The sequence below is a fragment of the Psittacula echo genome (genome assembly GCF_963264785.1).
Source record: "Psittacula echo genome assembly, chromosome: 21".
Lineage (NCBI taxonomy): Eukaryota > Metazoa > Chordata > Aves > Psittaciformes > Psittacidae > Psittacula > Psittacula echo.
The window spans coordinates 7,542,105-7,783,866 of NC_137757.1; the positions used below are offsets into that span (position 1 = coordinate 7,542,105).

General features: G+C 52.1%; 9 protein-coding genes across 37 annotated transcripts; 4 read left to right on the top strand and 5 right to left on the bottom strand.

Moving 5' to 3' along the window:
* Positions 1 to 25,810: 25,810 nt before the first annotated feature.
* On the bottom strand, positions 25,811 to 45,899 carry PTP4A2 (protein tyrosine phosphatase 4A2; the record flags this gene model as incomplete). Of its 11 annotated transcripts, none has more annotated exons than XM_080632195.1 (7): positions 45,837 to 45,899; positions 45,022 to 45,099; positions 34,594 to 34,697; positions 32,935 to 33,027; positions 28,247 to 28,377; positions 27,331 to 27,405; positions 25,811 to 26,236 (listed from the first exon to the last, which is right to left on the bottom strand). In XM_080632195.1, the coding sequence occupies exons 3-7, from the start codon at positions 34,687 to 34,689 to the stop codon at positions 26,128 to 26,130; spliced, it is 504 nt and encodes a 167-aa protein (XP_080488321.1). In that variant the 5' UTR covers positions 34,690 to 34,697; positions 45,022 to 45,099; positions 45,837 to 45,899. The 11 variants fall into 11 exon arrangements, with proteins under 11 accessions (XP_080488321.1, XP_080488316.1, XP_080488318.1 ...); XM_080632190.1 differs by having other exon boundaries at positions 34,594 to 35,276; positions 45,837 to 45,877; XM_080632192.1 differs by having other exon boundaries at positions 34,594 to 35,276; positions 45,841 to 45,857.
* Positions 45,900 to 45,917: 18 nt separating this feature from the next.
* Positions 45,918 to 62,621, top strand: KHDRBS1 (KH RNA binding domain containing, signal transduction associated 1). Of its 3 annotated transcripts, none has more exons than XM_080632184.1 (9): positions 45,918 to 46,357; positions 53,304 to 53,431; positions 53,985 to 54,101; positions 55,162 to 55,308; positions 57,504 to 57,640; positions 58,505 to 58,733; positions 59,652 to 59,719; positions 60,036 to 60,094; positions 62,490 to 62,621. In XM_080632184.1, the coding sequence occupies exons 1-9, from the start codon at positions 46,024 to 46,026 to the stop codon at positions 62,585 to 62,587; spliced, it is 1,317 nt and encodes a 438-aa protein (XP_080488310.1). In that variant the 5' UTR covers positions 45,918 to 46,023; the 3' UTR covers positions 62,588 to 62,621. The 3 variants fall into 3 exon arrangements, with proteins under 3 accessions (XP_080488310.1, XP_080488309.1, XP_080488311.1); XM_080632185.1 differs by having other exon boundaries at positions 46,281 to 46,538; XM_080632183.1 differs by lacking the exon at positions 62,490 to 62,621 and having other exon boundaries at positions 60,036 to 60,442.
* Position 62,622: 1 nt separating this feature from the next.
* Positions 62,623 to 78,577, top strand: TMEM39B (transmembrane protein 39B). 10 transcript variants are annotated; one of them, XM_080632174.1, is made up of 11 exons: positions 62,623 to 62,684; positions 65,296 to 65,357; positions 70,592 to 70,729; positions 71,443 to 71,651; positions 73,473 to 73,692; positions 74,080 to 74,163; positions 74,799 to 74,953; positions 75,554 to 75,890; positions 76,690 to 76,877; positions 77,302 to 77,422; positions 78,209 to 78,577. In XM_080632174.1, exons 4-11 carry the CDS (start codon positions 71,524 to 71,526, stop codon positions 78,443 to 78,445), a joined length of 1,470 nt encoding a protein of 489 aa, XP_080488300.1. In that variant the 5' UTR covers positions 62,623 to 62,684; positions 65,296 to 65,357; positions 70,592 to 70,729; positions 71,443 to 71,523; the 3' UTR covers positions 78,446 to 78,577. The 10 variants fall into 10 exon arrangements, with proteins under 10 accessions (XP_080488300.1, XP_080488303.1, XP_080488301.1 ...); XM_080632175.1 differs by lacking the exons at positions 62,623 to 62,684; positions 65,296 to 65,357 and adding an exon at positions 69,506 to 69,531; XM_080632172.1 differs by lacking the exons at positions 62,623 to 62,684; positions 65,296 to 65,357 and adding an exon at positions 69,612 to 69,752.
* A 14,492-nt stretch (positions 78,578 to 93,069) lies between these two features.
* On the top strand, positions 93,070 to 94,355 carry MARCKSL1 (MARCKS like 1). Its single transcript, XM_080632502.1, has 2 exons — positions 93,070 to 93,193; positions 93,640 to 94,355. Exons 1-2 carry the CDS (start codon positions 93,107 to 93,109, stop codon positions 94,177 to 94,179), a joined length of 627 nt encoding a protein of 208 aa, XP_080488628.1. The 5' UTR covers positions 93,070 to 93,106; the 3' UTR covers positions 94,180 to 94,355.
* Positions 94,356 to 98,226: 3,871 nt separating this feature from the next.
* HDAC1 (histone deacetylase 1) lies at positions 98,227 to 113,102 on the bottom strand (the record flags this gene model as incomplete). Its single annotated transcript, XM_080632556.1, has 14 exons — positions 98,227 to 98,386; positions 98,733 to 98,781; positions 98,884 to 99,030; positions 100,416 to 100,546; positions 100,652 to 100,760; positions 101,208 to 101,348; positions 101,474 to 101,582; positions 101,878 to 101,970; positions 103,113 to 103,254; positions 103,872 to 104,010; positions 105,186 to 105,260; positions 108,195 to 108,312; positions 108,753 to 108,865; positions 113,054 to 113,102. The coding sequence occupies 14 exons, from the start codon at positions 113,100 to 113,102 to the stop codon at positions 98,359 to 98,361; spliced, it is 1,443 nt and encodes a 480-aa protein (XP_080488682.1). The 3' UTR covers positions 98,227 to 98,358.
* Positions 113,103 to 114,128: 1,026 nt separating this feature from the next.
* Positions 114,129 to 121,676, bottom strand: LCK (LCK proto-oncogene, Src family tyrosine kinase). The gene is made up of 13 exons (XM_080632640.1): positions 120,618 to 121,676; positions 117,878 to 117,984; positions 117,686 to 117,767; positions 117,504 to 117,594; positions 117,275 to 117,373; positions 117,063 to 117,166; positions 116,828 to 116,977; positions 116,380 to 116,532; positions 115,709 to 115,888; positions 115,445 to 115,521; positions 115,205 to 115,358; positions 114,708 to 114,839; positions 114,129 to 114,409 (listed from the first exon to the last, which is right to left on the bottom strand). The coding sequence occupies exons 2-13, from the start codon at positions 117,977 to 117,979 to the stop codon at positions 114,207 to 114,209; spliced, it is 1,527 nt and encodes a 508-aa protein (XP_080488766.1). The 5' UTR covers positions 117,980 to 117,984; positions 120,618 to 121,676; the 3' UTR covers positions 114,129 to 114,206.
* A 276-nt stretch (positions 121,677 to 121,952) lies between these two features.
* On the bottom strand, positions 121,953 to 123,719 carry FAM167B (family with sequence similarity 167 member B). Of its 2 annotated transcripts, none has more exons than XM_080632240.1 (2): positions 123,314 to 123,719; positions 121,953 to 122,779 (listed from the first exon to the last, which is right to left on the bottom strand). In XM_080632240.1, exons 1-2 carry the CDS (start codon positions 123,602 to 123,604, stop codon positions 122,522 to 122,524), a joined length of 549 nt encoding a protein of 182 aa, XP_080488366.1. In that variant the 5' UTR covers positions 123,605 to 123,719; the 3' UTR covers positions 121,953 to 122,521. The 2 variants fall into 2 exon arrangements, with proteins under 2 accessions (XP_080488366.1, XP_080488365.1); XM_080632239.1 differs by having other exon boundaries at positions 121,953 to 122,782.
* Positions 123,720 to 124,282: 563 nt separating this feature from the next.
* Positions 124,283 to 129,238, top strand: LOC308228769 (myotubularin-related protein 9-like). 3 transcript variants are annotated; one of them, XR_013958268.1, is made up of 12 exons: positions 124,283 to 124,645; positions 124,729 to 124,859; positions 125,387 to 125,615; positions 125,831 to 125,890; positions 126,158 to 126,266; positions 126,528 to 126,653; positions 126,749 to 126,922; positions 127,015 to 127,232; positions 127,366 to 127,527; positions 127,610 to 127,751; positions 127,838 to 128,355; positions 128,803 to 128,922. XR_013958268.1 is itself a non-coding variant. In XM_080632332.1 (12 exons), the coding sequence occupies exons 2-12, from the start codon at positions 125,419 to 125,421 to the stop codon at positions 128,913 to 128,915; spliced, it is 1,674 nt and encodes a 557-aa protein (XP_080488458.1). In that variant the 5' UTR covers positions 124,283 to 124,859; positions 125,387 to 125,418; the 3' UTR covers positions 128,916 to 129,238. The 3 variants fall into 3 exon arrangements, 1 of the variants encoding a protein (XP_080488458.1); XM_080632332.1 differs by having other exon boundaries at positions 124,283 to 124,859; positions 127,838 to 128,058; positions 128,204 to 128,355; positions 128,803 to 129,238; XR_013958267.1 differs by lacking the exon at positions 125,831 to 125,890 and having other exon boundaries at positions 124,283 to 124,859.
* Positions 129,239 to 129,486: 248 nt separating this feature from the next.
* Positions 129,487 to 135,968, bottom strand: EIF3I (eukaryotic translation initiation factor 3 subunit I). 5 transcript variants are annotated; one of them, XM_080632376.1, is made up of 14 exons: positions 135,898 to 135,968; positions 135,279 to 135,785; positions 134,438 to 134,507; positions 133,323 to 134,324; positions 133,015 to 133,107; positions 132,794 to 132,881; positions 132,039 to 132,104; positions 131,721 to 131,870; positions 131,492 to 131,619; positions 131,056 to 131,166; positions 130,863 to 130,952; positions 130,487 to 130,560; positions 130,185 to 130,277; positions 129,487 to 129,843 (listed from the first exon to the last, which is right to left on the bottom strand). In XM_080632376.1, exons 4-14 carry the CDS (start codon positions 133,323 to 133,325, stop codon positions 129,762 to 129,764), a joined length of 978 nt encoding a protein of 325 aa, XP_080488502.1. In that variant the 5' UTR covers positions 133,326 to 134,324; positions 134,438 to 134,507; positions 135,279 to 135,785; positions 135,898 to 135,968; the 3' UTR covers positions 129,487 to 129,761. The 5 variants fall into 5 exon arrangements, with proteins under 5 accessions (XP_080488502.1, XP_080488503.1, XP_080488501.1 ...); XM_080632377.1 differs by having other exon boundaries at positions 133,323 to 133,824; positions 134,438 to 134,510; XM_080632375.1 differs by having other exon boundaries at positions 134,438 to 134,510.
* Between the last annotated feature and the right edge of the window lie 105,794 nt (positions 135,969 to 241,762).

Genomic DNA, 241,762 nt, shown 5'->3' on the forward strand with positions numbered 1-241,762 from the left:
CGTTCCTCAGCCCAGCGGCAGCTCAGAGCCTGCAGACACACATCGTGTACACAGAGCCCCATCGGGGGAGGCAGAGGGGGAAAAAGGATTAATAATTCATATTTTATCCGGTTCAGACACATCTGCCAAGCTCCTGCTTTGCCCAGGAGGCAGCTACCCCCACCCCTCGGCTGCCTTCTCTTCTGCTTCCTAACCCTTTCTCCTTTTTTTCCCCAGGACTATTTTTATCTTCACCTTTTCCTTTCCTCTGTTTTCCGCAGCTTTCCAGCCACACTCCTCCCTGGTGTGTCTCTCTAAGCCTGTGTCCTTGCTGGGTTTGTATCCCAATATTCCTCTGTGTGGGAGGTACTGAACTGCTGGGATGCGCCATGGCCCTGCTCCATCCATGCCGAGCTCACCAAGGGCCAGGATCCCCCAGCCTTTCCCTGGAAGGCAGTTCCAGGTCTCCAGCCTGCTGAGCTCTGGGATGAAAGGCAGACGGCTTCACTTGAAGCCTCGCAGTGGGGAAAGGTCTTGGGAGCACCAAGGTGATCAAAGGGAGCTCTTCATCTATTTTAATGAGTCTGGGCTGAGGCCTGCAGTCAGTTTGACATGAGGAAGGGGCTTTCCAGAGGAGATCAAAGCCCCACGTGAGCATTGGAGGAGCTGAGGGACATGGAGGGGGGAGAGGAAAAGGAGGATGAGGAGGAAGGGGGCAAGGGCTGGGAACAAAAGGAGGTGGAGAGGACAGAGATGTGGCTCCAAGCACTGGTTGGAAACTGCACTTGGAGCTTCCCCACTGCCTGGGCAGGAGCAGAACGTCAGGGACAGCAGCTGCAGGGCAGCAAGGGGCAGCCCGAGACCCCTGCCCTCAGCCACCATAAAATGTCCAGGCTGGTGCTGGCCACCCACTTCGGCTCCACCACCCAGCGCCATGTCCCCGAATCAGGCACTGCAGAGCAGCCCTAGGGCCAGGAGGAGGTGAGGGGACAGAAGGGCACATGTCACCACTGGCAGGAGGCAGAGACCCACCAGGATGCTCCCAGGAAGGAACAACCAAAGGGTCCCCCCAGGTGCAGGTAGAGGTAAGGTCCTTCCTGCTCATCAGCATATCCCTGAGCACCAGGGCCACTGAGACCCCACCAGCCCCAAATACAAAACCCGGCTCACGAGGGACACCAAAACCAGCAGCAAGGCCATGGGGCACAGCATCTGGTCCCCAGGCTGGGAAACCTCCACTGAGCTGTGATAGCAGGAAACACAGTGGGAACAAGAGCAGCCCGGGCTCCTGGGGAGAAAATGTGCAGCAAATGAAGATGTGCGGTGCTGGAGCATTTATCACTCATCAGCTCCACAACGGCCCCTTTGGAGATGAAACCCCTTTTTCTTTCACAAAGGATTTATCAAGTTTTGTTTAAAAATCACTGAAGAAGATTCCCCATTTCGATAAGCCTCTGGCTTGTGCTGGATTAGTGTCCCAAGCCGGGAACTCGCAGATGTCTGGGAACAAGATAATAAGCAGCAGCAAATGGAGCGATAAGGCTCAGCATGGCACAGAGCCGTGCTCCCCCCCAGCCCAGGCAGCCCCCTTGTGCTGGAGGAGCTGGGAGGGTGCCTGGCAGGGAAGCAGGTACCCTTGGCACAGGACAGGTACGATGCTGGATGCTGCAGCAAGTGCTTTGGTGCAAGCAAAGCCCAAGGGCTGCTGCTGCAACTGAGGTGTCTCCAGCAATTGGGACTTTTGGGCAGTGGGTGGGGTTTCTTTCTTTTTCAAAGGAGAGAAAACATGATGATTCCCCTCCAGCGCCTCAAGGCAGGCACCTGGTTCTGCAGCAGCAGAGCAGCAGCTTCCCTGCCAAGGGCTCGTCATGGCATAAGGCAACACACTGCTGGTATTCCCCCATCCGTCCCAATGATGGTTCAGCCTGAGCAGAGATGGAGCTGCTCAAGCCTGGCAAGGCAAGAAACAGCCACAGACCAGCTTCTGCAGTGGAAAACCCCAGCAAGGGGTGAGTGCTGATGCAGCAAAGCGGATGTGCTGCACAGGGATGCTGCTCCTGGTCCCCATGCATCAATACATGAGTGTATCCCAGGGCATCTCTGGGAATTACACTGTCCCCTGTGTCCCCTGGCCTGGTGGCAGTAGGACCTTCTGTCCCCACACTCTCCTCCTCGCTGACAGCATTCAGCTCTTGTTTGCCCACAGATCCTGTGATCAATGTCTGTGTGTGTATTCTGGCAAAATTAATCACAATTGCTGAAAGCGAGACACAGCACACTGTAACTCATATCCCATAATTAGGATCCTGTAATTGGATACAGCACTCCCTGTAAATCCAATTACCTGGGATTAGAGCAGGCAGCAGCACCATGGGGCCATGCCAGGCTCCTTCCCACCCCTAAAACCTCATCCTGACCCCTTCTCCCTCTGTGATGAGGGGGACTGGGAAGGTCTAGAAGTGCAAATGTCCCTAAATAAAGAGTCAGTGGAAGGATGCTTCCCAGAGCCCTGAATCCTAGGGATGTGTATCCCAGAGCCATCCTTGCCTGATTCAGCAAGAAGCAGTTTCACTCCCAGCCCCAGCCCAGCCAGTCGCCTCTACAGTGGAACAGCTCACATGCAGCAATGCAGCTTAGCAGCAACCAGCCCAAACCCTGCTCCAAGCACTCAAGCATCTTCTCCAGCAGCACACAAATTCCAGTGGCCAGGAACAGCTCTGGAAGAAGGTGATAGAGAGCTGGAGCCCACCATCTGAGATGCTGCAGATCACAGTCCCAGCATGGCACAGACACAGTGATGCTCTCCCAGCTCTGAGGACCTGCATTGATCAAAGCCCTTTGTTACTGCAGCTGTGCACCCAAACCCCTTCTCCCATCCCCTAGCCCCAGGGCAGCCCCACATCCCTCTCCCCAGCTCCATAAAGATTAAGTTATAAAAGAAAGGCTTCTTTAGCTACACTGAACAATCATCTCTTAATACCTACAGATAAAAAGTGTAATTGTTTCAAGCGAGGAAATTGAGGCTCCATTTTATGGTGGTTTAGACCATAAAGTCCCTCGGCTGAAACCTCCTGGTGGGCTGGCCAAGGGCTCAGGTTTGTTGGGGGATGTTTTCATTATTTTATTTAAACTTAGCTGGCAAATATGGAACAATTACCTCTAATTCAAGGTGTCCTCAGGGCGCCCAGCTCTCAGAATACCTGAGCATTGTCTGAAGCTCAGAGAAAGCAGATACATTTGCCTGTTCACTGTGCTCCAAATGAGCTTCAGCCCTGGAGGGAGCCACACATGGGGAGTGGGTGGGCAAGGGGATGGTGTAGCCAGGGCTGTCCCAGGAAGAGGATATGCCTGTATGTGTGTGTACGCACTGTGCATACCTGTGCAGGTATGTACACGTGCTGTACATGCTCATGCAGGCGTGTACACGCACTGTGCATGCCCATACAGGTTTGCACACACTGAACATGCCCATACACACCTTCCCATGTCCCACTGCCCATGCAGCAGAGAGCCTGGCCCAGTGCAGGGCTGCCTGTGCTTCCCTCCCCTGCTGAGCCACCCTTCGCTTCCCAGCAGTGGTGGATTCCTATCACTGCAGAAGACAAACACACTCGCTCCCACGCCCCGAGCCCTGCAAGGTTTCCTAACATCTTCCCCTGTCAGGCTCTAAGTGTCAGCTCTAATCTTGACTTACAGCAGCTGTTTAACACACGGATTTGTGGCACTGGTGGAGGGCGCCTCCATCCATCTGCCTGTTCATAAGCTCCATCTTCCCCTCAGACCTAGAGCACTGGGAGCAAGGCAGGGAATGGCTGGGGGAGGGGGAGACCCCAAGCCCCATCCTGGCCATCCCTATCCCTGTCCCTGCCGCCTGAACAGATGAAAAATGGGGGGAAAAGGAAGAAAGAAAGAGGAAAGCAGGAAGGGAGCATGTTGGAGGTGCTGGTGGCATCCTCAGTGTCACGTGCCAGCCAAGGCTACTTGGCCCTTTGCTGGGGGATCCCTGGGGATGTAACACTCTTCCTCATGGTGCTGGATGCAAACTGCATCTCAGCACCCAGATGGACCCTGCACATATACACAGATGTGGCACACATGTGGTGTCACAGGCCAACATCCCACTGTGCCTACGTCTCTTCTTGAGCAGAAAGGGAGGGATCAGACCCCCAAGGGCAGAGCAGAGGGAAGCTCTAACCCTTGTTTTACTTCAGACATGCTCCAGAAGCACTGCACTCTCGAAACTGAATTCTTCCCCAGCTGGAAGGGGCATGAGGTGAGCCTGGGCTAGGGGCACCACAAGCAAGTTGATAAAACACCTTGGGAATAGGAAACCTCCCACAGCTGAGATTCATTAAGATAGGGATGAGGCCTGGCTGCATCCACACCACAGGGGAGCAGAGCCCAGCCAAGGCAGAGCTGGACCATATATCCCTGCATGCCAGCATCCCCCCACTGTGACCTGCTGTGCTGCACCACTGATCCCCCGCAAGCCCTCACAGTACAGGCAGCCCTATTACCGTAATTAATTATCCCAGGGGCTTATGGATTATCTCATTATAAATGTGCCTCAGTTTGATTTTCCTTTTAATTAATTTGTATTATTTACACACAGCAACAGCTGCCTGGGAAGGACCAGGGTAAGTGTCTCCCCACTGCTTGGCAAAGAGAAGGTCCCAGAGGGAAAGGGGTGGCCAGGGCTGACACGCTGGTGGCAGCACCCTGCAGCCCAGGGCATGGCAGGGAGATAGAGGGGTCCCGTAAGCCCATAGGAAGGGGAACATGAGCCCAGATGCTTTGGGGGTCAATCGGTTTTAAGCTGGTGACTTGTCCTGCAGCGGGACATGGAGCAGCTATCCCTGGGACAGCAGTTCCCACCACAAAGTGCCACCATCCTGCAGAGACATGGCCTGTCCTGGAGACCCCAAAAGGGTGGTGTTAGTGTGGTGGGGACCCCAAAGGGAGCCCGGCTGACAGACCTCACTAGAGGGCAGCAAAATGCTGCTGTTCCCAGGGCTGGTGACATGGGGCCACCAGTCTCAGGTGCTGGCAGCCACATCCTCCTTGGGGGCCCAGTACTTACCCCTCAGGACTTGGAGGCAGCTCTTCCCATCATTCCTGGTCATTGCTGAACAGCGACCTGCAAGCTCCTGGCTCTGCTTCTATGTCAGCCTGGGAGATGCTCAGTGCAGCTCACCCTTGCATGGCAGGCACAGACCCACCACACATTTCTGGGTGATGCTAAAGGTACCTGTGTTCCAGTAGCATGTGGACAGCCAGCAGGTACTGCTGAGAAACACAACAAAGAGGAGCTCAGCACCCTGGGCACCAGACCCCACCCCTGCCAACCTCCCTGTGGCTCCAAGTTTCTCTCCGAATTCCTAATTTCATGCTCAAAAAGCAGGACCCATGGCTGAACGAGACAGCACTGGTTTCCCTGGGAAACCTCACCCATGCCATAAAGCCCTCTGCCAGCAGCACTCATTGACCCGTGAGTGCCAGGGCTGTGGGTCTCAGGTTCACCACTGCAGCCCCCAGAGAGGTGAAGGAGACCAACACCAAGACACCAAAGCCAAGGAGCACTGGAGGCTCGAGCAGAGCACTCCCAGTGCTGGCAGGCTGCCTCCTGTGTTCACTACCAGAGGACAGGGAGCCTGGTGCCATCTGGATCCTGGACAAGGAAAGGAGGTAAATTCAGGGGCACAGAATTTCCCCGAGGTGATCAAAGGCAGCTGGATGCCAATGGGAAGGAGACGGAGCCCTGGCACTGCTGGGATGGGCTCCTGCCCTGTGCGTTATTCCTGCTGTCTCACAGAATCCCAGCCAGGTTTGGGTTGGGAGGGACCTTAAAGCTCCTCCAGCTCCAACCCCTGCCACGGGCAGGGACACCTTCCACTAGAGCAGCTTGCTCCAAGCCCCTGTCTCCAACCTGGCCTTGAACACTGCCAGGGATGGGGCAGCTTCTCTGGGCAACACGCAAACACCCAACCTCAGGGCTGAGCCCTTTTCCCCCATGAGCCTTCCAAAGTGCCGAGCTCCATGGCCCAAGCAGCCAGCCTGGATCACCAGGAGGAGGTAAAACACATCAGTCCTCTGTGCTCCTGCTGTTTGCTCCCTGTAAAGAGCATCTGCAGCAATGAGTGGGAATGACCCACCCACATCCTATTAAACAAATGCCTTGTGATCATGTTCTCCAACCAGGATAACATTTTTTAGCTGCCATCCAGCCCATCTGCGATAGTCCATGCCTTTGACCTGAGAGCAGTGGGGTTCCCCAGGGCCCCCAGCATGGGATATGGGGCAAAGCCTCCAAACAAGCCGAGGAACTCAGTCATGTGGCCACCATTGCCACAGTACCACAGGAATGGTCCTGCACAAGCACAAGCACAGTTTCCATGGGAGGGGATGCTCTGCCCCCACAGCTCCCTACCTATGCCAGGTTCCCTGCCTGCACTCAGGCAGGCAGAAGAACCTCAAATCCCCTGTGCCGAAAGCTGCAGCCACAGCTCTAAGCACTGCTGCTAATTGAAGGGTTTTTCCTGCTGTATCAGAAGATCTGGAGATGGGAATACTGTTTTCCTTCAAGTGACACACCAACACTAATTGTATAAATCACTCTAGATGAAGAGATGTAGCTAATTCTGCATTCCAGCATGTCACTGCAGCACAGCTGTGACTTGAGGCTGACCACAGCTAAAAATAAGGCACCAGTTCTACAGTGAGCAGCAACGTGCAGTCACTGCAGGCTGTGGCAGGAATCACTAGTTAGAAAGACCAAAACCCAAAGTACAAGCCCTTTCCAATAACTCAGGTGACATCACCCTTCCTTTTCCCAGCTGATGCTAAAGCGCTTCACTGCCCCAAACAGAATCACAACAGCCAATTGAGGTTTTAGGCAGGGCTCGGGAGCAGGGGCAGGATGAGTCTCTCATGGGCACCGCTGATATGCAAAGTTGGCTTTGCCAAAAGATGCTAGGGCAACAGCACAAGAGGGACGTGGAGATGATGGAGCAAGTCCAGAGGAGGCCACGGAGATGCTGCGAGGGCTGGAGCAGCTCTGCTCTGGAGCCAGGCTGAGAGACCTGGGCTGGGTCAGCCTGGAGAAGAGAAGGCTCCTGAAGGGGAGACCTTAGAGCAGCTCCAGTGCCTAAAGGGGCTGCAGGAAAGCTGGAGAGGGGCTTGGGACAAGGGCCTGTAGGGACAGGCCAAGGGGAATGGCTTTAACCTGCCAGAGGGGAGACTGAGATAAGCTCTTAGGCAGAAGTTTTCCCCTGTGAGGGTGCTGAGGCACTGGCTTGGTGAGCCTGCTTTGGAAAACCTTCTTAAAACCAGCTTTTAAAGCTAAAGGAGTGAAAATACACAGGATTATCATTATTATTTATTTGATAACCTTCACATCTACTCAAGGCCTATGTTTGCAACATGATACCACACTGTTACTGCTATTAATGTCAATTATTTACTTCTAGCCTCTAGAAAGTGGCCTTCCTGCAGGGTGGGGCACATGCTTCACATTTCTCAGACCAGAAACATACACTGGGAGACTTTCTCCAGCCCCTCTAAGCAAACCACACAAGGAAAAAAACCCTCACATGTGGGAAAACCTCTCTTCTAGCCACTTGAGTTGAACCCCACATCTCCTGTGCCTCAGCAGCACAGGTCAGCTTCCGTATCCCACACTACAGCAGAGCTGAAACCTCATTGATGCCAAATACCTGAGCAGCTCGATCCCAGAGGGAGGTGTCAGAAGGAGGACCTTGACCTTGTTTTCATTCCTAGGGAGGGAACATGGCACAGATAGTGCAGGAGTTTAGTCTCATCCTCCAAGAAGAGGCAGCTGGAGGTTTCGGGTGAGTTTAAGGTATAACAACTTCTTCCTGGGGTGAGTCAGTTCCCTGGAGAAGCACAAGGAGGAGGTTTGCTGTGTTTCAGAATAGAAGCAGCTCTCACTCCATAACAATCGCATCCCAAACAAGGGTTTAACTCCCTGTACTTTTAAGGGAAGAGGAACCAGATGCAAGGCTTCGCCTGGTAACTGCACCCAGCTCATGGAAAACACCAGCACATTCATGATTCTCACCCACGAGCCACATTAGCTTCTGTGCACCAACCCTGGCAGAGCCTGTTCCCTTAAATCATTAAATTGCAGTGATTTGTGTTGGAAAGGACCTTAAAGCTCATCCAGCTCCAACCCCTGCCAGGTGCAGGGACACCTTCCACTAGAGCAGCTTGCTCCAAGACCCTGTGTCCAACCTGGCCTTGAACACTGCCAGGGATGGGGCAGCCACAGCTTCTTTGGGTATCCACAGAATCCAACTTTCTTCTTCAGAGAGCCACCGCCAATGGGCAGACACTGAAGCTTCCTCAGAATATGCCTCCCCACTCCTCTGCTCCTCCTCACCACGTTACAGAGACCAGCCCTGATGACCTGAACCCCTTCTTCCTCTAATGAGAGGGATTTGGGAGCCCCGAGCATCCTCTGAGGAGGAGCATAGGGCCAAGGTGCTCTTCAGATCTACTGAAGGCACATTTGAGTCTCAGCATCCAATTAAAATTTATTCTTTGCCTTCCCCAAACCTGTCTCCTGTTTGTATCAATGCAGACAAAAGAACAAAATCATTTTCTACCAGAAATCATTCTCAAAACACGATGCAGACACGCATCTCCCCACACAGCAACACAGCCTCCTCATTAATGGCACAGAGGCACCTCGCTCTTGCATGAGGTGACTATTTAATATGTGTTCTTGCTGAACCAGGAGGGCTGAGACTATCACCTGCCTGAGCAAGGTGTATTTGCCAGTATTTTCATTCCTGCCCATGCCAGCTTGCTTAACTAGTTCATTCCTCACCCTTGCCCCAGCAGAAAGCCGTGCTGTGCCTAGTAAAAGGGCTGACCCATTATTAACTCCAGTCCATCTCTAATGACAGCACAGCACCCCCAGGATGGCAACAACTTGGGAACAAGGTAGGGGAAAAATCATCACTCTGCTAAATTATAAGGTTGTTAAAGTCAAATTCCACACGACTGGAGAGCTCACGTTGTGTAACGGCATTTGCAAGCAGCTGCAGCCTGTGGCAAACACAAGGCAGACTTTTATCTGCTGTGGATACACGTCCTTCAGATCTTTCCAGGTCAGCATTGCTGCACGTGGCTGTGGAAATGTGTCCCCCACACTGGGCATATCCCAGTGATGGGAATGCGAGCCCGGACAGGTGCATCCTGGCAGCACAAAGCACCATGTAGCCCAATTACCCCTAAAAGAACAGAATGCTCTGGGTCAGGAAAAAGGCTTCATATGACAGCCCAGCAGAGGGGCTGCCATGCAGGAAGATGCTCTCCACCTCCATCTGCCTACTTCATGGGCTGGAAAATTCCTCCTGCTATCACTTAATCTGCCTGAGGAGCAGCGCTGCTTTATCTTTTCAGGATTAAGTTCTAATCTATTTCTAGTGAACCAAGGCACTGTGCTCCAGGACAGGAGCGCTGCTCATCTGCTACCTGGGGAACTGCGGAGCTGCCATTCAAAATAAAGGGGCAAAAAAAATAAAGGGAAAAAAAAGAGACTGGCTCAGGAGCACTGCCAGTGAATGGGCTGACCCCAGGCACTGTCACCGACCCCCCGTGGGGAGTGCTTCCCACTGCAGACAGCTCAAATAACAGGAACAACCCCCCTCTGCACCAAGGCCATGCAGACATCCCTGTTGATGAAGGTCTGGGTGGTGGTAGCTCCTTCTCCTCTTGCCTGGTGCTCACAGGAGGCCCCACCAAGCCAAGGGACATGAGGTAGGGCTGCAGAGTCAGACTCCAAATCAACATTAATACCCAATTTCCCTGCAGAAGCCAGAGGACAAGGGCAGGGTGGGCTACACCAAAACCACTTGGCTCACAGCACCTTTATTGTCGGCAATGAGAGGCAGAACTCGCTCACAAGTGAACAAGAGGCAGTTACAGGGCCACCAGTTGCACACCCCCCCCACCTACACGAGGCTGATCTACGGCCTTGCAGGAGAAAAAGAGAGCGGCTGAAGAGCAGACAGCTAAACTGCTGCACTCTCCCAAGGTCCATCCCTACACCAAAATCCATCATGGCACAACCCTCCCACAGAAACCTTCATAATCCAGCTGCCCCCTTCTTCCCTCTGAATGGTCATGAAAAGAAACTGACGATCCTGATAGTTTGCCAGAAAAAGAGGAGGGCACTTCTCTCAGAGTATTGCCTTGCACGGCCACATGCCCAAATACTACTGCCTCATTCATAAACATTTCATGCTCTGAAAGTTAATATTCCATCCAGAAGGCTCACAGACTGGATCACACCACCAGCCAGCTTCCCAGACAGTGCACAGTCCTACGGAGACAACAAAGCCTGCTCTCCCTTGGCCCTCTGAGCCAGTGTTGATGGTCTTAACCATCACATCTCCCCTGCAAGCAACACCCTGCTCAAAACCCAGCCTCGGTCACATGAGGCATTCCCTAGTGCTGTATGCCCTGAAGCAGAATCAGGACCACTCCATCCCCCCGTGTCCCGCCCCTTACGCCATGCTGCTGTCCTGCAGAAGCAGCTGGGGAACCTCACCCTGGTAGGCTCAGAGCAGCATGACCTGACATGGTGAGCACCAAAGGACAGCCGGGGTACCCTGTCCTGCACCCGGAGGACACTGCTGACCTGTGTGCTGGGCCATCTGCCCTACCACGTGGGCTGCGAAGGGCTATGAATCTCTTTTACAGAGGGATGGACCAGCAGAGCCAGAACCAGACAGGGTTTTGCACCCAAATCCCATTAAAACAAGATGCATTTTTCCAAGGTCAGTGTCCTAGAAAATTCCCCTTTTAAGGTGACTTCTCAAGCTGTTGAAATCCAAGATCTGTAGGATTTTCCCTTGTAATAATCCTGCTGAGATTTACCTAATCTCCAAGTGACTCATTTGCCTCCCTGTATCCCCTCTTAATCACCACAGCACCCCTCAGCCTCGTGCTCTTGGTATCTCCCTCCACATCCACATTTGGACCATTCCAGACCATTTTGCTGCTTCCCCAGGCCTGGAAACACTCTCTCCCTCCCATTAATACCTCCCAAATACCTGGCTGGTACACAGCACCCTAGTTAAACACAGGGACATCCATCCCCTAGTTCCAGCAGAGCTGGGATTTCCCAGGAAGCTGTGGGGAGCAGCTGATGTAGGGCATTGCCCTGTGTAGGATCAAGACCATAGAATCACAGAATGGTTTGGGCTGGAAGGGATCTTAAAGCTTATCCAGGTCCAACCCCCTGCCACGAGCAGGGACACCTTCCACTAGAGCAGGTTGCTCCAAGCCCCAACCTGGCCTTGATGGCCACCTTTCATCTCATGCAGGAGCTAGCAGCTGGAAACCTGATCTACATAGGACCTAGGACAGATTGCATGAACTATCATGAGGCAAAGGGCTCATTTATCTACCCTTTGAATCCTTTCTCCGTTATTCCATATTCCCCACTGGGAAGTGACAGCCACATCTTCCACTGCAGATCACATCTCAAGCCAATCCCTCCCAGGGTAACACATCCAGCACCTCCCAGCCCTGCAGCTCAAGTGACTTCTGAGTTCTCCTGCTCAGGGCAACCCGCTCTGCCCCAGGCACCTTCTGCTACAGCAGAAGTTACCAACGATGAAGCTGTGATGAAGGCAGGAGATGAATGTGAGCAGGGACCAAGCTTCAACCCACAACTCCCCCACAGCCAAATCCTCACAAAGCAATAGGCACTAACAACACTTGTTCACTCAACACGAGCCAGACACTGCCGAACTCCCAGAAGCAGCTGCGGAAGCCAAGAAATTAGCAACAACCAAGCAGAAGCATATGTTTATATGCATAACAGTGAATCATTTTCAAATAGTTAACTGCACATGGGAAAACAAGGGGAAAAACACACTCATCCTTCCTGCTTCGGACAAATATTGGGGATCAGGCAGAAACATAAACAGCGGGGTCTATCTCATGAAGGGTCACTTCTGCAGTGACAATCAGAGACCAGCTACACGACGGACAAACTCCTCCCATAGTACCACATGCACTTTTAACACCACGGGTTAAGAATCAAGCACCACAGAGATCTACATTTTCCACCATCATCTCCCCACCACATCTTCCTCCTGGAGCACGAGAAAAGGCAGGTCTCAGGCCCTCTCAGGCCGGGGCTGGCTCAAATGAACTCTTGTTTATATAAGGCACTGCCAGGCAGCCTCTTCCCTGTGTCCTCACTTCAACGGTGCCTTTCCAGCCTCATTCTTTCACTGGCAAAACCAGGTCACAATCTGCTCTCCCTCCTGACTCTGGCGCCTGCTTCTGCAAGAGATAAAAGAGCTACTCTGCAAAAAGCTTTCCCTATGGCAGGCTGGGGAGTTCAGAGATTCAGCCTCCAAACCAGATGACCAACAAGGACACCAGGCACAGGGATGATGCCTGTCACAAGGAAGCCCACAGGCTATGAAATAATGACCACGAATGTCTGCCACATTCATCAACATGCCCCCAGGAGACAGGAGATCTATGATTCCCGCCTGGAAGGAATTCAGCCTGCTCCACTTCCAGCTTTTATTTTCCATCCTAAAGTCCACAGTGACCTGCTCCTGGCGTACGGACACAAAGCACTCGAGCAGGCAGGTGATAGGCACAGACAAGGCCTCCAGCCCCAACAGGCTCTGTGATCACCAGCCTCTGAAGGAGAAACCAGGAGGTTTTAACATGCAGAAAGGTTTACAAAACCAAGGGTCAGAGAAAAGCTGCCTTCCCTCTCTGGAGCCTCAAGGGCCTCACTCAGTCCTGCTGGTCTCCTTGCCATACCCTGGGAAGGGTGGGCAGGTCCAGGCTGGCACCTTTCCACCTCCTGTTGCTTCCCTGACAGCCCTTCCCTGGGAAGGAAGCTGCTCCTAAACCCTTTCCCTGCTTCACAAGGCAAGCCTGTCTTTCACCCAGTGCCTATTTCATTGTGTCAGGGTCCCCAGCAATGATATGTTGGGGTAGGATATGTAGGAGGGACTTGAATCTGCATCCCAGACAAGTGCCTGATGCTCTTGGCTACCTGGAGTCAGACAACTGCTCTTGCTCATGAAGATAAGACTTCGAAGTGCTGGGTTTGACCTCAAAGCACCACTGCCTGCCTTTCCGGGTGGCAGGAAAAACACCAAACAAGAAAAGCCAAAGGTCAGCAATGCACATGGGTTGCACGATGTGTGACTGATAAACCAAAGGAGCCTTTTCCTCCCTGGACAAAAGGAAACAGAGATCACAACCTCAAGGGTCTGCTCACAGGTGTCTCATCCCCTGCTCAGCCCTGCAGGGTCCTTCAAGTGTATCCCATGGAAGCCAGCAGCCCATGAACCTGCTGACAGGCAGTGGAGCTTTATGGGGCACAATGCTCTATCCCTCTTCCCTTTAGTACAGGACATAGACAGTGACAGCCTCTACGATGGAAAGAGCTTCTCCACCATCACCCAGTGCTGCAAACCCAGTGCCTTGAACCTCAGTCAACGCTCCCCAGACCAACACCACGCCCCCGGGCCAACCTGAACCTCTGCCGCCGGGAGCCAGCCGGGGCAGGAGCCCATCCATGCACCACGGTGAAGCCATTTGCTGCCACCTGGCCCGGAGGCAGGAGCCCGCCCTCCTCATGGCGCCACTCGCCTCCATCCCAGCGTGTCACGCCGGTTGCCATGACGATGGACCGTTCGGAGGAAGGTTTATTATCAGTTCCTCTATTGAATAAAACCTGGGATGAAATTTTGTTTTCTCCCAGCTAATGCAAAATGTCACGGATCTGTTTCCTGACCCTGCTACATTTATAGACTATCCAGGCCAACATTCACAGCATCTTTTCCACTGCTGCCAAGGGGATCTGATGTACGCTCCACCCTGTGTCTGAAACCCCATTAACAACTTGTCCAAGCCCTGGGTAAAGCACAGAGCAGCATCCAGGAACAGAGCTCATCTGAACACTTCCCGAAGGCTCAAGAAACGTGAAAACTGTCTTTAATTCCATAGCAATCAGCTCTTTCCTTTCCCACAGACAAGGGGTCCCCTAGTTGAATCCTGTGGGGTGCAGAGCATGTTGTGCTGAGCTCTTCCACATGCTCCACAACAGTACTGCAGAGCTAGGAGACATCCAGTACCGCATGAATTAGGCCCTCAGGCTGAGTACCAGAAATGCAGAGCAGCAGGTTTATGAGTCAGTCCCAGGAATGTGAGAAAACTGGGGAGGAAACAGCTAAACAAATCGCAGATTTCTTTCTTTTTAAGCTCTCTGTGTTGCAGTGCCAGGGACCCTTCCTACGCAGGCCAGTTCCCCTCCCCTTCCCTTTGCATCAAAAGCTCTGAAAAACGTGTTCCCATCACGCTCTCAGGCTGCCACACTCTTCAGTGTGTCCTCCAAAGCACAAGGATGTGATTTGAGAAAGACTCCAGTGTTTTTAACAGGTTTTTAAAAGTCAGTTGGGAAGTGGGAACAGGGAAAGAGGAAATCTGCAGCACTGTGCAGCGACACAGGCAAGTTGGTCTCGTCTCTCCCGGGATAGGAGATTCCCAGAAACAGGTTAGCCTGAACATCCCATTTCACTGCAGCTCAGTGAGCGCTGCCTTGGCTGAGAGCCCTGCCCGGAAACACAAGGAGAGCGTCATAAAATCCTCAGGTTTCATCCCTGCGGCGCTTTGCGAAGCATTTCACTGGAGCACACAGAAGCAGCCGGGCCTGCCTCAGATGGGGCTTGGGAAACACAGCGCACATATTGGGAAGGGTGGTGCATGTGCTGGGGACAGAGGGGGCTCGCAGCCTGGCCATGGCAATGCCAGGGCCACCGCTGGCACAGCACACACGAGCCTTCCCCTTTGCCAGCAGTGAGGGGATGGGAAGCAGCAGAGGAGCAGCACTTTGCTGAGTCACAGCACATCACACCCTCTGTATCTCTGCCCCGGGAGCCCGGGCACATGTGGCTCCATCTGGCATGGAGCAGGAGAACCACTCCACTAGGACACAGCGAGACATCGCTCCTGATCCCCTTCCACCCCCTGGGATGACTCAGTCCCTGTCTCTCCCAGCGCCGTCAGGATAAATCCCAGGGTACTGCACCACAGGAATCTGCTCTTCACTCCTTGGCAAGGCAAAGGCAGGTGCTCTACCAGATGGCTGAACTTTAAGGATGTATCCAGCATCAAAACCAAAGGCGTCTGAGCCCACAAGCCTCTCAAAGTGATATACACCATTCTGGACCATAACCAAGAAGGGAAGTTATTCATGGAACTTGCTGTTTTTCAGCCAGGAACCCGCCCATGCTGGGTTCTGCCACCCCTACATCTGCCTCACTCTTAGTTAGCAAAGACATTTCACTAAGGGACGTAGAAGACCTCAAGGGTCCAGACCGTCATGCTCAGCCAGGTGACAAATACATCCTGCCTCCCTCTGGGATTGTGTTCAGATTGTGTGAGGCAGACAGCAGATGGGGAAGTCAGGGAACCGGGAATAGCAGCTCCAGTTCTGGTAATCACAAAATATAGCTGTGGAATTCAGACAGGCTGGGATGGCACCGGTGTACAGGGGATGGATTGTATTTCTAATTACACTCTAAGAATAAGGGCAACAGAGGCAGCCAAGCTGAAGCACCTTTTGATCTTCCACATGGCTCCCGTGGCTCCTAAGGGGAGGTTTACAAAGCTGGAGGCATGGAGAAGTCACCACCCTGGAGTCATAAGGAGGCAGCCCCCAAAACCTCTCCTCTAACAGCAACGACATTTGGCTCTGGGGCCACCCCGGGATGATCTCACCAATACAGGAATGAGCTGATGCCATTTGAAGAGGCAAATCCTGCACTGTGCAGGCTTCTGACAGAGCAACTGAGGGTCCCACTGCCTCAACTGCTGGGAGTTACTCTCACTCCCAGATGAGATTCCCAAAGAGCCCTGCCATGCATAGCCTGGCACTGGCAGAGCATCCAACCCCAGGCCACAATCAGGACCCCACAAGCAACAGGGCCATGGCCTTGGTACATCACTGTGAACAACGGGATGGGGAGGTGCCCAATTGCACAGCCCCAGCGCTGCAGAGCAAGGAGCCAGAGCTCCTCATGAGAGCAACTGATGTGGATCCCCAGTGCTGCTCATACTTGAGATTATAGTGCAGATTTAGAAGGTCACTGTCCTCAGCATCACTGTCTGCCTTTGAAACATCCCTGTCAAGGGAACAAGGATCATCTCCTGCCTGCATTCTGCCAAGGAATCTATCTAAAATCCCTTCTTTCTCTCACACCAAAAGCAAAACATGCATTAAATCAACATCCCTGGTGTTTTATGATCCTTTTCTCACTAGAGCTGGAGACATTCCCCCAGCCTTCAGCTCTCAGTGCTGTTCTCATCTGTTTTCTGCCTCAGCTACACAGCAAACGTGAGGGAGACGAGCTTAGAATCAGGTTTTATGAAGCGCAGAGATCTGACATAACAATGGAAATGTGGGGACGGGACTGGACTGGGAAGGCAGCGTTGCAGAGCCCCACAGAGACCCATGGCCCCCTCAGTCTCCTGCTGGGAAATCACTTTCTGAGGCTGGAAATATTTCTTCCACTTCTCATGGGAGGTCCCGGGAAGGAACAGATTTAATGCTGCTCCATTTCTACCCCATATTGATCACATATTGGTGTTCTGGAGCAACACAGAGCTCTCATCAATTAGGACAATGCTCCCTGCTGCATCAAGCCCTGCAGATGTAAGTCAGAAGCCCTCAAGGGCTGACTCAAAGAGCAATTGCTTTCTATATTATTGCATTTTCAATATGAGACTGATCTCTAAGAGATTACATCTATTCCCATAAAAAATGGCTCACTGGACGAATGACAGCCCCAGCAGTCAGACAGTAACAGCACCGCAGGGATATCTGCAAGTAATCCCAGGAAAATGGGACAGGGCAGCAGGGAGACATTGGCTTGCTGTAAGGAGGGAAGGGAGGGAAGAGGCTCCTCTCCAGGGAGCTGCCAGACTCCAAGTTACAAAGCATAGGATGAAAACAGCCAGATAATTCCTGAAGAGGTGTCAAGAGAAGATGATGGACCGAAGGAGGCTATTGCATCCTGTGCTGCATGACTGGCTCCCATCAAAGAGCATCTCTCAAAGAACCCACTCCCATCTCATGACAAAATTCAGACTGGGGGAAGCTGGTTCACACGGTACTCAGGCGGCCTCCATCTGCCTGGACTAACCATTTCCCATTGCTGGGATCTTGCAGGCTTATTGCAAGGAGTAAAAGGCCCAGGAAAGGGAAGGATGTAACTTGTGTAAGCAGAGACAGTGCTTTTGCAGGAGAGGGTGCAGACAGCCAGAACCCCTGGGGAAAGGCTGAGACATTCTTGCCTCTTCTCACAGCTTGCTGTTACTAGCACAGACCACAGTTCTGCTGACAGCAAAGATCCCCCAGCACCAGGCTAGGGGCTCTCACACTTCCTGCCCACTCCTCCTGTGGAGCAGGGGTGCACACAGGGCTCAGCTGCTGGAAAAGATGGGCAGCCATCCCCTCTGTCAGGGACATCATAATCCCCTGTGGAACTGTACCGTAACTGTTCAAATCCTCTCTCCCATATGAATCATTCTCATTTGGCTTCAGTTTGGAAGCAGGACCCAAGCTGAGGCCATTAAGGAGATCAAGGCAAGAGCTGCAAAGGGCAGCAGAGCTCACAGCCCGCAGCAGCATCCAGCCAGGATTTTGTGCCTGGCACCCACATGCTGGTGCTTCAAGAGGAAAGGAAAAAGCTCCCTGCTCACATGGGCTGCTCCACACGTTGCTTCCAAATGAACACATTTCCAGAGCTCCAAGAGCTGAGCTGGAAGAGGCAGGAGGCAGCAGAGTTGAAATCTGCTGGGGTGCTTGCTGACACCTTCATCTACTGAGGCAAGCACACAGATCGCAGGCACAAACAAACCCGCTCCTTGCTGTCTAGCTGAGAGGCATTTCTTTCATGCTACAGCAACTGCTTCCTGTAATCAATTCACTGCTGAGGCCATGAGACAACAGATCATGTATTTTCCCCAAAACAAGGAGCTGATTTCAATTGATCTGAAGGTGGAAACGGCCTCCCATTATCTGAGAGAGGCCAGGAGCCTAGGAATTGCCACGGACACCTCAGAGCCTCTCCTGCTCAGGGCCAGTTTTCTCTAGCCCACATGTTTCTCAACCAAAAAGGAGCTGGCAGCAAGCACTGCTGCCAGAGGGAAAGCTGGCCCAGGAACCTGCTGAGTGAGCAGAGCCCTGGCTGGGTGTGAGGGAAAGCATAAGTGTGCTGCAGGATGCCCGTGTCGAAGCCCAGATCCATTTGTATTCCACAGGATCCTCTCCTCTGCCTGTTTGTACAACAGCCAACAGGGTCCCCCCGCAGAAGCTGAGGCTGGGATGAATGCTCAGAGCTTGCTCTGCTCTGCTCCTGTTCGAGCTCCTGCTGAGGATGGGTTTGCCACAGAGCTGGATTGTTAGTCTGTGATGAGCAGAGTCTTCCTGAGGCTCATCACGAGGCAGGGGCTTCACAAGCATCCCTGACAGAGGGCGCAGTACTGCTCTGCAGATTGGCAAGACCAAGGGCTCGGAGGCAGCCGGGCAGCAGCCAACAGCTGGTCATGTCATGATATGATATTGCAGCAGAGCCAGGTACCAGTTTCTTGTCAGAAAAGCATGACAAAATTGATTTTTAAGTCACTCCAGTTTTGAGCTGATCTGGTTATTTGAACCCTGCCACAATTCTCTGCCACACAGGACTGGTAATTTCTTCTTCAATTTCTCAGCAATCCCTCTAGAACAGAGCACAGCAGATTTCCCTAATTCACATAATCAGCACCATTTGCCTCATGAGCGGCAGAAGGACCACCTGAGATTAAAAGCAAAGCTGCTGCCCTTTGGGTTCTCCCCCCTCATAAGGCTACACGACATCTCTGCTTTTAGCCTTCTGCCCCAAAGGCATGCAGAGTTTCAATCCTCTGCCCAGCAAATGAATGGTAGATGCAGAACCTCTCAAAGAGCAGAAATTCTATTCTCTTCCTAGGCTGCTAGACACCAGGGATAATTGATACATGACTCCATGAGAGACAGAAATAAACCATTCTTCCTTCTGGAGGCCCCTTCTGCCTCCGAGGCTCAGAGCCGGATAGCCTTTGACCTTGAGTCCTTGCATTAATGCCTGCACAGCCAGAACGGGGCTATCGCACATGCACTCAGCTCATCCCCTGGGGTTTCACTTTCTTCTGCCCCTGAATAATGGCAGCTTTGTCCTCTGGCAAAAGAAGGAGCAGCCAGTTTATTGCAGGCCCAGCTTGTCCTCAAAGATAAACCCAGTGAAAAATGTCACTTGCTGATGCAATCCGCCCCATGTGACACTTTAGCAGCTGCTCCATCCCAAATACCCATTATCAACAAACAGGTGGAATAATGGAAATGTATACAGCTTATATGCATAAACATGAGAGCTGGAGAGCATTTAGTCTCTCAGCCCTGCAGGCCTGGCTTAGAGAGCTGCTTTGTTTGGCAGCAACAACAGCCTGGATTCACAATGAAGCTCTATCACTGCCCTGCTGGCACTGCAGCATCCAGGGGCAGAATTCCCTCCTCTGCAGACCACCCAGCTCAGGGCATAAAGCAGGACCCCCAGCAGCAATGGGGTCAGCAGGGAAGTGCCCTGGCAGCACAGTGGAGCTGCCCTGAATGTCACTCCAGAGTGCTGTCTGCAGCAAGAGAAGCTCTGGTGCTGTATCAATTATTACTGATGTATCATGATTTTATTATCACTATCAGTCATTACACAGCTGCAGGGCTGGGAAAGGCAGAAAAGTGCAAACCAGCTGCCTAGAACTGTCTCCCATCCCAACTATCACTAGCAGACTCAGCTCTGTGAGCACCAGAATTAGTATCTAAAGCCACTTCCAAGCAAAGGCGAACAGTTTAATTCTGCTGCCCTTTGGCAACACTGCTTTGATTTCTTACCAAGGTCCCGAAATAAATTGGAAGGTTTGGATTCAGCTTTGCAGAACACAAACAGGAAAGCCATATGATAAATCTCCTTTGCAGGCACAAGGGGTTCACCTGGGACAGTGTTATTACCTAGTAACTAGGAAGCAACTGCAGGTTACCAGAATCCAATCAGCTTTTGGCAGCGCAGCTTTGCCCTGTGATGTGAGTGTGTGGGAGCCTCTCTCATTACTCCGCGGTGAAGCAGCTCCAGAAGCCTCACTCATGGGGTGATGTTAAGAGAGTCGTAGCAGCAGCAGCAGCTCCCGCAGCCCTCCCGGGGGTTTAAATTTACTGTCATCATTAAGGACAAAGACGCAGATGTCAAACGGAGCCATCCTGTAATGGATTTAAGGCAGGCTGGAGAGGAGCTCACTGAAATTCAGTGCATTCATCTTGCTTTAAGTAATTACCCTTGTAGGCAGAACAGCACTACCAAAAGCAAGGCTGCTGTAATCCTGTCACCTTCCTCCTGACCCCTTCTCCTATTTAAAATTTCTGGCTAGCTTTACAGAACGGGCACGCTCATTAACCAGGGTACAAAGAGTAACTACAGTAGGTTGGGATGGAGTCCACGCGGTAATCAAAACAACGCTTTGTAGTTAGCACTGAATTCCTGCTGTCTCAATTACGTTTGTGGAGCCGCTCCATGCCGAACACTGCCGTGGGGAGGCTCCTCTGTGCGGTGCTGCCGCCGAGCAGTTTCCTTGACAACATTTGCTTTTAAATAGCAGCTCTTATTCCCCTTGCCCCACTCCATGGCTGTGAGATAAGGCCTGACTTTGAATCCCGACTGCAAAGACACCATGAGTAGCAGTCTTCTAATACCAGAAGGGGCCTGCAAGAAACCTGGAGAGGAGCTTTGGACAAGGGCCTGTAGGGACAGGACAAGGGGAATGGCTTTAACCTGCCAGAGGGGAGACTGAGATGAGCTCTTAGGCAGAAGCTCTTCCCTGTGAGGGTGCTGAGGCGCTGGCACAGGGTGCCCAGAGAAGCTGTGGCTGCCCCATCCCTGGCAGAGTTCAAGGCCAGGCTGGACACAGGGGCTTGGAGCAAGCTGCTGTAGTGAAAGGTGTCCCTGCCTGTGGCAGGGGCTGGAGCTGGATGAGCTTTAAGGTCCCTTCAACCCAAACCAGGCTGGGATCTGGGATTCTATGAGTACAAATTAGCATTCCACAAAAAGGAACACCATAGACGCCAGTCTGCAATGTCACGTCCCAGTTCCACACAGCTTGCAGTGGCACAGGAGCTAAAGAAAACTGAGAAGCTAGTGATTATCATGAAGTTGTCCATCCCACAGTTCTTTCTCCAGGTTTCTTCTGCTACCCTGACAACACTGTGTTACCCTTCATCTTGTTTTCATTGTCTAGGGAGAAAGAGAGAAATCTATGGCTTATACCCACCCCAGCACGAGCTGCTCCTGCCCAAGTCGCACAGCCAGTGCTCTGCAGTACAACACATCCCAGCTGACTCCTCCAAAGCACCAGCCAACCCCTCTGTCCCCAGGGAGCCCATCAAACCTTTAGTTTATCTCTCCAGTGTCTGGTCTGACTAAAGTGGACAAGAAACCCACTGACTCACTGCCCCCCAGCAACAGAAACACAAAAGTGAGGCTCATTATTAGTGGTCAAAGATCTTCCAGCAAAACAGAAGCTCCCCTCCCTGCCAAATGTGGAAACAATGGGATTGAAGATCCATCATAGCTCTCAAAGAAGCAGGAGGCTTTTTTGCCTGCACTCCAAGCACAGGCAGCAAAGCTGTGCAGCAGTGAGGGTTAGACGCCAACAAGCTGCTGCGACTAACATTTCCCCCTCAACCCTGCTCAGCTCTAGCCTGATGGGTCCCACTGTCCTTTCTCTAGGAAAATTTCTTACTTCAGTTCTAAAGCCATTTCTATTCCACAGAAGAATTCCTCTTCCCTTTTATTGTTGGAAATTGAAATTCAAAATGGCAATATATCACCAAGTAGCACAAGCCACGCCTGCACAGAGTCACTTGCAGCGAAAGACAGCCCAAACACTAAGTCCAGTCAATTGAAATAACCACCTCAGCCAGCCCACACCACCCAGCACGCCCATGATCCAGCAGCCCCCTGGATAACAAGGACAACAAACAGAAACAAAACAGTAGTCCAGGAAAGTCAGGAGCTTCACAAGCACACGGCCTTGCCAAAGACAACCCAAGGGCTTGATGAGTATTATTACAGCCAAGTGCCCATGCTGTGCTCTCCATTCTCTGCACAAGCTTGCAGATGTTCCCAGCGCCAGCCTCCAGCTCCGATGAGAGCAGGGGGCCTTTCACAACCTCCCACCCTCCAACTCTCGGCATGTGCCTCCCCTCAGGGTGCTTGTCAGTGAGGGAATTGACTCAGTGAAGGACTCCAGTCATTAACATTCAGCCCAGCTTCCCAGCAAAGTGGCTTCAGAAACCACAGAGGACATCCCACATCTAGGACCAGATTCCCTCCCACTGTTGACTTTGTGCAGCCCTAAAGGAGTCACATTATTACTCAGTGCTTTTGTTTTCCCTTGCTGGACAGAGCCAAAGTGATTCCTTACTTGGTGCTTTTCCCTTCTTGAGCTCGCCTCATCCATCCACAGAATTACATCAGGGATTTTCCTCTGGCATTGGCTCAGGGTGTCCCTCATTTGTCTCCATCTACAGAGTTAAGCCCTGTGAGAAAGGACAGAGATATAGCCCTCAAACTCCAGGTCTCCTGCAGCTGCTCCAACAGCCTCTAAACCTCACCCAGATGTTTCACCAAGAGGCAAGCTCCTTGTCAGTCACACCACGACCCTTTCAAAGTGCTGTTACCTGGTACCAACCACAGCGCCCAAATGAAGGTCTGTCCAGTGCTCCAGAAAGCCCAGGAAGAAGAGCTCGTGTCCTGGGTGGTCCAACAGCTTTGTCAGCCCATAACTTCGTGACAGCACCCAGTTTTTATTTTGGTGGTGTTGCACCAGTCAGTGGTAGCAGGATCTAGACTAAATATATGGCGTGAAAAATAAGACTCCACTTATGTCACTTCCATTCACTGATGATGGTGATTTAGGTTCTGATGAAATGAGTGGTCAAAACAAGGGAAGGTCACAAGACACCAAAGGTATCTTCATACCAAAGGTTTTGGGTTTTGATAGTCTGATGTTAAATATTTTTGCAAGGTAATGATGTCTGCATAGCCCTTGGACAGCCTAAAGCATAAGCTGTTCCAGACACACTTGTGAAAAGCATTATCTGTTGTGTCCCTTTGGGTAGATTTACATCAGACATGAGGAAGAAATTCTTCACTTCAAATTCATCCTAGTTGGAAAAATCTGATACATATTAGGAACACGACACTGATTCCCAAGTCATATTTCTTTGATGGCAGCAAAGCAGAGCTGATTGGGCTGTTATCTGTGAAGCCCAGTAAATAGCACCTTGCTGTTATTTAAATGAATTACACAGATGGAGGCATTGACATTCCAATGCCAAGCAAGGGTAGATCCCTGGGATGCAAGGCTCCAGGAACTTGCTTGTCACCCCAGGCCTGTGGCTCAATAGTAGGTTCTGCAACAGACCCTTGAAAGTTCTTGGGAAAGTTCAGAGCTGGTGTTTGGGTTGAAGGTTGTTCTGGTTCTTTGAAAGTAAGTTTACTCGTTTGAAAGGAAGGAAATTGTTCCTGCCTCCAGGGCTGTACCCTCTCTCCAAGGCAGAGCTGCCTTTCCCACCAGCAAACCCAGGCGTAGAACCCAGTGGCCACCAGTAACACCAGGGGCATGAACAAACTTACCAAGGGCCTTCACAAAGCAGATTAAAGAGCATTAATTAGCTGCAATAAATTCATCAGGAGCCAGAGGGAAGACATTTTACTGCAAGAACTTTATTGCACTATGCTCAAGTGCTGAACCAAGTCTTGTGCTACTGGACATCGGTCACAGTTACACCCCCCTTTGTGTCTACACTCCATGACAGTCTGCACTTTCTGCTATTTTTCCTCAATTAAGGCTGCAGAATCACAGAATAGGATACTTAGTACGGTAAAAATCAAGAGTAAAACTAGGGGGAAGAATGCAGTTATACAGACAGCATGTAAAAATTGATTTTATTGTTCTTCAGAAGGGCTTGGGGTTTGGTTTTTAATCCATCTCAACACCTTCCCCTCCAACCTGACTTCCACCATCTGCCAACCCAGCTTTAACTACCAGTATTTCATTTTACTAGAAACATCCATTTTACTCTGCAGAAACAGTTAGAACATTAGGTTTCTAGTTTGCAACGGGAGGGTAAAGCCCCTTTCAGCATCATCTACCTTCCATATGGACTCAAACACAACCAAATACATTATTTCCCTAATGAAGGCATCGACATCACAAACACATCTGTGTCTTCTTTATCTATTAATCAGAAACGTTACACATCTTAAACAGAGAAAGGAACTCAGTACACCACCACAGCTTGAGTCAGGCTCAGAGCAAGCTCTGTGAAGCTTGGTGTTTTCTAGCCATGGACCTTAAACAGGTCTGTCAGCAGCTCTGGGAGGGGCTTCACAAGTGCCATTATTTTTAGCTTAAACTTATAAATCCAGGAATAGAATTCTAAAAGGCCATTACCTGTGTTCTGAAAACATGTGCCCAGTTAACCTGCAGACTAAAAGTAGAAATCTGGAATAGGAAAAAATCCTGTGAAGCAGCTCACATCACCCGAGGCTGAAGCATAGGTAGAGACAGATATCAATCTACTACCACAGATCCAGACCAACAAGAGCCTTTGGTGCTTCACAGCAGATCACAGGAGAGTAGGACACTAAACCTGGATTCAGAGCCCTCAATGGCTCAATATTACAGATATAATGTCAAGTTCAAAGCATATGAGGTCACTTCAGGGGCACGGCCCAAAGTTAACATGTGTTTGGTAGAAGTAGCCTGGTTGAAACTAATTAGAGGCTGTAACACGACTTGTCTTAATTCACTGACAACACCAATGGCCTACAAAGAGAACGTGGTGCCATCACACTCCAAAAATGAGTGCGTTTCTAGCCTGCCAATGGTGAATGAGAGGCATGTTGTTGTATAACTAGAGATTTTCCCTCCAAAAGAGCCTAATAAAAAAAACTACAAGGCAATCAGTGGCTAAATGGAGCTGTACATGAGGGCTAGTCTGGGAAAAGACCCATACAAAGCATTTATTCACAGACCACCTTTCTATGTGCATCCCACCTTTACCTCAGATGTGATATAAATGAGACCCTCCCCAAAATCCTCATTTACTGTGTTCAGCAAGGCAGAGAATCTGGACAGCAGTGAAATGCCTCTTCTTCTTTCTTATGACAGCTTAATTTTAAGTCCTTGTCTGAATCATCCCTTGCACATCAGTCTCCTGTCAGGATAGATTTTCTATCTAACAACAGAAAGACAATTAACATCTCAGCCAAATGCTTTGGAAAGGTAAGACAGAGACACACACATGCTACACACACTCAGTTAAAGCACAACCTTGTACCCATCAGAAAAGGCCTTTAGCAGAGTCACCAGAAGTATCAGGCAGAAAATCTTCTGTTCAAGCCCACCAGGAAGGTTTCTCACACCTGCAGAGCCTGAACACCATGTACGCATACAACAGACATCACCCAGTCTCTAGAATTTGCCCAGGCTGGGCTTAAGGCTGCAAGACTGCTCCTATCCAGCACCAAATGCTCCTCCTGTGCCTCAACCAGGGCCCAGCAAGGTGAAAAACAAGGCAACTCCATTTCAAAGAGTCCTTTTAAATAGGAATTAATTTATCATGCCCTAATCTTGGGGAACTTTCCTTCAATCAAGAAAATAGTTTCTGCACAAGCCAATGCTCTGCTGGTTTTCCTTAGACATAAAATTTACTTTATTTCTTTTCTTAAAAAGTTAAAAATACAGAAGATTCAGAAACTGATTTTCTCCCTGCAGATGTTCCAACTGCAGCTCAAGGAGAAAACAATCCTTCACTGAAATGTTGCTCTTAGGTTTGTGTTTTAATTTTTATTGTTTTTCAATCATCACCACCATTAGGACAGAGGCTGAGGTCACTGACTCCCCCCAATCTGATGACGTAGTTTGATTCCAGATTCACATTTCCAGGTGCCAAGAGTCCAGAAAAGAGCCATGCTAACTTCTGCCTTCATTTGAGATTATGCTTTATTGAACACAGCAGTGACCGTTGGCATCTTTGAAGCGTAATCGCATCTTAGGCCGGTATTTTTCAAGGTAAAGCAGCTGTTTGGAATTGAAAGCTCCCCTCCTTTTCCTAAAACAAAGAGAATGAAGGCTAATATCAATGGAAAAAGTACTGCTTCAATCGCCACACCCCCCAAGACAGATCAGTCCTCTGTTCAAAGCCTTCCTGTAGCTACAAACCAGCATTTCTGTCTCAGTTCTGTACCCACTGACTCTCTGAGGAGGGATAAACCAGGCCATTTCATTGCCTACATATCAAAAATATTAAAATCCAGGTAACAAATTTCAGTCTGTTTTCTTGGAGTTTATTTCCATCACCAGCAGCAGCAGCTGAACAACACTGAGGTTACTCTTTCCTTGCAGGTGCATGAGCTACTTGTATCAGCTAAGCAAGGCCATGACATTCGGATACAAACACGTAAAAAGTTCTCAGGAAAGAGCTTCTCGAGATAAAGGTATCATCCCCAAGATGAGAAAAATGGAATTTAAGTAAGTTAAAATTCAAGAAAATCTCTCAACAGCAATACAGTTCACAGAGGCAACTGAGGACCCTGGAGTCTGCAAAAGGATGAACTGTTTTTTTGGCAAAGCTCATTCAACATAAATCACACCTGCTGGGCTTCATTTCAAGATGTGATGTTATCACTAAACCAGCAGAGCTCTGCAGTCTCATCCTTCATCGCATTTGTCAATTTTCCAGACATTTCCTGGGCGGGTAACACTCCCCACAGGACACAGAGGAGGGCTGGTGCTCATGTGCTGGCCCACCCACACTAGCATTTATGCCAATTTCATTAGGAGAAACTAGCCCATGGTCAGGTCATCCACGATTTTTACAGCCCCAGCCTGGACATTTTTTCCTCCCAAGTTCAAAATCTTTGAGTCTAAAGTCAATGGCTTAATACATAAGCCCAGGTTTAATACATATATATATATATATATACACACAATGACAATAAAAGACAGGGAGAGAAAGACCACATTTTAATCCTCATCTCTAAACAGAGGAAAGGGCACAAGCCTCAATATTTACATCAAAGTCATGCCAATCATGTTAGGATATAAGTACTAGAAATCAAATCAGAAATCTAATGAATTCTGCTGCAGATACTGTTCAAATAACGTAAATTAGAGATTTCTTGAGCAAATGAAAGTTTAACTTACTGCCTTATAAACTGAACTGCATCTTCGTACTTCATTCCACATTCAATGAGAGCAAGTGCAACCAGTACAGGAGCCCTAAAGGAGAGGAATCAATATTTTAGGAAGATCTAGAGAAACAATACATTGAACCCCTCAAAATACATCAAGTTAATCTGTAAACAGCTTCAGTACTTTCTCTGTAAGCATTATCTATAGAACAACATTTGCCTGCTGAGTACCTAAGTAGACAGCTCCATTTCCTCCTAGCTCACAGAATAAACAGAACATTCAGAGGTTACATTTGGGAATATGAATTTAGCATTGAGCTCTCCTGAATCAGTCTTTTTAAATTATTACTTCATCTTGAAAGGAAGTTCTTTGCAAAGAAGGAAGTTGAGTGGCGAGGAGAGAAACATCAGTCCTCATGTGAGCAAGAAATACAAGCCTATCTCCTCCTGAAACCGAAGTGAAGCCACTTTATGGAGTAAGAAAGTCATTGAATTGGTTTTCCTAAATGCCTTTTTTTTTTTTTATTATTATTCTCACGTCCTTAATAGTGCATCATTTGAAAAGGAGGAAATTAAAAACTGTACAGCCTTAGAAATTGTACCACATGTGTCCAGAAGCCCAAGAGATTTTCAGCAAAAAGACGCCTTCAAATGAGTAACACCTCCAACTGCTTGTGTCATTCCTGACAGGAGTGTTCTCAACAATCTCACCATGTTTTTCCTTCCATCCTTGATAAGAGTTATGAAACCACTCAAGATTAAGTTGCAGTAAATCTCTCTTGCTTTAATGGCACAAACTTGCTGCTGCTTTAAAGTGTCACTTGTGAGAAAATGGAGGAATTGGCACTTACTTAACACCCTCCCTGACCTTCCAGACAAAGGAACTAATTTTTAAGTCCAGTATAAAAAGAAGCCAGCAGAACACCAACCTTCCCAACCCTGCAACACAGTGAACAGCAATACAGCAGCCAGGCTCCTCACGGAATTTGGATTTCAACAGGTTGAGCCAGTCATCAACTATTTGATTGGGGGGTGGTGCTCCATCATCAAATGGCCAGTCCTTTGAAGGAAAAAGACATTAGTGACACGGATTTCAAACCACAGTCAACAGCAAGGTAACCAGAACTGGGAGAAAGAAAATACTGCATCAGCAAGAAGTGCGTACTACAAACAGATCTATTTTTCTGGCTGCACGGAAGCCGGAAAGTCAATATAATGCAACACTAAATGTTTAACAACCATTAAACAGCACTTTTCAATAACATTTCAATAAAATATACCAACTCCTGTGTGGTACAGAATTTTTAGAAAAATGGCTGCCTTGGAAATCCATTTTATTAAAAATACGTAAAAATCAAGACATATCAAATAAACATCTGAGAAACGAAAACTCTGCAGACTTTTGTCTGTGGTTCTGTCAACTTTTTAAAGTGCTACTTGTACTTCAGACTGTACAAAGAAGCTACTTCCTAACAATTCAAGGGGATCAGCAGAGAAGGTTCTTCATAACAACTCAAATGGATCACCTTGTCCAGCTGCCATGAATCCAGTCAGCAAGACAGTTCAAGTCCAAATCCCCCAGCCCATTCACAAGCAAGAAGAGTGCTCAGACATCAGCCAAGTCACCAAACAAGCAGCATTTACAGTTAATTTTCTGCCTACTAAAGGGGCAGCCACCATTTCACTACCCAGATCACATCTGATAGCATCACCGTGCCTGTCAATCAAAATTGCATGTCAGAAGCTTCCCATTTCCCTGAAGTAACAAGCACTCTCCTGGAACTTGTGCTAAGTGCAGTACATGTCCTACATTTCAGGACCATCATGTGCTTTATAACCTTCTCAAGACAACAGGGAGTGCTGCAGAAAGAGCACTCCCAGATGCAAGGGGAAAAATAATACTTAGCAGTTATTTAGCACTTTTCATTAGACTGCAATGCATTTTACAAGAGAGACTCATAGCCAGAGCTTTGTATTATTCAGCCTCCTCTCCAAGTAGAAGGGAAATGGCTTTGAAAGGAGCTGTCTTCTTCCCTCACTGGCTAGAAACAGGTCTTTCACGTAGTGTCTTGAGAACAGCTTAATATGAAGTAATATTCTGTGAAGCCTTAAAGAAGCACGCAGAAACTGAGCAAGTACAGCCAAAGGTAAAAAAAACCACCAGGCTTTCCCTTACGAAATACAATTACTGCTACCCTCATAATTCCTGAACAGCAAATAGAACTTGGCACAACCCTTGGCCTGAGAGCACCCAAGCAATGTGCTGGCACTTACAAAAGCTGCAAGGTGGAAATTGTCTTGGAACTACCAAATCAAAAAGCTTTAAGTTCCTGAAATGACACTGTATGCGATGAATTCAGAAAGACACAAAGTCTGAGGGGCACAGAGAACTCCTTTTCTAAGGCAAAAGGGAAATTAAAAGTATCTGGGACAACAAGGCTATAGAAACAAGATCATAAAGTGAAACTTGCTCTTTCTAATTACAGGCTTTCACCAGATTTTCCACTCCATCACACATGGCTAGCTCTATTATTTTAGACCTAGTATTATGCACTGTCCCAGGAAGAGCAGTATGGGCTGCCAAGAGAAGACGCACTGCCCACTGTAAGGTGCTTTCTTCTGAAACTGCCTTGCAAAGAACACGATTTGCACGTCAGTTCTGCTTCCTGGTTTTCCATTAAACTAAACCCTTTCCGTCAGACTAAACACAGGAGCTTATTACACTGTTTGAGCTTATATATTAAACATCACATCCACACAGCTCTTGTGCTGGCCTGAATTAATCACAACCTCACACCAGCATCACCTTCTCAGGAATGGTACAGCCCTGACACTGAACAGGCACTGATGAAACCCTGCCCAGGACAAGGAAGGAGAACACTTTTGAGACTGGAGGAGTGAATGCAGCAAAGTTTTGCAAGTCTTTTCCTGCTGAGTTCTGCCAGCATCACCTCTGAGCTTCTGTCAGACAGGATAAAACCCATCTGCTAAGCTCTCCAATCAAACCAGTCATGTAGTAATCAGGGTGATGCACTGAGATTGCACAAACAGAATACACAGCTCTTCTGTGCCACTATGCAGGATCTGGGAAGGATGATAGGAAAGAAGGGGTTATTCTTATCTATCCTTCAGCTGGAGCAGCACTGCTTAGCAGAACAGCTCTGGGTTTGTCAGTTGGCAATGACTGCAGGATTGGAAATGCAGAACTGAGACAACCAAGAAGCAGTAACAGGACTTTAAGGTGACAAGAACCCCATGTTCAAAACCCACATGAAGGACTGAGAGAAGAACAATGACATCTGTCTTCAATCCTGAAGACGAACAAACCCCCTACAGCCTCCTTGGTTGCTAGTCAGTGCAAAACTATTTCCAGAAAACCACCAGTTTTTGTGATGTAACATTTCTGTGTTACAAGGCCTGATGCATGAACCCAAGAACTGCAGAAACCCACAGAAACTAAATCCACTCCCGCCTCCTGGATTTAATCTCTGTTGATAAACACACGCATGTAATAGTACTACTTCAAACACAGAACATCCAATTCTCTACTTTCTCACTATGCCATCTGCCAAAGCAGCTCTGGAGCTGCCAGTTCTACCCACCCTGCCAGTGCACACTCCTCTCACAGCCTGAGAGCAGGCTCTGCTCAAGTGCTCTCATTTGGAGAGGTTTCACTATGCTTTTGACCTCAACAGTTTTAAAATAGACACTAATCTCTGTCAGGCTGTTTTTAATCTTAATGTTATTTTTGCAAGCAAATATTAGCTTTAAATAGTGACGTGTTATTTTCTAAGCCAGCTGGTAATTCAATACCAGTTCTGAACAGCAACAGGACTCTGCTTTGAAAAAGGAAGTGCTCCTAGGAAAGCTGGTCATGCTGGTAACTAGTTAAGCTTATCTGAAATAGAAAACACTACTGCAATACAGTAAATTACTAAGACAACCCCATGACTGGGATCATCAGGATCACGAATAACATTAGCAGCAAACCTTCCCTGCTACTTTCTGCTATCCTTAACAGATGCCTGGTAGATTTATGCTCTTGCTTGTTTGTCCTTCTGCAGCAATGGAACACTAAGATCTTGTACGTACCCAATGCAAAGAGGCTTGTTAGCTGAGAAAAACCTGTGGACACAAGACTCTCACATGTGTTACTTGAAGTGAAAGGATCTCTTAGCACAGCTGCAGAAAAAACATTTCCAGTTTTTACAAAAGCTTCCCCAAAAACCTGCTTTCAGTTCAAACCAATCCAACACCAAGTTCCTAAAGTTTTCTGAAAACCAAAATCCCCAAACTATTTCAGAAGCAGAGGCTGCAGAGGACAGTGCACTTTCAGCTCCTGCAGCTGCCCCAGGGGGCATGGACTGCAGGAGGTGGATTTGGCTCCCAGCTGCAGAAGCCAAGGTCTCACAGGGCCTCACAGGGTAGAGCTGGACACCTGCAAAACTGTCCCAAGTCTTCTAGGAAGAACCCAATTCTTGATCTAGCACAGGAACACAAACTCTTAAACCCCAGCTTAAATCAGGGCTCCGAGTCCTTTGACACCAGAAGTTTAATCCTTCCAGCCTTTCGCAACCATAGGAATATCACAGCTGGAAGCTTCACGGCAGCATGATGAGAACACTTGCATGTCCCAGTCCAAGACAGCTCCAGAGAGAACAGAAAAGCCCTGGGAGCAAAGCTAACTCTATAATGACTGATTTTTGCAACAACATTGAGGCACACATGGCTGCCTGGAGCTGGAGTAAATGCTTACCAGGGCCAGAAGCCAAGAAACCCAATCGACCTGTACGGGGAGTGTTCACAGATATGCCAGGATACAAGTTTTTCTCCTAATGGAAAACTGCAAAGTTTTTCTCCGCCTGAGCCATAAAAATCAAGGGGTAATGGAAGGCTGACTACCTGCATCAAGAAAGTAAGATGCAATTTCTGGCCTCAGAACAGAGTATTATTCACTCCAGTAAAATAAACTGATTATATGTGACACACTGTGATGATTCAGAAGTACTGCCTGGAAAAATACCGCCTGCAAGCTTAGTGTGAGCACACACCTACTGAAACAACCTTCCCATAACCACCGAGCAACACCAGACCATACAGTCAGACAATCACTGCATAATGGTAGCTGTGAGCAGCAGTTATGGAATTCCACCTGCTGAAGAGGGGAGCCACTAGCAGTCAGGCTCCATTTGGAGACGAGCAGTGATGAGGCTGTCGATCAATATCCTGCCACAGTCAGTATCAACATGTAAGAAAGTCCCAAAAGGTGGCACTTTCTGAAGGATGGACTTTTATCTGCACCCTCAGAAGGTCTAACAGTAAAGCCAAGAAGTGCTGAAAAGCAGTGAGCTGTACGAACCACAAGGCTGAACAGTGGGTTAGTATCAAACTAGTCACTAAAAAGCAATCAAAGTATCTCAACAAACCAAGAAATCCAGGAATAGGCATTTCTACTCCAATTAAAGAGCTCTGGCAATAGTAATAAACAAGCAAGTACCTCTTACATCACTTTTGGCTAGTATGAAACAGTCACAACTGCTTGCCCAAAGCCCAGGGCATCCCCACCACTTCTGCCCATGGTGGGTTTCATTTTTAGACAGTTTTAAAGGCAACTCACTAGAACCTGGATTCCTTCTTTTTCGATGGGAGCTTGATCGTAAGTAGCTTCACAAACTCGCACCAAGGTTCTCACTCCGTACTTCTTGAGCTCCTTTAGGGAAAAGGAACACAGATGAGCACATGACACAAGGACCAACGCAAGCACTTTCCCAGCAGCTGAAAAACTAAACACTCAGTGGTGCCACCACTACTGTACAGCTCCAACTACACAGGGAAGGAGCAAATGCCAGCACAGGAAGGGAGGCTATGGCCTATAAGAGGACAAGGGCTACAAATGACAGGAATAAGCATAAAACACTCTGAACCTTCGTTCTCCAGGGAAATGCCAAGATGGGAAAAAAAATGCATATGTAAGAGCCAAATTAAAATAACTGCTTAATTCTCCAAGCAGCTGCTTCTTCTCTGTAAATAGAAGCCTGGAACTGTTAGCTTCGGACACTGTTGACATTTTGAGGCAGGGAGGAACAGAATACACACACCATCATACTCTAGCCTCTTTGTAATGCACTATAAGTAGCATATTGTGCTAGATAAATAATCAGAAGATCAAACAAAAGCTGTTCCAGTTCACTTTGAAGGTTCATACAGCAAGCAGAATGTCCTCTCATGCTTGGAATGAATCACTGTAACTTCTAACAATTAGCAATAATACCTATTCCAGAGTCAGAACTCCTGAAAAAGGAAGACAATCCATGTTAATGGGGAATATATATATATATATATATATATATACACACCAAAAGAATGTGGCTTTCAAAATTAACCGACAATATCTGAGCAGATTCATGGTGAATGGTCACTGCTGAATGATGGAAGTCAATAGGCACAGTCAGACATCAGTATCAGATGACAGAATCTTTCTAGAAGAAACAGACCTGCACACGCAACATGAAAATCCTCTAGATATGAGGCCACAAAGATTCTGTAGGTTTGCAGTGACCCAGGACACAGAAATATACTGTCCTACCGCTCCTCTGATGACACAATCATCGGTTGCTTTTTCAGAAAGCTGAATGTTAGGTTTTGCTGTATTTAAGTTCTGATCGTGTCACAGTGACAGCGCAACCCACTGCCCATGTAACTGATTCTTCCCAGCACTCAGGCCCAGCAGATGTCATGTCTCACAGATACATTCTAGCACCCAAAATCTTGGGCCGTTCTGGATCAGGGCAGTTTGGTAACACAGTCTGTGAACTACAGCATGGGTTTAAGTATCCTGCTTACGCCTAGTCTAAGGGAGAAGACAGGTCAGAAACCAGTTACAATTCTGTCAACTACTTTAAAAGCCAAAAGGTGAGCAATAGATTGATATATTGGAAAAACTGCATTATTTAATGAAAGATAACATTTAAAACCACGGAACATGCAGACCTTCAGAAACCAGGCCAAGAACACGGCGAGAGGAGTGTATTCTAAAATGGAAGCTCATTCAGCCTCTTGCAATTAAAGAAATGCAGGACTTTGGAAAAAGCAATCAGTGTATTTTCTTCTCATCCTGTCAGGAGAATGTGACCAATATATTAAAGATAAAAACACCTTATGTTTCAGGTAACATGTAATATACAGCTAAAGTATTGAGCCACAGGTGTGAAAAGTGACTGTCCAGTGCTTCTACAGAAGCATGAGCATGACAGGAAGCTTTTTCTGGTTGCCTTACCTCTATGAACCTGTTGAGGGTTGTGTTGGTTGGGTTGTGAGTGATCAGGAAACGCATGTTCTCATAAGTGATTTCCACGGGAGCTGGACGGTTCATAATGGCAACTGAAGTGTGTAAAGGGCCAAAAGATTGAGGAAAATAATAAAAAAAAAATTAAAAAAATCAATAACCTTGGAAAGGTTTCACAGCAGAAAACATTAAAGAGACCACTAAAATGCCTTGGACAGATCAGAGCTTGCTTCGATGTGCTTGTTCCTTAAAGAACTCGCTGCTAGAAAAGCTGGTTTGCTTCAGAATCCACTCGAATTCAACTTCGGCCTCAACTGCTGCAGGTGGTACCCTTCAGACTCCAAAACTCTGACTACACACAAGACTAGGCAGCCTGTTCTACATTTAGGCACTGGTGAGGCAAAAAAGTAAGGGCAGATTTTCTCTCCACTTTGTTTTCTTGATGCTTAGTTTTGCTAGAGTCAGTAAAAGGAAAATGCTTCCAATGTGCAGAAGATATCCCATATATCTGAGTGTCTACTGTGTCCGGAGTCTTCAAGGCAAAGTAATTATGGCACGTGGAAGCCCCTGCACTCAGCTCACTTGTCAGCCAGGATGCTGTGCTGGGCCTGGCAGAATTCTGCCCTCACACTCAGAATCGCCATAAATGGGCAGCGTATGCTCCAACAGAACACCTGAGAGAAGAGAAAGATCAGGTAAGAAGATTTGTTGCTTCTACTTCCAGAGACACTGAACGCTGACCCTCCCAGAGAAACTTCAGTTAGACTAGAGAAGACTGTTTAAAAAACAAACAAAACCCAATCTTCATTGGATTCCTCATAGGTGCAACCCTGAATATTCTGTGGGCACTGAGACATGGCCTTCTGGGAAGTGCTGCTGCCGGCAGGCACCGGAACTGAGAACAAGGAAACCTTTCTATGCTCTCTGCAGCCCTTCCCTCCCCTCCAGGTGCCTCAAAAGAGGAGAAAATAGCCCAAAGCCAAGTACACTCTCCAAAGTGGCTGTTGGTACAGTCATACCTGCTTGGCTTAAGGCCAAATATGTTAAAAATACTGTTGGTATAGCTTTTTTTTTATGAGCAAAATAAACAGCACAAGCAGAAATAAGAGTGTAACTAAGTGCCACGTATTTGAGCTTTTGCTAGCAGACAAATTTCACCCACAGTGCAGTATCCACAAACTCCTACAGCAGCAGGGAGATACCCTCCAGAAATCAGCCATTTAAACAGCAACCAAATGGTCACTTAACAGTAATAACTGTAAGTTATTCTCAGTCTTACCTGTGTTCACGGACTAGGGCATTAAGCTTGTGGCAGCTTCCAGTCCTAACACATAGGCTTCAAAATACAGATGTTTCAGCAACAGCAATAAAAGATGGAACCATGCAACTCAACCATGAAGGTTAGGGGGATGAAAATGGAGCTAAAAGAGCTCAGATCATTTAAGGCTGAAACACTGAATAAGCAACATGGCTTTTTACTGCATTTAAAAAGCCAAAGAGTCACTACTGACACTTCAGGGTTTTAAGGAAAAAGTTTGAAATCTGTTGAATCAAATCCAAACTAACAGCCAGAAGTCACAAACCTGCAACTCAAGTGGAAAGGTCAATGCTCAGTGAATGCCATCAGGGAAACACATACATGGAAGTTTACCCCCCAGACTTCTGGTGCACCCAACATTTTAATGAGATCCTCACTTGAAAATAGTCAAATTAAGTCCTACAGAATCACCTTTTTCACTGACATGAAGCCAGAACTCACACACAGAACAGCAATTACTTCCTTAAAGAACAGCTCTCAGTGCCAAAAAAAATTCATGGATTAGGTTGCCAGAGGCAAGAGCAGAGATGTTGTCAATGACCTGCCCCAGCCTCAGCACAGCTCCATTGAGTGACTCAAAAACACATTTCAAAAATGAATCCAGGAATATTTCAGTAGTGTCATGACTACAGGATTGACTTTCACCCCAGCTGGAAGAATTCCATCTAAGCACATCACACTCAAGTCCTTACACATGTCAATTCTTGCCCATTTGTCACACACATACTACTCAATACAATACCTGATTTGTCTCCTATATAACACACAATGTCAAAGGACAGAGGTTGTTAAAATCAGTTCCAGCCTGCTGTAGCTGTAATGCACCAGGAACAGAATGACCAAAGTCACAGCATCCACATGTGCAACACCTGTAAAACTTGATGCAAGAAAGTATGTTTTCAGGCCAACTCTGACCTGGTTTCCTTGCTTTGAACACAGTCCAGTCATCTGGCATGTCTTGAGAGTGACCCACCCACACACCTATGTTACACAATGGTTCCAAAACTAACTTTTGAGGACCCAAAAAGGTCATTTAAATAAAATCAGTGGTGACCAGATCTTGGCATACAAGATCAGAACTTGGATCCTGCACACCAGAAGGCTTGCAGCATTACAAAGTACACTGTCATGAGGGGAAGAGCTGTTGCATCATATTTAAACAAATCCTTTAGACATTCTTCTTTTCAGCACCAATAATTTTGTTGGAAAAGCCTCATGCAGTGCTATTTGCACTGTGAGTTGTATCAGCCCAGATCATTATAGTTACACTTCTCCTCCCTCAAGCAAATCAAAGAATGAATTTCAACCCAATTATTTTAAGTCTTTTGTAAAACTGATTTACCAAGTCATTGAGAAAGGACACATGGAGATGCCATGTTCCAGTGAATCCAGAGTGGCAGGGGAGGCACCAGCTACAGTACTGCTCTGATCTGCAGCTGCTCATGATCTGACCCCGGCCAAGCCACTTTCAGTAGCTCAACTCATCCTGTAGAGCAAGAATGACACAATTTACCTTCCCCAAAGGAGTATGACTGAAGTGTTTAATCAGCTAATAGCTAAGGAATGATTAAAAACAGAGTGCTGTATTTAAGGCTGAAAAACAATTTCCAAAAGGATAAGCAGTTCATGTAGCACACAAACCTATTTGTAGAAGTTGGGTTACTGACACATACATCCCTTCCTCCCTTGATTTTCAGCTGCTGTTAAGCTGAAGTTTAAAAAGAAAAACTAGGCTCCTCATTAAGAAAATAAAATCCAGGAAAACCCCTGTTGTCTGCAACTTCTGATCTCCCCAAGCAAATACTTTACCATTTCTTCCTCCTTGTGTTAGCAAGCAAATCTGCACTTCAAAAATCCCAAGAGAACAGAGCGCTACCAAACCAACAAGAGTAACTAGTAACCAGGTCTATGCACAACATAAAAAAGGAGTAATTTCTCAGCCAATTAATCTTCAACTTTTTATATTTAGAAAGTGAGATAGTACATGGAGAGAAACCAAAAGATGACACCACGTCTTGTGTGGCTGGCCTCAGAAAGGGAGAGGAGGTATCCAACACGTCAACACCATGAATGAAGTGCAAGAGCTCCATCAGGATCCGGAGGAGGAGAAAAAGCAGAGGCAGCAGGACAAACAAGCCAAGCAATAGCCATACATGCATCTGAAAAGAACTAAATATGCTTGGGAGCCAGCTCATGATGTTGTTTAACTTAATTATAGGGAATCACTATCAATGAAGGTGTGCATCTATACAACCGAGTTTAGCAAGCTGTGCCAGTGCACCTACGGCCAGGACTAACAGTGTAGTGAGCCTCCCACCTCATGCTCACACACAGCCACAGATGCCAAGAGAGCTTGGTGAAGCCTAAGGAGAGCAATTTGAGAAGAATGTATTTCAAACTACTAAGAACATGGAAGAATATGCTTGAAACACGAGCAGGGGGCAATGTATTAACCAACATAAATAGATCAGGATGATTAACTAATTAAGAGAACAGGTAAATGAATTCCTGACTAGATAGAAGCTTCACCTGAGATTGCCTTAAGCAAAAACCCAGCACACCTACACCGCTCACATCCAGTGCCTGCAGCCCCAGTCCTTACACTGATGCCTCAATTAGATGCTTCAATAGGACAAGCTGCTGCTCTTCCCTATTGAGCCCATGCAAAGCAGGAAGACAGAGCTAATGAAAAAAAAGTAATAACATCATCAGGAATTCCCAGTTCCACAATCTCCTTCAGAACACACTGGCAGAAGTGCTGCCTTAGCTACACCGAGACAGCAAAGAGCCTGTAACAGCTGCAGCTTCCACAGACTTCAGAACACGGGTACCTGTGGAAAGGTCACTTGGATCCCCTTTCAAAACAACCCGGCAACAGGATGTGCAGCAGAGCCATCTAATTTGTCAGGCTGTACCGAAGAACACTACTGTGTTCTACAGTCCAGTACTTTCAAACCATCTCAGCTGGTTTTGCTCCTGTAAGTGGGAATCTGCATTCAATGTTAACACAGTCAGGTCATGTGGTGCTTCATCTTCCTTTTCTAGAAAACCTCATTCTTGGGGTTAGCATTTCCGCACGTGAAATCAACATCATGGCATGCTGAGGGTGCCAAGCTGATCCCATACAAATTCTCATCCATACGAGGCTGCAGCCAGCCAGGCTTTTCCTGACACACTGTACGTCAGATTTCACCTCCCCTTTTTGCGCTGCCCCGCTAAGTGACCCACATTCTGTCCATACACCCTTAAAACGTCCTGTTTCATCTGGGTACTTGTCAAGTGAAAGAATTCACCAAGTCCTCCAAACTGAGCCTTCAACCAGCAGAAATACACGTTAGCAAGAAACAAAGCAACTATTTTTTCTAAAATATACTCTCCTAGTACAAAGGGGAAAGCAACTCTGGAACGTTCTTGGAAGGAGTTCTTGAATGGTCTCTGAAGGAAGCTTGCTTGGAATGACACGGGCCTAGAGAGGGGTGAGGTCAAAACTTTTACTGTCCCACCCTCCCCTCCCAGCCTGCAGACAAGCTCTGCGGGTGACTCACACGTTTCCTTTCACACTAACCCCAGCCCAGGCTGTAAAACCCACCCTAGAAGCCACAGCAGCACAGAGCAACAGAGGGAAAGTAAGTACAGATTAAGTAACTCAGAAGTGACACATGAGGAAATGGCAAGAACTGTCAAGTGTGCTGTGCAAAACTACTCGGGGAGAGAAGAATCCTGCAGCACAACTCAGTTCTGAGTACTACACAGGAAAGGTTTAGCTGCCATCCCCAAATTTGAGTGAGGTCAAACCACGACATCCAACAAGGGCATCGATGCACAGAGCCCATGACCCTGCAAGCTGGGAGCGGGAAGCGATGAGACACCACCGGAGCTCTTTCCAAGGCCCAACAGGTACATGTGCTTTGTGACTCAGAACTTTTCTTTCTGGACAGGGGCTTCTGACAAGAGCCTGTAGGGACAGGACATGGCTTTAACCTGCCAGAAGGAGACTGAGATGAGCTCTCAGGCAGAAGTTCTTCCCTGTGAGTGTGCTGAGGCACTGGCACAGGCTGCCCAGAGAAGCTGTGGCTGCCCCATCCCTGGCAGTGTTCAAGGCCAGGCTGGACATAGGAGCTTGGAGCAACCTGCTCTAGTGGAAAGTGTCCCTGCCCGTGGCGGGAGTTGGAACTGGGTAAGCTTTAAGGTCCCTTCCAACACAAACCAGACTGGGTTTCTGTGATTCCCTCCTGCAAAATAGAAGCTGCTTTATCGTGAAAAATCCTGTTTTGACACAGGCTCTTCTGAACACTTTCCCCACCCACCATTTACTTACTAAAAACCCTTCAGAAGACACATTTGGATGCTATTTACATACCATGCCTCAAAAAGTTTAAAGTTGCTAAAAGTCTTTGAAAGTCAAAAGCAAAAGGCACTGCTAAGAAAAAGAAACTTCAGCTGTTATCCCATTTAACTAACAGAACTGTATTTCAGTAAAATTAAAAATCACTTTAGACAACAGTTCATGAGGATGCGACACTAAGAACTCATCCTGAAAAACCTGAATGCTGAGTGCTCTGAGCTGTATCAACTGCTGGTCTCTGAAAATACGGCCCTGCAAGGTCAGCAGCTCCCAACAACTCAAACTAAATATTCTCACACTTTCAGATGATGGAGCAAAAAACCAAACAACCCAGAAAAAAGCCCTTAACAAGTCAAGCAGGACTTTCACACCACAGCAACAGAGACTTTACCCTGCGGAGGTACTGAGTTACTTGCATCTTACTCATCTCACTCATCTGAATTTGTGTGTGCCTCGGCCAGAAAAATGACTGAGAGCTGGCTCCTTCCCCCTGCTCCTGTGGCAGTTAAATTCAGCCTGACAACGCAAACTGAACCTTACCGATAAATCTCACTGCACCTCCACTAAGTCTCAATTGTCAGAATCCACAGTCCATTATTTTGAGCAGAGTTAGATTTCAGTGTAAGAGACAGAAAAGAATTTATCCTTTTAGTATGGAACAGAGAAACAAGAGGCAACAAAAAGGTACACCTAATGGTGACCTGAATAGAAACAGCACCACAGTGTCTCAAGTCTTAGAGCTGAAAAAAAGGATCAGGAGATTTAAGACTCCTTTACCCCTTCTCAATTAGCAAAATGAGCCCCAAGATGATACCAAAGTCAATACCCACCCTAAAGGTACTTTATACTCTGATGATAGGCATCAGCCAGATACCGGCCTGAATAGGTGCCTGCCTAACCCAGCTTCAAAAAGAGGAGTAACTTCTAGCCCAGATCCTCAAGCCATTAGGTCTATTTTTCAGTGTCAGACACAGCTGGTTTACATCTCCAGCTCTTTACAACGCAAAGAAGCTGTCAAACTAATCCAAATGCAACAAACACCCCAGAGCTCCTCTCTGCTAGTTCAGTAATGGTGCATCATTGACAACGTGTTTTCCCCTCCAAGGTACTATCAAAATACATAACCTAAACTACTTAATGACGTGATCTGCTTGCACTGCAGGATCTCAAGAGCTATGTTTTCAGCTGTGGATCATCCTCCTTCAAGCGAGGACAGAAATGTGCCTTTCCATAAGCAACAGCTCTCCCTCCCAGGCCTCACCACAGTCAACCAACAGGACATGCCACCACAGGGCGAAGTCCAGCAGCAGGAGTGAGGTGAGCTACTGCGATCACAGCTCAGCTCTGCTCGAGGAAGGACATTTGAGTACAGCTGTGTGCAACAGAATGCTGACTACTTGCAGGTAATCAAACCTGAAGTCAATCATCTACATTTATGAGAGATTCCATTAAAAAGATGGCAGCTAGCCCCTATGCAAGGCCACCTACATTTCTGGCTCTGCAGCCACACGTATGCAGATACCTACTCCTACCTTAACTCTGACCAATCTTTTCTTTCCAGCAGTTGGGTTCATTAAATCGAAGTATTTCTACGTGTTGAGTCATATGGAGATAGAGGTTTTTGGCTGCCTCTACTGGTGGGTTTATCTTTTTTTTTTTCCTTCTTTAAATACTAACTGCAGTTCTGAGTCAGAACCTGACTAGTTCATCTGGGGAGTTTTGAAGCGAGTTTCCATTTATACAGTAGCCTTTAAAAGCCAACTTTCTGCCTTACTCCTCCTCACACAAACCAAGGAGCACACAGCTGCCCCGAGAGACAAAGCAGATTGTGACTAATCACACCAAGGAACCACGAGGAACCATCACTGCAGCTGAGTGGAGGCCACATCTACAATCACCCCCATCCCATAACACCTCCCAACCTCCAAATCCCAAACCTCCAGCTCTCAGTAACTAGGGCTCCTCACCCACTAAAGCAGCAAACCCCAGCCATGCCCAGTAAGCACAGCACTTCCTGTCTTAGGCCTTCCTGCAGGTCACTCAGCACCCTCAGCAACATCAGCGCTGGCTTTAGCTGTTGCCCTGGCCCTGCTTACAACCCAGGCAGCTCCAAGTCTCACAGGGCAGCCCTCTGAATTCACAACCCTGCCCCTACTCAAACCCCAGGAAAACCACCACATCCTGGACACCCTTCTTTTCCAGCTCCACATGCTCCCCTTGAGCCTTGAGAAAAATTCCACACACACACTGCTCCCAGCCTTTTCCCTCCAGTTTCCAGCCCAGATTCCAGGAAAAAATTCTTACCCTTTACAGACCCTCTCCAGGCCTAACCCCTTCTCCCAAAACAACTCACCCATCCTTTCTCTATCCATACATACACACAGAGGAAGTAACACCCCCTCCCCTCAAACCAACCCCTACAAATGCCCCACTTTTCAGATACAGGCAAGATCCCCCATTCACGCACACCAACCCCTTTGCAGCCTCCGTATCCTCTCTCTGCTGCAACCCTACAGCCCCTCAAGCCCAGGCAGAAAGCAGTTCTCTCCCCTAAGCCATTTCTTTGGGGTGCACTCCCCCTCAGCACCACTGTTGAAGGAGGACCCACACTAACCAGCCACACAGCCCTGGAGGATGGGTGCTGGAAGTTAACCCCATCCCACTAACGAGGAAGGACCCTCGAAACCAGCCTCGCAGGTGGGATACCTCACAAAGCACCCAATGCTGCAGGCAAGGGCTCCCATTCTAAATGAGTCTCATCGGCCATGGGGGTCCCTCACACCATCCCACCCCACAGGCAGCACGGTAACCCCCTTGAACCAGTCCCGAAGCAGAGAAGGGACCCTAGAGTCAGAAGCGCCTCCACGCCTCCCCAGCGCAGCTCCTAATGCCCGGAAGGGTTTTCCAAACAGGCCCCAGAGGTCAGGAAATACCCCCAAGACCAGGATAGGCCCTCCCAAGCCAGCCCGGCGGAGCATGCGAGGGGCCCTAGGCACAGAAGGCGCCTTCAAACCGTCCGCAGGGGCCGAAGGAGACTCCTCAGGCCAAAGAAGCCCCAGACCTGCCCCCCAGGCCGCGGAATCCCCTCAAAACTTTCTAAGCAGCAGAAGGGAGGACCCCACAGACCTCCCCAGATCCACTATCCCCGGCACTGGGGACCAGCCTCCCGCGAGCCCCCTCCTCACCCGAAGCCCCCCAGTTCCTCCTCGCCGCAGACCCTCACCCTGGGCATTGAGCGCGTCAGCGTTCTTCCGAGCGGGCCCGGCGCCTCCCAAGCACCGGGCCGGGCGCTGGTAAGGAGCGGAGGAAATAAGAGGGGGACCGGTAGCGGCGAAACTGGGGCTGTGGTGGACCGGTCCGGCCCGGAGACACCCGAGAGCCCGCGCGCCGCCACACGGCTCCTCGCACACAGGCCGCTCCCTCCCCGCCCGCGCCCCGTGGTACGGCCCAGCCCGCCGCTGATTGGCACGACCTGCTTCACACCCACACCCGGCATTGGTACGGTCCACCCGACCCGATTCAGCGCGTAAGGCGCACCCATCCAGAGCGTCGCGGGGGTGCTCCGGCTATATCGATGCTCGCATAAGAAGCGCTGGGGTGGCTTCGCTACGCGCTGCCGCGACTAGCCGTGCCGGGTACCCGTCCCCGTGCCGCGGGGAACGGCTCTCTCCGTCCCGCTGCTGTTAGAACAGACCTTCCCCCTACGCGTGGGAGGTAGCATCAGTACGGCTCCCTTCTCTTCCCTTTGAGCAGTGGTGCGGCCCTGCCGGCGCTGAGCACGGCACGAAGCGAAACGCGCAGCCCTGCTAACCCCCTCTCACACTTAGTACGACCCGGCCTCGCCCTCCCGCCGCCGCTCTGTCGCACTTGGACTGTTCCTCCGGCCGCATGGGCGCACGGATACAGCCACACGAACACATAGCGCACAGAGGCAGTGGTACAGCCCGCTCTTTCTCACCCCCGCTCAGTGGTTCGGTCCGCCCGGTGGTTCCCACGTCTCTAGCTTCCACCGGTGGCATCAGAACCGCGGCTCACGAGCACTCGGCGGGCACAGCGCTGCTGCTGCCATCTCCGGAACGGCCAGCACACGGGCAGGCCCCCGCCACAACCGAAATAAAGGAGCACGGTGGCTAAGAGCTCGGGATTCCAGCCGGAGCTCACCCCCCGGTGACAGTCCCACCTCGTTACGTAAGGTAAAGACAAAGGAAGGTCTCAGCCCATTTACAGCGTCAGTAAGCAAGACAATAAGAAAAAAGACAAGAAAAGTGACTTAAGTTACAAATAGTGGTCCAACTCGTTGAGCAAAGAGTCCAGGTTCACTCCAGAAACCTAAGGAGTCATGGAAACTGGTCCCGGGTTTTCGAGTTTCCAGTCCAGAGCCCCATTCCACAACCTTCCTCTAAAATACTGAAACACACTCCCAAGGAGCCACATGCATCTCGCTTTGTGCTGAAGTTCCTTGAGGAACCCCTCGAGACCTGCCCTGCAGAGTGCAGCAGAGGTTGCGGGAGGCCAGGAGCTGGGAGCCCTGTGTGAATAAGGAGGGAGCTGGTGGAGGAGGAGCAGAGCAGGCACCCGTATTGGGACACACACAACTCTGAAGCCATCACTAGCAGGAGCTCTTTATGCAGGCACGATGTTTTGTGCAGCGGAACTGTTAAGCGCAGCACAAAAGGTTTGTGCAGGTTCAGGAGAGGTTGTTGGGAAATGACACTGTGGAGGTGAGAGGGACAGGACAAGGTGCAGGTTGTGTTACCTGTTGATGTCTGGGGTTATGTTGGTCCATGAACATCAGCTTCAGCTCTGCAGAGAAGGGGTTGCTGCAGGCAGCAGTCTGTCACCAGATATTGAGAGATCAAATAAGAATCCTGAACAGGCTAAAGTGTATATGTAAATCACTCATTATAAAGGCTGTTGTCTTCCCATGTTCGCATTCTACAACTGTAAAATTATTAATGAAATGCCATGTTTGATACTAAACTGAGGAGCTGCAGTGCTCAAAATGTACCCTGCCTCTGGTTGTGCTGCCTCTGCATCCACACTAACAGAACGCTCTGCACACCAGGGCTGTCACACATCATCCTGAGAAGCTGTTCAGTGTCACTGGGCTGGATCTCACGGCTGCTCACAAGCTCCCCTCCAGCGCGTTTAACTGGAGTTCCTTAACCTCTGATAACCGCACCCCATAGGATTCTTCCTCTTCCCTGCTGTGTAAGGTCACCTGGCACACAGAAATTGCTGGCTCTCTCCAAACCCCCATTACATGGGACCAACGTAACGAGGGCTTCTCTCCCCGGGCACTGCCGAGGCCCTGCAGCACAGGACTACAAGGAGAATCCATTGCCGCTCACCAAGCCTGCACACACCAGGCTAAAGGGCGGCTCCCTGCCACGGCACTGCCGCCTGGAGGAGACGCGCATGCGCGACACCCGCTTTGGCTCCGGCGCGCCCAGCGCCTATGCATGCGCAATGCGACACGCAGGCGCTTTCTCCCGCCGCCCCGTGCCTAATGTCGCACCCCCCGCTCCCCGCATGCGCAGCCGGACCCGATCTGGCGCTACCGCCGCCTACCCACGTGTCGAGCCGTTGGGGGCTGTACGGCGCAAGTGCGGAGGCTCGCGGGGTGGCGGCGCGGGAGTCGGAGCTGGGGGGGAAGAGAGAGGAGGAGGACTCGGAGCTTCCGTTGCGTCACTTCCGGCGCTGTCGCCGTGGCGGTCGGTGTGGCTGCGCCGGTGCGCTCCGCCCACCTTTCCTTGCCATGCAGCGCCGCGATGACCCTGCCGCCCGCTTGGGCCGCGGGCCTGGCCCCGGCGGTGCCCGGCAAGGGGGTGCCCCGTCGCGGCGGCCACCCCGAGGTGGGGGGGGCCGTGGTGCTGGTAGTGGGGCGCAGCCGCCGCCGCCTCTCTTGCAGTCCAATGCCGCTGCGGCCGGCGGCTCTACCGCACAGGCCCCCGCCGCCGGCACCCCCGCCCCGCTGCTGTCCGGCGGCGCTGCCAAGATGGAGCCCGAGAACAAGTACCTCCCCGAGCTGATGGCCGAGAAGGACAGCCTGGACCCATCGTTCACGCATGCCATGCAGCTCCTCACCGCAGGTACCCGGGCTGGGCAGGGCGAGACCCCCGGGGTTCGGTGGGGCGGGCAGGAGAGAAGGCAGCTCCCAGTGAATGCCCTGTGTGGAGGGATGGGGGAGCGGAAGACGCCCGGGTGGCCGATGCTGCCGGGGCATCGGCGAAGAGCCGCCGCTGACCGACCCTGTCCAGTGTGACCGCGAAGGTTTGAAGTTCAGATATTTCTCTTATTTAGTCTCTGTTAGCCCTGTGCTTAATCCGTGGCGTGGGCCAGATTAAACACACAGCCAGAACTTTCTTTTTAAACATGGTGTGCGGTCGCGTTGTCTCTTTTCATCCCTGGGGAAAGAGGGGACCAGAGAACACGGTAAAACCCGGGGTTTCCTCATGCAGAGCCTGATTGAGCCTCTGCGAGCCATGGTTTGTGCTCTCTTTTGATTATCCATTCTGGTTACCTGTGTTAGAGTTTATTTCATGTTCCTGGTGAAGCTGAACAGGGAATGGAAATGGCAGCCTTTGTTCTGGGCCTGACTGGCTCCTCTCATTCCCCATCACTGGTGGCTCTGATTTCTTCATATCTCCACGGAGCAGCTGCTGGTGCCTCTGCCGAGCAGATTCTGCTGCTTTGAGACTCTATGGCTAGCTTAAAAGTGGGAATGAGTCAGAAGAGCTGCTACTGACAACGTTATGTGCATGTAGTGGAGAGCTGGGAGGCACCCAGCGCAAGGATATGATCAGGTTTAATCTTCACATGAGCAGAGCGCTTAGCTCTGTTGCTTATTCTGCTTTTGAATTGGTTTATTTTATTTTTTTAAGGTCTTTAAAGTGTGTAGTATTGTGGCTGGTGCAGTGCTTGGGATTTTATTATCTCCTCCTTTAACGTAGGAAATGATCCTTAGGAATCACTGCCTCCCATTGTGCGAGTAACTGAGGTCTGTCATCGTGGGGACCTTGGCATCACTCGTCGACATCTTGATCTAAATAAATACTTTTATAATCTGATTTGACATCGATTTGATATTTTTCATTAATAAAACCCTTTAGCCAGCTGATACTCAGCAGCTCAGGATAATGCCTCCCAGAGAAATGAAACCTAAGGAGTTTGCTCACTCTGACACAGAGCCGTGTTCTCAACCCACTTAGTAAAGTTCTGGTCACTCAAGTGGTGTAACTTATGAGGGGGGTTTTTTTCCATTAAATTAAAAATTGCTTGTAGTAGACTGCAGCTTTGTGGGGCTTAAAATTGATAATTGGAAGAGCTCCAGATGCTTCATGCTTGCTTTGGATGTTTGAAAAATTAGTGACCTTTAAGAGCATTCACAAGCAGCCCAAATTCAGGATGGTCTGAGCAGGGAGCTCATGAGAGAGAATCTGAACTAAAACAGTGAGTTTAGGTGACTGAATGACAGATGACCCCAAACTGATCTGGATTGCTCAGAATTTCTCTTCTGCTGTGGCATCCTTTGGTGATGTCATGTTGGAGAAGCTGCTGTAAAGCTTACTTAGCAATTTAGGTCTGAGCCAAAGCACAACTTAAGCAAAATGACTTCCAGACAAAGAAGTGGCTGATTATTGAATGTCAGCAGTATTCCTATCCCAGCCTGTTTTCAGGAATGGAAGTTGCTCGTCCTGCCTGCGTCTGGGAGGAAACCCTGAGGAGCTCTGCCTTGAACACTGGCAGTGTTCAAGGCCAGGTTGGACAGGGCTTGAAGCAAGCTGCTCTAGTGGAAGGTGTCCCGGCCCGTGGCAGGGAATTAGAACTGGATGAGTTTTGAGGTCCCTTTCAACACAAACCATTCCATGATTCTATGAAATTAAGACTTCTTCTTCAAACACAACATTTAACAGAAGCCTACAATACCTTTGTGGTTCTAAAGCTGCTGTTCTAGAGAAAAATAGCATTATTGAGGAGCAAAGTGAAGGGCAACGCAGTGATGTCATACTGATTCCTGAGAAGTGTCCTCTGTGATGGAAAGGCACAATTCTAAACAAACTGAAAACTGGGATTTCTTGCACCTTGGAATATGATCCATGTTTCCTCACTTCTGTCATTCAGGGTCTGTGTGATCTTCCATAGGAACAAAAAACCCTTTTTTTTTTTTTTTTTTTTCCCCCCTCACTTTGATTTATGCCCTCCATCTGCTGTAGGGAGAGCAGGAGGAGATGCTGATGCTTTGAAAGGCACAGTCCTCTCTTCCGGTGTGCCTTGGGAGGACAGGAGATGGCCAGCAATGTGTTAGATAGGCATAGGGGTGGGGGATTCTCCAAATTCTTGTGGTAATCTTGGCTATTTTTATTTCATGGAGAAACTCCAAGTGAAAAGAGCTGGTCATCTCTGAGCTTCCTAAGCCACAAACAGGTATTTGAGCTGTGTCATTCCACTATCAAGGCTTTATATAGCTAGAATCTAGTTGGTCCTCATGTTAAATGCAGCCCTTTCCTTCCCCAGAGGTGAGTAGTGAGGGGTGGATTCACAGCACTGAGTTGGGTGTTGGAGAGGGACCTGTAAAGGGAGGGAGGGCTGAGGATTGGAGTTAGAGCAGCACATTGTGATGCAGGGAGCAGTGTGAGGTGCTGGAGGACTCCTAAACAAATCCCCTGTTGACCAGACTGGTTCCTGTGCCAGGTTCATTCAGTCTGTGTGTATGCCTAGGAAGGAAAAAGGGCTCTATGGGAAAATTGGCTGCATGGATGGTGGCTTCGGTGGAGTGACCAGCTAAGGAACCCACCAGTGGGATTAGGGAAGGGCTGAGGTCATGGGGGTGATGAGAAGCTGTGTGTAACCCAAAGCAATCCAGTCTGCTGGAGCTTTCTTCGTGTGGTATTAAAGCTGTCCTGAAATGCAAACAATCGTACAGGTTCCTGTGCTGCCATGTGCATGCCCTGCTCCACAGGAGCTGTAACTGCAGCCTTACACTCATCCCAGATGCTGCAGGCTGTGATGTGCTCAGAGCATTTTCCAATGTATTATGTGTTGCTGAGCGTGCCGATGTGATGGGGCATTGCTCTCCTCTGCCTCTTCCTGCTGCGTCCCAGGAGCCTTCACTACCTGTGCGTTCCTGAGAGCTCACCTCCAGGCTTTCTCCCTGCCTCAGCTTGAGCCCGGTTCCTTTTCTTCCCCACATCCCTGTGCTAGTGGCAGTTCCCTCCCTTCTCATCAGAGCTGTTTGTGTGTGATCCCAGCGTACTCACGTGTGGGAGGGTGTTGTGGCAGAAAGCGGGAGGGAAATAATGGGAAATGCCAAACCCTGCAGCTTCCACTCTTAAAGGAGTCCATCCCAGAGCAGGTCCCTGCTTCCTCTCCTGTCAAATCAAACCAGCTGGGGAGCAGTAGTGTAGGAGAGAGGTGGCTCTGCTTCCTTCCAGAAGCTCTCATCCTTAAACTCTTGGGGTTTTCCTGGGGTTTTTTGGGTGTGGGGTCAGTATTGTTATACTGTTAATACTGATAAGACTCTTAGTATTGTGAATAAACAGAATGCCTCTCTGCTTATGGAGCACAAATGTGCTGTGGAACAGTGTTTAATGTGTTTTTTATTAAGGAAGAGCTTGGGTTTAGATCAGGAGTAGCACTGTGGCTGCTTAGCCTCCTCCTTGCAAAGCAGCGGTGTTACCAACCCCCTTTACCTACCCCTTAGGATTTCTTCTGAGACAATGCAATCACTGCCCCACATGAAGTCCTGGAAACCACTGCCACACATGCCGCCAGCCTGCTGCCATTCCCCATGGCAAGAAGGTAACCTTCTGCTGCACCTCTGACACGGCTTTAAAATATCAGCACTGAAATGAGGCATGCTTAATCCCTCCAGGTATACGAACGCTTCTCCTTCCTATCAGTAAGTGGTCTGACAAACTGCTACCACTCATCAGTTCATTCAGTCCTGCTTCGTGTTGTATAGCCAGAATGCAGACAGGTAACGCTGGAATCCGGAGCCGTAAGACATGTCACAAGTGGAATGTTTTCAGTCCTTCTTCACACCTATTTCCAGACTCAGAGTTTGCTCTGCAGGTGTAAAGGGAACTGCTGGGTCACCACGCTGACCTGAACCACAAAACCTAGAGAAGAACTTAGAGTCATTCTGCTGTGCAGGGCTTCCCCTTCTCCTTTGTTTTATACCTGAGCTGGAGATGTGGTGGTGGTGGATTGGATGGGGGTTTTTAGCCAACAGTTTGGTATCTGTTGCCCTCACAGACTGGTTCCCAGTTCTGTCAGGAGGCAGAGTGTATCTAGCTGTGCGGTTGGTGGGAGCTGTGATTCACTGGTTTGCAGAGCCTGACATCTGATTGTATTGTAGTTTGACAAGGTAGAAGATGCCTCTAGGTACTTTAATTTACATCAAGAAAGGATTAGGGTGCTTTTATTGCTGATGTGAGCATAGAAAACACTTCTTGTTAACATGCAGAATGCATTTTTAGGAATTCATCTAGTGTTTTTGGAGAAACAGAACGCTTGAGAAGTCACCGTGGTGCATTACAGGGTCTAAAGCTGTTCCCAACCAGGGATAAGACCACCAGAGCAATCTTCAGTTTCCAAATCCTGATTCTCCAATCTGTTTTTATAACTAAAATTAAAACCTATGTAGAACTCCCCAAGGCAGCAGCTCTTTTTCTTATTTTATACATTTGCCAGTGCTTCAACTCTTGGGTTTGTTTTTTTTTTACTTTTGTGTAGTATCTTCAGAAAATCATCTCTGAAAGCAAAAATCAAGGTTTTTCAAAGCAATTAGAGCTGGTAATTTATTTTTTTTAAACTAAGAAGTCATGGTAACACTTTCGTGAGAGAGCCAAGATGCTTTTGCCAGTAGAAATAACGAAATTCAAGCTTTTTTTTTTCACCATAATTTTGCAACACAATCTCCAAGTTCCATGTTGAGAACCTGAAACTAAACCCCAGTATATATTACTGTGTCCAGAACTGAAAGGTTAAAATATTGATCATTGGATGATGTTTTCCTAAAGGTTTGGGATTTTTTGTGATTGCACATGTCATTGGTAGACTTCCTTGTGCTTCTGAGCCCACTAGGCCGTGGTTACCTTTGCAGTCAGGAGGATGCTGTTATCCCATTGTACCTGTTTCTGTTTGGATGACATGAGAATATGACCAGGTGGATAATATGTCAAGTATCTGATACACCAAATTGTAAACATGAACATTTAATCTAAAGGTTATTGTTTCTGACATGGGCAGAAGTCACAGGAAACACCAGATACTGAAATTCTGCTGAAACTCTGGTGATGGCTAAGTAGGCCTCAGTTTTGTCTTGCAGCTTTAATCCGGTTACAGGTGTAATCTTGTGAAAGTGTCTCTCTTCTCCCAAGATGTGAGAATTTGTATTTAGAGCACTTTCAACTCAGAAAAGGTATTTATCATTCTTGGGTTTGCCGATGAAATGGGCGTTTTAGGTTTAAGGCAGGGTCATGCTCCTCTCCTGATCAGCATTTGTAAATAGAAATTTGGGATGGCTGTGCATGGTGTGAACAATTTTGGTTTTGGTTGGACCAAAGAGTGTGTAATGGTTCATCAGTGATTTGGGGTTGTTAATAATGTATTGGCTTCAAATTTGTGGGAACTTGTCTTCTAATTGTTGGCCATTAAATAAAATTTGTACCTAAATGGACATTCTTGGCAAAGAAAAGCCAGTCAGCTCTGGGCTGCAGGCTTTGGGAAGATGTTGGGTGTCCTGCGCAAGGCAAGGTGTGTTAATGACTGTAAGAACCTGTGCTAGAAATGCCTGCCTTGTAGATGGTCCATAATCTTCTCCATTTGGGTTGTCTTTTGAGGTGATCATTTCTTACCATCTCCAAGTGAGTTGGATTTGAGAAGGTGTTTGTGTACTAGTTCCCAGTTGGCCTGCCTTAACCGTCTGCTTCCAGAAAGTTATTTGGTCTTTGTTCCAGATTCCCCTCAGGCTGCAGCATGCCTTCAGTTCAGTCAGGCCACTTCAGTGTTTTTCCAAGACCCTGGAATTCACAATATACAATTAAAAATCAGGATCTTAATTTGAGAGACAAAAATTTGTCCTTGCATTGCCTGCCAGAAAGGAGATTGAGATGAGCTCTTAGGCAGAAGTTCTCCTCTGTGAGAGTTCAGAGGTGCTGGCACAGGGTGCCCAGAGAAGCTGTGGCTGCCCCATCCCTGGCAGTGTTCAAGGCCAGGTTGGACACAGGGTCTTGGAGCAAGCTGCTGTAGTGGAAGGTGTCCCTGCCTGTGGCAGGGATTGGGACTGGGTGAGCTTTAAGGTCCCTTCTAACCCAAACCAGTCTGGGATTCTATCAATCAAGTTAAGGACTTGACACTCACTTTTACAGCTGTATGCCTGAGGCTCACAACCAAGTTACGAATTGAGTGTTCAGAATTCATTTAATGAAATGAAGCTTATAAGAATTTCCTAAACCAGACCACACTCTAGTGTGTCATGCATTCAGGCCTCTGTTTATTAGGAATGCTTGCAACTCACTGGAACGCCGTGGTCTCAGCGTGTGGTGGCACCACTCATTAAATTACAGGTTTAGAATAGTGCATCAGCTTAGATGATAAGAACTTCCTTGGTCTGCTGCTGGCTGCTGTGTTACAGTGAGCATAACACACAGTGTAGCTGGTGTCCTTGGAGGTTTGGGTGTCTGCATGGATTGCTGCATTCATGGTGGAGGTGTGAGGCTGGGCTCTGACAGAGGAAGGCACAGCAGAAGTGATACACAGAACTGTACGTAGTTTCCTACTCTGTGTTGAAGTTACTTGTAGGGCATTCTCTGCTGTTCTTTCTTAGGTTTATTCATTATCCCATTATTGGCCTTCTGGAGTCCCTAGGTGTGAAGGGAGGAAGAGGTTAGCACTGTCTGTCCAGACTCCATCAATACAATTCTGAGTGTTCATGTATTCACAGAGAATGAGGGTGGTCTGTCCTGTCGTAATTCCAACTCTAAATGGTGCTTGTTTGAGGAATATAAGCAGCCCTATTTTTATCTTGTTTAGAAATTGAAAAAATTCAGAAGGGTGAAACAACAAAGAAGGATGATGAGGAGAACTACCTGGATTTATTTTCCCACAAGAATATGAAACTGAAAGAACGAGTTCTGATACCTGTCAAACAGTACCCCAAGGTGAGGGCCAGAAAACAGCTTATTGAATCTCTGTGATTTGCTTGTTTTCTATGAATTTTATGGCTGACTTTTGGAGATAGGAGCTGTCAAAGTGTCACCAGGAGTTATGCCATTGTTCCATTATTGCTATGGATTTTTTCCTATGCAAGCTTGCAGGGTCTTATTTCTAATATATTGCATTTCTAGAATGCCTTGGGATAAAGCTAAATGGTGATGCATAGTAGATATTTTATTATTAGAATAGACACTTTGATACATAGAGCTTTTTGTTTTACAGTTAAGAACTCATTTAAGTCTTCAGACTTGCTGCCTGTAAAACTGCTGGAGAGTAAATGTTAGAATTAAACACTTTACATGAGTTGATTTAGCTTGATTTTCTGGTGGAGCATTTTTTCATGAAAAGAATGTTCTGGAACTTAAATTTTCCTGTGCATTTTTTGGTGAGGTGCAGAGGAAAAGGAGCGGTAAATTTTCTTGTCAGCCAGCATAACACTCAGAAAAGCTTTTGTTACTGAGCTCTGGAGCTAAGGTTTTTTTAATTCTTCATTTACAGTTCAACTTTGTTGGAAAGATTTTGGGACCTCAAGGCAATACCATCAAGAGGCTTCAGGAAGAAACTGGTGCTAAAATATCTGTCCTAGGGAAGGGTTCAATGAGAGATAAAGCAAAGGTAAGGGCATCACCCTTGAAAACATACACATTAATACCTTTCATATGGCCGTGAGGTGTAGTGCTTTTCAAAGCATTTCATAAAACATTAAACCATTAAAATCCATAAGCAAAGGCAGTCAAAAGTCCCCATGTTTAGGAAGTCACGTTTCCTAAAGTGGTCTGTGCTTATTGGAAGCAGTCTTGGATGGCGCAAAAGCGTGAGATACGTTTTCTTTATGAACTTGACTTTGAGACCAGTCATCTTTTAATTCCCTATGCCCTTGGATGCAGAGATAGTTTATTTGAAAGGTGAAGTACCAAGTTTATAAAACAAGAATTAATCCCAGCTACTCTGACAAGTCATTCACAAAAGGAATATTTTTCACCTCCAGGAAATAAATAAAATAAAAATCCTTTTTCCAGTGATTCCCTCTGAAATCCCGAAATTCCATTGGCTCACTGAAGATGCTGGAGCAGAATGTTCCAGGGGCTCTTTACTGGATCTTAAAGTGCCAAGAGGGGTTTTTTTAACAGAAAAAAATGGGAAATATTTTTTTTCTTCCTGCTTATTCCTAAAACTGAGCCGGCAGTCGACGGAGCTGTAACTTAATTCAGCTTTTTACTTCAGCAGCGCAAAAAGCTTTTCTACTTCTAGCTTATTTGTAGCTTCTTCAAACCATCAGAATAGCACAGATGTCTGAGAGGCAAGTTAAAGAGCAAGCTTGTTTGTGGTGTTAGATAGTGAAGAGCACCTTGGTCAGAAAGGTGGTGTGGAAGAGGAAGAGCACAGCTTGTGTATGCCTAATCTTCTGGGGGAAAAAAGGGGCTGGCATCACTCTGTTAGTAAAAATATCAGTCACCTGCAAAGGCAGCTGTAAAGAGATGGAAGGTGTAAATTGTGTGTGGCTTTTTATAGAACTCTATGCTCATATGCATCCTATGTTACCATGATGTGTGTCCAGACATGACCAAAATGCTTTTACAGACATCTCCTGCTAAGGCTTAGAAGACAGGTAAAAGAAAAATAGTTTCTCTATATCTTATTTAGCTTTAGGAATCTTTAATGTGCTTTGTTTCAGGAGGAAGAACTGCGTAAAGGGGGAGATCCTAAATATGCTCATCTGAACATGGATTTGCATGTCTTCATCGAGGTTTTTGGGCCCCCCTGTGAAGCGTACGCTCTGATGGCTCACGCCATGGAAGAAGTCAAGAAGTTCCTTGTTCCAGTATGTATACTGGTGTTCTTTTCTTTTTGAAGGAGGTAGATGGGTTGTGACTCGTATAAGGACGCGGTAAGGTCTGCACAGTGCAAGGCTCATGCTACAGGAATTGGTGTCATTGAAGAACCCTGGAGTATTAAAGAGTGTATGTGGCATTTGAAGATGACCCCATTAATCTTGCATGAAGGCAGGTATCATTCCTCTAACCATAATTATAAAGACATACGCTTACAGAGCAATTGTTTAGAACACTTGGAGTAGGTATTTCTCTCCCAGGACTAGCTGTGGACCCTGGTGTGGGTGTCAATTTTAGCAGCAGGATTAAGTTTAGCCACGCCTGGCATGGAGTCTTGACTGGCTTCCTCTGAATTGGGGCTGTAGTGTAGAAATCTGGCTAGAAAACGTCATTGGTCAGATGAGAAACTAGGTACAGAGGTGTTTGCTCTGCCCTGAAGGGGTGGCGAGAGGATGAAGAGGATAACCGCCCAGGCAGCTGGGTATTAGTATTCAATGTTGTAGTTGTTTTGTGAGACAAAACTGTCAAATCAATACTTCTCCTGCTTTAAATGCAAGTGATATGAAGGAACCTCTAATTTTGCTACCCAGGCATTTATATGGATGACACTTGTCAGTTTGGGGATGTCTTACTGGTGAACCTTGTAAGACCTTCAAGGTCAGTTTTGTGCCAGTATGTAATGCAAAAGTGCTAGAGTATTGCCTCCAAGAACTGCATAGCTTGGAGGAGTCTTTCATGTATTACAATGATAATGTCGCTCCTTAAGTTAGGATAAAACACAATGGGGAAAGAAGCAGGTAGTACTCCCTTTGTTCATTATCCTTTGTGTCTGGCTTGCTCAGCCGGTAACTCAGACATGTAAGGGAATATAAGGGAATAGTTCTTCCTTGAATATAAGGGAAAAGTTCTTCCCTCAGGGTGCTGAGGGGTGGGCACAGGGTGCCCAGAGAAGCTGTGGCTGCCCCATCCCTGGCAGTGTTCAAGGCCAGGTTGGACACAGGAGCTTGGAGCAAGCTGCTCTAGTGGAAGGTGTCCCTGCCTGTGGCAGGGGTTGGAACTGGATGAGCATTAAGGTCCCTTCAAACCCAAACCAGTCTGGGATTCTGAGATTCTATGAATATCAGCCCCTGGTGCTGCTCTGTAGCTGTGCTTGAAGAGCTCAGATGTGCTTCCTGAAACACCAGGTGCAGGTGGAACCCAGGAACTGTGGGTAGTAGGGAAGAATGAACGAAAAGCTTGTGGGTACTGTGTGATTTTTGTGAGTGACACGGAGAGGAGAGAGATCGCTATGTGAAGTGTGTTTGAAGGAAGGAGGTCATCTTCAAGGAGCCCCTGGGATGTAGAAAACCTCAGCTCGCTAAAGCAAGTGTTCTCCTTGCTATTTAAAGTGTCTTAAGTACTGCTGCCTTCAGACAATGTGTGAAACTTGTGAGAATTGACAGATAAGTCATTATGGAAGCCAGCAGTGCTATGAAGACACATCTGGTAGGAGACTCCTTGCTCTGTGGTGTTGCCATGGCACTGTGAAGATCCCTGATGCAAGGCTAAGCCTGCCTGTGTGTTGAGAAGAGATGTGGTATACAATGACTTCTGCAGGGTTGCCAGACATCTGTGCTAATTCCAGGAGCTACATCCCCCAAGGTGATAATGCACAGAGCCAGAAACATGCTGCATTCCTAAGAATTTGAAAAGACATCCTGGATTTGTACATGGGTGTTTGTTCTTTGTCAAGCTGCGTCTTACCCAGTTCCTTTAGTGTGTCGGGATTGCAGCAAGGTGTTGTTACTTCACGTGGGCTCATTGCCAGTCACTCCTTAAATGTAAGGTGCTTGAGGTGAGATATGTCTTGCATGACTTTACCTCTGAACTCCCCAGTGCTGGCGAATAAATCTTTCTGGGATGCTGAACATCACATAGCTCCAGAATTGCTGTGAGAGGCCCTCTTCCGTGGGAGCAGTGGTTGGGCTGACCGCAGCTCCTCAGTTCATGCAGGTCATGTGCCCTTCCTTGCCAGTTTGGAGAAAGTTGTAGTTGTGCACTGCTGATCACATCCCAGTAAAACTAACCCATGGATTTTCATTTAGGACTATGAGGTTATTTTATTCCAGCATGGTAGCCTGTGATATCCTGGAGCACAGACTGGCTAGTTAGCTGTTCTCTGGAGTTCACTCTTTCCCCTTTTTAGGATATGATGGATGATATCTGTCAGGAGCAATTCTTGGAGCTCTCCTATCTGAATGGTGTACCAGACCCAGCTCGAGGCCGGGGAGTCCCTGTGCGGGGAAGGGGAGCAGCTCCACCACCGCCTCCACCTGTCCCAAGGTATCTTTCCCAAAAGCACAAGATGCGGAAATGTTGCATCCTGCTCAAGAGCTGTCTTGCCAGATGAGGTTAATGCATATCAGTTATTAGCTTGACCTTGGCTTTTCCAAGGCTTTCTGACCTTGTGTTGCAGTCTTGCTTTTGGCAAGTTGGCATTAAATGCTTTGTGTTTTGAGACGTGATCAAGCATAGTGGGTATCTTCTATATTATTTTTTATATCTGAAATCAGTAGCTTCATAAAGTAACCTTTCAAAACCAGGTGTACAGAATCATGTGTAGATAGATGTTGTGTTTGCTTCTGTAGCCTTCAGCAGAATAAGCATTTTCAGTTTAAACTGACCATCTTTTGAAAGTTATAGCATTATTCTGTCATTGCTGTCAAGGCATGGGGATAAATTGGTGATAAAACTGTTACTAGAGTTCCTGCTTCAGTACCTGTTTCATGGAGGGGAAGTCTTTGCTTCTGAGTGTTTAGCCCAGAAGTGCCCCTGCTCATCTCATTGTTGATCTGTAACTTCTGGAGGTCTGGCAGTCGTTGCAGGTTAATGGCAGAGGGTTGTTTAAAATGAACTCTGAGAAATTGCTTGCCCAAAGCTCTGTATCAGATTTATTTCACTGTCTGTACCACATCTAATACAGTAGAGTTCCCATCTCAGAAGAAGCTTTTGTAAATCTAGCAGTAGCATAATGATTTTTGTGCTAAAGAAGTCATAGTTTGGTTAATGGTATTTATTTATTTATAATGGTATTATTTATTTATCAAGCTATTGCATTTTAAAGTAGGTCTAAAAAGCACATGTGCTGCCCTCAGCATTCAGCACTTGAGCTGTAGCTCTTCACAATCCTTCTGATCTCCTTCCCAGGGGACGTGGGGTTGGTGTCCCCCCCCCACCTCCTCCTCCTCCTCCTCGGGGGGCCCTCGTGCGAGGCGCCCCAGTGCGAGGTGCCATTTCCCGGGGAGCTGCTGTAGCCCGCGGGGTGCCTCCCCCCCCAGCAGTACGGGGGGCTCCTGCACCCAGAGCACGAGCAGCCGGCATTCAGAGAATACCGCTTCCTCCTCCTCCTCCTGCACCAGAAGCCTATGAGGAATATGTGAGTAACTCTATATCTTTGGTTTAATTCCAGCTTAGCTGATCATGTATCAAATGCTCCACATTACTGAAATAAGGGCTAAGATTGGTCTGGAGACATGACCAGCAGCGCAAACGTTGGTATGGAGCTGGGTGACCTGCCTTGTGTCTTATTCCTCAAAGGAGGGAGCTGCTTGTGTCCAAAATACCGGGCAAGGGGTGGTTTTGGTAAAACAGAAATGTACCCCTAAGGCTGAAGTTAGCCAACTATCAATGCATGGTAAAAAACTACATCACGAAGATTGATGTAGTTCACATTCTGCAAGGGAATTCTTTAAGGAAGAAACACTGAAGATTTCCTGCTTCCCCTAAAATCCTGAGAGTAAACATGTGAATGAGCATGGTGGTGTTTCACGTAATGTAACTAAGCACCACCCTCCTGCCAAGCTTCTCTTGGCATCTGTGCTCTTGGGGGAAAAAAAAAAAAAAGGGGAAAAAAAGGTTTTGATGCACAATAGCATTTTTGGGAATCATCACAAATATTCATGCATCTAAAAAGTCTGTTTATCCTCTCAGTTGAACTTAATTTTTCCACTGAAACCAATCAGAAGTTATTAGGTTGGGTTTGTCTACCTGTAAATCTGTGGTTTTGACAGCGCAATTATAGGCTTCCTGGCATGTGGATTTGTAGCACAGACAAACTGCAACCTTGGACGTGTAAACGACTTTCAAATGCATTGTAAATATTAGTGTGGTTCATTCCTCTGAAGCCAGAGGACACAAGCAGATCTCAGCTGTTTTATGACTGAGCCCCTTCCCTGCATCAGGCAAGGATTCACAGGTTCTCCTGAAAGCTGAATTCAGTTTTGCCATTACTTTTGATCAGGCATTAACCTCCAGTCCTTCCATTAACACTGTTTTACATCATCATCCATTTCAGGGCTATGATGATGCATATGCAGACCAGAGCTATGAGGGGTATGAAGGCTACTACGGCCAGGGCCAAGGGTAAGTCTGCTTGTCTCCTGTCTTGTTACTGAGCAAGTTATACATGGTCCTCTCCTTCTGTTTTCTTTTAAGGGAATGGAAGCACTCAGTTCAGAGTTTGAGCTGTAGGGAAAGCGCCCTGTTCTGCTGAAACCCAGGAGAGCCTGGGTAATAATTTTTGGGAGTGTCCCAGTGTCCTTGACAATTCCATAAAAGCAGCGATCAGACTCGCCAGAGCCATGAGTGACATTGGGCATCTTTTGCTTTTCAAGTGTTTGTGCAAGTTGTGTCAGTTTGATTTCAGCACTGTATGTAACCAACACAATTATTCTTCCAGGGACACAGAATACTATGATTATGGACATGGGGAGGCACAGGAAACCTATGAAGCTTATGGTATGTCTGGGAATACTGTTCTCTTGACAGGGAAGGGGCTGCACATACTTGGAAATTGCCTGCAGCAGTTGCACATAGTTGAGAATTGCTTGTGGTCAGCCAGCTGTTTTCTAGTGCCATTCCATTCTCTAAGCAAAAACTTACTGAGGAGAACCTCAAGTAGTTTTCATTGTAAGATATTTATGCCCTACAGATTATCCAGGTCTGAACAACCAAAGGCATCCTGTGGATTTTAGATTCTTATCTAAGTGGGTTCTCTCAAAGATGATGCTTTCAAAATTCTGTTTTTTAACTATTGAAATATTTTTAAATTTCCTTATAGCTTTAGAATATTTTAAGAGCTCTGGATTTCCACCCACAGCACTACTTTTGCTGCAGTCTGGTTTTCACAGATTGTATTTTGTTGAGTTGGATGAGTGCGTGGTTCCATCTGCTTCCTTATCCTCAAAAACCCACTGGCTGATACTGACTCTGCATATACATTTGATTGAAAAATGGATTTAAATGTCATCTGAAGGCTTCCCTTTGACTAGGTGAAACGATTTTGGTCAATATGACTTTTAAGTAGTCTATGAAGTTTAGCTAATTACATAAAGCTATTAACTTAGGCTAGACTGAGGGGTGGGGGAGACCAGTTTAACCACAACTGTACATCACCAGCTGTCAAAACCAATAAGCCTTATATCTGAGGTGCTGGCAATAAAGGACTGGGTGACAACGGCATTTTTTTTAAGCTACTTCATATATCCAAGCTTATGAATGGCATCTGCATGTGGCAGTGAGTGAGATTCATTTTCCTCTCTCTGTAAACAAGCTATAAACAAGTTATGAAAGCCACACAGCAAGCTGCTTAATGGCATGGAAATACGCTGTATTGTAAACAGTCCCTTTAGCAGAGCATCAGGCTGAAGGCTTCAGTGAATGCAGGTAGTGAGGGTCATGACCAGCTGGAGGGGATTTCTGGGATCCTTGGGAACTGGGAATCCCCTGTCATGTATTAGGGAAGCAGAGTTGTCAATGAGGTGACTGTGTCCTGCGCCAGGGCATTCCTTGCTCTGGACTTAAGTTGTGTGAAGTTCAAATTCAGGTGCCTATCAGGGATGTGTTTCCAGTCTTTTCCAGTCTGAGATGCATTTCAATAGACAGCTGCTGTCAGGAGCTCCTATCTTTCCTGCCTTCAGTGGCTTGGTTTGTGGCCTGTGTTTAGTCACACAGTACAAAGAGACTTTTGTGCTTTCTACTTGGTAGGAGAGCTGTGGTGCTGCCTGGGATATGATGGCCAAAATGCTCACTGTACACTTGGTGTCAGGTTGCCACAGCTTATCTGTTTATACACAGTAATTTCCTTTGGTCTCTGCTTTCATAAAAATAGAATTAGAGAAATAAATTGTTGAGCCAGGCTGGAGAGTTCTGAGAAAATGGGAACGTGCTCTAAGGTGGTAGGAACCAGCTTGGCTGGCCTCAGGCTTCGTACACTTGATTTCATAAACCAGTGACCCTGGAGAGAGTGGCAGGCATGCAAGTGTGAATGTTGCAAGGACAAGCTATAATGGAAGCTGAGCTTTGATATCTGAGGTTTGAGCGAGCTCAGAGACAATGGGATGTGAACTTCACTTGCTTGAGCTGTGTGCAGTAGGAGGGTTGGGGCTGTCCTGGCGAGTGCTTTGTCCATCAGCAATTAACACTGGTACAGCGAGCAGATGCTTTCCTGTATTTGTGGAGAGGAAGGAACAGCATGTCACAATCAGAAAGCAGACTGGTGTCTGGAAGTTGTCCTATCCTACAGCAGCATAGGGACTTAATTATTTTGGCACAGTTATCCAAGAGCTGTCTTACCTGGTGCCTGGGAAGGATGGAAGTGCTACCTGTAGCTGTCCCCCCAGCCAGACTCCAGGTTAGAGGTGCTGCTGGCCACCAGCCTGAGGGGCTGTGGCTGTTGCCACCTTTGCCACAGCCCAGCTGCCAGCGCTGCCCTGTGAATTGGCTTTGGCTCTGCTGGAGTTAATGACCTCTGAAAGGCACTGGGTTTGTCCAAGTGGGTGCTCAGCAGGGCTGTCAGAGCTGCAGGCTTCCCAGGATCCCACACAAGTGCCTTTTTTCCCATAGTGTCAGAAGGAATGTGGTTTAGTGATGGACTTGGCAGTGCTGGGTTAGTGGTTGGACTCAATCTTAAGGGTACTTTCCAACCTGAATGATTTTGTGTGCTGTGAATGAGAGATTTTGGTGGACCACAGGGTACTCTGCAGACCAATTTTGGGGTGAAACCACTCTGAAGATGCCCCATGCTGCTGCATCGACTCTGGAGGGAAGCTCATCCATCCAGCACCACAGCTCCCTCCATGCCCTTGACTCACAGCACTCCACCATCCTTGACATATCCCTCTCTTTTCCACAGGGCAAGATGACTGGAATGGAACCAGGCCCTCCCTGAAGGCCCCGCCGGCCAGGCCAGTGAAGGGGGCCTACAGAGAGCACCCATACGGACGTTATTAAAAAACAAACATGAGGGAAAAATATCAGTTATGAGCAAACAGTTGTTACTGATTCTTGTATCTCCCGGAATTCCTGTTGCTTTACCCACACCAGACAAGTAATTGTCTAACTGTTTTTCTTCGTGGCCCTTTTTCTCCCACTCCATCCTCACCCTGCATTCTGGCTTCTGTACGTAGTATTTTAAAATGAGTTAAATAGATTTAGAGGAGTGACTTTAAGTTCTTTTTGTTTTGTCCTTTTTTTAAGTCTGTAGGTGGCTTTTCTTTCTTTGTTGTTTAGCTAAAACACAAACTGTACCTTTTTTTAAGAAAAAGAAAAAAGTTGAGTTAAAAATGTTAGTTTCAGAAGTGACATGCTTTGCTTAGCAGTTATGAAATTAAGGTTTTGTTAACCTCTTCAGTTTGGTTTTAAGGAACCCATAAAAGTTGTAGTTGCAGAATCCCAAAGTAGGCTACATTTCAAAATTCAGGGCTGTTTTTAAGAACTAATAGCATAATGTAACGGTAGTAGCTGCCACCGTTTAGAAGTAACCTCAGATGTCAGACTTTCCTTAAAAGCAGATTGCTGGTGAATCCTAAGTTTAAATTTTAATATGAAGGATCCTCAAACAAATTAAATAGTTGGGGGGGTTTTATTATTAATTTATTTTAAGGTAATTGACTTAAAAAAACCAAACAACCAAATTAGGTTTATAAAATTGACTTTTCTTATGTGGGTTTTGAAATCTAGCCCCGAACATGCGGTGTTGAGAGATGCTTGGGAAGCAGATTTTCCAGTGTAAAGGAGTTCTTAGTTTGGTTCTGTGTGAAGAACTTCGAAGGGAAAACCAAATCAAAGCATGGATCTAATTTCCCAGTGTTTGTTTAGAAAGCAGAGTAAAATTGCCGTTTTATTCCTCTAGTTCTTGGGGCAGATAAATCAGCTCTAGTTTAAAACCAACATAAGTGTTAATGTTAGCGATCCATTGCCTTGTTCAAGTGTATCTCAACACTAGCTTTGCATAAAAAGGGACACTGCAGCTGAAAAAAAAATGAGGAAAAACTTCACTTTGTACATAGGATAAAGTCCTAATTGGATTTGTACACTGTCCTCCCACTCTGTTCCTGAAGATTAAATGCTACATGTGTAAGTCTGCCTAACTAGGTAGCTAAAACTTGTCAAAATGTCTGCCTCAGTTTGTCAATAAAGTTTAGTCCTTTTTTAATCAAAGTAAATGTGATGAATTGTCATTTTTTTTGGTTGAGAGCTAAAATAGCTATTTATATTTTTTCATTCAAATAAATTTAAATTAACGCTAAAGCTAATTGTCTTTTTAAAATCTGGAGACATTCTAAACCGCGGTTGTTTGTGTAATCCTTACAAAAAAAACCTACCAAGCTCATTGAGCTTCAGTTAAAAAGGAAAGGAAAAAAAAAAAATGGGCAAAAGAAAAGCAAATTTGTTTTTCACCCCCTGGAAGTTGTTGCAGTCACTTTGATCCTGGGCTATGGCAGGAATCTGTCCTTAGGAAAGTGGTCATGGTTCTTTGCTGAATTACCAATTCAGATTTCAGCCTCACCAGGCTATTCCATGCTGCAGACTCCAGATTGAGTCTGAAATGGCTGGTTTAAACCTAGCATGACAAAATGAGCGCTGAAAATTCCAAGGCTCAGCTGCCACCAGGAGGAGAAGGAAGCTTGCTTTCTGCTTCATGTTAATGTGCCTACCCCCCTTGGCTAAGCCCTTCCGACTTACAGTAGCCTTTCTTTGGAAAGCCACATAAAAATGTAGTTTTTTATTTGAGAAGGTGCTCCAGTTGCTCCTCATATCCTTCTGCAAGGGTATGTCTGTCTACGGATAGAATAGAATAGCTTAAACTGCTGCCTAGACGCGAAAAAGGGTTTGTATTTCCCATCTGCAAAATGAATCTGGCATTCCAGGGGGAGAGAATTAAACTGCTCGGGGGTGAAAAATAGAGCGTTAGGAACCAAACTGCCTGTGGTAGTGCATGATTGAGGGGAATACTTTAAAACAAAAAGTTGTATTTGTAGATTGTTATTAAAGTGTAAATAACGGCATTTTCAACACTGGTTTGGAGTCAGCTTTCAGGGCATAATGTCTTGCTTGATGAAAAGATCACCCTATGCCCCCCTTTTAAAGGAAAATTATCGCAGGAGAATCAGGATGTGTAAAGCTAACATGCATCGCAAAGCCCAAAAGGTAACCTAAATGTCTGATTTTAATAGCACATTTCTCTTTTACATAAACTGCGACGGCAACTTGCATAAACTTTATTGAACCAATTCTTCAGATGTTAATTTTAGTGTAAAAAAAAATGGCAAAAATTGTTTAAAATAAACATTAAAAACACCCAAACCACGTGCTTCTGCATAAATCAGCAATAACGTTAATAACATGCCCTTTGAAACTGTAACGTAATGTGGGCAAAAAGGAATCGGCAAGCTTAAATCTCAAGAGATGTAAAATGACAACGGATATAGATAGTCCTGCTACTGCCAACAACAAAATTCTGCTCAGTTACTTAAACATGTAAAATGATGGCCCTTTTTAGACCCTGATATTGCTATTTACTGCAAAATTCCCAAAGCTCAGCTTAAGTTGCATGTTTTCCTTCCTGTGTAATTGCATGCAGGAATCTCTCTGGGTTTTTTTTCTTCTTTTGATTTGTACTTGCCTTTGGGACACTCACAAATGTCTTCAATTTACAGGAGTCAAGAGTGCATTGTGCCGAATCACTTGGGTGAGGATGAGCAGGGGCACCATGAAGTGGGTGAGTTTATTTATTTTTGCAACCTATTGCAAGCTGCTAATGTGTTCTGTGTGGGAACGGGGGGCTGGGGGCTGGGAGGAGGGGGATGGCGCCATCTGAGCTGTGAAATCGAAGACATTCTTGCTATATGCATAAATAAATGACTCTGGAAGGCTGGTTACATGACTGACACTCTTGCAGAGGTCACAGCGTGGAGGAGGCTTTGGTACATACCTGTGTAAAGCTCTCCCACTGAGATCCTGGAGAGAAGGAGGTTTAAGTGGGTTTGAAGAGATGGAAATGTGGGGAGATACATGTCTTGGAGCCAGTTCCCAGCTGAGATACCTCCAGGAGGGTGCTCTCAGCAGCAGGTGCCGTTGAAATTGTTGTCCAGTGCTCTAGAAACAGAGCAGCTTGATAGGAATTCCTATGTGAGTCCATAATGTGTTAAAATTGCAGACTGCAGGTTTTAGGTCAGATGCTGCCCAGCCAGATCTTGCTAGTTCTACCTGGTCCATGTCTCCATCAGTTCTGGAATGGGATCTGGCTACTGGCTTTTGTCCAATGTCATTGCCAGAGATGGCTCCATCAGTGGTCCTGTCAGACTGACTGGGACACGTTTAGCTTAGAGCCCTGCAGGGCTGCACACCTGTTGTCAGTGGGTAACATCCTGAGCCCTCAGGAGGGATGCTGAACCCCCAGCACCTTTGGGTGCTGGTGCTGGAGAGCACTCACAGCAGTGGGGCTCCCTCTGCCGGCTGCTCTGGCCTCACTGATGTGCTAAATCTCCAATGAATACCTTAATAAATGCAAACAAGTGCTCACAAACCAAGTGGTACCTTGCACCATGCATCATTGGAGTGACCTGCACACACAGCAAGGACGCATCGCCCCGAGGCCCAAAGGCAGGAGCTGGAAGCATTTCCTTTAGGGACAGCTCATTGCTTTCTGTCCAAGCTTGATACCCATAAATAAAAGAACAAAGAATCAAGTCCTTGCCATGCTGAAGAAGTCGAATGGCTTCAAAAGACAACTGTGAAAAGCCCTGGGCATAGGACAGAGAAGGACGTAAGTCTTATATGGAATTTTAAAGCTACCAAACGAGCTTCTCTTATCTTAGGAACATGAGGAAAGAGGATAGCAGAGGATAGTGGAAATGCAAGAGTGCAATTACCCTTAATTTTTCAACTTGAAAATTGGATCCGTAGTTTTCTGCTAGGGGAAATTATAACATGTCTGGATTTGTGGCCTGTTTGTTGAATGCATCTTCATTTACAATGTAATTGGAACATCAGTTTATATGGTGGTGTACCAATGTTTCCCATTTCTTTCTTAATAGGCACAGCATTTATATCAAGTGGAAAAGATTTGATAGAGATCATCTATTATGATGCAGTTTTTTACCAGTAGAAGTGGATCTTGTGACACTGCCTTTGGAGTAACACAGCTTGGTTGTGCATTGCATTTGTTGCATGTTTATGTGTAAGACTTTCATGTTATGAAGGAATGTAGATCTTAATCTACTGAAATAACTCTATATGGGAAAAGTATTTTGAAAACATGCCCTGCATCAGACATCTTCCTCCCTCTCATGGCATTCCTGCATTTAGATTTTAGTCTGGAGTCTGCAGATGCTAATCTGAGGTCCCAAAATAGCCATTGGCACTGGATGTGTCTCTTGGAGGTAATCCAATTAGCCAGGCATTCCGGGGGTGATCCAGGATTGAAATTAGTCAGAGGTAGAGAGTCCTTTGAGTGTTGAAGGCTGAGTCACTTAAATAACCTTCCCTTTTCTACTGGCACATACCTGCTGGAGGTGGTAATCTGGTTCTGAGCTCACAAGCAGCAGTGATCTCTCATTTCCTGCTTTCCCCAAAGGGCTAATCCATATCTTATTGTTTGTAGGGTTTTTGTAAAGACCATAAACAAGATAAAGGCCCCCATTGTACTTGGTGCTGTGGGGTATGATGTACAACAACATTCACCTCTCCTCTCTGGAGGGGTTTCCCAACAATTCAGTTGTTTCCAAGAGACACATGGCTCTAGAATTACTCTCTTGCAGTGAGTGCTCTGTGCCTCCACAGTTCCATCTCCTCTGGTTCATGCTTCCAGCTCTGTGGTGTAAATACTCAGGCTGGCCTTGCTTGGAGCTGCTACAGACTTGGGCTTGACTCTTCCTTAGTGATATCTCACCATGCACAGTGGTTCATAGTCAGTATGTTGGGCAGCAACAGGAGTGGGAACCAGAGCTTGCAGGGAAAAACACTCCAACTGGTATGACAGAGATATCCCCCAGTGGCTTTTCCTGCACAGAGGCTGTCATTCTCTGCCCGTTCCTTACACCTGGTTTCAAGTTGCTGTTTGGATTATTAAATAAAGCAAATCGCTATGAGCTTTATTTTATAACTTAGGGTATTTTAATATTTAACTTAAACCACTGTTCTTTCAGTAAGGCTAAGGCATTATCTTGACACGGCCCTCTCTCAAACTCTGTTTGGTAAATCGGGTTTTAGAGCACAGCTGGATTCCCCACTCAGCTGTTGAAGCAGATGATTCCTTTTGTACAGAAAGAAGGTTTAAATTTGTACGAGAGCACCTGTCACAACCAGAGCCAAGAGAAAGAGTTCAGATGTGTGCATCTTCCTTCCCTCACCCCATGCCACTGCTCTCCTCCAGAACACCAGGGCTGAGGGTGATTCCTGTAGCCAGTGATCAACCTTCAGAACAGCCCTGAAGGAGGAGGGTTACAAGGAATAAGTACATATGGTGTTCTTGGGGAGGAAGATGGGGCTTAGGGAAATACTTTAATTGATAAGCCTCTAACATCTTGGATGAGATGTTGGACACATGCCCCGTTCGTAAGCTTTGAGGGGGAGAAATTCCTGCAGGTTACTCTAGGCCTGTGGGAGCTCCCATCTCTGATGTAGATGTTACTCCTTTCTACTCAGGAAATTCAGTTCCTGTGAGCACAGAGCAGAAACCTTCGCTGTTACTGCTCAGTTGAGGCTTCTATTGCTACCGTATGTTTTACTGGAAGTGTTTGTCTCTGTGCTCATTTTGCTCCTTTTGCAAAGTGGGATGAATCTCCTGATGAGATGATTACAGATCTGATAAAGGAAGGTTAAGGTGCTGTTTGCTCTACTGTGGCTGGGAAATAGGAACCTGCCAGCTCTTGGTGAGTGTTGGAGAGCACCAGTGTTGGAGAGCTCCTTGGCAGCCGCAGATGCTGGAGAGCACCAGCATGCAGGAGTACTGACATGGAAAGTGTTTTCCAGCAAAGCTGCTACTTTACTGCTGGCTTCAGAACCAAATACTGCAACCAACAGCTCATATGCAGTGTTACAGATGCAAACCTGGCATCAGTACAGGTTTGCCTTTAGCATTGTCAGTACTGTTGCCTTTAGAGTTGTTCCTGGAAGACTTAAAGCCTTGGGTGTCTGGATACTCTGTTTTTTTGATGGCTTTGCATGATAAGACGTTTCAAAACGAATAAGAAATGAAAGATTGTCCTGATGAAAGGTCATTAACTGCAGAGATGGACAGGGCTTGGAGCAACCTGCTCTAGTGGAAGGGGGTTGGAGCTGGATGAGCTTTAAGGTCTCTTCCAACCCAAACCATTCTATGATTCTATGAAAGGGCAAAAATTGCAGAGATATTCCTGTGAAGGGTCATTAATCAGTAGAGGTGGCCCTGTGTAAGTTCATTAATTGCCTTCAGCCCAGACACGGGTGATTCTCAGGATTGTATAACGCTCCATCTGCATTCAAGCGTTAAAACACCCACAACTTAAGGAAATCAGTGGAAAACACCACACGTGGCTGGTGGAGATGGTGAAAGCTGATCAAGGTGAATCAAGCATTAAAATAACTCGCAGAGGAGATGGCTGGCAGAGTGGGGAGCTGAGGCAGATGTTGGAAGTGATTAGTCATCCCCTCAATAAAGGCCTAATGAGGTTTATTGCCCTGAGGTGTCTCGCTTGTGTCTCTTCCCACCGCGTAGCTGACGTTCCCGTTCTGTTCGGGGGGATGGAGTCGGGAGGGTCCCAAACCCCCGCCCGGGGTATGCCCGGGGGGCGGGGTTTAGGGGCGGGGGCGTGGCCATGCGGGCGCGCACGCAGGAGGCTTGTCCGCTGCCGGCCGCCATCGCCCCGCCCGCCATATTGTGGCCGGCACAGGCTGAGCGCGGCCGGAGATGGGTGAGGGGGGCGAGCGGCGGCGGGACCGGCACCGGGGAGGGAACGGGGGAGGATGGGGGGTGAACCGGGAGCTGGGGGAAGGGCCGAGCTGCCCGCGGGGCGCTGCAGAGCCCGCAGTTCGCCCCGCCCCGCTGCCGCCGCGAGGGGGGCGGCTCCCGGGCCGCGGCCTGTTTCGGAGTCAGCGGTGCTGCCTCGGAGCCCCGCTCGTCCCTGCAGCCCAGGTGCGTGCTCGTGTAGCTCCCCTGGAGTCCTCCTTCCGGGGCCGCTAATGTTGCTCTGCAGGTGTATCGTACCCCGGTGCTCTGCCGTGGCCCGTGCTGTGAGCCTGTAGCTCCCACTGCAGCCCTGCCTGCTCCCCGAGGCCTTTATAGCCCCCACTGCTCTCTCATAGCCCCTACTACTCCCCGTGTGCCCCCCGCTGCTCTCCTGTAGTCCTACTTATCCCCCCAGATTTCCCCTTTGTCCCCTGCAGCCTTTGCCTGCATCCCTCTAGATGATACAGCCCCTGTCCTCTGCCCTCACAGCCACCACTGCTCCTTCAGAGCTTCCACTGAGCTCCTAGAGCCCCTGACCTGCACTCCTGCAACTCCCAAGTGTCTCCCCCAGCTCTCTACCCAGGCCCAGCACTTGCATCCTACAGCCTTCCCCTCTCAGACTCTCTTGTCATGGTGATGTGGGTGTCAAACCCACTGGTTTGAAATCCTGTCCGTCTAGTGCCCCCCACACAGCCTGTGGGTTGTATCTCTGTGCACAGCCCCTCCTGTTCACCAGCATCTCCAACTCACAAAGGACTCTGTGTGCCATGACACATACTGGGGTTTCTGCGCTTTACTCTGTACTCCCAGCCCTGCAGCCACCTCTGTGCCCCTGTGATGACACCCACATTGTGGTGTCCTTGCTTTGCTCAGGTCTAGCTCCAGGCACAACCCATTTGTGCTCTGTCTCTCATTGTCCAGGACTAGTACATCAGTTGCTGAAGGACTGGAGCTCAGCCTAAGTTTTAACCCTTGTTTAAGAGCAATCTCTAATCCTTCAGCAATTATTTTTTTCCTTTCCCCAGATGCTCAGTGATGCCAACTGGAAATCAGCAATCAGAAAAAGAAGGGTTGAGCAATTGCTATGGCCTGATCTGAGTTTCTTCACATCTCAGATTTCACTTCTAGTAGCTGGTGTGTTATCACCCTGGCCTTTTGCTACGGTGTGTAGATCTCCTAAGGTTAAACAGGATCTAGAGGGAGGGCCTTGTTATGAGTGTTATGGTTTACACTGACAAGAAAGCACTAGAAAAGCTAACTTTGGACTAACATCTTGTTGAGCTCTGTGCCATCCAAACATACAACAACAACATAAAACTCTAAAAATGCTAGTTATTTTTTCCCCTGTTAAAGGAGCAAAGAAGGAAGAAGCCCCTTCGTGTGCTGTTCTGGTGTCCCTTTAAAAGACTTGTGAATCTTTTGATTCCAGAACAAAATTGGGCAAAAGGGGACCTAGGTAATACCCCCAAATTTACTCAGTCCTTTGGGCAAATTATTTAGCATCTCCATAAGTGTATTTGCTCTGCCTGTAAAACAGGGATAACACCACAACCATGCAGATTAAGTTCCTTGTAAACTGCTTTGGGTTGAGAGAGAGGCATGAAAAGCTGCTTCCTGCTCCTCTGGAAGCCTGCATACACTAGGCTTGAGACTTTCAGTGAATTCCCAGCACCTTGACAAGCTGCTGCATGTCCAGGAGTCAGGAGCTATCTGGGGCTGCATCTATAGCTTGTGACAAATACAGGAGGTGTAGAAAGGGGCTGAGCAAAGTGATCCTGCTTTTTCCTGCAAGGCAGCAGTGTGAGCGATGGGTTACGGCTGATCACCAGAGGGCAGGAAGCAGGTGAGCCTTAAATGATAAACCTTTTCCATTCAGTTCTAAGGCCTGCAGACGTCACCAGGCAGTGAAAAGCAGAGAAGACACCTGGCAGAAGAGCCCTGTGCTCCCTCTGTTATTATGGCAGGGGGAAGACGGGGCCCCAACCGCACATCCTACTGCCGGAATCCCCTCTGCGATCCCGGCGCCGCTGGCAGCTCTGGCCACGCCACGAGTTCTTCTGTCACGGGCGTGCGCTCACGCACCAGGTACGTCCAGCTCGCATGTCCTCACATCAGCTGCTCCTCAGCAAGGTGTGAGACCACTCCTGCGTCCCCATCTCACACACTGCTGCTTCTCTTGGGGCTCAGCGATCTGTTGCCTCCAGGTGTCTAGCTGGGATCCTCTTTCTCCAGTAGCAGTGTCCATGCTATGTGTTCTAATTGGGATAATGTGAGTTCTGATTTCCCTGAGTGCTTTATCAGAGTGTGACAGGCTTCCAGGAGGCAAATCTTTCTCCAAAGCCTTACTCTGGAGTTCAGACTGTTACATCTCTTGAGCCCTGAAGTTAACATCAGTCTAGGGTGGAATTTAGCCAGGTCAGGTGATGTGTAGGCTGTGTTTGGGTTTTTTTGCAGGTTATAACCTAGCTGGTTCATTGCATTTCTGCTACTGAAGTAGAGAGGAGGAAGGAGAAGCAGAGCACCAAGAGCAGTGCATAAGCAGCAGGTGCCTTTTTATGAACTCTCTGTGAAGAAGATGTGAGATCTGTCTTAACATGCTCCCTGCTTACAGCCCCAGGCCAAGAAATTTATAAGGATACAGTTATTCAAAAAAGCTATGGCAAGGCCACGGAAGATGGAGAAATCCACCTTGTACTTTGCTGTGAGAGCACACACAGCGGTCCTTGTCATGAGTAGGTAATGTGGTACAAATCCATGCCCCAGTGTACCTCCAAGGATTCACCTCTGATAGCCATACCCTCTGATATGGTATCAGAGGGTAGCTGTACCCTCTATGGTAGCCTACATCACCTATGTGGCCTTCCAGGCTGAGAAGTCCCAAAGTGCTTTATATGTGTGTGAGACCCTTGTTGCTGCTTTTGCAAGAGCACCCTTGGGTCTCGTGTGTCTGTTTCAAGCAGAAAAGGCTTTGTGTTTCTATTTAAAGCGCTTTTCTGGAGAACAGGAATTCACGTTCGTGTACAGGAACAGAGTTTATTGGTGGAGTTATCAGTCCTGAGGAGCTGAATGAGTCTGGTCAGCTTGGGAATGTGGGGATTTCAGAGAGGCAGCTCAGGTTCCTAGAGTTTTCTCTTCAAGCACGGCCTTATTTTAGGCCATCAGGAGTGATGCACCGTGTCCACCCCTGGGCTCAAAGGCTGTCTGCAGTCATACTCCAAGACTGTTGTGGTTTCATTTTGGAATTTTGAATAGGAGTTTGTGCTCTCTAGTTCCTTTGAAACCCACACCCAGATTCCTTTGACTGTTGTTATTTGGAGATTGCAAATCAGGAGAGATATATCTAGTGTATATTAATTCCCTTCCCTTTGAGTAAAATGGTTGCTGTCTGGGATTGTGTGCATGCTCACACAGGAATATGCACCTCTGACTAAACTTGTTTTTCCTCCATAGTTGAATGAAATTGAAGAATGGGAAAGGGCTTGGGTTTAATTGCTCTGGGTTTCATGTTCAAGTACTCTTAGAGATGTAAATAGCAACTTGAGGCCTTAAAGCTTCCAATTAATTAAGAGGGCCACTGGTTGCCTCTTGAATAGCAAAACACAGCTATGGCTTTTGAACGTGATTCAGTGCAAGGGATGTAATGTCAAATGACCTGGTGGTGTAGGCTGGCCTGGTTCCAAATGCTACTCTCATTGAACAAATTCCTGCTCACATCTGCCTATAACAGCCATCTGAGACATCTTTGGGTGCTGATGCCTCTGGTTTATGGCAGCCAGTGACCGTGAGAGTCAGCTTAGGTTTCATAGTCAATATTAGAACACTCTTTGTACAGTGTGAGCATGTGGGCTGGAGGACAGCACCATGCTGATCTTGAAGTGACTGCTGGCTTTTTCTTTACCTTGACAGGAGCGGTTCAGGCACGGGTCTTTCCAGCCCACCCTTGGCAACTCAGACAGTCGTCCCCCTCCGACACTGTAAAATCCCAGAGCTGCCCGTAGAGAGGAGTGTGCTGTTTGAGCTTCAGCTCTTCTTCTGTCATCTCGTTGCTCTGTTTGTCCACTACATCAACATCTACAAAACAGTGTGGTGGTACCCACCCTCCCATCCTCCTTCACACACATCACTGGTAAGCACCGACGGGCAGCTGCTGGTGGGGATACTCATGGGCTGTCTCCTTGATCCTTAGACATTGAGTTTTCTAGGTATGTTTGATGCATTCTACATGTGACACTACAGCCCTGGTGGGTTGCTCAAATTACTCTTACTTGGGAAATTTTGGGCAGTGGCTGTCTGCTTGGCATTTGACATGATTTAATGGTTGCCTTGGCAGTCCTGGGGTAACAGTTGGACTTACGATCTTAAAGGTCCTATCCAACCTCATTGATTCTGTGATTCTGTGCTTCTCATCCTGGAAGAGAGTCCAAGGAGAAGAGAATAATTGGGAGCTTCTCTGTCAAATGTGGGTTTCTGGTGCCTGATGGAAAGTAGAATCACTTTGGTTTTGTCACAACAGAACTTTCATCTTATCGACTTCAACGTGCTGACGGTGACAACGATTGTCCTGGCACGCCGGCTGATCAGTGCTATTGTGAAGGAGGTAAAGTCCCCAAGCAGATCTCAGACCTATTTTTTCCTCTCGGCTGAAATGTAAAGCTGTTGCAGTTCCAAACTCTTCTGTCCTTTTCTAAAGAACTTTGTGCTATGTCAAGTCAGAAACTGAGGCATGGGAAGAACAGAAAACAGAAATGAGTGCCCCAAACCATTGCTGTCCTTCTGTGATTGCTTCTGAATTACTGTCTCAACTAGACTGTAGTAATTCTGCTTTCTTCCTTGTGAAGAACAGTCTTTGGCTCTTTTCCTGTTTTCTTAATTACTCCATCTCTTTGCAAGGAAGAACCAGTGTAGGTCAGTTTCTGCTGACTGTGGAAGCTCTATGTGGTGAGCAGGTCCAGGAGAGTGGTCTGGTCACACCGATAACTACCACACGTTAACAAGAAACTCTGAAAGCTGTCCTCATCCCAGCTTGAGGAATGAGGCCCTGGTTTATGGAGAGTCCAAATTTCAGCCTCAAGAAAGCCTCTCCTTCCTGGTGAAACAGAGCCTTTCACTAGCTCTTCCTTCACTCATATGAAGTTGATTTTACAGATTGAGTGCTGCTCATTTACTGTTTGATTCCCGTAGCAAGAGTGGATGAGTCTCTCTTCTGCCCAGCTCCCTCTTCTCTCCCTGCAGGCCTCACAGAGTGGGAAAGTCTCCCTGCCACGCTCTATTTTCCTGGTGGTCACTCGGTTTGCTGTTCTCACTGGCACAGGCTGGAGTTTGTGTCGATCGATAATTCACCTCTTTAGGACCTACTCTTTCCTTAATCTCCTGTTCCTGTGTTACCCGTAAGTATCTCTTCTGTCACTTGTGTGTGATTTCTAATGTTGCTTCAGTGCAGTGGGTGTTGCTCAGTTGAAATGAAGCCTGATAATAAATAAGCACTTGATTGCCTGTTAACAGAACTTAAACTACCCTTTTACCTCCTTCTGTGTCACATTTCTTCTTGGTGATAGGGCATATCTTTAACATTTACCCATATTTCAGCTTTAATGTAAGCATTGATTCATAGATTGCTCTGGAAAGGATTGTCTGCTTTTCTCATGGTAGTTAAAGAACCTGTGTCTTTGGTTTACTTCAGTCATTGGGTGCCTCTGCCAGGTAGTGAATCAAACAGCTTCCCTGCTTCATGTTAACTAACAAAAGGAAGCCTGTTCTATTTCCAGTAGCTCCCTTTTCTCTAGTAGGTACAGGAGGAAGCATCTCAAAAATCTGAGACTCTGCTTGTGTTTGAGATCAGATTGGTGAAGCTCTTTCCTGGAGTTTATCTAGGTACCAGGTGCTGTTTGGGAGGGGGATGTGATCATGATGCTGATCTGCCACCAGCAAAGGCATCACACGGGGAGCTCGTAAGGAAGTAACGGCCTTTCTGCACTTTGCTGCCCCAGGTTTGGCATGTACATTCCCTTCCTTCAGCTCAACTGTGACTTTCGGAAGACGGGGCTCTTCTCCCACGTGGCCAGCATCAGTCCTAGGGAGACAAGCGAGGTGACCTCCAGGAGCCGAGACTACCTGAGTGTTCTGAAGGAAACGTGGAAGCAGCACACGCGGCAGATGTACGGCATGGAGGCCATGCCCACGCACGCCTGCTGCCTCTCCCCAGACCTCATCCGCAGCGAGGTGGAATACCTGAAAATGGACTTTAACTGGCGGATGAAGGAGGTGCTGGTGAGCTCCATGCTCAGTGCCTACTATGTGGCCTTTGTGCCAGTCTGGTTTGTGAAGGTGAGCAAAGGCGAGCACTGCTCTTATGGATGCTGCTCCTCCAGGACTGGCTGGGGAGGGTTGCTGAGAGGTGGACACAGAGATGAGGTCTGATTCTTGCTTTTCTCTTAGCTGCAACCTGGGAGAGGTCAGTCAGGGGGCTAGTCTGCATGCACAGCCAGCCATATCAAACCCTTTTACAGAGGCATTGTGAAAAGCAAGAAGCAGAGCCATCTAGGTTTAGCTTTGCTTCAGCTCCAGGTGACAGAGGACAATATTACCGTGATAAAGTGTATTCTGACTGTCAGGAACGTATGCATGCCTTTATGAGGGAGCACTGCCTTTTCCTGCTTCCCCATGAAGACAGAAGACTCCAGACCACCCAGTTCCCCACACACTGACCTTCTGTGAGGACAGAGCCCTGGAACAAGGGGATTGACTTTAGTAAGGGAGGCAGTACAAAGGAGGCTGAACCTTATTAGGATTATTAGCTGTTTTATTTAAGTTCCTGATATGTTGTACAGTGAGATAAATGTCTTATAGTAAATATGTCAGACTTCAGGGATGAGCCCAAGTCCCTTCCCTTGCGGGGCTGATGCTTCCACCCATCATCAGCTGAACTAGGAGAGTATCAGGAGCTGTCTCCCTGCTTTTGTGATAGGGGATGATAGCATATTTTCACTGAGATGTGTTCAGAACTTGTACAGCAGCCATCCTATGTGGGTGCTTCTTTCTGAAGTGGAATCAGTAGCTCTGCACAAAGCCCTCATTTTACCTACCTGAGTGCTTTGTGTCACACATTCTTCTTGTCCCCCCACAGAATACTCAGTACTATGACAAACGCTGGTCATGCGAGCTTTTCCTCCTGGTGTCCATCAGCACATCAGTGATCCTGATGCAGTACCTCCTACCTGCGCGCTACTGTGACCTGCTCCATAAAGCTGCAGCGCACTTGGGCTGCTGGCAGAAGGTCGATCCAGCCCTCTGCTCCAATGTGCTGCAGCATCAGTAAGAAAGCAGCTGACTCCTGGGGCTGGGGCTGGAGTTTTCTCTTAGCTGGCAGGCCTGTTGACGGGAACAGGGATGGGATGGGAAGCTCAGCTTTGCAGCCACCTCTCCTCCTCCTCTTGCTTACAAGAGAGAAAAACGAAAGCAGAGTTGTTGGCTGACACATCTGACAGCGTGCAGACACTCTCTGTGCTGTCCGCTTCCAAGTGCAGGAAGCAGATCTCATATTTGGAGATATGCCTTCTGCTTGTTGCCACAAGTAACTGCTGCTTGTCACTGCCACAATTCTGAGCCTCGGTGGCCAAACTCTGGTCTCGCAGCTGTGGAAGCGGCTCGTATGTTTTCCTATCTGATGGTGGGACAACAGCAGACCCCCCTTCAACCATGGAGATAGAAATCAGAGCACTCTGCTTGCTCCCTGCAGGTGGACAGAGGAGTGCATGTGGCCACAGGGAGTGTTGGTGAAACACAGCAAGAACGTATACAAAGCTGTGGGTCATTACAACGTGGCGGTGCCCTCGGACGTCTCGCACTTTCGCTTTCATGTAAGGTCACGTCTCCTACAGTCCCAGTATCCCAGCCTGGTTTGGGTTGAAGGGACCTTAAAGCTCATCCAGTTCCACCCCCCTGCTGCTGCAGGCCGGGACACCTTCCGCTAGAGCAGGTTGCTCCAAGCCCTATCCATCTCTGCAATTAATGACCTTCCATCAGGACAGTGTCTTGTCTTGCTGATTTTGAAACCTCTTATCATGCAGAGCCATCAAAAAATCAGATTCTTTCCTACTCCCCACAGCTCTTGAGTTCCACCTGCCCCTGGTGTTTCAGGCAGCACATCTGAGCTCTCCAGGCACAGCTGCAGAGCAGCACCAGGGGCTGACATTCGTAGAATCCCAGGCTGGTTTGTGTTGGAAGAGACCTTAAAGCTCCTCCAGCTCCAGCCCCTGCCACGAGGCAGAGACGCATTCCACTAGAGCAGCTTGCTCCAAGACCCTGTGTCCAACCTGGCCTTGAACACTGCCAGGGATGGGGCAGCCACAGCTTCTCTGGACAACCTCTTCGTCCTGTTCTCTTGAACACTGAACTGCCTGAGCTGGCTCTGGCGGGAGAGCTGTCCATGGTGTGCAAGGGTGGTGGAACAGGTAGTGTTTGGCACATATTATTCTCCCATTGGCACTGCCAGAGGGCAACTGGTCCCTGCAGCCCAGGGCTCTGTCCGGAGCCATTCAGTGGTGAATATTAAGGGAAATCCCAGGGGAATCCTCACAGGCCTCTGCTACACACATCCTGTAGAAAACACAGCCCAAAAGGTCTCATTGTGGTCTCTCCTACAGTTCTTTTTCAGCAAACCCCTGAGGATCCTCAACATCCTGATTCTGCTGGAAGGAGCCGTCATCTTCTACCAGCTTTACTCATTGATTTCTTCGGAGAAGTGGCACCAGACCATCTCGCTGGCTCTGATCCTCTTCAGCAATTACTACGCCTTCTTCAAGCTGCTGCGTGACCGTCTGGTGCTGGGCAAAGCCTACTCCTACTCTGCCAGCAGAGACTCAGAGCAGAAGTTAAATTAAACCAATTGCACTGGTGCTCAGCTGATGACGAAACAAACAAAACGAGATCCTCAGAGCTTTGTATTTTTGTTACCACTGCTTTTTTTTCTTTGATAACTGATATAATTAAAAGGAAAAAACATATTTTTTTACTCCCAACCATTGTTTGTGTGTTTGTTGTCTGGTGAAACTCCCCAGAGAAGCCTTCTACTGTTCGTATTTGGGAGGAGTGGTTGATGAACAACTGCACTGAGGTTTGGGAGGTGCGATTGCTGCTGCTTGTGCTGGAGCCAGCTCCAGCTGGTACTGGGTGGGAGAATGAGAGTTCTGGGGATATCAGAGCTCACACGTTGGGTGCCTTTACCAGGGCTGAGCCCTGACCCCCAACTCCTGCACCCCCGCAGTGGAATTCTCCATTGCCCCACTGAAATGGGTTAACTGCTCGGGGGAGCTGCTGCAGCCCCTCCCTCACCCCCCAAGCAGATGGTTTGGGGTCTGCAGCCCTGTGAGGGGATGGGGGGACTCACCGTGGGCTGCGAGGTAGGGGGCGAGGTGGAGGGGGCGAGGTGGAGCTTTGGGAAGCTCGGAGGGGCTCCGGTCGCCCCAGCTCTGCCGTGTCAATGTCGGTGTTTCCCCTCCTGCCCAAAGAGCCAGGGAGGATGCACGGGGAGATCACCCGGGGGAGGAGAGGGGGATCCGATCTTTGTTCCGCTGCGACCCCGCCGCCGCCAGGGGGCGCCGGGGGCCCGCACGGTCCAGCTCCGGGTATCCTGGTCGCGGCAGCGCCTCCGGCCTCCGGGCCGCAGGTGTCCGGCATCACTGCGACAGAAAGCGGAGATCAGACCCCGGCCCGGGGCGGGGTATCGGGGAGCGGGACCGGCCCCTCCAGCAATCGGGACAGGGCAGCAGCACCGGACTGGGGCTCCGGTGGGGCGGGGATGCTGTGCCTGGCCCTGCCAGCGGAAGGAGCCCAGTAGCAGCGAGGGGACCGAAGATGCCCCGGGGGTCTCAGTGCTCGGCAAAAACCCCACAGCCAGCCCCGGGACACGGCAGGGATACGGTGGGGATAAGGCCATGGTGAGGCCAAAGGCCACTGGTATCCTGTTATCAGCTGCCATGTGCCAGCAAGCGAAGGGCACGGTCAGGAGCAGGAGGAAAGACAAGAAAATGGAGTGCTGAGCCCCACAGCTCACACACTGCGGAGCCCCAGGCTGGAGTGCAGCTGAGCCCCACAGAGACGCCTGCACACAGCACCAGCACCAGAAGTGGGTCAGCACCATGCGGGGATGGGAATGGGACAGAACTGAGCCCACACACCGGGAGGCTGAGGGCAGGGATGTTTCCCTGGTTCCTGCTGTTGGAATGCTGCAGGAAGAACCCCCCAAATCCCCTTAGCATGTGAGTGGGACTGGGGTTGGAGGTTAGGGTCCAACCTGTCCCCAGGCTCTCACATTGCCCCAGTCTGTTCCAGCTCTAGTGCTGGTGGGAACGTCGGGTCACTGTGGGCAGCTGGGCCTGTGTGCCAACCCCATCCCCAGCGTGGCAAAAGGAAATAGCCATGTCCAGCCTTTCCCAAGGATGAGGATTTCCTTCCTCCCATTGAGTGGGGATCCTGAGGTTAGCACGCAGCTGTGGGGCGCTTGGTCTGCAGGATGGGGGGCATGGCAGGAAGCTGTGGGGCAGACACCCCCTGACACCCTACATGGGGTGAAGTTCCCAGCAGGACCCTCATTTCCTCCCCTGCCTGGCCAGGACCCCATGCAGCTGCCTGCAGGGATGAGGGAGCCAGTTTGGTGGGTCAGGATGGAGACGTGGATGTTTCCTTCTGTCCTTCCTCATGGCTCCTCTTTGCCCAGCCTGAGTATCCTGCAGATATTTCTGGGGCAAAACCAGAAGTTGGATGCGGAGATAATGGATTCCCAGAAAACGCTCTTCCTGCTTCTGGGAAGGGCCGTCACAGGGAGCAGGGACATGTCTCATGTCCCATGTCTCTCAAATCCTCTCTGACAGTTCACAGGGGCTTTCCCAGGTGACAACATCCCGGGGGAGCTCCCACGTGGGAATTCCCCTGGCAGCAGCCGTCCTCAAGGTGATTTCATTGAGGACCCAGCTGCCTTGGTGACACCAGGGGTCCCAAGCAGCCCAAATGTGTCTCGTGGCCTTGCTGTGCTCCATCTGCCACCCTACCTGTGCCTGCTAATCTCAGGATTAGCAGCCAGATGCCAGGCACAGGTTTGCTGCAGGTAACGGAGTATCCCTCAGGAAGGAGGTTACGGACATCACAGTGCAGGCAATTAGGTCTGATCCCACAGCTGTGACCCATGGGGCTTGGAGCAAGCTGCTCTAGCGGAAGGTGTCCCTGCCCGTGGCAGGGGGTTGGAGCTGGATGAGCTTTAAGGTCCTTTCCAACCCAAACCAGGCTGGGATCCTATGAGTCTGTGATGCATCCTGGGGTGACCCCAAGCATGGGACATCCAGATAAAGGCCATGCTGGGGATCATGGAGCAAAAAGCCAGGCAGGAATTCCCCCCACAGGGCACAGCCAACCCCTTCCTTGTGCAGACCCAAAAACGGGGCACATGCACAGGGGTTAAGCTTCAGCCTCCCACGCCCCTTCAGGAATTCTCTCACTGCTTCCCAGCAGACACAGATGATGGGAAGTAGCTGGTTTCCCTGCAGAACCCATCACAACATTCCTGAGAAGCCACATCTGCCGCCTGCATCCCCATTCCCGCAACCTACCTGCAGCCGAGAACCCGCTGCTCCCACCCCAGCTGTGTACTGACAGAGCACAGCAGCTGCAGAGCGCTCAGCCCAGGACCCCTGATCCACACACCTGCCCTACACCTGCACCCATTGAGCATGATTTGGGGCAGAAACACGGGCACACATCTCCCACCAGAGCCTGCAAACCTCCATTCTTCCCCCGATGCAGGGGCAAAACCACTGTCACTTTCCAGAGCAGATGCAGCGATGGTTCCCAGGATGAGCCTGCAGCAGTAGTACCCCACTGGGGACCTGGCACCCCCCCCGAACCCCTCCTTGTCCCCCACCAACACACCAGCCTGGGGTGGGACAGGAGCACCCCACAAAGCCAAAGGTGCCCAGCCCAGGCACACTCTGTGGCCTGTGTTCTCTGTGATCTGGAGGCTGGTAGCTTTAATTCTTCCTTAATAATGGTTTATTAATGAAGCCAAACCCCTGAAGGGGCTGATGAAGGGTTTGTTTGCCCACTGCCATCTTACACCGTAGCAGGTTTTGTGTGTGATCAAGGGGAAAAAATATCACTGGGGAGTGATGGGACCATCCTCCCAGTGCTGATCCCACCAGCATCCCCACTCCCATGGGGTGGGGACAGGGCCTCCCGGGCTCTCCTCTCCCCAGACCCAGACCCATGGGCTTCCCATGGGCCCTGGGCTCCCAAACCCAGGAGCTGCTGATCCAAGCAGAACCACACTGGCCGCCTCTGCCCCGCCACTGCCTGACCTTGCTCCAGGCTCCCCTGGCCAAAACCAGGGCAGGACACGGCCCACGAGGCCCCACACTGAGACCTGCCATAATTGGCAGCCCTGAATTAGTGTAACCATACCCTCATTAGCAACTACAAACACATGGCCTCATTTTCTCATCTCAACAAGCCCACGGAGCAGACAAACATGGGGAGGTGCTGCCCAACCTCTCCTAATCCACTGCTCATCACCTGGGCCCGCTGAACTCATTGCACTTGTGCAGCAGAGAATGGCGCTGACACCTCATCCCCACCGCATGGTTCCCATGGGGAGATGATGACTCTCAGCACTACATTGCATGGAGCAGTGCAGGATCCAGATGGACCAGAATGTCCCCTCCTCCCCTTCTGCTTTTGCTGCCATTTAACCCAACTGTCCCCAGAAGTGGCTGTAAATGTATAACAGCTCCATCCTCTGTTCCAACAGCCAGAGGGATGGGAGATGCCACCACTGCTGCTCACTTGGCACTGTGCTGGGCTGAGAAGCTGCATCAGTCTGGGTTTAAACAACCCCAGTGATACAGGCTGGAAACTCCGGATGACTGAAAGGCTGAGAATGGACTGATGGGAGCCTTTGAAGTATCCAAAGAGCAGGGGACAAGGAGGGAGCACGTCTCTAATAGGTGTCAGCCTCTTTGTTGGCCCCATCCCAGGCTCTGTGCAGGTTGAGCCCTCCTGGGTGTCCAAGGGACCACAAAGTACCTCCAAACCCACCCCTGAGACCCTGGAGGACCTAGCTCCTTGCTCAGACCCCAACCAGGAGACCTGTGGGCAGCAACAAGGGGACCCCAGGGGTGCTGGGTTGTGTGTCCCCAGATGGCTGCAGGATCTCCCACATGTATCTGCAGACCCATGGGCTCACCTGGGGAAGGCTCTTGCTGGCACCAGGAGGGTTTCAGTCCCCTGTGAGCCACACGTGCACTGGGGCCAGGCTTCCTCCCGTGGCAGCCCCGAGTCTTTCCTCTGCTCTTCCGCCAATCCCAAGGCCGTCGGCTGCCTTCCTGCCCTGCCACTTCATTTCCTGCCCATGCTCCCAGTGTTCCCTGCTTTCCCTGCTGTGCCAGAACCATCCATCCTCTCTACGGCTCTTCTTTTAACAGGGGAACCTGCCTCCAACACAGTGTCCCCAGACACCATTCTGGGAAACAGCTCAGACAGGGAATTTCAGGGGATCTGTGTTTCTCCACCCGTTTTCTTCTAGCTCAGTGATAAAGGCATCAAAAGGACCAAGTTTCCTGTGGGATCACCCCTGCAGAACTGCAGTTCCTTGACTCCCATCACTTTTGGGGGTCTATCACTGACGTAGTCATGAACCCGCAGCAGGGATCACACACTGGGCTGCCTTCAGGGTGAGAATGAGCAAGATCATCGATACCCCCAGGGCAAACCCCTGCTGCTGCTGGGAGCTGAGGGTCCCACACAGCTCGGCAAGGCCGGCCCCGCTCCGTGCCGCAGCCCCTCTAAGGTCAGGCCATTCCCACACTGATCCCAAGGGTTTCACCCAAACCGGTCAAGTGCGCGGGAGCCCCAGCCTGCAGCAGCAGGCCCGGGGGGGCCCAGGGAGCAGCGGCAGGATGGGACCTGCACAGGCACCCCCATGACCCAGGCAGCCACAATGGAGCATGAACAAAGAGGAAGGCAAAAAGGATTCCTTTTCTTTCCTCCTGGAGTGAGCTGTGTCCCCGCTCCATACCACAGCCCCTGCTGTCCCCCTCCACCCCACACCCCTCAGGGTGAGGATAGGGAAGGGCTCCTTATCTCCCTTCCTGGGTGATGCAAGGTTTGCTCGTCACCACTGCTCCTGAGGTCCATCCATCCACTCCTGAGGTCACTTCCAGTGACAGCTTCACCCGGCGCTGCAGGGGTGATGGCCCTTACGTATGCTTCATCCCTCCCTGCCCCACAGCTGCTTGGCCAAGACCCACTAGGGTTTTCCCCCTCCATTTCCAGTGCAGCTGGAGACATCCCAGGGGACAGAGGGGATGGGGGAGGTTCCCTGCACACCAGGCGTTGGAAGCAGCCCTGTGTCAGCCAGGAAGAAGTGAATTAGGAACCAATCTCATTATCACTGCTGGCTGCTTCGAGAGGGCTGCGGGATGGGGACAGGGACACAGGGCAGAGTGTGGTGTGGTGCTTTGGCTGCTGCCAGCACTGCAGCACCCAGCTCTAATGAGCTGGGAGGTTAATTAGTCAGTGTTAATTCATGTTAATTACTCAGAGGAGCTGGGAGACTGATTCTTCCTCTGCCACCTGGCTGGAATGTGCAGGGCCTGGCTGGTGGGTGGCACAATGGTGTGTGCAAGTGCACCTGTGTGTGCACACATGGGTGTCTGGATCTGCATGCGCACAGCCAGCCATGCACCCATATGCCCGTGTACACGTGCGCACGATGGGATGAGGGATGTGAAGTTCCCTGTGGGTGATTCACGCTATTCCTCAACTTTGTTGCCCTACAGCAAGGGCTGAGACGCCCGAGGAAGCTGCAAGGATTTCCAAACAGGCTTGGGAAAGCCCCCCCACCGGGATTTCTTCTGTTCTCCAGGATCCAAACACAGCTCTTTGGGGATGAAGAAGCCCCATGGGCAGCAGCAAGGCCAGGAAGCATTAGACTAGATTAGGAGCATTAGGCTCTGCTGCAAGGAGGGAAGAGGATGGGAAACATGGCGTGGCTGGATCCAGCCAGGATTGAGCCCCTCTCCGGGCTGGGGGCTGAGCAAGGGATGAAGCTGCTCCATCTCACACCAGTTTAGTCAATTTGGTCTCACATCTTGTGCTGCTGTTGGCTTCTGTGATTTCTTTCTTCCTAAAACAGAATTGCAAGGACAAAAATACTAAAAAAAGGCAAAACCTTAATCCTGTAAATCCTATGCTGAAGGCCTCAGAGTGCAGCACAGGCTTGGGGTGCCCATGGTCAGATGCAGCTCAGTGTCTTTCCAGGGGTGTTGCAGCCACCACATCAGCTAGGCAAATGGGACCAAGATTGAATCAGCTGCATGCCAGAACAATCCGTTATCACTGCCAGGGCAGCAGGGATGCATCCATCCCACTGGGGCACTGGCACCACGGTGAGTGCCACACCAGGGCAGGGACACATGGCACACACTGAGGCCTTGAGCTGCCACTAAATGAGGGAAGCAGGATCTGTGTCCCCACAATGGGGCTGAGCTGATGTCGCCCCCAGCTCTCAGCCATCTGGCCAGGCTGTATTAAAGCCCTGGAGAAGCTGAAGAGAAACGAGGTCAGGGCTGTGATGGCAGTGGGGATAAGGTCAGCCTGCACCCACTTTGCCTTCCCTGGTCACCCTCTTGTGTCTCCAGTGGGACCCAATTGTCCAGAGCAGGGACTGCTCTTTGTGATGTCCTTGGAGCTCAAATGGGAACCGAAAGCAAGCCCCAGCCCTGACTGGTGCAATGTGCTGGGTGGACTTTGCACCATTGCAGCTTTACTGCAGCCCAGCAGCACCAGCAGAGCTGAGCAGAAGGGCTGCACCGTGCCTTGAGGAAAAGCTGCCCATGCCCTCAGCACTGCTGGGGACACGCAAGACATCCAACACCAGCACAAAGGGAGCACAGAGCCCCCAAACCTCTGCAGATACCCCAGGATATGGTCAGGAGGCACAGCGTGTATCCAGATGTGCCACTGCTGCCCAACCCAGGCACATGGGGCAGTGCCAAAACTGTGCCCACACATGAGCACAATGTGCATGTGCGAGTCCCCACAGGCAGCTGCCTGCGTGTCATGCATTTTTCAGGAGAACAGGGTTAGTGGGTCACTCCAGCACCCGAGGCTCTGCTCCAGCTGAGCTGCTTTGCTGCCAAACCCAGCACCACAGCACTGACAGGGCTGAGGCAGGCAGCGGCTAAGGCCACGACAATGCAGCTGTGGCTGCATCTCCCTGGGGCTGCGATGATCTTAATGCCCTCACCAACTCCAGCCATCATACACTGGCATCCAAGAAGCCAGGCCAGTGCCCATCCTGCTGCCAACAGGCAGGAAGCAGTCAGGGAGGACACACGCACCATCTCGGAGGACAATGAAACCCCCCACAAGGGCTGTCAGATGCTGGGGCTCTCGCAGGCTCTTGGTGAGGCTGAAGAGGAAAAGCTGCCACAGTTAAAAGTTAACACAGAGACAAAGCAGAGCCGGGCCAGTAACGCCAGCGCAGCCCCACCAATGCAAACAGCACTGGCTTTATGGCAGCCCAGCCCTGATAAAGGAGTGAGTGGCTTCATTTCCAGCTGCCCTGCCTCTCCCTGCAGTGCTGCTCCCCTTGGCACTGTCATCCCCACCAGTGCCCATGCCCATGCTTGCACACACATGTGCAATGCAGCATGAACATGCTGGTGCACTGTGGACTGGGAATAGGGTGAATCCAGACCTAGGGTGAAGGCAGACCTGAGGTGAATCCAGACCTGGGGTGAAGACAGACCTGAGGTGAATCCAGACTTGGGGTGAAGACAGACCTGGGTGCAATCCAGTCATAGGGCACACCAGCAGCAACACAAGGCCCATCACCACGCATCCCTGTGCCCACAGTCACCCGCATCTCGCATCCCTCAGCCGTTGCCATGGCTACGGCCATGCAAGTCTGGGTGAAATGCATCCTCTGGAGCAGCCGCAAGCCATGGGGGTGGGGAAGGCACCACTGCTCTGCTGCACACCACTGAAGTATGATGAGTATATTATAGTGAGGACCCCCCATGCCAGAGGTTTGCCAGCACTGAGTGAGCCCAGGGATGAGGGTTCAGAGAGCAGCGGCTTCCTCCAGCCCATGTGCCCCCCATCATAGCATCCCACCAGCTCTTGGAAGGCAGAGAGTGGAACCAGCATTTCTGGAAGGCAAAGTGCTCCCCAAGAACCTTAGCACAAGGCTGGGGCACAGAGCAGCCCTTTGGAGCCCATCACCAGGGTGTCTGGGCTGCCCGACCATCTGGCTCCTGCCCAGCCCCGCTCTGGGGCCACTTTCAGTTTTGCTCCAAGGTAGAGGGGAATTCTGTTCCTGCCAATTAAGCAATTCAGGGACAGCAGGGGCTGAGGGAGGGGATTTCTGATGGAAAGTTGCAGACAATCCCAGTGCTGCATCATTCCCTGCTGAGCTCTGCTCTCAGCTCCCACCCCACATCCCACCCTGTGGGGACTGAGCCCCTTCCCCATCTCACCTGCGTGGGAACTTGGGAAGAGGCTTTTCCTGGCACCCCAGGATTTACTGGGGGTGACAGGTACCCCTCGTGGCATAGCCCCAGTAAAACAGCCAGGATCTCCTGGTAGAAGGAGCAGCAATGAAAGGGTTAATGGCATCAACACAACATAATGAAGCTGTAACGTTAATAATCATTAAGATGGGTGGGGCTGGAGTTTACATCTCTCTGTTTGGATATCAAAAGATGACACCAACTCTCTCATTTCCCCCATTCCCTCCTCCATTCCTCTGGTGCTCCCCATCCCTCCATCCAGGCTGGGTGTCTGTGTGTCCTTCCTGCTGCCTGTCCATCCATCCCAGTCCCTTCCCCCATGCTGTCCTCTGCACACACTGGCCTCTTCTCTCTGCCTGGGCCCGTCAGATGTTGCTGAAAGGGAACAATGCGACGTATTGTCTCTCCCCGCTCACAGGCATCAAAATCTAGCAACGCAACAAAAGGACACATTGACTTGCTGGGAGAAAGAGGCCCACACATCCCCGGCTGCCCCAGAGCATCCCAGCGCTGAGCCTGTGGCCTGGGTTTGCCAGCACGGCTGCCCCATGATGCAGTTGGGTGAATGCCACCAGCCCTGGAACTCGGGCAAGAGGGGTCACCACGATGGGTTGGGGGTCACCATGATGGGATGGGGGTTACCAGGATGGTATGAGGGTTACTGTGATGAGCTGGAGGCCACCATGATGGGATGGGGGTTACCATAATGAGCTGGGGGTCACCATGAAAAGATGGGGGTTACCATGATGAGCAGGAGGTTACCACAATGGGCTGGGGGTCACCACGATGGGCTGGCCATGCCCTGTTGCTAGGGTATGTCCTTGGGATCAGCATTGTGGCTGTGCACGTATGAGATGCTCGCTGGACTCACACTGACTTTGCTGTCCCCCACCAGCCATGCACCCACCTTTGCAGCCTCAAGTAGACCTGAGTCTCACCCACGGTTGTACCCTCTGAGATAAGGGAAGGAACCAGCCATGTTCACCACAGCATGGCTGGGCTCAGGGAGCACTGAGCAGTGTGGCAATTCCCAAAATGCACATGCCCTCCTGCTCACTTCCCACTGCGTGCTCCAGCTGTGTGGCATGCAGACAGCTCCCATTCACCTCCACAGGCAGCTCCAAAGGAAACAGGACGGGAAAAGCTCCACTTGGACTGAGCAGTGCTTTTGTTACCATTATAAACTTCCCTTTTAATGAGGAAGGAGGCTCTGAAACACAGTCCCTGCTAAGTACCCAACCGGGGAACGCCACCAGCAGCCCTGGCCAGGGTGGGAGGGAGCAGAGCACCCATCCACCCTGCCATCTCTGCTGCCAGCTGGATGCTGTGGCCTCTTTGTTCTCTGGGCACCCACTCGCAGCCACCCTGCTCTCCTAACGCAGCCGAACCAGCTTGCTCAGGGTCAGGGAGCCCTTTATCAGCACCGAAATGCAGCTTGCAGTGGGATGCAGGAGATATGGTGTGTGGGATGAGCATCCCGCCAGGGCGAGGGATTGTGTTGGATTCCTGTTCTCCCAGGAGCAGTCAAGAGACCAGTGGGCTGGCAAGGGTGATGTAGGGGCTCCTCGGAGGGTGTTGATCCCCAGAAACTCCTCCTGCCCAATGCCTCACATCCCACCACTGTCCTTGGGGTGAAGCGGGGCTGGGGGCCTGGGGCAGCACAGCACAGCCCCTGCTGATGAGCTTGGAGGGGTTCAGGTTTTCAGCTTGGCTTTTTTTGCAAATGCTCCAGCTGCTGGCCCAGCAGAAGGGCAGATGGTCTCTGACATAAGAGTCCAAGGCAATTGCTCTCTCTTTCCTCTGCCATGACTCCAGCTGCCAACCACTTCCTCCCCCATGCAAGGAAGGAAGGGGGTGACCGGGGAAGGGTCCTGGGGTGGAAGCAGGGGCTGGTCCCACGGGGTGGGATGTGGGAGGATGGTACTGGAGTGAAAGGCAAGCCCAGAAATAGCAAACACAGTTACAAAAGGCGCCGGTTGCCATGGGATCTTCACACCAAAACTGCCAGGGCTCTGGCAAGCACAAGAACGGCCCTTTCATGTGTTTCTAGGGGAAGTCAGCACTGGGCTGGAGCCTTTCCCAGTGCAGGAAGGATTTTGGGACCCTGCCTGTGGTACCAGCTATGTGCAGGCAGCAGCAAGAGCCCTGGTGATGTCCCAGGCAGACCCTTGCCTGAGTCCAGGATGCTTTTTCCTGAGGCCAGTGTCAGAGCTCCACTTGGCACCGACTCAGAAGCCAACCCGAGTGACAGCACAGCCATGAGTGGGTTCAGCAACAACTGACTTCTGCTTAGTTGAAAGACTGGGAAGATCCCTTGGGCATCCCACAGCCACACTCTTCCTCCTGTCTGCCTGGCCCCCCCATCCCTCTTCTCCTGCAGAAATCCCCCCTCACCTAGCACTTACAACCCCCCCAGCCCCTTCACCCATCCCCTGAAGGGCAGCACAGGCAGAGGCAGACCCTCAGCAGCACGTACTATGTTTATGCGAGGGCTGTTTCCCAGGGCTGTTCCCATGTCAGAGCTGCCATGTTGGCAGAAGCCATTACCATCCATCCCTGTATACAGCACAGCCTGGCCCTGCACTGTCCCTGTTGGAATTCTCTCCCCAGAGAGATCTAATTAGATAATTCCTTTGCTATTTATAAATCAATATGGAAATCCCTCTGCTTTATTCCCTGCACCACCAGTTGCCCTGGCTGGGGCCCTGCTAACTCAGTTAAAAACCTCGAGCAGATGATCAGAGGCTTGTGAATGGCTCTAGATACAGGAATAAATAATGGCATTAATTCTTTGTTAAGGGCTGGGCGATACAATAGGTGCCAGCGGCAGGGCAAGGGGCAGGAGGCTGCAGACCCAACCCCATGGCACAGGGGCTGTGGTTGCGGCAGTCTTTCAGCCCTTAATGCCTACTAAATTACTAATGAGCACACAGGCTAAGTAGGTCTGGGAAGTGGAAAATAATATCCACAAAGATCTTGGATCTTGGGGGTCTTTCAGGTAGGAGCAGGGCAAACAGATCTGTCTGCCCACCCATCTGCTAGAGGAGCAGACAGAGCCCTAATCTGCCTGTCCTCTGCTCCCTGCAAAGCACCATCACTTCCCCATCAGCCACAGCTTCGGTAGCCAGCGGAGATCCCACATGGAGCATCCTCTGCCCTGCTCCAGTTCCCTGCATGGCACCTGGGGATGGACCAGCCCAAACTGCATGTGATGGACCCCATGGCAAGAGGGGCTGGCGGCTCTTCTGCTGCATGTGTTTGGGTTGGTTTTCAGTTTATGGTGTTGCCACAGCATGTGTTCTGTGCCATCAACATCCCTGCGACACACAGAAGAGAAATACAGCCTCTTCCCAGGTTGAGAGCTGGAACAACCAGGTCTGTCTGAGGAGACCCATGCTCACCCCGCAGAGCTCCGGGACTTGGCCACAGCAAGTGCCACTGAGCCCTCCTGGTGCTGCTGCCACCAGCATGGCAGGATAGACATCTGTAGCACAGCAAGGCCTTGGAAGAGGAGAAACACTCAGGAATGCATAGAGGAAGGTCTCTGTTTATAAACACAGCCTTTACACAGGGCTGCAGAAGAGGGTTTTAATTAAAAGCTGGGATAAAGAGATGTGGCAACTGGGGAATCCTTGGAGATAAAAGCCACTAGAAAACCATGAGTGAGGTTTCCTGCATCACCTCAGATGGGGACAGGGGCCACCACCCCTCCAGCAAGTCTGCATCTTGACTGATCATGCTGAAGTTTGCCCTTTAGAGCGATCGCATCTGCCTGCCCTCACTCCAGCGCTGCCCAACGATTGCTGTGGCAGGGAGCAGTGGGTGTGAAGTGTTTTCTCCCCTCCAGCAAAACATGGAAGAGACTTGGGCTCTGCAAAGGGCTGGTTAATGGGAGGCCCCAACCCCATAGATCTCCTCTCAAATAAGGAAGCTCAGCCACTCATCCAGCCCACCACTGAAGAAAACATCTTTCCAGCAAGGAGCACTAGGGCTGCCGCTGGCACCCCAAAGGCCTCACCCCCAGAGCCCCCAGCTGCAGTACCTGCAGTGGGGACGGTGCGGGATGGTCTTGGGGTTGTCACATGGATGGACAGACTTGAGTGGGTGCTGTAAAAGCTGATGATTCTCCGGATGCCAGATGTCTTGGTGCAGTGGTGGGGCAGCATGGTGGGATGAGATGGACAGATTGGGACAGGATGCAATGGGATGCAATGGGGTGGGGTGGGATGGGACAGCAGCATGAGGACTCCTTGCATTGCTGCAAAGAGCCAGGACAGAATGAACCTTAGCAGAAAGACAGAAAATCACTCCCAGAGGGTGGGAAGAAAGCCCAGGCGCCCCCCAAGAGCTGCTGGGGTAGAGGGAAGAATGCACCAGCTGTGGCTCTGCAGGGTTTTGCTCCCCAGCAGGTAATGGTTGGGAACACTGGCCCAGAGCTCACCCTCTGGAACAAGTGGCAGAAGACAAAGCATGTTTGCTGATCGATCTAATACACTTTCTTGGACCATTTATCTTCCCAAAGCAAACAGCAAAGCACTTGCTTACGAACAGGGCACGTCCTCTGTGGCTCCTCTGCAGCCCCGCTGGCTGCTTGGGCAGCTCCATCTTGCTGATGGCCAAAGCCATTCAAGGGCTTTATCAACTGGCAACTGAAAGTCAATAAGGAAAATGCTGCCTGGTTTAATTAACAGAGAAATCTTGCTCTGACGAGGGTGAGATGATGTGTGCCAGGGGGAGGAGGGAGGACAGAGACAAAACATGACCTTGTTGGTGGCACACACACAGTACCACATTGTTGTTTTCCCTGTGGAGATGCTGGCCTTGATGCTGCACAGGCTCGGTGGGTGCTGGGGTCCTGCCTACCCCATGGCAGGTTTGACAGGAATGGGATGCATGGTGCCTTGATGGCACTGGGCCTGTGGGGCTCAGGACCTGGCACTCGGGAGCTGCAGCTCTGGGAGGATGTGGCTGGCCAGGGAGAACCATTGGCTTGGACAAGCACAAAAGGGTTTTGATTTCGGGACACGCCCCCAGTGAAATCAGCTCTGCCTGGGTTGGAAGGGACCCCCATGAGTGAGTCCCCCATGGCCACTGCTGGCTCCAGGCAGTAGCAAGGCTGTGGCCAGTGGCCATGGCAGCATGGGAAGCTGTAGGCCTTTTGCCAGTGTTAGTGTCCGCTTTGGTTTAGTTCCATTTTCTTTCCTCCTGAACTCTCCTTTTCCAGGAAAGCAGAGAAGAGAAAGACCTAGAGATGAAAAAACACCCTAATGGTCTGCATGCTGGGGTTTACTGCGAGGGGGGAGCTGAGGTGTGACCCATAGCACAACCTGTCCCCTGCAGCAAGACCCATTAGGATCTGATGGGCTGGGGTGAGCAGTACCTCGGGGTAAGTGGTACCCCAGGGTGACAAGGCTGAGGCAAGCTTCACCAGGACACTGTTCTGGGGGTGATGGTGCTCGGATGAGCGGCATCATGGGACCTTCCTATGGGGGACTGGGATTTGGGGAGCAGCACCCCAGGGGTGTCAGGGCTGGCGGCAGAGGAATCCCAGGGATGTCAGCGTCAGGATGAGCAGCACCCTAGGGCTGGCGGAACTGGGGATGACAGCGATAGAGGGAGGAGCACCCCAGAAGCGTCGGGGCTGGGGACAAAGGCACCGCAGGGGTGACGGGGATGGGGTGAGGAACACCCCAGGGGTGTCGAGGCCATGGGGAACACCGCCCGCTCCTTTTGCCCACTGCCTTGCACCAGCCCCGTCCCACCGGGGCTGTCCCGTCCCCTGGGGTCGTCCAGCGGCCAATCCCCCAGCTCGTCCCCGGCGGAGCGGTGGCTGCATCCCCGTCCTCGTCCCCCGCCCCCGGGGCGGGGTCGTCATCGTCCCGCCCCCGCCCCGCGCCTTATTAACGGAGCGGCTGGGGGCTCCTTCACTCTCTCTTGGCGCCGCCCCGCTGCAGCGGCGCGGTCCCCCCGACGTGCCGCACCATGGGCAGCCAGGGCTCCAAGGCGGGGGGCAGCGCCCCACCGGCCGGCCACGCTGCCTCCACCGAGCCGGCCAAGGCAAACGGGCAGGTAGGTACCGAGCAGGGGAGGACCCCGGAGACCCCGCCGGGGTGGGCGGACGCGCAGACAAAGGCGGCTACGGCTGCTGCTCGGCGGGAAAGGGGTGGCGGTGACGGCCCCGGGGGGCCCCTCCTGCCCGGCGGGTACCGAGCGATGCGGCTTCGCCCGCGCCGTCCCCCCGCTCCCTCCCGGTAGCGGGTGGGGACCTGCCGGCCGCCTCGCCCTGGGACAGGGCGTGGAGCGCGGGCGCCCCCCGGTGGCAGCTCATTGACGCCCGCCCCCCCCCCATGTCCGGTTAGTGCGTCCCATCCTACCCTGCTTGCTCCAGGTGCCCTGGTTTCTCTCCAGTATCCCGGCGGGTTGCGGGGCTTTGGCGGGGAGGCAGTGTGTGTGCGGAGTGGGGTGTTGCCGGTTCCCCGCCGTGCCTGATGCGGTTCTCTACTCCGCCCCTGCAGGAAAACGGCCATTTGAGGGTGAACGGGGACACGACGGCCCGGGCGGGCGGTGAAGCGGCGGTTCCGAACGGGAACGGCTCGTCCGAGCCTCTCGAGTGCAGTGGGAACGCCATCGAGCCTGTTCCCCCCGCACAGGCGGGGGATGCTCGGCCGGAGGGGGCCGCTGCCGCTCCCCGGGACACCCCCAAGAAGAAGAAGAAGTTCTCGTTCAAGAAATCCTTCAAGCTGAGCGGGATCTCCTTCAGGAGGAACAAGAAGGAAGCCGGGGACTCCGCGGGCTCCACTCCCTCGGAGGAACAAGCCCAGGCCGGGGAGAGCCCCGGCAGCGCGGCCGACGGGATGGAACCCCCGGCCGCCCTCGGCGAAGGGGCGGTGGCGGCGCGGGGCAGACCCGCGGCGAGCACCGAGCCCGGAGGAAGCGGGGAGGAGGAGCAGCAGCAGCCGGGGGAGCTCCCCGGGGCCACAGCCGAGCCAGGGGAGACCTCAAAACCTGCGGGGCCTGAGCCTACAGCAACCGCGGCAGAGCAGGAGGAGGAGTAGACCCCGCTTGGAATGTCCCAACCCCAGGAGTGTCATGGACTCACAGCCTTCCCCACACACGTCCCACCCAAACTGATGCGGCTTTCCAAAACCAACCCCCTTCCCGAGTGATTCTTTCCCATCTCCATTAGAGAGCTAGTTTGGATTCCCACCACTGCCGCTACAACTTGGAGTAGTTCTACCTGAATCCTTCACGATGGTCGAGGGAGATTATCCTGGACGTAACTGGAACTTACAGTTTGTGATCGCTGCCGGCTCCTGGCTGTCCTCAAAGCCCAGTAACTGTTCAATGGATCCTTTTTCTTCTTTCTTTCAGTTTACGTTCCTGGTTCTGACTTTAAATGAAGGCATTTTGTGCTTTTTTCCCTAGAAATCAATGGTTTAAGAGCTAATCTTGTTAGGTTTTTATAATGGCTTACTCTTGGCTTAAAACCATAAAGCTTGTAAGTCCCCTGTGTTTAATTCTACTCTAGGGGTGTGGGATGGATGGGCAGGGACCTGCAGCTGTAAACTGTGAAGCAACATTGGGGTTCTCTGTAAATAATTACTTTTTTTAATGGCCAAAACACTTGATTTGCAGTTTTCTAAAAAGAAAGAAAGAAAAAAAAAAAAAAAGCTGTATGGGCTTTCTTGTAACATTTGAAAGGAATAAATGGTGACCCCTTCATGGGTGAGCTTGAGTCCTCCTTGTCCTGGCTGAGGGCTGGGGATGGTCCCAGTTGCTTATTTAGTTCACCAGCTGCTGCATTTAATCACTCCAGCCCCATTAATTGACTTGCAGCAGATGTAGAGCTGCAGCCACAAGGGACTTTCTCACATGAGCCTCTTGTCACTGCTTTGGGCTCAGGGTTGAGCTGGCTGCTCTGTACCTGTGTTCTTTGGGATCTGGTAGGGGGGAAAGAAAAAGCCTTTTCTGATAAAGAGGGGCCCAGGAGGGCTGCTGGGTGAAATTCCCATTTTAAGCTTGGTTTCTTTAAATATTCTTTAGACTATGATTAACTCCTATTCCCTGAAGACAGCTTGGAGTACAAAAGCCATGTGCTGGGAGCAAAGATTTACTTGCAAAGAGAAAATGGGTGCTATTATCACTTGTCCCATTGACCTGCACAGGGACAGAGGTGATGTTTCCCAAGCAGGCAGTAGTACAGACCTTAAGGGCTGTGGCCTTGCCTAGAGCTGCAGCAGCAGCCCCTCCATTAGTGGCCTGCTCCTAATTCCTATCTTAACTCCTGGTATTTGGGCTGGCAAGAGATAGAGAACGGCAAGGACCCTTGTTTGCCCAATGGGATGGTGGGGCCTGGGGTGAGGACTGCCTTCTGTAGCCCTGGAGTAGCTGGAAATAGCCAAAAGTCTTGGTTTTACATATCACATCCTGCTATCAACAGCTAAAGCGAGTGACCTGATACCAAATGCAGCCTGATGTTCATCCCTAATTATCTGGAGGGGCAAAAAAATGGGTATTTTAAATGTAGTCACAGGTCTGCAACTGATTTCCAGGATCGCTGGGGGTCTGTGGTGGGAGATGGAGCTGCAGTGAGCCCCAGTGGGATGCAGGGCTCAGTGCACCCCAGTGTGGCAGCCTGGCAGCCATTTTGGGAGGCACTGGGAAGAAGAGGGCTGTGGATGCACATCAGGGAGCATGAGCTGGGCAGGGGTCACCTCAATGGGGCACTTGGTTTTGTTCAAGGAGGAGAAGATTTCAATTGTCTGCTGTGCTGAAGGGGATAACAGAGTTTCCTGGAGCAGTATTCCAGCAAGGGAAGTCAACTGTGCCATACGAAGCTTTGTTTTGCCGACAGCAAAACCAGAATTACAATCCTTTGCTTATGAAGCTTGAGTCTTTTGAGCCCATTTCAGGTGTGATCCCTGTTACAGAATTATCCTGCTCTTACTTACATTAAATAAGTTTTTTACACTTGAATACTGGATAAAATCCACTCAAGTTCATCCAGAAGATGCTCCCTTCCCATAACATATTCCTTTTCTGGATCAGCATTGCTTTCAGAGCATCTAATGTATGAAGGACTGACTCCAAACATACCACAAAGCCAGTGCTGATGGATGAGAACCCAGGTGTAATTGAGGAAGGAGATAAAACCCTGTGACCCTTAGGAAAGTTGCGAGCACACAGACCCTGTGGTGTTTTGACTTACTTTTTGTGGAGAGAATGGGCACGAGGAAAATTTCAAGGCTATTCTGTAAAGCACAGGAGAAAAGGAAAAACAAACCACAAAACCCCCAAACCTCAACCAAAGAAGATGAGGCCACCTTTCACCTGCAGCATGTAACGTGCTCCAAACATAATGTTTTGGTGAATGGCATTTAAACCTACACATCCAGCCCTCTTCCTGAAAGAGGGAAAGCAATCCTGCCTTACCTCATCTTTCTTTCTGCTGTGTTTTGTGGCCTGGACCTACATTGTACTTCATTATCATGACCAAGCTACCGCTCCATTTTCCAGCAATGGCTCTGAGAACAAACTAAACCCCAGCTCTTAAGCATTTCTTCTCAGCAGAAAGCATCACAAACTCACACCACCCATAGAAATGTGCAAGTTTTATTACAAAGATTCTCAAAATTCAAAATAAAAGCATCTTTAAAAAACCACACGATCCCCCCTCCCCAACCCCAACACAAAGGTACACTGATCTCTCTCACTTCACATACAAACACTGAAGAGCTGGAGTGAGGTGTCACTCAGATTCAAAAAGAGACTTAAAAACTCATGCTGGAAACGGGAAAGTATTTAAAAAAATAAAACATTTTTAAAATAACCTGTGTGAAGTTAGCAGCATTATTAGAGTTGAAACCGTCAGCAGCGCTCCGTGGGAGGTACAGATCCTCTTAGGGCCAGAGGAATCCCCCTGAGGAAGGAGAGCAGCGAGTCAAAACTGCCTGCAAAACTTCAGCAAAGTATTTCCCCAGAAGCTTATCTAATGATCTGCTGCACACACGGAGATGCAAAAGAAAGGCCAGTTCTGGTCACAAAAGACCTCTGCGTGTGAGATAATGTGTGGGAGTAGGAAGAGGAGTAGTTATAAAAACTTACAGAGCCCCATCTGCTGTTCCCTGATAAAGATAACAGCTTGGGAGGCTGATAAGAAGGGTCTCCTTGCTTACTGGCCTTGAGAGCAAGAGAGAGGAAAGGTCTGGTATGATAATGTTTGTAACTTCACTTCAGAGAAGAGTTTTTCAGTGAGTGACGCACATCAACAAAAGATGTCAGCCAAGTTCTGTTCATGAATGGTGGTTTCAGGCTCAGGACATGGCTCAGTACTGAGGAAAGCACACGATGGCACATGCAGCACAGGCTGAACGAGCAGGGAAAGCAAAGCAGGCAGCCAAATGGGCAGTAACTCACTTTCCTCCTCAAAGAGGGGCGTAGGTATAGGAAAAAAGGTATAGAAGTTTCATCCCTTTTCTTACTCGAGATGCAGAATGCCACACCAACTGGATCTGCAAGAGCTTGGAAAGTGTTAACCACCACAGGAGGGTGATTTTCAGTTTGCATTTTCCAGATCTACACCCTCAGGGCTCTGGGTCTGGTTCACTTTTCAGATTACTTTTAAGCTGCTTCGTCTCTTTCTGCAAGTTTGCTGCAGGGAGGTAGCCAACTCTATTCAAGAACTGCACTATTTGACCCTGAGAAGCAGCACCAGCTTGCAGTTACTTGCCATGATGGAATCAAATTGAAAACCAAAGGAATAATTAGTCTCTCACAGGCTTCATTTAGGAACTTGGATTCTCCCACAAAACAAAAAGGAAATAAAACATGAGAAAGAAAATTCATGGCCATCTCTTTCCACATAACCTGAAATGCAGATACTACTTCTATTTAAACTAATCTTTTCCAAGGGTGGTTATTTCAGAGGAAAGAGTAAAGAAAGGAAGTGATTTTTTTCTTAAAGACACACTATAAGGAGGCAGTGGAAGGCAAGAGTGAAACTTCCCAGTCACCAAATCTGGGCAGTGCAGGTCTGTCTACTCCACAGAATCCTCCCTATCTGCTCCCAGCGGAGTGCAGCAAGGAATAATTTACAGTTCTCAAGTAATTTATATATTTATATAGAAATATATACAGAAACATATATAAAATATAAATCCTATGGAATAGGAGGCAACCAGAGAAGCTAACCTATGACAGCTACACACTGACAGTACTGTCCAGCTGCAGCCATCTTAGGTGGATTTCATCTCTTCCTTCATCCTGTGGAAACAAGCAGTGAAGAATTTGGTTCAAACAAGCAGCCCAAGCTTTCATAACAAGTCAGGGTTGTTTGTTTAACCCTAAAAATGCTCCTTATATGGCCCATCTTCATCTGAAACTTGTAACATGTTACTAATGAAGGAACAGTATTTTTAAGCCCCTTCCATGGAGGCTCTCACAGTGCCTTATCAGATGTGGGGTTCTGCATAGGCAAATTTCTTCCCATTAAGAGCCCATGACAAAGCCACCCAAACCACCATGTCTCTCCTCCAACCCCTCAACTTGTGCAACATTCCACTGAGGGAATGAGTGCTATTTAATCACAATGCCAAGAGACAGGGCTCACCCTTTGGGTTCTGCTTTCTCCTCCTTTGCCTTTTCCTCTTCTTTCTCGTCTATGAAAAAACCAAAAAGACACACAGTAGTGCAGTAGCAATGTACATGCCAGGCAAAGTTGCAGAGCTGTGAGGGCTTCTAGTCCTAGCTCTCCTCCTTACCCTTCTTCTCCTCTTCCTCCTTTTCCTCTTCTGTTTTCACACGTTTAGCTTTCTTGAAGTTGGCAATGTTTTTGCGCCCTCCTTCCCCTTCATCTTCAGAGTCAGAGAATTCTTCATCACATGATATTCTCTTATCAGAATTGCGAACTGAGCATGAAGAGGACAAGGAGTTGTTTCAGGAGATTCAGAAGTCAGGAGAGACCAACCACTAACTTCTTCAAGTGCATCTACACAATGGAATGAACTACCAAGCCTAAGTCAGAATTAGGCCATGATAAAGATTTTATCTTTCTATGTGCTGTATCTTTTAGCTCATCACTCCAACTGCTCATGCCCAAGATGCCAGATCACATGTACAACTTGGAATAGTCATACCACTTGGAATAGGTACAGTGTGATGTCTAGACTTGACAGTGTAAGAAGGTTAACCAGCCTCACACTGAGAAAATCTGCCCGCCAGATCTAAAGGCCATCAGCCAATCTGGATATAAACTGCCATTTTCATTGTGGAAGACAACTTGTGGGATCAAACCTGACAGTCTCCCAGAAAGCATCCTGTCATAGCAGCTACATAGAATCATAGAATAGTTAGGGTTGGAAAGGACCTTGAGATCATCTAGTTCCAACCCCCCTGCCATGGGCAGGGACACCCCACACTAAACCATGTCACCCAAGGCCTCATCCAACCCAGCCTTGGAACACTGCCAAGGATGGAGCATTCACAACCTCCCTGGACAACCCATTCCAGTGCCTCACCACCCTCTCAGTAAAGAATTTCTTCCTCATATCCAATCTAAACCTCCCCTGTTTAAGTCTGAACCCGTTACCCCTTGTCCTGTCACTACAGTCCCTGATGAATAGTCCCTCCCCAGCATCCTTGTAGGCCCCCTTCAGATACTGGAAGGCTGCTATGAGGTCTCCATGCAGCCTTCTCTTCTCCAGGCTGAACAGCCCCAACTTTCTCAGCCTGCCTCCACACGCGAGGTGCTCCAGTCCCCTGATCATCCTTGTGGCCCTCCTCTGGACTTGTTCCAACAGTTCCATGTCCTTTTTATGTTGAGGACACCAGAACTGCACACAATACTCCAAGTGAGGTCTCACGAGAGCACAGTAGAGGGGCAGGATCACCTCCTTCGACCTGCTGGTCACGCTCCTTTTGATGCAGCCCAGGATGCATCACAGGAACTGTTTAAATGTTCATATTAAAGCCTAGGTTCTTCCATTATGGAAATCATCTGCCAATAGTGCTGCTTCTCCAAAGGCAAAAAAACCCCCACAATGAATCTATCAGCCCTGCAGTGCTGAGCATCATCACTTTATCTTACAACATCAATCGGAAAGATTCCAACTGAAGGACTGCAGAATCAAGCTGTATCTAAATCATAGCTCCTCCTCTCTTTATGAAAGTAACTCAGTCTGGAGCCTGCATGCTTCTGCAACTAACACATCCTGCCCAGCTTTGGCACCCACAGGCTCTGTAACCGTACACTGCCCAGGCGAGCAACACAACCACACCAGCGACAAGCACGTACTTGAAATGCGTTTCTCAGGATCTTCTTCCTCTTCATCCCCACTGTCTTCCTGAACAGCATCCTCAGGAATTGGCTGCATCTGGACGCCAGGGGCATGAGGCAGCATGCGCAGATTCTCAAAGAGACGTTGCCTAGAGCCAGCCAGGAAAGGAACACCTCCGTCAGCAAGATGCTGCCTGCGGCTGTGAAGCCCTTGGTGGAAGGTGTCAGTCTCCCAAAAAGGAGCAAACACTTACTTGATCTTCTCGAGATACTCATTGGTATTCTGGTTAGTCATGTTTGAGGGACTGATGTGGAGCTTAAAGTCTGGTCCAAAGTACTCAAAATAGTCATTATACGGAAGTTCTGCAGGTAAGTTAAAAGGGAATAAACACCAAATTACCACTGGACTGGTGATGAAATACAACAAACACTTTATACTTCTACAGAAAAACACAACTGCATTTACCTGGGCATAGGAGCCGAAGCTCTCCTAGCCCAAATTCAGATCAAAGCAGACAACTTGGCAACAGCTTACTTGGCAGTTAAACGCTATCAGTGCACACCAAAGTTTTCAGTACAAGGTCATCTCATTTCAGTAAGTTGGCAAGGCTGCTGGGTACCTTTTGCTGGAGGGGAGAGCTACACAACTAGAATGCAAACAAGAAGAGCTACTGCAAATTAAGGCATCCAAAAGCTCCTCTGAAGTCCTATCAAGAGCTAATGAAACATCTCAGGGTTGCTACCTCTCCCACAACATCACTTTCCTGTGCTCCCTTAGTCCTTAAGTCTTTCTTCAAAGTGGAGAATTACCATTGGGAATTTCCGTGTCCAAAGCCACAGCAGTCTCATAGGTCCAGCATCTAGCCACATTGCGGATTGTGTAGCCACCTCCTCCCAGCATCAGCATAGGCAAATTAAAACTTTTTACAAACTCCACACACTTGGCATGACCTGCAGCAAAAGCAGCACGGGAAAGTGAGGTCACAGCCTCATGGCATAAGAACAGCAAACTTTTCAATGAAATCTCATTTTATCAGTTATGCCCATCCAATACAGACACTGTACAGTACTCTTACCTTTGATGGTCAGATTAAAACACCCCAGCCTGTCCCCTGACAGAGAATCTGACCCGCACTGCAAGACAACTGCACTAGGCTGGAACGTCTCCATCACTTTAGATATAACCTACACAAGAAACTTATTGTTACACACTCTCCACAGGACAGTGTCACAGCAACACAGTAATATCCATGTCAGCAAGTGACATGAAGACATCCCTAGTGTTCCTACAGCTGCTGACTCCCCTATATTGGTAACACTGAGGCCCTTACGAAGAGAAGCTTACTGCTGACAGGCTGCAATTGTTAGGGAGGAATACAGACCTAATCAATCTCCCCAGAAACTGGCTTCATGAGCTACCCAGTGACAAAGTATGAACCACAAGGAATCACTCAGCAAAGTGAGTGATATTCAAACTTACCGGCTTGAATATTGCTTCATAGGACTCATCATCGATTCCATCCCGGAGGGGATAGTTGACAGCGTAGTACTTGCCTTTGCCTGCACCAATATCCTATTAGAGTGGAAGACAGGAGAGACCACAAATCACCAGAGAACCAACTGAAACACAGAAATTGTTCTCCAAATTAGGAATGGAAGCCTGGGATTCCATCAGTGTAATCTGAATGTAAACCCAGGATTTGTCTCATGGACAAATACTGTCCTGGCAGAAGGAAGCAGGAGGCAGTTGACTCCAACTGCAGCTTACTGGCAGAAGTGGGTGCACTGGCCCTCAACGTTCAGAGAAGAAAAATCTGCTATTACACATTGCTCTGAGCACACAGGCTCTCATTTCCCTGGCAAAGGCACTTTCTTACACAGCAATAAAACTGGCAGCCAAAACTCTAGTTCCAAACCTGTATGCTGCACAGATGTGCAGCCCAAAATACCAGTTTGGGCTAACTGTGCAGCCTAGTAACTGAGGGAATCTATATTTAAGACTATATATATATTTAAATTTCCATTATCATTCTCATAACCAAGTGTTTTATTAAAAATAAGGGTTTAATTTGGTGCAGAGTTGCACCAGGGAAGAATCCTGTAGCTGCATGTACTTGGCATTACCACAGACAAACTCTAAGCACGGCTGAAAAAGTACAACTCAAGTGGAAGAGAAAAGAATTTAAATCAGAAAAAAGCATATGAAAAGAAAGTAAAGAACCTTTCACCCCCAAGAACAGCATTCTGACAAGGTCACCACGTGAACCACACCTGCATCTAAACCAAACGAGTGCCATGTTTAACATCACAATTCATTAACCTGCAGAACTGACTCACAGGAGGAAATGCCAACAAGATAAACCAACACAGGCAGAAGTACTTCCTCATAAACCTTCACCCCAAAGCTTGCATGACCAAGCTCAGTTTCCAGGTAGCTACAGAGGACCAACATGCCATCTTCAGAGTCACTTTTCTGAGCATAATCCCACTGGAAGGGCGCCAAGAGACTGACAGCAAAGCCTTGGGTTTATTATTATACGGGCCATGATTACAGGGATAAGGCACCCACTCCAAGAGCTAAGCCTTCAGAAAAAGGATGCCACTTCGAAAGCAGGAAACCCGAGGAAAACAGTGATTTTAGTCAAATTAGTATGACAGCAAACATGAAAGAGACCAAATTCCAGGGTAATTTTTTCGCTAAGCCTTCATTCTCACCCGCAGGTCCCCTGTTCCTGGGAAGTATTCACCATACTTATGAAAGGACACGGTCATCACACGGTCTGTGGTATAAAAAGCTTCCTCCACGCCATCTCCGTGGTGGATATCAATGTCAATGTACAGCACTCTCTGGTGATACCTAGGATCACAAAGGAGTCAAAATACTGCATTTCTTCAGAGCAGAAAATGTCTTTATCAGCACAGCAAATGGGAGGAGAGGAAGGAACTTGGTGCTAACCCCCAGACTGCCAGCTACCAGGCAGCTCCCTCTCTGGGATTTACAAGCAAAAGAGCTGTGAAGAACAGACACGAGCCTTGGTTGCCAGTAGAACAGAACCACAGAGGAAAATGAAGTGGCTTTTGCTACTGCAATTGATCTTTGAAGGCAGACTCAACTCAGTTTATTCAGATTCAGCCAACAGACTGCATTTTTATGTCAAGCCTCCCACTGAGGTCTGCCTTGAGCCAAAAGCTGTCACATATTAGGGCTGTGGCCCATTTTCCAGGGTGGGTGGTAGAGGGAAGGGTCTAAAAGCAAGCACACAATGCTTCAAGCTTCCTGCATAGTGCCACCACTAGACACAGCCCTTTGGGAGAGAGGGTACTGCACCCCCAAAAATAGCTGATTTAGCCCTCCTGGGAAAACACAGCTTAAAAAAAAACAATAAGAAGAGGAGATAGGGAAGAAAGCACTAAGGACTCAGAGGAAATGCAGCAGAATGGACAAACAAAAGGGGTAAACAGCAGTGCCCATACTTTAAGAGCTCCAAGATAGCCAAGACGATATCATTGACATAACAGAAGCCAGAAGCCTCTGACTTCTTAGCGTGGTGAAGGCCTCCTGCCCAATTCACTGCAATATCTGTCTGTTGCTTGTTCAGCTTCACAGCACTGGCTGTTGGGAGGAGAATTACACAACGTTAGCACAAGAGCAAAGGCCCATGACAGAGGACCAAAGAGTAAAGCACTGGTCCCTTATGACCACCTCTCTGCTTATGTGTGTGTTTGTGTACTTCACAAAGCACAAGCCTAAGGCTTTAACACTGGATGCCTCCACAAATGAACAGAAAGCAAAGGAAGAGACATGCAGCTCTGTTTTGTCTGCATACACAATTCATAGCTTCCCACTTTTGCCTCAGAGCATGAAAGCTCCACAAACAAATACACAGGATTTTAGCTGGGGTCACAGCTGAAGACAGTTGAGATTTCTCAGTGCCCTGAACAAAAGGTTTTAACAAAACGTCTTATACAACATAAACGTAGGTCATTCACTGAATATGCATTCAGGCGAAGAAGGTTCTCTTCCGCCAACCCCTTCAAAAACATTCTGCAAATCCTGAAAGTTTACCAGATTCAAAACAAATGATGTATTCTGTGGAATTAGGACCAGAGAGCACGGAGCTACTTCAAAAGATGCTGCAGGCAGCGCTTATCTGTACTGCTGAGCTACATTACAGGAAATAGAGACTTCTAGATGCCACTGTGGGTGTAGCAGCCACAAAGTTTTAATGCCTTTGCAAAAGGATACCAGCCTTCCTGCTACAAAGTACTTGAAAATAGCAAAAGCATTTTAAATGTCCCGCTTTCAGGGAGCTTACTGAAACCTTGCAGATTCTGTTCTGCTGGGTGTTCATGACACTGGTGTTCTGTTAAAAACAGATAAAGTGGCCCTTGTCTTTCCTTTCCAGGTTCTGCCTGCCCTGAGCAAGGATTTTACAACTTCTTTTTTCTTTCCTGTGAAGCTGACATTGATTTTATTAAACCCCTGTTGCTGCTGTGGTTTTGTTTTAACTGTATCGCTGGTGATGTTGTTATACCACTTACAGAGCCTCACATAGTGAAGTAACCTGGACTAGTGAAGACACACTTAACCAATCTAGAAGGATCTGTCAATACACAAGGCTTGAACTCCCACATGGGAAGAAATCTGGACCTAATTATTAAGGAAATCAGAAATATGTTCACAGAGCTTCCCCACCACAATCTACAACAATGTATTTCCCAGACAGAATGACATTACACACATCTGCTTAAGAGAAAAAGTAAAGAACATACGACTCATGAGCTTACCAACTGAACCTCCGGCAGAGAGCTGACAAAACTCAAACAGCCCATCAAAAACAGGGCAGTCTTCCCCAACATTAACTTGAAAAGAATACAGGAGAGTTAGTAAGACAAAACTCCAAGTGGCAAAGCTTAGACCACCACTTATTTAAAAAGCTAGCCAGGTAAGCGAGCAACAGTTTTAAACACAAAACATTAACGTAATCAACCTGAGGATGCCTGATGAGGCAAAAAAGGGTTTTGCTGTAGGGAAGATGCTCTTGACTTGCAAGAAAATAGGAAAGCAGGTCCCAGGAGCACTGGTGAGAGCAGCACTCCATCTACTGGGAATCCAGAAACCAGGCAATCACAGTGGAAAATAAGAGGGCAGGGAGGAGCTCTCAGTGAGAGCTGTGTAATACTACTCATACATGTCCTCAGCTGCAACTCAGGGTGGATTTACAGTACTCTGCTCTGCTCAGGCAGTACATGCTGGTCACCACAGGCACATACATGCTGTGCAAAATGGGGACCAGCACTCCTTGCTACCCCACACAGGCCATGCTGCTGCCTGGGCACCATGTTTTTGTGGGGGTTGGAGGAGGATAGTGTTGTTTGTGACTATAGAATGGCACCAAGCTCCATTACACAACCCCACAGCAAGGGGGAAAGGGTTTTGTTCCTGTTTCCTGCAGTATTGCTGACGAGGAGCTGAAAAAGCAAACAGTGCCAGCACTGCAGGAGAACATGGGGAATGACAGGGAGCGGTGGATACTGGACGAGAAGTTCACATTCACATCTCTTTTGTTACACTTTGTACATTCCTTTTACTTCACACTGGGCAATCAGTTTTTAAGTTCTCAGCAGTACTGTAGTTCTGGCCTAGATAAATTTTTTACTCTGAATATTTCCATGATTAAAAATTTAAACAGTAACTACAGATATACTGAATCTAGATTTTGCAAGATTTACTTTTACAAACAACAAAAAAATAAAATCTGTATTTTTGTAACATCTGTAGAATGTTTTCTTCTGTGCTTAATGAGAAAGGCACCACCAGCACAGTTCTTTGTGTTGCAGCACTGGAAACTCATCAGTGCACAGACTCCACAAAGACACTGTGATAAGGGAGCCTGAATGATTCCAGTTTGGGACAGGGAGACCCAGAATGAAGCAATTTCTCCTGCTTTCCAATTGTTTCAGCAGGCAACTGGCAGAGCTTGAATAACCAACTCAAAGAGGTGGTTGGAAGCTTTCCCTGTTAAGTGAGGAGAATTTAAATTGTCGATTTCTGCATGCTTCCCATCACAGCAAATTAAACTTCTTGCCCTTTAGGTGACAGAGCAGCTTTCTCAACTTCTCAGGCAGGCAACGGGCATGAGCAGAATGAAATCAGAGCCTGTTCATTACCTTTACTGCCACTCAGAACTTTGTGGGCAGCACTGACAGTATTTGAAGGCATCCCTTTGCTATACCTGAGCTGCTGTGCAAACAGATGCCAGTTGGGCTTTTTCCCACCTGGAGATTCAAAGCAGCCAGGACTGCTAAGGAGGGATTTAATAACAGGGGTCAATCACTGACTGTAGGCATAAATCTCTGGCATAAAATGATGAAGGATATGGATGCTCCCTTTTCCTTGCAATGAGTGGGTAACAAGCTTTGTATCTGGGAGAGCACAATCAGAGAGAGACCAGCATTAAAGGTGGAAACATTCTCACGGAAATCATAGCAGCTACCCTTCTCTCAAAGGGAAAGCTGAAGCATCAAGCAGGCTGGAGTACTGCCACTGGACTTGGGAGCAGTGACCTTGTCTCCTATATCCCTAATCTCCATTCTGAGCTGCCTGTGCTAGTTCTCTAGCTACACAGAGGCTACTATTCTCAGGTCCTGTTGAAGCAGAGCTCTGTCTTCTGCATGTTTTAAGATTAATTTTTGTATTTTGCCTCCTCCAGATAAAAATAGTTCTGTGGAAATAGAGTACAGAAAATGCTGACTACCAGAGAGCAGAGTGGGTGTTTTTGAGCTATATCTGCTTCAGGAGCAAAGCATTCAGTTTGTGTAAATATGTACTTTGGTATGTTAAGACATATCATTTACTGTAGGGAGTCTTTCAACATATATTACTTATGAACTATGTTACCCATTTTTGCTTGTGCCTTAATACCTGTCCCCTTCAGCTCATACCACATTTCCAATTGCCTCTACTTCAGACTCAAGACCCACAGCTCCTCTAAATTGCAGACTACACTTACTCCACCTAAATAAAACCCATGGGCTAAGAGCTTTTTCCTGCTCTTGAGGACTGCAGTATGCAAGGCCAGAATGCTGTTTAAATGAACTTTGAGCCCTCCCCACTATATGTACTTGCTAGAAATCCAGTTTGCCACAGCCATTGCCGAAGAACATCGACTCAGAGTTTCAGAGACCACAAAAAAAGGTTTCTGTAACATTAAAGTCACCTTTAAAGGCCCTTCCACAGACTGGAGAGGTTGGAACAAGAGATTATGTCACAAAATAAACCATTCTAACACCAAGCAGACAAGTATTATTGTGCATCTCAACCCTTCCCTACTTCCAAACTGCCACTGCCCTGAAAATTCTTCAGAGTTACAGCAGATTTTGAACACAACTTGTAAGTTGTGAAGGGTTTTTTTTTTTTGTTTGTTTTAAATTACACAACCCTTTCCCCACCTCAATACCTCTGGTTTAAGGTAAGCAACAACACAAAACACACTCAGCTCATAAATGGAGTAGTTCAGTCATCTCTGATCAGGAAGGCAATTTCGAAGAGTTTCCATCAAAACACAAGACCAAAAAAAGACAGCCAGGCCAAAGGGTTTTCCTCAGCTCTTTTGGCATATTAGCTAAAGAGAAGGACCCATTCTTAAAATGCATAGTTTACCAGAAAAATCAAAACCAAAGTCAGGATAAAGACAATTTCCTGCAGTTCTTCTACTCTTTTTTATCACAAACCTCTGAAGCTGGCCTGGGATTCCCAGAACTACAAGTTTTAACAATGGCAGGAATAAAGCTTACATCTTTGCATCTGCTTGCTGTACTCAGACATGTTATCTGGGCGAATAGATCTCAGAAATTTTATGTAGTCATCACTGTGGTACTTGGTCATTTCTTCTGCATTTGCCTTGTGAGGGCGCTGCAAGGACAGAAAAAGAGCAAGGCTCATTTTGCAAGACATCTCTCTCCCTAATTCCCATTTCCAATCTCAGATTCACTCCCAGGAACAGCAAAAACTCAAACCAGCATCATTAAACAAGAGAAACTTATTTTCAAAGGTTTAGAATGTTACTACCAGAGACTGGCATGTATTACATATCTAGATGAAGAAAGTATTTAAGTTGCAGGAAGAAAAGCAATTTTCCAAAGTTTATCTGAAGGAAAGAACATCTCATTATAAGCAAGCAGAAGAAATACATCAAAACAACTGGCTCCTTTCTTTTCTCCTTTCCTTTCCCTTCCCTTCCCTCTTGGATTGTCAACAGAGAACTTACAAGTCTGAAGCATCAAACTTAAAACCTAACACCTAAACTAAGGTCTTTCACATCAGTTTCTCTTCACAACCAGCCCTACACTTACATATATCTCCATCTTCCTGTACAGGCCGTAGTTCAGCAGTAGGTTGTGGGTCATCCGGATCCTGTGGGGCTTCATTGGATGTCCCTGGCCATAATAGTAGTTTCCAACATCACCTGGGAGCAGAAAGGATTTTATTATAGCAGGTAAAACTATGAATTCCTTCAATTGGGATCACAGCCGAGCCACAAATCCACCAGGTCATCTGTCATTTTATTTGTCCCTCAGCAGCGCTCTGTTCACAGGGGAATAGGGGCTACCATCTCGTTCACACAGGTATCTGCATGGATTCAAAAAAGCTCATGCAAGACTCAAACAAGACAGACATTTGTAAATTAGGATATGGCCAGACAAGGAAATTTTTAATGCCAGTTCTGAAGACAATAATCTAGGAAGAGCCTGAACAACCTGCACAAGACGTGGGAGCTCCAGCTTTCCTGGGCAGAATGAGCTTCGGGCACTACATCTGCCTGTCCTCACTCAAAGCACTCCAGCTCTCCAATGTCCTCTCCAGGTGGTTCAGGCCCACTATCGTACCTCACATCTACAGCTCACAGATTTCGCTGTGAAATGCAGCCACGCTCTGAGCAGAAACCTGCACACGAAGAGGTGCACCAGTAGGAGCACATAGCCTTTGCCTGTTTCTTACTATTTCCCTAACAGAAACAAGATACAAACCCTGCCAACAAGCAAATGCCACAGCAGCTATAGTTTTGCTATTTTCACCTCTTATTATTGCTTGAAATCCTGCAGAAGAATCCCAGTCCCACACACAGACACACCTGATGAGCTATCCCTTGGGCCTCAGCATTAATGAAGTTGGCTTCCTGCAAATATATCACACAGATAAATCACACAAATATTATCATCCTCATACGTGGATTTTCTCCTACCTAAGCAAAAGCTAAGCTCATGCTGCACTCTCTCATAGTAGGCACTGCTGGTTTTCAACCCCTCCTCTCCAAGGGTACTTATATTCATGAAACTTAGAAATTTAATTCGCAGATTTCTGCCTCCTGTCTGATTTGGCTGCAAGAGACAGAGTCAAAACTTGTAGAAAGCAGGAAATGCAGACAGCTACACACAGCAGCAATATAAGGGTGGTGAGGCCCTGGCACAGGTTACCCAGAGAAACTGTGGGTGCCCCATCCCTGGCAGTGTTCAAGGCCAGATTGGACGGGGCTTGGAGCAACCTGCTCTAGTGGAAAGTGTCCTTGCCCCTGGCAGGGGGCTGGAACTGAATGAGCTTTAAGGTCTCTTCCAGCCCAAAACAGTCTGGGATTCCATGATTCTACGATAGCACCATGCAAGCCCCATTTTCCTGGGAAACCAGACTAAGTTGTTCATGTAGTTGTACAACTCCACATCAGTTCAGGAAGCAGGAGACCCAGTCCAGTCTGTCTGGTGACTCAGTTGGGAGTATTAATATTTCATCACCAGTCTTAACATTCAGGAGAAACTCCTGCTTCCCCAGTGCACACAGACGTAGTTTTTCCTCCTGTGAACATGGCTCTATTTTTTAATCAAAGTAGATGCAAACAGTGCAAATCCTACACCCAAGCAACTCTGCTGCTGGAGTTTACCTCTCCCGTGGCACTACAATGAAACAGGGTGCTCTCTGCACGAAGGTATTTTACTGGGGCAACTATCCCTTCAGTAAAATCAGGTTAAATCAAGCTTTGGGGAACCCCTTAAGAGATGCGTAAAACCCTATCTAGACAATACAAGCACAAAACTACATGAAGCTTTGAAGAATCATCATCTTCACCTCAGTCTATCTGCAAAAGGCCCTGGGCACACCCATACCTCTTCCAGAGCCTGATGATATTCACTCTGCTAAACACATCCCACCATAGGTCCACTAGAGTAGCAGACTAGCTTGTCTGCTCATGGATGTCAGTGCAGATGAAGTGTGAACTCAACAGGTACCTCTTCCTGTTTGCTAGGGTTAAGCAAGTCCCTACATGGGGAGCTTATAAAGGAGAAGCAACTGTTCAAGGTCAAACCCTTGCATAAACCTCAGCACTCCTCAGGTTTTCCAGCAAGGACCCTTAGGATACCCAATTATCTTTTCTTGCATTGCACCTAGACCCTTCCCTGCAGCTAAGGTTCATTCTCCAGGACAGGATGCCCTCCAACCACCTGGAATTTATGGAAGACCCACAAGCCACCCAAAACAGTTCCCAGGGATCTCCTTTTAGGGTGCAGTTACCGCACTAGATTGCACTGCTCAATCTCCCTGTGTGGAAAATAAGACCCTAACAAACTAGCCTCCCTCAACTCCGGATCATGCCTTCCCCAGGAAGAAAAGTACACTTTTACTATAGGACACGTGGATGCTTGCCAGCCACTCGTAAAAGAGCAGTGGAAAGACGACCCTGAAACCTCACCACAGAGTAAATTAGTGAGGGCAGCTATAGATGAGAGCATGTAACGATAACTTCACATAGCTACCATGCAATAATGACTACAACTATAGCATCTCAGCATCTTCAAGAAAAATGACTAGCAATTTCATATTTAAGACATCACTGTGTGCCTTTAAAGATTATAGCTTGTCCACAAACTGCTGCTTTGTGAGCAAAGTGACAAGCTGCTTTGTGAACATGTTATATTCCAAATCCAGGGATAACTTTGGACACCATTTTTTACCCAGCATCCAGATCAAGTGCACATGTGTGGCATCCTGGCACATCCCCCAAGCACTCTAAGTTTAAAACAGGCATTTTAAAGGGCAGGGCTCCAGCACCCCCTTGTGTTTCGATATGATTGCACAGAGATCAGTTGCATGGTGAAATTTGGCTCAGTTTCACTGCACCTATTGCTCTAATTCAGATTCCTCCTCACCCTGCTCTCCTGGAGGCACTGGCTGAGTCAGAGACCCTGCAGACTGTCATTACAGGTTGCAAACCTGTTTAGATTGACTTGTCCAGAGAAATAAAAGCCCTCACTACACGCCTGACACATGCAGCAGTTTAGAAGAGCCTCGCTTCATTGCTGGAACACCGAGCCCCTCCACTTAGCAGGAAAAATTAGTGAGGTTTTTATTTGATTTCACAGACTGAAAACCATGAGGAAACAGAGAATTGCACAATACCTTTCACAGCCTCTGTTAAAAAGGAGCTTGCCCATCACCAAGGCACCAGTTCACCCCTCCAAAGGGAGGAGGTTGTGAACGTGCAGATTGTGATTTCTCTCACAGACTATGGGGTAGAAGCCACACATGATACCCAGCTTGGGATTTGGCCAGCCCTAACACCCTGTTACTTCCCAATTCCAATGGGATGATTATGTAGGCCCAAAGAAATGGGTCCTCAGCCTTGTAACAGAAAACAAAAAGAACCAGTTTAAGGTCCAGCCAAGTTCACAACCAGAAGGAAACAATGTTCCCAGACACAGGAAACTCCCTACAAACCAGTCATGCAGTCCGTCTGGCTCCTCACACCTTCGGCTTATCCCTTGCTTGACAGCCAATACCACTGTCCCAAACTGGAGCTTCAAAAGAGCCTCTTCATAACGTGGCTTGAGGAAGCTTAATGTCCCCACAATCCATCCTGTGCCCCAGCACTTCCCCGAGTCCTCCCCATCCTCCTAGAAACCTTCTTCAGCATCTCAGCATGGCTCCCAAAGCCTCTCTTGTACACATGCCCCCCTCTCCATCCTGGACCCTTTACAGCCTTTCCCCACTTCTAAAGTCTCTACATCTCCATACTTCCCCACCCTACACTACCCCTGTCTCTCCCCAGTACTTCTCCCCTCTTCCCCACACTCCTCTGTTTCTCCACTCCAATGCTCCCCCATATCACCTCCATGCTCCCACGATTCCTATGCCCTCAGGCATCCTCCATTCTCCAACCCTGCTACAGTCCCCACATAATCCTGTCCATATCCATGCCCTGACCCCCATACCTCCATGCCCCTATCGCTCCCTGCCCTCCAGTGCAGCCCCCAGCCCTCCCCTGTCCCTCAGTAGCCCCAATACCCATCCCTGCACCCCCCAATGCAGCCTCTGCCCAGTGACTCCCACTACCCCTCCCACCACTCTCAGGACAGCCTCCAGCCTCACCACGCTCCCCAATAACTCCCCTACTACCCCTACCCCCTACGGCCTCCAATGACCCCCCATTACCTTCCCCCAGCCAACACCTCACCCCCAAGCCCAATGACCCCAATTACTCCCCAGTGCAGCCCCCACTGTCCCCCCCATTCCCTACCTCCCCCTCTCCCCGCACCCAGTGCCCCTCTCAGCCCTCCCATCCCGGCGCCCCCCGTGGCCGCCCCACCGGTGCCCTGCAGCCCCTCACCGTCGTAGTAATAGCAGACTTTCCGCTTGGTGCCCTGCGTCAGCGCCATTTTCCTACCTCCCCACAGCGACGGATCCTCCCGCCGCCCCGCACAACCCAACCCGGACCGTGCCCCGCCACCCCGCCCACCGCGTAGCCCAAGGCCTATCAGAGAAGAGCTTTCCGCCCCTCTCCCGCCCACCAGCCAATAGAAAATCGCAGCGGCGGGGAGAGCGCGGGAGCGGAGACAGCGAGCAGGCTAGGCGGAGCGGCGGGGTGCCTGGGCTGTACCACTGCTGAGGGGGTGGGGGGGAAGAGGGGAGGAGAAGACGAAGGCGCGGGCTGCACCATCGCTGAGGCGCGGAGAGTGGGGTGGGGGCAAATGAGAAGAGGGTCCATGTGTGTGGGGCGGAACCATTTGGCGTGGGAGGAGACACCAGGTGGGGTTGAAGCCATAGCGGGGTGGGCGGGACACACAAGGTAGCGGCCTCTACCAGGACCCAGGCTTGTCCCACCCAGGGCTGCTGTAAGAGGGACTGGGGGGGGTCTCAGGTCCCAGCATGAGAACGGCCCGGGACCCTGAGCAGCACCCCCGTGAGGGACTGGTGTGAGTGGAGTCCATCCCCTGAGGCCATAGGGCAAGCACCCCGCTTGCCCTATGGCCTCACGGCGGCTGCGCATGCTCCGGGGCTATGATGGCAAGGCCTTTTTCTCTTCAAAATGGGGCCTGTGAATACCACAGTGGGAAGGAGTACTCCACCGCCAAGGGCTTCAGCAGACATCACTTGTGGGGGGTTCCTGCCATCACTGGGGGTGAAGGAGTTGGTGATGCCCATGGGCAAGGGTCTGGCATGGGCCTCGGGCAGCCCCTGTGGGCTGGAGGCCGGGTTTGCACCCAGCAAGTGCAAAGGGACAGTGGGGGGAGGAACCCAGTGGGCCCCACATCACACCCTCAGGCCCCCCCTACACCAGGCCTCTGCTCTTTGGAGTTATTTGTCAGCTTTGCCCATCCATCACCTTCTGAAGGAGTGAAATATGCTCCAAAGACTTGAAGCGCTTCAAATCTTTACTTCTGAGGTCCAGGCAGTGCAGGCCAATACCCCAGGTGATGTGCATAGAGTTTGTGGGGACCTGGTGCATGGGCAGCAGCTCCAGGCACCCTAACCCATTGTCCTTATGGCTGCTGCTGGTACTGGCCCTCAGTGGCAGTGAAGAAGTCCTCCAGCACACTCTTCATGTACTCAAAGGTGGGACGCTCCTCGGGCTTCTCCTTCCAGCACTGCATCATCAGTTCGTACAACTCTTGTGGGCAGTTGTCTGGCCGTGGCATGCGGTAACCACGCTCCAGGTTCTGTATCACCTCAGGGTTGGTCATCCCTGTGAGGAAAGGCACATGACACTGAGTTTGGGTCACCCCCATGTTGCAGGTAGCACCCTATGCTTGCAAATCCCATGGGGAAGCTTCCTTCTCCCTCTGCTGCCACGGAAACCTGCCGTGGCTGGCCACGTGCATCAGGAAGTGGTTGAAACCATTGCAGGCTGGCAGGGAAAGGAGCCAGATGGGACGTCTGGGAGCGTGTGTGCGTGCAGGAGTGCATGAACACACTCCTGGGTGTGCGCTTGCGTTGAGTGCGTGTATGTGAGTCCTGCTGCACAGCTGCTGGGAAATCCTGACCTGGATATGGGATCCGGCCATAGGTGATGATCTCTGTGAGCAGAATGCCAAAGGACCAGACATCCGACTTGATCGTGAATGTCCCGTAATTAATAGCCTCTGGCGCTGTCCACTTGATGGGGAATTTAGCCCCTGAAAAACAGCAGGAGGCAAGGAGAAATAAAACATTACAGCTGAGCTGGAAACATCTCTCTCTGTGTAACTGGATGACAACCCTGAGGCTGCCTCTGTCCCCGCTGTATGCCTAGGGACAAGCTGGGTTTGGTGGCAGCCAGCTTCCACAGATCCCTGCTGCTTGGCCAGCTACAGAGCCCTGAGGCAGGCCAGCAGCCCTGTTTCTGCAGTAGCCACCAGGCAGGGCTGTCACCCCACCAAAAGCAGGGTTATGTGGGCATGCAGGGATCCTGCAGCCCCCCTTCAGCTGGGGGGAGAGAGATGGAGGGGGTGGATGGGTGGGGGGTTTCTCTCTCCTGTAGCCCTGAGCTGTGTGGACAGACCCTCGCGAGCCGTGTACTCGTTGTCCTCGATGAGCCGGGCCAGCCCGAAGTCGGCAATTTTGCAGCACAGGGTGTCGGACACAAGGATGTTGGCGGCCCGCAGGTCGCGGTGGATGTAGTTCTTGGCCTCTATGAAGGCCATGCCCTCAGCAATCTGCAGTGTGGAGTGATTGCAATTAATCACCACCAGCATGACAGAACCCTCCCCACCACCAGCCCCACGGCTCTGTCCCCCCTCACCTGCGCTGCCATGTCCAGCAGTTTATTGATTCTGAGCTTGATGCCTTCTGAGGTCTTGAGGAAGTCCACAAGGCTGCCTGCAAGGAAGGTGGTGGGTCTCAGCAGCAAGCTCCCAGCTGATGGGAGAGCCGTGTTGCAAGGGCAGAGTGGGGAGGTGAAGGATGCCAAAAGAAGCTTGAGATCCATAAGCCAGCACCAACCACTGGATAAGAACAGCCAGAAACCGAAAGACCACGGCTCTTCACAACATCTGGGTGCTCTCACCCTTCTCCATGTACTCTGTGATGATGTAGATGGGCTCCTTTGTCACCACGGCGTACAGCCGCACCAGTCGTGGGTGCTGCAGGTTCTTCATGAGGTTGGCCTCTGCCAGGAAGGCATTGGGTGACATGCTGCCCTGCTTCAGGTTTTTGATGGCCACCTTAGTGTGGCCATTGTAGAAGCCTGCAGAAAAATGGGGCAGAAGGTGATGGGAGAGAGGGACCCGTCACCACGCACTGCTGGGGGATGCATGGCAGGGAAGGAGACAAGTGTGAGGGCTACTCTAATGATTTACAGCATCCCAACCCAAAACTGCCCAAGCAAGAGATGTTGGAAGAGGCAAAGGTTGGTTGAAGACAGGCAATGGACCCTTGTGCCCTGGGGGGCTGTTGGCAGGAGGACCAGAAGATTTTTGGTGATGATCACAGCTCCATGCTTGCCACCTCCTGGGCAATAATCTGTAACTGCATTTTAACCCACCAGGCAGATACTTTTGCATGTGGCTTTCAAGCTCCAGGAGCAAAGGAAGCTGTTGGTTGCTGGGCTTTGAACAGGGAGGCTGGGGGAGCGGGGCAGCAATGCTGAAACCAGTCCTGTCCCGAACAATCCCATCCCATCCCAGCCAGCACCCATGGGAGCAAAGGCAGGGAATCACCCCAGTGTCACCAACTCACCCATCCAGACTTCTCCGAACTGCCCTGCTCCCAGCTTTTCCACCAGCTTCAGCGACTCCCGTGGAACCTCCCACTCATCCTGCCACCAGGGCTTCTGCGGGCGCTGGGTCTGGCAGGGCTTGCCCAAGCGGGTGCACAGCCCGTCCGAGCATCCTGCAGCGCAGGGCACAGGGCCTGTGTCAGAGCAGGCCGAAGGCACAGGGCACCCAACACAAGCTGCTGACTGCTGGGGCACAGGTAGCAGCATGTCCTGCTCATCCCATCCTGTCCTGTCCTATTCTGTCCCATCCCATTCCAGTCCATTCCATCCCATCCTGTCCTATCCCAAATGGTCCCGTCCCATCCCGTTCCATCCTGTACCATCCTATCCTATCCCATTCCATTCATCCCATCCCAACCCATTCCATTCCCTGCCTGCAGGCAAGACCAGCTCCTGGATGGTACATACGTGTGTAATACTCCACCAGCTCATGCAGACTGCTGAACGTGATGCGGGGGGAGATGTAGTACCCCCCCTTGTCCATGTTGCGGATCTTGTAGTGCTTCACCGTCTCACCCTGGTTCTGGTCGAAGTCCCTCACTGACAGTGAGTAGGAGCCTGGGAAGACAGGGACCATGTGGGTCTGGGACCCTGACACTCCTCCTGTGCTTCCCTGTGGCAGGAGATGCCAGCAGGATGGTACCTTTGGAGGTCTCGCTCTCTCGGATGAGGAAGGAGCCGTGTGTGTTGCCTGAGGCCAGGAGCTGCCGCTCTGCATCCTTGCGGCTGATGTTTTTGAAGAACCACCTGAGGACACGCAGGGCAGAGTTGGGGCTGGGAAAGCTCATGCCACCTTTACCCACCCTGTCTCCTTCCCACTCTGCCAGGACACAGCTCCTACTCAACCCTACTCACGGCTCAGGCTCCAGGCTGTTCAGGAAGGCCACGAAGTTGTAGGGGATCAAACCCTCCTGGCCAGTGGTGAGTGACTGAGCCTTCCACCATTCCCCACTCCTGCAAGGACACAGTGAGGTAAGACCCTCCTGGCTGCTGGGATCTGCATGGAAGCCCCTGGCAGCACTGGGATGGGGTGCAGCAGGGTGATGCCGATGTGGGTGCTGGGACACCTCTGGCAGTCACTCACTCTTCCAGGATGCGGAGCTTCTCGCCCTTCTGCAGCCCCAGGTCCCCGTTGTGCTTGGGCTCATAGTTGTATAGGGCCACCACCAGCTTATCTGGGAGGGGCAGAGGGACAGGGTGGCAGTGGCCAACTGTTAGCCATGGCTGCTCCCTGCCATGGACCATAACTTGCAGTGGGCATCATACCTTGCAGTGGGGAGCACGGTGGAGATGTGGCCTCGTAGGACACCAGTGGGTCTTGCACCTCAGAGCCGTTGCGGATCAGCCTCTGCCAAGGGATGAGGAGCCCCGTGAGCTCTCACCTTCCTGGGGTTTGGCCAGCTCTGGAGGTGTTTGGCCACCAGTATGGGGGCGGGGGATCTGCTCGCTCCCTCCTACCTGAGGCTTGCTGTCAGGCTCGATGGGGTAGTTGCAGTGCTCACAAATGTCAATGTTCTCGATCCAGTCCTCGTCATAATCTGAGCTGCAGCAGCAGCCCATGGTGGCTGCAGGGGGTGATAGGTGGTGAGGGAAGCCTTCAGGCACCCCTCACACTCCAGCACATCCCCATCCTTGCATCTATCCATCTTCCCACATCACATGGCTCATCCCGCACACTCCACAGGTCCTCAGCTGAACTGAAGGCATCCTCTGACTCCCCGTATTTCCTCCTAATCATTTTGTTCTCGCTTTGTTAATTAAAAACACCGAAGGCAATTAGTCCCCAGTTTGAGGCTCCCATTTCTCACTGCCACAAGCCAGCCAGCTCCTTCACATTCCGCAGCCCTTGGGCTGGGCCCTGTGTTCTCCATCTAGCTAACAATCTAATCATGAGTATCCCATTAGCAATTAATACAATGGTGTGTTTTACCAGACACCTCCCTGGCACCACCAGCAGCTCCTGGTGTAGAGGTAGGTGCGAGCACTCCCCCACCAATGCTGCACCACCTCTGATTTCCTTCCCCACCCTGCAGGTTCCCCTCATGCATTCACCCCATCGCTGTGCTCCTGTTTCTCCTTCGTCAGGGATGTCCCTTAAGTCCTCATAGCTGCTCAGGGGCCCCTCATCCTTGGTAGCTCACCCTGAAACATCAAGGTCCCCCCCAACCTCAAGCCACAGTGATGCCAAGCTGGTGTACCTGACACCACAGTGTGAGCACCGGGGCAGCCTAGCAGTGATGCCATGAGCACGGTGTGGACTCTGCAAACCAGCCATCAACTCTTGCCTTGCCATGAAAGCCAATCATGGCACAGGGCTGAGATCCCTGGCAGTGTCTGACGTGCAAACAGCCGCCAAAGCCCTGGAAAAAGCTCTTCTGCAGAATCCCTTTCGCCTACACCGCCGTGATTTATCTCCACCAAGACCCAGGCCCCAAACCCTCCTTTCCAGGCTCTGCCCAGCAGCTCTGGGGGCTCTTGGGGGACCCCAGCATGGTTTCCACAGGCACTGGGTGCCAACGGCAGGTTGGGACCCCCACACCATGCCCCAAAACCAGCACCTGAAAACAGCAGCTGCTTTGGAACTCTTATCTGGCAGCAAGTGGTGCAGGTGTGAGGGTCCCATCTGTGCCATGCCCTGCAGCAAGGTGGGTCCGCAGGAGATACTGGCAATGTTTTCTCCTTGGTTTCCTACCCAAAGGAGCCATTGCATGGCTGTTTCCACAAGCACATGCTTAAATCTACCTCTTTCCAAGGTAGTGGGGGTCTTCGTTTGAGTGTGTGCCCCCATGGGTGGCTGGGGACACAGGAAAGAGCCTCATAGGGGGACCCCAAAAATGGTGCAGGGTCCACAGGGTGCCACCAGCCACGGGTGGCCATTGGTGATGAGTGAGCTGGGAGGGGAGAGGAGAGAGAAGATGAGTGAGCTCCTTGCCCATGCCGTGCAACAGTGCTTCGGGGACTCAAAGGCTAAAAACCACCCTGATACCTTCAGCTTCTGGTTACGGCTACTTGGGAACACATTTTGGCACCCAAGAAAAGGGGTTTGGGCACATCACAGCTCCCTAATGCAGGCAGGAGGAGAAGCCTCCACTCTCCCAGACCTACCCACAGCCCTTCAAATGCCTTCACTGAAGGCAAGGGGTGCCAGGAGGTATTTTTTTCTCCCTGCACCAGCCAGGGTGAGGAGGGAGGTGCTGCTATTGTGCCTTTTTGTCTTAACACACTCAAGCCACAGAAGAATTTCCACCCAGCAGCCATGTCACCTGCACGGTGGAGGGCCTTGCTGGTGAAACACCATGTTTGAACTCAGTGTTTGGTGCCTGCATCTGGTGCAACTGAATTTCTCTGCAAGGGATGTGTAGGTGCCCCAGTCCCATGCCTCACTATGCCTGCTTGTGTGCATGCCTGTGCACGGGTGTCCTTGCATAGCTGTGTATGTGCCTCTCTCTGGAGCACGTCTAGACCCCTGGTTCATGCTGAAGGAGCTGCCCTGTGCCAGCCCTTCTGCATAAACCTGTCCAGCCAGGTCTGGCTGGCCTGTTCACAAATATGGGCAGGCATGAGGAGGGCTGAAGGATGGGCTGACCTTGTCCCTGACACTCTTCAAGGCTCACTGTGGTGGCCTGGATGTCCCAAAGCTGGCTATGACCCAGCTGGATGAACCACGGCCCCAAAGCTGCTGTTGCAGCAGAGAGGTGTTCAAACTGAGAAAGCATCAAAACCAGGCGTATCTTAGTGTCTGAACCCCCAGACTGGGAAGCAGACCCTGATGGACCAGCACTAAATTGCTGCCGGTCCCCACGCTGCTCTCATCCAGAGCCAGCTAGGTGAGAGCTTGCCCTGGGGGACACAACTCCATCTTTGCCCTGAAAATGAGGCCTTGGGGAGAGCCCTGTGATAGGGATGGAGCTCCCACTGTGAGCAGCACTTCCAGGCAGGCAGAGAGCACTGGGACAGCGCCTTTCACTCCGACTGGGAGGCCACGTAAGAGTGGGGAGCACAGCCTGTCTCCCCCATCACTCACTTGGGCACCAATGCTCTCACTCCTCCTGCAGCAATAAGCCCAAACCCCCATTTCCATCCCTCCTAGGGGTAACTTCAGAGAATGCAATGGGACCTCCCACCCTCCACATGCACCCAGGTGCTCCCTAGCTCCCGTCCGGACAATGCCAACCCTCTCACCCCAGGTCCCGGTTACCTGTTGGCAGCGAGGCAACGACCAGCTGCTCTCAGACTCCCATGGCCCAGCAGCAAGATGAAGACTCTATCCCTGCTCACGTCCTCTCCATGCCCAGCAGGAGCAAGGTGACCCTGTGGGGAGCAGAGACGAGCCTCCTGCTCACTCCTGCTCAGTGCCTGCCCTGGCTTCCTGCCTCATGAGCAAACTCTAGAGAAGCTGGTTCACAGCTTCAAGCACAACCGCAAGAGGTAGCAACAAACCCTGGTGGCTTCCTGCCATCCCCGGCATGCAGGGCTGCTGCTCTGGGTGTCTCTGATCAATAATCCTCAGGGAACAGGTGGGCAAAGGGATGCTGAGCCCCTCAGTCATTGGGAAGGAGGGTCCTACAGCTGGGAGATGCCCTGCAAAGGACCAGCGATGGGCAGGGGATTATCCCCCACTGCTAGGGCAGTCCTGGCTACCCAAGCCCCCCTGGTCCCCTGCACTGTCCCCTCTCTGGTGCTCAGCATGGGCATGCTGGTACCCTGCACCCACCATGACCCCATCAGACCCTAACATGGGTTGTGGGACTCATCCTGCACCCTGCAGTCCCCACTTTGGCCATCACAATGAGGTTACCCCAAATCAGGCACCCCAAGAGCTGTGGTGACGGGGCTGAAGCCAAGGGGCCACATTGTGCCTCAGACAGGCTGCCAGACCATGTTTTTGGAGACAGCTTAAGGCAGAGCAATCACCACACTATTGTCTTGGCTTTTGAGATGAAGCACTAAGCCGCAGGTCCCTGCTGCCAGCTCTGCAGAGGCAGGGGCAGGAAGCTCAGCTGTGACAGGGGCACGGTGGTGGCACCTCCAGACACAGCATCCACTTGGGCAGGGATGTTTCCCTGAGACAGCAACCATCCCCTTCCCATCCTGCTCACCAACCCCAACAGTGCCCCAGGCAAGGGGTGGTGGGAAGCACTCCATGGTTCTGGGGTGTGCCATAGCCTACTGGGGTGCATGTTGGGTTCTTCCTGTGTCCTGCTGCTACACTGGGAAGGAGAAGCAGCCCCCTCAAATTATCCCCAGGTCACCTCACACCTTCCCTGGCATTGCCTGCAAAAAAGTGTTCTGTGGAAGCCACATTCCCCAAGCAGCAACTTCTTTTGTGAAGGGTTTGCTGTTAATGGAGGAAGGGAAAAAGACAAAACTAAACCCCTCTGGTGAGAGGAGAGCCCTGCTCCCAGTGCAGGGCTGCAGGGGGTTGGAGATGGAGCAGGATGAGAGCATGGGGGCTGAACCCTGAGCACAGCCCCAGCACCTTCTGGCCTCAAGCCCCAAAACCAACCCCTCCATTCACTGCTGGTTTGGGAACAAGCGTTTCCTGCAGCTGTGCAGCCCAAGCACCCACCGTGGCTAGAGACACCTGGGGACAGGTTGGTCATGAGGTCTGCAGAGCAGAGACAGTGTCTTTCTGATAGGAACCGGTGAGAAGTTGCTACCCTCTGAGCGAGGGTTGGGGAAGAAGTGATGGAAGCACATTCCTCCCCTGCTGCCCGCAGGTCCCCCATGTCTGGAGGTTGAGGCAGGTGCCTGGGTGCAACAAAGGGAAAAACATCAGCTCTCACTTTCTATTCCTCCTCAAACGGCTGCTGTCTACATTTTCCACTGCAGTTGACCCCACCATACTTAAGGACAAGGCAGTGGGTGTCCCAAAATACCCTGTGCCCAATGGGGATAGTGGCATTTCCCATGCCACTGTGGCATGGCATTGTCCCCAGGGCAGGGCTGGCAACACCAAGGCTCAGCACTGCCTGCTGCTCTACAGTCCCCAAGGGGTTTTAGGAGGGTTCTTGAGCCCTGCCAAGTCTGGATGCACCCATGGGTTCCTCTGAGGCTCCCATCCAGGCTCACTGCTGAGCACTCCATGGAGTGCTGCCACTTTCAGCAGGAGAACCGCTGAGAGCTGATGTTCATGCGGGTGACGCGGATGTGCTTGAGTGGCATGGAGAGCAGGAAGGCGGCCTTGGGTGGAATGTTGCAGAGCAGATCTGAGTCTTCCTCGCAGCCCTCGAGGCCAAAGGTAGCATCGTCTAGCATCTCCTTGTGCTGGTGGCACGCCTGCTCCACCTTCAGCTGGTGCAGCTGTGCTCGCAGGTGCATCAACTGCTGTGCCAGGCGCTGGTCCATTGCTTGCATCTCCTGCTGCATGGGGAGATGGGCATCAGGGCTGGAGTGGGACCCCTATCTGCCCAGGCAGCAGGGCTGGGGCTTGGCCAGGGCACAAGCCCACTGGGGACCACATGCAGAAGTGGCCCTGGGGTTAGCATGGAACCCTGGGGTCAGCACAGGGTCTGTGCTGCAATCACAGCTCATGGTCAGCTCATGTTTGTACACACATGGCTGTTGCCACCCAATGGAAACCACCACTGCTGTGCCACCACACCAATAAAGTCCACTGCACCAGCAGAGCAGGCAGGAGGGGGGTGACAAGTGCAGGCCAGGACAGAGCCATGACCCCTGGAGCTGTGCTGGGGACACAGGCAGAGCCATATGTGCCCTGCAAAAACCCACATACACCAGCAGTACTGGCCAAGCGAGCAAAGCACCGTGTTGCAACTCATCCCATTGCTGCTGCATGAGGTCGGGCTGTAGGTGCTCTCTCTGTGCCCCATGGCCCCATCCCTGCCTTGGGGTAAGCCCTTTGCCGCCCCAGTCCCCCCAGCAGCAACTCACCAGCTCCATCCTGAGCCACTCCAGAACTGCCTCCATGGTGGCGAACCCACAGATGCCACCATCATGCTGGTCTTTGGGGTGCCCCATGCTCTTCTGTGCTCCCCTTGTTCCCCCAGGGGTCTGAGTGCGCCAAGGCTGGCCCCGCCCTCGGGCTTCCCACTCCAAGTAGGAGGGTGTCCGCGTCTGGAGCTTCAGTTTGGCCGTCAGTGCCTTCACACTGTCCAGGCTCTCTTCTTTCCAGGCAGGCTCCTCCTCACCCAGCTCCTTGAACTTGAGCTGCTCAAGGGCCATGGTGGCACCCACCACAGACCCCCCAGCACTCCGGGGTCACCTCTCTGCACTCAAAGCCTCAGTCCAAGCGGAGCCTCTGCCCCACTGCACCCGCAAGGCAAAGGACACCTTGGCCACCCGCAGCACCCACGTCCCGGCTATTTATTCACCTCCTGAACCCTAAAGGTTGGGGACGCTGAGGACAACTCCAACGGGAGGGGACTTTCCTTATCTAGAGGAGTGCGAAGGAGGAGGGGTTTGGGTGTGTTTTGTTGGTTTTTTTCCGTTTTCTTTCCCCTTTTTACACGATTGTGCCCCCTGGGATGAGACTCCTTGTTCTTCGGGAAAGCTGCTCACCCTCCACCTGGACACCCTGGCGAGGGACACCGGGGGCAGACTTACTCCCAGAGGCAGCGGACGGGGACGGGAGCCCCAAAAAAGCCCGGGGAAGGAAAAAGAAACAGGGGAGGAGGTGGTGGTGGTGGTGGGGTGTCCTGTGGCACGGGCGGGCGTTAAGGTGGAACCCGGTCAGGATGTGGCCGCAACTCTCACCCCCACCCCGCCAGCGCGGTCCCGGGAGCCGCGACCGAGGATGACGGGTCTCGCCTGTGTCCAATCACCGGCACCTCTCCCCACCCTCCCCCCAGCACTACCCTAACCCTGTTCCCCACTGCTCCCGGCCCCTCCATCCTCCCTGTGCAGTCCTCAAATCCCCTGCGAGCCCCTGTGTCCCCTCGCTTGTCCCTTCCACGGTCCCACGCCAGGAACCCCGGAGGCGAGGAGCGTCCGCCCGATCCCCCCTTCCCCTGCCCGGTACCCGCTGCCCGCCGGCGGAGCCGCCCCTGGGCCGGGCCACCTTAAACCCGACATCCGCCCTGCACCGAGCCGCCGTTCCGGCCGGGCTGTGCGGTTATCTTACGCTCTCCACTGCACTCCGATCTTCCCCGTTTACACCCACCATTTCCCCATTGGCAGTCCTGAGGTCCCCCGCTTGCTCCCCACGGTCCCGGATGTACCCACAGCCTCCTGCTTTCACCCTGCTGTTCTCGCTTGTGCCCCAAGGTCTCCTGCTCACACCACAGGATCCCTGCTTGCACGCTGAGCCCCCCAGCTTCTGCTGACTAGTTCCCTGTTTGCACCTCCAGCTCCTCCTCAGAACCCTGCTTGCACCCCAGGATCTGTGATGCACCCCACAGTTGCACCCTGAGATTCTTGCTTGTGCCCTTGGTTCTCTTCTTGCACCCCCACGTCCCTGCCAGCAGCAGAACCTGAGCAGGTAAGCACTGGGCTGGCTGAAGGAGGCAGCTCTGTCAGCTGCTTATCCTCATCCTTATGCTCATCATCCTCTCTCAGGGCACCTGCAGCAAATTCTGCTCCATCCCCAGGCCCAGGGGTGCTTGTGGGTGCAGAGTCCGTGAGAGCCAGGGCTCTGGCAGCACCATCCAGCCCCAGTGCAAGCAGGGAGGGACCCAGAGCTGCTCCCTGTAAGGCAGCAGCTACCAAACATCCCACCCTGCTGCAGCGCTGCAAGCAGGATACTTGGCTTGGGATCTGAGCACTGCTGGGAGACCAGAGACAGCTCAGCCTTCTCTGCCCTGTGCCTCAGTTTCCCTATCTGCAGTGAAAGCATTGCTGGGGGAGCAAATGTCACCCTCTCTGCAGTGAGGAATTTCCATATGCTGTAGGTGACCATGTAAACACGAAGAGGGGGGTGAAGTTAGAGGGCCTCACATGACACAGAGGGAAGAGAGTTTTTCCAGCCCTGGGCTGTGCTGCTGCAGAACTTCCCCTTTCTCCCTCCAGCCCCACGGCAGCAGCGGGTGGCACATCTTTCCATGGAGTTCTCGGAGCTGATCAAGACGGCGACAGTGGAGAACGTGTTGCTGTCATGCGCGGGGCTGCCGGTGGTGAAGGGCACCCTATGCATCACCAGCCACCACCTTCTCCTCTCCTCCTGTCCCAGGGGGGACGGCCAGCCCAGCACTGAGGAGCTCTGGCTGCTCATCCGCAATGTGGATGCCGTGGAGAAGAGGTGGGTCCCCTCCATGGCTGGCACCATGGTCTCTTTTAGCAGTGTCACAGTGTCACCCCTGTGTTAGCTGGAGGACATTCCCTACTGCTCTCCTAGTGCCCACGGCTACCCATTGCACTGTCCACCAAGCCTCGTCCCTCCTCTTCCCCATCGCCCATGCTGGAAGATGCTTGTGGCACTCACTGGGTATTGACCTTTTCTCCTCCCTGCCTCAGAATGCGGAATTTAGGCTGGTACCAGCTCCCCTGGACTTACAGCTATGCAAGAGACACCAGGTTTGTTTTTTAATACCCTCTTGGCTCTGCTAATCCAGTGCTTGGCTTCGTGTTACCCACTGCCGCACCCACCAGGCCCCAGCCAGGGCAGGGAGATGGTAGAAATCCCAGCTTCAGACAAGAGAGCCACCAGTGCTGAATGAGCCAGCGATCTGACGCCCACACAACCTTCCTGCTGCATACCTTGGAAAAGGGCAGCTCAGCCATTTTGTGTCTCTGTGTGCATGGACCTATAGCCAGGGCTCACCGTCCTCCTGCCTCCACCAGGTCCACTGGCTCCTCCGGCACCATCACACTCTGGTGCAAAGACCTGAAGGTGCTTCAGCTGGAGGTCCCAGGCCTGGAGGAGTGTCTCAACATCGCCAGCTCCATCGAGGTGAACTCCTCCTCACTGTGCCAGGGTGCAAAGGGTTGGCAGGAGAAAGCGGCCACCTGCAGTGTTTGATCTCAGTCTATCATTAATGTGGGCAAACACTTAGCTCCCAGACAGCCCTGGCATGGGTGCCCATGGGGTTGGTGGTGCCATAGATGTGGCCAGGAGAGCGGACCAGGTTTGGGGTTTGCAGAGCTCTGGGGACACAGAGGGGATGTCCTCACCCCCTGCCCATGACCTGCTTCACCTTTGCTCCCACTGTAGGCCCTCTCCTCAGTGGACTCCGTGACGATGATGTACCCATTCTTCTACAGACCCCCGAGCCTGAAGCTCGAGGAAGGCTGGCACCTTTTCCCCCTCGAGCAGTACTTCCAGCAGATTGCCTCACAGGTGAGCCTGCAAGGGAGAGACCCAGCTGGGCTGGGGAGAGAAGCAACTCCCCCAGTGCATGCTGGGCAACCCCACAATCCCATGTTCTCCCCTAGACAAGCCGGTGGCGGCTGAGCAGTGTGAACCAGGACTTTACCACCTGCCCCACATACCCTCCAGCAGTCATTGTGCCGGCAGCAGTGGATGATGATGCCTTGCGGAAGGCTGCCCAGTTCCGGCAGGGAGGGCGCTTCCCTGTCCTCAGCTATTACCACCCCAAGAATGGCACTGTGAGCTCATCTCCTTGTCCAGCCCCTCTTCCCCTGTCCCACCACTGCCAGCAAAGGTGGCTGGAAGCCCCCAGCTTGGTTTGACCCCACAGGCAATGCTCCGCAGCAGCCAGCCGCTGACAGGTCCCCACCGAAAGCGCTGCCGTGAGGATGAGCTGCTTCTGGGGATGGTACTGGACAAGGGGGAACAGGGTTTTATCATTGACACGAGGTCGGCACAGACAGCAAAGAAAGCTCGAATGACTGGCGGGGGCACGGAGCCCAAATCCTCCTACCCCCAGTGGAGGCGGCTGCACCAGCCCCTGGAGAGGTGAGGGGCTGTGCTGAGCCCTGGTGCTGTTGTGACATGGGTGATCACACTGCCCTGCCAATGACATTTGGACTCCAGCCCCCCACTGCAAAAGCCTTACCAAGCCCCTGACACTGCTTTCCTCCCCTTGCAGAGGCCGCCCACTGCAGGAAAGCTTTATTAAGCTGGTGGAAGCCTGCAACAACACCTTGACCAACATGGACCGGTGGCTGAGTCGCTTGGAGAGCTGCCGCTGGCTGAGCCACATCAAGGCAGCCCTGAGCACGGCCTGCCTGGCAGCACAGTGCATGGACAGGTAATGGGAGGCTGTGGTCCCCACTTTCTCCCTCCCAAAGCTCTCAGTGTTGCACAAACTTCGGGCGTTGCACTTCCTGCAGGAAAGAAGCCAGTGTACTGGTGCACGGGGTGGAGGGGACAGACACGACACTGCTGGTCACGGCGTTAGCCCAGGTGATCCTGGATCCGTCCTGCCGCACGCTCACAGGCTTCCAGGGGCTGCTGGAGCGGGAGTGGATCCAGGTGGGAGTGGCAGTCCCCAGGGGGATAAGGATCTCAGCACCCCCAAACTTTCTTTCACCCAGTTGTTCCCTGTTGGCGTCCCACAGGCGGGGCATCCCTTCCACCTCCGCTGTGCCCACTCTGCCTCCTCACATGCCCGCCTGAAGCAGGAGGCACCACTTTTCCTCCTCTTCCTTGACTGCGTGTGGCAGCTGAGCCACCAGTTCCCCTTCTCCCTGGAGTTCAGCGAGCGCCTCCTCCTCACCCTCTTTGACAATGCCTATGCCTCTGCGTACGGCATCTTCCTGTGCAACAACGAGAAGGAGAGGCAAGTAGGGAGGACAGCATTACCCCTTGGGAGCAATGCCACAGTCACCCTTGAGGCAAAGCAAAGCTCTCACGGTCAGAGCTGGGGTCACACAAGGACCCACAACCCCTTCCAGGGATTGAAGTGCATCTTGACTCTCCCATAGGTGCCTGTGTAAAGTGAAGGAGAGTACACACTCTCTCTGGGCCTGGCTGAACAGGCCTGGAGAGAAGAGGAAGTACCTGAACCCTCTCTACTCACCCAATGCCCTGGTCATCTGGCCCTCCGTGGAGCCGCAGAGCATCCACCTCTGGCAGGGTGAGCTGGGTCCAGCTCTGAGCTGGGCTGCATAAGGGAAAGCTGCTCTGCTTTTCATAGAATCCCAGCCTGGTTTGGGTTGGAAGGGACCTCAAAGCTCATCCAGTTCCAACCCCTGCCACAGGCAGGGACACCTTCCACTAGAGCAGCTTGCTCCAAGCCCCTGTGTCCAACCTGACCTTGAACACTGCCAGGGATGGGGCAGCCACAGCTTCTCTGGGCACCCTGTGCCAGCGCCTCAGCACCCTCACAGGGAAGAGCTTCTGCCTAAGAGCTCATCTCAATCTCCCCTCTGGCAGGTTAAAGCCATTCCCCTTGTCCTGTCCCTACAGGTCTTAGTCAAAACCCCCTCTCCAGGATTCTTGTAGCCACTTTAAGCACTGACAGCTGTTCTAAGGTCTCCCCGGAGCCTTCACAGCTGCAATAACCACAGCCCCTTCCTCCTAGGTTTATTCTTCCGATGGATCCGTTCATCCCAGCACCTGGACGAGGCCTGGGGGGAGATCCAGCGGTTAGCAGAGAGTCACAACCCCCCCCAGGAAGGAGAGCACAGGGAATAGACTGAGCCAGGCCCTCTCTGACCCCATTGCCTGGACAGAGAATGAAAGATGAACAGTAGCAGGGACAATTCGGTCCCTGTGGGTGGCTGAGCCAAGGTGAGCCAAACCCGTAACACCCTCTCCACAAAGGGCTGCAGCTCGAGTGTTGCGTCAGTCACTCCAAGCTGGGAGCCAGCCCGGGAAATCTGCCCTTGAACCCAGTTTTGAGCAAGGAAAGAGATACAAAGCACCCTCCAGACAGACAGACAGACACCAGGTGAGAGGGCTGGAAGGATGAGGATCTACAACACAAGCATGCCAGTGCAGGAAATAACTGTTCCATGAGGAAAGTTTGGGTCAGGGTCAGTGCAGCAAATAAACAAAGCACCAGAACTGGGCGTGTGTGTGTCATCTGGAAAACAACACCCGGCTGCAGCACTTCCAGCCTGTTCACACATCAGGGCTGGACATGACCCTTGGCTCTGGATCCTCCCTGGGAAGAGTCCCTGTCTGCCCAGGGGCAGAGAGCCCAGCACACAACAGCTCAGGTTAACTATTGCAGACTGGAAAAAAAGCTCAAATCCCACAGAGGTGATTCTCCTTGTGTTTATAAAAGATTTCTGTTTATTTCCTAATGATGCTTTTCTTCCTCTCCTGATATATAACTATGCCCAGTGTCCCCAGGTAGCCGACCTCCCCTCCTCGCCTGTCAAAGCCAGTCCTGCCCTTCCAAGCTGGTTGGGTTTCCAGTTCTCCCCACTGAGTTGCTGCTGTGTCCTCTTGTGAGACCTTGCAACAATTCAGTGCAGGAGCTGATGGACTGGGCAATGGGTTGGAGGCAAGAGCAGTGGAGAGGAGAATCCTCCTTTAAGCTTCAAATTCAAACTCAAAGTACTGGGGATCGAAGTAATGGATGCGAACGTAGCCATCCTCACCTCCGCTGCTGTAACTGTACAGGAGGAGAGACAGGATAAAGTCACTGATGCTGTCAGAGAGCACTACCTCTAGGTTTAAATCAAACTGTGGTGAAATCTGTTCTCACAACCCCCCCTGAAATGAACAAAGGAGTCACAAGACAAAAAAAAAAGGATCAGTGACACAGCAAAAATGTGTGATAGGGAGTAAGTGATCCCTTGGCCAGCCTGGGGGAGGCAGCAGGGCTGAAATGGGAACACCAAGGAAGGTGCTTGCTCTGTTCCCACCAGAGCTGCTGTGAGCCCAACTGTGCCCTAACCACATCATGTGTTTGGCTTCACTGCAGCATGCTGCAAGATGCACAGAAACACTCACCTCTTCCCATCAGGGTGAAACGCAACGCTGTTTATGGGACCAAAGTGACCCTTCACTCTGCCAAACTCTTCTTCAAAAGCCAAGTGGAAGAATCTGGAAGAAGGAAGATGATTTATTATTATATTATCTATTAGCAGAAGTTGGGAGCCTGCTTAGGGACATAATCAGGCTTTCCTCAAAAAAGCTCTGCAAGTTTAAGGACTTCTCAGACACTGGCAGCAGTAAGATGCCTTGGGAGCAGCACCCCTGGGCTGTCAGTGCTCCAGGTGAGGACTTGGCTCTGCCAGAGGAAAAGGACCAACCTCGCCTCGAATTTGCCAATCCTGGTGGAGGTTGTGGTCACATCCATGGCCTCCTGCCCACCACCAAGCACCACCTGCAAAGGAGAGAACCCACAACACTTCAGAGGCGCTTACACCATGCACTCTGAAGCAGGCAGAGGAGGATGGAGCCAAGCCTTGGGGAAGCCTTCACTAACCCACAAACTCACAAGTGGGCCTGACCCCAGCCCCAGAGAAGTTCCCACCTCCCAGACATGCTTGTTTGAGGAGCAGAGGCTTCATTCCCTCCACCAAACCACAGTTGTGTTTTTTAGCTGGCCTAGTGACACTCTGTCTTCCAGTTACCCAGGATGACATGGCAGTCACAGTAAGCCCGTTAAAATGAGTTCATTCTTACGTGGTCAAAAATAGGGGAAAGTGCAGCAGAGTTCACTGGTCGTTCTGTCCGGAACGTCTTCAGATGATCAAGTGATGTGCAGTCAAAGAGCTAGGAACAAAAAGGAGAGAGTTATTCTTCAAGAGAGCTGGCAGCCTGCATGTCTTGTATGCCGATCTCAAGAATCCACCCCGTTTCTGAAAGGAGACCTCACCTTGGCTGTGTTGTCCTTGGAGGCAGTGATGAACATGGTCATGTCCCTGGAGGTCTGAATATCATTGATTTGCTTGGTGTGCTCCTTGATGTTTGAAAGCTGCTCCCCTGACTAAAGGGTAGAGGAGGCAGTTTTAGCAAGGCAAGTGAGCACACACACAACTTCCCTGTTAAAAACTGGTTAGGAGATGTTGTTGCCAACAATGGATCAGATGTTGGTGCATCAGCCTTGGTCAACGGAGCCTCATATTTGGAACTAGATAATATTTAAGGTCTTTTCCAACCCAAACCATTCTATGAATCTAAGATATTTTAAGTATCCTTCCATAAGCCTGTTGAATTGAGCCAAAAAGCCCATATTCTGTCTCATGATCACCACAGGAACACTGACACATCCTCCTTCAGGGAGGGAGGATGCTGTTCCTTATCAGACTGACCTTGGCACTGAACTGGTTAAGCTCGCCGCTCTCATGTCCTGCGATGATGAACTCTCCCAGAGGGCCCCACACAGCACTAGTGATTTTAGAGTCACTGCAGGGGATTTTCATGTAAGGCTCATTGTTCTCTGCAGGAAGGAAGGAGACAGAGAAAGAGACACAATGGCACCGGCTCCAGCGATCAACTTCCCCTTATTCCCTTATCCACGCATTGGCCCGGATTCCTCACCAATCTGGCTGGGGTCCCGCAGATCAAAGAAGCTCACAAAACACTGATATCCCATCTGCTTGTCTGTGGAAAACATGATGATGTTTCCTCCAAAGTCAAAGCCACATGTCCTCACTGCAGAGCTGGTCTTCACCAGGGCGAGCTGCTTTCCTGGACACAGAGCAGAAACTGTCACTTCACCAGGTATTTTATTGTAAGGCTAATGGAAAGGATCAGCTCATGTCCTGCTGCCACCACATCCTCCCAGCTTAGCAGAATTCAGTGTAGGACAGAGCTGTGCCTCAAATGCAGCTCCCATGGAAATGGAAAGTCTCTTACCTGTTTCGCAGTCCCAGAGCCGACAGCTGTTATCTGCGGAGCCAGTGAGCACATGTCGTGTGTCCCCTGGGTCACCAGTTAGGGAATATCAACGTGTTCTCAGCCAGTTCCAACTCCCTGCCACGGGCAGGGACACCTTCCACTAGAGCAGCTTGCTCTAAGCCCCTGTGTCCAACCTGGCCTTGAACACTGCCAGGGATGGGGCAGCCACAGCTTCTCTGGGCACTCTGTGCCAGCGCCTCAGCACCCTCACAGGGAAGAGCTTCTGCCTAAGAGCTCATCTCAGTCTCCCCTCTGGCAGGTTAAAGCCATTCCCCTTGGCCTGTCCCTACAGACCCTTGTCCAAAGCCCCTCTCCAGGTTTCTTGTAGCCCCTTTAGGCACTGGGAGCTGCTCTAAGGTCTCCTCTTCAGGAGCCTTCTCTTCTCCAGGCTGAACCAGCCCAACTCTCTCCGTGTGGCTCCAGAGCAGAGCTGCTCCAGCCCTCTGAAACTGCAAATTTCCTTTTGAAATGCTAAAGAAAGAGGCTCCAGCTCTTGCATTAACACTACCTTTGCAGATTTCATCATACACGTTATCCCACACAACCCTGAAAGAAAAATACCCAAAAGATGAAGTAAGGGACACAGCAGAATAGTTAAACTGAGTATTGCCCTCCTCTAAGAGGAAATAGTGCAGCAGTTTGGAGGAACTGCCTCAACTGAATCATCATAAAGAAAAATATGGGACAAACTGGTTGCTGTGATCAAAGGATACAGTCTGCATCCACGCACCATACAGCTCCTGTGTGGCCATTGTATGTGCCGAGCCGCTCTCCATTCACCGAATACCACACGTTGACAATCTAGGGGAAGAAAACAACACAGCACCCTCTTAACAAACGGATTAATTACCGGGACCAATGAACAGCAAGTCAATTATTGCCGAGGGGTCTGGTTTCCACTCGGGGGACGGCAGGCAGGCCCCGCCACACTCACGGGGTCCTTGGCCACGGTGAAGAGCAGGTCTCCCTCCCGGTTGTACTTGATCTGCGTGATGGAGCGCTCATGGCCCTGCAGCAGGATCGGCTTCTGCGGGACGGGGCGTGGGGGGAGACACCATTAACATCTCGGCGACGGGCGGCCGAGGCCTCCTGGGTCCGCAGGCCGCCACACGTACTCCTTCCAGCGGCCTGGGGTCCCGCCCCCGCCCGACCACCGACCGCTGTCCTCGGCCCCGCCCGACCACCGACCGCTGTCCCCGGCCCTGCCCGACCACCAACTCCTGCCCCCGGTCCCTCTCTCACCATGGCGGCAGCGCGAAGGAGACTGAGATCACTTCCGGATCAGAGGCTGCGACGAGCGGAAATACGTTACCGTTACCATGGCTCCCCTGGGTGAGTTCCTACCAGGGCTGAAGCGAGGCCGGGTTCTCACTCGTCGACGGGTTCCCGCCCTCCGAAATGTTCCCGCCCCCCGACAGGTACCCGCCCTCCGGCGAGTTTCCGCCTTCCGACGAGTTCCCGCCCCCCGACGGGAGGTCAGGTCTACACATACTAGGGGTATCAGGTTTCAATACCTTTTTAATACTGACAAAGTCAGCAGCCAGCGGTTCTCGGGGCCACAGCGCGGCCCCACGCCATCTCCACCACCTGCAGTACCCAGTTTTGGACACATGGTGGCAGCACACGCTCACTTTTTCGGTACTGCAAAGGCAACGGGCTGCGAAACTGCCGCTCCCCCGCCCAGTTTACATCTTACACCAACTGCTGACTGGAGACAGGGCTGACTCTTCTGTGTTCCCGGCACCTTCGTACCAAAAAACTATACCAGACCTTTGCCGCTGACGACGGGATAAGGCTGGGGCTGTTCTGCCCATGCTCCCCAAGCAGGGAAACCAGAGAGGTGCGTTCACATACAAGATGCTGCTCCGTGGACAAAGTCCTAGGGTTGCTGTCCCCCTTGTCTCTTTTTGGCAGAGCCCCCCTTTTTCTTCAGGGTGCATGTACTTGTGTAAGTGGCAGTTATTAAATAATGAAGTAATGAGCAGCTCCTTGGAGCAGGTTTTCTCAGTTTTTGCTGATTTTTTTTTTAAATTTTTTTTTGTTTGTTTCTTTTTGCTTTGGGGGTGGAATAAAAAAGGGGGTGTGGGGAATCTGGGGACAGGGCAGGGGGACGATTATTCGGAGAGGAGAAGGTGAGTAGAGGATGGGGGAGGTTCTCCAAAGAAAGGGGGGTTTTATGTTCTCCATTTAAAATCCCTGCTTGCAAAGAAGCAATATTAGTAAAGTGACATCTGAGGAGCTTTCCTAGAAAAAAAGAATTCGTTTTAGGAGGAAAACCAGTGACAATACACTCATGATTTCCTAGGGGAATGCTTTTCAGATTCTCTGATAAATACTTTCAAAGTCTTTCTGCTTACCTGGCACATGGAGCACTGCCTGTATCTCCGTTAGCTCTACACATCCGGGTGGATCTGCAGAGCTTCCAGACTGCTGGGGAAGAAAAAAAAAAAATTAACCTGACAGTCAGGGTTAGATCTGATAGCCCTAGTGCAGGTAGACCTGATAGCCCCAGTTGGGGTAGGATAGCCTTTGTGCAGGTAGACCTGATAGCCCCAAACGGGGTAGACCTGAGAGCCGTAGTGGGGATAGACCTGATAGCCTGGTTAGAAATGGCCAAAAATGGTTTAGAAATGGCCAAAATGGCTTAAAAAAAGGTTAGAAATGGGCAAAAATGGGGGTACAGGCAGCGGGTCGCTGTGCGTCCAGCAGGCGGCGGTATAGTGCTGCAGGGGGTGAGGTCAGCCAAGGGCACGTACGCTCTGCTCTATGGGGGCTATGAGGGACTCTATGAGGTATCTGTGGGGCACTATGGGGGGCTATGTGGTCATAGGCATGGAAATGGGTTGTCTATGGGGTGTCAATGGGGGATACGGGGCTTTATGGGGAGCTATTGGAGACTATAGGGTGTCATGGGGGTATATGGGGTGTCTAAGGGAAGGTTATGAGTGGCTATGGGGCATCTATGGGGTGATAGGAGTATCATAGGGATGGAAATGGGGGCTCTGTGTGTCTCTGTGGTGGGTCTATGGAGCACTATGGGGCACTACGGGTGTCTATGGGTCTTTATGGCTTCATATGGGTCCCTATGGGTCTCTATGGGCCCCTATGGGGCTCTATGAGGCTCTATGGGTCTCTGTGGGTCCCTATGAGGCTTTATGGGTCCCTATGGGTCTCTATAGGTCCCTATGGGGCACTCACCCGTCGGTGGCCGCTGTCACTGCTGACACCTTCCCCGCCAGCGCCATTGGGAGCGCTCGGAGCCGCTGCCTCACAGCGGCCTCTGCCGTGCCGTTCCGAGCCGTGCCGTTCCGAGCCGAGCCGTGCCCGTGCCGAGCCGAGCCGTGCCCGTGCCGAGCCGAGCCGTGCCGAGCCGTTCCGTGCCGAGCCGTTCCCAGCCGTGCCGAGGGGTGGGAGGCATCGGCTCGTCTCGGACCCCCTCGGGTCTCTACGGGCGGCTCCGTCGCCTTCAGGTGCCTTGGACTCTCCGCGGGTCCCTTCGGGCGGCTACCCCTATCGGGTGGCTTCGGCTTCGCTCGGGCCCCTTGGGGTGGCTTCGGCTCCGCTAGGCTCCCTTCAGGAGGCTTCGGCTCCTTTCGGCTCCGCTCGTCAATCTTCGGTCGGCTCCGCCCCCTTTGGGCGGCTTCGGCTCCGCTCGGCTCCCTTCGAGCAAAAGCCGGTGTTCTCACACTTTTGCCTTAGAAAGTACTGGGAAAGAGGGAATTCCGTCACGTTTACCTCACGAAGCAATGGAAAAGAGGGAATTGCATCATTTTGACTGCATAAAGCAATAGAAAAGAGGGAATTGCATCACTTTTACCGCATAAAGCAGTGGGAAGTGGGAGGCGAGGGCGGTGCCATCTTGGGCTCTTCCTTCTGCCTCCCTCCCGCCCCGCAGGACTGGCCCTTCCAGCCTCGCACCGCCCGCCGCCATAGGGCGGCCATGGAGGAGGCGAAGAAGGAGCTGCGGGTAAGGAGACGTGAGGGGAGAACGCGGGAGGCGTCTTGGTGGAAGTACTTCATGGCCCGCGCTATCTGGAGTGCGGCTCTGCGTCGCCATGTTGAGAGTGGGAGACGAGGGCGGCCATATTGGTGGGGTGCCGTTGGCGCCACAGGATATGCGCCATCTTGACTACGGCACCTGGGGGCGGTGATATTGGGGAGGTGCCATCTTTAGTATGGCTCCTGGGGGCGGCCAAATTAGTTAGGCTCCATCTTGAGTACGGCACCTGGGGCGGCCATACTGGTTAGGCGCCATCTTGAGTACGGCTTGAGCACGTAGAGGCACATAGGGACCCATAGAGAGATGCTGGGGGTGCTGGGACCCATAGAGACCCCATAGAAACTCCATAGTGAGACAAGGCGGCATAAAATCACAAAATGAAATATGTAAACCTCTCGAATCAGTTTTAAATAATGTTAAGTTTGAAGCCTTTGTAAGAGTAGCAACAGAAAATTACTGAGGTGCACGATTCATGGAGAAAAAGAATAGAGTACAGCTAGAGAACATCCTGAGAGTCCTTGTAGAAGATAAACTGTTGTAGTTGACATAGTTTTAGGCCCTTATGACCTTAGTACAAACTGAGTGTAAGAAAAAGAAGATAGAAAAACAGGACCTAAGGATAAGGAGTATCTGGGAATAGCAGGTGTCCAGAATGGGCTGCAGTTAAACTAATTGATAAGTAGAAGGACAGGATGATTGCTGTGTCTGTGGTGTTAACGAACCAATTAAGCTGGTATAAACGTCTACTGCGTGTACTTCAAAGGCTGCCAGAAGTGCTGAAGATCGTTGGAAGAAATAAAGGACTCTCGGAGACCAGCACCATGTTTTTGTGCACCTGTGGGGAAACTTCCAGAAGAATGATGTAAGTAGCCTCATGAATGTGCATGTCTGTACGTAATGAATAGGTATGCTTAGTGACTATATAAGGACGGCTCGTTTAGCCGTTCGGAGACACACGTTAGGAGGAGCTGTCCCCCTGTGTCTGCTGGCGCCGCAATAAAGAATACCTGCTTGTCAACTGGAAACCTTTGCTGGCCAGTTTGTTCCTGGAGTTTTTTCCAAGTCACCAGAGACCTCCATATCTCCCCTAATCCCCCCATAGACCCCCCACAGACCCCATTATGGGTCTCCAGACCCCCAAATCCCCCCATAAGCCCCCCATATCCCCCTGTAAACACCCCATGTCCTCCCCATAGACCTCATAGAATCCCATTTAGGGACTCTAGACATCCATATCTCCCCATAGGCACCCTATCTCAACCCATACCCCCCCATAGAACGCCATGTAGGCACTCCGGTCCCCCATATCCCCCCATATCCTCTCATATTTCCCCCTAGAACCCTTTGTAATGGACTCCAGACCCCCATATCCTCCCAAAGAACCCCATGATGGGACTGCAGACCTCCATAAACCCCCATATCCTCCCCATATCCCCCCTTAGAAACCCATGTAGGGACTTCAGACCCCCATATCCTGCTATATCTGCCCATATTCCCCCATACACCCCCATAAAGGGTCTCCACACCCCCACAGAACCCTATGTAGAGACTCCAGACCCCCAAATCTCCCCATATTCTCCCATATTGCCCCATATGCCATATAAATCCCCCCATATTCTCTCATAGAACCCCATGAAGGGTCTCCAGACCACTGTAGACGCCCATGTAGGGACTCCAGACCACCATGTCCCCCTTAATCTCCCCATAGACACCCCATATCTCCCCATAGACCCCCATAAAGGGTCTCCAGCTCACCATAGAACCCCATGTAGGCACTCCAGACCGCCATATACCTAGACCTCCATGTAGGGACTCCAGACCCCCAAATCCCCTCACAGACCCCCATAATGGGATTCCAGACCCACACAGACCTCCAATATTGTGACTCCAGACACCCATATCCCCCCTAGACCCCCATGTAGGGACTTGAGACCCCATATGCCCCGTAATTCCCCCCAAGACCCATATGCAGGGACTCCAGAGCCCCATATTCTCCCTAATCGCCCCATAGACCCCCATAATGGGACTCCAGACCCCCAAATCCCCCCACAGAACCCCATGTAGGACATTGGGGGCAATGGGGAGGGCCTTAGGGGGGCCTGGGGGGTAATGGGAGGCAATGGGGGGGTAATAGGGAGTTAATAGAGGGTAATGGGGGGCAATGGTTGGGGAATGGGGGTTAATAGGGAGTAATGAGGGGAGTAACAGGGGTTAATAGTGGGTAATGGCAGGGTATTGGGATGCAATGGGGGGTAATAGGGGGGTAATAGGAGGCATCGGCTCCCCTCGGAGCCACTCGGGTGTCTTTGGGTGCCTCCGTCCCCTTCGGGTGGCTTCGCCTCCACTCGGCTCTGCTCGGGTCCTTTCGGTCGGCTCCATCCCGTTCAGATGGCTTCGGCTGCACTTGGCTCCCTTTGGCTCGGCTCAGGTACCTTCTGGCGGCTCCGCCCCTTTGAGGGAGTCTCAGAGTTTCAGATGCATTCTCTGCCTCAAAGTCTGAATTCCAGAGTCTTAGCCACAGAGTCTCAGCTGCAGTCTCAGTCCATAAATCTGAATTCTGTAGTCTTAGCCACTAAGGCTCAGCAACAGTCTCAGCCACAGAGTCTGAATCTGAGTATCAGCTCCAAAGTCTGATGCCCAGAGTCTCAGTCACCGTTTCAGTCCCAGAGTCTTAGCCCCAGAGTTTTAGCCACAGTCTCAGCCATAGTCCTAGCCACAGTCTGAGTCCCAGATTCTCAGCCCGTCTCAGCCTCAAAGTCTGAATCTCTGAGTCTCGCCCATCTGACCCAGAGAAAAAGAAGCAGAAAATTAAAGCCACGAAGCAAACAGTGAGCAGATATGGAACAGCCAGGGCACTTACAGACCAGCCACAGAGCCAGACCCAAGTAATACAATGACCCAGCTGTGGCTTATCAGGGTGCTTTTATCCCAGCTGGTGGTTTGCCCCTCGCCTGCCCCAGCCCATCGAGGGAGGGGTTGTGAGTGGGGCCCGTGGCATATGAGGCCCAGCCTTTCCTCAGGGAGCTCATTTAGGTTCAGCTCTAGTCAGGGTGAGTGCAAAATTCTTTCTCCCCCGGCTGGGTTTTATTTCCCCGGTCCCAGCCGGTCAGCGAGGTGATGTTCATTGCCTATATTCCGGTGCAGGCTTGCGCAGGGATGGGGTTTTCTCAGGCAGGGCATTTTCAATGTTCCCGGGAGCATCGTTCCTGAGGAGTTCTGAAGACAGGTTGGGGGTGTTGTCATGCACTAGGGAAGAAATGTTGCATGTTGGTGTGGCAGCCCTTCAGGTGCTTTATTATGTATGTGTGTAAGACGGTACGACAGTATATTTTGCTGCAGTTAGTGTTGTGTGTTGGGTGGAAATAGCTTTGTAGACACATAGAAAAATGTCAGCTGAGGTGGGGATGTTTAGAATTGATATTGTAATGATCTGGTTTGAAATTTATTTCTGTGCGCAGCTTAGTTTGTCGAGAGCCGATACTGTGAAGAGGAGCTCCCTCTGGTTTTGGACGGCTACAAGAAGCCTGTAGAATTTTTCCCTCAGAAGACTGATAGCGGTCAGCGTGAAACTGAAGACTATTTCGGTGCCAGAAAATGGATGCGTGACGATTCATATGTGACAAAGCATGGTAGGTATAGTGTGTCTTGTGTGAGGCATAAAGGGTTGTGGGATTTATAAAGATGAATTGTCCATTGTGCAAAATGTCATTTATGTATGCAATTGTGTATAACTAAAAGGTAGAATGTGAGTAATTTCTAAACGAAATGCAAGGTCAATGTTAATGGGATTGGTTGTAGAATGATTGTGTCAAATTTTGGATTAGGATTAGGATTGAGATTAGGATTGGGACTGAGATTAGGATTAGGATTGAGATTAGGATTGGGATTAGGATTGGGATTGAGATTAGGATTGAGATTTGGATTAAGGTTTGGGATTAGGATATGTGATTAGGGTTAGGGATTGGGATTAGGGTTTGGAGTTAGGGTCAGGGTTAGGGGGACAGTTAATTTTGGGGGGGGCATTTTTAGGATTAATGGTGTTGGGGGCGTGTCCAACCCTAGGGGGCGGAGTCAACCCTAGGGCTTGTCCAACCCTAGTCGGGAGTCTAACAATAGGGGGCAGAGGCAGCCTAAAGAATGTTGCTAACCCTAGGAGGCATAGTGAAGCCAGGGGGTGTGACTAACCCTAGAGGGGGTGAAGTCAAGTCAGGGGGCGTGAGGAACCCTGGGAGGGCGTGGTCAGGGTTGGGGGCGTGGGTAGGGTTGGGGCTGGGAGTTTGGCTAGTGGGTGGGTTTAGGGTTGGGGGTGGTGTCAGCACTAGGGGGTGGAGTTAGGGCTAGGGGGCAGTGTTAGACTGATGGGGCGGGGTCTGCGTTCGGGGGTGTGGTTTAGGAGGAAATCCCACCTAAATTGGGAAAAGCAGAGGTTAGGTTCAAGATAACTGAAAGACTTCCATGGAGCAGCACTGGCTGTACAGTTCACATAGATAGAGCACTATGCTGATAAAGGTAAGGCCATGGGTTCGAGTCCTGCTGGGTACACTCGTGGGTTAGCATTAGTGTTAGGGGGGATAGGGTTAAGGTTAGGGCTGCATTAGCTCTGTTAAGGTTAGGGATTAGGGTTAGGTCTCCATTACATCTATAACATCTATTAACCCCTATTGCTCCTTTACAACAATTAGGGTTGGGGATTAGGGTTAAGGTTAGGGCTCCATTACATCTTTTATGGTTAGGGATTAGGGTTAGGTCTCCATTACATCTATGCCATCTATTAAGCCCTGTTGCTCCATTACAACTATTAGGGTTAGGGATTTGGGTTAGGATTAGATCTCCATTACATCTATTAGGGTTAGGGATTTGGGTTAAAGATTAGGGTTAGTGCTCCATTACATATATTTGGGTTAGGGATTAGGATTAGGGCTCCATTTAATCTGTGACATCTATTATATCCTGTTGCTCCATTACGACTATTAGGGTCAAGTTTTTTGTCCTCGCTCTTCGGCTGTGGGAGCAGAGGCCAACCATTCGTGCTCTACTCACTGGCATGCTGGTCAGCCGAGAGACAGCACCACAGAGGTTCCATTGTAATGGACTTTGAGTTGGGAAACCGAGGAGCGACAGCAATGTGGATGGCACCGTTGCAAAGCTGACTTTCTGCAGAAGAGGCACAGCTCAAGTTTTTTGCCCTGGCTCTTCGGCTGTGGAAGCAGAGGCCAACCGTTCGTGTTCTACTCCCTGGGATGCTGGGCAGCCGAGCACGGGTGCCAAAGAGGTTCCATTGTAATGGACTTTGAGTTGGGAAACCGAGTATCGACAGCAATGCGGATGGCACCGTTGCAAAGCTGACTTTCTGCAGAAGAGGCACAGCTCAAGTTTTTTGCCCTGGCTCTTCGGCTGTGGGAGCAGAGGCCAACCGTTCGTGCTCTGCTCCCTGGGATGCTGGGCAGCCGAGCACGGGTGCCAAAGAGGTTCCATTGTAATGGACTTTGAGTTGGGAAACCGAGGAGCGACAGCAATGCGGATGGCACCGTTGCAAAGCTGACTTTCTGCAGAAGAGGCACAGCTCAAGTTTTTTGCCCTGGCTCTTCGGCTGTGGGAGCAGAGGCCAACCGTTCGTGCTCTACTCCCTGGGATGCTGGGCAGCCGAGCACGGGTGCCAAAGAGGTTCCATTGTAATGGACTTTGAGTTGGGAAACCGAGGAGCGACAGCAATGCGGATGGCACAGTTGCAAAGCTGACTTTCTGCAGAAGAGGCACAGCTCAAGTTTTTTGCCCTGGCTCTTCGGCTGTGGGAGCAGAGGCCAGCCGTTCGTGCTCTACTCCCTGGGATGCTGGGCAGCCGAGCACGGGTGCCAAAGAGGTTCCATTGTAATGGACTTTGAGTTGGGAAACCGAGGAGCGACAGCAATGCGGATGGCACCGTTGCAAAGCTGACTTTCTGCAGAAGAGGCAGAGGTCACGTTTTTTGCCCTGGCTCTTCGGCTGTGGGAGCAGAGGCCAACCGTTCGTGCTCTACTCCCTGGGATGCTGGGCAGCCGAGCACGGGTGCCAAAGAGGTTCCATTGTAATGGACTTTGAGTTGGGAAACTGAGGAGCGACAGCAATGCGGATGGCACTGTTGCAAAGCTGACTTTCTGCAGAAGAGGCACAGCTCAAGTTTTTTTCCCTGGCTCTTCGGCTGTGGGAGCAGAGGCCAACCGTTCGTGCTCTACTCCGTGGGATGCTGGGCAGCCGAGCACGGGTGCCAAAGAGTTGCCATTGTAATGGACTTTGAGTTGGGAAACCGAGGAGGGACAGCAATGCGGATGGCACCGTTGCAAAGCTGACTTTCTGCAGAAGAGGCACAGGTCAAGTTTTTTGCCCTGGCTCTTCGGCTGTGGGAGCAGAGGCCAACCGTTCGTGCACTACTCCCTGGGATGCTGGGCAGCCGAGCACGGGTGCCAAAGAGGTTCCATTGTAATGGACTTTGAGTTGGGAAACCGAGGAGCGACAGCAATGCGGATGGCACCGTTGCAAAGCTGACTTTCTGCAGAAGAGGCACAGGTCAAGTTTTTTTCCCTGGCTCTTCAGCTGTGGGAGCAGAGGCCAACCGTTTGTGTTCTACTCCCTGGGATGCTGGGCAGCCGAGAACGAGTGCCAAAGAGGTTCAATTATAATGGACTTTGAGTTGGGAAACCGAGGAGCGACAGCAATGTGGATGGCACCGTTGCAAAGCTGACTTTCTGCAGAAGAGGCACAGCTCAAGTTTTTTGCCCTGGCTCTTCGGCTGTGGGAGCAGAGGCCAACCGTTCGTGCTCTACTCCCTGGGATGCTGGGCAGCCGAGCACGGGTGCCAAAGAGGTTCCATTGTAATGGACTTTGAGTTGGGAAACCGAGGAGCGACAGCAATGCGGATGGCACCGTTGCAAAGCTGACTTTCTGCAGAAGAGGCAGAGGTCACGTTTTTTGCCCTGGCTCTTCGGCTGTGGGAGCAGAGGCCAACCGTTCGTGCTCTACTCCCTGGGATGCTGGGCAGCCGAGCACGGGTGCCAAAGACGTTCCATTGTAATGGACTTTGAGTTGGGAAACTGAGGAGCGACAGCAATGCGGATGGCACTGTTGCAAAGCTGACTTTCTGCAGAAGAGGCACAGCTCAAGTTTTTTTCCCTGGCTCTTCGGCTGTGGGAGCAGAGGCCAACCGTTCGTGCTCTACTCCGTGGGATGCTGGGCAGCCGAGCACGGGTGCCAAAGAGTTGCCATTGTAATGGACTTCGAGTTGGGAAACCGAGGAGGGACAGCAATGCGGATGGCACCGTTGCAAAGCTGACTTTCTGCAGAAGAGGCACAGCTCAAGTTTTTTGCCCTGGCTCTTCGGCTGTGGGAGCAGAGGCCAACCGTTCGTGCACTACTCCCTGGGATGCTGGGCAGCCGAGCACGGGTGCCAAAGAGGTTCCATTGTAATGGACTTTGAGTTGGGAAACCGAGTATCGACAGCAATGCGGATGGCACCGTTGCAAAGCTGACTTTCTGCAGAAGAGGCAGAGGTCACGTTTTTTGCCCTGGCTCTTCAGCTGTGGGAGCAGAGGCCAACCGTTTGTGTTCTACTCCCTGGGATGCTGGGCAGCCGAGAACGAGTGCCAAAGAGGTTCAATTATAATGGACTTTGAGTTGGGAAACCGAGGAGCGACAGCAATGTGGATGGCACCGTTGCAAAGCTGACTTTCTGCAGAAGAGGCACAGCTCAAGTTTTTTGCCCTGGCTCTTCGGCTGTGGAAGCAGAGGCCAACCGTTCGTGCTCTACTCCCTGAGATGCTGGGCAGCCGAGCACGGGTGCCAAAGAGGTTCCATTGTAATGGACTTTGAGTTGGGAAACCGAGGAGCGACAGCAATGCGGATGGCACCATTGCAAAGCTGACTTTCTGCAGAAGAGGCACAGCTCAAGTTTTTTGCCCTGGCTCTTCGGCTGTGGGAGCAGAGGCCAACCGTTCGTGCTCTGCTCCCTGGGATGCTGGGCAGCCGAGCACGGGTGCCAAAGAGGTTCCATTGTAATGGACTTTGAGTTGGGAAACCAAGGAGCGACAGCAATGCGGATGGCACCGTTGCAAAGCTGACTTTCTGCAGAAGAGGCAGAGGTCACGTTTTTTGCCCTGGCTCTTCGGCTGTGGGAGCAGAGGCCAACCGTTCGTGCTCTACTCCCTGGGATGCTGGGCAGCCGAGCACGGGTGCCAAAGAGGTTCCATTGTAATGGACTTTGAGTTGGGAAACCGAGGAGCGACAGCAATGCGGATGGCACCGTTGCAAAGCTGACTTTCTGCAGAAGAGGCACAGCTCAAGTTTTTTGCCCTGGCTCTTTGGCTGTGGGAGCAGAGGCCAACCGTTCGTGCTCTACTCCCTGGGATGCTGGGCAGCCGAGCACGGGTGCCAAAGAGGTTCCATTGTAATGGACTTTGAGTTGGGAAACCGAGGAGCGACAGCAATGCGGATGGCACCGTTGCAAAGCTGACTTTCTGCAGAAGAGGCAGAGGTCACGTTTTTTGCCCTGGCTCTTCGGCTGTGGGAGCAGAAGCCAACCGTTCGTGCTCTACTCCCTGGGATGCTGGGCAGCTGAGAATGGGTGCCAAAGAGGTTCCATTGTAATGGACTTTGAGTTGGGAAACCGAGGAGCGACAGCAATGCGGATGGCACCGTTGCAAAGCTGACTTTCTGCAGAAGAGGCACAGCTCACGTTTTTTGCCCTGGCTCTTCGGCTGTGGGAGCAGAGGCCAACCGTTCGTGCTCTACTCCCTGGGATGCTGGGCAGCCGAGCACGGGTGCCAAAGAGGTTCCATTGTAATGGACTTTGAGTTGGGAAATCGAGGATCGACAGCAATGCGGATGGCACCGTTGCAAAGCTGACTTTCTGCAGAAGAGGCAGAGGTCACGTTTTTTGCCCTGGCTCTTTGGCTGTGGAAGCAGAGGCCAACCGTTCGTGCTCTACTCCCTGAGATGCTGGGCAGCCGAGCACGGGTGCCAAAGAGGTTCCATTGTAATGGACTTTGAGTTGGGAAACCGAGGAGCGACAGCAGTGCGGATGGCACCGTTGCAAAGCTGACTTTCTGCAGAAGAGGCACAGCTCAAGTTTTTTGCCCTGGCTCTTCGGCTGTGGGAGCAGAGGCCAACCGTTCGTGCTCTACTCCCTGGGATGCTGGGCAGCCGAGCATGGGTGCCAAAGAGGTTCCATTGTAATGGACTTTGAGTTGGGAAACCGAGGAGCGACAGCAATGCGGATGGCACCGTTGCAAAGCTGACTTTCTGCAGAAGAGGCACAGCTCAAGTTTTTTGCCCTGGCTCTTCGGCTGTGGGAGCAGAAGCCAACCGTTCGTGCTCTATTCCCTGGGATGCTGGGCAGCTGAGAATGGGTGCCAAAGAGGTTCCATTGTAATGGACTTTGAGTTGGGAAACCGAGGATCGACAGCAATGAGGATGGCACCGTTGCAAAGCTGACTTTCTGCAGAAGAGGCACAGCTCACGTTTTTTGCCCTGGCTCTTCGGCTGTGGGAGCAGAGGCCAACCGTTCGTGCTCTACTCCCTGGGATGCTGGGCAGCCGAGCACGGGTGCCAAAGAGGTTCCATTGTAATGGACTTTGAGCTGGGAAACCGAGGAGCGACAGCAATGCGGATGGCACTGTTGCAAAGCTGACTTTCTGCAGAAGAGGCACAGCTCAAGTTTTTTGCCCTGGCTCTTCGGCTGTGGAAGCAGAGGCCAACCGTTCGTGCTCTACTCCCTGGGATGCTGGGCAGCCGAGCACGGGTGCCAAAGAGGTTCCATTGTAATGGACTTTGAGTTGGGAAACCGAGGAGTGACAGCAGTGCGGATGGCACCGTTGCAAAGCTGACTTTCTGCAGAAGAGGCACAGCTCAAGTTTTTTGCCCTGGCTCTTTGGCTGTGGGAGCAGAGGCCAACCGTTCGTGCTCTACTCCCTGGGATGCTGGGCAGCCGAGCACGGGTGCCAAAGACGTTCCATTGTAATGGACTTTGAGTTGGGAAACCGAGGAGCGACAGCAATGCGGATGGCACCGTTGCAAAGCTGACTTTCTGCAGAAGAGGCACAGGTCAAGTTTTTTGCCCTGGCTCTTCGGCTGTGGAAGCAGAGGCCAACCGTTCGTGCTCTACTCCCTGGGATGCTGGGCAGCCGAGCACGGGTGCCAAAGAGGTTCCATTGTAATGGACTTTGAGTTGGGAAACCGAGGAGCGACAGCAATGGAGATGGCACAGTTGCAAAGCTGACTTTCTGCAGAAGAGGCACAGCTCAAGTTTTTTGCCCTGGCTCTTCGGCTGTGGGAGCAGAGGCCAACCGTTCGTGCTCTGCTCCCTGGGATGCTGGGCAGCCGAGCACGGGTGCCAAAGAGTTGCCATTGTAATGGACTTTGAGTTGGGAAACCGAGGAGGGACAGCAATGCGGATGGCACCGGTGCAAAGCTGACTTTCTGCAGAAGAGGCACAGCTCAAGTTTTTTGCCCTGGCTCTTCGGCTGTGGGAGCAGAGGCCAACCGTTCGTGCACTACTCCCTGAGATGCTGGGCAGCCGAGCACGGGTGCCAAAGAGGTTCCATTGTAATGGACTTTGAGTTGGGAAACCGAGGAGCGACAGCAATGCGGATGGCACCGTTGCAATGCTGACTTTCTGCAGAAGAGGCACAGCTCAAGTTTATTGCCCTGGCTCTTCAGCTGTGGGAGCAGAGGCCAACCGTTTGTGTTCTACTCCCTGGGATGCTGGGCAGCCGAGCACGGGTGCCAAAGAGGTTCCATTGTAATGGACTTTGAGTTGGGAAACCGAGGAGCGACAGCAATGCGGATGGCACCGTTGCAAAGCTGACTTTCTGCAGAAGAGGCACAGCTCAAGTTTATTGCCCTGGCTCTTCGGCTGTGGGAGCAGAGGCCAACCGTTCGTGCTCTACTCCCTGGGATGCTGGGCAGCCGAGCACGGGTGCCAAAGAGGTGCCATTGTAATGGACTTTGAGTTGGGAAACTGAGGAGCGACAGCAATGCGGATGGCACCGTTGCAAAGCTGACTTTCTGCAGAAGAGGCACAGCTCAAGTTTTTTGCCCTGGCTCTTCGGCTGTGGGAGCAGAGGCCAACCGTTCGTGCTCTACTCCCTGGGATGCTGGGCAGCCGAGCACGGGTGCCAAAGACGTTCCATTGTAATGGACTTTGAGTTGGGAAACCGAGTATCGACAGCAATGCGGATGGCACCGTTGCAAAGCTGACTTTCTGCAGAAGAGGCAGAGGTCACGTTTTTTGCCCTGGCTCTTCGGCTGTGGGAGCAGAAGCCAACCGTTCGTGCTCTACTCCCTGGGATGCTGGGCAGCTGAGAATGGGTGCCAAAGAGGTTCCATTGTAATGGACTTTGAGTTGGGAAACCGAGGAGCGACAGCAATGCGGATGGCACCGTTGCAAAGCTGACTTTCTGCAGAAGAGGCACAGCTCACGTTTTTTGCCCTGGCTATTCGGCTGTGGGAGCAGAGGCCAACTGTTCGTGCTCTACTCCCTGGGATGCTGGGCAGCCGAGCACGGGTGCCAAAGAGGTTCCATTGTAATGGACTTTGAGCTGGGAAACCGAGGAGCGACAGCAATGCGGATGGCACCGTTGCAAAGCTGACTTTCTGCAGAAGAGGCACAGCTCAAGTTTTTTGCCCTGGCTCTTCGGCTGTGGGAGCAGAAGCCAACCGTTCGTGCTCTACTCCCTGGGATGATGGGCAGCTGAGAATGGGTGCCAAAGAGGTTCCATTGTAATGGACTTTGAGTTGGGAAACCGAGGAGCGACAGCAATGCGGATGGCACCGTTGCAAAGCTGACTTTCTGCAGAAGAGGCAGAGGTCACGTTTTTTGCCCTGGCTCTTCGGCTGTGGGAGCAGAGGCCAACTGTTCGTGCTCTACTCCCTGGGATGCTGGGCAGCCGATCACGGGTGCCAAAGAGGTTCCATTGTAATGGACTTTGAGTTGGGAAATCGAGGATCGACAGCAATGCGGATGGCACCGTTGCAAAGCTGACTTTCTGCAGAAGAGGCAGAGGTCACGTTTTTTGCCCTGGCTCTTTGGCTGTGGAAGCAGAGGCCAACCGTTCGTGCTCTACTCCCTGGGATGCTGGGCAGCCGAGCACGGGTGCCAAAGAGGTTCCATTGTAATGGACTTTGAGTTGGGAAACCGAGGAGCGACAGCAGTGCGGATGGCACCGTTGCAAAGCTGACTTTCTGCAGAAGAGGCACAGCTCAAGTTTTTTGCCCTGGCTCTTTGGCTGTGGGAGCAGAGGCCAACCGTTCGTGCTCTACTCCCTGGGATGCTGGGCAGCCGAGCACGGGTGCCAAAGAGGTTCCATTGTAATGGACTTTGAGTTGGGAAACCGAGGAGCGACAGCAATGCGGATGGCACCGTTGCAAAGCTGACTTTCTGCAGAAGAGGCACAGCTCAAGTTTTTTGCCCTGGCTCTTCGGCTGTGGGAGCAGAAGCCAACCGTTCGTGCTCTACTCCCTGGGATGCTGGGCAGCTGAGAATGGGTGCCAAAGAGGTTCCATTGTAATGGACTTTGAGTTGGGAAACCGAGGATCGACAGCAATGAGGATGGCACTGTTGCAAAGCTGACTTTCTGCAGAAGAGGCACAGCTCACGTTTTTTGCCCTGGCTCTTCGGCTGTGGGAGCAGAGGCCAACCGTTCGTGCTCTACTCCCTGGGATGCTGGGCAGCCGAGCACGGGTGCCAAAGAGGTTCCATTGTAATGGACTTTGAGCTGGGAAACCGAGGAGCGACAGCAATGCGGATGGCACCGTTGCAAAGCTGACTTTCTGCAGAAGAGGCACAGCTCAAGTTTTTTGCCCTGGCTCTTTGGCTGTGGTAGCAGAGGCCAACCGTTCGTGCTCTACTCCGTGGGATGCTGGGCAGCCGAGCACGGGTGCCAAAGCGGTTCCATTGTAATGGACTTTGAGTTGGGAAACCAAGGAGCGACAGCAATGCGGATGGCACCGTTGCAAAGCTGACTTTCTGCAGAAGAGGCACAGCTCACGTTTTTTGCCCTGGCTCTTCGGCTGTGGGAGCAGAGGCCAACTGTTCGTGCTCTACTCCCTGGGATGCTGGGCAGCCGAGCACGGGTGCCAAAGAGGTTCCATTGTAATGGACTTTGAGTTGGGAAATCGAGGATCGACAGCAATGCGGATGGCACCGTTGCAAAGCTGACTTTCTGCAGAAGAGGCAGAGGTCACGTTTTTTGCCCTGGCTCTTTGGCTGTGGAAGCAGAGGCCAACCGTTCGTGCTCTACTCCCTGGGATGCTGGGCAGCCGAGCACGGGTGCCAAAGAGGTTCCATTGTAATGGACTTTGAGTTGGGAAACCGAGGAGCGACAGCAATGCGGATGGCACCGTTGCAAAGCTGACTTTCTGCAGAAGAGGCACAGCTCAAGTTTTTTGCCCTGGCTCTTTGGCTGTGGTAGCAGAGGCCAACCGTTCGTGCTCTACTCCCTGGGATGCTGGGCAGCCGAGCACGGGTGCCAAAGAGGTTCCATTGTAATGGACTTTGAGTTGGGAAACCGAGGAGCGACAGCAATGCGGATGGCACCGTTGCAAAGCTGACTTTCTGCAGAAGAGGCACAGCTCAAGTTTTTTGCCCTGGCTCTTCGGCTGTGGGAGCAGAGGCCAACCGTTCGTGCTCTACTCCCTGGGATGCTGGGCAGCCGAGCACGGGTGCCAAAGACGTTCCATTGTAATGGACTTTGAGTTGGGAAACCGAGGAGCGACAGCAATGCGGATGGCACCGTTGCAAAGCTGACTTTCTGCAGAAGAGGCACAGCTCAAGTTTTTTGCCCTGGCTCTTCGGCTGTGGTAGCAGAGGCCAACCGTTCGTGCTCTACTCCCTGGGATGCTGGGCAGCCGAGCACGGGTGCCAAAGAGGTTCCATTGTAATGGACTTTGAGTTGGGAAACCGAGGAGCGACAGCAATGCGGATGGCACAGTTGCAAAGCTGACTTTCTGCAGAAGAGGCACAGCTCAAGTTTTTTGCCCTGGCTCTTCGGCTGTGGGAGCAGAGGCCAACCGTTCGTGCTCTACTCCGTGGGATGCTGGGCAGCCGAGCACGGGTGCCAAAGAGGTGCCATTGTAATGGACTTTGAGTTGGGAAACTGAGGAGCGACAGCAATGTGGATGGCACCGTTGCAAAGCTGACTTTCTGCAGAAGAGGCACAGCTCAAGTTTTTTGCCCTGGCTCTTCGGCTGTGGGAGCAGAGGCCAACCGTTCGTGCTCTACTCCCTGGGATGCTGGGCAGCCGAGCACGGGTGCCAAAGAGTTGCCATTGTAATGGACTTTGAGTTGGGAAACCGAGGAGGGACAGCAATGCGGATGGCACCGTTGCAAAGCTGACTTTCTGCAGAAGAGGCAGAGGTCACGTTTTTTGCCCTGGCTCTTCGGCTGTGGGAGCAGAAGCCAACCGTTCGTGCTCTACTCCCTGGGATGCTGGGCAGCTGAGAATGGGTGCCAAAGAGGTTCCATTGTAATGGACTTTGAGTTGGGAAACCGAGGAGCGACAGCAATGCGGATGGCACCGTTGCAAAGCTGACTTTCTGCAGAAGAGGCACAGCTCACGTTTTTTGCCCTGGCTATTCGGCTGTGGGAGCAGAGGCCAACTGTTCGTGCTCTACTCCCTGGGATGCTGGGCAGCCGAGCACGGGTGCCAAAGAGGTTCCATTGTAATGGACTTTGAGCTGGGAAACCGAGGAGCGACAGCAATGCGGATGGCACCGTTGCAAAGCTGACTTTCTGCAGAAGAGGCACAGCTCAAGTTTTTTGCCCTGGCTCTTCGGCTGTGGGAGCAGAAGCCAACCGTTCGTGCTCTACTCCCTGGGATGATGGGCAGCTGAGAATGGGTGCCAAAGAGGTTCCATTGTAATGGACTTTGAGTTGGGAAACCGAGGAGCGACAGCAATGCGGATGGCACCGTTGCAAAGCTGACTTTCTGCAGAAGAGGCAGAGGTCACGTTTTTTGCCCTGGCTCTTCGGCTGTGGGAGCAGAGGCCAACTGTTCGTGCTCTACTCCCTGGGATGCTGGGCAGCCGATCACGGGTGCCAAAGAGGTTCCATTGTAATGGACTTTGAGTTGGGAAATCGAGGATCGACAGCAATGCGGATGGCACCGTTGCAAAGCTGACTTTCTGCAGAAGAGGCAGAGGTCACGTTTTTTGCCCTGGCTCTTTGGCTGTGGAAGCAGAGGCCAACCGTTCGTGCTCTACTCCCTGGGATGCTGGGCAGCCGAGCACGGGTGCCAAAGAGGTTCCATTGTAATGGACTTTGAGTTGGGAAACCGAGGAGCGACAGCAGTGCGGATGGCACCGTTGCAAAGCTGACTTTCTGCAGAAGAGGCACAGCTCAAGTTTTTTGCCCTGGCTCTTTGGCTGTGGTAGCAGAGGCCAACCGTTCGTGCTCTACTCCCTGGGATGCTGGGCAGCCGAGCACGGGTGCCAAAGAGGTTCCATTGTAATGGACTTTGAGTTGGGAAACCGAGGAGCGACAGCAATGCGGATGGCACCGTTGCAAAGCTGACTTTCTGCAGAAGAGGCACAGCTCAAGTTTTTTGCCCTGGCTCTTCGGCTGTGGGAGCAGAAGCCAACCGTTCGTGCTCTACTCCCTGGGATGCTGGGCAGCTGAGAATGGGTGCCAAAGAGGTTCCATTGTAATGGACTTTGAGTTGGGAAACCGAGGATCGACAGCAATGAGGATGGCACTGTTGCAAAGCTGACTTTCTGCAGAAGAGGCACAGCTCACGTTTTTTGCCCTGGCTCTTCGGCTGTGGGAGCAGAGGCCAACCGTTCGTGCTCTACTCCCTGGGATGCTGGGCAGCCGAGCACGGGTGCCAAAGAGGTTCCATTGTAATGGACTTTGAGCTGGGAAACCGAGGAGCGACAGCAATGCGGATGGCACCGTTGCAAAGCTGACTTTCTGCAGAAGAGGCACAGCTCAAGTTTTTTGCCCTGGCTCTTTGGCTGTGGTAGCAGAGGCCAACCGTTCGTGCTCTACTCCGTGGGATGCTGGGCAGCCGAGCACGGGTGCCAAAGCGGTTCCATTGTAATGGACTTTGAGTTGGGAAACCAAGGAGCGACAGCAATGCGGATGGCACCGTTGCAAAGCTGACTTTCTGCAGAAGAGGCACAGCTCACGTTTTTTGCCCTGGCTCTTCGGCTGTGGGAGCAGAGGCCAACTGTTCGTGCTCTACTCCCTGGGATGCTGGGCAGCCGAGCACGGGTGCCAAAGAGGTTCCATTGTAATGGACTTTGAGTTGGGAAATCGAGGATCGACAGCAATGCGGATGGCACCGTTGCAAAGCTGACTTTCTGCAGAAGAGGCAGAGGTCACGTTTTTTGCCCTGGCTCTTTGGCTGTGGAAGCAGAGGCCAACCGTTCGTGCTCTACTCCCTGGGATGCTGGGCAGCCGAGCACGGGTGCCAAAGAGGTTCCATTGTAATGGACTTTGAGTTGGGAAACCGAGGAGCGACAGCAATGCGGATGGCACCGTTGCAAAGCTGACTTTCTGCAGAAGAGGCACAGCTCAAGTTTTTTGCCCTGGCTCTTTGGCTGTGGTAGCAGAGGCCAACCGTTCGTGCTCTACTCCCTGGGATGCTGGGCAGCCGAGCACGGGTGCCAAAGAGGTTCCATTGTAATGGACTTTGAGTTGGGAAACCGAGGAGCGACAGCAATGCGGATGGCACCGTTGCAAAGCTGACTTTCTGCAGAAGAGGCACAGCTCAAGTTTTTTGCCCTGGCTCTTTGGCTGTGGGAGCAGAGGCCAACCGTTCGTGCTCTACTCCCTGGGATGCTGGGCAGCCGAGCACGGGTGCCAAAGACGTTCCATTGTAATGGACTTTGAGTTGGGAAACCGAGGAGCGACAGCAATGCGGATGGCACCGTTGCAAAGCTGACTTTCTGCAGAAGAGGCACAGCTCAAGTTTTTTGCCCTGGCTCTTCGGCTGTGGTAGCAGAGGCCAACCGTTCGTGCTCTACTCCCTGGGATGCTGGGCAGCCGAGCACGGGTGCCAAAGAGGTTCCATTGTAATGGACTTTGAGTTGGGAAACCGAGGAGCGACAGCAATGGAGATGGCACAGTTGCAAAGCTGACTTTCTGCAGAAGAGGCACAGCTCAAGTTTTTTGCCCTGGCTCTTCGGCTGTGGGAGCAGAGGCCAACCGTTCGTGCTCTGCTCCCTGGGATGCTGGGCAGCCGAGCACGGGTGCCAAAGAGTTGCCATTGTAATGGACTTTGAGTTGGGAAACCGAGGAGGGACAGCAATGCGGATGGCACCGTTGCAAAGCTGACTTTCTGCAGAAGAGGCACAGCTCAAGTTTTTTGCCCTGGCTCTTTGGCTGTGGGAGCAGAGGCCAACCGTTCGTGCACTACTCCCTGAGATGCTGGGCAGCCAAGCACGGGTGCCAAAGAGGTTCCATTGTAATGGACTTTGAGTTGGGAAACCGAGGAGCGACAGCAATGCGGATGGCACCGTTGCAAAGCTGACTTTCTGCAGAAGAGGCACAGCTCAAGTTTTTTGCCCTGGCTCTTCGGCTGTGGGAGCAGAGGCCAACCGTTCGTGCTCTGCTCCCTGGGATGCTGGGCAGCCGAGCACGGGTGCCAAAGAGTTGCCATTGTAATGGACTTTGAGTTGGGAAACCGAGGAGGGACAGCAATGCGGATGGCACCGTTGCAAAGCTGACTTTCTGCAGAAGAGGCACAGCTCAAGTTTTTTGCCCTGGCTCTTCGGCTGTGGGAGCAGAGGCCAACCGTTCGTGCACTACTCCCTGAGATGCTGGGCAGCCGAGCACGGGTGCCAAAGAGGTTCCATTGTAATGGACTTTGAGTTGGGAAACCGAGGATCGACAGCAATGCGGATGGCACCGTTGCAAAGGTGACTTTCTGCAGAAGAGGCACAGCTCAAGTTTATTGCCCTGGCTCTTCAGCTGTGGGAGCAGAGGCCAACCGTTTGTGTTCTACTCCCTGGGATGCTGGGCAGCCGAGCACGGGTGCCAAAGAGGTTCCATTGTAATGGACTTTGAGTTGGGAAACCGAGGAGCGACAGCAATGCGGATGGCACCGTTGCAAAGCTGACTTTCTGCAGAAGAGGCACAGCTCAAGTTTTTTGCCCTGGCTCTTCGGCTGTGGGAGCAGAGGCCAACCGTTCGTGCTCTACTCCCTGGGATGCTGGGCAGCCGAGCACGGGTGCCAAAGAGGTGCCATTGTAATGGACTTTGAGTTGGGAAACTGAGGAGCGACAGCAATGTGGATGGCACCGTTGCAAAGCTGACTTTCTGCAGAAGAGGCACAGCTCAAGTTTTTTGCCCTGGCTCTTCGGCTGTGGGAGCAGAGGCCAACCGTTCGTGCTCTACTCCCTGGGATGCTGGGCAGCCGAGCACGGGTGCCAAAGAGGTTCCATTGTAATGGACTTTGAGTTGGGAAACCGAGGAGCGACAGCAATGCGGATGGCACTGTTGCAAAGCTGACTTTCTGCAGAAGAGGCACAGGTCAAGTTTTTTGCCCTGGCTCTTCGGCTGTGGGAGCAGAGGCCAACCGTTCGTGCTCTACTCCCTGGGATGCTGGGCAGCCGAGCACGGGTGCCAAAGAGGTGCCATTGTAATGGACTTTGAGTTGGGAAACCGAGGAGCGACAGCAATGCGGATGGCACCGTTGCAAAGCTGACTTTCTGCAGAAGAGGCAGAGGTCACGTTTTTTGCCCTGGCTCTTCGGCTGTGGAAGCAGAGGCCAACCGTTCGTGCTCTACTCCCTGGGATGCTGGGCAGCCGAGCACGGGTGCCAAAGAGTTGCCATTGTAATGGACTTTGAGTTGGGAAACCGAGGAGGGACAGCAATGCGGATGGCACCGTTGCAAAGCTGACTTTCTGCAGAAGAGGCACAGCTCAAGTTTTTTGCCCTGGCTCTTCGGCTGTGGGAGCAGAGGCCAACCGTTCGTGCACTACTCCCTGGGATGCTGGGCAGCCGAGCACGGGTGCCAAAGAGGTTCCATTGTAATGGACTTTGAGTTGGGAAACCGAGGAGCGACAGCAATGCGGATGGCACCGTTGCAAAGCTGACTTTCTGCAGAAGGGGCACAGCTCAAGTTTATTGCCCTGGCTCTTCAGCTGTGGGAGCAGAGGCCAACCGTTTGTGTTCTACTCCCTGGGATGCTGGGCAGCCGAGCACGGGTGCCAAAGAGGTTCCATTGTAATGGACTTTGAGTTGGGAAACCGAGGAGCGACAGCAATGCGGATGGCACCGTTGCAAAGCTGACTTTCTGCAGAAGAGGCACAGCTCAAGTTTATTGCCCTCGCTCTTCGGCTGTGGGAGCAGAGGCCAACCGTTCGTGCTCTACTCCCTGGGATGCTGGGCAGCCGAGCACGGGTGCCAAAGAGGTGCCATTGTAATGGACTTTGAGTTGGGAAACCGAGGAGGGACAGCAATGCGGATGGCACCGTTGCAAAGCTGACTTTCTGCAGAAGAGGCACAGCTCAAGTTTTTTGCCCTGGCTCTTCGGCTGTGGGAGCAGAGGCCAACCGTTCGTGCTCTACTCCCTGGGATGCTGGGCAGCCGAGCACGGGTGCCAAAGAGGTTCCATTGTAATGGACTTTGAGTTGGGAAACCGAGGAGCGACAGCAGTGCGGATGGCACCGTTGCAAAGCTGACTTTCTGCAGAAGAGGCAGAGGTCACGTTTTTTGCCCTGGCTCTTTGGCTGTGGAAGCAGAGGCCAACCGTTCGTGCTCTACTCCCTGGGATGCTGGGCAGCCGAGCACGGGTGCCAAAGAGGTTCCATTGTAATGGACTTTGAGTTGGGAAACCGAGGAGCGACAGCAGTGCGGATGGCACCGTTGCAAAGCTGACTTTCTGCAGAAGAGGCACAGCTCAAGTTTTTTGCCCTGGCTCTTTGGCTGTGGGAGCAGAGGCCAACCGTTCGTGCTCTACTCCCTGGGATGCTGGGCAGCCGAGCACGGGTGCCAAAGAGGTTCCATTGTAATGGACTTTGAGTTGGGAAACCGAGGAGCGACAGCAATGCGGATGGCACCGTTGCAAAGCTGACTTTCTGCAGAAGAGGCACAGCTCAAGTTTTTTGCCCTGGCTCTTCGGCTGTGGGAGCAGAAGCCAACCGTTCGTGCTCTACTCCCTGGGATGCTGGGCAGCTGAGAATGGGTGCCAAAGAGGTTCCATTGTAATGGACTTTGAGTTGGGAAACCGAGGATCGACAGCAATGAGGATGGCACTGTTGCAAAGCTGACTTTCTGCAGAAGAGGCACAGCTCACGTTTTTTGCCCTGGCTCTTCGGCTGTGGGAGCAGAGGCCAACCGTTCGTGCTCTACTCCCTGGGATGCTGGGCAGCCGAGCACGGGTGCCAAAGAGGTTCCATTGTAATGGACTTTGAGCTGGGAAACCGAGGAGCGACAGCAATGCGGATGGCACCGTTGCAAAGCTGACTTTCTGCAGAAGAGGCACAGCTCAAGTTTTTTGCCCTGGCTCTTCGGCTGTGGGAGCAGAGGCCAACCGTTCGTGCTCTACTCCGTGGGATGCTGGGCAGCCGAGCACGGGTGCCAAAGCGGTTCCATTGTAATGGACTTTGAGTTGGGAAACCAAGGAGCGACAGCAATGCGGATGGCACCGTTGCAAAGCTGACTTTCTGCAGAAGAGGCACAGCTCAAGTTTTTTGCCCTGGCTCTTCGGCTGTGGTAGCAGAGGCCAACCGTTCGTGCTCTACTCCCTGGGATGCTGGGCAGCCGATCACGGGTGCCAAAGAGGTTCCATTGTAATGGACTTTGAGTTGGGAAACCAAGGAGCGACAGCAATGCGGATGGCACCGTTGCAAAGCTGACTTTCTGCAGAAGAGGCACAGCTCACGTTTTTTGCCCTGGCTCTTCGGCTGTGGGAGCAGAGGCCAACCGTTCGTGCTCTACTCCCTGGGATGCTGGGCAGCCGAGCACGGGTGCCAAAGAGGTTCCATTGTAATGGACTTTGAGTTGGGAAACCGAGGAGGGACAGCAGTGCGGATGGCACCGTTGCAAAGCTGACTTTCTGCAGAAGAGGCACAGGTCAAGTTTTTTGCCCTGGCTCTTCGGCTCTGGGAGCAGAGGCCAACCGTTCGTGCTCTACTCCCTGGGATGCTGGGCAGCCGAGCACGGGTGCCAAAGAGGTTCCATTGTAATGGACTTTGAGTTGGGAAACCGAGGAGCGACAGCAATGGAGATGGCACAGTTGCAAAGCTGACTTTCTGCAGAAGAGGCACAGCTCAAGTTTTTTGCCCTGGCTCTTCGGCTGTGGGAGCAGAGGCCAACCGTTCGTGCTCTGCTCCCTGGGATGCTGGGCAGCCGAGCACGGGTGCCAAAGAGTTGCCATTGTAATGGACTTTGAGTTGGGAAACCGAGGAGGGACAGCAATGCGGATGGCACCGTTGCAAAGCTGACTTTCTGCAGAAGAGGCACAGCTCAAGTTTTTTGCCCTGGCTCTTCGGCTGTGGGAGCAGAGGCCAACCGTTCGTGCACTACTCCCTGAGATGCTGGGCAGCCGAGCACGGGTGCCAAAGAGGTTCCATTGTAATGGACTTTGAGTTGGGAAACCGAGGAGCGACAGCAATGCGGATGGCACCGTTGCAAAGCTGACTTTCTGCAGAAGAGGCACAGCTCAAGTTTATTGCCCTGGCTCTTCAGCTGTGGGAGCAGAGGCCAACCGTTTGTGTTCTACTCCCTGGGATGCTGGGCAGCCGAGCACGGGTGCCAAAGAGGTTCCATTGTAATGGACTTTGAGTTGGGAAACCGAGGAGCGACAGCAATGCGGATGGCACCGTTGCAAAGCTGCCTTTCTGCAGAAGAGGCACAGCTCAAGTTTATTGCCCTCGCTCTTCGGCTGTGGGAGCAGAGGCCAACCGTTCGTGCTCTACTCCCTGGGATGCTGGGCAGCCGAGCACGGGTGCCAAAGAGGTGCCATTGTAATGGACTTTGAGTTGGGAAACTGAGGAGCGACAGCAATGTGGATGGCACCGTTGCAAAGCTGACTTTCTGCAGAAGAGGCACAGCTCAAGTTTTTTGCCCTGGCTCTTCGGCTGTGGGAGCAGAGGCCAACCGTTCGTGCTCTACTCCCTGGGATGCTGGGCAGCTGAGAATGGGTGCCAAAGAGGTTCCATTGTAATGGACTTTGAGTTGGGAAACCGAGGAGCGACAGCAATGCGGATGGCACCGTTGCAAAGCTGACTTTCTGCAGAAGAGGCAGAGGTCACGTTTTTTGCCCTGGCTCTTCGGCTGTGGGAGCAGAAGCCAACCGTTCGTGCTCTACTCCCTGGGATGCTGGGCAGCTGAGAATGGGTGCCAAAGAGGTTCCATTGTAATGGACTTTGAGTTGGGAAACCGAGGAGCGACAGCAATGCGGATGGCACCGTTGCAAAGCTGACTTTCTGCAGAAGAGGCACAGCTCACGTTTTTTGCCCTGGCTATTCGGCTGTGGGAGCAGAGGCCAACTGTTCGTGCTCTACTCCCTGGGATGCTGGGCAGCCGAGCATGGGTGCCAAAGAGGTTCCATTGTAATGGACTTTGAGCTGGGAAACCGAGGAGCGACAGCAATGCGGATGGCACCGTTGCAAAGCTGACTTTCTGCAGAAGAGGCACAGCTCAAGTTTTTTGCCCTGGCTCTTCGGTTGTGGGAGCAGAAGCCAACCGTTCGTGCTCTACTCCCTGGGATGATGGGCAGCTGAGAATGGGTGCCAAAGAGGTTCCATTGTAATGGACTTTGAGTTGGGAAACCGAGGAGCGACAGCAATGCGGATGGCACCGTTGCAAAGCTGACTTTCTGCAGAAGAGGCACAGCTCACGTTTTTTGCCCTGGCTCTTCGGCTGTGGGAGCAGAGGCCAACTGTTCGTGCTCTACTCCCTGGGATGCTGGGCAGCCGAGCACGGGTGCCAAAGAGGTTCCATTGTAATGGACTTTGAGTTGGGAAATCGAGGATCGACAGCAATGCGGATGGCACCGTTGCAAAGCTGACTTTCTGCAGAAGAGGCAGAGGTCACGTTTTTTGCCCTGGCTCTTTGGCTGTGGAAGCAGAGGCCAACCGTTCGTGCTCTACTCCCTGGGATGCTGGGCAGCCGAGCACGGGTGCCAAAGAGGTTCCATTGTAATGGACTTTGAGTTGGGAAACCGAGGAGCGACAGCAGTGCGGATGGCACCGTTGCAAAGCTGACTTTCTGCAGAAGAGGCACAGCTCAAGTTTTTTGCCCTGGCTCTTTGGCTGTGGGAGCAGAGGCCAACCGTTCGTGCTCTACTCCCTGGGATGCTGGGCAGCTGAGAATGGGTGCCAAAGAGGTTCCATTGTAATGGACTTTGAGTTGGGAAACCGAGGATCGACAGCAATGAGGATGGCACTGTTGCAAAGCTGACTTTCTGCAGAAGAGGCACAGCTCACGTTTTTTGCCCTGGCTCTTCGGCTGTGGGAGCAGAGGCCAACCGTTCGTGCTCTACTCCCTGGGATGCTGGGCAGCCGAGCACGGGTGCCAAAGAGGTTCCATTGTAATGGACTTTGAGCTGGGAAACCGAGGAGCGACAGCAATGCGGATGGCACCGTTGCAAAGCTGACTTTCTGCAGAAGAGGCACAGCTCAAGTTTTTTGCCCTGGCTCTTCGGCTGTGGGAGCAGAGGCCAACCGTTCGTGCTCTACTCCGTGGGATGCTGGGCAGCCGAGCACGGGTGCCAAAGCGGTTCCATTGTAATGGACTTTGAGTTGGGAAACCAAGGAGCGACAGCAATGCGGATGGCACCGTTGCAAAGCTGACTTTCTGCAGAAGAGGCACAGCTCAAGTTTTTTGCCCTGGCTCTTCGGCTGTGGGAGCAGAGGCCAACCGTTCGTGCTCTACTCCCTGGGATGCTGGGCAGCCGATCACGGGTGCCAAAGAGGTTCCATTGTAATGGACTTTGAGTTGGGAAACCAAGGAGCGACAGCAATGCGGATGGCACCGTTGCAAAGCTGACTTTCTGCAGAAGAGGCACAGCTCACGTTTTTTGCCCTGGCTCTTCGGCTGTGGAAGCAGAGGCCAACCGTTCGTGCTCTACTCCCTGGGATGCTGGGCAGCCGATTATGGGTGCCAAAGAGGTTCCATTGTAATGGACTTTGAGTTGGGAAACCGAAGAGTGACAGCAGTGCGGATGGCACCGTTGCAAAGCTGACTTTCTGCAGAAGAGGCACAGCTCAAGTTTTTTGCCCTGGCTCTTTGGCTGTGGGAGCAGAGGCCAACCGTTCGTGCTCTACTCCCTGGGATGCTGGGCAGCCGAGCACGGGTGCCAAAGACGTTCCATTGTAATGGACTTTGAGTTGGGAAACCGAGGAGCGACAGCAATGCGGATGGCACCGTTGCAAAGCTGACTTTCTGCAGAAGAGGCACAGCTCAAGTTTATTGCCCTGGCTCTTCGGCTGTGGGAGCAGAGGCCAACCGTTTGTGTTCTACTCCCTGGGATGCTGGGCAGCCGAGCACGGGTGCCAAAGAGGTTCCATTGTAATGGACTTTGAGTTGGGAAACCGAGGAGCGACAGCAATGCGGATGGCACCGTTGCAAAGCTGACTTTCTGCAGAAGAGGCACAGCTCACGTTTTTTGCCCTGGCTATTTGGCTGTGGGAGCAGAGGCCAACTGTTCGTGCTCTACTCCCTGGGATGCTGGGCAGCCGAGCACGGGTGCCAAAGAGGTTCCATTGTAATGGACTTTGAGCTGGGAAACCGAGGAGCGACAGCAATGCGGATGGCACCGTTGCAAAGCTGACTTTCTGCAGAAGAGGCACAGCTCAAGTTTTTTGCCCTGGCTCTTCGGCTGTGGGAGCAGAAGCCAACCGTTCGTGCTCTACTCCCTGGGATGATGGGCAGCTGAGAATGGGTGCCAAAGAGGTTCCATTGTAATGGACTTTGAGTTGGGAAACCGAGGAGCGACAGCAATGCGGATGGCACCGTTGCAAAGCTGACTTTCTGCAGAAGAGGCAGAGGTCACGTTTTTTGCCCTGGCTCTTCGGCTGTGGGAGCAGAGGCCAACTGTTCGTGCTCTACTCCCTGGGATGCTGGGCAGCCGAGCACGGGTGCCAAAGAGGTTCCATTGTAATGGACTTTGAGTTGGGAAATCGAGGATCGACAGCAATGCGGATGGCACCGTTGCAAAGCTGACTTTCTGCAGAAGAGGCAGAGGTCACGTTTTTTGCCCTGGCTCTTTGGCTGTGGAAGCAGAGGCCAACCGTTCGTGCTCTACTCCCTGGGATGCTGGGCAGCCGAGCACGGGTGCCAAAGAGGTTCCATTGTAATGGACTTTGAGTTGGGAAACCGAGGAGCGACAGCAGTGCGGATGGCACCGTTGCAAAGCTGACTTTCTGCAGAAGAGGCACAGCTCAAGTTTTTTGCCCTGGCTCTTTGGCTGTGGGAGCAGAGGCCAACCGTTCGTGCTCTACTCCCTGGGATGCTGGGCAGCCGAGCACGGGTGCCAAAGAGGTTCCATTGTAATGGACTTTGAGTTGGGAAACAGAGGAGCGACAGCAATGCGGATGGCACCGTTGCAAAGCTGACTTTCTGCAGAAGAGGCACAGCTCAAGTTTTTTGCCCTGGCTCTTCGGCTGTGGAAGCAGAAGCCAACCGTTCGTGCTCTACTCCCTGGGATGCTGGGCAGCTGAGAATGGGTGCCAAAGAGGTTCCATTGTAATGGACTTTGAGTTGGGAAACCGAGGATCGACAGCAATGAGGATGGCACTGTTGCAAAGCTGACTTTCTGCAGAAGAGGCACAGCTCACGTTTTTTGCCCTGGCTCTTCGGCTGTGGGAGCAGAGGCTAACCGTTCGTGCTCTACTCCCTGGGATGCTGGGCAGCCGAGCACGGGTGCCAAAGAGGTTCCATTGTAATGGACTTTGAGGTGGGAAACCGAGGAGCGACAGCAATGCGGATGGCACCGTTGCAAAGCTGACTTTCTGCAGAAGAGGCACAGCTCAAGTTTTTTGCCCTGGCTCTTCGGCTGTGGGAGCAGAGGCCAACCGTTCGTGCTCTACTCCGTGGGATGCTGGGCAGCCGAGCACGGGTGCCAAAGCGGTTCCATTGTAATGGACTTTGAGTTGGGAAACCAAGGAGCGACAGCAATGCGGATGGCACCGTTGCAAAGCTGACTTTCTGCAGAAGAGGCACAGCTCAAGTTTTTTGCCCTGGCTCTTCGGCTGTGGGAGCAGAGGCCAACCGTTCGTGCTCTACTCCCTGGGATGCTGGGCAGCCAAGCACGGGTGCCAAAGAGGTTCCATTGTAATGGACTTTGAGTTGGGAAACCAAGGAGCGACAGCAATGCGGATGGCACCGTTGCAAAGCTGACTTTCTGCAGAAGAGGCACAGCTCACGTTTTTTGCCCTGGCTCTTCGGCTGTGGGAGCAGAGGCCAACCGTTCGTGCACTACTCCCTGAGATGCTGGGCAGCCGAGCACGGGTGCCAAAGAGGTTCCATTGTAATGGACTTTGAGTTGGGAAACCGAGGAGCGACAGCAATGCGGATGACACCGTTGCAAAGCTGACTTTCTGCAGAAGAGGCACAGCTCAAGTTTATTGCCCTGGCTCTTCGGCTGTGGGAGCAGAGGCCAACCGTTCGTGCTCTACTCCCTGGGATGCTGGGCAGCCGAGCACGGGTGCCAAAGAGGTGCCATTGTAATGGACTTTGAGTTGGGAAACTGAGGAGCGACAGCAATGTGGATGGCACCGTTGCAAAGCTGACTTTCTGCAGAAGAGGCACAGGTCAAGTTTTTTGCCCTGGCTCTTCGGCTGTGGGAGCAGAGGCCAACCGTTCGTGCTCTACTCCCTGGGATGCTGGGCAGCCGAGCACGGGTGCCAAAGAGGTTCCATTGTAATGGACTTTGAGTTGGGAAACCGAGGAGCGACAGCAATGCGGATGGCACTGTTGCAAAGCTGACTTTCTGCAGAAGAGGCACAGGTCAAGTTTTTTGCCCTGGCTCTTCGGCTGTGGGAGCAGAGGCCAACCGTTCGTGCTCTACTCCCTGGGATGCTGGGCAGCCGAGCACGGGTGCCAAAGAGGTGCCATTGTAATGGACTTTGAGTTGGGAAACCGAGGAGTGACAGCAATGCGGATGGCACCGTTGCAAAGCTGACTTTCTGCAGAAGAGGCAGAGGTCACGTTTTTTGCCCTGGCTCTTCGGCTGTGGAAGCAGAGGCCAACCGTTCGTGCTCTACTCCCTGGGATGCTGGGCAGCCGAGCACGGGTGCCAAAGAGTTGCCATTGTAATGGACTTTGAGTTGGGAAACCGAGGAGGGACAGCAATGCGGATGGCACCGTTGCAAAGCTGACTTTCTGCAGAAGAGGCACAGCTCAAGTTTTTTGCCCTGGCTCTTCGGCTGTGGGAGCAGAGGCCAACCGTTCGTGCACTACTCCCTGGGATGCTGGGCAGCCGAGCACGGGTGCCAAAGAGGTTCCATTGTAATGGACTTTGAGTTGGGAAACCGAGGAGCGACAGCAATGCGGATGGCACAGTTGCAAAGCTGACTTTCTGCAGAAGAGGCACAGCTCAAGTTTATTGCCCTGGCTCTTCAGCTGTGGGAGCAGAGGCCAACCGTTTGTGTTCTACTCCCTGGGATGCTGGGCAGCCGAGCACGGGTGCCAAAGAGGTTCCATTGTAATGGACTTTGAGTTGGGAAACCGAGGAGCGACAGCAATGCGGATGGCACCGTTGCAAAGCTGACTTTCTGCAGAAGAGGCACAGCTCAAGTTTATTGCCCTGGCTCTTCGGCTGTGGGAGAAGAGGCCAACCGTTCGTGCTCTACTCCCTGGGATGCTGGGCAGCCGAGCACGGGTGCCAAAGAGGTGCCATTGTAATGGACTTTGAGTTGGGAAACTGAGGAGCGACAGCAATGTGGATGGCACCGTTGCAAAGCTGACTTTCTGCAGAAGAGGCACAGCTCAAGTTTTTTGCCCTGGCTCTTCGGCTGTGGGAGCAGAGGCCAACCGTTCGTGCTCTACTCCCTGGGATGCTGGGCAGCCGAGCACGGGTGCCAAAGAGGTTCCATTGTAATGGACTTTGAGTTGGGAAACCGAGGATCGACAGCAATGCGGATGGCACTGTTGCAAAGCTGACTTTCTGCAGAAGAGGCACAGCTCAAGTTTTTTGCCCTGGCTCTTTGGCTGTGGGAGCAGAGGCCAACTGTTCGTGCTCTACTCCCTGGGATGCTGGGCAGACGAGCACGGGTGCCAAAGAGGTGCCATTGTAATGGACTTTGAGTTGGGAAACCGAGGAGCGACAGCAATGCGGATGGCACCGTTGCAAAGCTGACTTTCTGCAGAAGAGGCAGAGGTCACGTTTTTTGCCCTGGCTCTTCGGCTGTGGAAGCAGAGGCCAACCGTTCGTGCTCTACTCCCTGGGATGCTGGGCAGCCGAGCACGGGTGCCAAAGAGTTGCCATTGTAATGGACTTTGAGTTGGGAAACCGAGGAGCGACAGCAATGCGGATGGCACAGTTGCAAAGCTGACTTTCTGCAGAAGAGGCACAGCTCAAGTTTATTGCCCTGGCTCTTCAGCTGTGGGAGCAGAGGCCAACCGTTTGTGTTCTACTCCGTGGGATGCTGGGCAGCCGAGCACGGGTGCCAAAGAGGTTCCATTGTAATGGACTTTGAGTTGGGAAACCGAGGAGCGACAGCAGTGCGGATGGCACCGTTGCAAAGCTGACTTTCTGCAGAAGAGGCACAGCTCAAGTTTTTTGCCCTGGCTCTTTGGCTGTGGGAGCAGAGGCCAACCGTTCGTGCTCTACTCCCTGGGATGCTGGGCAGCCGAGCACGGGTGCCAAAGAGGTTCCATTGTAATGGACTTTGAGTTGGGAAACCGAGGAGCGACAGCAATGGAGATGGCACAGTTGCAAAGCTGACTTTCTGCAGAAGAGGCACAGGTCAAGTTTTTTGCCCTGGCTCTTCGGCTGTGGTAGCAGAGGCCAACCGTTCGTGCTCTGCTCCCTGGGATGCTGGGCAGCCGATCACGGGTGCCAAAGAGTTGCCATTGTAATGGACTTTGAGTTGGGAAACCGAGGAGGGACAGCAATGCGGATGGCACCGTTGCAAAGCTGACTTTCTGCAGAAGAGGCACAGCTCAAGTTTTTTGCCCTGGCTCTTCGGCTGTGGGAGCAGAAGCCAACCGTTCGTGCTCTACTCCCTGGGATGATGGGCAGCTGAGAATGGGTGCCAAAGAGGTTCCATTGTAATGGACTTTGAGCTGGGAAACTGAGGAGCGACAGCAATGCGGATGGCACCGTTGCAAAGCTGACTTTCTGCAGAAGAGGCACAGCTCAAGTTTATTGCCCTCGCTCTTCGGCTGTGGGAGCAGAGGCCAACCGTTCGTGCTCTACTCCCTGGGATGCTGGGCAGCCGAGCACGGGTGCCAAAGAGGTGCCATTGTAATGGACTTTGAGTTGGGAAACTGAGGAGCGACAGCAATGTGGATGGCACCGTTGCAAAGCTGACTTTCTGCAGAAGAGGCACAGCTCAAGTTTTTTGCCCTGGCTCTTCGGCTGTGGGAGCAGAGGCCAACCGTTCGTGCTCTGCTCCCTGGGATGCTGGGCAGCCGAGCACGGGTGCCAAAGAGGTTCCATTGTAATGGACTTTGAGTTGGGAAACCGAGGAGCGACAGCAGTGCGGATGGCACCGTTGCAAAGCTGACTTTCTGCAGAAGAGGCACAGCTCAAGTTTTTTGCCCTGGCTCTTTGGCTGTGGGAGCAGAGGCCAACCGTTCGTGCTCTACTCCCTGGGATGCTGGGCAGCCGAGCACGGGTGCCAAAGAGGTTCCATTGTAATGGACTTTGAGTTGGGAAACCGAGGAGCGACAGCAATGGAGATGGCACAGTTGCAAAGCTGACTTTCTGCAGAAGAGGCACAGCTCAAGTTTTTTGCCCTGGCTCTTCGGCTGTGGGAGCAGAGGCCAACCGTTCGTGCTCTGCTCCCTGGGATGCTGGGCAGCCGAGCACGGGTGCCAAAGAGTTGCCATTGTAATGGACTTTGAGTTGGGAAACCGAGGAGGGACAGCAATGCGGATGGCACCGTTGCAAAGCTGACTTTCTGCAGAAGAGGCACAGCTCAAGTTTTTTGCCCTGGCTCTTCGGCTGTGGGAGCAGAGGCCAACCGTTCGTGCACTACTCCCTGGGATGCTGGGCAGCCGAGCACGGGTGCCAAAGAGGTTCCATTGTAATGGACTTTGAGTTGGGAAACCGAGGAGCGACAGCAATGCGGATGGCACCGTTGCAAAGCTGACTTTCTGCAGAAGAGGCACAGCTCAAGTTTTTTGCCCTGGCTCTTCGGCTGTGGAAGCAGAGGCCAACCGTTCGTGCACTACTCCCTGGGATGCTGGGCAGCCGAGCACGGGTGCCAAAGAGGTTCCATTGTAATGGACTTTGAGTTGGGAAACCGAGGAGCGACAGCAATGCGGATGGCACCGTTGCAAAGCTGACTTTCTGCAGAAGAGGCACAGCTCAAGTTTATTGCCCTGGCTCTTCAGCTGTGGGAGCAGAGGCCAACCGTTTGTGTTCTACTCCCTGGGATGCTGGGCAGCCGAGCACGGGTGCCAAAGAGGTTCCATTGTAATGGACTTTGAGTTGGGAAACCGAGGAGCGACAGCAATGCGGATGGCACCGTTGCAAAGCTGACTTTCTGCAGAAGAGGCACAGCTCAAGTTTTTTGCCCTGGCTCTTCGGCTGTGGGAGCAGAGGCCAACCGTTCGTGCTCTACTGCCTGGGATGCTGGGCAGCCGAGCACGGGTGCCAAAGAGGTTCCATTGTAATGGACTTTGAGTTGGGAAACCGAGTATCGACAGCAATGCGGATGGCACTGTTGCAAAGCTGACTTTCTGCAGAAGAGGCACAGGTCAAGTTTTTTGCCCTGGCTCTTCGGCTGTGGGAGCAGAGGCCAACCGTTCGTGCTCTACTCCCTGGGATGCTGGGCAGCCGAGCACGGGTGCCAAAGAGGTGCCATTGTAATGGACTTTGAGTTGGGAAACCGAGGAGCGACAGCAATGCGGATGGCACCGTTGCAAAGCTGACTTTCTGCAGAAGAGGCACAGCTCACGTTTTTTGCCCTGGCTCTTCGGCTGTGGAAGCAGAGGCCAACCGTTCGTGCTCTACTCCCTGGGATGCTGGGCAGCCGAGCACGGGTGCCAAAGAGTTGCCATTGTAATGGACTTTGAGTTGGGAAACCGAGGAGGGACAGCAATGCGGATGGCACCGTTGCAAAGCTGACTTTCTGCAGAAGAGGCACAGGTCAAGTTTTTTGCCCTGGCTCTTCGGCTGTGGGAGCAGAGGCCAACCGTTCGTGCACTACTCCCTGGGATGCTGGGCAGCCGAGCACGGGTGCCAAAGAGGTTCCATTGTAATGGACTTTGAGTTGGGAAACCGAGGAGCGACAGCAATGCGGATGGCACCGTTGCAAAGCTGACTTTCTGCAGAAGAGGCACAGCTCAAGTTTATTGCCCTGGCTCTTCAGCTGTGGGAGCAGAGGCCAACCGTTTGTGTTCTACTCCCTGGGATGCTGGGCAGCCGAGCACGGGTGCCAAAGAGGTTCCATTGTAATGGACTTTGAGTTGGGAAACCGAGGAGCGACAGCAATGCGGATGGCACCGTTGCAAAGCTGACTTTCTGCAGAAGAGGCACAGCTCAAGTTTATTGCCCTCGCTCTTCGGCTGTGGGAGCAGAGGCCAACCGTTCGTGCTCTACTCCCTGGGATGCTGGGCAGCCGAGCACGGGTGCCAAAGAGGTGCCATTGTAATGGACTTTGAGTTGGGAAACTGAGGAGCGACAGCAATGTGGATGGCACCGTTGCAAAGCTGACTTTCTGCAGAAGAGGCACAGCTCAAGTTTTTTGCCCTGGCTCTTCGGCTGTGGGAGCAGAGGCCAACCGTTCGTGCTCTACTCCCTGGGATGCTGGGCAGCCGAGCACGGGTGCCAAAGAGGTTCCATTGTAATGGACTTTGAGTTGGGAAACCGAGGAGCGACAGCAGTGCGGATGGCACCGTTGCAAAGCTGACTTTCTGCAGAAGAGGCACAGCTCAAGTTTTTTGCCCTGGCTCTTTGGCTGTGGGAGCAGAGGCCAACCGTTCGTGCTCTACTCCCTGGGATGCTGGGCAGCCGAGCACGGGTGCCAAAGACGTTCCATTGTAATGGACTTTGAGTTGGGAAACCGAGGAGCGACAGCAATGCGGATGGCACCGTTGCAAAGCTGACTTTCTGCAGAAGAGGCACAGGTCAAGTTTTTTGCCCTGGCTCTTCGGCTGTGGTAGCAGAGGCCAACCGTTCGTGCTCTACTCCCTGGGATGCTGGGCAGCCGAGCACGGGTGCCAAAGAGGTTCCATTGTAATGGACTTTGAGTTGGGAAACCGAGGAGCGACAGCAATGGAGATGGCACAGTTGCAAAGCTGACTTTCTGCAGAAGAGGCACAGCTCAAGTTTTTTGCCCTGGCTCTTCGGCTGTGGGAGCGGAGGCCAACCGTTCGTGCTCTGCTCCCTGGGATGCTGGGCAGCCGAGCACGGGTGCCAAAGAGTTGCCATTGTAATGGACTTTGAGTTGGGAAACCGAGGAGCGACAGCAATGCGGATGGCACCGTTGCAAAGCTGACTTTCTGCAGAAGAGGCACAGGTCAAGTTTTTTGCCCTGGCTGTGCGGCTGTGGGAGCAGAGGCCAACCGTTCGTGCACTACTCCCTGGGATGCTGGGCAGCCGAGCACGGGTGCCAAAGAGGTTCCATTGTAATGGACTTTGAGTTGGGAAACCGAGGAGCGACAGCAATGCGGATGGCACCGTTGCAAAGCTGACTTTCTGCAGAAGAGGCACAGCTCAAGTTTATTGCCCTGGCTCTTCAGCTGTGGGAGCAGAGGCCAACCGTTTGTGTTCTACTCCGTGGGATGCTGGGCAGCCGAGCACGGGTGCCAAAGAGGTTCCATTGTAATGGACTTTGAGTTGGGAAACCGAGGAGCGACAGCAATGCGGATGGCACCGTTGCAAAGCTGACTTTCTGCAGAAGAGGCACAGCTCAAGTTTATTGCCCTCGCTCTTCGGCTGTGGGAGCAGAGGCCAACCGTTCGTGCTCTACTCCCTGGGATGCTGGGCAGCCGAGCACGGGTGCCAAAGAGGTGCCATTGTAATGGACTTTGAGTTGGGAAACTGAGGAGCGACAGCAATGTGGATGGCACCGTTGCAAAGCTGACTTTCTGCAGAAGAGGCACAGCTCAAGTTTTTTGCCCTGGCTCTTCGGCTGTGGGAGCAGAGGCCAACCGTTCGTGCTCTACTCCCTGGGATGCTGGGCAGCCGAGCACGGGTGCCAAAGAGGTTCCATTGTAATGGACTTTGAGTTGGGAAACCGAGGAGCGACAGCAATGCGGATGGCACTGTTGCAAAGCTGACTTTCTGCAGAAGAGGCACAGGTCAAGTTTTTTGCCCTGGCTCTTCGGCTGTGGGAGCAGAGGCCAACCGTTCGTGCTCTACTCCCTGGGATGCTGGGCAGCCGAGCACGGGTGCCAAAGAGGTGCCATTGTAATGGACTTTGAGTTGGGAAACCGAGGAGCGACAGCAATGCGGATGGCACCGTTGCAAAGCTGACTTTCTGCAGAAGAGGCAGAGGTCACGTTTTTTGCCCTGGCTCTTCGGCTGTGGAAGCAGAGGCCAACCGTTCGTGCTCTACTCCCTGGGATGCTGGGCAGCCGATCACGGGTGCCAAAGAGTTGCCATTGTAATGGACTTTGAGTTGGGAAACCGAGGAGGGACAGCAATGCGGATGGCACCGTTGCAAAGCTGACTTTCTGCAGAAGAGGCACAGCTCAAGTTTTTTGCCCTGGCTCTTCGGCTGTGGGAGCAGAGGCCAACCGTACGTGCACTACTCCCTGGGATGCTGGGCAGCCAAGCACGGGTGCCAAAGAGGTTCCATTGTAATGGACTTTGAGTTGGGAAACCGAGGAGCGACAGCAATGCGGATGGCACCGTTGCAAAGCTGACTTTCTGCAGAAGAGGCACAGCTCAAGTTTATTGCCCTGGCTCTTCAGCTGTGGGAGCAGAGGCCAACCGTTTGTGTTCTACTCCCTGGGATGCTGGGCAGCCGAGCACGGGTGCCAAAGAGGTTCCATTGTAATGGACTTTGAGTTGGGAAACCGAGGAGCGACAGCAATGGAGATGGCACAGTTGCAAAGCTGACTTTCTGCAGAAGAGGCACAGCTCAAGTTTTTTGCCCTGGCTCTTCGGCTGTGGGAGCGGAGGCCAACCGTTCGTGCTCTGCTCCCTGGGATGCTGGGCAGCCGAGCACGGGTGCCAAAGAGTTGCCATTGTAATGGACTTTGAGTTGGGAAACCGAGGAGCGACAGCAATGCGGATGGCACCGTTGCAAAGCTGACTTTCTGCAGAAGAGGCACAGGTCAAGTTTTTTGCCCTGGCTGTGCGGCTGTGGGAGCAGAGGCCAACCGTTCGTGCACTACTCCCTGGGATGCTGGGCAGCCGAGCACGGGTGCCAAAGAGGTTCCATTGTAATGGACTTTGAGTTGGGAAACCGAGGATCGACAGCAATGCGGATGGCACCGTTGCAAAGCTGACTTTCTGCAGAAGAGGCACAGCTCAAGTTTATTGCCCTGGCTCTTCAGCTGTGGGAGCAGAGGCCAACCGTTTGTGTTCTACTCCGTGGGATGCTGGGCAGCCGAGCACGGGTGCCAAAGAGGTTCCATTGTAATGGACTTTGAGTTGGGAAAACGAGGAGCGACAGCAATGCGGATGGCACCGTTGCAAAGCTGACTTTCTGCAGAAGAGGCACAGCTCAAGTTTATTGCCCTCGCTCTTCGGCTGTGGGAGCAGAGGCCAACCGTTCGTGCTCTACTCCCTGGGATGCTGGGCAGCCGAGCACGGGTGCCAAAGAGGTGCCATTGTAATGGACTTTGAGTTGGGAAACTGAGGAGCGACAGCAATGTGGATGGCACCGTTGCAAAGCTGACTTTCTGCAGAAGAGGCACAGCTCAAGTTTTTTGCCCTGGCTCTTCGGCTGTGGGAGCAGAGGCCAACCGTTCGTGCTCTACTCCCTGGGATGCTGGGCAGCCGAGCACGGGTGCCAAAGAGGTTCCATTGTAATGGACTTTGAGTTGGGAAACCGAGGAGCGACAGCAATGCGGATGGCACTGTTGCAAAGCTGACTTTCTGCAGAAGAGGCACAGGTCAAGTTTTTTGCCCTGGCTCTTCGGCTGTGGGAGCAGAGGCCAACCGTACGTGCTCTACTCCCTGGGATGCTGGGCAGCCGATCACGGGTGCCAAAGAGTTGCCATTGTAATGGACTTTGAGTTGGGAAACCGAGGAGGGACAGCAATGCGGATGGCACCGTTGCAAAGCTGACTTTCTGCAGAAGAGGCACAGGTCAAGTTTTTTGCCCTGGCTCTTCGGCTGTGGGAGCAGAGGCCAACCGTTCGTGCACTACTCCCTGGGATGCTGGGCAGCCAAGCACGGGTGCCAAAGAGGTTCCATTGTAATGGACTTTGAGTTGGGAAACCGAGGAGCGACAGCAATGCGGATGGCACCGTTGCAAAGCTGACTTTCTGCAGAAGAGGCACAGGTAAAGTTTTTTGCCCTGGCTCTTCAGCTGTGGGAGCAGAGGCCAACCGTTTGTGTTCTACTCCCTGGGATGCTGGGCAGCCGAGCACGGGTGCCAAAGAGGTTCCATTGTAATGGACTTTGAGTTGGGAAACCGAGGAGCGACAGCAATGCGGATGGCACCGTTGCAAAGCTGACTTTCTGCAGAAGAGGCACAGCTCAAGTTTATTGCCCTCGCTCTTCGGCTGTGGGAGCAGAGGCCAACCGTTCGTGCTCTACTCCCTGGGATGCTGGGCAGCCGAGCACGGGTGCCAAAGAGGTGCCATTGTAATGGACTTTGAGTTGGGAAACTGAGGAGCGACAGCAATGTGGATGGCACCGTTGCAAAGCTGACTTTCTGCAGAAGAGGCACAGCTCAAGTTTTTTGCCCTGGCTCTTCGGCTGTGGGAGCAGAGGCCAACCGTTCGTGCTCTGCTCCCTGGGATGCTGGGCAGCCGAGCACGGGTGCCAAAGAGTTGCCATTGTAATGGACTTTGAGTTGGGAAACCGAGGAGGGACAGCAATGCGGATGGCACCGTTGCAAAGCTGACTTTCTGCAGAAGAGGCACAGCTCAAGTTTTTTGCCCTGGCTCTTCGGCTGTGGGAGCAGAGGCCAACCGTTCGTGCACTACTCCCTGGGATGCTGGGCAGCCGAGCACGGGTGCCAAAGAGGTTCCATTGTAATGGACTTTGAGTTGGGAAACCGAGGAGCGACAGCAATGCGGATGGCACCGTTGCAAAGCTGACTTTCTGCAGAAGAGGCACAGCTCAAGTTTATTGCCCTGGCTCTTCAGCTGTGGGAGCAGAGGCCAACCGTTTGTGTTCTACTCCCTGGGATGCTGGGCAGCCGAGCACGGGTGCCAAAGAGGTTCCATTGTAATGGACTTTGAGTTGGGAAACCGAGGAGCGACAGCAATGCGGATGGCACCGTTGCAAAGCTGACTTTCTGCAGAAGAGGCACAGCTCAAGTTTATTGCCCTGGCTCTTCGGCTGTGGGAGCAGAGGCCAACCGTTCGTGCTCTACTCCGTGGGATGCTGGGCAGCCGAGCACGGGTGCCAAAGAGGTGCCATTGTAATGGACTTTGAGTTGGGAAACTGAGGAGCGACAGCAATGTGGATGGCACCGTTGCAAAGCTGACTTTCTGCAGAAGAGGCACAGCTCAAGTTTTTTGCCCTGGCTCTTTGGCTGTGGAAGCAGAGGCCAACCGTTCCTGCTCTACTCCCTGGGATGCTGGGCAGCCGAGCACGGGTGCCAAAGAGGTTCCATTGTAATGGACTTTGAGTTGGGAAACTGAGGAGCGACAGCAGTGCGGATGGCACAGTTGCAAAGCTGACTTTCTGCAGAAGAGGCACAGCTGAAGTTTTTTGCCCTGGCTCTTTGGCTGTGGGAGCAGAGGCCAACCGTTCGTGCTCTACTCCCTGGGATGCTGGGCAGCCGAGCACGGGTGCCAAAGAGGTTCCATTGTAATGGACTTTGAGTTGGGAAACCGAGGAGCGACAGCAATGCGGATGGCACCGTTGCAAAGCTGACTTTCTGCAGAAGAGGCACAGCTCAAGTTTTTTGCCCTGGCTCTTCGGCTGTGGGAGCAGAAGCCAACCGTTCGTGCTCTACTCCCTGGGATGCTGGGCAGCTGAGAATGGGTGCCAAAGAGGTTCCATTGTAATGGACTTTGAGTTGGGAAACCGAGGATCGACAGCAATGCGGACGGCACCGTTGCAAAGCTGACTTTCTGCAGAAGAGGCAGAGGTCACGTTTATTGCCCTGGCTCTTCGGCTGTGGAAGCAGAGGCCAACCGTTCGTGCTCTACTGCCTGGGATGCTGGGCAGCCGAGCACGGGTGCCAAAGAGTTGCCATTGTAATGGACTTTGAGTTGGGAAACCGAGGAGTGACAGCAGTGCGGATGGCACCGTTGCAAAGCTGACTTTCTGCAGAAGAGGCACAGCTGAAGTTTTTTGCCCTGGCTCTTCGGCTGTGGGAGCAGAGGCCAACCGTTCGTGCTCTACTCCCTGGGATGCTGGGCAGCCGAGCACGGGTGCCAAAGAGGTTTCATTGTAATGGACTTTGAGTTGGGAAACCGAGGAGCGACAGCAATGCGGATGGCACCGTTGCAAAGCTGACTTTCTGCAGAAGAGGCACAGCTCACGTTTTTTGCCCTGGCTATTCGGCTGTGGGAGCAGAGGCCAACTGTTCGTGCTCTACTCCCTGGGATGCTGGGCAGCCGAGCACGGGTGCCAAAGAGGTTCCATTGTAATGGACTTTGAGCTGGGAAACCGAGGAGCGACAGCAATGCGGATGGCACCGTTGCAAAGCTGACTTTCTGCAGAAGAGGCACAGCTCAAGTTTTTTGCCCTGGCTCTTCGGCTGTCGGAGCAGAAGCCAACCGTTCGTGCTCTACTCCCTGGGATGATGGGCAGCTGAGAATAGGTGTCAAAGAGGTTCCATTGTAATGGACTTTGAGTTGGGAAACTGAGGAGCGACAGCAATGCGGATGGCACCGTTGCAAAGCTGACTTTCTGCAGAAGAGGCAGAGGTCACGTTTTTTGCCCTGGCTCTTCGGCTGTGGGAGCAGAGGCCAACCGTTCGTGCTCTACTCCCTGGGATGCTGGGCAGCCGAGCACGGGTGCCAAAGAGGTTCCATTGTAATGGACTTTGAGTTGGGAAACCGAGGAGTGACAGCAGTGCGGATGGCACCGTTGCAAAGCTGACTTTCTGCAGAAGAGGCACAGCTCAAGTTTTTTGCCCTGGCTCTTTGGCTGTGGGAGCAGAGGCCAACCGTTCGTGCTCTACTCCCTGGGATGCTGGGCAGCCGAGCACGGGTGCCAAAGGGGTTTCATTGTAATGGACTTTGAGTTGGGAAACCGAGGAGCAACAGCAATGCGGATGGCACCGTTGCAAAGCTGACTTTCTGCAGAAGAGGCACAGCTCAAGTTTTTTGCCCTGGCTCTTCGGCTGTGGGAGCAGAAGCCAACCGTTCGTGCTCTACTCCCTGGGATGCTGGGCAGCTGAGAATAGGTGTCAAAGAGGTTCCATTGTAATGGACTTTGAGTTGGGAAACCGAGGAGCGACAGCAATGCGGATGGCACTGTTGCAAAGCTGACTTTCTGCAGAAGAGGCACAGCTCACGTTTTTTGCCCTGGCTCTTTGGCTGTGGGAGCAGAGGCCAAACATTCGTGCTCTACTCCCTGGGATGCTGGGCAGCCGAGCACGGGTGCCAAAGAGGTTCCATTGTAATGGACTTTGAGCTGGGAAACCGAGGATCGACAGCAATGCGGATGGCACCGTTGCAAAGCTGACTTTCTGCAGAAGAGGCACAGCTCAAGTTTTTTGCCCTGGCTCTTTGGCTGTGGGAGCAGAGGCCAACCGTTCGTGCTCTGCTCCCTGGGATGCTGGGCAGCCGAGCATGGGTGCCAAAGAGGTTCCATTGTAATGGACTTTGAGTTGGGAAACCGAGGAGCGACAGCAATGCGGATGGCACCGTTGCAAAGCTGACTTTCTGCAGAAGAGGCACAGCTTAAGTTTTTTGCCCTGGCTCTTCGGCTGTGGGAGCAGAGGCCAACCGTTCGTGCTCTACTCCCTGGGATGCTGGGCAGCCGAGCACGGGTGCCAAAGAGGTTCCATTGTAATGGACTTTGAGTTGAGAAACCGAGGAGCGACAGCAATGCGGATGGCACCGTTGCAAAGCTGACTTTCTGCAGAAGAGGCACAGCTCAAGCTTTTTGCCCTGGCTCTTCGGCTGTGGGAGCAGAGGCCAACCGTTCGTGCTCTACTCCCTGGGATGCTGGGCAGCCAAGCACGGGTGCCAAAGAGGTTCCATTGTAATGGACTTTGAGTTGGGAAACCGAGCAGCGACAGCAATGCGGATGGCACCGTTGCAAAGCTGACTTTCTGCAGAAGAGGCACAGGTCACGTTTTTTGCCCTGGCTCTTCGGCTGTGGGAGCAGAGGCCAACCGTTCGTGCTCTACTCCCTGGGATGCTGGGCAGCCGAGCATGGGTGCCAAAGAGGTTCCATTGTAATGGACTTTGAGTTGGGAAACCGAGCAGCGACAGCAATGCGGATGGCACCGTTGCAAAGCTGACTTTCTGCAGAAGAGGCAGAGGTCACGTTTTTTGCCCTGGCTCTTCGGCTGTGGGAGCAGAGGCCAACCGTTCGTGCTCTACTCCCTGGGATGCTGGGCAGCCGAGCACGGGTGCCAAAGACGTTCCATTGTAATGGACTTTGAGTTGGGAAACCGAGGAGCGACAGCAATGCGGATGGCACCGTTGCAAAGCTGACTTTCTGCAGAAGAGGCACAGCTCAAGTTTTTTGCCCTGGCTCTTCGGCTGTGGTAGCAGAGGCCAACCGTTCGTGCTCTACTCCCTGGGGTGCTGGGCAGCCGAGCACGGGTGCCAAAGACGTTCCATTGTAATGGACTTTGAGTTGGGAAACCGAGGAGCGACAGCAATGCGGATGGCACCGTTGCAAAGCTGACTTTCTGCAGAAGAGGCACAGCTCAAGTTTATTGCCCTGGCTCTTCGGCTGTGGGAGCAGAGGCCAACCGTTCGTGCTCTACTCCCTGGGATGCTGGGCAGCCGAGCACGGGTGCCAAAGAGGTGCCATTGTAATGGACTTTGAGTTGGGAAACCGAGGAGCGACAGCAATGCGGATGGCACCGTTGCAAAGCTGACTTTCTGCAGAAGAGGCACAGCTCAGGTTTATTGCCCTCGCTCTTCGGCTGTGGGAGCAGAGGCCAACCGTTCGTGCTCTACTCCCTGGGATGCTGGGCAGCCGAGCACGGGTGCCAAAGAGGTGCCATTGTAATGGACTTTGAGTTGGGAAACTGAGGAGCGACAGCAATGTGGATGGCACCGTTGCAAAGCTGACTTTCTGCAGAAGAGGCACAGCTCAAGTTTTTTGCCCTGGCTCTTCGGCTGTGGGAGCAGAAGCCAACCGTTCGTGCTCTACTCCCTGGGATGCTGGGCAGCTGAGAATAGGTGTCAAAGAGGTTCCATTGTAATGGACTTTGAGTTGGGAAACCGAGGAGCGACAGCAATGCGGATGGCACCGTTGCAAAGCTGACTTTCTGCAGAAGAGGCACAGCTCAAGTTTTTTGCCCTGGCTCTTCGGCTGTGGGAGCAGAGGCCAACCGTTCGTGCTCTACTCCCTGGGATGCTGGGCAGCCAAGCACGGGTGCCAAAGAGGTTCCATTGTAATGGACTTTGAGTTGGGAAACCGAGGAGCGACAGCAATGCGGATGGCACCGTTGCAAAGCTGACTTTCTGCAGAAGAGGCAGAGGTCACGTTTTTTGCCCTGGCTCTTCGGCTGTGGGAGCAGAGGCCAACCGTTCGTGCTCTACTCCCTGGGATGCTGGGCAGCCGAGCACGGGTGCCAAAGAGGTTCCATTGTAATGGACTTTGAGTTGGGAAACCGAGGAGTGACAGCAGTGCGGATGGCACCGTTGCAAAGCTGACTTTCTGCAGAAGAGGCACAGCTCAAGTTTTTTGCCCTGGCTCTTTGGCTGTGGGAGCAGAGGCCAACCGTTCGTGCTCTACTCCCTGGGATGCTGGGCAGCCGAGCACGGGTGCCAAAGGGGTTTCATTGTAATGGACTTTGAGTTGGGAAACCGAGGAGCAACAGCAATGCGGATGGCACCGTTGCAAAGCTGACTTTCTGCAGAAGAGGCACAGCTCAAGTTTTTTGCCCTGGCTCTTCGGCTGTGGGAGCAGAAGCCAACCGTTCGTGCTCTACTCCCTGGGATGCTGGGCAGCTGAGAATAGGTGTCAAAGAGGTTCCATTGTAATGGACTTTGAGTTGGGAAACCGAGGAGCGACAGCAATGCGGATGGCACTGTTGCAAAGCTGACTTTCTGCAGAAGAGGCACAGCTCACGTTTTTTGCCCTGGCTCTTTGGCTGTGGGAGCAGAGGCCAAACATTCGTGCTCTACTCCCTGGGATGCTGGGCAGCCGAGCACGGGTGCCAAAGAGGTTCCATTGTAATGGACTTTGAGCTGGGAAACCGAGGATCGACAGCAATGCGGATGGCACAGTTGCAAAGCTGACTTTCTGCAGAAGAGGCACAGCTCAAGTTTTTTGCCCTGGCTCTTCGGCTGTGGGAGCAGAGGCCAACCGTTCGTGCTCTGCTCCCTGGGATGCTGGGCAGCCGAGCATGGGTGCCAAAGAGGTTCCATTGTAATGGACTTTGAGTTGGGAAACCGAGGAGCGACAGCAATGCGGATGGCACCGTTGCAAAGCTGACTTTCTGCAGAAGAGGCACAGCTTAAGTTTTTTGCCCTGGCTCTTCGGCTGTGGGAGCAGAGGCCAACCGTTCGTGCTCTACTCCCTGGGATGCTGGGCAGCCGAGCACGGGTGCCAAAGAGGTTCCATTGTAATGGACTTTGAGTTGGGAAACCGAGGAGCGACAGCAATGCGGATGGCACAGTTGCAAAGCTGACTTTCTGCAGAAGAGGCACAGCTCAAGCTTTTTGCCCTGGCTCTTCGGCTGTGGGAGCAGAGGCCAACCGTTCGTGCTCTACTCCCTGGGATGCTGGGCAGCCAAGCACGGGTGCCAAAGAGGTTCCATTGTAATGGACTTTGAGTTGGGAAACCGAGCAGCGACAGCAATGCGGATGGCACCGTTGCAAAGCTGACTTTCTGCAGAAGAGGCACAGGTCACGTTTTTTGCCCTGGCTCTTCGGCTGTGGGAGCAGAGGCCAACCGTTCGTGCTCTACTCCCTGGGATGCTGGGCAGCCGAGCATGGGTGCCAAAGAGGTTCCATTGTAATGGACTTTGAGTTGGGAAACCGAGCAGCGACAGCAATGCGGATGGCACCGTTGCAAAGCTGACTTTCTGCAGAAGAGGCACAGCTCACGTTTTTTGCCCTGGCTCTTCGGCTGTGGGAGCAGAGGCCAACCGTTCGTGCTCTACTCCCTGGGATGCTGGGCAGCCGAGCACGGGTGCCAAAGACGTTCCATTGTAATGGACTTTGAGTTGGGAAACCGAGGAGCGACAGCAATGCGGATGGCACCGTTGCAAAGCTGACTTTCTGCAGAAGAGGCACAGATCAAGTTTTTTGCCCTGGCTCTTCGGCTGTGGTAGCAGAGGCCAACCGTTCGTGCTCTACTCCCTGGGGTGCTGGGCAGCCGAGCACGGGTGCCAAAGACGTTCCATTGTAATGGACTTTGAGTTGGGAAACCGAGGAGCGACAGCAATGCGGATGGCACCGTTGCAAAGCTGACTTTCTGCAGAAGAGGCACAGCTCAAGTTTATTGCCCTGGCTCTTCGGCTGTGGGAGCAGAGGCCAACCGTTCGTGCTCTACTCCCTGGGATGCTGGGCAGCCGAGCACGGGTGCCAAAGAGGTGCCATTGTAATGGACTTTGAGTTGGGAAACTGAGGAGCGACAGCAATGCGGATGGCACTGTTGCAAAGCTGACTTTCTGCAGAAGAGGCACAGCTCAAGTTTTTTGCCCTGGCTCTTCGGCTGTGGGAGCAGAGGCCAACCGTTCGTGCTCTGCTCCCTGGGATGCTGGGCAGCCGAGCATGGGTGCCAAAGAGGTTCCATTGTAATGGACTTTGAGTTGGGAAACCGAGGAGCGACAGCAATGCGGATGGCACCGTTGCAAAGCTGACTGTATGCAGAAGAGGCACAGTTCAAGTTTTTTGCCCTGGCTCTTCGGCTGTGGGAGCAGAGGCCAACCGTTCGTGCTCTACTCCCTCGGATGCTGGGCAGCCGAGCACGGGTGCCAAAGAGGTTCCATTGTAATGGACTTTGAGTTGGGAAACCGAGGAGCGACAGCAATGCGGATGGCACAGTTGCAAAGCTGACTTTCTGCAGAAGAGGCACAGCTCAAGTTTTCTGCCCTGGCTCTTCGGCTGTGGGAGCAGAGGCCAACCGTTCGTGCTCTACTCCCTGGGATGCTGGGCAGCCGAGCACGGGTGCCAAAGAGGTTCCATTGTAATGGACTTTGAGTTGGGAAACCGAGCAGCGACAGCAATGCGGATGGCACCGTTGCAAAGCTGACTTTCTGCAGAAGAGGCAGAGGTCACGTTTTTTGCCCTGGCTCTTCGGCTGTGGGAGCAGAGGCCAACCGTTCGTGCTCTACTCCCTGGGATGCTGGTCAGCCGAGCACGGGTGCCAAAGACGTTCCATTGTAATGGACTTTGAGTTGGGAAACTGAGGAGCGACAGCAATGCGGATGGCACCGTTGCAAAGCTGACTTTCTGCAGAAGAGGCACAGGTCAAGTTTTTTGCCCTGGCTCTTCGGCTGTGGGAGCAGAGGCCAACCGTTCGTGCTCTACTCCCTGGGATGCTGGGCAGCCGAGCACGGGTGCCAAAGACGTTCCATTGTAATGGACTTTGAGTTGGGAAACCGAGGAGCGACAGCAATGCGGATGGCACCGTTGCAAAGCTGACTTTCTGCAGAAGAGGCACAGCTCAAGTTTATTGCCCTGGCTCTTCGGCTGTGGGAGCAGAGGCCAACCGTTCGTGCTCTACTCCCTGGGATGCTGGGCAGCCGAGCACGGGTGCCAAAGAGGTGCCATTGTAATGGACTTTGAGTTGGGAAACTGAGGAGCGACAGCAATGCGGATGGCACTGTTGCAAAGCTGACTTTCTGCAGAAGAGGCACAGCTCAAGTTTTTTGCCCTGGCTCTTCGGCTGTGGGAGCAGAGGCCAACCGTTCGTGCTCTGCTCCCTGGGATGCTGGGCAGCCGAGCATGGGTGCCAAAGAGGTTCCATTGTAATGGACTTTGAGTTGGGAAACCGAGGAGCGACAGCAATGTGGATGGCACAGTTGCAAAGCTGACTTTCTGCAGAAGAGGCACAGCTCAAGTTTTTTGCCCTGGCTCTTCGGCTGTGGGAGCAGAGGCCAACCGTTCGTGCTCTACTCCCTGGGATGCTGGGCAGCCGAGCACGGGTGCCAAAGAGGTTCCATTGTAATGGACTTTGAGTTGGGAAACCGAGGAGCGACAGCAATGCGGATGGCACCGTTGCAAAGCTGACTTTCTGCAGAAGAGGCAGAGGTCACGTTTTTTGCCCTGGCTCTTCGGCTGTGGGAGCAGAGGCCAACCGTTCGTGCTCTACTCCCTGGGATGCTGGGCAGCCGAGCACGGGTGCCAAAGACGTTCCATTGTAATGGACTTTGAGTTGGGAAACTGAGGAGCGACAGCAATGCGGATGGCACCGTTGCAAAGCTGACTTTCTGCAGAAGAGGCACAGGTCAAGTTTTTTGCCCTGGCTCTTCGGCTGTGGGAGCAGAGGCCAACCGTTCGTGCTCTACTCCCTGGGATGCTGGGCAGCCGAGCACGGGTGCCAAAGACGTTCCATTGTAATGGACTTTGAGTTGGGAAACCGAGGAGCGACAGCAATGCGGATGGCACCGTTGCAAAGCTGACTTTCTGCAGAAGAGGCACAGCTCAAGTTTTTTGCCCTGGCTCTTCGGCTGTGGGAGCAGAAGCCAACAGTTCGTGCTCTACTCCCTGGGATGCTGGGCAGCTGAGAATAGGTGTCAAAGAGGTTCCATTGTAATGGACTTTGAGTTGGGAAACCGAGGAGCGACAGCAATGCGGATGGCACCGTTGCAAAGCTGACTTTCTGCAGAAGAGGCACAGCTCAAGTTTTTTGCCCTGGCTCTTCGGCTGTGGGAGCAGAGGCCAACCGTTCGTGCTCTACTCCCTGGGATGCTGGGCAGCCAAGCACGGGTGCCAAAGAGGTTCCATTGTAATGGACTTTGAGTTGGGAAACCGAGGAGCGACAGCAATGCGGATGGCACCGTTGCAAAGCTGACTTTCTGCAGAAGAGGCACAGCTCAAGTTTATTGCCCTCGCTCTTCGGCTGTGGGAGCAGAGGCCAACCGTTCGTGCTCTACTCCCTGGGATGCTGGGCAGCCGAGCACGGGTGCCAAAGAGGTTCCATTGTAATGGACTTTGAGTTGGGAAACCGAGGAGTGACAGCAGTGCGGATGGCACCGTTGCAAAGCTGACTTTCTGCAGAAGAGGCACAGCTCAAGTTTTTTGCCCTGGCTCTTTGGCTGTGGGAGCAGAGGCCAACCGTTCGTGCTCTACTCCCTGGGATGCTGGGCAGCCGAGCACGGGTGCCAAAGGGGTTTCATTGTAATGGACTTTGAGTTGGGAAACCGAGGAGCAACAGCAATGCGGATGGCACCGTTGCAAAGCTGACTTTCTGCAGAAGAGGCACAGCTCAAGTTTTTTGCCCTGGCTCTTCGGCTGTGGGAGCAGAGGCCAACCGTTCGTGCTCTACTCCCTGGGATGCTGGGCAGCCGAGCACGGGTGCCAAAGAGGTTCCATTGTAATGGACTTTGAGTTGGGAAACTGAGGAGCGACAGCAATGCAGATGGCACAGTTGCAAAGCTGACTTTCTGCAGAAGAGGCACAGCTCAAGTTTTTTGCCCTGGCTCTTCGGCTGTGGTAGCAGAGGCCAACCGTTCGTGCTCTGCTCCCTGGGATGCTGGGCAGCCGAGCACGGGTGCCAAAGAGTTGCCATTGTAATGGACTTTGAGGTGGGAAACCGAGGAGGGACAGCAATGCGGATGGCACCGTTGCAAAGCTGACTTTCTGCAGAAGAGGCACAGCTCAAGTTTTTTGCCCTGGCTCTTCGTCTGTGGGAGCAGAGGCCAACCGTTCGTGCACTACTCCCTGGGATGCTGGGCAGCCGAGCACGGGTGCCAAAGAGGTTCCATTGTAATGGACTTTGAGTTGGGAAACCGAGGATTGACAGCAATGCGGATGGCACCGTTGCAAAGCTGACTTTCTGCAGAAGAGGCACAGCTCAAGTTTTTTGCCCTGGCTCTTCGGCTGTGGGAGCAGAGGCCAACCGTTCGTGCTCTACTCCCTGGGATGCTGGGCAGCCGAGCACGGGTGCCAAAGAGGTTCCATTGTAATGGACTTTGAGTTGGGAAACCGAGGAGCGACAGCAATGCGGATGGCACCGTTGCAAAGCTGACTTTCTGCAGAAGAGGCACAGCTCAAGTTTATTGCCCTCACTCTTCGGCTGTGGGAGCAGAGGCCAACCGTTCGTGCTCTACTCCCTGGGATGCTGGGCAGCCGAGCACGGGTGCCAAAGAGGTGCCATTGTAATGGACTTTGAGTTGGGAAACTGAGGAGCGACAGCAATGCGGATGGCACTGTTGCAAAGCTGACTTTCTGCAGAAGAGGCACAGTTCAAGTTTTTTGCCCTGGCTCTTCGGCTGTGGGAGCAGAGGCCAACCGTTCGTGCTCTACTCCCTGGGATGCTGGGCAGCCGAGAAGAGGTGCCAAAGAGGTTCCATTGTAATGGACTTTGAGTTGGGAAATCGAGGAGCGACAGCAATGCGGATGGCACCGTTGCAAAGCTGACTTTCTGCAGAAGAGGCACAGCTCAAGTTTTTTGCCCTGGCTCTTCGGCTGTGGGAGCAGAGGCCAACCGTTCGTGCTCTACTCCCTGGGATGCTGGGCAGCCGAGCACGGGTGCCAAAGAGGTTCCATTGTAATGGACTTTGAGTTGGGAAACCGAGGATCGACAGCAATGCGGATGGCACCGTTGCAAAGCTGACTTTCTGCAGAAGAGGCACAGGTCAAGTTTTTTGCCCTGGCTCTTCGGCTGTGGGAGCAGAGGCCAACCGTTCGTGCTCTACTCCCTGGGATGCTGGGCAGCCGAGCACGGGTGCCAAGGAGATTTTATTGTAATGGACTTTGAGTTGGGAAATCGAGTATCGACAGCAATGTGGATGGCACCGTTGCAAAGCTGACTTTCTGCAGAAGAGGCACAGCTCACGTTTTTTGCCCTGGCTCTTCGGCTGTGGGAGCAGAGGCCAACCGTTCGTGCTCTACTCCCTGGGATGCTGGGCAGCCGAGAACAGGTGCCAAAGAGGTTCCATTGTAATGGACTTTGAGTTGGGAAATCGGGGAGCGACAGCAATGCGGATGGCACCGTTGCAAAGCTGACTTTCTGCAGAAGAGGCACAGGTAAAGTTTTTTGCCCTGGCTCTTCGGCTGTGGGAGCAGAGGCCAACCGTTCGTGCTCTACTCCCTGGGATGCTGGGCAGCCGAGCACGGGTGCCAAAGACGTTCCATTGTAATGGACTTTGAGTTGGGAAACTGAGGAGCGACAGCAATGCGGATGGCACCGTTGCAAAGCTGACTTTCTGCAGAAGAGGCACAGGTCAAGTTTTTTGCCCTGGCTCTTCGGCTGTGGGAGCAGAGGCCAACCGTTCGTGCTCTACTCCCTGGGATGCTGGGCAGCCGAGCACGGGTGCCAAAGACGTTCCATTGTAATGGACTTTGAGTTGGGAAACCGAGGAGCGACAGCAATGCGGATGGCACCGTTGCAAAGCTGACTTTCTGCAGAAGAGGCACAGCTCAAGTTTTTTGCCCTGGCTCTTCGGCTGTGGGAGCAGAAGCCAACAGTTCGTGCTCTACTCCCTGGGATGCTGGGCAGCTGAGAATAGGTGTCAAAGAGGTTCCATTGTAATGGACTTTGAGTTGGGAAACCGAGGAGCGACAGCAATGCGGATGGCACCGTTGCAAAGCTGACTTTCTGCAGAAGAGGCACAGCTCAAGTTTTTTGCCCTGGCTCTTCGGCTGTGGGAGCAGAGGCCAACCGTTCGTGCTCTACTCCCTGGGATGCTGGGCAGCCAAGCACGGGTGCCAAAGAGGTTCCATTGTAATGGACTTTGAGTTGGGAAACCGAGGAGCGACAGCAATGCGGATGGCACCGTTGCAAAGCTGACTTTCTGCAGAAGAGGCACAGCTCAAGTTTATTGCCCTCGCTCTTCGGCTGTGGGAGCAGAGGCCAACCGTTCGTGCTCTACTCCCTGGGATGCTGGGCAGCCGAGCACGGGTGCCAAAGAGGTTCCATTGTAATGGACTTTGAGTTGGGAAACCGAGGAGTGACAGCAGTGCGGATGGCACCGTTGCAAAGCTGACTTTCTGCAGAAGAGGCACAGCTCAAGTTTTTTGCCCTGGCTCTTTGGCTGTGGGAGCAGAGGCCAACCGTTCGTGCTCTACTCCCTGGGATGCTGGGCAGCCGAGCACGGGTGCCAAAGGGGTTTCATTGTAATGGACTTTGAGTTGGGAAACCGAGGAGCAACAGCAATGCGGATGGCACCGTTGCAAAGCTGACTTTCTGCAGAAGAGGCACAGCTCAAGTTTTTTGCCCTGGCTCTTCGGCTGTGGGAGCAGAGGCCAACCGTTCGTGCTCTACTCCCTGGGATGCTGGGCAGCCGAGCACGGGTGCCAAAGAGGTTCCATTGTAATGGACTTTGAGTTGGGAAACTGAGGAGCGACAGCAATGCAGATGGCACAGTTGCAAAGCTGACTTTCTGCAGAAGAGGCACAGCTCAAGTTTTTTGCCCTGGCTCTTCGGCTGTGGTAGCAGAGGCCAACCGTTCGTGCTCTGCTCCCTGGGATGCTGGGCAGCCGAGCACGGGTGCCAAAGAGTTGCCATTGTAATGGACTTTGAGGTGGGAAACCGAGGAGGGACAGCAATGCGGATGGCACCGTTGCAAAGCTGACTTTCTGCAGAAGAGGCACAGCTCAAGTTTTTTGCCCTGGCTCTTCGTCTGTGGGAGCAGAGGCCAACCGTTCGTGCACTACTCCCTGGGATGCTGGGCAGCCGAGCACGGGTGCCAAAGAGGTTCCATTGTAATGGACTTTGAGTTGGGAAACCGAGGATTGACAGCAATGCGGATGGCACCGTTGCAAAGCTGACTTTCTGCAGAAGAGGCACAGCTCAAGTTTTTTGCCCTGGCTCTTCGGCTGTGGGAGCAGAGGCCAACCGTTCGTGCTCTACTCCCTGGGATGCTGGGCAGCCGAGCACGGGTGCCAAAGAGGTTCCATTGTAATGGACTTTGAGTTGGGAAACCGAGGAGCGACAGCAATGCGGATGGCACCGTTGCAAAGCTGACTTTCTGCAGAAGAGGCACAGCTCAAGTTTATTGCCCTCACTCTTCGGCTGTGGGAGCAGAGGCCAACCGTTCGTGCTCTACTCCCTGGGATGCTGGGCAGCCGAGCACGGGTGCCAAAGAGGTGCCATTGTAATGGACTTTGAGTTGGGAAACTGAGGAGCGACAGCAATGCGGATGGCACTGTTGCAAAGCTGACTTTCTGCAGAAGAGGCACAGTTCAAGTTTTTTGCCCTGGCTCTTCGGCTGTGGGAGCAGAGGCCAACCGTTCGTGCTCTACTCCCTGGGATGCTGGGCAGCCGAGAAGAGGTGCCAAAGAGGTTCCATTGTAATGGACTTTGAGTTGGGAAATCGAGGAGCGACAGCAATGCGGATGGCACCGTTGCAAAGCTGACTTTCTGCAGAAGAGGCACAGCTCAAGTTTTTTGCCCTGGCTCTTCGGCTGTGGGAGCAGAGGCCAACCGTTCGTGCTCTACTCCCTGGGATGCTGGGCAGCCGAGCACGGGTGCCAAAGAGGTTCCATTGTAATGGACTTTGAGTTGGGAAACCGAGGATCGACAGCAATGCGGATGGCACCGTTGCAAAGCTGACTTTCTGCAGAAGAGGCACAGGTCAAGTTTTTTGCCCTGGCTCTTCGGCTGTGGGAGCAGAGGCCAACCGTTCGTGCTCTACTCCCTGGGATGCTGGGCAGCCGAGCACGGGTGCCAAGGAGATTTTATTGTAATGGACTTTGAGTTGGGAAATCGAGTATCGACAGCAATGTGGATGGCACCGTTGCAAAGCTGACTTTCTGCAGAAGAGGCACAGCTCACGTTTTTTGCCCTGGCTCTTCGGCTGTGGGAGCAGAGGCCAACCGTTCGTGCTCTACTCCCTGGGATGCTGGGCAGCCGAGAACAGGTGCCAAAGAGGTTCCATTGTAATGGACTTTGAGTTGGGAAATCGGGGAGCGACAGCAATGCGGATGGCACCGTTGCAAAGCTGACTTTCTGCAGAAGAGGCACAGGTAAAGTTTTTTGCCCTGGCTCTTCGGCTGTGGGAGCAGAGGCCAACCGTTCGTGCTCTACTCCCTGGGATGCTGGGCAGCCGAGCATGGGTGCCAAAGAGGTTCCATTGTAATGGACTTTGAGTTGGGAAACCGAGGATTGACAGCAATGCGGATGGCACCGTTGCAAAGCTGACTTTCTGCAGAAGAGGCACAGCTCAAGTTTTTTGCCCTGGCTCTTCGGCTGTGGGAGCAGAAGCCAACCGTTCGTGCTCTACTCCCTGGGATGCTGGGCAGCTGAGAATAGGTGCCAAAGACGTTCCATTGTAATGGACTTTGAGTTGGGAAACCGAGGAGCGACAGCAATGCGGATGGCACCGTTGCAAAGCTGACTTTCTGCAGAAGAGGCACAGCTCAAGTTTTTTGCCCTGGCTCTTCGGCTGTGGGAGCAGAAGCCAACAGTTCGTGCTCTACTCCCTGGGATGCTGGGCAGCTGAGAATAGGTGTCAAAGAGGTTCCATTGTAATGGACTTTGAGTTGGGAAACCGAGGAGCGACAGCAATGCGGATGGCACCGTTGCAAAGCTGACTTTCTGCAGAAGAGGCACAGCTCAAGTTTTTTGCCCTGGCTCTTCGGCTGTGGGAGCAGAGGCCAACCGTTCGTGCTCTACTCCCTGGGATGCTGGGCAGCCAAGTACGGGTGCCAAAGAGGTTCCATTGTAATGGACTTTGAGTTGGGAAACCGAGGAGCGACAGCAATGCGGATGGCACCGTTGCAAAGCTGACTTTCTGCAGAAGAGGCACAGCTCAAGTTTATTGCCCTCGCTCTTCGGCTGTGGGAGCAGAGGCCAACCGTTCGTGCTCTACTCCCTGGGATGCTGGGCAGCCAAGCACGGGTGCCAAAGAGGTTCCATTGTAATGGACTTTGAGTTGGGAAACCGAGGAGTGACAGCAGTGCGGATGGCACCGTTGCAAAGCTGACTTTCTGCAGAAGAGGCACAGCTCAAGTTTTTTGCCCTGGCTCTTTGGCTGTGGGAGCAGAGGCCAACCGTTCGTGCTCTACTCCCTGGGATGCTGGGCAGCCGAGCACGGGTGCCAAAGAGGTTCCATTGTAATGGACTTTGAGTTGGGAAACCGAGGAGTGACAGCAGTGCGGATGGCACCGTTGCAAAGCTGACTTTCTGCAGAAGAGGCACAGCTCAAGTTTTTTGCCCTGGCTCTTTGGCTGTGGGAGCAGAGGCCAACCGTTCGTGCTCTACTCCCTGGGATGCTGGGCAGCCGAGCACGGGTGCCAAAGGGGTTTCATTGTAATGGACTTTGAGTTGGGAAACCGAGGAGCAACAGCAATGCGGATGGCACCGTTGCAAAGCTGACTTTCTGCAGAAGAGGCACAGCTCAAGTTTTTTGCCCTGGCTCTTCGGCTGTGGGAGCAGAGGCCAACCGTTCGTGCTCTACTCCCTGGGATGCTGGGCAGCCGAGCACGGGTGCCAAAGAGGTTCCATTGTAATGGACTTTGAGTTGGGAAACTGAGGAGCGACAGCAATGCAGATGGCACAGTTGCAAAGCTGACTTTCTGCAGAAGAGGCACAGCTCAAGTTTTTTGCCCTGGCTCTTCGGCTGTGGTAGCAGAGGCCAACCGTTCGTGCTCTGCTCCCTGGGATGCTGGGCAGCCGAGCACGGGTGCCAAAGAGTTGCCATTGTAATGGACTTTGAGGTGGGAAACCGAGGAGGGACAGCAATGCGGATGGCACCGTTGCAAAGCTGACTTTCTGCAGAAGAGGCACAGCTCAAGTTTTTTGCCCTGGCTCTTCGTCTGTGGGAGCAGAGGCCAACCGTTCGTGCACTACTCCCTGGGATGCTGGGCAGCCGAGCACGGGTGCCAAAGAGGTTCCATTGTAATGGACTTTGAGTTGGGAAACCGAGGAGCGACAGCAATGCGGATGGCACCGTTGCAAAGCTGACTTTCTGCAGAAGAGGCACAGCTCAAGTTTTTTGCCCTGGCTCTTCGGCTGTGGGAGCAGAGGCCAACCGTTCGTGCTCTACTCCCTGGGATGCTGGGCAGCCGAGCACGAGTGCCAAAGAGGTTCCATTGTAATGGACTTTGAGTTGGGAAACCGAGGAGCGACAGCAATGCGGATGGCACCGTTGCAAAGCTGACTTTCTGCAGAAGAGGCACAGCTCAAGTTTATTGCCCTCACTCTTCGGCTGTGGGAGCAGAGGCCAACCGTTCGTGCTCTACTCCCTGGGATGCTGGGCAGCCGAGCACGGGTGCCAAAGAGGTGCCATTGTAATGGACTTTGAGTTGGGAAACTGAGGAGCGACAGCAATGCGGATGGCACTGTTGCAAAGCTGACTTTCTGCAGAAGAGGCACAGTTCAAGTTTTTTGCCCTGGCTCTTCGGCTGTGGGAGCAGAGGCCAACCGTTCGTGCTCTACTCCCTGGGATGCTGGGCAGCCGAGAAGAGGTGCCAAAGAGGTTCCATTGTAATGGACTTTGAGTTGGGAAATCGAGGAGCGACAGCAATGCGGATGGCACCGTTGCAAAGCTGACTTTCTGCAGAAGAGGCACAGCTCAAGTTTTTTGCCCTGGCTCTTCGGCTGTGGTAGCAGAGGCCAACCGTTCGTGCTCTACTCCCTGGGATGCTGGGCAGCCGAGCACGGGTGCCAAAGAGGTTCCATTGTAATGGACTTTGAGTTGGGAAACCGAGGATCGACAGCAATGCGGATGGCACCGTTGCAAAGCTGACTTTCTGCAGAAGAGGCACAGCTCAAGTTTTTTGCCCTGGCTCTTCGGCTGTGGGAGCAGAGGCCAACCGTTCGTGCTCTACTCCCTGGGATGCTGGGCAGCCGAGCACGGGTGCCAAGGAGATTTTATTGTAATGGACTTTGAGTTGGGAAATCGAGTATCGACAGCAATGTGGATGGCACCGTTGCAAAGCTGACTTTCTGCAGAAGAGGCACAGCTCACGTTTTTTGCCCTGGCTCTTCGGCTGTGGGAGCAGAGGCCAACCGTTCGTGCTCTACTCCCTGGGATGCTGGGCAGCCGAGAACAGGTGCCAAAGAGGTTCCATTGTAATGGACTTTGAGTTGGGAAATCGGGGAGCGACAGCAATGCGGATGGCACCGTTGCAAAGCTGACTTTCTGCAGAAGAGGCACAGGTAAAGTTTTTTGCCCTGGCTCTTCGGCTGTGGGAGCAGAGGCCAACCGTTCGTGCTCTACTCCCTGGGATGCTGGGCAGCCGAGCACGGGTGCCAAAGAGGTTCCATTGTAATGGACTTTGAGTTGGGAAACCGAGGATTGACAGCAATGCGGATGGCACCGTTGCAAAGCTGACTTTCTACAGAAGAGGCACAGGTCAAGTTTTTTGCCCTGGCTCTTCGGCTGTGGGAGCAGAAGCCAACCGTTCGTGCTCTACTCCCTGGGATGCTGGGCAGCTGAGAATAGGTGTCAAAGAGGTTCCATTGTAATGGACTTTGAGTTGGGAAACCGAGGAGCGACAGCAATGCGGATGGCACTGTTGCAAAGCTGACTTTCTGCAGAAGAGGCACAGCTCACGTTTTTTGCCCTGGCTCTTTGGCTGTGGGAGCAGAGGCCAACTGTTCGTGCTCTACTCCCTGGGATGCTGGGCAGCCGAGCACGGGTTCCAAAGAGGTTCCATTGTAATGGACTTTGAGCTGGGAAACCGAGGATCGACAGCAAGGCGGATGGCACCGTTGCAAAGCTGACTTTCTGCAGAAGAGGCACAGCTCAAGTTTTTTGCCCTGGCTCTTCGGCTGTGGGAGCAGAGGCCAACCGTTCGTGCTCTGCTCCCTGGGATGCTGGGCAGCCGAGCATGGGTGCCAAAGAGGTTCCATTGTAATGGACTTTGAGTTGGGAAACCGAGGAGCGACAGCAATGCGGATGGCACCGTTGCAAAGCTGACTTTCTGCAGAAGAGTCACAGCTTAAGTTTTTTGCCCTGGCTCTTCGGCTGTGGGAGCAGAGGCCAACCGTTCGTGCTCTACTCCCTGGGATGCTGGGCAGCCGAGCACGGGTGCCAAAGAGGTTCCATTGTAATGGACTTTGAGTTGGGAAACCGAGGAGCGACAGCAATGCGGATGGCACAGTTGCAAAGCTGACTTTCTGCAGAAGAGGCACAGGTCAAGTTTTTTGCCCTGGCTCTTCGGCTGTGGGAGCAGAGGCCAACCGTTCGTGCTCTACTCCCTGGGATGCTGGGCAGCCGAGCACGGGTGCCAAAGAGGTTCCATTGTAATGGACTTTGAGTTGGGAAACCGAGGAGCGACAGCAATGCGGATGGCACCGTTGCAAAGCTGACTTTCTGCAGAAGAGGCAGAGGTCACGTTTTTTGCCCTGGCTCTTCGGCTGTGGGAGCAGAGGCCAACCGTTCGTGCTCTACTCCGTGGGATGCTGGGCAGCCGAGCACGGGTGCCAAAGAGGTTCCATTGTAATGGACTTTGAGTTGGGAAACCGAGGAGCGACAGCAATGCGGATGGCACCGTTGCAAAGCTGACTTTCTGCAGAAGAGGCACAGCTTAAGTTTTTTGCCCTGGCTCTTCGGCTGTGGGAGCAGAGGCCAACCGTTCGTGCTCTACTCCCTGGGATGCTGGGCAGCCGAGCACGGGTGCCAAAGACGTTCCATTGTAATGGACTTTGAGTTGGGAAACCGAGGAGCGACAGCAATGCGGATGGCACAGTTGCAAAGCTGACTTTCTGCAGAAGAGGCACAGCTCAAGTTTTTTGCCCTGGCTCTTCGGCTGTGGGAGCAGAGGCCAACCGTTCGTGCTCTACTCCCTGGGATGCTGGGCAGCCGAGCACGGGTGCCAAAGAGGTTCCATTGTAATGGACTTTGAGTTGGGAAACCGAGGAGCGACAGCAATGCGGATGGCACCGTTGCAAAGCTGACTTTCTGCAGAAGAGGCAGAGGTCACGTTTTTTGCCCTGGCTCTTCGGCTGTGGGAGCAGAGGCCAACCGTTCGTGCTCTACTCCCTGGGATGCTGGGCAGCCGAGCACGGGTGCCAGAGACGTTCCATTGTAATGGACTTTGAGTTGGGAAACCGAGGAGCGACAGCAATGCGGATGGCACCGTTGCAAAGCTGACTTTCTGCAGAAGAGGCACAGCTCAAGTTTTTTGCCCTGGCTCTTCGGCTGTGGGAGCATAGGCCAACTGTTCGTGCTCTACTCCCTGGGATGCTGGGCAGCCGAGCACGGGTGCCAAAGAGGTTCCATTGTAATGGACTTTGAGTTGGGAAACCGAGGATTGACAGCAATGCGGATGGCACCGTTGCAAAGCTGACTTTCTGCAGAAGAGGCACAGGTCAAGTTTTTTGCCCTGGCTCTTTGGCTGTGGGAGCAGAGGCCAACCGTTTGTGCTCTACTCCCTGGGATGCTGGGCAGCCGAGCACGGGTGCCAAGGAGATTTTATTGTAATGGACTTTGAGTTGGGAAATCGAGGAGCGACAGCAATGCGGATGGCACCGTTGCAAAGCTGACTTTCTGCAGAAGAGGCACAGCTCAAGTTTTTTGCCCTGGCTCTTCGGCTGTGGGAGCAGAGGCCAACCGTTCGTGCTCTACTCCCTCGGATGCTGGGCAGCTGAGAATGGGTGCCAAAGAGGTTCCATTGTAATGGACTTTGAGTTGGGAAACCGAGGAGCGACAGCAATGCGGATGGCACCGTTGCAAAGCTGACTTTCTGCAGAAGAGGCACAGCTCAAGTTTTTTGCCCTGGCTCTTCGGCTGTGGGAGCAGAAGCCAACCGTTCGTGCTCTACTCCCTGGGATGCTGGGCAGCTGAGAATGGGTGCCAAAGAGGTTCCATTGTAATGGACTTTGAGTTGGGAAACCGAGGAGCGACAGCAATGCGGATGGCACCGTTGCAAAGCTGACTTTCTGCAGAAGAGGCACAGCTCACGTTTTTTGCCCTGGCTCTTCGGCTGTGGGAGCAGAGGCCAACTGTTCGTGCTCTACTCCCTGGGATGCTGGGCAGCCGAGCACGGGTGCCAAAGAGGTTCCATTGTAATGGACTTTGAGCTGGGAAACTGAGGAGCGACAGCAATGCGGATGGCACCGTTGCAAAGCTGACTTTCTGCAGAAGAGGCAGAGGTCACGTTTTTTGCCCTGGCTCTTTGGCTGTGGAAGCAGAGGCCAACCGTTCGTGCTCTACTCCCTGGGATGCTGGGCAGCCGAGCACGGGTGCCAAAGAGGTGCCATTGTAATGGACTTTGAGTTGGGAAACCGAGGAGCGACAGCAGTGCGGATGGCACAGTTGCAAAGCTGACTTTCTGCAGAAGAGGCACAGCTCAAGTTTTTTGCCCTGGCTCTTTGGCTGTGGGAGCAGAGGCCAACCGTTCGTGCTCTACTCCCTGGGATGCTGGGCAGCTGAGAATGGGTGCCAAAGAGGTTCCATTGTAATGGACTTTGAGTTGGGAAACCGAGGAGCGACAGCAATGAGGATGGCACTGTTGCAAAGCTGACTTTCTGCAGAAGAGGCACAGCTCACGTTTTTTGCCCTGGCTCTTCGGCTGTGGAAGCAGAGGCCAACCGTTCGTGCTCTACTCCCTGGGATGCTGGGCAGCCGAGCACGGGTGCCAAAGAGGTTCCATTGTAATGGACTTTGAGTTGGGAAACCGAGGAGTGACAGCAGTGCGGATGGCACCGTTGCAAAGCTGACTTTCTGCAGAAGAGGCACAGCTCAAGTTTTTTGCCCTGGCTCTTCGGCTGTGGGAGCAGAAGCCAACCGTTCGTGCTCTACTCCCTGGGATGCTGGGCAGCTGAGAATGGGTGCCAAAGAGGTTCCATTGTAATGGACTTTGAGTTGGGAAACCGAGGATCGACAGCAATGAGGATGGCACTGTTGCAAATCTGACTTTCTGCAGAAGAGGCCCAGCTCACGTTTTTTGCCCTGGCTCTTCGGCTGTGGGAGCAGAGGCCAACCGTTCGTGCTCTACTCCCTGGGATGCTGGGCAGCCGAGCACGGGTGCCAAAGAGGTTCCATTGTAATGGACTTTGAGCTGGGAAACCGAGGAGCGACAGCAATGCGGATGGCACCGTTGCAAAGCTGACTTTCTGCAGAAGAGGCACAGCTCAAGTTTTTTGCCCTGGCTCTTTGGCTGTGGGAGCAGAGGCCAACCGTTCGTGCTCTACTCCGTGGGATGCTGGGCAGCCGAGCACGGGTGCCAAAGAGGTTCCATTGTAATGGACTTTGAGTTGGGAAACCGAGGAGCGACAGCAATGCGGATGGCACCGTTGCAAAGCTGACTTTCTGCAGAAGAGGCACAGCTCAAGTTTTTTGCCCTGGCTCTTCGGCTGTGGGAGCAGAGGCCAACCGTTCGTGCTCTACTCCCTGGGATGCTGGGCAGCCGAGCACGGGTGCCAAAGAGGTTCCATTGTAATGGACTTTGAGTTGGGAAACCGAGGAGTGACAGCAGTGCGGATGGCACCGTTGCAAAGCTGACTTTCTGCAGAAGAGGCACAGCTCAAGTTTTTTGCCCTGGCTCTTTGGCTGTGGGAGCAGAGGCCAACCGTTCGTGCTCTACTCCCTGGGATGCTGGGCAGCCGAGCACGGGTGCCAAAGAGGTTTCATTGTAATGGACTTTGAGTTGGGAAACCGAGGAGCGACAGCAATGCGGATGGCACCGTTGCAAAGCTGACTTTCTGCAGAAGAGGCACAGCTCAAGTTTTTTGCCCTGGCTCTTCGGCTGTGGGAGCAGAAGCCAACCGTTCGTGCTCTACTCCCTGGGATGCTGGGCAGCTGAGAATAGGTGCCAAAGAGGTTCCATTGTAATGGACTTTGAGTTGGGAAACCGAGGAGCGACAGCAATGCGGATGGCACTGTTACAAAGCTGACTTTCTGCAGAAGAGGCACAGCTCACGTTTTTTGCCCTGGCTCTTTGGCTGTGGGAGCAGAGGCCAAACATTCGTGCTCTCCTCCCTGGGATGCTGGGCAGCCGAGCACGGGTGCCAAAGAGGTTCCATTGTAATGGACTTTGAGCTGGGAAACCGAGGATCGACAGCAATGCGGATGGCACCGTTGCAAAGCTGACTTTCTGCAGAAGAGGCACAGCTCAAGTTTTTTGCCCTGGCTCTTCGGCTGTGGGAGCAGAGGCCAACCGTTCGTGCTCTGCTCCCTGGGATGCTGGGCAGCCGAGAACAGGTGCCAAAGAGGTTCCATTGTAATGGACTTTGAGTTGGGAAACCGAGGAGCGACAGCAATGCGGATGGCACCGTTGCAAAGCTGACTTTCTGCAGAAGAGGCACAGCTTAAGTTTTTTGCCCTGGCTCTTCGGCTGTGGGAGCAGAGGCCAACCGTTCGTGCTCTACTCCCTGGGATGCTGGGCAGCCGAGCACGGGTGCCAAAGACGTTCCATTGTAATGGACTTTGAGTTGGGAAACCGAGGAGCGACAGCAATGCGGATGGCACCGTTGCAAAGCTGACTTTCTGCAGAAGAGGCACAGCTCAAGTTTTTTGCCCTGGCTCTTCGGCTGTGGGAGCAGAGGCCAACCGTTCGTGCTCTACTCCCTGGGATGCTGGGCAGCCGAGCACGGGTGCCAAAGACGTTCCATTGTAATGGACTTTGAGTTGGGAAACCGAGGAGCGACAGCAATGCGGATGGCACCGTTGCAAAGCTGACTTTCTGCAGAAGAGGCACAGCTCAAGTTTATTGCCCTCGCTCTTCGGCTGTGGGAGCAGAGGCCAACCGTTCGTGCTCTACTCCCTGGGATGCTGGGCAGCCGAGCACGGGTGCCAAAGAGGTTCCATTGTAATGGACTTTGAGTTGGGAAACCGAGGAGCGACAGCAATGCGGATGGCACCGTTGCAAAGCTGACTTTCTGCAGAAGAGGCACAGGTCAAGTTTTTTGCCCTGGCTCTTCGGCTGTGGTAGCAGAGGCCAACCGTTCGTGCTCTACTCCCTGGGATGCTGGGCAGCCGAGCACGGGTGCCAAAGAGGTTCCATTGTAATGGACTTTGAGTTGGGAAACCGAGGAGCGACAGCAATGCAGATGGCACAGTTGCAAAGCTGACTTTCTGCAGAAGAGGCACAGCTCAAGTTTTTTGCCCTGGCTCTTCGGCTGTGGGAGCAGAGGCCAATCGTTCGTGCTCTGCTCCCTGGGATGCTGGGCAGCCGAGCACGGGTGCCAAAGAGTTGCCATTGTAATGGACTTTGAGTTGGGAAACCGAGCAGCGACAGCAATGCGGATGGCACCGTTGCAAAGCTGACTTTCTGCAGAAGAGGCACAGCTCAAGTTTTTTGCCCTGGCTCTTCGGCTGTGGGAGCAGAGGCCAACCGTTCGTGCACTACTCCCTGGGATGCTGGGCAGCCGAGCACGGGTGCCAAAGAGGTTCCATTGTAATGGACTTTGAGTTGGGAAACCGAGGAGCGACAGCAATGCGGATGGCACAGTTGCAAAGCTGACTTTCTGCAGAAGAGGCACAGCTCAAGTTTTTTGCCCTGGCTCTTCGGCTGTGGGAGCAGAGGCCAATCGTTCGTGCTCTGCTCCCTGGGATGCTGGGCAGCCGAGCACGGGTGCCAAAGAGTTGCCATTGTAATGGACTTTGAGTTGGGAAACCGAGGAGCGACAGCAATGCGGATGGCACCGTTGCAAAGCTGACTTTCTGCAGAAGAGGCACAGCTCAAGTTTTTTGCCCTGGCTCTTCGGCTGTGGGAGCAGAGGCCAACCGTTCGTGCTCTGCTCCCTGGGATGCTGGGCAGCCGAGAACAGGTGCCAAAGAGGTTCCATTGTAATGGACTTTGAGTTGGGAAACCGAGGAGCGACAGCAATGCGGATGGCACCGTTGCAAAGCTGACTTTCTGCAGAAGAGGCAGAGGTCACGTTTTTTGCCCTGGCTCTTCGGCTGTGGGAGCAGAGGCCAACCGTTCGTGCTCTACTCCCTGGGATGCTGGGCAGCCGAGCACGGGTGCCAGAGACGTTCCATTGTAATGGACTTTGAGTTGGGAAACCGAGGAGCGACAGCAATGCGGATGGCACCGTTGCAAAGCTGACTTTCTGCAGAAGAGGCACAGCTCAAGTTTTTTGCCCTGGCTCTTCGGCTGTGGGAGCATAGGCCAACTGTTCGTGCTCTACTCCCTGGGATGCTGGGCAGCCGAGCACGGGTGCCAAAGAGGTTCCATTGTAATGGACTTTGAGTTGGGAAACCGAGGATTGACAGCAATGCGGATGGCACCGTTGCAAAGCTGACTTTCTGCAGAAGAGGCACAGGTCAAGTTTTTTGCCCTGGCTCTTTGGCTGTGGGAGCAGAGGCCAACCGTTTGTGCTCTACTCCCTGGGATGCTGGGCAGCCGAGCACGGGTGCCAAGGAGATTTTATTGTAATGGACTTTGAGTTGGGAAATCGAGGAGCGACAGCAATGCGGATGGCACCGTTGCAAAGCTGACTTTCTGCAGAAGAGGCACAGCTCAAGTTTTTTGCCCTGGCTCTTCGGCTGTGGGAGCAGAGGCCAACCGTTCGTGCTCTACTCCCTCGGATGCTGGGCAGCTGAGAATGGGTGCCAAAGAGGTTCCATTGTAATGGACTTTGAGTTGGGAAACCGAGGAGCGACAGCAATGCGGATGGCACCGTTGCAAAGCTGACTTTCTGCAGAAGAGGCACAGCTCAAGTTTTTTGCCCTGGCTCTTCGGCTGTGGGAGCAGAAGCCAACCGTTCGTGCTCTACTCCCTGGGATGCTGGGCAGCTGAGAATGGGTGCCAAAGAGGTTCCATTGTAATGGACTTTGAGTTGGGAAACCGAGGAGCGACAGCAATGCGGATGGCACCGTTGCAAAGCTGACTTTCTGCAGAAGAGGCACAGCTCACGTTTTTTGCCCTGGCTCTTCGGCTGTGGGAGCAGAGGCCAACTGTTCGTGCTCTACTCCCTGGGATGCTGGGCAGCCGAGCACGGGTGCCAAAGAGGTTCCATTGTAATGGACTTTGAGCTGGGAAACTGAGGAGCGACAGCAATGCGGATGGCACCGTTGCAAAGCTGACTTTCTGCAGAAGAGGCAGAGGTCACGTTTTTTGCCCTGGCTCTTTGGCTGTGGAAGCAGAGGCCAACCGTTCGTGCTCTACTCCCTGGGATGCTGGGCAGCTGAGCACGGGTGCCAAAGAGGTGCCATTGTAATGGACTTTGAGTTGGGAAACCGAGGAGCGACAGCAGTGCGGATGGCACAGTTGCAAAGCTGACTTTCTGCAGAAGAGGCACAGCTCAAGTTTTTTGCCCTGGCTCTTTGGCTGTGGGAGCAGAGGCCAACCGTTCGTGCTCTACTCCCTGGGATGCTGGGCAGCTGAGAATGGGTGCCAAAGAGGTTCCATTGTAATGGACTTTGAGTTGGGAAACCGAGGAGCGACAGCAATGAGGATGGCACTGTTGCAAAGCTGACTTTCTGCAGAAGAGGCACAGCTCACGTTTTTTGCCCTGGCTCTTCGGCTGTGGAAGCAGAGGCCAACCGTTCGTGCTCTACTCCCTGGGATGCTGGGCAGCCGAGCACGGGTGCCAAAGAGGTTCCATTGTAATGGACTTTGAGTTGGGAAACCGAGGAGTGACAGCAGTGCGGATGGCACCGTTGCAAAGCTGACTTTCTGCAGAAGAGGCACAGCTCAAGTTTTTTGCCCTGGCTCTTCGGCTGTGGGAGCAGAAGCCAACCGTTCGTGCTCTACTCCCTGGGATGCTGGGCAGCTGAGAATGGGTGCCAAAGAGGTTCCATTGTAATGGACTTTGAGTTGGGAAACCGAGGATCGACAGCAATGAGGATGGCACTGTTGCAAATCTGACTTTCTGCAGAAGAGGCACAGCTCACGTTTTTTGCCCTGGCTCTTCGGCTGTGGGAGCAGAGGCCAACCGTTCGTGCTCTACTCCCTGGGATGCTGGGCAGCCGAGCACGGGTGCCAAAGAGGTTCCATTGTAATGGACTTTGAGCTGGGAAACCGAGGAGCGACAGCAATGCGGATGGCACCGTTGCAAAGCTGACTTTCTGCAGAAGAGGCACAGCTCAAGTTTTTTGCCCTGGCTCTTTGGCTGTGGGAGCAGAGGCCAACCGTTCGTGCTCTACTCCGTGGGATGCTGGGCAGCCGAGCACGGGTGCCAAAGAGGTTCCATTGTAATGGACTTTGAGTTGGGAAACCGAGGAGCGACAGCAATGCGGATGGCACCGTTGCAAAGCTGACTTTCTGCAGAAGAGGCACAGCTCAAGTTTTTTGCCCTGGCTCTTCGGCTGTGGGAGCAGAGGCCAACCGTTCGTGCTCTACTCCCTGGGATGCTGGGCAGCCGAGCACGGGTGCCAAAGAGGTTCCATTGTAATGGACTTTGAGTTGGGAAACCGAGGAGTGACAGCAGTGCGGATGGCACCGTTGCAAAGCTGACTTTCTGCAGAAGAGGCACAGCTCAAGTTTTTTGCCCTGGCTCTTTGGCTGTGGGAGCAGAGGCCAATCGTTCGTGCTCTGCTCCCTGGGATGCTGGGCAGCCGAGCACGGGTGCCAAAGAGTTGCCATTGTAATGGACTTTGAGTTGGGAAACCGAGGAGCGACAGCAATGCGGATGGCACCGTTGCAAAGCTGACTTTCTGCAGAAGAGGCACAGCTCAAGTTTTTTGCCCTGGCTCTTCGGCTGTGGGAGCAGAGGCCAACCGTTCGTGCTCTGCTCCCTGGGATGCTGGGCAGCCGAGAACAGGTGCCAAAGAGGTTCCATTGTAATGGACTTTGAGTTGGGAAACCGAGGAGCGACAGCAATGCGGATGGCACCGTTGCAAAGCTGACTTTCTGCAGAAGAGGCAGAGGTCACGTTTTTTGCCCTGGCTCTTCGGCTGTGGGAGCAGAGGCCAACCGTTCGTGCTCTACTCCCTGGGATGCTGGGCAGCCGAGCACGGGTGCCAGAGACGTTCCATTGTAATGGACTTTGAGTTGGGAAACCGAGGAGCGACAGCAATGCGGATGGCACCGTTGCAAAGCTGACTTTCTGCAGAAGAGGCACAGCTCAAGTTTTTTGCCCTGGCTCTTCGGCTGTGGGAGCATAGGCCAACTGTTCGTGCTCTACTCCCTGGGATGCTGGGCAGCCGAGCACGGGTGCCAAAGAGGTTCCATTGTAATGGACTTTGAGTTGGGAAACCGAGGATTGACAGCAATGCGGATGGCACCGTTGCAAAGCTGACTTTCTGCAGAAGAGGCACAGGTCAAGTTTTTTGCCCTGGCTCTTTGGCTGTGGGAGCAGAGGCCAACCGTTTGTGCTCTACTCCCTGGGATGCTGGGCAGCCGAGCACGGGTGCCAAGGAGATTTTATTGTAATGGACTTTGAGTTGGGAAATCGAGGAGCGACAGCAATGCGGATGGCACCGTTGCAAAGCTGACTTTCTGCAGAAGAGGCACAGCTCAAGTTTTTTGCCCTGGCTCTTCGGCTGTGGGAGCAGAGGCCAACCGTTCGTGCTCTACTCCCTCGGATGCTGGGCAGCTGAGAATGGGTGCCAAAGAGGTTCCATTGTAATGGACTTTGAGTTGGGAAACCGAGGAGCGACAGCAATGCGGATGGCACCGTTGCAAAGCTGACTTTCTGCAGAAGAGGCACAGCTCAAGTTTTTTGCCCTGGCTCTTCGGCTGTGGGAGCAGAAGCCAACCGTTCGTGCTCTACTCCCTGGGATGCTGGGCAGCTGAGAATGGGTGCCAAAGAGGTTCCATTGTAATGGACTTTGAGTTGGGAAACCGAGGAGCGACAGCAATGCGGATGGCACCGTTGCAAAGCTGACTTTCTGCAGAAGAGGCACAGCTCACGTTTTTTGCCCTGGCTCTTCGGCTGTGGGAGCAGAGGCCAACTGTTCGTGCTCTACTCCCTGGGATGCTGGGCAGCCGAGCACGGGTGCCAAAGAGGTTCCATTGTAATGGACTTTGAGCTGGGAAACTGAGGAGCGACAGCAATGCGGATGGCACCGTTGCAAAGCTGACTTTCTGCAGAAGAGGCAGAGGTCACGTTTTTTGCCCTGGCTCTTTGGCTGTGGAAGCAGAGGCCAACCGTTCGTGCTCTACTCCCTGGGATGCTGGGCAGCTGAGCACGGGTGCCAAAGAGGTGCCATTGTAATGGACTTTGAGTTGGGAAACCGAGGAGCGACAGCAGTGCGGATGGCACAGTTGCAAAGCTGACTTTCTGCAGAAGAGGCACAGCTCAAGTTTTTTGCCCTGGCTCTTTGGCTGTGGGAGCAGAGGCCAACCGTTCGTGCTCTACTCCCTGGGATGCTGGGCAGCTGAGAATGGGTGCCAAAGAGGTTCCATTGTAATGGACTTTGAGTTGGGAAACCGAGGAGCGACAGCAATGAGGATGGCACTGTTGCAAAGCTGACTTTCTGCAGAAGAGGCACAGCTCACGTTTTTTGCCCTGGCTCTTCGGCTGTGGAAGCAGAGGCCAACCGTTCGTGCTCTACTCCCTGGGATGCTGGGCAGCCGAGCACGGGTGCCAAAGAGGTTCCATTGTAATGGACTTTGAGTTGGGAAACCGAGGAGTGACAGCAGTGCGGATGGCACCGTTGCAAAGCTGACTTTCTGCAGAAGAGGCACAGCTCAAGTTTTTTGCCCTGGCTCTTCGGCTGTGGGAGCAGAAGCCAACCGTTCGTGCTCTACTCCCTGGGATGCTGGGCAGCTGAGAATGGGTGCCAAAGAGGTTCCATTGTAATGGACTTTGAGTTGGGAAACCGAGGATCGACAGCAATGAGGATGGCACTGTTGCAAATCTGACTTTCTGCAGAAGAGGCACAGCTCACGTTTTTTGCCCTGGCTCTTCGGCTGTGGGAGCAGAGGCCAACCGTTCGTGCTCTACTCCCTGGGATGCTGGGCAGCCGAGCACGGGTGCCAAAGAGGTTCCATTGTAATGGACTTTGAGGTGGGAAACCGAGGAGCGACAGCAATGCGGATGGCACCGTTGCAAAGCTGACTTTCTGCAGAAGAGGCACAGCTCAAGTTTTTTGCCCTGGCTCTTTGGCTGTGGGAGCAGAGGCCAACCGTTCGTGCTCTACTCCGTGGGATGCTGGGCAGCCGAGCACGGGTGCCAAAGAGGTTCCATTGTAATGGACTTTGAGTTGGGAAACCGAGGAGCGACAGCAATGCGGATGGCACCGTTGCAAAGCTGACTTTCTGCAGAAGAGGCACAGCTCAAGTTTTTTGCCCTGGCTCTTCGGCTGTGGGAGCAGAGGCCAACCGTTCGTGCTCTACTCCCTGGGATGCTGGGCAGCCGAGCACGGGTGCCAAAGAGGTTCCATTGTAATGGACTTTGAGTTGGGAAACCGAGGAGGGACAGCAGTGCGGATGGCACCGTTGCAAAGCTGACTTTCTGCAGAAGAGGCACAGGTCAAGTTTTTTGCCCTGGCTCTTTGGCTGTGGGAGCAGAGGCCAACCGTTCGTGCTCTACTCCCTGGGATGCTGGGCAGCCGAGCACGGGTGCCAAAGAGGTTTCATTGTAATGGACTTTGAGTTGGGAAACCGAGGAGCGACAGCAATGCGGATGGCACCGTTGCAAAGCTGACTTTCTGCAGAAGAGGCACAGCTCAAGTTTTTTGCCCTGGCTCTTCGGCTGTGGGAGCAGAAGCCAACCGTTCGTGCTCTACTCCCTGGGATGCTGGGCAGCTGAGAATAGGTGCCAAAGAGGTTCCATTGTAATGGACTTTGAGTTGGGAAACCGAGGAGCGACAGCAATGCGGATGGCACTGTTACAAAGCTGACTTTCTGCAGAAGAGGCACAGCTCACGTTTTTTGCCCTGGCTCTTTGGCTGTGGGAGCAGAGGCCAAACATTCGTGCTCTCCTCCCTGGGATGCTGGGCAGCCGAGCACGGGTGCCAAAGAGGTTCCATTGTAATGGACTTTGAGCTGGGAAACCGAGGATCGACAGCAATGCGGATGGCACCGTTGCAAAGCTGACTTTCTGCAGAAGAGGCACAGCTCAAGTTTTTTGCCCTGGCTCTTCGGCTGTGGGAGCAGAGGCCAACCGTTCGTGCTCTGCTCCCTGGGATGCTGGGCAGCCGAGAACAGGTGCCAAAGAGGTTCCATTGTAATGGACTTTGAGTTGGGAAACCGAGGAGCGACAGCAATGCGGATGGCACCGTTGCAAAGCTGACTTTCTGCAGAAGAGGCACAGCTTAAGTTTTTTGCCCTGGCTCTTCGGCTGTGGGAGCAGAGGCCAACCGTTCGTGCTCTACTCCCTGGGATGCTGGGCAGCCGAGCACGGGTGCCAAAGACGTTCCATTGTAATGGACTTTGAGTTGGGAAACCGAGGAGCGACAGCAATGCGGATGGCACCGTTGCAAAGCTGACTTTCTGCAGAAGAGGCACAGCTCAAGTTTTTTGCCCTGGCTCTTCGGCTGTGGGAGCAGAGGCCAACCGTTCGTGCTCTACTCCCTGGGATGCTGGGCAGCCGAGCACGGGTGCCAAAGAGGTTCCATTGTAATGGACTTTGAGTTGGGAAACCGAGGAGCGACAGCAATGCGGATGGCACCGTTGCAAAGCTGACATTCTGCAGAAGAGGCACAGCTCAAGTTTATTGCCCTCGCTCTTCGGCTGTGGGAGCAGAGGCCAACCGTTCGTGCTCTACTCCCTGGGATGCTGGGCAGCCGAGCACGGGTGCCAAAGAGGTTCCATTGTAATGGACTTTGAGTTGGGAAACCGAGGAGCGACAGCAATGCGGATGGCACCGTTGCAAAGCTGACTTTCTGCAGAAGAGGCACAGGTCAAGTTTTTTGCCCTGGCTCTTCGGCTGTGGTAGCAGAGGCCAACCGTTCGTGCTCTACTCCCTGGGATGCTGGGCAGCCGAGCACGGGTGCCAAAGAGGTTCCATTGTAATGGACTTTGAGTTGGGAAACCGAGGAGCGACAGCAATGCAGATGGCACAGTTGCAAAGCTGACTTTCTGCAGAAGAGGCACAGCTCACGTTTTTTGCCCTGGCTCTTCGGCTGTGGGAGCAGAGGCCAATCGTTCGTGCTCTGCTCCCTGGGATGCTGGGCAGCCGAGCACGGGTGCCAAAGAGTTGCCATTGTAATGGACTTTGAGTTGGGAAACCGAGCAGCGACAGCAATGCGGATGGCACCGTTGCAAAGCTGACTTTCTGCAGAAGAGGCACAGCTCAAGTTTTTTGCCCTGGCTCTTCGGCTGTGGGAGCAGAGGCCAACCGTTCGTGCACTACTCCCTGGGATGCTGGGCAGCCGAGCACGGGTGCCAAAGAGGTTCCATTGTAATGGACTTTGAGTTGGGAAACCGAGGAGCGACAGCAATGCGGATGGCACCGTTGCAAAGCTGACTTTCTGCAGAAGAGGCACAGCTCAAGTTTTTTGCCCTGGCTCTTCGGCTGTGGGAGCAGAGGCCAACCGTTTGTGTTCTACTCCCTGGGATGCTGGGCAGCCGAGAACGAGTGCCAAAGAGGTTCAATTATAATGGACTTCGAGTTGGGAAACCGAGGAGCGACAGCAATGCGGATGGCACCGTTGCAAAGCTGACTTTCTGCAGAAGAGGCACAGCTCAAGTTTTTTGCCCTGGCTCTTCGGCTGTGGAAGCAGAGGCCAACCGTTCGTGCTCTACTCCCTGGGATGCTGGGAAGCCGAGCACGGGTGCCAAAGAGGTTCCATTGTAATGGACTTTGAGTTGGGAAAACGAGGATCGACAGCAATGAGGATGGCACTGTTGCAAAGCTGACTTTCTGCAGAAGAGGCACAGCTCAAGTTTATTGCCCTGGCTCTTCGGCTGTGGGAGGAGAGGCCAACCGTTCGTGCTCTACTCCCTGGGATGCTGGGCAGCCGAGCACGGGTGCCAAAGAGGTTCCATTGTAATGGACTTTGAGTTGGGAAACCGAGGAGCGACAGCAATGCGGATGGCACCGTTGCAAAGCTGACTTTCTGCAGAAGAGGCACAGCTCAAGTTTATTGCCCTGGCTCTTCGGCTGTGGGAGCAGAGGCCAACCGTTCGTGCTCTGCTCCCTGGGATGCTGGGCAGCCGAGCACGGGTGCCAAAGAGTTGCCATTGTAATGGACTTTGAGTTGGGAAATCGAGGAGCGACAGCAATGCGGATGGCACTGTTGTAAAGCTGACTTTCTGCAGAAGAGGCACAGCTCAAGTTTATTGCCCTGGCTCTTCGGCTGTGGGAGCAGAGGCCAACCGTTCGTGCTCTGCTCCCTGGGATGCTGGGCAGCCGAGAACGAGTGCCAAAGAGGTTCAATTATAATGGACTTTGAGTTGGGAAACCGAGGAGCGACAGCAATGTGGATGGCACCGTTGCAAAGCTGACTTTCTGCAGAAGAGGCACAGCTCAAGTTTTTTGCCCTGGCTCTTCGGCTGTGGAAGCAGAGGCCAACCGTTCGTGCTCTACTCCCTGAGATGCTGGGCAGCTGAGCACGGGTGCCAAAGAGGTTCCATTGTAATGGACTTTGAGTTGGGAAACCGAGGAGCGACAGCAATGCGGATGGAACCGTTGCAAAGCTGACTTTCTGCAGAAGAGGCACAGCTCAAGTTTTTTGCCCTGGCTCTTCGGCTGTGGGAGCAGAGGCCAACCGTTCGTGCTCTACTCCCTGGGATGCTGGGCAGCCGAGAACAGGTGCTAGAGATGTTCCATTGTAATGGACTTTGAGTTGGGAAATCGAGGAGCGACAGCAATGCGGATGGCACCGTTGCAAAGCTGACTTTCTGCAGAAGAGGCACAGCTCAAGTTTTTTGCCCTGGCTCTTCGGCTGTGGGAGCAGAGGCCAACCGTTCATGCTCTACTCCCTGGGATGCTGGGCAGCCGAGCACGGGTGCCAAAGAGGTTCCATTGTAATGGACTTTGAGTTGGGAAACCGAGGATCGACAGCAATGCGGATGGCACCGTTGCAAAGCTGACTTTCTGCAGAAGAGGCACAGCTCACGTTTTTTGCCCTGGCTCTTCGGCTGTGGGAGCAGAGGCCAACCGTTCGTGCTCTACTCCCTGGGATGCTGGGAAGCCGAGCACGGGTGCCAAAGAGGTTCCATTGTAATGGACTTTGAGTTGGGAAAACGAGGATCGACAGCAATGCGGATGGCACCGTTGCAAAGCTGACTTTCTGCAGAAGAGGCACAGCTCAAGTTTATTGCCCTGGCTCTTCGGCTGTGGGAGCAGAGGCCAACCGTTCGTGCTCTGCTCCCTGGGATGCTGGGCAGCCGAGCACGGGTGCCAAAGAGGTTCCATTGTAATGGACTTTGAGTTGGGAAACCGAGGAGCGACAGCAATGCGGATGGCACCGTTGCAAAGCTGACTTTCTGCAGAAGAGGCACAGCTCAAGTTTATTGCCCTGGCTCTTCGGCTGTGGGAGCAGAGGCCAACCGTTCGTGCTCTGCTCCCTGGGATGCTGGGCAGCCGAGCACGGGTGCCAAAGAGTTGTCATTGTAATGGACTTTGAGTTGGGAAATCGAGGAGCGACAGCAATGCGGATGGCACTGTTGTAAAGCTGACTTTCTGCAGAAGAGGCACAGCTCAAGTTTATTGCCCTGGCTCTTCGGCTGTGGGAGCAGAGGCCAACCGTTCGTGCTCTGCTCCCTGGGATGCTGGGCAGCCGAAAACGAGTGCCAAAGAGGTTCCATTGTAATGGACTTTGAGTTGGGAAACCGAGGAGCGACAGCAATGTGGATGGCACCGTTGCAAAGCTGACTTTCTGCAGAAGAGGCACAGCTCAAGTTTTTTGCCCTGGCTCTTCGGCTGTGGAAGCAGAGGCCAACCGTTCGTGCTCTACTCCCTGAGATGCTGGGCAGCTGAGCACGGGTGCCAAAGAGGTTCCATTGTAATGGACTTTGAGTTGGGAAACCGAGGAGCGACAGCAATGCGGATGGAACCGTTGCAAAGCTGACTTTCTGCAGAAGAGGCACAGCTCAAGTTTTTTGCCCTGGCTCTTCGGCTGTGGGAGCAGAGGCCAACCGTTCGTGCTCTACTCCCTGGGATGCTGGGCAGCCGAGAACAGGTGCTAGAGATGTTCCATTGTAATGGACTTTGAGTTGGGAAATCGAGGAGCGACAGCAATGCGGATGGCACCGTTGCAAAGCTGACTTTCTGCAGAAGAGGCACAGCTCAAGTCTTTTGCCCTGGCTCTTCGGCTGTGGGAGCAGAGGCCAACCGTTCATGCTCTACTCCCTGGGATGCTGGGCAGCCGAGCACGGGTGCCAAAGAGGTTCCATTGTAATGGACTTTGAGTTGGGAAACCGAGGATCGACAGCAATGCGGATGGCACCGTTGCAAAGCTGACTTTCTGCAGAAGAGGCACAGCTCAAGTTTTTTGCCCTGGCTCTTCGGCTGTGGGAGCAGAGGCCAACCGTTCGTGCTCTACTCCCTGGGATGCTGGGCAGCCGAGAACAGGTGCCAAAGAGGTTCCATTGTAATGGACTTTGAGTTGGGAAATCGAGGAGCGACAGCAATGCGGATGGCACCGTTGCAAAGCTGACTTTCTGCAGAAGAGGCACAGGTAAAGTTTTTTGCCCTGGCTCTTCGGCTGTGGGAGCAGAGGCCAACCGTTCGTGCTCTACTCCCTGGGATGCTGGGCAGCCGAGCACGGGTGCCAAAGAGGTTCCATTGTAATGGACTTTGAGTTGGGAAACCGAGGAGCGACAGCAATGCAGATGGCACCGTTGCAAAGCTGACTTTCTGCAGAAGAGGCACAGCTCAAGTTTTTTGCCCTGGCTCTTCGGCTGTGGTAGCAGAGGCCAACCGTTCGTGCTCTACTCCCTGGGATGCTGGGCAGCCGAGCACGGGTGCCAAAGAGGTTCCATTGTAATGGACTTTGAGTTGGGAAAACGAGGATCGACAGCAATGCGGATGGCACTGTTGCAAAGCTGACTTTCTGCAGAAGAGGCACAGCTCAAGTTTATTGCCCTGGCTCTTCGGCTGTGGGAGCAGAGGCCAACCATTCGTGCTCTGCTCCCTGGGATGCTGGGCAGCCGAGCACGGGTGCCAAAGAGGTTCCATTGTAATGGACTTTGAGTTGGGAAACCGAGGAGCGACAGCAATGCGGATGGCACCGTTGCAAAGCTGACTTTCTGCAGAAGAGGCACAGCTCAAGTTTATTGCCCTGGCTCTTTGGCTGTGGGAGCAGAGGCCAACCGTTCGTGCTCTGCTCCCTGGGATGCTGGGCAGCCGAGCACGGGTGCCAAAGAGTTGCCATTGTAATGGACTTTGAGTTGGGAAATCGAGGAGCGACAGCAATGCGGATGGCACTGTTGTAAAGCCGACTTTCTGCAGAAGAGGCACAGCTCAAGTTTATTGCCCTGGCTCTTCGGCTGTGGGAGCAGAGGCCAACCGTTCGTGCTCTGCTCCCTGGGATGCTGGGCAGCCGAGCACGGGTGCCAAAGAGGTTCCATTGTAATGGACTTTGAGTTGGGAAACCGAGGAGCGACAGCAATGCGGATGGCACCGTTGCAAAGCTGACTTTCTGCAGAAGAGGCACAGCTCAAGTTTTTTGCCCTGGCTCTTTGGCTGTGGGAGCAGAGGCCAACCGTTCATGCTCTACTCCCTGGGATGCTGGGCAGCCGAGAACAGGTGCCAAAGAGGTTCCATTGTAATGGACTTTGAGTTGGGAAACCGAGGAGCGACAGCAATGCGGATGGCACCGTTGCAAAGCTGACTTTCTGCAGAAGAGGCACAGGTCAAGTTTTTTGCCCTGGCTCTTCGGCTGTGGGAGCAGAGGCCAACCGTTCGTGCTCTACTCCCTGGGATGCTGGGCAGCTGAGCACGGGTGCCAAAGAGGTTCCATTGTAATGGACTTTGAGTTGGGAAACCGAGGATCGACAGCAATGCGGATGGCACCGTTGCAAAGCTGACTTTCTGCAGAAGAGGCACAGGTCAAGTTTTTTGCCCTGGCTCTTTGGCTATGGGAGAAGAGGCCAACCGTTCGTGCTCTACTCCCTGGGATGCTGGGCAGCCGAGCACGGGTGCCAAAGAGGTTCCATTGTAATGGACTTTGAGTTGGGAAACCGAGGATCGACAGCAATGCGGATGGCACTGTTGCAAAGCTGACTTTCTGCAGAAGAGGCACAGCTCAAGTTTATTGCCCTGGCTCTTCGGCTGTGGGAGCAGAGGCCAACCGTTCGTGCTCTGCTCCCTGGGATGCTGGGCAGCCGAGCACGGGTGCCAAAGAGTTGCCATTGTAATGGACTTTGAGTTGGGAAATCGAGCGACAGCAATGCGGATGGCACCGTTGCAAAGCTGACTTTCTGCAGAAGAGGCACAGCTCAAGTTTATTGCCCTGGCTCTTCGGCTGTGGGAGCAGAGGCCAACCGTTCGTGCTCTGCTCCCTGGGATGCTGGGCAGCCGAGCACGGGTGCCAAAGAGGTTCCATTGTAATGGACTTTGAGTTGGGAAACCGAGGAGCGACAGCAATGCGGATGGCACCGTTGCAAAGGTGACTTTCTGCAGAAGAGGCACAGGTCAAGTTTTTTGCCCTGGCTCTTCGGCTGTGGGAGCAGAGGCCAACCGTTCGTGCTCTACTCCCTGGGATGCTGGGCAGCCGAGCACGGGTGCCAAGGAGATTTTATTGTAATGGACTTTGAGTTGGGAAATCGAGGATCGACAGCAATGTGGATGGCACCGTTGCAAAGCTGACTTTCTGCAGAAGAGGCACAGCTCACGTTTTTTGCCCTGGCTCTTCGGCTGTGGGAGCAGAGGCCAACCGTTCGTGCTCTACTCCCTGGGATGCTGGGCAGCCGAGAACAGGTGCCAAAGAGGTTCCATTGTAATGGACTTTGAGTTGGGAAATCGAGGAGCGACAGCAATGCGGATGGCACCGTTGCAAAGCTGACTTTCTGCAGAAGAGGCACAGGTCAAGTTTTTTGCCCTGGCTCTTCGGCTGTGGGAGCAGAGGCCAACCGTTCGTGCTCTACTCCCTGGGATGCTGGGCAGCCGAGCACGGGTGCCAAGGAGATTTTATTTTAATGGACTTTGAGTTGGGAAATCGAGTATCGACAGCAATGCGGATGGCACCGTTGCAAAGCTGACTTTCTGCAGAAGAGGCACAGCTCACGTTTTTTGCCCTGGCTCTTCGGCTGTGGGAGCAGAGGCCAACTGTTCGTGCTCTACTCCCTGGGATGCTGGGCAGCCGAGAACAGGTGCCAAAGAGGTTCCATTGTAATGGACTTTGAGTTGGGAAACCGAGGAGCGACAGCAATGCGGATGGCACCGTTGCAAAGCTGACTTTCTGCAGAAGAGGCACAGCTCAAGTTTATTGCCCTGGCTCTTCGGCTGTGGGAGCAGAGGCCAACCGTTCGTGCTCTGCTCCCTGGGATGCTGGGCAGCCGAGCACGGGTGCCAAAGAGTTGCCATTGTAATGGACTTTGAGTTGGGAAATCGAGGAGCGACAGCAATGCGGATGGCACTGTTGTAAAGCTGACTTTCTGCAGAAGAGGCACAGCTCAAGTTTATTGCCCTGGCTCTTCGGCTGTGGGAGCAGAGGCCAACCGTTCGTGCTCTGCTCCCTGGGATGCTGGGCAGCCGAGAACGAGTGCCAAAGAGGTTCAATTATAATGGACTTTGAGTTGGGAAACCGAGGAGCGACAGCAATGTGGATGGCACCGTTGCAAAGCTGACTTTCTGCAGAAGAGGCACAGCTCAAGTTTTTTGCCCTGGCTCTTCGGCTGTGGAAGCAGAGGCCAACCGTTCGTGCTCTACTCCCTGAGATGCTGGGCAGCTGAGCACGGGTGCCAAAGAGGTTCCATTGTAATGGACTTTGAGTTGGGAAACCGAGGAGCGACAGCAATGCGGATGGAACCGTTGCAAAGCTGACTTTCTGCAGAAGAGGCACAGCTCAAGTTTTTTGCCCTGGCTCTTCGGCTGTGGGAGCAGAGGCCAACCGTTCGTGCTCTGCTCCCTGGGATGCTGGGCAGCCGAGCACGGGTGCCAAAGAGTTGCCATTGTAATGGACTTTGAGTTGGGAAATCGAGGAGCGACAGCAATGCGGATGGCACCGTTGCAAAGCTGACTTTCTGCAGAAGAGGCACAGCTCAAGTTTATTGCCCTGGCTCTTCGGCTGTGGGAGCAGAGGCCAACCGTTCGTGCTCTGCTCCCTGGGATGCTGGGCAGCCGAGCACGGGTGCCAAAGAGGTTCCATTGTAATGGACTTTGAGTTGGGAAACCGAGGATCGACAGCAATGCGGATGGCACCGTTGCAAAGCTGACTTTCTGCAGAAGAGGCACAGCTCAAGTTTTTTGCCCTGGCTCTTCGGCTGTGGGAGCAGAGGCCAACCGTTCGTGCTCTACTCCCTGGGATGCTGGGCAGCCGAGAACAGGTGCCAAAGAGGTTCCATTGTAATGGACTTTGAGTTGGGAAACCGAGGAGCGACAGCAATGCGGATGGCACCGTTGCAAAGCTGACTTTCTGCAGAAGAGGCACAGGTAAAGTTTTTTGCCCTGGCTCTTCGGCTGTGGAAGCAGAGGCCAACCGTTCGTGCTCTACTCCCTGGGATGCTGGGCAGCCGAGAACAGGTGCCAAAGAGGTTCCATTGTAATGGACTTTGAGTTGGGAAATCGAGGAGCGACAGCAATGCGGATGGCACCGTTGCAAAGCTGACTTTCTGCAGAAGAGGCACAGGTCAAGTTTTTTGCCCTGGCTCTTCGGCTGTGGTAGCAGAGGCCAACCGTTCGTGCTCTACTCCCTGGGATGCTGGGCAGCCGAGCACGGGTGCCAAGGAGATTTTATTTTAATGGACTTTGAGTTGGGAAATCGAGTATCGACAGCAATGCGGATGGCACCGTTGCAAAGCTGACTTTCTGCAGAAGAGGCACAGCTCACGTTTTTTGCCCTGGCTCTTCGGCTGTGGAAGCAGAGGCCAACCGTTCGTGCTCTACTCCCTGAGATGCTGGGCAGCTGAGCACGGGTGCCAAAGAGGTTCCATTGTAATGGACTTTGAGTTGGGAAACCGAGGAGCGACAGCAATGCGGATGGAACCGTTGCAAAGCTGACTTTCTGCAGAAGAGGCACAGCTCAAGTTTTTTGCCCTGGCTCTTCGGCTGTGGGAGCAGAGGCCAACCGTTCGTGCTCTACTCCCTGGGATGCTGGGCAGCCGAGAACAGGTGCTAGAGATGTTCCATTTTAATGGACTTTGAGTTGGGAAATCGAGGAGCGACAGCAATGCGGATGGCACCGTTGCAAAGCTGACTTTCTGCAGAAGAGGCACAGCTCAAGTCTTTTGCCCTGGCTCTTCGGCTGTGGGAGCAGAGGCCAACCGTTCATGCTCTACTCCCTGGGATGCTGGGCAGCCGAGCACGGGTGCCAAAGAGGTTCCATTGTAATGGACTTTGAGTTGGGAAACCGAGGATCGACAGCAATGCGGATGGCACCGTTGCAAAGCTGACTTTCTGCAGAAGAGGCACAGCTCAAGTTTTTTGCCCTGGCTCTTCGGCTGTGGGAGCAGAGGCCAACCGTTCGTGCTCTACTCCCTGGGATGCTGGGCAGCCGAGAACAGGTGCCAAAGAGGTTCCATTGTAATGGACTTTGAGTTGGGAAATCGAGGAGCGACAGCAATGCGGATGGCACCGTTGCAAAGCTGACTTTCTGCAGAAGAGGCACAGGTAAAGTTTTTTGCCCTGGCTCTTCGGCTGTGGGAGCAGAGGCCAACCGTTCGTGCTCTACTCCCTGGGATGCTGGGCAGCCGAGCACGGGTGCCAAAGAGGTTCCATTGTAATGGACTTTGAGTTGGGAAACCGAGGAGCGACAGCAATGCGGATGGCACCGTTGCAAAGCTGACTTTCTGCAGAAGAGGCACAGCTCAAGTTTTTTGCCCTGGCTCTTCGGCTGTGGTAGCAGAGGCCAACCGTTCGTGCTCTACTCCCTGGGATGCTGGGCAGCCGAGCACGGGTGCCAAAGAGGTTCCATTGTAATGGACTTTGAGTTGGGAAAACGAGGATCGACAGCAATGCGGATGGCACTGTTGCAAAGCTGACTTTCTGCAGAAGAGGCACAGCTCAAGTTTATTGCCCTGGCTCTTCGGCTGTGGGAGCAGAGGCCAACCATTCGTGCTCTGCTCCCTGGGATGCTGGGCAGCCGAGCACGGGTGCCAAAGAGGTTCCATTGTAATGGACTTTGAGTTGGGAAACCGAGGAGCGACAGCAATGCGGATGGCACCGTTGCAAAGCTGACTTTCTGCAGAAGAGGCACAGCTCAAGTTTATTGCCCTGGCTCTTTGGCTGTGGGAGCAGAGGCCAACCGTTCGTGCTCTGCTCCCTGGGATGCTGGGCAGCCGAGCACGGGTGCCAAAGAGTTGCCATTGTAATGGACTTTGAGTTGGGAAATCGAGGAGCGACAGCAATGCGGATGGCACTGTTGTAAAGCTGACTTTCTGCAGAAGAGGCACAGCTCAAGTTTATTGCCCTGGCTCTTCGGCTGTGGGAGCAGAGGCCAACCGTTCGTGCTCTGCTCCCTGGGATGCTGGGCAGCCGAGCACGGGTGCCAAAGAGGTTCCATTGTAATGGACTTTGAGTTGGGAAACCGAGGAGCGACAGCAATGCGGATGGCACCGTTGCAAAGCTGACTTTCTGCAGAAGAGGCACAGCTCAAGTTTTTTGCCCTGGCTCTTTGGCTGTGGGAGCAGAGGCCAACCGTTCATGCTCTACTCCCTGGGATGCTGGGCAGCCGAGAACAGGTGCCAAAGAGGTTCCATTGTAATGGACTTTGAGTTGGGAAACCGAGGAGCGACAGCAATGCGGATGGCACCGTTGCAAAGCTGACTTTCTGCAGAAGAGGCACAGGTCAAGTTTTTTGCCCTGGCTCTTCGGCTGTGGGAGCAGAGGCCAACCGTTCGTGCTCTACTCCCTGGGATGCTGGGCAGCTGAGCACGGGTGCCAAAGAGGTTCCATTGTAATGGACTTTGAGTTGGGAAACCGAGGATCGACAGCAATGCGGATGGCACCGTTGCAAAGCTGACTTTCTGCAGAAGAGGCACAGGTCAAGTTTTTTGCCCTGGCTCTTTGGCTATGGGAGAAGAGGCCAACCGTTCGTGCTCTACTCCCTGGGATGCTGGGCAGCCGAGCACGGGTGCCAAAGAGGTTCCATTGTAATGGACTTTGAGTTGGGAAACCGAGGAGCGACAGCAATGCGGATGGCACCGTAGCAAAGCTGACTTTCTGCAGAAGAGGCACAGCTCAAGTTTTTTGCCCTGGCTCTTTGGCTGTGGAAGCAGAGGCCAACCGTTCGTGCTCTACTCCCTGGGATGCTGGGCAGCCGAGCACGGGTGCCAAAGAGGTTCCATTGTAATGGACTTTGAGTTGGGAAACCGAGGATCGACAGCAATGCGGATGGCACTGTTGCAAAGCTGACTTTCTGCAGAAGAGGCACAGCTCAAGTTTATTGCCCTGGCTCTTCGGCTGTGGGAGCAGAGGCCAACCGTTCGTGCTCTGCTCCCTGGGATGCTGGGCAGCCGAGCACGGGTGCCAAAGAGTTGCCATTGTAATGGACTTTGAGTTGGGAAATCGAGCGACAGCAATGCGGATGGCACCGTTGCAAAGCTGACTTTCTGCAGAAGAGGCACAGCTCAAGTTTATTGCCCTGGCTCTTCGGCTGTGGGAGCAGAGGCCAACCGTTCGTGCTCTGCTCCCTGGGATGCTGGGCAGCCGAGCACGGGTGCCAAAGAGGTTCCATTGTAATGGACTTTGAGTTGGGAAACCGAGGAGCGACAGCAATGCGGATGGCACCGTTGCAAAGGTGACTTTCTGCAGAAGAGGCACAGGTCAAGTTTTTTGCCCTGGCTCTTCGGCTGTGGGAGCAGAGGCCAACCGTTCGTGCTCTACTCCCTGGGATGCTGGGCAGCCGAGCACGGGTGCCAAGGAGATTTTATTGTAATGGACTTTGAGTTGGGAAATCGAGGATCGACAGCAATGTGGATGGCACCGTTGCAAAGCTGACTTTCTGCAGAAGAGGCACAGCTCACGTTTTTTGCCCTGGCTCTTCGGCTGTGGGAGCAGAGGCCAACCGTTCGTGCTCTACTCCCTGGGATGCTGGGCAGCCGAGAACAGGTGCCAAAGAGGTTCCATTGTAATGGACTTTGAGTTGGGAAATCGAGGAGCGACAGCAATGCGGATGGCACCGTTGCAAAGCTGACTTTCTGCAGAAGAGGCACAGGTCAAGTTTTTTGCCCTGGCTCTTCGGCTGTGGGAGCAGAGGCCAACCGTTCGTGCTCTACTCCCTGGGATGCTGGGCAGCCGAGCACGGGTGCCAAGGAGATTTTATTTTAATGGACTTTGAGTTGGGAAATCGAGTATCGACAGCAATGCGGATGGCACCGTTGCAAAGCTGACTTTCTGCAGAAGAGGCACAGCTCACGTTTTTTGCCCTGGCTCTTCGGCTGTGGGAGCAGAGGCCAACTGTTCGTGCTCTACTCCCTGGGATGCTGGGCAGCCGAGAACAGGTGCCAAAGAGGTTCCATTGTAATGGACTTTGAGTTGGGAAACCGAGGAGCGACAGCAATGCGGATGGCACCGTTGCAAAGCTGACTTTCTGCAGAAGAGGCACAGCTCAAGTTTATTGCCCTGGCTCTTCGGCTGTGGGAGCAGAGGCCAACCGTTCGTGCTCTGCTCCCTGGGATGCTGGGCAGCCGAGCACGGGTGCCAAAGAGTTGCCATTGTAATGGACTTTGAGTTGGGAAATCGAGGAGCGACAGCAATGCGGATGGCACTGTTGTAAAGCTGACTTTCTGCAGAAGAGGCACAGCTCAAGTTTATTGCCCTGGCTCTTCGGCTGTGGGAGCAGAGGCCAACCGTTCGTGCTCTGCTCCCTGGGATGCTGGGCAGCCGAGAACGAGTGCCAAAGAGGTTCAATTATAATGGACTTTGAGTTGGGAAACCGAGGAGCGACAGCAATGTGGATGGCACCGTTGCAAAGCTGACTTTCTGCAGAAGAGGCACAGCTCAAGTTTTTTGCCCTGGCTCTTCGGCTGTGGAAGCAGAGGCCAACCGTTCGTGCTCTACTCCCTGAGATGCTGGGCAGCTGAGCACGGGTGCCAAAGAGGTTCCATTGTAATGGACTTTGAGTTGGGAAACCGAGGAGCGACAGCAATGCGGATGGAACCGTTGCAAAGCTGACTTTCTGCAGAAGAGGCACAGCTCAAGTTTTTTGCCCTGGCTCTTCGGCTGTGGGAGCAGAGGCCAACCGTTCGTGCTCTGCTCCCTGGGATGCTGGGCAGCCGAGCACGGGTGCCAAAGAGTTGCCATTGTAATGGACTTTGAGTTGGGAAATCGAGGAGCGACAGCAATGCGGATGGCACCGTTGCAAAGCTGACTTTCTGCAGAAGAGGCACAGCTCAAGTTTATTGCCCTGGCTCTTCGGCTGTGGGAGCAGAGGCCAACCGTTCGTGCTCTGCTCCCTGGGATGCTGGGCAGCCGAGCACGGGTGCCAAAGAGGTTCCATTGTAATGGACTTTGAGTTGGGAAACCGAGGATCGACAGCAATGCGGATGGCACCGTTGCAAAGCTGACTTTCTGCAGAAGAGGCACAGCTCAAGTTTTTTGCCCTGGCTCTTCGGCTGTGGGAGCAGAGGCCAACCGTTCGTGCTCTACTCCCTGGGATGCTGGGCAGCCGAGAACAGGTGCCAAAGAGGTTCCATTGTAATGGACTTTGAGTTGGGAAACCGAGGAGCGACAGCAATGCGGATGGCACCGTTGCAAAGCTGACTTTCTGCAGAAGAGGCACAGGTAAAGTTTTTTGCCCTGGCTCTTCGGCTGTGGAAGCAGAGGCCAACCGTTCGTGCTCTACTCCCTGGGATGCTGGGCAGCCGAGAACAGGTGCCAAAGAGGTTCCATTGTAATGGACTTTGAGTTGGGAAATCGAGGAGCGACAGCAATGCGGATGGCACCGTTGCAAAGCTGACTTTCTGCAGAAGAGGCACAGGTCAAGTTTTTTGCCCTGGCTCTTCGGCTGTGGTAGCAGAGGCCAACCGTTCGTGCTCTACTCCCTGGGATGCTGGGCAGCCGAGCACGGGTGCCAAGGAGATTTTATTTTAATGGACTTTGAGTTGGGAAATCGAGTATCGACAGCAATGCGGATGGCACCGTTGCAAAGCTGACTTTCTGCAGAAGAGGCACAGCTCACGTTTTTTGCCCTGGCTCTTCGGCTGTGGGAGCAGAGGCCAACTGTTCGTGCTCTACTCCCTGGGATGCTGGGCAGCCGAGAACAGGTGCCAAAGAGGTTCCATTGTAATGGACTTTGAGTTGGGAAACCGAGGAGCGACAGCAATGCGGATGGCACCGTTGCAAAGCTGACTTTCTGCAGAAGAGGCACAGCTCAAGTTTATTGCCCTGGCTCTTCGGCTGTGGGAGCAGAGGCCAACCGTTCGTGCTCTGCTCCCTGGGATGCTGGGCAGCCGAGCACGGGTGCCAAAGAGTTGCCATTGTAATGGACTTTGAGTTGGGAAATCGAGGAGCGACAGCAATGCGGATGGCACTGTTGTAAAGCTGACTTTCTGCAGAAGAGGCACAGCTCAAGTTTATTGCCCTGGCTCTTCGGCTGTGGGAGCAGAGGCCAACCGTTCGTGCTCTGCTCCCTGGGATGCTGGGCAGCCGAGAACGAGTGCCAAAGAGGTTCAATTATAATGGACTTTGAGTTGGGAAACCGAGGAGCGACAGCAATGTGGATGGCACCGTTGCAAAGCTGACTTTCTGCAGAAGAGGCACAGCTCAAGTTTTTTGCCCTGGCTCTTCGGCTGTGGAAGCAGAGGCCAACCGTTCGTGCTCTACTCCCTGAGATGCTGGGCAGCTGAGCACGGGTGCCAAAGAGGTTCCATTGTAATGGACTTTGAGTTGGGAAACCGAGGAGCGACAGCAATGCGGATGGAACCGTTGCAAAGCTGACTTTCTGCAGAAGAGGCACAGCTCAAGTTTTTTGCCCTGGCTCTTCGGCTGTGGGAGCAGAGGCCAACCGTTCGTGCTCTGCTCCCTGGGATGCTGGGCAGCCGAGCACGGGTGCCGAAGAGTTGCCATTGTAATGGACTTTGAGTTGGGAAATCGAGGAGCGACAGCAATGCGGATGGCACCGTTGCAAAGCTGACTTTCTGCAGAAGAGGCACAGCTCAAGTTTATTGCCCTGGCTCTTCGGCTGTGGGAGCAGAGGCCAACCGTTCGTGCTCTGCTCCCTGGGATGCTGGGCAGCCGAGCACGGGTGCCAAAGACGTTCCATTGTAATGGACTTTGAGTTGGGAAACCGAGGATCGACAGCAATGCGGATGGCACCGTTGCAAAGCTGACTTTCTGCAGAAGAGGCACAGCTCAAGTTTTTTGCCCTGGCTCTTCGGCTGTGGGAGCAGAGGCCAACCGTTCGTGCTCTACTCCCTGGGATGCTGGGCAGCCGAGAACAGGTGCCAAAGAGGTTCCATTGTAATGGACTTTGAGTTGGGAAATCGAGGAGCGACAGCAATGCGGATGGCACCGTTGCAAAGCTGACTTTCTGCAGAAGAGGCACAGGTAAAGTTTTTTGCCCTGGCTCTTCGGCTGTGGGAGCAGAGGCCAACCGTTCGTGCTCTACTCCCTGGGATGCTGGGCAGCCGAGAACAGGTGCCAAAGAGGTTCCATTGTAATGGACTTTGAGTTGGGAAATCGAGGAGCGACAGCAATGCGGATGGCACCGTTGCAAAGCTGACTTTCTGCAGAAGAGGCACAGGTCAAGTTTTTTGCCCTGGCTCTTCGGCTGTGGGAGCACAGGCCAACCGTTCGTGCTCTACTCCCTGGGATGCTGGGCAGCCGAGCACGGGTGCCAAGGAGATTTTATTTTAATGGACTTTGAGTTGGGAAATCGAGTATCGACAGCAATGCGGATGGCACCGTTGCAAAGCTGACTTTCTGCAGAAGAGGCACAGCTCACGTTTTTTGCCCTGGCTCTTCGGCTGTGGGAGCAGAGGCCAACTGTTCGTGCTCTACTCCCTGGGATGCTGGGCAGCCGAGAACAGGTGCCAAAGAGGTTCCATTGTAATGGACTTTGAGTTGGGAAACCGAGGAGCGACAGCAATGCGGATGGCACCGTTGCAAAGCTGACTTTCTGCAGAAGAGGCACAGCTCAAGTTTATTGCCCTGGCTCTTCGGCTGTGGGAGCAGAGGCCAACCGTTCGTGCTCTGCTCCCTGGGATGCTGGGCAGCCGAGCACGGGTGCCAAAGAGTTGCCATTGTAATGGACTTTGAGTTGGGAAATCGAGGAGCGACAGCAATGCGGATGGCACTGTTGTAAAGCTGACTTTCTGCAGAAGAGGCACAGCTCAAGTTTATTGCCCTGGCTCTTCGGCTGTGGGAGCAGAGGCCAACCGTTCGTGCTCTGCTCCCTGGGATGCTGGGCAGCCGAGAACGAGTGCCAAAGAGGTTCAATTATAATGGACTTTGAGTTGGGAAACCGAGGAGCGACAGCAATGTGGATGGCACCGTTGCAAAGCTGACTTTCTGCAGAAGAGGCACAGCTCAAGTTTTTTGCCCTGGCTCTTCGGCTGTGGAAGCAGAGGCCAACCGTTCGTGCTCTACTCCCTGAGATGCTGGGCAGCTGAGCACGGGTGCCAAAGAGGTTCCATTGTAATGGACTTTGAGTTGGGAAACCGAGGAGCGACAGCAATGCGGATGGAACCGTTGCAAAGCTGACTTTCTGCAGAAGAGGCACAGCTCAAGTTTTTTGCCCTGGCTCTTCGGCTGTGGGAGCAGAGGCCAACCGTTCGTGCTCTGCTCCCTGGGATGCTGGGCAGCCGAGCACGGGTGCCAAAGAGTTGCCATTGTAATGGACTTTGAGTTGGGAAATCGAGGAGCGACAGCAATGCGGATGGCACCGTTGCAAAGCTGACTTTCTGCAGAAGAGGCACAGCTCAAGTTTATTGCCCTGGCTCTTCGGCTGTGGGAGCAGAGGCCAACCGTTCGTGCTCTGCTCCCTGGGATGCTGGGCAGCCGAGCACGGGTGCCAAAGAGGTTCCATTGTAATGGACTTTGAGTTGGGAAACCGAGGATCGACAGCAATGCGGATGGCACCGTTGCAAAGCTGACTTTCTGCAGAAGAGGCACAGCTCAAGTTTTTTGCCCTGGCTCTTCGGCTGTGGGAGCAGAGGCCAACCGTTCGTGCTCTACTCCCTGGGATGCTGGGCAGCCGAGCATGGGTGCCAAGGAGATTTTATTGTAATGGACTTTGAGTTGGGAAATCGAGTATCGACAGCAATGCGGATGGCACCGTTGCAAAGCTGACTTTCTGCAGAAGAGGCACAGCTCACGTTTTTTGCCCTGGCTCTTCGGCTGTGGGAGCAGAGGCCAACTGTTCGTGCTCTACTCCCTGGGATGCTGGGCAGCCGAGAACAGGTGCCAAAGAGGTTCCATTGTAATGGACTTTGAGTTGGGAAACCGAGGAGCGACAGCAATGCGGATGGCACCGTTGCAAAGCTGACTTTCTGCAGAAGAGGCACAGCTCAAGTTTTTTGCCCTGGCTCTTCGGCTGTGGGAGCAGAGGCCAACCGTTCGTGCTCTACTCCCTGGGATGCTGGGCAGCCGAGCACGGGTGCCAAAGAGGTTCCATTGTAATGGACTTTGAGTTGGGAAACCGAGGAGCGACAGCAATGCGGATGGCACCGTTGCAAAGCTGACTTTCTGCAGAAGAGGCACAGGTCAAGTTTTTTGCCCTGGCTCTTTGGCTGTGGGAGCAGAGGCCAACCTTTTGTGCTCTACTCCCTGGGATGCTGGGCAGCCGAGCACGGGTGCCAAGGAGATTTTATTGTAATGGACTTTGAGTTGGGAAATGGAGGAGCGACAGCAATGTGGATGGCACCGTTGCAAAGCTGACTTTCTGCAGAAGAGGCACAGCTCACGTTTTTTGCCCTGGCTCTTCGGCTGTGGGAGCAGAGGCCAACCGTTCGTGCTCTACTCCCTGGGATGCTGGGCAGCCGAGAACAGGTGCCAAAGAGGTTCCATTGTAATGGACTTTGAGTTGGGAAACCGAGGAGCGACAGCAATGGGGATGGCACCGTTGCAAAGCTGACTTTCTGCAGAAGAGGCACAGCTCACGTTTATTGCCCTGGCTCTTTGGCTGTGGGAGCAGAGGCCAACCATTCGTGCTCTACTCCCTGGGATGCTGGGCAGCCGAGCACGGGTGCCAAAGAGGTTCCATTGTAATGGACTTTGAGTTGGGAAACCGAGGAGCGACAGCAATGCGGATGGCACCGTTGCAAAGCTGACTTTCTGCAGAAGAGGCACAGGTCAAGTTTTTTGCCCTGGCTCTTTGGCTATGGGAGAAGAGGCCAACCGTTCGTGCTCTACTCCCTGGGATGCTGGGCAGCCGAGCACGGGTGCCAAAGAGGTTCCATTGTAATGGACTTTGAGTTGGGAAACCGAGGAGCGACAGCAATGCGGATGGCACCGTTTCAAAGCTGACTTTCTGCAGAAGAGGCACAGCTCACGTTTTTTGCCCTGGCTCTTCGGCTGTGGGAGCAGAGGCCAACCGTTCGTGCTCTACTCCCTGGGATGCTGGGCAGCCGAGCACGGGTGCCAAAGAGGTTCCATTGTAATTGACTTTGAGTTGGGAAACCGAGGAGCGACTGCAATGCGGATGGCACCGTTGCAAAGCTGACTTTCTGCAGAAGAGGCACAGCTCAAGTTTTTTGCCCTGGCTCTTTGGCTGTGGGAGCAGAGGCCAACCGTTCGTGCTCTACTCCCTGGGATGCTGGGCAGCCGAGCACGGGTGCCAAGGAGATTTTATTGTAATGGACTTTGAGTTGGGAAACCGAGGAGCGACAGCAATGTGGATGGCACCGTTGCAAAGCTGACTTTCTGCAGAAGAGGCACAGCTCACGTTTTTTGCCCTGGCTCTTCGGCTGTGGGAGCAGAGGCCAACCGTTCGTGCTCTACTCCCTGGGATGCTGGGCAGCCGAGAACAGGTGCCAAAGAGGTTCCATTGTAATGGACTTTGAGTTGGGAAATCGAGGAGCGACAGCAATGCGGATGGCACCGTTGCAAAGCTGACTGTATGCAGAAGAGGCACAGCTCACGTTTTTTGCCCTGGCTCTTCGGCTGTGGGAGCAGAGGCCAACCGTTCGTGCTCTACTCCCTGGGATGCTGGGCAGCCGAGCACGGGTGCCAAAGAGGTTCCATTGTAATGGACTTCGAGTTGGGAAACCGAGGAGCGACAGCAATGCGGATGGCACCGTTGCAAAGCTGACTTTCTGCAGAAGAGGCACAGCTCAAGTTTTTTGCCCTGGCTCTTTGGCTATGGGAGAGGAGGCCAACCATTCGTGCTCTACTCCCTGAGATGCTGGGCAGCCGAGCACGGGTGCCAAAGAGGTTCCATTGTAATGGACTTTGAGTTGGGAAACCGAGGAGCGACAGCAATGCGGATGGCACCGTTGCAAAGCTGACTTTCTGCAGAAGAGGCACAGGTAAAGTTTTTTGCCCTGGCTCTTCGGCTGTGGAAGCAGAGGCCAACCGTTCGTGCTCTACTCCCTGGGATGCTGGGCAGCCGAGAACAGGTGCCAAAGAGGTTCCATTGTAATGGACTTTGAGTTGGGAAATCGAGGAGCGACAGCAATGCGGATGGCACCGTTGCAAAGCTGACTTTCTGCAGAAGAGGCACAGGTCAAGTTTTTTGCCCTGGCTCTTCGGCTGTGGTAGCAGAGGCCAACCGTTCGTGCTCTACTCCCTGGGATGCTGGGCAGCCGAGCACGGGTGCCAAGGAGATTTTATTTTAATGGACTTTGAGTTGGGAAATCGAGTATCGACAGCAATGCGGATGGCACCGTTGCAAAGCTGACTTTCTGCAGAAGAGGCACAGCTCACGTTTTTTGCCCTGGCTCTTCGGCTGTGGGAGCAGAGGCCAACTGTTCGTGCTCTACTCCCTGGGATGCTGGGCAGCCGAGAACAGGTGCCAAAGAGGTTCCATTGTAATGGACTTTGAGTTGGGAAACCGAGGAGCGACAGCAATGCGGATGGCACCGTTGCAAAGCTGACTTTCTGCAGAAGAGGCACAGCTCAAGTTTATTGCCCTGGCTCTTCGGCTGTGGGAGCAGAGGCCAACCGTTCGTGCTCTGCTCCCTGGGATGCTGGGCAGCCGAGCACGGGTGCCAAAGAGTTGCCATTGTAATGGACTTTGAGTTGGGAAATCGAGGAGCGACAGCAATGCGGATGGCACTGTTGTAAAGCTGACTTTCTGCAGAAGAGGCACAGCTCAAGTTTATTGCCCTGGCTCTTCGGCTGTGGGAGCAGAGGCCAACCGTTCGTGCTCTGCTCCCTGGGATGCTGGGCAGCCGAGAACGAGTGCCAAAGAGGTTCAATTATAATGGACTTTGAGTTGGGAAACCGAGGAGCGACAGCAATGTGGATGGCACCGTTGCAAAGCTGACTTTCTGCAGAAGAGGCACAGCTCAAGTTTTTTGCCCTGGCTCTTCGGCTGTGGAAGCAGAGGCCAACCGTTCGTGCTCTACTCCCTGGGATGCTGGGCAGCTGAGCACGGGTGCCAAAGAGGTTCCATTGTAATGGACTTTGAGTTGGGAAACCGAGGAGCGACAGCAATGCGGATGGAACCGTTGCAAAGCTGACTTTCTGCAGAAGAGGCACAGCTCAAGTTTTTTGCCCTGGCTCTTCGGCTGTGGGAGCAGAGGCCAACCGTTCGTGCTCTGCTCCCTGGGATGCTGGGCAGCCGAGCACGGGTGCCGAAGAGTTGCCATTGTAATGGACTTTGAGTTGGGAAATCGAGGAGCGACAGCAATGCGGATGGCACCGTTGCAAAGCTGACTTTCTGCAGAAGAGGCACAGCTCAAGTTTATTGCCCTGGCTCTTCGGCTGTGGGAGCAGAGGCCAACCGTTCGTGCTCTGCTCCCTGGGATGCTGGGCAGCCGAGCACGGGTGCCAAAGACGTTCCATTGTAATGGACTTTGAGTTGGGAAACCGAGGATCGACAGCAATGCGGATGGCACCGTTGCAAAGCTGACTTTCTGCAGAAGAGGCACAGCTCAAGTTTTTTGCCCTGGCTCTTCGGCTGTGGGAGCAGAGGCCAACCGTTCGTGCTCTACTCCCTGGGATGCTGGGCAGCCGAGAACAGGTGCCAAAGAGGTTCCATTGTAATGGACTTTGAGTTGGGAAATCGAGGAGCGACAGCAATGCGGATGGCACCGTTGCAAAGCTGACTTTCTGCAGAAGAGGCACAGGTAAAGTTTTTTGCCCTGGCTCTTCGGCTGTGGGAGCAGAGGCCAACCGTTCGTGCTCTACTCCCTGGGATGCTGGGCAGCCGAGAACAGGTGCCAAAGAGGTTCCATTGTAATGGACTTTGAGTTGGGAAATCGAGGAGCGACAGCAATGCGGATGGCACCGTTGCAAAGCTGACTTTCTGCAGAAGAGGCACAGGTCAAGTTTTTTGCCCTGGCTCTTCGGCTGTGGGAGCACAGGCCAACCGTTCGTGCTCTACTCCCTGGGATGCTGGGCAGCCGAGCACGGGTGCCAAGGAGATTTTATTTTAATGGACTTTGAGTTGGGAAATCGAGTATCGACAGCAATGCGGATGGCACCGTTGCAAAGCTGACTTTCTGCAGAAGAGGCACAGCTCACGTTTTTTGCCCTGGCTCTTCGGCTGTGGGAGCAGAGGCCAACTGTTCGTGCTCTACTCCCTGGGATGCTGGGCAGCCGAGAACAGGTGCCAAAGAGGTTCCATTGTAATGGACTTTGAGTTGGGAAACCGAGGAGCGACAGCAATGCGGATGGCACCGTTGCAAAGCTGACTTTCTGCAGAAGAGGCACAGCTCAAGTTTATTGCCCTGGCTCTTCGGCTGTGGGAGCAGAGGCCAACCGTTCGTGCTCTGCTCCCTGGGATGCTGGGCAGCCGAGCACGGGTGCCAAAGAGTTGCCATTGTAATGGACTTTGAGTTGGGAAATCGAGGAGCGACAGCAATGCGGATGGCACTGTTGTAAAGCTGACTTTCTGCAGAAGAGGCACAGCTCAAGTTTATTGCCCTGGCTCTTCGGCTGTGGGAGCAGAGGCCAACCGTTCGTGCTCTGCTCCCTGGGATGCTGGGCAGCCGAGAACGAGTGCCAAAGAGGTTCAATTATAATGGACTTTGAGTTGGGAAACCGAGGAGCGACAGCAATGTGGATGGCACCGTTGCAAAGCTGACTTTCTGCAGAAGAGGCACAGCTCAAGTTTTTTGCCCTGGCTCTTCGGCTGTGGAAGCAGAGGCCAACCGTTCGTGCTCTACTCCCTGAGATGCTGGGCAGCTGAGCACGGGTGCCAAAGAGGTTCCATTGTAATGGACTTTGAGTTGGGAAACCGAGGAGCGACAGCAATGCGGATGGAACCGTTGCAAAGCTGACTTTCTGCAGAAGAGGCACAGCTCAAGTTTTTTGCCCTGGCTCTTCGGCTGTGGGAGCAGAGGCCAACCGTTCGTGCTCTGCTCCCTGGGATGCTGGGCAGCCGAGCACGGGTGCCAAAGAGTTGCCATTGTAATGGACTTTGAGTTGGGAAATCGAGGAGCGACAGCAATGCGGATGGCACCGTTGCAAAGCTGACTTTCTGCAGAAGAGGCACAGCTCAAGTTTATTGCCCTGGCTCTTCGGCTGTGGGAGCAGAGGCCAACCGTTCGTGCTCTGCTCCCTGGGATGCTGGGCAGCCGAGCACGGGTGCCAAAGAGGTTCCATTGTAATGGACTTTGAGTTGGGAAACCGAGGATCGACAGCAATGCGGATGGCACCGTTGCAAAGCTGACTTTCTGCAGAAGAGGCACAGCTCAAGTTTTTTGCCCTGGCTCTTCGGCTGTGGGAGCAGAGGCCAACCGTTCGTGCTCTACTCCCTGGGATGCTGGGCAGCCGAGCATGGGTGCCAAGGAGATTTTATTGTAATGGACTTTGAGTTGGGAAATCGAGTATCGACAGCAATGCGGATGGCACCGTTGCAAAGCTGACTTTCTGCAGAAGAGGCACAGCTCACGTTTTTTGCCCTGGCTCTTCGGCTGTGGGAGCAGAGGCCAACCGTTCGTGCTCTACTCCCTGGGATGCTGGGCAGCCGAGCACGGGTGCCAAAGAGGTTCCATTGTAATGGACTTTGAGTTGGGAAACCGAGGAGCGACAGCAATGCGGATGGCACCGTTGCAAAGCTGACTTTCTGCAGAAGAGGCACAGCTCAAGTTTTTTGCCCTGGCTCTTTGGCTGTGGGAGCAGAGGCCAACCTTTTGTGCTCTACTCCCTGGGATGCTGGGCAGCCGAGCACGGGTTCCAAGGAGATTTTATTGTAATGGACTTTGAGTTGGGAAATGGAGGAGCGACAGCAATGTGGATGGCACCGTTGCAAAGCTGACTTTCTGCAGAAGAGGCACAGCTCACGTTTTTTGCCCTGGCTCTTCGGCTGTGGGAGCAGAGGCCAACCGTTCGTGCTCTACTCCCTGGGATGCTGGGCAGCCGAGAACAGGTGCCAAAGAGGTTCCATTGTAATGGACTTTGAGTTGGGAAACCGAGGAGCGACAGCAATGGGGATGGCACCGTTGCAAAGCTGACTTTCTGCAGAAGAGGCACAGCTCACGTTTATTGCCCTGGCTCTTTGGCTGTGGGAGCAGAGGCCAACCATTCGTGCTCTACTCCCTGGGATGCTGGGCAGCCGAGCACGGGTGCCAAAGAGGTTCCATTGTAATGGACTTTGAGTTGGGAAACCGAGGAGCGACAGCAATGCGGATGGCACCGTTGCAAAGCTGACTTTCTGCAGAAGAGGCACAGGTCAAGTTTTTTGCCCTGGCTCTTTGGCTATGGGAGAAGAGGCCAACCGTTCGTGCTCTACTCCCTGGGATGCTGGGCAGCCGAGCACGGGTGCCAAAGAGGTTCCATTGTAATGGACTTTGAGTTGGGAAACCGAGGAGCGACAGCAATGCGGATGGCACCGTTGCAAAGCTGACTTTCTGCAGAAGAGGCACAGCTCACGTTTTTTGCCCTGGCTCTTCGGCTGTGGGAGCAGAGGCCAACCGTTCGTGCTCTACTCCCTGGGATGCTGGGCAGCCGAGCACGGGTGCCAAAGAGGTTCCATTGTAATTGACTTTGAGTTGGGAAACCGAGGAGCGACTGCAATGCGGATGGCACCGTTGCAAAGCTGACTTTCTGCAGAAGAGGCACAGCTCAAGTTTTTTGCCCTGGCTCTTTGGCTGTGGGAGCAGAGGCCAACCGTTCGTGCTCTACTCCCTGGGATGCTGGGCAGCCGAGCACGGGTGCCAAGGAGATTTTATTGTAATGGACTTTGAGTTGGGAAACCGAGGAGCGACAGCAATGTGGATGGCACCGTTGCAAAGCTGACTTTCTGCAGAAGAGGCACAGCTCACGTTTTTTGCCCTGGCTCTTCGGCTGTGGGAGCAGAGGCCAACCGTTCGTGCTCTACTCCCTGGGATGCTGGGCAGCCGAGAACAGGTGCCAAAGAGGTTCCATTGTAATGGACTTTGAGTTGGGAAATCGAGGAGCGACAGCAATGCGGATGGCACCGTTGCAAAGCTGACTGTATGCAGAAGAGGCACAGCTCACGTTTTTTGCCCTGGCTCTTCGGCTGTGGGAGCAGAGGCCAACCGTTCGTGCTCTACTCCCTGGGATGCTGGGCAGCCGAGCACGGGTGCCAAAGAGGTTCCATTGTAATGGACTTCGAGTTGGGAAACCGAGGAGCGACAGCAATGCGGATGGCACCGTTGCAAAGCTGACTTTCTGCAGAAGAGGCACAGCTCAAGTTTTTTGCCCTGGCTCTTTGGCTATGGGAGAGGAGGCCAACCATTCGTGCTCTACTCCCTGAGATGCTGGGCAGCCGAGCACGGGTGCCAAAGAGGTTCCATTGTAATGGACTTTGAGTTGGGAAACCGAGGAGCGACAGCAATGCGGATGGCACCGTTGCAAAGCTGACTTTCTGCAGAAGAGGCACAGCTCAAGTTTTTTGCCCTGGCTCTTTGGCTATGGGAGAAGAGGGCAACCGTTCGTGCTCTACTCCCTGGGATGCTGGGCAGCCGAGCACGGGTGCCAAAGAGGTTCCATTGTAATGGACTTTGAGTTGGGAAACCGAGGAGCGACAGCAATGCGGATGGCACCGTTGCAAAGCTGACTTTCTGCAGAAGAGGCACAGCTCAAGTTTTTTGCCCTGGCTCTTTGGCTGTGGGAGCAGAGGCCAACCGTTCGTTCTCTACTGCCTGGGATGCTGGGCAGCCGAGCACGGGTGCCAAAGAGGTTCCATTGTAATGGACTTTGAGTTGGGAAACCGAGGAGCGACAGCAATGCGGATGGCACCGTTGCAAAGCTGACTTTCTGCAGAAGAGGCACAGCTCAAGTTTTTTGCCCTGGCTCTTCGGCTGTGGGAGCAGAGGCCAACCGTTCGTGCTCTGCTCCCTGGGATGCTGGGCAGCCGAGCACGGGTGCCAAAGAGTTGCCATTGTAATGGACTTTGAGTTGGGAAACCGAGGAGCGACAGCAATGCAGATAGCACTGTTGTAAAGCTGACTTTCTGCAGAAGAGGCACAGCTCAAGTTTATTGCCCTGGCTCTTCGGCTGTGGGAGCAGAGGCCAACCGTTCGTGCTCTGCTCCCTGGGATGCTGGGCAGCCGAGCACGGGTGCCAAAGAGGTTCCATTGTAATGGACTTTGAGTTGGGAAACCGAGGAGCGACAGCAATGCGGATGGCACCGTTGCAAAGCTGACTTTCTGCAGAAGAGGCACAGCTCACGTTTTTTGCCCTGGCTCTTCGGCTGTGGGAGCAGAGGCCAACCGTTCGTGCTCTACTCCCTGGGATGCTGGGCAGCCGAGCACGGGTGCCAGAGAGGTTCCATTGTAATTGACTTTGAGTTGGGAAACCGAGGAGCGACTGCAATGCGGATGGCACCGTTGCAAAGCTGACTTTCTGCAGAAGAGGCACAGCTCAAGTTTTTTGCCCTGGCTCTTCGGCTGTGGGAGCAGAGGCCAACCGTTTGTGCTCTACTCCCTGGGATGCTGGGCAGCCGAGCACGGGTGCCAAGGAGATTTTATTGTAATGGACTTTGAGTTGGGAAACCGAGGAGCGACAGCAATGTGGATGGCACCGTTGCAAAGCTGACTTTCTGCAGAAGAGGCACAGCTCACGTTTTTTGCCCTGGCTCTTCGGCTGTGGGAGCAGAGGCCAACCGTTCGTGCTCTACTCCCTGGGATGCTGGGCAGCCGAGAACAGGTGCCAAAGAGGTTCCATTGTAATGGACTTTGAGTTGGGAAATCGAGGAGCGACAGCAATGCGGATGGCACCGTTGCAAAGCTGACTGTATGCAGAAGAGGCAGAGGTCAAGTTTTTTGCCCTGGCTCTTCGGCTGTGGGAGCAGAGGCCAACCGTTCGTGCTCTACTCCCTGGGATGCTGGGCAGCCGAGCACGGGTGCCAAAGAGGTTCCATTGTAATGGACTTTGAGTTGGGAAACCGAGGAGCGACAGCAATGGGGATGGCACCGTTGCAAAGCTGACTTTCTGCAGAAGAGGCACAGCTCACGTTTTTTGCCCTGGCTCTTCGGCTGTGGGAGCAGAGGCCAACCGTTCGTGCTCTACTCCCTGGGATGCTGGGCAGCCGAGCACGGGTGCCAAAGAGGTTCCATTGTAATGGACTTCGAGTTGGGAAACCGAGGAGCGACAGCAATGCGGATGGCACCGTTGCAAAGCTGACTTTCTGCAGAAGAGGCACAGCTCAAGTTTTTTGCCCTGGCTCTTTGGCTATGGGAGCATAGGCCAACCATTCGTGCTCTACTCCCTCGGATGCTGGGCAGCCGAGCACGGGTGCCAAAGAGGTTCCATTGTAATGGACTTTGAGTTGGGAAACCGAGGAGCGACAGCAATGCGGATGGCACCGTTGCAAAGCTGACTTTCTGCAGAAGAGGCACAGCTCAAGTTTTTTGCCCTGGCTCTTTGGCTGTGGGAGCAGAGGCCAACCGTTCGTTCTCTACTGCCTGGGATGCTGGGCAGCCGAGCACGGGTGCCAAAGAGGTTCCATTGTAATGGACTTTGAGTTGGGAAACCGAGGAGCGACAGCAATGCGGATGGCACCGTTGCAAAGCTGACTTTCTGCAGAAGAGGCACAGCTCAAGTTTTTTGCCCTGGCTCTTTGGCTGTGGGAGCAGAGGCCAACCGTTCGTGCTCTACTCTCTGGGATGCTGGGCAGCCGAGCACGGGTGCCAAAGAGGTTCCATTGTAATGGACTTTGAGTTGGGAAACCGAGGAGCGACAGCAATGCGGATGGCACCGTTGCAAAGCTGACTTTCTGCAGAAGAGGCACAGGTCAAGTTTTTTGCCCTGGCTCTTCGGCTGTGGGAGCAGAGGCCAACCGTTCGTGCTCTACTCCCTGGGATGCTGGGCAGCCGAGCACGGGTGCCAAAGAGGTTCCATTGTAATGGACTTTGAGTTGGGAAATCGAGGAGCCTCAGCTATAGTCTGAATCTGAGAGTATCAGCTCCAAAATCTGAGCACAAAGTCTCAGCCCCAGATCCTCAGTCCCTGAGTCTCAGCCCCAGAATGTAAGCTACAGTCTCAGATCAGAGTATGGGCGCTGGAGTTTTAGCCACAGAGTCTGAGCCACAGAATCTCAGCTACAGTCTCAGCCTCAAAGTCTGAATTGCAGAGTCTTAGCCATAGAGTCTCAGCAGCAGCCTCAGCCACAGAGTCTGTATCTGAAAGTATCAGTTCCAAAATTTGAGGCTCGGAGTCTAAGGCACCATCTCATCCGCAGTGTCTCAGCCACATTCTCAGCTACAGAATCCGAGTCTGGGAGCATCAGCTCCAAAGTCTGAGACCCAGAGTCCCAGCCATCATCTCAGCCACAGAGTCTAAATTACAGTCTTTATCACAAAATCCGAGATACAAAGTCTGAATCCCAAAATCTTAGCCATTGAGTCTCAGCCACAGTCTCAGTACCAGAGTCTCAGCTGCAGAGCATCAGCCCCAAAGTCTCAGCTGCAGAGTATTAGCCACAGCTTCAGGTCAGAGTGTGAGCCCCAAAGCTTTAGGACAGAGTTTGAGCCACAGAGTCTCAGCTGCAGTCTATGCTCCTAATTCTGAATCCCAGAGTCTCAGCCATAGAATCTCAGGTACAGTCAGCCCGAAAGTCTGAATGGCAGTCTTAGCTATACAGTCTCAGCAAAAGAGTCTGAATTCCATTGTCTTAGCCACAAAGTCTCAGCCCCAGTCTCAGCCACAGAGTCTGAGAGTATCAGCTCCAAAATCTGAGGCCTAGAGTTTCAGCCACAGTTTCAGCCAGTCTTAACCACAGAGTCTGAGTCCCAGATTCTCAGCCCCAGTCAGAGACCTTGAGTTTCAGTCCTTGAGTCTGAGCCCAAAAGCCTGAATCTCAGACTCTCACCCATCTGAGCCAGAGAAAGCAAAGCAGAAAATTAAAGCCACAGAGCACCCATGGAGCAAACAGCAAGCAGATATGGAACAACCAAGGCACTCACTGAGGAGCCAGGGAGCAGCCATAGAGCCAGAGCCATGTAATACAAAGACCCAGCTGTGGCTTATCAGGGTGCTTTTGTCCCAGCCAGTGGTTTTCCCCTCCCCTGCCCCAGCCCATCGAGGGAGGGGTTGTGGGTGGGGCCCATGGTATATGAGGCCCAGCCTTTGCTCAGGGAGTTCATTCCTGGTTCAGTTCTCCGCAAGGTAAGTTCTCTGGTGTTAGCTCAGGTTTTGTGGCCTTAGAGCTTTGTGATTTATTTCAGGTGTGCTTTTTTTGGGGGGGTTGAAATGGTCTTATCTCAATTAAGACCTTCAGGCCATGTTAAGACTTACTAGTGTACACATTAGCAAGTATCTTTGTGTAGAGTTTTTTTTTAGGTGTTATATTTGTAGGCAGAGAGAAAGCAGAACCTCATGGCCATTCTCAGGGGGAGGAGTCGTGGGAAAGGTAATCTTTGCTCAACGTCCCCATTAATTGTGTATCATTCCCATTTTATTTTGCAGATGATGAAGAGGTATACATCTTAGAGAAGGAGCGTACCGGTTAGCCAACAACGGGGTTTTCTCCAGGATGGCTTCGGACCTCTGCCCTCATAAAAGGTAAGTTAAAAGAATGGGCCCGGAGCGAGGCAGGAAAAAGTCATGAGGTCAGTGGGGGAGAGAGGCTGTTAAAGTGGCAGTCTCTTTGGGCAGGTGAAGGGGGTAGGTGAAGGGAGCAGGTTATTCAGTTTGAGCTTTTATCACTTTACAAAGCTAAAGCACAGTTGGGGCTCATGCCTCAGAGGCTCGAGTTCACTCGTCTTTTGGGACATAGCTTCAGGTTGTTTCTGTAGCTCTGTTATCTCAATGTATATTTTCCCAGAGCCGACTCCGTCCAGCCATCTCGCCGGTTAATGCGAGAACCCATTAACCAGCCGAAGTGGCAGGTGTATGCAAAATGGTTTTAAGTATTCAAAGGCATTTTTTTGTCTGTGTTTTCCAGGCGAGTCACAGGCAGGACAGAGCAGGCAGAAACGTCAAAGGGCGACGTACCGAAGCAGTGGGAGGGCTTCTCACCGGGAAGGCCGACGTTTCAAACGCCGTCTCGGCACGCATCCATTTCTATTTATTTTTCAGGTTTCACATCCAAATCGGGCAAGGCAAAGTCGCACAGTTAGCGGGGATGCGCAAAGCTAAGGGGATTTTGTACCAGGCTGGCGACTAACAGCGGAGCGTAATATGGCGGGAGGGTTCACGGTCTTTCTCACAGGTGCCGTGCAGTCGCCTTTGGAGTCGGACAAGTACTCTCAGGGAGTCGGGGAGGTAAGGAGAATGACTGTGGGGTCAGTCACTTCTCACCAGAACAGCGGTCACACGTCTGTTCGCTCTCAGGTCCCACAGGGGAGGCGAACCCCCGAGCACCTTTCAGAAAGTACTTTGGATGGGGCGAGCACCGTTTCGCAGAGTGGTAAAGCGGTGAGACGGGACTCACGGAGGAGAGACCGCAACTCAGAGGATTCTAAGCCCACGTCCATTTCCGCTTTTTACAGGCTCAGCAGCCGACTCGGGAGCGGTGAAGCCGCATGTTAAGGAGGGGCATGAGAAGGTAAGAACGTTGTAAGCATGGGTGGTGATTAAGAGTAGAGAATAACATCGGATAGGGGTTTATTGTTTGTGTTTGGTATTGCAGGTCCCAAATAAATTTTGGAGTGGGATGAGCACTTGAGGTGAGTCAGGGAAATAATAGGAAAAATTGCAGTGTCACTTTGTGCAGCACTGTGGTTGTTTGTATCTGTTGTACTCCTAGGTCCCAAAGGGGAGGAGTCCGAGTCTCAGCGTCCGAGCGGAGAACTTTGCGTCAGAAACGTGGTCTTAGTTTCCAAATAGAAAACTTAATCTCTGAATGCTGGTCTTAGTGTGCGAATGGAGAATTTAGGGTTTTCAATGGCGAATTTAGGGTTTCAATGGAGAATTTAGGGTTTCAGTGGAGATTTTAGTTTTTCAATGGAGAATTTAGGTTTTCAATGCAGATTTTAAGTTTTCAATGCAGATTTTAGGTTTTCAATGCAGATTTTAAGTTTTCAATGCAGATTTTAGGTTTTCAATGCTGAGTTTAGGGTTTCAATGCAATATGAAGATGTTCAAAGGACAACTTAGTGTTTCAAAGGAGAACTTAGGGTTTCAAAGGAGAAAATAATTTTCCAAAAGAGATATTAGTGTTTCCATTTAGAATGTAGTGTTTCCATTTAGAATGTAGTGTTCCCATTTAGAATGTAATGTTTCCATTTAGACTTTAGGGTTTCAGTGGAGAATTTAGGGTTTCAAAGGAGAATTTAGGGTTCTGATTGAGAACTTAGGATTTCATTGGAGACTTAAGGTTTTCAATGGAGACTTAAGGTTTTCAATGGAGAAATTAGGGTTTAAATGGATAATTTAGGATTTTGATGGAGTAATTAGGGTTTTGATGGAGTAATTAGGGTTTCTATGGGGAACTTAGGGTTTCAATGGAGGATTTAGAGTTTAAATGCAAAAATCTAGTGTTTCAATGGGGAATATAGGGTTTGAGTGGAGAATTAAGAGGTTCAATGGAAAATGAGGGGTTTCAATGGAGAACTTAATGTTTGAATGGAGAATTAAGGGGTTTAATGGAAAATGAGGGGTTTCAATGGAGAACTTAGGGTTTCATTGGAGAATTAAGTTTTTCAATGGAGAATATAGGGTTTCAATGGAGAATTTATGGTTTCAATGCAGAATTCTAGGGTTTCTGTGGTGATCCTAGGGTTTCAATGGAGGAGTTAGTCCCTGAATGGAGAAATTTGGGGTTTCCATGGCAGTATTAGGGTTTCAATGGAGTACTTTGACTGTGAGTGGAGAACCCTAGGGTTTGAATGGCAATATTAGGGTTTCAATGGAGGACTTGGTCTCTGAATTTAAAACTCTAGGGTTTGCATGGCAGTTTTAGGATTTCAACGGAGGACTTAGACTGTGAGTGGAAAGCTCTAGGGTTTGAATGGCAGTATTAGGGTTTCAATGGGGGACATAATCTGTGAGTGGAGGCCTCTAGCGTTTCAATGGTTCTATGAGCGTTTCAAAGGAGGAGTTATTCTCTGAATGGAGCCCTCTTGCTTTTCTCTGGTGCTGTGAGCATTTCAAAGGAGGATTTAGTCTGTGAGTGGAGCTCTCTAGAGTTTCTATGGTGCTATGAGTGTTTCAAGGGGGGACTTAGTCTCTTAGTGGAGCACTCTAGAGTTTCTATGGTGTTATGAGCGTTTCAAAGGAGGAGTTAGTCTCTGAGTGGAGCTCTTTAGAGTTTCTATGATGCTGTGAGTGTTTCCAGGGGGGACTTAGTCTCTGAGTGGAGCCTTCTAGAGTTTGTATGGTGCTATGAGCGTATTAAGGGGGGATTTAGCCTGTGAGTGGAGCTGTCTAGCGTTTAGATTTTAGGTTTTTATTGCAGATTTTTGTTTTTCAATGCAGTTTGTATTTTTTCAATGCTGAGTTTAGGGTTTCAATGCAGAATGAAGGTGTTCAAAGGACAACTTAGCGTTTCAAGGGAGAACTTAGGGTTTCAAAGGAGAAAATAATTTTCCAAAAGAGACATTAGGGTTTCCATGGAGAAATTAATGTTTCCATTTAGACTTTAGGGTTTCAGTGGAGAATGTAGGGTTTCAGTGGAGAATTTAGTGTTCCAATTGAGAACTTATGGTTTCAGTGGAGAATTTAGTGTTCCAATTGAGAACTTAGGGTTTCAATGGAGAATTGTAGGGTTTCAATGGAGAATTGTAGGGTTTCAATGGAGAATTCTAGGGTTTCAAAGGAGACAAGGTTTTCAAAGGAGACTTAAGGTTTTCAAAGGAGACTTAAGGTTTTCAAAGGAGACTTAAGGGTTTCAATGGAGAATTCTAGGGTTTCAATGGAGAATTTTATTGTTTCAATGGAGATTTAAGTTTTTCAATGGAGACTAAAGGTTTTCAATGGAGACAAGGTTTTCAAAGGAGACTTAAGGGTTTCAAAGGAGACGTAAGGTTGTCAAAGGAGACGTAAAGTTTTCAAAGGAGACATAAGGTTTTCAAAGGAGACGTAAGGTTTTCAAAGGAGACGTAAGGTTGTCAAAGGAGACGTAAAGTTGTCAAAGGAGACGTAAAGTTTTCAAAGGAGACATAAGGTTTTCAAAGGAGACGTAAGGTTTTCAAAGGAGACGTAAGGTTTTCAAAGGAGACGTATGGTTTTCAAAGGAGACATAAGGTTTTCAAAGGAGACGTACGGTTTTCAAAGGAGACATACGGTTTTCAAAGGAGACTTAAAGTTTTCAACGGAGACTTAAGGTTTTCAACGGAGACTTAAGGTTTTCAAAGGAGACTTAAGGTTTTCAATGGAGACTTAATGTTTTCAATGGAGAAATTAGGGTTTTCATGGATAATTTAGGATTTAACGGAGTGATTAGGGTTTTCATGGAGTAATTAATGTTTGCATGGAGTAATTAAGGTTTTGATGGTGTAATTAGGGCTTCTATGGGGGACTTAGGGTTTCTATAAAGGATTTAGTGTTTAAATGCTTTATGTGCGTGTGGAGCCCTCTAGGGTTTGATCGGTGCTATGAGCATTCCAATGGAGAAGTTAGTTTTCACGTGGAGCCCTCTGGGGTTCGAGCAGCGTCATGAGCTTTCCAATGGAGAAGTTAGTGTGCGCGCGGAGCCCTCTGGGATTCGAGCAGCGCTATGAGCGTTCCAATGGAGAAGTTCCTGTGCGCATGGAGCCGTCTAGGGTTCCAGCGGCACTATGAGCTGTCCAATGGAGAAGTTAGTGTGCATGTGGAGTCGTCTAGGGTTCCAGCGGCGCTATGAGCGTTCCAATGGAGAAGTTAGTGTGCGCGTGGAGCTTTCTAGGGTTCGAGCGGCTCTATGAACATTCCAATGGAGACGTTAGTGTGCGCGTGGAGCCGTCTAGGGTTCGAGCGGCGCTATGAACATTCCAATGGAGAAGTTAGTGTGCGCGTGGAGCCGTCTAGGGTTCCAGCGGCGCTATGAGCTTTCCAATGGGGAAATTAGTGTGCGTGTGGAGCCGTCTAGGGTTCGAGCGGCGCTATGAGCTATCCAATGGAGACGTTAGTGTGCACATGGAGCCGTCTAGGGTTCGAGCGGCTCTATGAGCGTTCCAATGGAGAAGTTAGTGTGCACGTGGAGCCCTCTAGGGTTTGAGCGGCTCTATGAGCGTTCCAATGGAGACGTTAGTGTGCGCGTGGAGCCGTCTAGAGTTCGAGCGGCTCTATGAACATTCCAATGGAGACGTTAGTGTGCGCGTGGAGCTGTCTAGGGTTCCAGCGGTGCTATGAGCATTCCAGTGGAGAAGTTAGTGTGCACGTGGAGTCGTGTAGGGTTCGAGCGGCGCTATGAGCGTTCCAATGGAGACGTTAGTGTGCACGTGGAGCCGTCTAGGGTTCGAGCGGCGCTATGAGCATTCCAGTGGAGAAGTTAGTGTGCACGTGGAGCCGTCTAATGTTCGAGCGGCGCTATGAGCGTTCCAATGGAGAAATTAGTGTGCGTGTGGAGCCGTCTAGGGTTCGAGCGGCGCTATGAGCTATCCAATGGAGAAGTTAGTGTGCACGTGGAGCCGTCTACGGTTCGAGCGGCGCTATGAGCGTTCCAATGGAGAAGTTAGTGTGCGCGTGGAGCCGTCTAGGGTTCGAGCGGCGCTATGAGCGTTCCAATGGAGACGTTAGTGTGCGCGTGGAGCCGTCTAGGGTTTGAGCGGCGCTATGAGCGTTCCAATGGAGAAGTTAGTGTGCACGTGGAGTCGTCTAGGGTTCCAGCGGCGCTATGAGCGTTCCAATGGAGAAATTAGTGTGCGCGTGGAGCCGTCTAGGGTTTGAGCGGCGCTATGAGCGTTCCAATGGAGACGTTAGTGTGCGCGTGGAGCCGTCTAGGGTTCGAGCGGCTCTATGAGCGTTCCAATGGAGAAGTTAGTTAGAACATTAATGTTAGTGCGTTCTTGGTAGTTGTTTTATTGTAGTGTGGACTTATATATGTATTTTTATAAGTCCACACTTCTGTGCGGTTCCGGGTAGTGGTGCGGTTAGGGTGTTAGGGTTTTAGGGTGTTAGGGGTTAGTGGTTAGGGTGTTAGGGTTAGGGTTAGGGGTTAGGGTTAGGGTTAGGGTTAGGGTTAGGGTTAGGGGTTAGGGTTAGGGTTAGGGTTAGGGGTTAGGGTTAGGGTTAGGGTTAGGGTTAGGGTTAGGGTTAGGGTTAGGGGTTAGGGTTAGGGTTAGGGTTAGGGTTAGGGGTTAGGGTTAGGGTTAGGGTTAGGGTTAGGGTTAGGGTTAGGGTTAGGGGTTAGGGTTAGGGTTAGGGTTAGGGTTAGGGTTAGGGTTAGGGTTAGGGTTAGGGTTAGGGTTAGGATGAGGGTTAGGGTGAGGGTGAGGGTGAGGGTTAGGTTTAGGGTTAGGGTTAGGGTTAGGGTTAGGGTTAGGGTTAGGGTTAGGGGTTAGGGGTTAGGGTTAGGGTTAGGGTTAGGGTTAGGGTTAGGGGTTAGGGTTAGGGTTAGGGTTAGGGTTAGGGGTTAGGGGTTAGGGTTAGGGTTAGGGTTAGGGTTAGGGTTAGGGTTAGGGTTAGGGTTAGGGTTAGGGGTTAGGGGTTAGGGTTAGGGTTAGGGTTAGGGTTAGGGTTAGGGTTAGGGGTTAGGGTTAGGGTTAGGGTTAGGGTTAGGGTTAGGGTTAGGGTTAGGGTTAGGGTTAGGGTTAGGGTTAGGGTTAGGGTTAGGGTTAGGGTTAGGGTTAGGGTTAGGGTTAGGGTTAGGGTTAGGGTTAGGGTTAGGGTTAGGGTTAGGGTTAGGGTTAGGGTTAGGGTTAGGGGTTAGGGTTAGGGGTTAGGGTTAGGGTTAGGGTTAGGGTTAGGGTTAGGGTTAGGGTTAGGGTTAGGGTTAGGGTTAGGGTTAGGGTTAGGGTTAGGGTTAGGGTTAGGGTTAGGGTTAGGGTTAGGGTTAGGGTTAGGGTTAGGGTTAGGGTTAGGGTTAGGGTTAGGGTTAGGGTTAGGGTTAGGGTTAGGGTTAGGGTTAGGGTTAGGGTTAGGGTTAGGGTTAGGGTTAGGGTTAGGGTTAGGGTTAGGGTTAGGGTTAGGGTTAGGGTTAGGGTTAGGGTTAGGGTTAGGGTTAGGGTTAGGGTTAGGGTTAGGGTTAGGGTTAGGGTTAGGGTTAGGGTTAGGGTTAGGGTTAGGGTTAGGGTTAGGGTTAGGGTTAGGGTTAGGGTTAGGGTTAGGGTTAGGGTTAGGGTTAGGGTTAGGGTTAGGGTTAGGGTTAGGGTTAGGGTTAGGGGTTAGGGTTAGGGTTAGGGTTAGGGTTAGGGTTAGGGGTTAGGGTTAGGGTTAGGGTTAGGGTTAGGGTTAGGGTTAGGGTTAGGGTTAGGGTTAGGGTTAGGGTTAGGGTTAGGGTTAGGGTTAGGGTTAGGGTTAGGGTTAGGGTTAGGGTTAGGGTTAGGGTTAGGGTTAGGGTTAGGGTTAGGGTTAGGGTTAGGGTTAGGGTTAGGGTTAGGGTTAGGGTTAGGGTTAGGGTTAGGGTTAGGGTTAGGGTTAGGGTTAGGGTTAGGGTTAGGGTTAGGGTTAGGGGGTTAGGGTTAGGGGTTAGGGTTAGGGTTAGGGTTAGGGTTAGGGTTAGGGTTAGGGTTAGGGTTAGGGTTAGGGTTAGGGTTAGGGTTAGGGTTAGGGTTAGGGTTAGGGTTAGGGTTAGGGTTAGGGTTAGGGTTAGGGTTAGGGTTAGGGTTAGGGTTAGGGTTAGGGTTAGGGTTAGGGTTAGGGTTAGGGTTAGGGTTAGGGTTAGGGTTAGGGTTAGGGTTAGGGTTAGGGTTAGGGTTAGGGTTAGGGTTAGGGTTAGGGTTAGGGTTAGGGTTAGGGTTAGGGTTAGGGTTAGGGTTAGGGTTAGGGTTAGGGTTAGGGTTAGGGTTAGGGTTAGGGTTAGGGTTAGGGTTAGGGTTAGGGTTAGGGTTAGGGTTAGGGTTAGGGTTAGGGTTAGGGTTAGGGTTAGGGTTAGGGTTAGGGTTAGGGTTAGGGTTAGGGTTAGGGTTAGGGTTAGGGTTAGGGTTAGGGTTAGGGTTAGGGTTAGGGTTAGGGTTAGGGTTAGGGTTAGGGTTAGGGTTAGGGTTAGGGTTAGGGTTAGGGTTAGGGTTAGGGTTAGGGTTAGGGTTAGGGTTAGGGTTAGGGTTAGGGTTAGGGTTAGGGTTAGGGTTAGGGTTAGGGTTAGGGTTAGGGTTAGGGTTAGGGTTAGGGTTAGGGTTAGGGTTAGGGTTAGGGTTAGGGTTAGGGTTAGGGTTAGGGTTAGGGTTAGGGTTAGGGTTAGGGTTAGGGTTAGGGTTAGGGTTAGGGTTAGGGTTAGGGTTAGGGTTAGGGTTAGGGTTAGGGTTAGGGTTAGGGTTAGGGTTAGGGTTAGGGTTAGGGTTAGGGTTAGGGTTAGGGTTAGGGTTAGGGTTAGGGTTAGGGTTAGGGTTAGGGTTAGGGTTAGGGTTAGGGTTAGGGTTAGGGTTAGGGTTAGGGTTAGGGTTAGGGTTAGGGTTAGGGTTAGGGTTAGGGTTAGGGTTAGGGTTAGGGTTAGGGTTAGGGTTAGGGTTAGGGTTAGGGTTAGGGTTAGGGTTAGGGTTAGGGTTAGGGTTAGGGTTAGGGTTAGGGTTAGGGTTAGGGTTAGGGTTAGGGTTAGGGTTAGGGTTAGGGTTAGGGTTAGGGTTAGGGTTAGGGTTAGGGTTAGGGTTAGGGTTAGGGTTAGGGTTAGGGTTAGGGTTAGGGTTAGGGTTAGGGTTAGGGTTAGGGTTAGGGTTAGGGTTAGGGTTAGGGTTAGGGTTAGGGTTAGGGTTAGGGTTAGGGTTAGGGTTAGGGTTAGGGTTAGGGTTAGGGTTAGGGTTAGGGTTAGGGTTAGGGTTAGGGTTAGGGTTAGGGTTAGGGTTAGGGTTAGGGTTAGGGTTAGGGTTAGGGTTAGGGTTAGGGTTAGGGTTAGGGTTAGGGTTAGGGTTAGGGTTAGGGTTAGGGTTAGGGTTAGGGTTAGGGTTAGGGTTAGGGTTAGGGTTAGGGTTAGGGTTAGGGTTAGGGTTAGGGTTAGGGTTAGGGTTAGGGTTAGGGTTAGGGTTAGGGTTAGGGTTAGGGTTAGGGTTAGGGTTAGGGTTAGGGTTAGGGTTAGGGTTAGGGTTAGGGTTAGGGTTAGGGTTAGGGTTAGGGTTAGGGTTAGGGTTAGGGTTAGGGTTAGGGTTAGGGTTAGGGTTAGGGTTAGGGTTAGGGTTAGGGTTAGGGTTAGGGTTAGGGTTAGGGTTAGGGTTAGGGTTAGGGTTAGGGTTAGGGTTAGGGTTAGGGTTAGGGTTAGGGTTAGGGTTAGGGTTAGGGTTAGGGTTAGGGTTAGGGTTAGGGTTAGGGTTAGGGTTAGGGTTAGGGTTAGGGTTAGGGTTAGGGTTAGGGTTAGGGTTAGGGTTAGGGTTAGGGTTAGGGTTAGGGTTAGGGTTAGGGTTAGGGTTAGGGTTAGGGTTAGGGTTAGGGTTAGGGTTAGGGTTAGGGTTAGGGTTAGGGTTAGGGTTAGGGTTAGGGTTAGGGTTAGGGTTAGGGTTAGGGTTAGGGTTAGGGTTAGGGTTAGGGTTAGGGTTAGGGTTAGGGTTAGGGTTAGGGTTAGGGTTAGGGTTAGGGTTAGGGTTAGGGTTAGGGTTAGGGTTAGGGTTAGGGTTAGGGTTAGGGTTAGGGTTAGGGTTAGGGTTAGGGTTAGGGTTAGGGTTAGGGTTAGGGTTAGGGTTAGGGTTAGGGTTAGGGTTAGGGTTAGGGTTAGGGTTAGGGTTAGGGTTAGGGTTAGGGTTAGGGTTAGGGTTAGGGTTAGGGTTAGGGTTAGGGTTAGGGTTAGGGTTAGGGTTAGGGTTAGGGTTAGGGTTAGGGTTAGGGTTAGGGTTAGGGTTAGGGTTAGGGTTAGGGTTAGGGTTAGGGTTAGGGTTAGGGTTAGGGTTAGGGTTAGGGTTAGGGTTAGGGTTAGGGTTAGGGTTAGGGTTAGGGTTAGGGTTAGGGTTAGGGTTAGGGTTAGGGTTAGGGTTAGGGTTAGGGTTAGGGTTAGGGTTAGGGTTAGGGTTAGGGTTAGGGTTAGGGTTAGGGTTAGGGTTAGGGTTAGGGTTAGGGTTAGGGTTAGGGTTAGGGTTAGGGTTAGGGTTAGGGTTAGGGTTAGGGTTAGGGTTAGGGTTAGGGTTAGGGTTAGGGTTAGGGTTAGGGTTAGGGTTAGGGTTAGGGTTAGGGTTAGGGTTAGGGTTAGGGTTAGGGTTAGGGTTAGGGTTAGGGTTAGGGTTAGGGTTAGGGTTAGGGTTAGGGTTAGGGTTAGGGTTAGGGTTAGGGTTAGGGTTAGGGTTAGGGTTAGGGTTAGGGTTAGGGTTAGGGTTAGGGTTAGGGTTAGGGTTAGGGTTAGGGTTAGGGTTAGGGTTAGGGTTAGGGTTAGGGTTAGGGTTAGGGTTAGGGTTAGGGTTAGGGTTAGGGTTAGGGTTAGGGTTAGGGTTAGGGTTAGGGTTAGGGTTAGGGTTAGGGTTAGGGTTAGGGTTAGGGTTAGGGTTAGGGTTAGGGTTAGGGTTAGGGTTAGGGTTAGGGTTAGGGTTAGGGTTAGGGTTAGGGTTAGGGTTAGGGTTAGGGTTAGGGTTAGGGTTAGGGTTAGGGTTAGGGTTAGGGTTAGGGTTAGGGTTAGGGTTAGGGTTAGGGTTAGGGTTAGGGTTAGGGTTAGGGTTAGGGTTAGGGTTAGGGTTAGGGTTAGGGTTAGGGTTAGGGTTAGGGTTAGGGTTAGGGTTAGGGTTAGGGTTAGGGTTAGGGTTAGGGTTAGGGTTAGGGTTAGGGTTAGGGTTAGGGTTAGGGTTAGGGTTAGGGTTAGGGTTAGGGTTAGGGTTAGGGTTAGGGTTAGGGTTAGGGTTAGGGTTAGGGTTAGGGTTAGGGTTAGGGTTAGGGTTAGGGTTAGGGTTAGGGTTAGGGTTAGGGTTAGGGTTAGGGTTAGGGTTAG

Coding starts and splice junctions, on each gene's coding strand:
- KHDRBS1 (XM_080632183.1), top strand. CDS start 46,024: ATGCAGCGCCGCGATGACCCTGCCGCCCGCTTGGGCCGCGGGCCTGGC. Junction 46,358..53,303: donor CATGCAGCTCCTCACCGCAG/GTACCCGGGCTG, acceptor TATCTTGTTTAG/AAATTGAAAAAATTCAGAAG. Junction 58,734..59,651: donor CAGAAGCCTATGAGGAATAT/GTGAGTAACTCT, acceptor CATCCATTTCAG/GGCTATGATGATGCATATGC.
- TMEM39B (XM_080632174.1), top strand. CDS start 71,524: ATGGCAGGGGGAAGACGGGGCCCCAACCGCACATCCTACTGCCGGAAT. Junction 74,954..75,553: donor CTCCTGTTCCTGTGTTACCC/GTAAGTATCTCT, acceptor TTGCTGCCCCAG/GTTTGGCATGTACATTCCCT. Junction 75,891..76,689: donor TGCCAGTCTGGTTTGTGAAG/GTGAGCAAAGGC, acceptor GTCCCCCCACAG/AATACTCAGTACTATGACAA.
- MARCKSL1 (XM_080632502.1), top strand. CDS start 93,107: ATGGGCAGCCAGGGCTCCAAGGCGGGGGGCAGCGCCCCACCGGCCGGC. Junction 93,194..93,639: donor CGGCCAAGGCAAACGGGCAG/GTAGGTACCGAG, acceptor CCGCCCCTGCAG/GAAAACGGCCATTTGAGGGT.
- LCK (XM_080632640.1), bottom strand. CDS start 117,979: ATGGGCTGCTGCTGCAGCTCAGATTATGACGAGGACTGGATCGAGAAC. Junction 117,768..117,877: donor AGCCTGACAGCAAGCCTCAG/GTAGGAGGGAGC, acceptor ATCCCTTGGCAG/AGGCTGATCCGCAACGGCTC. Junction 117,167..117,274: donor AACAGCCTGGAGCCTGAGCC/GTGAGTAGGGTT, acceptor GCGTGTCCTCAG/GTGGTTCTTCAAAAACATCA.
- FAM167B (XM_080632239.1), bottom strand. CDS start 123,604: ATGGCCCTTGAGCAGCTCAAGTTCAAGGAGCTGGGTGAGGAGGAGCCT. Junction 122,783..123,313: donor AGTGGCTCAGGATGGAGCTG/GTGAGTTGCTGC, acceptor CTCCCCATGCAG/CAGGAGATGCAAGCAATGGA.
- LOC308228769 (XM_080632332.1), top strand. CDS start 125,419: ATGGAGTTCTCGGAGCTGATCAAGACGGCGACAGTGGAGAACGTGTTG. Junction 126,923..127,014: donor ACCACCCCAAGAATGGCACT/GTGAGCTCATCT, acceptor TTGACCCCACAG/GCAATGCTCCGCAGCAGCCA. Junction 127,528..127,609: donor GCAGCACAGTGCATGGACAG/GTAATGGGAGGC, acceptor CACTTCCTGCAG/GAAAGAAGCCAGTGTACTGG.
- EIF3I (XM_080632376.1), bottom strand. Junction 132,105..132,793: donor ATGGTGCGTGGATGCAGACT/GTATCCTTTGAT, acceptor CTGGTGACCCAG/GGGACACACGACATGTGCTC. Junction 131,167..131,491: donor TTAACCAGTTCAGTGCCAAG/GTCAGTCTGATA, acceptor TCTACCCTTTAG/TCAGGGGAGCAGCTTTCAAA.